The 238,844-nt window shown below is 42.7% G+C and overlaps 12 protein-coding genes across 23 annotated transcripts; 7 read left to right on the forward strand and 5 right to left on the reverse strand.

Annotated features, from left to right (window-relative positions):
* The first annotated feature begins 1,829 nt into the window (after positions 1-1,829).
* PTCRA (pre T cell antigen receptor alpha) lies at positions 1,830-7,269 on the forward strand. The gene is made up of 4 exons (XM_051996687.1): positions 1,830-1,887; positions 3,141-3,461; positions 4,238-4,279; positions 6,149-7,269. Exons 1-4 carry the CDS (start codon positions 1,830-1,832, stop codon positions 6,313-6,315), a joined length of 588 nt encoding a protein of 195 aa, XP_051852647.1. The 3' UTR covers positions 6,316-7,269.
* A 13,877-nt stretch (positions 7,270-21,146) lies between these two features.
* Positions 21,147-29,870, forward strand: CNPY3 (canopy FGF signaling regulator 3). 2 transcript variants are annotated; one of them, XM_051996982.1, is made up of 6 exons: positions 21,147-21,621; positions 25,909-26,032; positions 26,463-26,559; positions 27,375-27,497; positions 28,082-28,199; positions 29,093-29,870. In XM_051996982.1, the coding sequence occupies exons 1-6, from the start codon at positions 21,456-21,458 to the stop codon at positions 29,308-29,310; spliced, it is 846 nt and encodes a 281-aa protein (XP_051852942.1). In that variant the 5' UTR covers positions 21,147-21,455; the 3' UTR covers positions 29,311-29,870. The 2 variants fall into 2 exon arrangements, with proteins under 2 accessions (XP_051852942.1, XP_051852943.1); XM_051996983.1 differs by having other exon boundaries at positions 21,526-21,613.
* A 2,519-nt stretch (positions 29,871-32,389) lies between these two features.
* Positions 32,390-38,326, forward strand: GNMT (glycine N-methyltransferase). Its single transcript, XM_051996981.1, has 6 exons — positions 32,390-32,610; positions 33,357-33,484; positions 35,487-35,603; positions 35,954-36,096; positions 37,748-37,869; positions 38,092-38,326. The coding sequence occupies exons 1-6, from the start codon at positions 32,405-32,407 to the stop codon at positions 38,261-38,263; spliced, it is 888 nt and encodes a 295-aa protein (XP_051852941.1). The 5' UTR covers positions 32,390-32,404; the 3' UTR covers positions 38,264-38,326.
* Positions 38,327-38,957: 631 nt separating this feature from the next.
* On the reverse strand, positions 38,958-51,413 carry PEX6 (peroxisomal biogenesis factor 6). Its single transcript, XM_051996980.1, has 17 exons — positions 50,404-51,413; positions 48,792-48,955; positions 48,277-48,360; positions 44,933-45,035; positions 44,705-44,838; positions 44,008-44,119; positions 43,462-43,670; positions 42,846-43,041; positions 42,377-42,450; positions 42,089-42,227; positions 41,778-41,983; positions 41,610-41,671; positions 41,152-41,260; positions 40,660-40,776; positions 40,337-40,414; positions 40,093-40,232; positions 38,958-39,558 (listed from the first exon to the last, which is right to left on the reverse strand). The coding sequence occupies exons 1-17, from the start codon at positions 51,301-51,303 to the stop codon at positions 39,422-39,424; spliced, it is 2,964 nt and encodes a 987-aa protein (XP_051852940.1). The 5' UTR covers positions 51,304-51,413; the 3' UTR covers positions 38,958-39,421.
* Positions 51,414-59,721: 8,308 nt separating this feature from the next.
* On the forward strand, positions 59,722-78,121 carry PPP2R5D (protein phosphatase 2 regulatory subunit B'delta). 4 transcript variants are annotated; one of them, XM_051996989.1, is made up of 16 exons: positions 59,723-59,868; positions 62,838-62,915; positions 72,521-72,740; positions 72,943-73,142; positions 73,227-73,337; positions 73,483-73,575; positions 73,867-73,997; positions 74,472-74,531; positions 74,653-74,761; positions 74,983-75,036; positions 75,354-75,524; positions 75,613-75,740; positions 76,287-76,388; positions 76,470-76,560; positions 76,683-76,799; positions 76,897-78,121. In XM_051996989.1, the coding sequence occupies exons 1-16, from the start codon at positions 59,842-59,844 to the stop codon at positions 77,032-77,034; spliced, it is 1,830 nt and encodes a 609-aa protein (XP_051852949.1). In that variant the 5' UTR covers positions 59,723-59,841; the 3' UTR covers positions 77,035-78,121. The 4 variants fall into 4 exon arrangements, with proteins under 4 accessions (XP_051852951.1, XP_051852949.1, XP_051852948.1 ...); XM_051996990.1 differs by having other exon boundaries at positions 59,726-59,868; positions 76,488-76,560; XM_051996991.1 differs by lacking the exon at positions 76,287-76,388 and having other exon boundaries at positions 59,722-59,868; positions 76,427-76,560.
* Positions 78,005-80,355, reverse strand: MEA1 (male-enhanced antigen 1). Of its 4 annotated transcripts, none has more exons than XM_051996997.1 (4): positions 80,251-80,355; positions 78,847-79,127; positions 78,648-78,750; positions 78,005-78,409 (listed from the first exon to the last, which is right to left on the reverse strand). In XM_051996997.1, exons 2-4 carry the CDS (start codon positions 79,114-79,116, stop codon positions 78,258-78,260), a joined length of 525 nt encoding a protein of 174 aa, XP_051852957.1. In that variant the 5' UTR covers positions 79,117-79,127; positions 80,251-80,355; the 3' UTR covers positions 78,005-78,257. The 4 variants fall into 4 exon arrangements, with proteins under 4 accessions (XP_051852957.1, XP_051852956.1, XP_051852958.1 ...); XM_051996996.1 differs by lacking the exon at positions 80,251-80,355 and adding an exon at positions 80,109-80,225; XM_051996998.1 differs by lacking the exon at positions 80,251-80,355 and adding an exon at positions 79,982-80,003.
* An 85-nt stretch (positions 80,356-80,440) lies between these two features.
* Positions 80,441-92,396, forward strand: KLHDC3 (kelch domain containing 3). Its single transcript, XM_051997000.1, is given in 16 exon segments — positions 80,441-80,554; positions 83,077-83,294; positions 83,497-83,667; positions 83,837-83,952; positions 84,148-84,219; positions 84,563-84,776; positions 84,847-84,933; positions 85,101-85,209; positions 85,336-85,409; positions 89,535-89,694; positions 89,866-89,932; positions 90,895-90,928; positions 90,931-90,998; positions 91,121-91,195; positions 91,281-91,398; positions 91,776-92,396. Coding segments are annotated over 15 exon segments (1,656 nt in total). The 5' UTR covers positions 80,441-80,554; positions 83,077-83,140; the 3' UTR covers positions 91,913-92,396.
* Positions 92,397-92,793: 397 nt separating this feature from the next.
* Positions 92,794-122,624, reverse strand: CUL7 (cullin 7). 4 transcript variants are annotated; one of them, XM_051996984.1, is made up of 26 exons: positions 121,579-122,624; positions 120,771-121,383; positions 120,236-120,390; positions 119,597-120,118; positions 119,027-119,165; positions 118,659-118,855; positions 109,466-109,760; positions 108,632-108,842; positions 107,155-107,260; positions 106,560-106,787; positions 105,649-105,739; positions 105,292-105,460; positions 104,884-104,989; positions 104,541-104,636; positions 103,403-103,578; positions 102,994-103,127; positions 102,556-102,735; positions 102,075-102,184; positions 101,809-101,991; positions 101,519-101,679; positions 101,125-101,362; positions 100,023-100,191; positions 97,088-97,227; positions 95,874-96,003; positions 95,456-95,655; positions 92,794-95,231 (listed from the first exon to the last, which is right to left on the reverse strand). In XM_051996984.1, exons 2-26 carry the CDS (start codon positions 121,372-121,374, stop codon positions 94,914-94,916), a joined length of 5,058 nt encoding a protein of 1,685 aa, XP_051852944.1. In that variant the 5' UTR covers positions 121,375-121,383; positions 121,579-122,624; the 3' UTR covers positions 92,794-94,913. The 4 variants fall into 4 exon arrangements, 3 of the variants coding, with proteins under 3 accessions (XP_051852944.1, XP_051852947.1, XP_051852945.1); XR_007953529.1 differs by lacking the exons at positions 92,794-95,231; positions 97,088-97,227 and having other exon boundaries at positions 95,567-95,655; XM_051996987.1 differs by lacking the exons at positions 92,794-95,231; positions 97,088-97,227 and having other exon boundaries at positions 95,564-96,003.
* LOC127561449 (transmembrane protein 121-like) lies at positions 93,071-93,946 on the reverse strand. Its single transcript, XM_051996688.1, has one exon. It carries the CDS (start codon positions 93,944-93,946, stop codon positions 93,071-93,073), a length of 876 nt encoding a protein of 291 aa, XP_051852648.1.
* Positions 122,625-122,727: 103 nt separating the features above from the next.
* MRPL2 (mitochondrial ribosomal protein L2) lies at positions 122,728-131,703 on the reverse strand. Its single transcript, XM_051996994.1, has 7 exons — positions 131,568-131,703; positions 129,565-129,733; positions 124,322-124,463; positions 124,025-124,140; positions 123,811-123,921; positions 123,462-123,535; positions 122,728-122,993 (listed from the first exon to the last, which is right to left on the reverse strand). Exons 1-7 carry the CDS (start codon positions 131,637-131,639, stop codon positions 122,781-122,783), a joined length of 897 nt encoding a protein of 298 aa, XP_051852954.1. The 5' UTR covers positions 131,640-131,703; the 3' UTR covers positions 122,728-122,780.
* A 157-nt stretch (positions 131,704-131,860) lies between these two features.
* Positions 131,861-145,908, forward strand: KLC4 (kinesin light chain 4). Of its 2 annotated transcripts, none has more exons than XM_051996992.1 (17): positions 131,861-131,963; positions 133,418-133,483; positions 134,379-134,662; positions 136,246-136,476; positions 138,970-139,051; positions 139,517-139,730; positions 140,528-140,615; positions 140,901-141,002; positions 141,161-141,334; positions 141,892-141,991; positions 142,182-142,234; positions 142,460-142,527; positions 142,700-142,808; positions 143,319-143,441; positions 143,760-143,875; positions 144,227-144,290; positions 145,091-145,908. In XM_051996992.1, the coding sequence occupies exons 3-17, from the start codon at positions 134,405-134,407 to the stop codon at positions 145,139-145,141; spliced, it is 1,833 nt and encodes a 610-aa protein (XP_051852952.1). In that variant the 5' UTR covers positions 131,861-131,963; positions 133,418-133,483; positions 134,379-134,404; the 3' UTR covers positions 145,142-145,908. The 2 variants fall into 2 exon arrangements, with proteins under 2 accessions (XP_051852952.1, XP_051852953.1); XM_051996993.1 differs by having other exon boundaries at positions 134,384-134,662.
* A 1,817-nt stretch (positions 145,909-147,725) lies between these two features.
* Positions 147,726-232,710, forward strand: PTK7 (protein tyrosine kinase 7 (inactive)). The gene is given in 21 exon segments (XM_051997001.1): positions 147,726-147,972; positions 191,938-192,231; positions 192,745-192,847; positions 193,570-193,760; positions 193,908-194,058; positions 196,069-196,217; positions 196,476-196,742; positions 200,574-200,707; positions 201,094-201,124; positions 201,127-201,228; positions 201,661-201,780; positions 204,242-204,391; positions 204,532-204,682; positions 204,805-204,932; positions 205,362-205,565; positions 207,397-207,552; positions 207,967-208,199; positions 209,133-209,213; positions 230,259-230,410; positions 231,109-231,287; positions 231,674-232,710. Coding segments are annotated over 21 exon segments (3,210 nt in total). The 5' UTR covers positions 147,726-147,899; the 3' UTR covers positions 231,835-232,710.
* Positions 232,711-238,844: the final 6,134 nt, after the last annotated feature.

The following is a 238,844-nucleotide window of genomic DNA, read 5'->3' on the forward strand; positions in this document are numbered from 1 at the left end:
GAATGTAGATCAACACATACTATTTTCACCTTTTTTTCCTTATGGTTTTTCTTTTCTGTTCTGATTTTTCTCTCCCAACATGATTCATATGGAAATACATTTTGAAAAAAATGAATGGACGTGTATAACAAAAAAAATGTTTTTACATGTAACGGGGAAACAAAATAATAATAATAAAAGAAAATAATATGCTTTGATTTGCATTCAGTTTTTATAGTTCTTTCTCTGGATGTAGATGTCATTTTCCATCACCAGTCTTAATAAATATTTATTGACTGACTATTCTCTTTTTTTAAAAAAAACTTAATAGTATTTTATTTTGAAATTACATATAAAGATAATTTTCAACATGCATCTTTTTTTATTAAATAACTTTTTATTGATAGAACCCATGCCAGAGTAATTTTTTACAGCATTATCCCTTGCACTCACTTCTCTTCCGATTTTTCCCCTCCCTCCCTCCACCCCCCTCCTCAGAAGGCAAGCACTGACTAACTATTCTCAATCAAATCTAAAGCAAGAAGAAAATTGAAAACTGAGCATGATATATTTCGTTTTCTTTCAAAAACTATATAGTAGGAATAAAACTGTTGGTTGATAAACAGAATCAAAGGCTTCATTAAGTAATTTGACGGTGTTCTGATAAACATTTAAAAATTTTGTGATACTACACATATCATTACATAACAAATTAAGTTTCTCCATAAATCATTCATTGATATCTTTATTTTATTTTTTATGTGCATGTGCTCTGTTAAACTATAGAACATTTCATGTTGAACAGGGATTATTGGAAGGTTTACTGAGAGCCAAGAGGTATAAAGACTGAATAGAGCTGCAAAAGCTGATATAATGGAACACTATTTAAAAAAAAATACAAAAGGGATGTGTTCAAAGAAATCTAGGAAGACTTTTATGAACTTACACAGCAACATAATGGAACTAGGGGAACGATTTATGCAATAACAACATTATAAAAACAAAGATGACTTATCTCTGATCAACATCATGGCCAACCTTGATTTCAGATGATGATCAGATGATATACTGATGATCAAGTATCCTTTTAACAGAGAAGTGATAGATTCAGGATGTAGTGTGAAATACATTTTTGGACATGGACAGTGTAGGAACTTGTTTTGTTTAATTCTGCTTATTTGATACAAGGGTTTTGTTTGTCCTTTTTATTTTAAATTGAGAGAGAGGGAGAGGAAATAAATGTTTACTTATTGAAAATTATTTTTATTTAATAACAAATTAATACTTACTGTTATAAACAATATAATTATATTAATAAATATTAGTTGTTAATAAATAAATGAGAAGTGTTAATAAATTAATAAATATAATGTTATGTTTGGCTTATGATAAATTAATACAAAATAATAAAAAAACAAACATTTAAAAAATAATTTAAAAAATTAATTTAACTTTAAAAGATTTTGAATGAAGGAATTAGACTAGATGAGGTCCCTTCCAACTCTAAATAATACTGAATTTATGTTGTTGCACACAATTCCAGGGTGGAGGTTTCAAACTTGAAAGAAATTGACCACTGAGACTTACAGATGGATTGGTCAGAGAGCCATTCCTACCTAGAGTGAGAGACATTTCTTTGGGGTTCCCAGGCATAGGATTAGGAAAAGGGTAGAGATTAGAGGGAGGGGCTAGTCAACTTCTGGGAAATAGCTCTGGTTTAGAGCAGCTCAGTTGCAGCTGGGTCTGTGGTGTGGAAGGTAGTTTTGTGGGCAACGTGGCATGCCATCTCCACCTCCCACCTCTTAGGGAGGGAGCTACAGCTGTAGCACCTTCACCTCTCAAGCTGGACCATGGCAAAGCCCTGGCTGCTGCTTCTCCTGACCCTGGGAACCCCAGCTCTTCCCACAGGTGAGTCCCTCTCTCCCTGCTTGGTCTAGCCTTCTCTTTCCTGTCTTTCTGGGTTTTCCTCTGGCCTGATGCCCTCAGCATGGGTTGGGGATAGGAAATGGGACAACTGAACTCCTCTTCTAAGGTTCCTGTAGGAATCCTATAGGTCTCCTTTTTTCACTTAGTCTCTTTTCCTTGCCACCCTAGGTACCATGCTCTGCAGGAGAAGGCTCCCATGCTCTTGATCCTGAATACTAAAAGCAAACAGTTGAGAGTAGGGAGGTTTTAGATCCAGCCTGAAGTCACTCTATCATCTCTATCAATACCAGATTGATTGCCTATTACTTTTAAAACAAAAACCATCTTCTAAGCCTAGCATTCAAGGCTTTCAACTGTCTGGTCTTAACCTAACTTTCTTTATTTCACCTTTCTCCTTTTGACACTATAATTCCAGCCAAACTGGACTACTATTCCCAATGTTCCTCCAAACTCCTCGTCTCTTCCTGCTCTGTGGGAAGTGAGTCTATTTGTGTCAGAACACATATACATAATACAAGAAAACAATAGAGACAAGGAAAAATTGAATTAGAGATGGTGTGATATAGATCCAAAAGTAAAAAGGAAGTCAACACAATGGATAGAGGTCCATCACAGTCCAGGGGATTTGGGTTCAAATTTGACCTCAGATACTTACTAGTTGTGTGAACTTGGATGAGTCATTTAATACCACTTACCTCCAAAATTTTAATTAAAAAAAAAAAAGGGAGATCAGAGGAAAAAGAAATCAATATAGGCTAAAGTAATCTGGGAAGGCTTCATGGAAGGTGGTGGAGATAAAATTAGTCTTGAATCTACAAATGGATAAGTGGTGAAGAATTCATAGACCTCTGTCTATGGCTTTATAAAACTGGAACCTAGAATATAAATGTCAAAGCACAGAATATAGAATATTGAGACTAGATGGGACCTTAGAACATGGAATGTGGGAGCACAGATTATTAAATGTAAGAACTGGGAAGAACTTTTGAGAGTATAGAGCCTGACTTTCCAAATTTAATAATAATAGTTAGCATTTTATTGAACTTAAAGATTTGCATAGGCCCTTAACTCATTTCTTTTGACCCTCACAAGAACTCTGCACTATTATTATTATTCCCCTTTTACTAAGATTGAGAAAAGTTAAATGAATCACTGCTAATAAGTCTCTGAAATGGGACATGAACTCAGTCGGGTCTTTCAAGTCAATGCCATCTCACACATGTGTCCCTCTCCAGGTATGTGTACTGCTCCCTTCCCCTCCATGGCTCCCCCGCTCACCCAGGTGGTAGATGGGCAACAGAAGACGCTGGTGATCTGCTTGGTTCTTGACATCTCTCCTTCGTTTGCGGATGGTTCCATCTGGTTCTCATCTGGCAATGGCACCACCTTGGATGCCTTCACTTATGGTCCCTCACCAGCTGGGGATGGTACCTGGAGCAGCCTGGCCCAGCTTTCCCTCCCTGCTGAGGAGCTGGCTTCCTGGGAGCCTCTGGTCTGCCACACAGGGCCAGGCTGGCAGCCCCAGGGCCCAAGCACTCGTCCTCTTCAGCTATCTGGTATGGAAAACTAAGACCCTGTCTCGATGGAGCTTCTAGAGTTTAAGGCATTGTCAGATCCCTTATCTCCTGATACTTTCCCTCCTTTTGACCCCCTTCTTCCAAGAAACTCCACCGTCTGGGAAAGTGCCATTCTTCACTTTGGATAATTAGTTACAATTTCCAAGCTGAATGTATTTTAGATCAGCCAGAATTAATTTGCTATTTCACCTTAAGTCAGTTTTCTTCCGTGAACCTAATATGCCCCATCTGTCAGGTACAAAAAAATAATACCTAAAATGTCTTTTTCACAGAGCTGTTATCTTCATTAGACGACCTGTGAAAGTACTTGGGGAAAAAATTTTCAACACAGTATTATTGTGGGTGCAAGAGAGACTAAGGAAAATTCTTGAGAGAAAGGAGAACTGAGCAAGGGAATTCTCACTCACTGGGGTAATTTTGCCTCCAACAAACATTTATTATGTTTCAGGCCCCTCATCTATGGCATGTCTTACAGTGGCCTTGAGGAGCCAAAATGGCCTTGAGGCAATTTAATCTAGCTTCCCTTCCCCCATATTACAAATGAGAGAGCTGGGATATAGAAACGTTAAATAGTTTGTCTAAGGTCCCATGAATTTATGGAAGAGCAAAAATTTGAATCTAAGTTCTCTGACTCTAAATCCAAGGTACTTTCTCCAATATTATGCTCATGATACAAAGAAACATGGCAGAAGTCCCTGTCTATAAAGAGCTTAAAGATTAGCTGAATGCAAACTCTTTTTCTTTGGTTTTGGCAGGTGAGCCCAAGGCGGAAAAGTGCCAACAGGAGTTAACTACTGGTGAGTAATTGGATGGATGGTGAAATCTGGAGGCCAGGCACCTGTGTCCTGTTGAAACTAAAGTGATTTGGGTGATAATAATCAGTCTCCTCATCAAAGGCAGTATGAGACTATGTTGACTCACTTGGTAACCCTGGGGTCAAGTACTGACCCCATCTGAGCTTCTTCACTTATCTCATCTGTATATAGTATTCCCTCTGGACACTCTCCTAACCTGACTTGAGGGCTGGCTGTCCAGAGATTGACTATTAACTAATTCAAGGTTCAAAAGAGTAATCTGTAGGGCTGCTCTATTACTAATATAACTAATGAATTTCAATCTGCATGCTTCCCATCAATAGGCACTCAGTAGAAACAATTAACTCTTAGCAGAGGCCTTTATTCAGATTGAATATTAAGAATAGTACCTATGCAACATTTCCCATGTAGATCTGTAATACATTCTCCCTTAATCACACACAGGAACCTCAGGAAGAGTGAACTACATGAGTACACTGGTATTGAGGCACACTTAGGGGGGAGACAACTTAAAATTCATGACACTTTGGGACCTGGAAATCCTTTTTCCTCTATAATTTTTTAGAGTTCTCAATGCTAGGCTCCCCAAATCTGATCTTCTCTATAGCCAGCTCTGTTCTCTGCTGCCAAAGAACCTTTTTCTTAGTTACTTTTCCCCTCTGTATCTATGTCTTTCTGGAGTGTGTGTCTTTGTTCCTTCAATTGTGCTTCATATTCTTCCAAACTGACCAACTTTTGACCTGCCAGATAAGCTATTTTCCTCTGAGCAAGTCACTATTAGATGCCATGACATTCCCTAATGGAGAGAAGAGGGAGGGATAGAGGACAGAGACCTGCATAGCACAGCCTCTTCACAAAATGTAACTGAACCTTGACTCCTTGGGAACTAAAGCTTTGTTCTTTAGCTCTTTAAAATCCCGCTTGTTCGATAAGGTTTGTCCCTTTAATTAATTCAAAGAAATATAGTTCGTATCCCAAAGGGAATATAGTATAGATACTTCTTTACCAGCTGCTTTAACACCTTGTAATTACATTCTGGGCGTTAGGAGTTAGGGTTGGATCAGAGAACAACTATCTTACATGTAAAATGGGAGGGAATCATTGATCAGAGTTTCTAAGCCTTCAAAGTCTTTGTTATTCAGTCATTTTTCAGTGGGGTCTACCTCTCTGTGACATCATTTGGAGTTTTCTTGGCAGAGATACTGCAGTAGTTTGCCACTTCCTTCTCCAGCTCCTTCTACAGATGGGGAAACTGAGATCAACAGGTTAAGTGACTTGCCAGGGTTACACAGCTAGTAAGTATATGAGGTTGGATTTGAACTCAGGGTCTTTCTAATTCTAGGCCTGGAACTCGGTCTCTATGCCACTTAATTGCTTGTCTTTACATGTTCTTATTAAATAAATTATTCTCCTGGTTCTACTCATTTCATTCTGTATCAATTTATACAAGTCTTCATAGATTTCTCTGAAACTGTCACTTTCATCTTTACAGCATAATAATATTCCATTACATTCAACCAGTTCCAATATTGGGGTTATCCCATTCATTTATTGTTTTTTGCCACCAAAAAAAAGAGTTGCTTTAAATATTTTTGTATATTTCTTCTTTCTCAGAGCCTTTGGGTTCTGAGGATCACAACCACACACAGTAATGACCTTGGGGTTCATCCTAGGGGGATCAAGGATTTAATTCTTAGGATTACGGACCAACATGTAAAAATGGCTCTTTGTTGTATAGCTTAGTATTTGTATTGCTGGGTTAAAAGACATACACGGTTTAATCATTTGGGAAACATATTTCCCAAACTGCCTTGTCCCAGGCATCTCTTGACTTTTTGTTTCTTCCACCAGGACCACATGGTGTCTCTCAGACACTGATGCTAGGGGCCATTCGGCTGATCCTCTTCAAGCTGCTTATATTTGATGTGCTAATGACCTGCAGCCACCTTTGGGCTCTGAGGATCACAACCACACACAGTAATGATCTTGAGGTTCATCCTAAGGGATCAAGGATTTAATTCTTAGGATTAAGGACCAACACGTAAAAATGGCTTTCTTCCTGCCTCCACTGTATGAAGATGTTAGTAGATCTTGATTGAACAAGAAAAGAATTTTGAGTCCTGTAGAGAGAGGCTGAAAGATGGGGATTCTGAGCATATGACTGCCCTATCTTTACCTTATGGGAATACAATGATAATATTTTCCGCAATTCTTGGAATAACCTTCATTTCCAGCCACCAGACTACTCACTCCTTCTTGTAAAGTTCTATTCAGGATCAACATCCTCCATGAAACCTTCTTGAGTGAAATTATAGGAGGTATTAAATGTTTCCCAACCTAATGAGCTCCTATATTTAGTTGTGTAAATGTATTCACTTTGACTACTTCTAGGCAGTCAAACCTGTAATTTCTCTTACTTGAGAAGAAGCAATGTATGCCCCATCAGACTTCAAGGTTTCTGAGGTCAGGACCTAAGTCTTTTGCACTCCACTAGGAACACTCTCAAACATCAACTCTTAAGGAGTCCCCAGACACATATAGATGCATATAAAGTATACAAAATGGAATCAGGAGGTTAACCTCATACACAATGGAATATTGCATCCCTTGGGAGCTGTCAAGGAGTGAGAATGGAACTCAAAAAAATTCGGCAAGCCTTGACTCAGTGACAATGTTTTAAGATACTACCCCTGGCACTGGAGCAGGCAAGCAGAGCAGCCCAGGGATGGAGAAGAGGAGGCTTTGACATGGTACAAAGAGGATGTGACCAGAGTTGAGCAGGAGTTGCTCAAAATACAGGCAGAGTGCCCTACCCATTGTGCTGCTAGACAGAACTGGTGATTTCTACTCTCCCTTTCCATTCTCCCATTCTCTCAAGGGAGAGATGAACTTGCTTCTTAATTTGTTCTTCAGGATTTTGTATTGCTTTCCATTTTGCCATTTGTTTTGAAAAGAAAATCATTTCTCTGAGATAATAAATTCACTGAATTATTGGTTTATATGTCTGTGTCCTTGGGGTAAATGAAACCCAGAAGTAGCATTGGATGATGAGATATACAGGGAAAGGGATAGATCTTATTATGACTAGAAAATTTCTGGCAAAACTGGGGACAGAATGAATGAAAGAGGTTTTATTGATTTATATTTTTATACTTTCCCCCAAACAAAGGATCCAGACCAATACCTCGACACATATGAGTCAGCAATCCTAGTGAAGTGAGTTATATAATTGAGCTGAACTAACCTTTTTAAAGGATATAACCTCAAACACCTCATTCTTGTTTGGGCTTTTTAAAATTTTATTTTTTACAGATTTGAAAGCAAAACCATTCTCCCAGGAGCAGAGTCGAAAGTCTTAACTAGAGAGAAATTTACCCTAGAAAGTCCTGGGAAAGAATGACAATACCCAAATAATGGTGGGAAGGGAGCAGTCCAAAGGGAATAACAAAGAGACAAACAAAAGAAAAACTGATATTATGCTTCTTTATTAACAGAGACTTGATCATTTAATATCAGACTTTTGCTAAATTACATAAGGAAAGTATATATTGTACCTCTCTTCTCAATAGTGAAAAGAACATTAAATTTGGAGCCGGAAGACCTTGGTTCAAACCCTTATACTATTATTTACATCCTGTCTGATCTTGGTCTAGCCCCTTAACCTTTGAAACTTGAATCCTTCATCTGTATTTTTAAAAGGAGGGAGGGGAGTGGGTTAGATGACCTCCAAGGTCCCTTCCAGTTCTAAATCTGTCATCAGATGTTTTCTACAAAGACTTCTTACAAGAGAGATTTCCCGAGCTGCTGGAATGAAAGGAAAAATATGAATGAGAGTCAGCACAGATAAAGGAGATATTTTTAAAAGCTGGTCTCTTTGACTAGCAGATCGGATCTCTAAAAGCCCCATCAGGCTCTGGAACTCTATGTTCTATGGCTTAGCTTGTATTAGGCAGAGGTGGAAAGTTCCAGATGAAGAATAGAGCCTAGAGAAGTGCTTTTGGGAAGCGTCAGAGAAAAGGGAGTAAGGAATCCTTGAGAGCTCAGTTTCCTCCTTTGTAAAATGATATTGGATTAGTAGATGGTCTGCTAGCTCTGGCACTGTGCAGAGAAAGGAGAAAAAATAGCAAGAAGGAATGTTGGAACAGAGGAACAGAGAATCGATCCCCCTGGATATTTTAAATGAGCATGGTACTGAGCCAAAGCCTTGTGTAGACTTGATGGGAAGTTTTCAAAGGAAGCTGATTGGGGAATGAGGTCATCCCATATTCAGCTGTGTTTCCCTTTAGGATGTCTCAATATTGAAATGCCAAATTAAGTTAACTATCCACTCTATGAAGGTTATTCACATTACCAAAGAGAATTGTTGAATTTACAATGGTCCAGAGTGTTCTAGTGCCTCTAAGTTAACAACTGAGCAGTTAGGAAGGGAAAGGAAACCTTAAAGCCACAAAGCTGAAAACTACTCTTCACTAAAGAATATCAGACTTATGGCTGAAAACCTTGAGAGGTCAAATAGCCCAACTGCTTCTTTTTACAGCTGAGAAAGCAGAGGCCCAGAGAGGATTGAAGTGGCTTGTCCAGAATAACACAGATATAACAGAACTATGATTTTATTCAGGCCCTTTTGATTACAAATACAGGCCTCTTTCTGCTGCACCATTACGATCTTATTAATCAGGATGAATGAATATATTCTCTAAGGCCAGAATATAAGATTAGTGGTTGGGGAATGTGTATAAAGGGAGAGAAGTAGAGAGGAATATAACTTGACTTCAAAAAAATTCCTCTAAGCAGCATCAGGAGAACATTGTAACAGAAATATTGTAACAATGACCAACTGGGAAAGATTTAGTTATTCTGAATCAACACAATGATCCACAATTCCAAAGGATTCATGACACTGTCTACTTCCAGGGACAGAACTAGAAATCTAGGTGCGGGATGAAGCATATTTTCTTTTTCTTTATTTTTCTTGGTTTTTTCTTTTTCACAACATGGCTAATATGGAAACATGTTTTGCATGATTTTATATGTATAATGAGTATCATATCTTTTTCCTTCTCAATGGGTGGAAAGGGGCTAAAGGGAAGGTAGAAATTAAGAACTGAAAATAATTTTTTAATTAAAAAAAGAGAGGAAATTCTCATAACCTTGGGAACTCACTTCCTTCCTCATGTGAGGCATGGTTAAAAAGCAAAAGCAGTTCTCAACTGACTCAAATTTATAAAAAAATCAAGCCATTCTCCAATTGATAAATGGTCAAAGGATATGAACAGACAATTTTCAGATGAAGAAATTGAAACTATTACCACTCACATGAAAGAGTGTTCCAAATCACTATTGATCAGAGAAATGCAAATTAAGACAACTCTGAGATATCACTACACACCTGTCAGATTGGCTAAGATGACAGGAAAAAATAATGATGAATGTTGGAGGGGATGCGGGAAAACGGGGACACTGATGCATTGTTGGTGGAGTTGTGAACGAATCCAGCCATTCTGGAGAGCGATCTGGAATTATGCCCAAAAAGTTATCAAACTGTGCATACCCTTTGATCCAGCAGTGTTTCTATTGGGCTTATACCCCAAAGAGATACTAAAAAAGGGAAGGGGACCTGTATGTGCCAAAATGTTTGTAGCAGCCCTGTTTGTAGTGGCTAGAAACTGGAAAATGAATGGATGCCCATCAATTGGAGAATGGCTGGGTAAATTGTGGTATATGAATGTTATGGAATATTATTGCTCTGTAAGGAATGACCAGCAGGATGAATACAGAGAGGCTTGGAGAGACCTACATGGACTGATGCTGAGTGAGATGAGCAGAACCAGGAGATCATTATACACTTCGACAACGATATTGTGTGAGGATGTATTCTGATGGAAGTGGATTTCTCTGACAAAGAGACTTAACTGAGTTTCATTGGAGAAATGATGGACAGAAACAGCTACACCCAAAGAAGGAATACTGGGAAATGAATGTGAACTATTTGCATTTTTTATTTTCTTCCCGAGTTATTTTTACCTTCTGAATCCAATTCTCCCTGTGCAACAAGAGAACTGTTCGGTTCTGCAAATATGTATTGTATCTAGATATACTGCAACATATTTAACATATCTAGGACTGCTTGCCATCCTGGGGGGGGGGGGAGGAGGGAGGGAGGGGAAAAAACGAAACATAAGTGATTGCAAGGGATAATGTCGTGTAAAAATTATCCTGGCATGGATTCTGTCAACACAAAGTTATTATTAAATAAAATAAAATTTAAAAAAAAAAAAAAGCAGTTCTCAGTTCTCCCTATCCTGACAATAATAATAATAATAATAATAATCACAGGTAACATTCTGATGGAATTGTAGAGTTTATAACCACTGTGAGAATAGAGAATACATGAGTCATTTTACAAATGAGGAAACTGAAGCAAAAAGAGGTGAAGTGACTTGCCCCCAAATCCCACAGATAGTAAATAGAAGAGGCAGGATTTGGACCTGACTCTCTAAACTCCTGCTCCAATATTCTTACAGCACAAGGCAACCTCTCCTCACGCCTATTGTTATCAGGAAGACCAGATGGCCCAAGAACTTGTGAGGAAGGTGCTTATGGGGATTCTGGGTGTTCAGCTTCACATCAGAGAGTAGGAGGGATAACTGAAAAGAGATGGAGACTAGGCTTGAATCATTGAGTTCCCTTAGTAACAACAAGAATGATAGAAAAAAAATTTGGAGGAGTCTCTATTCTCCTTGTAAAGGTTCATCAGCAGAAAAGGGATTAATAGCTGCTTTCAAGACAAAAAAGATAATTTTTTTCTTTTAATTAATTTTTTCTCAATTACATGTAAAGGCAATTTTAAAAATAAGAGCTTTCTATTTTTTTCAAAAAGCAAAGATAGTTTTCAACATCTATCCTTGCAAAACCTAGTGTTCCAATTTTTTCTCCCTTCCTCTCTACCTCCTTAGACAGCAAATAATCCAAAATAGGTTACACATGTGCAATTATTCTAAACATATTTCCACATATATCATGCTGTGCAAGAAAAATCAGATCAAAAGGGCCAAGAAAAATGAGAAAGAAAGAAAAAACAAGCAAACAAAATATTATGTTTGTGATCCACATTCAGTCTCCAAAGTCCTCTCTCTGGAGACAGATAATTCTTTCCCTCTCAAGTCTATTGGAATTGCTGTAAAGACAATTTTTTAACATTTTAAAACATTTTTAAGTTCTTATAACCAAAAGGCTATAAAGCTGTGCATATCCTTTGTCCAGCAATGCCACTGTTAGGTCTGTATCACAAAGAGATTTTTTTTTTTTTAAAGAAAAAGACTATTTGCATAAAAATCTTTATAGCAGCTCTTTTTTTGTGGTAGTTAAGAATTAGAAATTGAGGGGATGCCTATCAAATGGGAAATGATTAAATAAGCTATGGTATGTGATTATAATAGAATATTATTGTGCTATAAGAAATGTCAAGCAAACACCCAGAGAAAGAACTCTGAGAGATGACTATGAACCACTCCCTCTATTTTTGTCCATCTGCATTTTTTATTTTCTTCACAGGCTAATTGTACACTATTTCAAAGTCCGACTTTTTTTATACAGCAAATTAACTGTTTGGACATGTATATTGTATGTAACTTATACTTTAACATATTTAACATATATTGGTCAACCTGCCATCTGGGGGAGGGGGAGAAGGGAAGGAGGGGGAAAGTTGTAACAAAATGATTTGCAACTGTCAATGCTGAAAAATTATCTATGCATATATCTTGTAAATAAAAAGCTACAATAATTTTTAAAAATGAAATGTTACAAAGAAAAAATAAAGACCTAGTGGGTATGAAAAAAAAAAAAAAAGAAATGTCAAGCAAGATGATTTCAGAAAAACCCGAAAAGATGTATATGAACTATATAAAGTGAGCAGATCCAAGAGAACATTATACACAATAACAGCAATCTTGTATAGTGAATAGTGAACGACTAGACTATTCTCAGCAAAACAATGATCCAAGACAATCCCAAAGGACTCATGATGAAAAATGCTATCTGCCTTCAGAAAAAGAAATAATATTGTCTGAACACAGTCTGAACCCAGAACACAGAAACATACTATTTTCCTTTCTTCCATTTTTCCTTCCTCATTTTTTTTCTTTTCTTCTTCCCTCCTCTTTTCCCTCCTTCCTTCCTTCCTTTTTTTCATCTTCTTGCACAAAATGACTAATATGGTAATGTTTTACATGATTGCTCATATAATTTAGAATTTAAAACTTAAAAAAAAAGGATGTTAAAAAATTTTATATATAATTGGGGGAAACAAAATATTTTTAAATATTAAATTTTGAGTTCTATATTTTCTACCTCCCTCCTTTTCCCCCCCTTGAGAAGGCAAGCAACTTGATATCATATGCAATTATATAAAACATATCTTTATATTAGCTATGTTACAAAGAAAAGAAAAAATTTTTAAAGTTTTTAAAATGTTTCAATCTGCATTTAGATTCCATTAGTCCTTTCTCTGGAGGTGGAAGAAGGGTCATTCTTAAGATTATGATGATAATGATAATGACAGCTCATAGTTATAGAAAGCATTATGCTTTGCAAAGCACATTACATCCATAATCTCATTTAACCTTCACAGCAACTATCTGAGATAGATGTCCCAACTTGGCTTCATTAGGACCATACATTCAGTCATTCAACAAGTATTCCTGGATTACCATCTTTTTCCTTTTAAAATGTTTTATTGATCCTTTTAACTTATTGATATGATTATCTTTTTTTAGTATTCCTTCACATAGTAATGTCCCTTCTTCACCCTCACCCCATTTGACCCCTTTTGGTAATATAACCAATGTGGGAATTTTTTTCTTTGACTGTCTACATTTGTTATAGTTTCTTTTTTTAAAAAGCCATGTTTCATTTCCCCTTCATTCTCTCTAGCCATTTCCTCCCCCTGGCTGACAACTTGAGCATCATCCCCCCTCACCCCTCCAATTCTGGAAGCATGAACTAAGATCAAATTATATCAAATCAGCTTACTCCCTCAAATGTCCTACTTATCATCCCCATAATTTTCCGAATGAAAATGACACCTATCCCATCACCACTCCCCTACTGATGTTGTTTTCCTCCTTAAGCTTCTTTATAACGCCTGTGGGTAGATACAAAGATATTCATGAAGGATTCTTGACTTGAGGAGCTCATATTCTAAAGAAATGAAATTTAAAGGGAGCAAGAGCAAGTTAGTTTTGCCAGGAGGAAATCTATGATTTTATATCTGTATAGCACTTGCTATATAGTGGATTATTTGTGAAGACAAAAGATATGTATATTTATATGGCTTATCTAAATACATAGACACAGCTCAAGGGTGGAGGGATAATTACCTTTGGAATATGGTCCATTCTACTCAAAAAAGAAGAGTACCATTCCTACTTTGAGGGAAACAGGAGTAGAACTATGACTGGACATTTGCTCTTCCTTTTGCCTATCTTTAAGAGAAATATCAGACTAAAATAAAAATCTGTCTTCTTGAATATTAGTAGTCTAGGGTTAAGAGTGGCTCAGAAGAAAAGCTGCTTTTCTGGTTGCACTTATATGGGAGAACAGATCTTATATTCCCTAGCTTAGCTCTTTCTTACCAAATGCCAATTATATAAAAGACCATCATAAATAGCAAATAAAGCCATATGTTCAAGCAAACAGAAAATAGAAATAGAGACTTATTTAAACTAGACAATACCAAAGAATGTACCAGAGTGAATGAGCTCTTTAGCTGAGAGTAAGATGAGATCTCAGCTCAAACCAAGAGAGCTCAATCTCAACTAAAGAGGTCCATTTTGCAGTTTATAATGAAGCAAACTAGAAATACCCTGAAGGGCCTGCTCCCCCAACATGTCTGCAGCTTGTGTGTGTGTGTGTGTGTCTGCCAAAGACATTCTGGAAACACAGATGTTTCTCTCCTCAAAAGCTCTGCCACTAACTCACAAATGAGGTTCACAGAGTTGCTTCATGTTCAGCATTATCCTTGCCAATTCAGAATCACATGTTTCTTCTGTCTACAAAGTCACATGCAAAAAAGCCTCAGGCTTGGTTGGAAGCCTAATTACAATCGTTTGCAAGCCATGTGCACTTGGCAAGGTAATGCTGTGGGAGGTAGTGAGAACACTTAAGCATTAAATCCCAAGTCCGGGGTTCAAATCTTTGCTCTAACAACGATTAGCTATACAAGCCTGGACAAGTCAGTCATGCTCTCTATAATTTACTTTTCTCATGTGTGAAATAGAGATGCAAGAGCTCATTGCTAAAGAGATTGCCTCTGTGACAAGAAAACCTGACTTCAAGTCCTGTTTCAGACATATATTGACTATATACTCTGGGTAATTAACTTAACTTCTCAGCACCATTCATACAACGTTCTTAAGATTGTAGGTTGCTTTTGTACACTGAAAGCATCCTATGAATTCATAGATCAGGTTTAAAAAAAATGAGGTAATAGTATCACCCATTTAACAGAGTTATCAAAAGAAAATTATTTAAAGCTCCATTTAAGTATGAATTATAACATTTAATTGAGCCCATTCAGAGATGGGCAGGAATTCTATATTGGTCCAAATTTCAATTCTGCTTGCTCTCTCAAATCTGGATTGGACAAAACCTGAGTAAGGTAGCAAAAAACAAAAACAAAAACCTTAAAACTAATGGAATGTCTGCCTATTGGGGGATGACTAGACAAGTTATGATACATGTGAAATGATAAAATAGACATTTTTCAGAAGATGCCTATGAACTGATATAAAGTAAAAATCAGGATAATAATGTATACAATGATAACATGATAAAAACAATTTTGAAAAACTTAAGAACTCTGATTAATACAATGACAATGATTCCAGAGAATTGAAAATGAAGTATGCTACCCATCTCTGACAATGAGATGATGGATTCAGGGTGAAGAATAAGACTTTTTTTTTTTTTTTACATAAACAATTTAGAACTTGTTTTTCTTTTACTGTCCATATTTGTTATCAAGATTTTATTTTTTCCTTTTTTGATCTGATTTTTTTTTTCTGAGGCAATTGGGGTTAAGTGACTTGCCCAGGTCACAAACCAGAAAATGTTAGGTGTCTGAGGTCACATTTGAACTCAGGTCCTTCTGATTTCAGGGCTATTTCTCTATCCACTACACTAACTAGCTGTCCCCTATTTGATTTTTTTTGTACATCATGATAAATGTGGAAATATGTATAGAGGAAGTGCATGTATTTAACATATATTGGATTACTTGCTGTCTAGGGGAGGGGAAAGGGGAAGAGAGGGAGAAAAATTTGGAGCACAAGGTTTTGCAAGGGTGAATGTTGAAAACTATCTTTGCATGTATTTTGAAAATAAAAAGCTATTTTTAAAAAAGATTTTCTTTTTTTTTAATTGTTCAATTGGAGGGAGGCATGTGAAGGGGAAAAAAGAAATGCTTATTAATCAGAAACAATAATAAACTTAAATTGAAGTGGGGGAAGGAGAAGTATTAAACAACAACCACAAAAATCTGAGTGTTGCCTGGAATTGCCCTGTTAGCATCATAGATACAGCTTAAGTCTCTCCAGCAACAGGAATAGTTTCTCAACATGACCACCTCTCACTCCCCATCTCCTAACTTCCAGACCCAGGCTTCTGGTGCACAAGTGAAAGGACACATAAAAGTGGGTTCCCTACCATTGCCAGATCCTTGCCCCAATACTTTGGAATTAGGAACCTTTTTACAAATTCCATCTGCTTTTACTGTGCATTCCTGAGCACGGAGAGAATAGTTGGAAAGAGGAAGGAGAGACTTGGGAGTTCCTTTCCTCAAACTCCACTTTCTTCTTGACCCTTAGATGACCTCGGGGTGATGACTCAATTTTAAAGTTGGCATTTGGTGAAACTCTAAGTCCCCAAGCCAGTATAAAGTAGGATGTGCATGGAAGAGGAAGAACTGTGTTGCAAACATACTTTTCCCCTATTTTATCTCATACCAGGAAGTAGATGAAGAATGTTCATAAAGAATTTTTGTAAATCAAATCTTATTTCTCCCCATTCTCTCTCCCTACCATTTTTCTCCCCCCCACCTCCCATGTCCATTTCCCTACCTTCCCCTCACCCCTACAATCAAGTGACTTATTCTATCCTTAGACCAAAACTTTATCCTGATTCCTGATTTATGAGGCAATTTGGTACAACAAAATGAGCCCTGAATTTGGAAACAGAGGGCTTAGGTTTAAAGGTCCCTTGCAGGTCTTGGGATCTTGGGATTTAACTTCTCTGTAATTCAGATTGAGGAGCTGTCTTAAAGGATGGGAAGAACATTCCCAGCCCTTAAAAAAAAAAAAAAATCCAAAAAACCCTTTGGAATTTCTGCTTTTGTCGCCAGGTGTCAAATTATGGAGAGCTTTGAACTGATTTAGGAGGGGAAAAAAGCCTGCCATTCAAAGTCAGTCTCCAAGGGAACCTGGATCCCAAACCAAGCTGGTTGGAAAGGGGGGAAGTGAGGTAGAGGCAAGTGCTAGGGGCTGAATGGGGATTTTGCATGTGTTCGGAACATGAGGTATCTGCGAGTGCTGGATGGAGGTGGCTGGGTGGATGTGGAGCTGGGTGGGAGGATGCTATAGGACTAAAGGGAAGGGGGAAGGGTTGGAAAGAACCATCTGTCCCTCCTGGCTTCCAGCCAGGGATTGGGGGTCATCAGAGATAGGGAGAGATCTTAGATTCAGGTCATCTAGTGTAAATCCATAGTTTTACAAATCTGGAAACTTGGATCTGGAGAAATTTGCCCAAGATCACACACATAGTAAGTGGCAGAGGTAGGGTTGAAAGTCAGGTCCTGTGAATTAGCTTTCCTTCTACTGTGCCCTACTCCTCAGAAATGAGGAGAAAGCTAGTAAGGCATAACACCATGGTTACACTTATTTTGGATGCAGGGTCAAGGGATGCAGTGGACTCACCTGGCCCTCTGTGTGCAAGGTATCACCATGGTATTTGAGCCTGGACAGTTTCTTAAACTCTGTCTGCCTTGGACAATTCCCTGGATCAGAAGTCCTTCACATTAGGTCACCCCCTGAAACCCCTTCAGGGGTGCTTTTCTAACAATAACAAGAGGTTTTAATTTCTAATAATGTGGTAAAATTCAATAAATATGGCACAATAATTCTTAGTTATTGTCCACTCTTTTCAGTCAGGGTCTGACTCATTTGGGATTTTCTTTTTCTTTGCAAGGCAATTGGGATTAAGTAACTTGCTCAAGGTCATACAGCTTGTAAGTGTTAAGTATCTGAAGCTGGATTTGAATTCAGTTCCACCTGATCCCAGGGTCAGTGCTCTATCCATTTTGTCACCTAGCTGCTCTTTGGGAGTTTTCTTAGCAAAGATACTGCCATTTTCTTCTACAGTTCATTTTACAGATGAGGAAACTGTGGGAAAAAAGGTAAAGTGACCTGGCTAGGGTCACACTGCTACTAGTGTCTGAAGCCAGATTTGAATTCAGGAAGATGAGTTTTCCTAATTTCAAGACAGGCAGGAAATTCATGTAACTGGCTGAATACTTATACTGAGTACTTGGGCCTGGAGTCAAGAAAAATCATCTTCCTAAGTACAAATCTGGACTCACTTTACTAGTTTACAGAGAGACTCTGAGCAAGTCACTCAACCCCATTTGCCTCAGTTTCCTCATCTGGAAAATGAACTGCAGAAGTAAATAACTCTAGTATCTTTGCCAAGAAAACCCAAATGGCATCACAGAATCTAACAAGACTAAGCAACAACAAATTTTACAAAAGACTTAGAGATCAGTGAACTCATACTAGTGGGAAAATTCTCACAGAATCTTTCAAACAAATTGGAATTTTAAAAAATGTGATATATTTTTTAAATTACATGTAACCTGTGTATCAGTCTCATTTAAGAGAATATGCTATATCCAAAAATAACCTCTCCATTTTAGAGTAGAAGAAATTGAACCTTAGGTAGATAAATAGACTTGTCCAATTTTTTTGAAGCTTGTAGTAAATGGAAAGAATGATGATCTCTGAATAGGTATATGACGTATTAATCTCACACAAGAGCAAAAGCAAATGTGATGGATGAATAAATAGTATGAAATCTGAAGCTCCAACAGGAGACGTAATCCACCCAAGACTAGAGAACTAGCTAGTAACAATTGAACTTGAAATGGAAATATTGATGGATTTGTAGTCAGGAGAGACAGGTTTGAAGCCCAGTTCTGACACTAAACCTTTGGTAAATCAGTTAATCTTACCAGTTTCATTGCCATCAGAAAAATGGAGGTAACAATATCTACAAAACTTAATCACAAGCTTTAAAGTGTCATTTGTATATGCAAGTTATTATTATTTCCACTAAATCACAGAATTCCCAGATGGGGACAACTGTGATCTAGGAGAGGGTTGGACAGCATCAGTTTGGGATTGGGATGTGTTAGACTGGAATCAGGTGGGTGCTAGATTTGGCTTCTACATTTGATACTTACTAAATGTGTACCATGAGCAAGTAATTAAACTTTCTGAACCTTAATCTCCTCATTTGTAAAATAGAGTATACCATTAATATCTATCTCATAAGACTGTTGTGGATAGTTTCTTCAACTTCCCTTTTCAGCATATCATAACCTCATGATAATATTTCCCATTCTCTCTCCCTTTTTTCATTATTTACCTTGCAAGCTACTTTCCATGTGCTCTTGATTTCACCCATCCCTCCTTCTCCTGTAGAATTGAGGCACTTTTTTTCCCAATCATTTAATTAATTCTCTATGATCCCATTTGGGTTTTCTTGGCAAGAATACTAGAGTGGCTTGCCATTTCTTTCTTCAGCTCATTTTACAGATGAGAAAATTGAAGCAACACAGTTAAGTGACTTTTCCAGGATCACCAGCTAGTAACTATCTGAGGCCAGATTTGAACTCAGGCTTGGAGTCCACCAACTGTGCCACCTAGCTGCCCCTTTAGCAGAATGCTCCCCACGAGTCTCCCTAGTCTTCAGTCTCTTCCTATCTACTGGTTTATTCCCTGCTGCTTACAAATATGTTCAATGCTCTCCCTTTCTTAAAACATCTCTGTTAAACTCAAACATCCTCTCTAGGTGTTATACCATATCTCTCCTAGATAAAGCCAATGGTACTCACTGTCTTCACTTTTCATTTTTTTGCTCTTCTTTTTTTTTTTTTTAACCTCATCATTATACAGACACTGCTCTCCCCAAAGTTACCAATGACTCAGAATAACATGTACACTTGTAGCAATATTAATAAATTGCCAAATCTCCATTCTCGGGCTTCTTGATCACTCAAACCTATGAGATATTTTGAATGGAATATTTCTCCAGTGTTTCAAATTTGAAATGTTCAAAAAAAGAAGTCACTATCTTTTCCCCAAAACCCACTTCTCTTATGAATTTCCTGAACTTTCTTGTTTCTCCTGAGTGTATTACAATACCTGTGATCACCAGGTTTGTCATTCTCAATTCCTTGGTCAACCCACATAGCCAATCCGTAGTCACCCATCACCCCTCCCCCCCAGCTTTTCATTTTTATTTTTAAATTTCTATTCCCTCTTATGTTTGTCTCTTTTTTTCTATCCATTTAGCTGCCACCCTCCTTAAGATACCAGCTCCCACTTGGAGTAACTGCAGTGGCCTCCTCCACAAATAGCTGCCAATAAGGTTTCCCCAAAGCACACAAATTCCAAAAGCTTCCAACCACCCCTGGAATTAAATGTAAACTCTAGCCCCTTTCTAGCTGCCTTGTTATCCATTATTCTCCTTCACACTCCCTATGGCCCATTCCAGCTGGCCTTCTTACTGTTCCTTCTCTACATTTCCCCATCCCTAATCTGCCTGCTGTTACTTAGTGCCTAGAATAGTCTTCAACTCTGTCTCTTAGAACCTCATCTCTTTCAAGACTCAAATGAAGAATGATTCTCTACATGATAACACAAGATATCCATGATAACGATTATGATTTTCTACCTCTGGGCTTCTCTGAAGCCCCAGCTAAATCCCACTTTCTTCAGGGAAGCCTTTCCCAATTCCCCTCAATTCCAGTGCTTTTTTCAGTTGATTATCTCCAACTTATGAGGCTTATTTTACCATAATTGCTTGCATATTATCTCTCTCATTAGATTGTGAGCTCCTTAAGAGCAGGAGCTTTCTTTTGCTTTTCTTTGCACCTCCACCATTTAGCACATAGTATGATACTAATTAATTTGCTGTATTTACTGACTTATACATGAGGACTTAGCTGACACCCAGTCCTCCTCCAACAGTTACCTTACATCTATCTCAATCAGTAAACATCTGTATAAACATATATTTCTAATAATTACCTTGCATGTTTTCTTTCTTCCTCCCCCCCCAAATGTATGTATATATATGCTCTTTTGCATCCATTTTCTATCTACATCCACATGTATGTATAGATATAAGTATATATATGTGTATGGTATATAGATACATGGATGTTCACATATAGAACACACACACATTTAATACTTACATCCATACACACGTGTGTGCACTGCAAGCATGTGCATGCCCAGGTACACGTGTTGTTCCCTAGAATGTAAGCTCCTTGAAGGCAGGGGCCGGTTCACTTCTGAGTTTGTAGTCCCGGCAACCCCTCGTAGTGCCTGGCACATAGGAGGCGCTTAATAAACGCCCGCTTGTTGATTTACAACGCAAACAGAACGCTTTTCAATCCTTTAAGTACCACATAAATGTCGGCTCTTATTACTGTTCCCACCTTCTCACCCCTCCCTGGGGACCCGCTTCCTCTCTTCCCCCTCCCCTCAAATAGCAACGATGCCATTGGTCACAGCAGCCACCATAGGCCCTCTGATTGGTCGGAGCGGGCACCAGCCCTCCCTTCCCCATTCGTCAGTCGATGAACTCCCGTCGAAGGCCCATTGGCTGTTTCGCACTCGGGCGCTCATTGGTTACGGGAGCGAGCTGGAGGTAACTGCACAGGAGGTGAGGGCTACTGGGCGAAGAAGGAGGGAAGGAAGAAGAGTGAGGGGCTCGCCGTTGCCGTGGTGACGCCCAGGCACGTGTGCAGTCCCGGAAGTGGCTCCAGGAAGCGGCCGCACGGTGGGGGGGGAGGAAGTGCCGGCCCGGCCCGGCCATGGAGCGGCCGCTGCCGCCGCCGCTGCCGCTCGCGCCCCGGTCCCGGCCCCACCGCTTCCTCCTCCTTCTGTTGCTGCTCCTGCTGCTGCTCCTGCTCTCCCCCTCGGAGTTGAGTGCCTCGGCTGAGGAGACCGATTGGGTCCGACTGCCCAGCAAGTGCGAGGGTGAGGGGGGTGGGGTCGGGATGGATGGGGGGGAAGGAGTGCGAGGAGGACGAAGCGGAACTTGATGTGGAAGCGGGGGTGGGGCCTGAAGGGAAAGGGCGGGTCCTCTTGGTGGGGGGCGGGACTTAGGGGCGGGGCGGGGCTTGGGTTTAGGGCAAGAGGCTGTGCTAGGAAGCAAAGAGCGGAGAGATAAAGAGAGGGGGCTCTTGTGGAAAAGCTGAGGTCTGTGCCTGGCACTTAAGAGGTTCTTAATTAGTGATAGTTGAATTGAATGGTAAGAAGATAATAAATGGAGAAGGGAAAAGGATCTCAGGCAGAAAAGGGAAAGCAGTAAGTAGTGCCTTAGACCTAGAGTCAGGAAGGCCCGAGTTCATATCATACCCCTGACATTCAGTAGTTGTGTGATTCTGGGCAACTTATTTAAACCTTTGCCTCAGTTTCCTTTTTAGGAAAATGGGATAATAATAGAACCTGCCTCGTAGAGTTGTGAGAATCTGTCTATATTATATATTAGCAGCATATGTGAGGATGGGAAAGAAAGGGGATAGAAGGAGTGAAGGGCAGAGTTTAAAAGAGTATATAGTTGTTTTTTAAAAATGTTCCAGAGAAGGTAGGGAAAAAAGGGATGGCAGTGGGTAGAGCACTGGTCGAGTATTCAAAAAGACGAGTTCAAGTCATTCCTCAGATACTTACTAGTTCTGTGATCTTAGGCAAGTTACCTGATTGTCTGCTAATTTCTTCATGTATAAAACAGAGATAATAATAGCACCTCCCTTTTAAGGTGGTTGTAAGGATCACATGAGATAGTAGTTAGTAAAGCTCTTAACGCGGTGCTTGGCACATAATAATTGCAATGTAAGTGTCAGCTCATGATCATTATTAATAATCATGAAAGGAGAAAAGTTGGAAAGTTTGAATTTCTAAAGGCTTTTTGATTCCCTCTACTTTGGTATCATTTTGGTGAACACTTCTTTCAGGAAGTCCTTCTGGATTCCTGTAGATATGGACTCAAGTCCTTATACTTATTATTACTGGCCCAGTGACCCTGGGAAGTTCACAAGATTCCTCTGGGCCTCATTTTCCTCACAAATAAAATGAAAGAATCATCTGGATCATCCCTTTCTGTTCAATAGTTGTTTGACTTATTTTATACCATATTTTGTCTAACATGTCTGTGCACATGTTAGATTGTAAACACTTTGAGGGAATATTTTCATCTTTGTGTCCCAGTACAGAGGACAGTTCCTTGTGCATAGTAAGCATTTAATGAAATTTGATGAATTGAAATGAGAACTGCTTTTCCACTGCTTAGACATTTCTTAAGTATGTAGAGTGCCTTGCTATATTCCAGGGAAAATATTATTAATGAGAGAGTCATCCCAGCCCTCAGAAATCTTATAATCTTGTAGGCCAGGCCACTTGTTTCCTCTCCATCCTAGCTCAGAATATCTCGTTTCACCAGTTTTTGTTCTCCCCTCTCTCTCCGCACTCACTCTCCAGGTCGAGGATCCCTCCATCTATCCTGCCTCCCTTGGCAGAGGGCTTTTTATGGTTTCATTTTTTCTTCCCACTTTTTTTCGTTATCTTGAAACTAAGGGGCCTCAAGGACAGTTTTTTTTTCTCTTTACTCTCACTTTAGTTCATGTTCTTAGAATGAGGTCAGAGTTTTCTCCTAACAGGGAGAATTTTAGAGCTAAAAGTGATTTTATAAGAAAACTAGATCAAGAACTAGAAGACCTAGGATTGTGTGATAGATATGTCCTGAGAAACTAATCAGTTTACCTCTCTGAGTCTCAGTTTCTTCATCTATAAAATGGAGAAAAGATTAACCCTGCTTACTCATAAGATTAGTGTAAGAGTCAGATGAGACAGTGTATGTGAAATCTAAAGTTCATCTAATGTTTATTGTTAAGTGGATACAAAGATAGATATGACACAGATATTGGGACAATAAGTTTACAGATAAGGATGATACAGAGCAAGTAAGAAAAGTATAAAGAGTTTAGACAAAGACACTTGAGGAGGAAAAAATGATTTTAAATAAAATTGGGTTAGGGATGACCTAAGTGGAAATAGGAAAGAGGAAGAGTCCATCTCAAGCACGGGGCATAGCACGTCAGATAAGGCAAACAAAAGGTGTTTTAACAAAATAAGAATATAGTAAAACTTTGGGTAATTCATTTCTCTTGGAGTTTGATACCACTGGTGTAAGCAGAAGCAAGGAGGTAAGAAGCAGCATGATGGGAATTAAGGAGGAAGATAACCCAGTTTGGCTGGAATCTAGACAACTCAATGAGAAAGGGGGTAGTATAAGGTTGGAAAGGTAGGTTGGAACCTAATGGAGGGCCTAGAATACTAAAATGGAAGTGTATGCTTATATTTGGTAGATGGCATTGGTTGTTATTATCCCCCCTCCTCATTTTATAGGCGATTCAACAAAGATGGTTAGAGCTTCACACTGATTTGGCAAATTCCAGCCCTCAGGCTTTTCTTTACTATGCTATTATTAATAATAATTTTATATTCTCATATAAGTGTTTATTGTGCCTGGCCCACAGAGCTGGGCTTCTGGCCCATTAGCCTGGGAGAGAGACAGGCCTCAGCACATGTGAACGTTGTGCAGATGCCCAGGAAAGGGATGGGTGGGTGGATAGCCAGGAGTTTCTGGGTTCCATGCCACAGCCTCCCCAGTTCTGGTTCTGGGTGGGATCCCCAGAGGGGCTTGTTAGGTGGTGAAGTTTGGAGGAGTTGAGGAGATGGCTTATGGTTGGATGGGTGTAGAGTAGGAGGGTATTCCAAACCCCCAGGCCTCGCAGAATTCACACAGAGGGCGTGGGAGAAGGGGGCAGAGAAGCCAGAAAGATGATGTGCTTTCCTGGAGTGAAGGGATTGAATTGAGGAATGTAGAAAAAGAGATAGCAGATGGCATGAAATGGAGAACTAGGGAGGTGAGCTGTAATTTAAATTCAGACTCTCAAAGAACCAGCTTATTTGATGAAATTATTCAAGAATCATTTCTTTATGTCCCTAGATAGAGTCTCAAGGCAATTAGTTAATGCATATGATAGAAAATACCATCATATGACTTTCCAGGGCATGTTACTTGTCACTGGTAAATTGGTTTTCCATCAGCTTTTGCCATCAATATTTTAATTGTAATAAAGCTTAGGCTCAAGGCTATATTGCATTAAAAGGGGCATGAGGACCTGCTTAGTCCATAAGCAAATGTTAAGTCATTTTGTCCTCCTTTCAACAATATTTATTGCTTATTGAATATCTATTGTATAACAGTCACAGTGAAAAAGAAAGAAATAGAAAATAAAGACCTTAATCTTGAGATGCTTATAGCCTGGAGGGAAGGAAGAGACATGAGAAAGTAGCCCAAGACATTTTTAAAATGCCACACAAGGAAGGCCAAATAAAGAAATTCATTTTGAGTATTTAAGTGTTAAAGGGACCCTGTAATCAGAAAATCAGTAAGCATTTATTGAATTCCCATCATGTGGCAGGCACTTGTTAGGCATTGAGGATACAGAAAAAAGAGGGGGGGAAATGGCAAAACCTCCAACTTCCTTTCAAATGGGGAAAGCAACACTGTTCATGTATACTAGGTCACTTAATGGGAAAGCTGCAGCAAGAAAGCAAGAAAGAACTTCCTGCAGAAGAAAAAGCCAGGGATCCCAAGAGAAGGGGGTGAGGTGGTAATGCTTCTGGCTCAGGAACGTGCATAGCAAAATGTCAGGGCATAGAAATGAGAAAGAAAATGTCTTATATGAGAAATAGAAAGAAGGCTGATATGACTGGGTTATAGAATGCATGGAGGGGAATAATATATGATAGAGGTAGGAAAGGGTAAATGGTAAAAAGCTTTAAAACAAGAGTTTATTGAGAAGGGGAGCGACTTAGTCAGATCTATGATTTAGGAAAATCACTTTGATAATTAACATAAACAGCAAGATGAGCATCAAGTAGGTTCATCCAAAGAAAGGGTTTCCTAGAGGTACTGAAGATACTGAATGTGGATTGGGTAGCATGAGCAAGAAAGGTGTTCTAGGCTGGTGGAGGGGGTGGGGGAGAGGAGGGAGGAGATGGTGTTTTCATCAAAAGAAAGCTGGAACAGACAAATCCTGTGGGAGACTGGCAATAAATTTGTTTGACTGGAGCAAGAAAAGGACAAGAAATAGGCACTGAAGGGAACTTGGAATATGGGTCTCAGGTTTGCCTTAGCTGGAGAGTGCCCTGAAGTGTCATCCATTCACCCACCTATGCTCTGCCTCTTTCTCCTAGTGTGCAAGTATGTAGCCGTGGAACTGAAGTCAGCTTTTGAGGAGACGGGCAAGACCAAGGAAGTGATTGATACAGGCTATGGCATCCTAGACCAGAAAGCCTCCAGAGTCAAATATACCAAATCGTAAGTGAGCAGTGGGTACATAAGTCTGCCTTAGTCCATTCCTGGAGGTGATGGGGACTATCTGCCCCCTTCTCATCTCCCAGGAGAAAACAATGACTCATAAGGCCATGTGATGGAATGGAAAAAACATTGATTTAGAAATCCATAGAGTTGAGTTTTAGTCCTGGTTCTGCTACTAATCATTGTTAAATCTTGAGCAAGTGATTTCCTTTCTGTGGGCCTCAGTTTCCTTATCTATAAAAGAAGCGTGTTTGACTATATGGTCTCTCTAAGGCCCATTCTGGCTCTGGCATCCTGTGATTCTATGGTTTCCTCCCTCCCCCCCGCCCCCAGGTAGGAAAAACTTGTCCTTATTCCTGTGGTGGCAATAGTAGGAACCAACTGGAAATGGGTGGGGAGATCAGTACTCTTTATGTTGACATTTCTTCAGGGATCTTCGGTTAATTGAAGTAACTGAGACTATCTGCAAGAGACTTCTGGACTATAGCTTACATAAGGAAAGGAGTGGCAGTAACCGGTTTGCTAAGGTTGGTATCATCCCCTTCATTCATTCATTCTGTCTGAAAGAGAGAGTGAGTGAGTGAGTGAGTGTGTGTGTGTGTGTGTGTGTGTGTGTGTGTGTGTGTGTGTAGCCTTGTGAGTGTATGTCCTTATGTGGATCGGGTGAGTGTAATTTGAAGTGCAAACCTTGGGAGGTCTTATTTCCCGTAGCTGGCTCCTGTTGCTCTTTATCATTTTATATTGGTACTCTCTGTTTAACCCTTTCAACCCCACCATTCAAAGATAAGGTTTGTATTCCTCTTACCAACTGACAGTAGAAGTATTCTGAAAGGCCTGACAGTGCTGATCAAGATTGCTGAAGTCCCAATGGCAGAAGTGGTCAGAGCTACTCATTTGTGGTGGGAGCTAATGCCAGCTTCCAGACTTTTAGCGCTCTTCAGAATTAGAGAACTGGGTCTCAAGTGAATCCTGAGTAAATATGAACAAAAGGTTGGGGAATAGGAAAAGTGAGTAAGTGAGGAACTTGGGTTGAGGCTAGAGAGCAAAGATAAGAGTACGAAGTCATGACTACTGAGTAGCAGCCCAGAAAGAAGGCCAAAATCAAGACCAGCAGTAGCAAGACGGAGAAAAAGCCAAAGTAAGATATGAAAGGCCCGATTGGCACTGTGACTGGGGGCTTCCCGTTCAGGTGTGGGCTGGATTAGATGGTCGTGGAGATCCCACTAACTCTGAGATGCTATGATTTTGTGGTCCCTGCAGCTTCAATATAAAAATGTCTGTCACTGATACCTTCAGGAATTGAGAAGGGCAGGTGGGCAGATACTCTTATGTTTCTTCTTAGGGCATGTCTGAGACTTTTGAAACACTCCACAATCTAGTTCACAAGGGGGTGAAGGTAGTGATGGACATTCCCTATGAACTGTGGAATGAAACTTCGGCTGAGGTAGCTGACCTCAAGAAGCAGGTATGTGTCTGGGGAATTCCCCCACCTGTTCTTAGTGTCATTCCCTTCTCCTCTTTACATTTTCATAGAGGATTTTGTTTGGATTTCTCCTTTTCCCATTTCACTACCTACTTATTTGTGCATGGTTCCTCCACTCCCTTCAATTTATCTCCCCAAAAACCTAGCACGGTGCACGGTACAGAGAACTAAAATAGTGTTTGTGGAATCAGCAAGATAGCACAGCACAGATAGTGCCTGGGAGATGAATTAGGTGTGTGTTGTCGGGGAAAGACAGAATATGAGTTCCCAAATCCCAAGGCCCCTTCTTGCCACTTGTACCATTTTAGTCTTTTGTCAGCAAAGACAGATCAGGAATGGGGGTTCATGTTGATCAGAAGCACAAGCTGCCACCAGAGAATCCAAGTGGAGTTGGCAGTGATAATGGTTTGTCAGTATCCCTTCCTGGGGCTCTCAGATAAGCCTTTATAAATATGATATAAAATTCTTATAATGAAGAAACTGGGCTAGCTGATTTCTGAAAGGACCCTTGCAGCTGTGACATTCTACATTCTGTGTATCTGTGCCTCTGTTGGGTTCTGCTTTAGTGTGATGTGCTGGTGGAGGAATTCGAAGAAGTGATTGAGGACTGGTATCGGAACCATCAGGAAGAGGACCTAACCTCTTTTCTCTGCGCCAATCATGTGCTAAAGGGGAAAGACACAAGTGAGTCTGAGATTGGGGGCGGGGCAGGGGGCCTCAGGTCACTTACCCCTGCTGGAATGCCTAGATTTGGTGAACACTGGGAAAATAGGGATGGGGTGGGGATCTCAGATGACAGAGATCTTGTCCTTGGAGAGCCTGGATTATTTGGAGAGGCTGTAGCTCCACACAGCTTTGAAAAAGATTCAGAATATTTACAAAGTAGATACCAGATGAGTTTAATGTGGTCCAGGCAAAGCATGTGTATCTAGGCCATTAGGTCATGGGCATCAGAGGCAGAGGTCTGTGTTGAAACCATCAGAGCTCCCCCCAGACCTGGTCACAGCTGTCTCCTCAGGGCTCTAGCCCCCTCAGGACCATGTGACACTTACTCTCTACACTGCCTCAACCCATTTTACTGTATAATGTGCAGAGTAAAAAATATTTAATCTTTTTACTCAGTATCCTAACCCTCTTCTTTTTATTCAGTATATGTTGTGTTCCACATATTAGTCCATCACCTCCCAGGGATGAGGTCAGTAGCACCATGAGGATCATGCTTTGAAATAACACTCTTAAATCATGCTTGATCAGATTTATCACCAAAGTGATATTTTCCCTGTTTCATACTTAAAGAATCAGGTTTAGAGACATTAAGTAAATTGACCAGAGTCACACAGCTAATGAACAGGCCAGGATTGGAACCTACTTCTCTTCTGACTACAAATGCCTGTTTACTTAATGAATATAAGGCTGTTCCTTATATCCCTATCCTGCTCCCTTTCCTTAGCATCCTCTCCCAAACCTTATTACAGTAGGCTCAGGCCAGTGGTTGATGCCCAGCAGGTACTTGGCAGATGACCATTTCTAGTTGTTGCTGCTTGAGCATTGTGTCCCTTCCCCTCTCCCCTCACCAGGTTGCCTGACTGAGCAATGGATCAGCAAGAAGGGAGATACAGCAGCCTTGGGAGGGAAGAAAGCCAAGAAAAAGGGGGGCAAAAGCAAGGCGTCCAATAAGAAGAACAGCAAGCAAAGGAAAGACCCAAGAAACCTAGATGAGGATCCTCATCCCGAGGAGGATGAGGGTGTCCAGAAAGCCACCCCTCTCACACACAGCCCCACCGATGAACTGTAGAATCCAACTGAGCACCCCATCTACTGTCCCAGGGGTGCAGAAGGAAGCCCTTGGCTGAGGGAGACTCTGTCTTCTCGTGCCTCTGGCAGACAAGGATGGACTCCCCAGCTCTGGGGGTTCACTGCACCCCCTGCTGTGCCCTTGTCCCGCTGAGGATTACAGAGCCTGCCCTTCCTTTTCCTTTCCTGGCAGCCGCTTCTCCCCTGGGCTTGGAAGAAGAGCTGTGTGGCGGCCCCAGAGCTAAAAACTGCATTATAAACCTTCAAGGGATGAGTCTGAGCATTGCCGAGCCCTCAGGGAGGACTCTATCCCTCATTGTCCCATGGGTGCACCCCTACCTTCTTCCAGTGGGAGTGGTTCAGCAACACCACTCCCCAGTTTCAGAAACACCTCTCTCCTGGCCCCAGTCTTACCAGGAAGGCCTTCCTCATCCCAGTCCTGGTTGAGGCCGTTTTCTCCAGGGCCCTAGCCCCCTTGCAGCCATGTGACACCCAGCCTCTACTCCTCCCCATCCCATTTTACTGCACAATGTGCAGAGTAAAAAATATTTGGCCTTTTTACTTGGTGTCCTAACCCCCTTTTTTTGTGCCTCTCAACTGGCTTTTCTCCCATTCTTCTACCCAGAATTCATGGGAATTGACATAAGGATGGTGTAAAGGTTAATGAACCCTTTTTGGTCCTTGATTTCCCATTTATTCTGGGGAACTCTTGCAAGCTGATCTGGAAGAGCAATAGCAAAGAGAGAATCCTGGTGGGGATATTGTGCGTGGAGGGAGTGGGAAGGGGAAGGAAAGGTAGAGAATGCTAAACGGAAGTACAGGGGAGGAGAGGACTGGTAGTAGGATGGAGGTTGTCCTTCACATCAGCCCCTACCCTGATATATCGAGCCTTGAAAAGAGACTGCAAGGACGGTTTTTAAACATCCTATTCTAGAATAACAGTCAAAAGGACATCTGTCCTTGTTCCCACTTGATTTTCTGGAGTCCTTTCCTTTTCTGTTCTTGAATTTGAGTCTTCCCCACCCCCAAGCAGCAGGCTTCCTTTTCCCTTTTCTCCTTTCTGCCTAATCACCTCTATTGGGTACCTTTCAGCAGGCTGTTCACCCCTGTCCTGTCTCTTCCCTCCTCCCTCCTTTGTGATTCCAGGTTTTGTGTAATGTATTTACTGTTTTCCCTTTTCAGGGCTGCCCCTTGTCATTGAACTTTGTTCCCCAGTTTTTTCCTCTCTTCGTATCACGTAGGACTTCCTCTCTTCCTCCTCCCCCTACCCCAGCCAACACCTGCTCATTTCATGATGTCCTCTGAAGTTAGAGGGTAATGAGGCCTTTTTTGTCCCTCCCTGCTAGTCCTGAAGGCAACCTGGAGCAGCCGGGCCCAGAGCCTGCAACACCTGGCACTAACGGTGCAGGGTACAGTTAGCGTGGGACTGGTTTGATTTCTTCTCCCACATCTCCCTATTGAAAAGGAAGAAGCCATCTTGCTGAACTCCCCCTAAGGCTACTCCCTTAAATTTAGTGTTGAAAATGACCCTGTTTTTCCTGACCACCCAGCCTAAGTCCAGGCCCACTGGCCAACAAATGGGCCAACTAAGAGGCCTCTAGCTCTGGTGGAGTGGTTTGTGAACTTGTAAGTCCCACAGTCTTGCCCCTCCTCCCCTTTGCGGAGGAGTTAAGGCAGGCTTTTCCTTGAGAAATGCAAACTTTTTATCTTCTCTGGTTGACAGCCCTCCTGCTGTGGATTGAAGGAAAAGCAGAGACTGACTCTTGGAGATTACTTCTGTCAAAGACCTGCCCTTACTCTCCTTATGTTTGGTGGGACCCAATTGATTCAATTTTCCCATGGAAATTCAATGCTCAGGGCTGACATTTGGAACAGAATTAGGAGTGGGGTAGAGAGAAGACACCCACAGTGTAAGTGGGTCACATCTTTGCTTCTCAATCTGTTTCCCAATGTCTGACACTTTTCCTCTCAAAAGTTTCACTAAACAGGACTATCCAACAGAGAGAGAGTTCATCTCTTTACCCAGGATTTATTTCATCGATTTCTTAGGCAGAGGTTTGGCCTCTTTCTGGGGTGGCAGCTAGGCTGTCCAATTGTGTGTCGCTAGGACTTCTGCTCCGCGCTGACCCTGAGCCTCTCCCCTCCACAGCTAGCCTATCACTATGTTCTTTTTGGTGTTTGAGCAGGCAGGAGCCCTTCCTCCTCTCCCTTGTGTTTAACATGCTCTGACCCCTGCCCTGCCTCCCCTCCACATCCTGGGATCTTGGGAGGACCTGGGTACACTGGTTTACCCCCCTTGCCCACTAAGCATTGAGTATCCCCCCCTCACCCCCACCCCCACCTGCAACACCCTGTTTTATATCCCACTCTTACCAGATTAAAAAAAAAAATTGAAGCCAGCTCCAAGTTCAATGTTCTAAAGATAATAAGCTGGTTTTATGCCAAACCTCCCCACACACATACCACCTCAAACCCAGCTCACCCTATGGACCCGGCTCCCTTGGGCCAGCTCACCAGTGCCCTGGAGAAGGCAGAAGCTAGGAGCTGTCTATGCTAGACATAGAAGGAATTGGTATAATTACTTTTTATAAGTGCATCCTATGGGGGGGAAGAGTTATGAGGTAGGATGTTGTGACCTGATGCATCAGTCTTCCCCCCCCCCCCAATCCCTTGTCTGCGTTCCTGCTACTTCGGGCCTGGTGCCCAAGTGGACACTCATGAAAGGCTTAAGGTTACCCCCTGAAGCAGTCTCGCTGAGCCCTTGGAGTTACTCGTTTGCCCTTTCTCATCCTACCCTTGGCTCCCAGAAGCTCGGGATGCTTCTTTCCCCTGGATGCCAGGATGGGGCTGGAGGGGAGATCTCCCACATGACACGTTTCTCTCTAGCTAAGGGTTGGGAGGTGGGGTAGAAGAAGGCCATTCACAGAGCCTGGGAGGTCAGGAACTGCGGGTTCCTGGCTCTGGGAGAAGAGCAGGCAGGGGCGTGTCCTGGATCTCACCTGCCATTGGACAGGTTAGGCAGGCTGGGCAAAAAAAGCCGGGGCAGCCTTATAAGTGTGTCGGCAGGTGGCCGAGGGGCTGGGGGAGCTGAGAGGATGGCAGACAGTGTGTACCGGACCCGCTCCTTGGGCGTGGCGGCCGAGGGGCTCCCAGACCAGTACGCCGACGGGGAGGCAGCGCGGGTCTGGCAGCTGTACATAGGGGACACCCGAAGTCGTACTGCTGAGTACAAGGCCTGGCTCCTGGGGCTGCTGCACCAGCACGGCTGCCAGCATGTGCTTGACGTGGCTTGTGGCACTGGGTAAAGCCGGGGAAGCACAAGGCGGGACATGCTCCGGAGGCGGGGATGGGGGGCTAAGTAGGAAAAGCAGGCACCTGCCCAGGTGGTCCCCAGGAATTGCCTAGGTCTGTACCTGCAGCAGGGAAAGCAGAGGAAGTGGAGGTGTGAGACAAGCACGAATACATGAGTGAAATAGGGGGAGCTGGAAGTGAGGGCAGGGTGGGAAACAGGCGGGGAAGGTGTTACTTCCCCAAAGTAAAATGGGCTGCCTCTCTCTGGTGATGGTGAGGAAGGAAGTCACTTGTCACTGAAACGTAGTCTGGCATAATCACTGGAGTTTCTAGAGAGGGAGGTCATGCTTTGGGTAAGGGGTGAACTGGATGGTTCCAATTTCTCTTCCAGTTCTGAGGTGTTTTGATTCAGTGAGTTAAAAGTAGTGGTGGTAGTGGTATATATGTGTGTGTGTGGAGGATAATGATGGGGAGGGAGGTCGGTTCAGCACCAGGGTAACTCATTTACAAGTACTGGGTTCCTCCTTCTGGTCTTCCTAGTCCCGTTCTTCCTTTGACCCTCAGTCCCCACTCCAAAAACATCCTTTCTATCCCTGCTCTTCCTTAACCCTACTAGTCTCCATCACTCCTCTTACCCTTTTCCCTCTCCCCTTTCCCCTTCTGACCCCTCTTGTCCTCATTCTCTCTTCTCTGGCCCTTCTCCTTCCTCCTCCTCCCTTTCCGCCATCCTATCACTGCCTGCTGGACCTGGCACAGGGTGGACTCCATCATGCTGGTGGAAGAGGGCTTCAAAGTGACCAGTGTGGACGCCAGTGACAAGATGCTCAAGTACGCCCTGAAAGAACGATGGAACCGTCGTCATGAGGAAGCTTTTGACAAGTGGGGTATGTGGGACTGGGGGGTGATCTTGGTCTAGAAGCAGAGGGACCGTGCAGAGAACCAGCATTCTTCACATACTGTCCTCTGAAACACACCAAACCGGGTGTCAGAGGCTCTGAGTTCTGGTCCAGATTCTGCCATTACTTGCTATGATTTATAGCAAGTCATTTCTGTCTGGGCCAATTTTTTCCTTTGTAAAATGAGGGTGTGGGAATAGGTAGAACAGGGAATAGTGGAACAGCCAATTGAGGAAAAACCTGGTTTGGAGTCCTGTCTTAGGCTGTTAATAGCTATGTGACCCCCGAGGGTTACCTAACCTTTGTGCCTCACTTTCCTCGCCTGTAAAATGAAAGATGGGACTCCTTCGATGGCCTCAGAAGTCCCTGCCAGCTCTAGCTTTAAGATTCTATGACCAGATGGCTTTCTAGCTCTTTTTTTATTTTTTCTAGCTCTGTAAAATAACTTCTTGGGAGTTTGAGTAGTATACCACTGAATAAGTAGATTAATTTAGGTAGCATTTTCATTTTTATTACATTACATCAGCCTATCTATGGGCACTTGATAATTTTCCAGAGGATTAGACATGACCCATCTAGCTCTTTTAACATTCTGAGTCTGCAAGGAAATTATTTTTTCCTTCTTCCTGTTCTCTCCCTTTTTTGCTCCTAAATTCATGCCTTAACTTTATTCTGGTTCAATTTCTATTTTCTTCTCACTGTAGCTTCTCTTCAGGAGCTCTTGTCTCTCATGGCCAAGGATCTTTAAGAGTTTAGTGTCTTTTTCCATGGTTGATTTCAAAGCCAAGTTTCTTGCGTCTAGCAATAGAGAGCTGTCCCTTGCCCTTGCTTCTCAATTCTCCAATCCCTTTCATTTTTCCTGAGAACAGTTTGGGTTCCCAAACTCAGTCATATCGCTCATCCCTGCTCTGGTGACATGGGACTGGGCATCAGCATGATTTACTTTTAATCCTCCATTTGCCATTTACTTTGCTCTGACAGTGTAACAATTCTAATTCTGAGCCTCAATTTCCTCATCTGCCAAATGTCACTACTAATTGTTGCCCTGCATATTTCATAAGGCTGTTGAGACAGAACTGAATGAGAAAACAATGATGGGGAACGTGCTTTGCAAACTAGAAAGTGCTATCCACGTATAAGGAAGGAATAAGGAAGCATTATTCTTGTCCTGTTTGAACAGAGATGGTCAGATCTGAAGAGTAAATCCCAGTGGATCAGGCAGGGGATAGTGTAGCCATAAGTTATCTGCTTCCTATAGGTGTGACAGCCAATAGGGAGGGTAAGGAGACCCAGACCCTGAGATAGAGGAAATAACCAAGGGGATGGTGATCATTCCCCTCTTTCCATGGCAAAGCAGCTGCCTCTCTGATCCCCATCCCATCCACAAAAAAATACCCTTAAGTAGCAGAGAAACCAGAGGGGTGATGGTGAACCTGGATTCTTTCCTTGTACTCTTTCTCTCTTCTCTGAGATGGATCAAGGGAGCTCAGCAGCCATAACCCATCTCCCTCACCTTCCTCCCTACTAGCTCTGCCCTGCTCCTACCCTTCTACCTTTGTGTCCTTAAATATTTACCTTAGTCCAGGGGTGTGCTCATAAATGTTTAATAAACTGGGGTGGGGGGAACTTACCCTCAACACCCTTTTAGGTTTAATCATCACCATCTCCTCCATTACTTTCTAAAGACTAGACAATCAACAAAACAAAGCAAGTCCAGGTTGTGTCGTTTGCTGATTTCTGAAGTGTGTTCACACTGAAAAATTTAACAGCCAGTGAGAAATCCCCCACACCTCTGCCTTATTCCCTTGGTGAGATCCATGTGTTCTGCCCCACTCCTTCCCTTCCCTTGCCCTTTCTCCCCTTTCCCCAGAAAATAACAAGTCCACTTGGTTGCTGGCCTCTGCTTCAGGACTACAGCCTGTGTTTAGGCTTGTTGGTCATGGTGGGATGCGGAGTACCTCCAGTGCCATTCTCTTCTCTATTCCCTCAGTCATTGAGGAGGCCAACTGGCTGACCCTGGACAAGGATGTGCCCCTGCCCGCAGCAGGGGGCTTTGATGCTGTTATCTGCCTAGGTAACAGTTTTGCTCACTTGCCAGACTGCAAAGGTGAGAAATGAGATTATGACTTTTCTTCCTAAGGCCATCTCCCTACAGAGCCCTAGTCCCCTCTCGCAATTATATTGGTTAGATTGCTCCCTTAATCAGCAAGGGAGGTAAGAGTCTTACAGCCATCCCCTTCATTATATTCCCTCTCCCAGGGATCAGGTGTACACATACACACACACACACGCACATGCGCGCGTACACTCCCTCCTCCCTAGGCATAGCCTTCTGCCATGACATTATTCCCATTCCTCATCTCCCCCATCCCGGGCCCAGAAGGCCAGTTAAGGTTGGGTCAGGGAAGGGAGGAAGCTATGGCACTGAAGACCTTTCACTCCTTGTTCTGAGCTCAGGCGACCAGAGCGAGCATAAATTGGCCCTGAAGAACATTGCGGGCATGGTGCGGCCTGGAGGCTTACTGGTTATTGATCATCGAAACTATGATCACATTCTCAGTACTGGCTGTGCCCCACCTGGCAAGAACATCTACTATAAGGTGTGGTCCCTGGGTGGGGAGGGCTGGCTGAGTACTGAGAGGGCATCCAGGATGGCAAACACAGCAACAGAAGTCGTAGAGGGTAGCCCCGCAATAGCAGCAAAATCCCAAAAATGAGGAGGGAGGGACTGGGTAGTTTAATAAGCCTTTATTGAGTGTGCCAAGCATTGTGTTAAACACAGAGGACACAAAGAAAAGCTAGCCCTGCTCTCCAGGAGCTCACATTCCAACGTGAATACAACCTGTGAATACTTAGGTACCTACAGCATACATAGGGTAGATGTAATGGGGAGGAAGGCACTAGCATCTAGGGCAATGGGAAAGGCCTCTCCCCAGCAGAAGGTGGAACTTAAGGTTAAGGTTTGAAGGAAGCCAGGAAAGCTCAGGGAATGAGATAAAGGGGGAAAGTAGGTCCAGGGGACAGCCGGCATAAAGAGAGAAAGATGGTTGATCGTATGTTAAATAGAGAATCTGAGTCACGAGGCTGGGCTGTAGAGATTAATGAAGGAGATATTGCATGAATGGAAAAGTGGCAAGGGGCTAAGGTATGAAGTGCTTTATGTACCAATAGGAGAAGTTTATATGATTTGTTCTTGAAGCAATCAGGGTTAAGTGACTTGCCCAGGGTCACACAGCTGGTATATGTCAGATTGGACTTGAATTCAGGTCAAGTGCTCTTATCCACAGCACCACCTAGCTGCTACAGAACTTTATTTTGGATACTGGATATCATAGGGAAAATGTGAAGATTGTGCACTATGGGAGAAACTGGCACAGGACTTCCTAGCATGGCACGTCCTCAGGAGAGAAAGTGCTATTCTATGCTCTATAAGCAAAGAACTGAAGCAGCTCAAAAGAAATATGAGATGTGCAAATTTAGAGAATCCACATATTTGTGCCCAATTGGTGGAAGAGCATTCCAAGTTCATTCTGATCAGCCCAGTGGACACAATATAACTTGACTCTAAAAGTAGAGTCATTTGACACTAGATCAGACATTATGGAATGAGAGTGAGGAAGGAGTTGAGGATGACATCCCAGCTGTGAGCTTGGTTAACTTAACTGTCCTTAAGACTAATCAGAGAATCTTGTAAAGAGAAAGGTTTAGGGAGCAAGTTTTGTTTTAGACAAGCTGCCCAAAAGATAGTTGACGATACAGACTAAAAATGGATATACAAATCTGGGAATCACAGATTGACAGATTTAGAGCTCAAAAGGATATGAGAAGCCATCAAATCTAATCCATCATTCTATTGATGAGCAAACTGAACTATAGAGAGGTGACTCTTCGGTGTCACACAACCAACATTTGAATTATCTACAGAGAGAAAAACTGAGACCATGGGAGCAAAGAAATCACCAAAAGAGAGAGCAAAGAGGGCCCAGAACAGTCTTGGGGGATATCTGAAGATGTAAATGGAAAGGACATCAATTGGCAATAAGAGGGCCCTTCTGAGGGAGGAAATAGAGTCCTAGGAAATGAAGAGAGGAAATATATAGGAAGGAGGTAATTTGTAAGAGTCTCTATAAAGGAACCTATAAACATGGCCAAGGCTTTTACAAGTGAGTAAGCATAGGGCCTGGGAGGGGGAGGGGGAGCTAGGAGAGATAAAGGGGCACAGCACTGATAACTCCTTTCTCTACCATCCAGAGTGACCTAACTAAGGACATCACTACATCAGTGCTGACTGTGAACAACAAGGCTCACATGGTAACCCTGGATTACACTGTCCAAGTACCTGGTGCTGGGCAGGATGGCAGCCTTGGCTTGAGGTACTCAAGCTGTTTTCAGAGGAGGGAGAGGGAAGAGTTGGAATTGTAGGCTCCCCCAACTGCACATGTTCCTGTGGTTCACCTTTTCCTGAGATTTCTAGGCAATTTCCAGGCCTAATCTGAATCCTTATTGAGGAATCCCCATCCATGTCTTTTGCCCCTGTTCTCCCCAACCTATTCTCTAACTTCTCACATCTGTCTACATCTCTGGTCCCGTTGCAGTAAATTCCGTCTCTCGTACTACCCTCACTGCCTGACACCCTTCACAGAGCTTCTTCGGGAAGCCTTCCAAGGGCGGTGCCAGCACAGTGTCCTTGGAGACTTCAAACCTTACAAGCCTGGCCAAACCTCTGCACCCTGCTATTTTATCCACGTGCTCAAGAAGACTGGCTGAACCACCATGAAAGCACTTCATAAACCCAACACAACACTTCTAATAAACAAGATTAACCTACAAGGCAAAGTCTGGAGTGGGAGTTTGTGGAGTCCTGGGGAGAGGATGTGCTCTGAGTCTCACCTTTGATTTGGGAACAAATAGTATAGAAGTGCCTTTTCTGTTTCACTGTGTATGTGTTGAAAGATCTTGCCTTTCTGTTAGTCCTTTTTTTACAAGCCTCTCTTCAAATCCAGAGCACTCCTGACTCTCAAAGCCTGTGTCCCAGACTGCTTCCTGGATAAAGAGAGAAACTATGGAATAAGCAGTGTGGGATCTCCATCTCGATATGGGACTTTGAACAAGTTAACTTTTTTTTGAGGATTGAGGCTAGAAAAGGTTTCTCAGCTCTCTTCCAGCTATATTCTGATTCCTGTTGTCATCTCTAATTCTTGGCTGGATAACATATATTGGCCCTAATTTCCCCAGGGTCTTTGGGCTCCGGTCTCACCCCTACAAAACCAGAAGAGGGCAGCACACACTTGTTTTCGACTGGAATAGTAAAGACTAGATAGAGGTAATGAAAACCATTTCTAGCCTCGTAGCGGAGTCCCAGGAAGCTTTCTCCATCTTCCTTTCTCTATGCCTGTCCCTGTCTTGACCAAGCACAACGCCTTTAAATGTTTTACTGATACTTAAGGTAAAAAAATCACTGTCACTTCCCAAAGACTTTTTTTCCAAACAAACATAACAACAAAGCACACTGGCTATATCTGAAAAGATAGGTCTCATCTAACATCTACAGTTTCTGATCAGAAACTGGGGAAGGCATGTTTCACCCATGACTCAGAATTGATGATTGGTCACTCAACAGTAATGTATGAAACTCCCAAACTAGGCAAACAGTGGAAAGGATGAACTTGAGACAGGAAAATTTTCTTTCAAGTCCTACTACTTACTCCCCACCTACCCAGGTCCCCTTAGTTTACACTTCTGTGGCATTTGAGCTTCACACCTTTAGGTGACAGTGTCTTCCCTCCATGACAGCAGAGCTGAGCAGGGAAGTTTCTCCAGGTTAGATAGCCTGAGGACTGAATTACACTGCCCACTCCAATTGATTTGCTGATATCGTTCCAGGGCTGGTAGAGGGGGTAGGACTAGGTACAACCCAAAATGATTCTAGCAGGCTGCAAATTTGCGTTGGATGCGCTTGTAACGAAGTAGCTCCTGCTCTGAGACAGATGGCTGTAGCCGAGTAGCAGCCTGAACCAAGTCTTCCATTGTAAGAAGAAACGCTGAATTAACTGGCTCCAGTCCTGGGGGTGGGGGAAGAGAGAGAGGAGAGAAGTTAATGAAGTCTTGTTCCCCCTCTTAGCTACAACTAACAGAGGGGAAAGAAAGTAGAAAGCACTAGAATTTCAGCTGCCCTTGGAGTTCTAGGCCAATATAAGGAACCCCAGATATCAAGAAATATAAAGAGAGGTTTCCTGATGGAGGCCTAAACAGGACCTGAAGGCAGTACTCAAAGTCTTGTCTGAAGAATGGAATGAGGAACTGTTGTGTTCTAGTTAAACAGGACATCCAAAAGATCATGTTATTCTGCAGCCTCTGGACACAATGGTTCCCAGAATGGCAGCTGCAGGCTCTTTAAAAACCCCACAGCAGGTAATTCAGCCATCTTTCCTTTGATTCCCATCTAATGATTCCCTCTTATTTTGTAACTTTGATATTTCCCATAGTCATTTCAGCCTCCTGAAGCTCGTAGGTGGGACTAAGTGTGGTTTGGTTTGCCTGTTGGGCCTCTTCTTGATCCCACTGAGCCTGGGGGGTAAGGGGGAGATCATTCTTACCATCTTCAATGTCCTGGACCCTTCGCTTGAGTGCTGCTGTCATTGCATCAGTACAAAGGGAGTATAAATCAGCACCAGTCAGCTGGGTTGGGCATCGGTCCAGGACGCTCACCAGGTTCACAGAGGGCTCAAGTTTGAACCTAGAATGGGAAGCTAAGTCTTTTAACACCAAAGAGAGGGCATTTTCCATTATACCAATACTAAAGGCACTAACCCTAACCATCCCACACCCTCTAGGCTATACCTTCGTGTGATAGCACTCAGTATCCGAAGCTGGGAAGCCCGATCTTCACTTGGTCCCACAAACACCAACTTGTCAAACCTTCAGAGAGAGCAGGTAGGACATTAAGCTAGTAAATTCTTGGAGATCAACCAAATAGATGCAATATTCCCCAACCCCATGGTGAGCTTTTGCAATGTTAATAGGCTGGAGGGGTTGCCCACTGAGCAGCTGATACCCAGCCCTGAGAGGAAGTGCAGAACAAAATGATCAAGGGCAATGAGGAGTTAATTGGAGTAGATCAGGTTTCTCTCAGAAAGATAGAAAGTTAACAAATAGAGACCAACCTGCCTGGCCGCAACAGTGCGGCATCTAGGAGATCAGGCCTGTTTGTAGCTCCGATAACAAATACTTCTTGGCTGCTGTGAAGTCCATCGAGCTCAGCCAGGAGCTGGGAGACCACCCTGTATGGGTTAAAGATAGAGAATGAGATGGGTGAGAGCCAGGGGCAGAGAGTAAACTAGATGAAGAATCCTTCCCCACTCTTCAGATTTGATTCCTTTTCCCTAAGTCCAGAGCTTGTTCAAGGAATTTCTTATTCTCATCCCTTGCTCCTCATCTCCAGCCCCTTTTGGCGTCTCTTGAGCCCCTTTCCTCTATCTTCTATGTGACCTACAGTCCACATTCTTTTTAGTTCCCTCTTTTAAACCCTAACCACTGGGGGCCCCAGAATTTGATGTCATACCACCCCTAATCTTTCTGAGCCTCCTGAAGTAGGTGTGCTCTGCTATCTCACCCTCAATGCTTCCCATGAAATTCCCTAGTTCAGGATTACCCACCTGTCCATCACACCACCAGAGTCCCCACTTCGTCCTCGACTTGGAGCCAAAGAATCCAACTCATCAAAAAAAATGATGCATGGGGCAGCAGCTCTTGCCCTGGAGAACACTGGGAAAGGAGGAAATGAAGATGAGAGGGATGGAAGACAACAAGCTAAAAAACTGAGAAAATGAAGGTCTGAGATGGAGGTTCAGTAGGGATGGACCTGGACCTTATTTACTAACTAAAACTGCCCCCCTCCACCCCCTGGAACCTCATTTGTTAGATAGGGTCACTAAATTTAAGGCTTCTAATTTTCAAGAAACATCCAAAGATGTAGTTCATTTGGCAGACTAACAACTGTAAGATGACAGAGGAAGTCACTTGTCCAAGTTGATAGAGCTAGGCCTTGGGTCCAGTGTTTTTTGATGATTCCTGAAGAGGGACAGAATAGTGTGGGAAGCTAACTCTCACTCACCTTCTCTAATGTTCTCTTCACTTTGGCCTACATACATGTTGATGAGCTCAGGACCTTTCACACTGAGAAGAAGGATGAACGTGAGTAGTTGACCATGGCCCATGCAAGTCCCAGCCTAGAGTCCTCCCTTCTCCTCCTCCCACCAGGTCCACCATCCCTTGTCCCCACCTCAGGAAGGTAAGGCTACATTCAGTAGCTACTGCCTTTGCAAGGAGGGTCTTTCCAGTGCCTGGAGGTCCATATAGCAAAAGGCCCGAACGCCTCAGCCCCAGGTCCAGCAGCTCAGGGTGATCCAGAGGGAGCTGAATCGTTTCCAGGATCTCTCTCTTCACATCCTGTAACCCACCCACATCATGCCAGGACACTGCTGGGATCTAGAGGACAGATGGTAGAAGGCTGGAATAATTTTGACTGTATATGAAGGACAGGTCTGTCTTTCATACCTGATTTCTTCTTAAAATAAAGTCTGGAGCCCCTACCTTGGGGGCCCCAATGGCCTGTGAGTGCGCCATCTGTAGTTGTTCTAGCGCTACCCCAAAGTCCTCTGCCAGTATGGGAAAGCCAGCAGTACACAGTTCCCCCTCATCTTCCTCACTTAAGCTGCCAGCAGCCATGACACTGAACAAGGAAATAACAAAGGACAGAAAAGGTGTGACTTAGGAGCACTAAGCCTCTGGGTCTCTCTCTCTTTGGTATCTCAGGCCCTTCCCCCTTCCTACTCTTCCCAGTTTCTTGTCCCCTCCTTCCATACTCCATTTGCCCCTTACCCGGATTGGATCCTGGCGCAGGCTGCTCGGCTGCTATAGGCCAACAGGGCACAGAGATCACCCAGCACAAAACCCTGGGGATGGTAGGAGTGAGGACAAAAATGAGAGCTCAAGGGAGTCAGGTGAAATAGCTTGCTTCCACCACCCCACATACTTCCCCTTTTGGATGATTTGTGAAGGAGTCAAGTTAAGTAAATTTTCCTTTCCTTGGTTCCAGTCACCAGAACTAAGAGCCATGGAGAGTAGCAATTATAAACCATCCTAACTAGATCTGCCTCAACATAGAACAGGATATCCCAGAATGTCCCCCTCATTGAGAAGCTACTTGATCACTTGTTGAGGGTATTGTCTTGGCTTCTATGAGAAGGCCCAGCTGAGTTCTGAGCACCTTTACAATTTTGAGATTCTTGCCCTGCTAAGGAAGCTGCGGGGCCCTGTGACCCCCTACTCCTCTGTCCCCAGCACTCACGGCACTCCTTCTTGCTAGCTGGGCTAGATTCACTTCCTGGCCCAGAGGGAGGCGGGAAGTTAGCGCCTGCAGGATGTTGAGCCGATGCTCCTCTGACAGTATGGGAACCTCCAGCTCGTGAGGAAATGCTATCTGCACATCAGGAGGAACATTCTGAGGGCAGCTTGTTGTAGCCACGACCAGCAGAGGCAGCGAACTGTCGAATGAGAGCAGCAGGTGCTAAGAGGGTCTGAGCTCAAGACAGAACTGAGAACTCCCAACACACTGCTGCTAGTAGAGGAGGTGGAATCAGTGAACATGAAGACCCCAAGATTGGATTGTGCTGGGAACATTAGGAGAGTATCCTGGTTCTAGCTCATACCAAACAAGGTGAGGATTCTCCAAGATGTTAAGTGTCTTCCCCTTCCCTAGATATTACCATAATAATCAGCACATGACTATACCCATTACATGATGGACACCAAGTACTTAGTACTGACTAACAGGACTAGCCAAACTGTGGTGAGGTAGATAAGTGTAGTGATGGGAAAAGAATGGGGGTGAAGATGATCTTTAATCTTTCAGTCTAGTCCCCGGAGCTTAGTCTCAGGCTCTTACAGCGGGTCTGAAGGAATACCTGATGAGGGGATCCTTATTCAGAAGAAGATGTCGAAGCACAGCTACCACCTGGGAATCCTCACCCAGGCCATCCCGTTCCCAGCCCAGGAGTTCCACACCTTTCAACAGCAGGATAGATGGGCGGCAAAGCTGAGCCCGGGAGAAAGCAGCTCGAAGCTTATTCTCCACTGCTGCACTGGTATCTGCACACAGCTTTGAGCAGTCTGCCTATGAAAAATCATAGGGTTGTTAGTAAGAGATGCCCCACAATAAGAAAGAGACTGCCTTAGGAATTGTGTCAGGCATTTGTGGCATTTTTTTTCCAATGCAAGCAAGAGAAAAACTAGTACTCATCATGCTCTATCCCAACTCACTAAAATGGCAATGTTACAGAGGCTAGTCACCAAGTCCTTTAAGCCCTCTTTCACTCAGACCATTCACCCAGTGGCAAAACTCCATGGGAATTTGCCTGACTGTGAAGGAAAGATTCCACCATAGCAGTGGGACAGGCAACTGGGGCTATCCTTTGCACTGTCTTTACCTAAAAGGCTGTGAGCATTCTCACCTTGAATAAGTGGAGCCCAAGGCGGCCACAGGCAGCAGTGATGGCTGTAGTCTTTCCACTGCCTGGAGGCCCCCGCAGGAGGACACTGCTGGTCCCCGTCAACAAAGACCCTCTGCAACCAAAAAAAGCTAAATTTGGTTTCCTGCCTGTCCCATGCATTCTCAAACTTTTCCTTTTGAACACATATTAAGTTTCCCTCACAAGAATAACAGGAATAGTATGTGCCTCATTTGCCCTTCTCAGAGGAAGCCAAGTGGCTTATCTTTTTGCATTTGTGCTGAATCAAGTTCAAGAAGGCTTGCTGAACTCTTTCCCACTTTGGTTATCTGAGACATTCTGACCAATATATATAACATCTTTGTTACTGTTGTTGCTCAATCTTTTTTCAGTTGTGTCATGCTTCCTTGTGACCCTCTTTGGGGTTTTCTTGATAAAGATACTGGAGTAGTTTGCCATTTCCTTCTTCAGCTCATTTTACAAATAAGGAAACTGAGGCAAACAAGATTAAATGACTTGCCCAGAGCTAGTAGGTGTGAAAGATTTGAATTCAGGAAAATGAGTTTTCCTGACTCCAGACCCACTACCCAATTCCCTGTATTGTCACCTAGCTGCCCAACCATCTTCCTGATCCCTTCCATAAGTCTAAGTCAAAACCCTCCTTCACCATCCTTCACTAAGGTCCGAGAGCCTCTCTTACCCAGGGTGGAGTCGTGGCTTCAGAACTTCACAAAGTTGTGTCACTAAAGTCTCCAGCCCTGGAGGGGATAGGCTGCTCCAGATACTTTGTCCCTCTGAAGGGAGCCATGGGACAAAACTCAGAGTAGAACCCACCTGTATAGTAATAAAAGAGGGGCTCTTCAGGTATAATATACAGCATACTCTGCTTTATCCTCCTCACTTTACCCTTCCTCCCCAAAAGCCTCACCATGTACAAGGAAGTGTGGGTTGTATCAGCCAAATATGCTGTGGTTGGTTCCTCTGGAGCATCCCCAACAGTCGTCTTCACTTTGAAGAACAGAAAAGGCCACCTATGGAATAAATGCAGAGCAAACGCCAAGTTACACATGATCACTGTATCATGGAAAAGAAAAAACAAATGACACTAGCCCCATTTTTCAGACAGAAAAAACTAAATCTAGATTGATTGTGACTAGCCAGCAGACAAGAACCCGTATTATTTCCTGACCTTTAACTCAGAGTTCCAATTAGTTTGACCACACAGCATAGAGATAACCCCATACTTCTCAGGCTATAATATCTAATTCTTGTTAGTGACAGGAGGCAAAAATGGTCCCAGAAAAACATGAGGGAAGGGAGGAGAGAGATTAGTATTTCATGTTTAGAGGAGGTCCTGCTTTCTATGACTTCTATAACACTTTCTATTCAATGGTAATTATAATAAAAGACTGGAACATAAGATTAACTCTATATCTTTTTTATAGCTATTACTCCTAAACTGAATATTTGATACAGCATTTTAAATTTGGAATGTCTGTCCTAAAACATGTTGAGTCTTGCTTGACATTTAATAGGAAAGAACAAAAATATGCCTGTATAATTCATGAGGATTACAGGGGTTATAAAACCATTTTAGATAGAAGATATCACTGATGATTAGGTGAAAAAACAAAACCGGATATTGCTAGAATACAAGTGAGTTGTGTTATAGAGCCCAGCATTTGATCCTCTTAAGTGAGGTAGATACTATGATTATTCCCATCTTACAGAGGAAGAGCCTGAGGATGGCAGAGGCTAAGTGACTATCATACAGTTAGTTAAGTATCTGAGGCAGGTTTTACAACTCAAGTCTTTGGGACTCCAAATCCAATACTTTATCTATATCACCACATAGCTGCCTCGCACAGACCATACCCTAGTTCACCTTGCAATTGGATGTCAGAAGTTTCTATGTTGTTTTCCTGCCTCAAGTGTCTCCCCACTCCAATACATTTTTCACACAGCAGCCAAAGTTTATGACACTTTTGTCAAGTGTATAATATTCCCTTGTTCAGTAAGTTCCAGAAGCACTCTGGCACATCTAGTATCAAATACAAATTTCTCTGATTGGCATTTAAAGTCCTTCACAAACTGATCCCAACATACCTTTCCAGCCCTACTGCATGTTATCTCCCTTCTTGAACTCTAGGATCCAGCCACACTGGCCTGCTTGCTATTCTTCACACGAAATACTCCATTTCCCATTTCTCCACTTTCATATTGGCTACCCAATAGTTTGGAATGAATTCCCTTCTTTTCACTAATAAATGATATTTCACTGCACACACCCCCTCACCTCCATCCTTTTAAAAGGTTTAACTCAGCTGCTACCTCCTAAAAGATCTTTTCTGATCTACATACTTGTTGGTGCTTTCCCCCCTCAAATTACCTTGTTTTACTTATCTGTATATATTTCCTAACCGTCTCCTAGATGATCTTCTAGCTTCAAACCTCTGTCTACACCAAACCATCACTCATGGAGCTACCAAAATGATATTCTTCAAGCACAGATCTGACCAAGGCATTGTTACCTCTAGGAACAAATATAATCTATTCTGATACTTAACAGGCTTTTGATCTACCTCAACTTCAACCTACCTTTTCAGGCTTATCATACATTACTTCCATGGTTCAACCAAAATGACATTCCTGATGTGCTCCACTTCCTTGTCTCTGTGTCTGTTGTCTATCCTTCATAGCTCTTCAATTCTTAGAATTCCTAGTTTTCCTCAAAATTTAGATCAAGAGCCATCTCTTATATGGAGGTATCTTCTGATCCCCTAGCTGCTACTGCCTTTTTCTTGAATGATCCTGCTTTTATTTTTAATAGACTTCTATGCAAACATATTGTGCCCCACATACTTTGCACCAGCCAATAGAATGTAAGCTTTTTGGGGCAAAGTTTGTTTTACTTCTGTTTCTGTAGATCCAGCACCAAGAACATAGCATGCATAGACAACATATCCTCAAGTAGGATGTAAGCAACTTGAGAGAAAGATCCACTTTAATTTGTGACTGTGCATCCTATTGTCTAAACAGGATCTTACACATAGTAAGTGCAAAACAAGTACTTGCTGGATAAATGGCCATTAGGTGAGAAGGATTTATTTTCACATTCCTATTTTTTTATTCCCAAAGGCTGGTCTTTTGAAGGACAATGGCTGTAGTATGATTAGAAAAACCACTGAGAATAAGTGTCTACAGTGGAGAAGAGAGTGCAAAAGGGGCTGACCAAGAAGCCAGTTCTGTACTGGGCCTCCCAATCCTGTAAGATCTCTCTCCTTGGGTCATTCTCCCAAGATCAGTGTGGAAGGCATTATCAGAGCACCTGACACGGCTGGACTGTCAGGTAATACTGAGTGTAAACACACTAATAAACAATCCCAGTAGAGAATAAAGACCAGGATCTGCGACCATGGATGAGCCATGTATATGCTGAAGCTACTACTAGGATCTCCCTGGAACAAGACAAAGGCCTGAATGTCAAAGCCCTAGACTCAGTCCTGACATACTGAGTGACTTTGGACAAATACACCTCTCTAGGAAGAGTGAGAACAGTTTTATCTCCAATATGGCTGATCTAAGGCCCAAGAATTCCCTCAGACCTGGTTGTTCCACATAGCTCCAAATCTTCCTGATTTTAAAAAAGCATTTTAACTCTGTCATAAACATGCTATTCAATAAACATTTAGTGAATGCTTATAGGGACAAAGAAAGGCATGGAATTAAGGTCTGTACAAGTTAGAGGTTGGGGAAGAATCTGCCAATTCTCTTTCTAATCAAGAGCTCAAATCACACTCAAAACCAAGTATTGTCCTTGCCTGACTTTATACATGGGAACATTGAGATCTAGGGGCAGTACAAATTCACCCAGTCAGGATCACACAAAGTCAGTAGGGGAGAAAGGTCAGTTATGCCAATCCTTAACTTTCTGTTGTAAAGGGTAGATAACTGGAGAAAAGACATTTCCTCAGTAGAAAGGGCCATTTCTTTTTGGAGGATAGACCCAAGGAATAACATCTATACTCTGCTACCAAAAAGATTCCAAGTATTGGGTTATTTCATGTCACATATATATGTACGGAAGGGACAACAACTTAGGAAGACACATTAGGCCAACAATGGGAAAACTACAGAGTTTAGAATAGAAATCTCAGTCCCAGGTCTAGACTTTCAAGTAATTCATGACCGACACTCAAACCATCTGAACTTGAGAGCAAAAGTACAATAAATTTAGTAAGGACTTCTTAAGGTTTAGAATGGGCTGCATACCTGAATAGTTTCTCTGGGCTTCTTTCCAAAACGTCTGCTTGCCCAACTGTTGGCACACACAGAATATCCCCTTCCTGGACTATCCTGTAACACAAAAGCAGCTCCAGTGAGATCATAACCAGAGGTTGCTGACATGGCAAACTATCTTTTGGGGGCAAACTATATACTCAGAGATCAATCTAATATGGGGGAAAAAAATCTAGTGGGGAGAGATGAAACTCTGGGAAAGTGGAAAAAAGAAAAAAGAAAATAGTATCCAGAACTAAGGGAATCCAGTGTTTCTCATGATGTGCCCATTTTCCTGCATGACATATGAGCTCACTCTTCCATTACCTCCCCAGAATCTCACTGGGATCTCCACTCCAGTATTTCAAATCAAATACAATTTCAAATCAAATGGACATGTCTAGATCTGGAGTTCAGGAAACTAGAGGGACAGGACTATATAGAAAGCCAGGCTCTTGTTTCTAAAAAAAAAAAATAAACATTTTTTTTCTTTGGGCTAAGGAGCTGACCTGGGGATCTCAAAGTGCTGATAAAGAGCCTGGTCATAGTTGCCACTGGTGTTGTAGTGGGGGGAGGACACAATTTCAATGTGTAGCTCTCTGGCAAATGGAGGCCCAGACAGCACTGAGCAGCTTCCTCTGTCCTCAGGACTTCTGAATCCTTCTGAGTATCTCTATTAGAGAAACAATCAACATTTTACTGCTTTCCCTTAACATAGTGACTAGACTACAACCTCTTTGTGGGAGAGGCTATTATTTAAACATCAGTTTAACCTATGGCTAAATAACATCACTGAACCTGTTTCTTTACCTGTAAAATAGAATATCTACAGTACCTATCCCACAAATGTGAGAGGCAAAGATGAAATAATTTCTGCAAAACACTACATACCTTAAAGTGCTATAGATAGATGAGTAATTAATGTAATTACTCACTTCTATCCACTAGTCCACATTTTAACACAAAAGAAAGATGATGGGATATGAGGCCAGGAAAAGCAGAATCAACAACCTTCAAGATAAATCATCCCTAGATTGCTGCCTCCAGAAAAAGATATTCTTCTTAAAGTACCTCTCTCTACTTTGAATATTGCATTACTTTTATTCTTCACTTTAGTTTTTTAAATGTCCCTAGTTAATACCAAGGCTCTGAAAAACCCCTCTGATGTCCTCAAATAGTTCAGAGATAGTAGAAATATCAGGTATCAATAGATACTTGGAGTGTATTTAGTTTCCATTTCAACACTAGGTAGCTCATGTGATTGGCCAGATAAGGAACTCAAGTTTTAGTTTATTCAGGATAAAAGCAAAAAGACAAGCTCTTAGTGAGATAACTAAGGCTCAGCAGAATGATTAGCATGAGAACTGCAAGTACAGTACACTCTTCTCCCTTCAGTTTCTACTTCTGCCAACCTAAAAGATGGAATAATCCCCAAGGCGGTCTGATTTAGGGGTTGAAGTAACCTTAGAGATCAAAGTCCAATTCCATCATTTAACACAGAAGGAAACTGAGAAACAAAGAAGAGGAAGTATTAAGAAACAAAAATGGGACTCAAAGAATAGAAAACTGAGCTCTAGATCTAAAAAAAGCATGAAGCCTTAGGTATTTAGGAAATGTTAAGGCATTATTTCCACAACAAAGACACCATACCACACAAACTAAATCTGGGACTCTTTTTCTTCTGGGCCAAAACATTTCTCCAATTTGACCTAGAGTACTAATTATTTTTGTACCATACAAAGGAATATTTAATAGTATTTCATCTTTTAAAATAAATCTATTTTGAGACATCCTTCTTAATAAATGCAATAAACTATATAACTTCTGAAGGCAGCAATCTTTCACAGCTTCTCAGACAATATTAAACACATTGCAAGGGTGGATTCTAGATATTATTCATACATGACAATTCTAAAGTGGATTTCCAACTTCCATCCCGAAGAACTCTCAAATTCTGGATGTGTATGTACATATTATATATTGATTTGCAAATTCTTCACATCCTAACCCCTTATTAAAATAATCTCACTCTACAGAAATTGAAACCAAAGCCAAGATGCAAGTTTAAGGAGATCCAGGTGTCTTGTTGAGCTAAGGGAAAAGGTCCCTTTTGGTACTTACCTGAAGGCTGAGTTCCCCGATTTCGAGGGGCTCACAGGACAGATTGAAAGCCAGATTAGCAGGCACCAGGGCCACTCCGTCTGCAAGAGGTTCTCCCAGCTCTGAAGACCCGGGTCCTAGCTTCTCGGAGAGATTCCAGCGAGGATCCTGGACTTGCATCTTGGCCAGGTGAGGCCGAGGGGCTGGTGTCCCCTCTCGGACCGGGGTCACCCATACCCACTCTCCCTGGAAGAGGCCGAGACTCCGAAGGCAGCTCCTGCTAACCCCCAAGGCCTCCCCTGCCCCGCCCAGGATGCCCCGCAGTCGTCGGGGCACACTCGGGGCTGCGAAGGAGGAGACCACTGGCGGAGCCGGCAGCGGGGGACGACTATCGCCCCCTTTAGCGCCACGTCCCCGGAGCTCGGTCACCGCCAACCGCGTGCCGGGGCCCAGCAGCCCTTGCAGCGCCGGCCGCGTCTCCAGCACCCGGGGACCGAGCGCAGGTAATGCCTCTCCGCGCCGCACGAGCACCGGCCCGGCTCGAGGGCCCGTCCCAGAACCCGTGCCCGGCGCGGCGCCCAGCAAGGCCCAGCCCAGCGCCGGGGGCCGTCGCACTGGTCGGGCCCGTACTCGCGCGCCAGAGCCCAGCGCCAGGAGCCGCAGCAGGGTCCGGCTCACCAGCAGCTCTGGGGGCCCGGGCTCGGGCTCGGGCTCGGGCTCTAGCCCCGGCCCCTCACCTGGGCCCTCCAGCGCAGCCACTAGTAGCGCCGGCCCTGTCGGCCCCGCCCCCGCCGGCCTCAGCGCCAACACCAGGCCTGCTGGCCCTGCCGCTGGCCACGGCCCCCCGGGCGGCAGCAACACCGCTAGCGGGGGAGCCTCGGCCGGGAAGGGCTCCAGGGCCCTCAGCACGGCCAGCGCCATGATAGCGACTGGAACGTTGTAACGGGGACGGCCGCTTTGCCTTCCGGACCAGGGGAAAGGAACGCGAAGCTGGAGCTCCCGCAGCGGGCCGGCAACAGCGCCACTTCCGGCTCCTGAAGAAGGGCGGAGTGGGAGTACAGGAAATAGAAACTGGGAGGAGGAGGAGAAGGGAAGGTAGTTGGAACTTCTGCGCAGACTCCAAAAGTCAGAGGCGGTCGACAGGAGCTTGACAGCCGTAGCCATGGTAACTGGGGCTGCTTGTGCTTCTGCATCTACGCCTGTTCTATTCTGACTGTGGTCTTAGCGGGCAACTGTCCACTCTAAGTGGCGGTATGAGAACCTATTTGCGGTGCTTATTGAGACAGTATTGGGTTCCTTCCTCCCAAATAGTTGCTTTCCTTTTTACCACATTCTACCAATCATAATTTTACTTTGCTGACTTTGCCCTAATATGTCTTTATAACGGTTTGCTGAATGATTGTTAATACGTTGTCATGAAGCTTAAGTTCTCTCCATTGCTCTAGGAAGGATGATTGAAGCATAGATTAAGCAATTAGTAGGCGCTAAATTCTGTGCTAAGCCCTGGAAATACAAAAAGAAAATCAAGACACTCTCAGGTCTCAAAGAACTCTGTTCTAATGAGGGAGACAATGCATATGGAAAATTTCGATTTACAGTCAGGTGGAAAGGGCACATGGTCTTAGGGTGCAGGGTCAAAGCAAATGATAATACCTCTTCTTTTATTTATTTATTTATTTATAATAACTTTATATTGACAGAATCCATGCCAGGGTAATTTTTTTACATTATCCCTTGCACTCGTTTCTGTTCCTATTTTTCCCCTCCCTCCCTCCATCCCCTCCCCTAGATGGCCAGCAGTCCTATATATGTTAAATATGTTGCAGTATATCCTAGATACAATATATGTTTGCAGAACCGAACAGTTCTCTTGTTGCACAGGGAGAATTGGATTCAGAAGGTAAAAATAACCCGGGAAGAAAAACAAAAATGCAAATAGTTTACATTCATTCCCCAGTGTTCTTTCTTTGGGTGTAGCTGCTTCTGTCCATCATTTATCAATCGAAAAGGAGTTAGGTCTCTTTGTCAAAGAAATCCACTTCCATCAGAATACATCCTCATACAGTGTCGTTGTTGAAATGTAACTTCTTCTTGAATGTTATTTCCACAGACAAAATTCTATCAATGTTTGATGGAGAACCATTTGACATTACCAAGGACTTTGGATAACTAGATCTTTCTTTCTTGGGTCTTCAGTAGACGTGACTCTGACACTTGCAGGAGCAGTGGCTAGACTCCATCTTCACAAGGGCTGCTTCTGAGGATGATAGATGGAGGAATTGGGATGGAAACGCTCTTCCCAAGGCTCTTGGGTCCAGGCTCTTAGTCAATCCTAACAGGATCTAAGGGAAGGTGGTGATGGTGGTGCTTTGATTTGTCTTACACATCCTACCTCCTATCTCTTCCTTACTTTGGATGAGGGAAGCTGGTTAGTAGCTTGTGTGTGGCAATTGGCGGGGATGGCTAGCCTGTTCCTCACAGGGGTTGCTTTTCCAGATGAAGGCTTTCAGGGTTGGGCTGGAGGCAGGACCTACAGTAGTCTGGGAGGTCCTATGAAATTGTTAGTGGAAGTTAGCGATTTTTACTAGTGGTTGTAAGGAAGGAGGACCCACTTCATCAATGATTTCTCCCCCAGTGATGATTGTGGGGACTAGACTGGAAACAAGTCTTATATGTTATTTTTTTTTGGCGGGGAGGTACTGCTTTTCCCAAAGCTCTTGGGCTCTCCTTCAAGGTCTGAAAGGAAATGTAAGTTTGTTGCAGTCATGACATTTGTTATCTACACAGTCCCAAAAATATACTTAAAATACTCCAGAAGTGGATTTTGTTTTATGGCATTTATAGTATGTGAATGGTCAAATCAATCAATCATCAAGCATGGATTAAATATCCAGTGTGTCAATAACTGTTCTAGTTATTAGGCCCTGAGAATACAAAGGCAAAAATTAAATATTATAGTGCTTGTTCTTAAAAAGTAACAATCCTAATCTTAATTCATTCTTTCTCTGTACAGTTCCTATCCATGCTCTCCCATAAATTTGCCCTGGGAATCCACCCAGCCTTCTTAGATTTCTGCTAACGTCAGGAGAATACCAGTGGAGCATTTGAGCTGTCCATTGAGCTATCCACCTGTCGTTCCCCTTTCTTGTCATGGCACTCAGCCCATTTGTTTCTTTGCTCCTACATTTCCCTGATGACATCTTTTACTCAATTTTTTTTCCAAGTTCTCTTTTGTTAAATGTTGTACATGGCTCACACCCACTGTGCACCTCTCTGTTCCCTTTTGTGTGAAACTCATTTTAAATTCTTTGGATGACTCACATCTGTACAAAAGCACCAGTAGAATATTGGTATTATTAAGATGGAACTTTGTTTCTGGGGGAAGTTTGAGGTTATTAAAGGATCTCTCATTTACACCATATCTCTTATATGTATATAGCTGTTATCTTGTTCTCTCCCTTTTTTAGAATATGAGTACCTTGAAGAAAGGGACTAGATTTTAGTCTTTGTATTTAGAGCACTTAGTGGAATGCCTGGCACACATGAGCAATTAATAAATGTTTATTGACTAACACTTTTTTTTGAGATATGCCACATGTCCATATAACTGAACTGCATTGTAAATATTAGTGTTGGGATAGCCAGAGCTATTTTTAAACTTTGACACATCCAGGAGATGATTTGGGCACCATTCCCTTTGTAAGTACAGATTACTACTTCTCTATGACTTCTCATCTTGTATAATTATTGCTATGTTTTTCTGTAAGTAATAACAATAGTTCGCATTTATAGAAATACCTTAAGGTTTATAAAATACTTTCCCCACAACCACCCTATAAGGTAAAAGAACACAATTATTATTATGCTCATTTCTCAGATGAATAAATTAGCGCAAATACAAAATATACATACTCTTCCAATTCTACATGTATGAATGTAGAAAGATCAACATTGATCTTCTGGCTGTTCCATAAAAAGATACTCCATGTCTCAGTCTCTGGCTGTCCCCCATGCCTCTCTTTTACTCTCTAAGGACTGACGTCCCTGATTTCCTTTAAGCCCCACTAAAATCCTACCTTTTTACAGGAAGTCTTCTCTCACCTGTCCTCATTCCAATGTGTTCTCTTTCTTAATTATTTCCTATTTATCTTGTATATAACTTACTTGTACATAATTGTTTGAATGTTGTCTCCTCCATCATCTTGAAAGCTTCATGAAGGCAGAAATTGTCTTTTGCCTCTTTTTGTATCTTCAGTAACTGGAACATAGTTGACTTAATAAATGTTTGTTGAATTGAGTTGAATTTGATTTGATATATTGGGAGGAGGAGGAGTGAAGAGAACAAGCATGTATTAAAAAGTGCTTTGTAAATATTATCTCATTTGAGAATCACAATTCTTCCATGTAATTGCTGTTGTTTTTGTTGTTGTGGTTTAGGGTGTTAGAACCCAGGAAACATGAACCCAACCTTTCCTGAATGGGCTTCCAGGGCTTCCCTGACATAGCATATTGCCTCTTGTTGACCTTCCAAAGATCCACTCCAAGTACTAGATGCATCCCCTGTTTCTTTTACTATTTCATCAGTCCCAGTGCATCAATTAGTGTGCATTTGCTTTCCTTCCCTTTCTCTACAGGAGCAGCCTACCTCTTTTTCTTATTATATTTATCCTTGTTGATGTCTGGGTACCACTTATGGAAGGCAAATTATTACTAGTAACAAGTTGCAATACAGTCTATTATTGAGGCAATTGGATAGCTCGGTGGATAAAACTCAGGTCTGGAATGGGAAAGATCTGAATTCAAATTCAGCTTTACGCAATTATTAGCTGTGATCCTGGAAAAGTAATCTCTGTTTTAACCTTGGAGCAACTAGAAAGCTCAGTGGATAAAGTGCTGGGTTTGGAGTGAGAAAAGATTGGATTCAAATCCAGGTTCAGACATTCACTAACTGTGTGACCTATTAAATGACACAAGTCACTTTACCTTTCTTGGTCTAAATCCACTGGAGAAAGAAATGATAAACAACAACAAAACAACAGGCTGCAAGCTGCTCACACTGATTATAGCATCAAGGGATGCTATATATAGGGATGAGAGGGGAAGGATTTTATGGCAGGATTTAGGGTAACTAGAATATAATAGGAGTATATGTACATTTTATAAGTACCTGTTCTGTAGAGCAACCATTAGCCAAATAGATAGAATTGCTATCTATAGATGGATGTCTTGTTATCTCTCAATTGCGTATGTTTCACTAAACCCAGATAATTCCCCACCCCCCATTTCTATCCCCAAACCCCCATCCACATTCTCCCACAAGGTAGCCTGTACATATGCTTGGACATAGGGAAGAGATAGTGGAAGAAAGCTGACTTAAGAAGAACAATGGCACATTAAGTCCCCCTTACTCCACAATTCCTATCCCTCTATCTTAGCAGCAGCTTCTCTGTCACATTCCCCTTGGGGAATCAGAGAAGGCAGAAGCATGAAGGAGGGGGCAGATGCTTCAAGAACAGATACTGAGCTGTCATCCTATTTCTCACTTGTGCCTCTAGAGAGACTCCTTCCTTGCCTCCACCCCCAACACGACAGAACATTGAAATTCTCAGGGAACACTAGGCTCCCAGGTATTAACAATGCGTCTCCACTCAAATTGTATACATTGGATAGAAAGCCTCTTGTTCAGAGTGGGCATTCAAAAAGTAACTGATTAACTGAGAGGATCTATGATTCATCAGAGATAAGTTAGTTTCTTTACCTTTTCCCCTCTTTGATAAGAACTGTAGACTCACTGATCTAGGAACTTAAAGGTCATTTAATCTAATGTCTTCATTTTTCAGACAGGGAAATCGAGGCCTTAGAAAGCTGACATAAGGTCACAAGGTAGTATTGTGACTTTTGTGACCCCATTTGGGGTTTTCTTGGCAAAGGTACTGAAATAGTTTGCCATTTCCTTCTCCAGTTCATTTTAGAGATGAAGAGACAGAAGCACAGTTAAGTGTTAAAGATTAATAGTTAAGGTTAAGTGACTTGCCCAGGGTCTCACAGCTAGTAAGTGTCTGAGGCCAGATTTGAATTCAGGAAAATGAGTCTTCCTGATTCTATCCACTTGACCATCTAGCTCCCCTTCATACTGTATGTATGGGCAGCCTGTATAATAAAAATAAGCAGCCATTATTACCTTCAAAGGAAAAAATGATATAGTATGCTGCTGTAGAGATGAATGTGCAGCAAGGACAGGCTCAAAAATGTGTCACATAGTAAGACTCTCCTGCCAAGACAATGTGATATTGTTGAAAACTAATATTTCTGACCCCTGTCAGCTTGATTCTTTCCTTTTGCTCTTCTCCATTTCCATGACCCGGTGCCAAGGACTATTTTAGGAATCTGATTTCATTCAAGCTTGATGTCCCCCTCAAAGACTGAAATCAGCTGTGATTAGCAGTATGTTACCCTGATTGAAAGGCTTTGCCTTCTTTCAATAATATTAACAGTTTGTGCTTATATAGATCTTTATAAATAGGTATACCTGGAAAAGTAGATGGAAAAATAGGCCATATAGCAAGAATGAGGAATAACATATGGGCAATACTGCAATGTTTATCTCAGAAAATTAGAGACAGAAGTGGATAGGCAGATAGACAGACACACACACACACACACACACACACACACACACACAGATCAACAGAGACAGAGAGAGTAACAGAAAAAGAAGATGCCAGCATGTTGGATAAATTCTCTGGGAATGATAGCTATAGACAAATATCACATGGAATGAGGTTTGGCTAGATTATTGAATTGTATCCTTGGAAAGAATACCTGTGTCTATCATATATCCATTTAAGAATTTATAGTTTACCTGGGAAAACATTTTTACATTCAAAAGTTCTGACAAAGGCCTCATTTCCAAAAGATTTAGAAAATTGACTCAAATTTATAAGAAATCAAGCCATTCTCCAATTGATAAATGGTCAAAGTATATGAACAGATAATTATCAGATGAAGAAATTGAAACTATTTCTAGCCATATGAAAAGGTGCTCTAAATCACTATTGATCAGAGAAATTCAAATTAAGACAACTCTGAGATACCACTACACACCTGTCAGATTGGCTAAGATGACAGGAAAAGATGATGATGAATGTTGAAGGGGATGTGGGAAAACACTGATACATTGTTGGTGGAATTGTGACTACATCTAGCCATTCTGGAGACAATTTGGAACTTTGCTCAAAAAGTTATCAAATTGTGCATAACCTTTGACCCAGCAGTGTTACTAAGAATGTTTGTGGCAGCCCTTTTTGTAGTGGAAATTGAAGGGTTGCCCATCAGTTGGAGAATGGCTGAACAAATTATGGTATATGAATGCTATGAGATATTATTGTTCTGTAAGGAATGACCAGCAGGATGATTTTAGAGAGGCTTGGAGAGACTTACATGAACTGATGCTAAGTGAAATGAGCAGGACTAGGAGACCATTATACACTTCAACAACAATACTATATGATGATCAATTCTCATGGACGTAGCTCTCTTCAATTATGAGACGATTCAAACCAGTTCCAATTGTCCACGATGAAGAGAGCCACATACATCCAGAGAGAGGAATGTGGGAATTGAGTGTGGACCACAACATAGCATTTTCACTCATTCTGTTATTGTTTGCTTGCATTTTTGTTTTTCTTCTCAGGTTTTGTTCTTTCTTTCTAGATTCAATTTTTCTTCTGCAGCAAGATAACTGTATAAATATGTATACATGTATTGGATTTAACATATAATTTAACATATTTAACATGTATGGGACTACCTGCCATCTAAGGGAGAAGGTGGAGGGGAAAGGAAAGGAAAATTTGGAACAAAAGGTTTTGCAAGGGTCAATGTTGAAAAAATTACCCATACATATGTTTTATAAATAAAAAGATATAATATTATCTCATGTGATTCACACAACACCTTATGAGATGGTCAATAATCACTTATTGACTGGCCTCTTTGCTGTTTCTCACAGATGACACTTTCATCTTCTAACTCCATCCATTTTCACTGGCTTATAGTCAACAAGCATTTTAAAAAACCTACTATGTTCTAGGCCCCATGCTAAGTGATGGGGACACAAAGAAAAGTTTTTTTAAATGGCCCTTGTTCTCTAGGAGTTCACAATCAAATGGAGATGTAAGAACGATATGTGCAAACCAAATTGGAGATAATCCAATAGGGAGGGCACTAACATTTAGGGGGATTTGTGCAGAAGGTGGGGCTGAAACTTGAAGGAAGCCAGGAAATGAAAATTCCAGAGAATTCCAGGCCCCAGGAAGAGCCAGTTAAAAGGCCCCACGGAGAGGATATGGGATGTCTACAGTGAAGAACAAGACCTGAATCATCCTATCATTGAGTATGTGGAGGGGAGTGTAATGTGTAACCAGACTGAAAAGGCAGAAAAAGGCCAGGTTTATGAGGGCACTGAAAGCCAGATAGAGGAACGTTTGATCCTGTCGGCATTGGGGAGCTGCATGAATTTGTTGGGGAAGGTGGGATGTGACATGGTTGGACCTGTGCGATTTTTAGGAAGATCATTTTGACATCTCAGTGAAAAAGGAACTGGGCCATGGAGAACAAAAGAATTTTGCCAGAGTACAGGCAGGAAGTGTTGGAGGTTGCAATGTGGGAGTAGAGAAGGACGCATATGAGAGAAGGCTTTCTAAAGCAGAATGGCAATGGCTGGCTTGGGAGTATTGAGGGTCATACTTAAGTTGCAAATCTGGGTAAATCACTGATGATGGATCAAGGCATTACAAGTTTTATTTTTCCCATTTTGTAGATGAAGCAACCATGGCTCAGAGAGGGAAATGACTTGTCCAAAGTCACAAGGCACCAGCACACAGAGAATGGATCACGCCTGGCACTCAAATCCAAGTCTTTGCGCCACGTAGTCCTTCGTCGAAACGTCCCTCCCAAAGCAGGAAAGGAGAAATGGGGTCACCATGGACACCGGAGTGTGGAAGATTCTAAAAAGGGGGTAAAGCTGGGTTCACTGGCCGCAGGGGCCCAACTCAGAGAGTAGCCCGCGCAAAGCCAAGCTTTGATTTCCTTCTTACCTCCGCCTCCCATTCCAAGATCCACCCCCTTTGGGGGCGGGATCTCCCGTTTCAACCAATCCTAGGAACGAACTCTGGCGGTTTGTACTCTTCCCTTCCAATAAGGAAAAAAAAAGAGCCCCTTTGGCTGCAAAGGCCAATCACGGCAGGGGAAATACGGTTGTTAGGCAGGTTTGGGGGAGCTGGGGCCAATGGCAGGCGCGGGCACGGCTCGGCCGGGGCTCAAAGCGCAGGCAGCGGCGGCGGTGGCAGCGGCGGCGGCGGCAGCAGCGGCGGTGGCAAGAGGCCGGAGCGGGCCCATCGCAGCAGAGCGGAGCCGGAGCGAGACCCCGGGGGCCGGGCCGAGTCAGGCCAGGCCGAGATGCCCTATAAACTGAAGAAGGAGAAGGTGAGCGGGCCCGGCTTTCCTGGCCCCCGCCCTAGGGCCTGCGCGGGGAAATAGGGAGGGGCCCGAGCCAGGCCCCGGGACAGCCCCGGACCGACCCTCCCGGGCCGGGCCGCGAGAGCTCCCGCGCGCTCTGCGACCTGAGCCCGGGACGGGCCCCTGCATGCTTCCTCAGCCTCTCCCCGTTCTTCTGCGCCACCCTCACCCCCCAACACACACGCGCGCGCACACGCATACACACACACACACACACACACACACACAGACAGCCCACACCCCTCTCTTCTATATTCCCCCAAAACACAATGCCCCACGGTAGCCCCTCCCCAAAGCACCCCCAACAGCCCCTCTCCTATGCACCCCCAGGATGGCTCCTTCCCCCTTTCCTGGCCTCCCGGAGTCCCCCCAAAACATGCATACTGTAGGACAGCTTCTCTGCACTATTCCCTCGAAATACACATAACCTTTCCCCTATTTTGAGGCTATTCCTCCTTCCAAGCATATATCTCAACACAGTCTCTTCCACTTCTCTCTATCCCAGGATCACCTTCTCCTAGGTGAGACCCCCTTGCAACATACAGGACAGTCCCTTCCCTTCTTTTCCTTCCTTACCCCCTTTATTTCTGGACCCTCTCTCTCTTCCTTCTCCCTTAGAACAGTGACTTCCCTCTAACTCAGGGCCACCACACTCCTTGTGTGACTCCTTTCTCTGCCTCACACATAGTAGGGCATTCCCTTCCTTCTCGTCTGAAGAGATCCCTCTTTTTTAACCCTCACTCCAGACACACACACACCATCCCATTCCTTTTAACTTGGGGTCACCTCCTATTTATACATACACAACCTAGGACAGTCCCTTCCCTTAAACCAAGACAGCCCTGCTCCCAGAACCTCCCTCCAGAATATTCACCCAGACACAATCAGAAACACTTCTTCCTTCTGGTTTGAACCTGTCCCTTTATATCCATCTTCATCCCCTCCTCCCTATCGTAGCCCTTACTCTCCAATCCACATTGACCCCATTTCCCTCTCTCTTCTCCTTTTGAACTCAGAACAGTTCTCCACATGTTTATATCCTACTCTTTTATATTTTTTTTCTCTGCTTCAGCTTTGGGGAGCACTTTTTTGACCTTAACCCTGGAGAATCTGAGATCTCATCCCACTAGCCAAATACAGTTTATCTATCAAAAGTTCCTTCCTCCCTCCTCTCAAATAAGAAATTCATTAAAGTACTCATGTCTTTTGCCTAAAAGTAGGAATTGCCTGATTCTACTTTGTGGTTAGGAAAGCTTTTATCATTCTGTTACCTATTTCCTCATATTCTTTTTTACTTTTTCAATACTTATATAGGCAGATCTTTCTTCCTCTGTTTAGTTCCCTTTGTTATTTTTTCCTGTGCATATTGAAATTCTGATCCAAAAGTGGGGTTACTTTGGGGTACAAAGTTACATGTAGTATGCTAGAATACTAACCATCTCCAATCCATTTGTCTTTGCTTTCTTTCTAGCTGAGTCTATGAGCTGCTGAGTCTGTCCTTTTGAATTTTAATTTCTTGATCTTTACCTGTTGTTCACCAAGTAGTTTATTCTAGGTTATTAGCACAACCTATCAGATTCTTGGTGTAAAGACAGAAGAGTATGGGGGTTTGGGAAGTGGTTTAATATTTCTGATTCTTTGCTAGCCTCTGGGCTGTATAAGATATATGCCTGACCTAGACTTTGCCCTTGGGGAACTGACATTGCTAAGATAATCTATACTGCACCATTTGAGTGATCTCTATACTGGGCTCACCAGTAGGAGGTTTCAGTAAGTAGCTCCTATTCTGGAGGAGATAGTACCTATGTTTAAGTAGTCTCCTAGTCTGTTGGGGAAGAAAGGTCCAGGCAACTAAAGCAGAGAAAATAAAAGAACAATAAACCATGGGCCTAAGTGTAAGAATGGAAAGTGATGCTATAGGGATTTGAGTGATTTGATTTAGATATAATATATCCCTTTTTGGATAGTTTTAGCTTTTTGATTTAGAATTTGAGTTTTCTTTTTCACTTGATTCCCCTAACTCCGAGATTCATAATGGGGTGGAAAATCTTTATAAAATCTTCCTGGCCAGGGAAATCATCTCTTGAGGGGAACCCAGCCCTCCCCATTGTTCATGTTCTAAACTGGCTGAATCTCTTACTTCACTGGGCCCCTGGGTGTGACTTCCACTCCAGCTGGTTCTTCCTGGTTTGGTGGTAGCATTATAGGGGAGTGTGTGCGAGGACCCCTACAAACTCCAGTTCTCCTTGACTTTCTTTCTATCACTATACTCCAAAGCTGGGTCAAAGTATAGTCACTGTGGTTGGCTTGGCCAGCAAGCAGCAGGAAAGTGGGGGAGCCCATGTACAGCTGATTGCTGCCTCTCTGCCTTTGCTCCTGCTCGTCCCTGCCCTCAGAATGCCCTCGTCATCCTTTTGTCATCTTGAAGCTTTCTCCAGCTCTTTCAGCCCACACTGATTGATCTTTCCCTTCGCTGAACTGATAGAACACTTAGGACCACGCAATTTTTAGCATTCATGTGTTCATTTATTTACGGGTGCTGGATTTGTCATCTTAGCTGGATTATAAGTTCTTTAAAAGGAGGCAGTCGTGTCTCTTACCACTTCCTTAACTCCCATAGTGTCTAGATATAAGGGAGATAATATGAGAGGCATCATATTATGGAAAGAGCTCTGGATTAGGAATTGGAGGACTTGGGTTTGAAACCCTTATCTGCTATTTACTAGCTGTGTGACCTCAGGCAAATCCCTTTCCTTTGGTTTGCTCATCAGTGAGCTGAGGATGTTCTCAGAGATGATCTCTAAGGCGCCTTCCAGCTCTAAATAGCATGATCTTGTGACTATTCGCTACATATCCCAGATAACCCATTAGATTCTAACCAGCCACACCATTCTTGTTCCACCAGTGGCTGCTAACTGTGATTCTTTCTTTTACAGGAGCCTCCTAAATCAGCTAAAGGGACTGCCAAGCCTAACAGCGGAGGGAAAGATGGTGGCGGGGAAGGTACCGAGGAGGTAACATATGTGGTTCCTGAACTCAGAACACAAAAAAGGGTGTGAGCTTGGGTGTGGATTCTATATGAATGCTAGATGTGTAGGCAGAGGAAAGGGTCAAGTCCCTTATGTTTGTAGGAGAATTCATCCTAGAGCTGCCAACAAAAGCCTTTGCCTTCTCTAAGATGGTTTGACTACTCAATCACCCTACAACCCCCCCTCCCCCCCCCACCCTCAGCCAAAACAAAAACAAAAAATCTTGGTAATGTTTGCCCATATTTCTCAATGCTTTTATATAAAAAATATACATATACATATATATGTATAGGTATGATTTATTTATGTATTTTTGATTAGGCAGTCAGAGCTGTGACTAGTATCAAGTGTCTGAGGCTGTATTTGAACTCAGATCCTTCTAACTCTAGGACTGATCTCTATCCACTGTACCACCTAGCTGCTCAACTCCCAACTCATACATTCTTCCTTTTGAGTATAAGAGGTGAGAATGATGGCTAGGAAAAGAAAAAAAAAATACATGGATTTTAGATGAGATGAAGGGTGACCCTCACAGCTTTGGATTGTGAGAAGAAGGCACATTAGGAGTATATTTTCTCCCAGGCTGGTCTCCATCTGCCTTTCCTCACTATCCAGTGGAAGTCCCTGAATGGCAGAAAGGATCAGAGTTCAATATACTATAGCAATCAAAGAGAGGTAATAAAGGACAGGATTTGACAGCAGTGGGAAGAATAAAAAGGAAATGCTCAGAATAATATGTCACTCAATAGACATTTATTAGATTCTTAAATTGTGTTAAGTGCAGGAAATATAAAGGCAAATACATAGCCCCTATCCTCAGAGAGCTCACATTCTAATGGGGAAGAAAACATGCAGCGCTTGTTTTACGTAGGCTATATATGTTAGAAATCAATGGTAACCTGGAAGAGAAGGCAACAGTCATGGGGAATGGGAGAAGACTGGGAAAAGCTTGTCTTTGGAAAGCTAGGAGGAGAAGGTGAGAGGGTGGGGGACAGCCAATGAAAAAGCACATAGCTTGGGGATGTTGTGTTTGAGGAATACCAAGAAGGCTGCTGTCACTGGATCTTAGAGTTTGTGGAGGAGAGTAAAGAAGATGATGACTGGAAAGGTAGAAAGTCTCTGATTGTGAAGGGCTCTTACAAGCCAAGCAGAAGATTTATAATTGATCCTCCTGGAAATAATAGGGAGCCACTGGAATTGACTGAAGTGGAAGGGAAGGCTGACATGGTTGGACCTTCACTTTGGCTGTTGAAAGGAAAATGGATTGGAATTAGAAGAGACTTAAAATAGGGAGACCTACTAGAATACATCTTGTGTTGGGGTGGCAGCAGAGGAAGGAAAAGGGGATGTGTACAGGATCTAGAAGGTAGAATCAAGATTTGGCGGCAGACTGGATGTTTGGATGAGTGCAGGGGCTATTTGAGGATGACCCCAAGTGGTGGACCTGGATGATGAGGAGCTTAGAGGGACCCTTGACTGATAGGAGAGTTCAGAAGGAGGGAAGTTTGGGGGGGAAGGAGAATGTGTTTTAGTGAAAGAGGTGGGTAATGGTCTCCAACTTCAGTGGAGAACATTCATATGGAATGCAGTTTAGCTAACTCTCTACTCTGGGTTTGAAGCACTCATTCATGGATTGTCAAAGTTCTGTACTTTTTTCTTTTGCCTATTAGTCCCTCCAAAGAGGTAGATGGGGAAAAATGAAATGGAAACAATTCTTATTTCTTCTGTTACCTTGTTGGTTTGATCAGGAGAGGAGATGGACTGATGTGAAGATTTGGGTTTATCCAGGGATTTAAGTTACTCGGATTATTTTTAACCTCTAATCTTGGTATTGTAATAATGGAATATTGACTGTATTTGTATTATCCTTTTTGTTCTCGTGTTTAAAGTCAAAATAAGTAAATAAGTTTGACTTTTATTACATGGATAGAGAAATGGAGTCCTGAAAAAGATGAGTGACATGTCCAAATTCACAGAGTGAGTTGGAAGCCAAGTTTAGAATCTATTTGACAGTGGTGACATTAGGGGATAAAAAAAGAACCTTCTAGGAGATAGCTAGAAGCTAAAACTCAGCATGTTTGGAAATTGGGTCTGATGTTCAAAGCATTGTAAGAGACGTAGGAAAAAGGAATAAAGTGGGAGAAACTAAGAAGAGGACTTTTTTTCTTTTTCTCCCTCCTTTTCTCCTTTAGATAGCATGTAATCCAATGTAGTCAAAAGTATAGTTCTTCTAAACATATTTCCACATTTATCATGCTGCACAAGAAAAAGTAGATCAAAAAGCGGGAAAAGAAAAAAAAAGCAAGCAAACAATAACAAAAATAGTGAAAAGACTTATGTTATGATCCACATTCAGTCCCCACAGTTCTCTCTCTGGGTGTAGATGGTTCTCTCCATCACAATTCTATTGGAATTGGCCTGAATTACCTCATTGTTGAAAGGAGCCAAGTCTATTACAGTTGATGATCACAGAATCTTGTTGCTATACACAGTGTTCTCTTGGTTCTGCTTACTTCATTTATCGTCAGTTCATGTAAGTCTTTCCAGGACTTTCTAAAATCCTTCTGCTGATCATTTCTTATGTATTTATATACCATAACTTAAGCCATTTATTCAGTCATTCTCCAATTGATGGACATCCATTCAGTTCCCAGTTCCTTACCACTCTGAAAAGGGCTGCTATAAACATTTTTGCACATGTGGATCCTTTTCCCTCTTTTTTAATCTTTGTGATAAGAGACCCAGTAGAGATATTGCTGGGTCAAAGGGTATGCACAGTTTGATAATCCTTTGAGCATAGTTCCAAAGTACTCTACAGAATGGTTGGATTCGTTCACAGTTCCACCAACAATGTATCAGTGTCTCAGTTTTCCCATATTCCTTCCAACGTTCATCATTATTTTTTCCTGTCATCTTAGCCAATCTGACAGGTGTCTAGTGGTGCCTCAAAGTTATCTTAATTTGCATTTCTCTTTCATTACCGATTTAAGCATTTTTTCATATCACTAGAAATGGCTTTAATTTCTTCATCTGAAAATTGTTCATAATCTTTGACTATCATTTGACTATCTTATAAATTTGAGTCATTTCTCTATATATTTTAGTCTTTATCAGAACTGTTGGATATAAATTTTCCCCCCAGTTTTCCACTTTCCTTGGTTGCATTGGTTTTGTTTGGAAAAAAACTTTTTAAATTTAATATAATCAAAATTACCTATTTTGCATTTCATAATGTTCTCTACTTCTTCTTTGGCCATAAATATCTTCCTTCTCCATAGATCTGAGAGGCATACTAACTCTTGTTCTTCTAATTTGATTATAATATCACCTTTTATGTCTAAATCATGAACCTGTTTCACTTGGCATATCAATTAAAAGGTTAATTTCACCCTAAAATAAGACTTAGTCTGGTAGAAGATGCTTGGAGAGCAGGAGGTGAGCAACAAGAAAGCCAGAGGAAAGGAAGAAGATGGGATTTTCTCTGCTAAAACAAAGTTGCCCTAGTGGCTGGAGAAAGCTTAATGCCTGACAAGGAGCCCATCTTTGGCCTACTCTATACCTATTCTCTGAGACAGACCTTTCCTAAAAGCCTTTTTTCCCATCAATAATATTTTATTTTTCTAAATTTATGTAAAGATAGTTTTCAACATTTTTTATGAATATTGAAATTATTTTTTCTTTTAAAATTTTTCTATAGTATTGTTTTTCCAAATACATGTAAAGATAGTTTTCAGTATTCATTTTTATAAGACTTGTATTCTAAATTTTTCTTTCTCCCTTCTTTGTCTCCCTTCCCCTTCTCCAAGACAGCAAGCAAATTGACATAAGTTACATATGTGCAGTCCTTTTAAACATATTTCCAAATTTGTCATGTCACACAAGAAAAATCAGATCAAAAGGGGAAAAAACCATTAGAAGAAAAACAAACAAACAAAAAAAGTTGAAAACACTATTCTTTGATTCACATTCAGTTTCTCTAGTTTTCTCTTTGAATTCAGATGGCTTTTTCCATCACAAATCTATTGGAATTGCCTTGAATCACTGCATTGTTGAGAAGAGCCAAGTTCACCACAGTTGATCATCACATAATCTTAGTTGTTACTATGTACAATGTTCTCTTGGTTCTGCTCACATTACTCTGCATCCATTCATATAAGTCTTTCCAGGTTTTTCTAAAATCAGCCTGCTCATCAATATTCCATTACTTTCATATACTTTATTTAGCCATTCTCCAACCGACGAGCATCCACTCAGTTTCCAATTTCTTGATACTACAAAAAGAGCTGCTACAAACATTTTTGCCCATGTGGGTCGCTTTCCTCTTTTATGATCTTTTTGGGATACAAGGGCTACCCCCAAAGGGCTTTTAAGGCTAAACTTGAACAGCCTCAAAATCTGCCAGAACCCAGACTTTTTGTAGGCGATCTGCACTTGGATGTGTAGGGTCATTGACAGGAGGGAAAGGATGGGATTATTTCTTTTGAATCCTGAGCTTTTTCATATACCAACAAAGCATCTTTGAGGGAACAGTCTATGGGGACATTGTGTATGGGGAGATGTGTGTGTGTTAAAGGGAAAGAGACCTTTTACCATGATTACTGGATTATACAGTGGAACAGAAATTCTTGAATCATAAGCCTGACAGAAGGACTCTTTAGAAGAGATCATTTTCCCAGTCCTGTGTCTCCAGGGAAGACCACGCCGAACCCAGCCCACACAGATGAGAATCTCCCATTTTTTAAAAGATCTCCAGGGAGGAAAATTCCACCCCCACCCTGTGTCACTCGGGCCAGCATTTTGCAACCCTTGTCATTAGGAAGAACTTCCTAATAGTTTACTTGGATTTTTTAATGGAAAGCTCACTGGATTGGGAAGCAGGAGATATGGATTGGGATCCTGACCAGGGTTGATTTAGGTTACTAAATTAAAATAATTTCCAAGGTCCCTCCCAATGCTAAAAATCTGTAAATCTGTTATTCTTAAATTATCAGGACTAACTTGGCAAAACTTATCTTTAATTTGAGGAGCAAAGGCTTGAAAAACTCAAATGTCAATTTAGTAAATAATGATTCCTGAGTCCCTTAGGCTCGCTTCCATCCAGGCTTCTTCTCCTACACTGGTCAGTGTCATGAGTTAGTAATTCTCTTAGTGCAGAATCCTATTTTGAAGTTTGGGGGAGAAAGACGACAAAGACAGAAGAAGACCATCACTCCTTTAGAAGAGCTTCCACTTTGAGAGAGGAGATGGAGTACCCCAGTCAGGGAACTCTAGCCAGTGCGGGAGAGGGATTCATATAGGCACACTGCCTCACATACATATACACACATATACATACAGTGGAGGAAAAAGAACAAATAATCTGATAGGAAAAACATGTTCTTCATACTTAGGCATAGGACTGGACCTGTGATTTCATTGATGTAGAAAATACCCTCTCCAAGCATAGTTCTTTATAACTTACAGCGCTGAGAAGGAGTTCAGTGACCTGCTTACGGTCACACAGCCAGGATGGTTCAGAGTTTGGACTTAAATCTTGAGTTTTCCGGACCAGCTCTCTACCTGCTTTGACACTACACCTTGCCATGAGCAGGTAATTCTAGTTTTATGCCACAGAGGCAGTCTTTCTCCTTGGGCAGCCTCAATCTGGATGGTCTTCACATACAAAGAAAAGCAGTGGATAGGGGTCAGGGTGCCAGTCAGGGGTCAGGAGATGCTTTCTATTAGCTAATGGAGTTTGGGGAAGAAGAAATAGACTATGCTAAAGCTCAGAAGTGGGTGATGGAGTGGGTGAGGATCAGGTTTGCTGGGTCAGTTTTGCTTGGTGTTCAGGTGTGCTCTGGTTGCAGCCCTGATGCCAAAAGAAACATGTACTTAGAGAGTGAATTGGATGGAAGCTGATTCTGGAAAACTTATCCAAGGAAAGCTAAGGGAACTCCCTGCAACTGCTAGTGGGCATTTGACACTTGGGAGTCATAATTTAGTTTCATTACATTGTTCCTTGAAAAGAAATTGATTTTGTGTGTGTGTGTGTGTGTGTGTGTGTGTGTGTGTGTGAGTGTGTGTGTGAGAAATTTGTTACTCTTTCATTATAATGGAAAGTGCATTGGATTTGGGGGTTAATGACCTGGGTTTATATCTTGGCTTTGAAGCTGACTAGCCATCTAACGGAGCTTAACCTCTGATTGCTTACTTTTGTGATCTGAAAAGTGGGAATAAATAATGAAATATTGCCTGTCAAATAGGGATATTATAAGAAAAATTCTTGACAGACTTTAGACCTCTATTCAATTGTGAGTTACAGTGATAAAGTCTGAGAGCTTTAGCGGTCTTAAAGGGTCCCTATTTTTCATGTGCCAGGCTGCCTCACCTCCAGGCTCTCATCTTTCAGCTGAAACTGCTCTTTCCAGAGTAACTAATAATCTCTTAATAGCCAAATATAATGGCCTTTTTCAATTCTTTTTCTTCTTGACCTCTTGCAGACTTTGACTTTATTCATTATCCTCTTCTCCCTGACACTCTTTCCTCTAGGTTTTCATGGCACTATTTTTTTCTTGGTTCTTTCTACTCATTTCAGTCTCTTTATTTTCCCCTAACTCTTTCAAAGGGCTTTTAAGGGTTGATTTCCAAAATCTGTGGGTGTTTCACAGGACTTTCTCCTGGTCCCACTTCTCTTCTTTATACTGTTTCACTTGGTGATGTCATCTGTCCCCATATATTAAATTGTCATTTCTCTGCTGATGATTCTCAGATCTGCTTATCCAGCCCTAACCTCTCTGTTGACCTTCAGTCTTCCATTCCCCAACTACTTATGAAACATCTCAACCTGGATGTCCTATAGATATGCCCAAAATTGAACTCACTCTCTTTCCCCACAAATCTCTCCTTCTGAACTTCCCTTCACATCCTCCTAGTCATCACAACCTAGGTGTCCTTGGCTTCTTACTCTTTTATCCCCTCCCTGCCCCCACTCTGCCTCCATATCCAATCTAAAGTCTGATGTTTCTACCTTCAAGTCATTTCTAGTAGACTTTTCTTTTCTGACATTCCTGCTCTCCTGGTACAAGGACCTACAGAAACAGGTCCTTTTTGAAAGCCAAATACACTGAAAACTATAGGGAGGATGGTAAGTAGCAGGATGATGAATCTGTGATTCAAGTGATGAGGGTCTGCAACCCTCATCACTTCTCACCTGGACTGTTGAAATAGCTTGCTGTTTAGTTTTCTTGTTTCTGTTCTCTCCCCCATTCCAGCCCATTCTCCTAATCAGCTACCGGAGTAATCTAACTCAAATGCAGATCTAACCCTGTCAACTTCTCCCCTCTCCCCACTTCATCAACTCCAGTGGCCCCCTATCAATTATAAATAAAACCTAAAATCAAATATAAAATCTTATGGTCAGTATTCACAATTCTTTATAACTTGCCTTGCCCATCCCGTGCCAAACCACTTCCCACCTGTCTTTTGAGTCTTCTCACACTTTACACTTCCCTAAGCACTTTGCAAGCCAGTGTGACATGGGCCTCCTTGCTGTTTCTTGAGTCTGACACTCATCTTTGATTCTGGCCATTTTCACTGCCTGTTCCTCATGCATGGAATGTGTCCCTCCTTATCTTTTTCTTCAGGGTTTCCTTTCTTCAAGTCTCAGATAAAATACTTCTCCAGGAAGCCATTCCCAGTCTTCTATCCTTCTAGTGTCTTTCTTTCTTTGTTGATTATCTCAAGTTTATCTTATGTATAGCTTGTTTGTATAGAGTTATTTGCATAGTTTCCTCATTAGGCTGTGAGCTCCCTGAGAGCTGGGATTGTTTTTTATTTTTTCTTGATATATATCTATCACTTAGCACCATGTAAGAGATCTAATAGGCCCTTAATAAATGTTAGTTGACTGATTGATTGACTGTTTTTACAGCCTATAAAGGATTTTAACTATGAATTAGTCCAGTTATTTCATGTTAAGAGATGAAGATACTGGTATTTTACTTCCTAACCTTATAACCTCTAATGAAAATTTCTTTCTTGAATGTTATACTAGTACTCAGTATAGGATTTAATTCTTGTTAGAGAATTCTGATGTGTGAATAGCTGATCTATGAAAGTATAGAAGAGGATTTGGAGCTTTCCAAAATGATGCATCCCATTGGCTTCCTGTTTCTCCACATGATTAATAGGTCCAGGAAGTGGTTCCTTTGGGTTTCTTCATTTCTCTCTCTTTTTAAGCTAAATTAAATTTTTTTCCCAATTAACTAAAAACCCTCCTTCCCTTCTCACTTCTCTCAACCCTTATTGGAAAAAGAAAGAAAAAGAAATCCTAAGTAACAAATTATTTATAATCAAACAAAACATTTCTTCATTGGCCATGGCTAAAAAATATCTATTTTGTGAGACTCCTGACTCCACCTTGTTGCCAGGAGAAGGATGGCGTTCTTCATCATGAATCTCCCAGAATTGTATTTGATCATTGTGTTAATTAGAGTTCCTAAGTCGTTCGTGGGCTCCTTTAGCCTATCAACATGAATACTTTGCTTTTGTTTCTATTTAGTGATTTATCCTGGTCAAGGTAGGAATAATACTTGACCCTTAATGAAAAAGGAAGTGAAAGAGTTGGTCCCCTTCTGGGTGGCAGTGGAAGCACTTAACAGCAAGCTCAGTGAGTACTCAGCAGCCTCTTACAGTGAGGGGGGATACAGGAGAAAGCTGGGGAGGGGGGGAAGTGTAGGGTACAGTGGAAAGAACTCTTAACTTTGGAGTCCAAGGACCTGAGTTCAAAACCTAGGCCTATCACTTACTATCTGAGAGACTTGAGGCAAGTTATTGCCTATCGCAAAACTCAGATTTTGATGGTTTCTAAGATCCCTTTCAGCTCTAAATTTTGGTCCTCTATTTCTTTTTTTGTGTAGTAAGGTACTGTGATGCTGTGTTGCAGTGCTGTCAAATCCAAATAAAAAGAAATCTGAAAATCCACAAATTAACATTATCAACATTGTATTGTAGTTTTAATTTATTTAGTTCTACATTTCCCCAAGACACTAATCAGATTGGGCTCATTTTTCTGTGAAAGACTATAGGATGTATGACAGGGCTTTTGCTTTTATGATCCTTGTGATCTTGTCTGATAGGCACACAGTTAAATACTGACAAAGGTTATATATGATCTGTCACAAGACTGTCTTTAATTGATAAAGGAATGATGCAAAAAAAGAAGAGTTATGAAATCAGAGGAAAGAGCAATTATTAAGAATTGGAATGGTCTTAAAAAGGGCTTGTGGAATCTTGATTTGCCATGTACCTTAACGGTTGGCTAGGGTTTGGAGAAGCACAGTGCTTTTTCAAATTCTTATCTCCTGGATAAATGTTTCTTTGCCCTGCTCTTTTTCTCTCTATCTTGAGACTGCATAATGACTCTAGCTTTTAGTCTCTTATTTCTTGACTCACATATTTGTCAAAATGCCATTTAAAAAAAATCCAGAAGGTAAAATTTCTGCTTCCCTCTCCAATTCCATGCCCCAAATGGATTCATTCATCCTGCTACTTACCATCCTTCCTGTAGTTTTCAGTGCATTTGGCTTTTCAACAAGGACCTGTTTCTGTAGGTCCAGCCTCAACCACCTCAGCCACAGCCACAGCCTCAGCCACAGCCTCAGGCACCGTCATCCAACAAGCGGCCAAGCAACAGCACGCCTCCCCCTACACAACTTAGCAAGATCAAGTATTCAGGGGGGCCCCAGATTGTCAAGAAGGAGCGGAGGCAAAGCTCTTCTCGACTAAACCTCAGCAAGAACCGTGAGCTGCAGAAGCTCCCTGCCTTGAAAGGTGAGCAGGTATACCAGGTGGGCCTAGTGTCAGGGGACTCTGGGCATGCGGCATTGCTGGGCTTGAGGATAGATGTTGAAAGTTGGATGAAGTTGCGTAAGGATGTATGAGATTTGTGGGGACTTAAGTGGTGAAGGTGACTAGAGGATAGGTTGGATCTCTGATAGGGTGGAACCTTGATGCTGTCTGGGGCTCTTGGCAGACTCCCCATCTCCGGAGCGAGAGGAGCTCTTCATCCAGAAGCTACGTCAGTGCTGTGTTCTCTTTGATTTTGTGGCTGACCCCCTGAGTGATCTCAAGTTTAAGGAAGTGAAGAGGGCAGGACTCAATGAAATGGTAGAATACATCACACACAGCAGAGATGTAGTCACGGAGGCTATTTACCCGGAAGCTGTTATCATGGTGAGGATGGAGGGAAGGTTGGGTGTTACCCCCAAGAATGGGATAAGGGCCTTTGGCTGCTCTGACCTGGGCTCTGCCCCTCAGTTTTCAGTGAACTTGTTCCGGACACTACCACCATCATCCAACCCCACGGGGGCTGAGTTTGATCCTGAAGAGGATGAGCCCACCCTGGAAGCTGCCTGGCCCCATCTGCAGGTAAGGAGGGTTCAGGAGAAAGGGGAGGCAGCTGTGACTTAGTGGTCTCTTGTCTCAGATTCTGGGGTAGTATAGAGAATTCTGGACAATTCTTTTACTGGTCCTTGAAGGTGCTTATGGAGCTCTCAACTCCTTTCCTTCACAGTTGGTCTATGAATTTTTCTTACGTTTCCTGGAGTCTCCTGATTTTCAGCCAAATGTGGCCAAGAAGTACATCGACCAGAAGTTTGTCCTTGCTGTGAGTTCCCAGGATGACTATTTCTTATTTTGTTTCTCATGAACTGGAGCATATCTGTAATTGCTCTTGTCCCTCTGTACTAAACATGACACTATTCCTAGTATACACTAATCCTTGTGATCAAAATGATTAAGGTCAAATTGAGATTCCTTTTGACTTTTCAGGGATGCTTGCTTGGTCCAGGTCTCCTATTCTGGGGGTTATTTCCTTAGGATTCCCTATGTAGGCCTTCCTGTGATGTCTCCGGTGAATTCTGACTTTATCCCACTCATTTTCCCTAATTTTCCTCAGCTCCTTGACCTCTTTGATAGTGAGGACCCCCGGGAGAGGGACTTTCTCAAGACCATTCTTCATCGCATCTATGGCAAGTTCCTGGGGCTTCGAGCTTATATCCGTAGGCAGATCAACCATATTTTCTACAGGTAAACAGCACAGTGGCATTGAAAACTCTGGGGCTATCAAGGGGACATGGGGCAGCTAAAGCCTTCATACAGATAGTTGGGTGATTTTTCTTAAGAAAATTGGATTGTAATTCTCCCTGTGCAGCGGGAGAACTGTTCGGTTCTGCAAATATGTATTGTATCTAGGATATACTGCAACATATTTAACATATATAGGACTGCTTGCCATCTTGGGGGGGGGAGGAGGGAGGGAGGGGAAAAAACGAAACATAAGTGATTGCAAGGGATAATGTCGTGTAAAAATTATCCTGGCATGGATTCTGTCAATACAAAGTTATTATTAAATAAAATAAAATTTAAAAAAAAAAAAGAAAGAAAAAAGAAAATTGGATTGTGGGGGAACATGGGAAAGGATCAGAACAGGTAGAGGTGCATCATGCATGTGGCAGAGATAATTGTTAGATAAGACCAAACCTGTGCCTCCTTTACTTCTAGGTTTATTTACGAGACAGAGCATCACAATGGAATTGCTGAGCTACTTGAAATTCTGGGAAGGTGAATGAGTCGTCCCAACACTTGCATGGGTGAACCCAAGGGCAGGATGAGGGGAGAAAGTAGTATATTGCACCATAGATCACTGCTACAATATTGATAATATCCTTTCTTTTCCACTTAGCATTATTAATGGCTTTGCCCTGCCCCTCAAGGAGGAGCATAAGATGTTCCTCATCCGAGTCCTGCTTCCCCTACACAAGGTCAAGTCTCTGAGTGTCTACCATCCTCAGGTGAGCTGCCTTTCTCCCCTGACATTGCCATACGTGGGTTACTTCATGCTAGCTAGGTCTTTTATAGGCATTCTTGAGCTGGGGGAAAAGACAAGTCCTTCTGAGTAGAAAAAGAAAGGCTGAGCAATTCTCTGCTTATTAGAGAGTACTTTCTCTAGCTCTTCAAATATCTCACCTTATCCTGCTTCTACCTTTGAACTTTGTCTTTGGATATTCTCCAGTTGGCGTACTGTGTGGTGCAGTTCTTGGAGAAGGAGAGCAGTTTGACTGAACCGGTAAGTGATCTGCAATCTTGGCTGGGTCCCTCACAGCTACACCTCCCCTCAACCTCAAGGCTTTCTATGCCACTATCTGATTCCCATGTAAGAACTTTATTCACTCTCCCAGGGGGCTCCTAGTTTGCTACAGACATGGCTTGTCCCAGGGATTTTCATGTCTGTTGATAAAGATGGGGACTTGTACATACAGAGCAAATAGACTAAAAAGACAGAAGTATATCATGGTGGAGACTGAGGAATGAGAGAGGTCTGAAAAGCCTGGGGCAAAGGAACAAGCATGCAGAAATTTGATTTGTCCTCATCTCAACTCATAGGTGATTGTGGGCCTCCTAAAGTTCTGGCCTAAAACTCACAGCCCCAAGGAAGTAATGTTTCTCAATGAACTGGAGGAGATCCTGGATGTCATTGAACCCTCTGAGTTCAGCAAAGTGATGGAACCGCTCTTCCGCCAGCTTGCCAAATGTGTTTCCAGCCCTCACTTCCAGGTGAGTCTGGAGCCCTCCATCCCCCTGCACACCCATTTTCTCCCAAGCCAGATAATCAGCAGTACACTGCTCTCTTCCTCCTCTCTAGGTTGCAGAACGTGCCCTCTATTACTGGAACAATGAGTACATCATGAGCCTGATTAGTGACAATGCTGCACGCCTCCTGCCTATCATGTTCCCTGCGCTCTACAGGAACTCTAAGAGCCACTGGAACAAGTAGGGCTTGAGGTGGGAGGGAGGGGGCAAAGCCAGGGGTTCCTAGGGCTTGGAGACCTCCATGAACATTGTTTGGTTAGGGTGCACAGGTGCTCATTGGGCCCTTGAGAGCACAAAGGAGTCAGGGTGTGAGTACAAGCAGGCCCCCATTATGACACAGCTTATTCTCCTAAATGTAGGCGCAAGCCGTATGTGTCCTTTCTCATGCTATCTGTAGATCAAAGAGGTTGGACCCTGTGATCTGTAAAGTCTTTCTAGCTCTAAATATGGCTTTGTGGAGGTAAGAAAGCTTTTTAAATGGGAAAATGGCAGTTATCTTTGACAGGATCATAGATTCTGATCTGCAATGGGCCTTGGAGGTCATATCATCTGATTTGGTTCTTGGTGAGCATTTATCAGGGAGATAAAATTTGTAGTCATAGGAATAGATGTTCATTGCCTACTCTTGTGCTGGGCCTAATGCCAGGTGCTGGTAGAGAAGTTGGGGGGTGGCCCCAGGGCGAGTTTTGGATGTCAGTGTCTCGGCCTGCTCTCTTGGGAGTACAGGACTATCCATGGGTTGATCTACAATGCCCTGAAGCTGTTCATGGAAATGAATCAGAAGCTGTTTGATGACTGCACACAGCAGTACAAGGCTGAGAAACAAAAGTGAGTATCTGACCCTAGGATTTTACCTCTTCTCCTAGCCCCTTTTCTTCCCCCTCTTCCCCCTTCGCCCCCTCCCCCCAGCAACTGTTGTCTCCACAGAGGCCGATTCCGACTCAAGGAACGAGAAGAGATGTGGCACAAGATCGAGGAGCTCGCCAGGCTCAACCCCCAGGTAAGCTTCCTTCTACCCTCTAACCAGACCTTTTTAAGTCCCTTCTTGGGGCACAGGGGCCCAAGAAAGCTCTAGCCCTGAGCCATCTTTCAGATCCTCACTTCTCTGCCTCTCCTCCATAGTACCCCATGTTCCGAGCACCACCCCCACTTCCCCCTGTATATTCAATGGAGACAGAGACCCCCACAACCGAGGACATCCAGCTCCTGAAGAGGACGGTGGAGACAGAGGCAGTGCAGGTGGGTCAAGGGAGAAGAGCTGCTGCCAGGGAGGGCATCTGTCTCCTGGCCAGCCTCAGCATAGCCATCTCCTGACATTGTTTTTCTCTTCCCCTAGATGTTGAAGGATATCAAAAAAGAAAAGGTGCTGCTTCGGAGGAAGTCAGAATTGCCTCAGGATGTGTATACCATCAAAGCACTGGAGGCTCACAAGCGGGCTGAGGAGTTCTTGACAGCCAGCCAGGAGGCACTCTGACTTACCTCCTCTCTCTCACCCAGGGCCACTGCCCAATCACCCCTGGGACACTGCTCTGGCCCTTCAGCCCTGCCCCCCAGCTGACCTGGGGGTAGGATGGGGGCGGGGGCACCAGCTCCCTAAAAAACAGAATACTTGGGTCAAAGACTCTCACTGTGGCTTGGCCTCCCTGTGACTAGTGTAGACATGCCCTGGAGATGCTCATTGTTCATAGCTGGGATGCCCCCTGCGCTGACTCCCATTCTCCAACCTCCCAGGTGTTTGGGGCCAACTCTGAAAAATCTCTTTAAACACTCCTCCCTCCCACTCTTTCTCATCTTCACTTGAGTTGAAGATCTCTACTGTATATCCCTTTCTCAAAGGGATCTGGAAAGATCAGCAAATAGCTACAGACTCAAAGTTGCTTTTATCCCCCCTACCTCCCCTCCCCCATTGTGGGTCAGGACAGATGGTCTCCTTGTTGTGAGGGCTGAGGCAGAGCAGGTGAAGAAAGGCTGGTCCCTAAGCACCAGACTCACAGATGACTCTGCACATCCCCCAAAGGGGATTGGGGGTAGAATCACTGAGGCTCTCTAATGTATATGCCCTGTGACCTTGCCTGACCCAGATCAGACTGGGGGTAGGAAGAGAACCCACATAGAGATGTACTGTGTGAAGCCTCACAGGGACCAAAGGGTGGGAGGGGAGGAATGTATAAGGAGACACTACCACCTTTTAGTCCTCCTCCTTTCTCTTAAGCAGCAGTCCAGGGATCACAAACACTAAAAGGGACCACCCTCGGCCTGCTTGAATCCCTGTCCTGCAAAGCCCCAGAAATGGGGTGAGAGAAAAGGGTAGCACCTTAAGGTTCTTCCCCAGCTTCAGTTGTCCCAACATCTATTTATTTCTTTGTACCCAAGGCCAGACCCTTACCTGCCTCACATTGGCACCACTGGGGGATTGGGGTGCTGGGGCACAGATGGCGCCGCTGTTGGCTGTGTACATAGGGTGCTTTATTCTCTGCAAAGTGTTACATGCTAAGGTGGGTTGGGCTTGGGCAGATGTCCCCATATGTACAGAATTGAATAAAGTGGATCTCTGGAGAGAAGTCCGAGTTTGCCTGTAATGTGGAAGGGAGTAAGAGGAACAAATAATTTGGGACCAGGAATTTATCCAGTTGTGTATCAAGGTGGTACCAGGTCTGGAGTTGGGGGAAAAGGAAATGGGATTGTTCTCAGTGGTAGTCACTTCCATGTAGAGGTTGCCTGTCGAGCCTGCAGAGTCTTCTGTACCACATCCTCCCACTGGGCATCTGAAATCTCCTGGGCCCAAGCAGGGACTCCTGGGGCAGGCAAACTTACTCCAGCCATTGTCCGTTTCACCAGCTCCACATGTTCTGAAACCATACCCAAGTTTCAGTTAGGGAACAAATAAAACTGGCCTATTGACACCTTGCTGGGAGGGGTGGGACAGTTCTGAGGCCTCAGACTACCGAAGTTCCCCAAAATTGAACCACCCCACAGAACAACTGACTCCTTTTGGTTTCAGGGGTCATTACTGCTAATGATAGTTCCTGATTTACTTAGGATTAAGTTCTACTCCTAATTTTGGAACAATTTAGAAATTGTCATTACCTGGATCCATGGGTATGGAGCTTCTGCTGCTCAGTGCTACAGCTCCTTCCTCTTCCTCGTCTTCACTCTCTACAGGAGGGTCAGGTAGGTGCAACCCCAGGGCCTTTAAAGCAGAAAGAATGGGATTGTAAACTGGTTCTTATGGCCCCCAGCTGCACATCCTTCCCCAATCAGCCCAGAACTACCATAAACACCACACCTGGATACGTTCCTGAATGTCAGTGACCGCATCTTCAATACCTTCCACTGGTGCCAGTTCTACTTCTTCTTGCTCAGGGTCCTGATTCAGAGGCTGGTAGGAATAGTCTGTCGGGCCTGACCCCAAGTCTTCAGGCTCTTCCTCAGGTTCTTCACTGCTCCAGTCACCTGTGCCATCTGTGGGGCCCTGGTGCTGCCCCAGATCTTCATTCTGGTTTGGGAAGATCCGCTCAGGACCCATCTTATCTTCCCCCAGAACCACTGCTGCCATGCAGGCCCGGACTGGGGGGAGGGGGGTGGGAGACAGGGAGAAAGAGGTTTGGACCAGTTAGGCCCATTTCTAGCTTCTCCCTCAGATCTTAAAAACAAGTCGACATCAACCCCTTTCCCCTAATTTCATTCTCAGCACAGCTTTCCCTCACCCTCCTTTGGGGCTCTGACACTCCCCATCCTTCTGAAATGATTCCTCACCAATATGCCCCTAGTCCTCCCCTCCACACGTCAGCTGCCAAACGAGGTTTGGCTTCTCCGGAGATTTCTCAAATCTCTCCGCAACAGGAGTCTCTATCCCCCTCTGCCCCTCCCCTTAGGTCTCAGCTGTGTCCTCCTAGGGATGATTGGCCTCCCACTGCAGGTGCTCCCTCTTCTGGTTCCCCCCCCCCCATATGATGTCCTCCCCACTACAAGGGCTCCCTTCTCTGGTCCCCCCAATATGGTGTCCTCTCCACTCCTGGTGCTCCCTTCTCTATTTTCCCCATATGGCGTCCTCCCCACTCCAGAGGTTCCCTACTCTGATTTGCCCCTTATGTGGTATTCTCCCCACTCCAAGAGCTCCCACCTCTGTTTCCCCCAATATGGTGTCCTCTCCACTCCAAGAGCTCCTTCCTCTGGTCCCCCAATATGGTGTCTCTTCCACTCCAGGAGCTACCTCCTCTGGTCCCCTCCTTAAGTGTGTCCTCCCCGCTCCAGGGGCTCCCTCCTCTTGTTTCCCCCTTATGTGGTGTTCTCTCGACTACAGGAACTCCTTCTTCAGGCTCTATCTGGTTTTCTCTCCCCTCTTCTTGTTTCCCCTCATATTGTTTCCTCTTCTTTCTAGGGGCTCCCTTCCTCTGACTCCCCCACGGGGATCTCCTCACCCCTCTCTGGGAGCTTCCATCTTCTGGGTTCCACATACGGGAATCTCTCCTCACCCTACTCCTCGGCCCCATCTGCAGAATCCCACCCCCCACCCCTCGGGTTCCCCCACTACTGAAAGAACTTCACCTGCTCCGAGCCCGCGGCCGAACCCGCACTCCGACTTCCGGGGACGGAATTGTGGGATCGAATTACACGTTCCTTCAGCTCCACCCACTTCTGGTTCCCACTCCTAATTGCTCTAATGATTGACGTGGCCTGGACGTCCTACCTGCTTTTGGTATTGAGAATGCAGGACTACATTACTCAGATGTTTCTAGATCATCTTCATGTATATAGCCGCAAGAAATACTGTTTCCTTTCCTCTCGCCTCTTTTCACGCTACGGACTACATCTCCCATGAGGTTTAGGAAGCGTTGCTTGGAAGTGCGCATGCGCAACCCATTGCCTGACCGGAACTGGAGAGCTCACTTGTGTTTGTCTTGTTGGGACCGGCCCGTCGGTTAGAGCGGAACCGGATTCAGCCTGCTGGGAGCTCGCGGACCTGCGGGCCCCGCCCCGGCCCGGCCTGGCAGGTACCAGGGAGCGGGGCCTGATGGGAGGAGGGTAGGGCAGAATTGGGAGGGATCAGGACGTTGGAAGGGGGGAGGGGCATTGAGTGAGGGGATAAAGTGGAGGAGGGGCAGGGAGGGGTCACTGAGGTGGGGAGGGAGGGGGCCCTAAGGTCGGGGGAGGAGAGATTGGATTGGTTTGGAAGGGAGTATTGTGAGACTAGAAAAGGCCAAGAGTGCGCTTGGAGGGATGGAGGGGGGAAGGGAGACAGTCTGGAAGGAAGGGAGGACAGGGCCGAGTGGAAGGAGGGAGATCCTGAGGATTGTCGTAGAAGGGTCTAGGTAAGTGCATGAGGGCCGTAGAGAGGGCCAGGAGGTCCCTCAGGCTTGGAAGAAGCCTCCGTCTCCGTGAGTTTGGGTTGTCCTTGTGGAGAACAGCCTGTGTTTTCCTTTTCCTCTGGTGATCGACATGAGTTGGTTTTTTTTTTTTTGTTTTTTTTGTTGTTTTTTTTTTTAAGTCCTTTTGTCTTCCGTGAGGATCGTGAAGGGACGGGAGTAATAGTGATGAATAAAGGTCGTTTTCTCTTGGATTCAACAGCTTCTTTCTGTTGCAGAGATAGGGAATCCATATTTGGGGGAGGAATGTTGCTCTTCGGGCTTGTCGCGTATTAAGGCCTGAAGAGATTTGACCCTTGGCAGGTTGGGGGGGGGAGTATTGTTCCTCCCCCAGGCTTACGTGTGCCCAAGCTCTGGAGCAAGCTTGTCCCTTCCATTAGGTCTCCTTGGGCAAGGAAGGGATGATGTGCTTGAACCCAGCTCGCTCTCTTTGGAGATTGCAGTGCCACCTGGTGGGTGACCTTTCTTTTTGTCACTGCGTTCTGGGCAGTTCCTGATGCCTGGAAGGTTTCCGGAGCTGGTGGGTGGGGAGATTTTTTATTTATTTTTGTTTAGATCCAGATTCTGATTTTTATCAGTCGGAAACTCAGAATAACCGATTCTCAGAGTTGGAAAGGATCTCTGAAGTCATCTAGCTCAATATGTACTTGAATAAGAATTCTCTCTACATGGAATTGTCAGAATGACTAATCCTTTTACTGCTGCATATACAAATTTGTCTGCAGTTTATATAATATGAAATTTGCTTAGGACACTGAAGGGTTAAATGATTTGCCCATATGTTATATAATGTGATCATAGATTTAGAGGGAGAAGGGATCTTAGAGGTGGTGTAGTTTCTCCCTTCTTCATTTTTCAGATGAGAAAACTAAGGGGCTTGCCCTTGGTCAGACAGATAGTAAGTAAAATTGGAATGTAATCAAATATAATTTAACAAAATGACATTTAATTTTTTCAAGTCGGTGTTCTTACCAAACCATGATACCTTCTATAGTACAGTTTTAAGACTATGTGCGTCTCAAAGGCATTGTCTAAATGCAGATCCTGCTGACTCAAAGGCATATTATATCAGTTGTTTTCTCATACAAACATAAATTGTTATCATTACCATCTCCTAGTTGGTGCTTAATAGAGGCTTATTGAATTACCTGCTTGCTTTATTTGGTAGCATTTCTGAAGGACTTCAGTGTCTGTGACCAGGTCTAATTCTTAACCACCCAAAGGCTATCTTTGCTTTTCCTATTTACCAGACTCCCTCAAGGGCCCGGTTGGGGGAGGGGTAATAGCAGTTATTTTCTGCCCCTCGGACAACATGGCTTGGCAAAAGCCTGTCCCTACCCATACTCTTGACAAGCTTGAGTTCCTGGTCCTGGCCAGGTTCCACATTCATCTGTCAGGGGAACTCCTTGTGCCCATGGGGAGTCCCAGGTAGCTCCAATTACAGAACTTGGTGGGAGCTGCCTATTATCGCCAAGCTGCCCCTAGTTATACTGGAGTTTCCTGAGTCTGGGCACATTGTGTCCTCTCTAAGGTACAACCAGGACAAGGACCCTGGAGAAGGAGATGGGTGCCTTACCCATTCCAAGGACCTGAAGCTTTTTTTCCTGGAAGCACCTATGCCAGACTGTAGCGGTTGTCTAGGCTGGCTAGGTTATTAATAGTTCCTGGGTATTTCAGTGTCCCTCTCCCCACTTTAGAGTGCCCAGAATCCTTAAGACCTTTTGGCACTTAAGAAGCTTGGTAACAGAGGCAACAGGATCTGTTTCTTATCTCTGCAGTTCCTAGCTGAGGAGTGTACTGAATCATTCTAGGAGCTTTTCCCCATCTGGGGACAGTATCTGGACCCCCTGGATCCCTGGAGTCCTTAGATGTTGCGTCTTTGGTCAGTGTATCCTATACCAAGGAAGAATTAGGTCAGGGTTGCCTCAGGCTGTTGGGGAATGGAGTTAGGATCAACTCTGACCTCAGTAGCTCCCCTGAGGTGGGGGTAGTCACCTGGACTATGACTGATCTTTTCAAAGAAGGATGATGTGGGAGGGGTGCTAGAATGATAATTGTAAGACAGAGGTAGTCAAAGCATTCTGAATTGGGCTTAGCTCTGGGGACAGAGGTTTTGTCTAAAGGCCTTTTACTTGTATTTGCACACGTAGCAGAGACAGCGGGGCAGGCTGGCCGTGCTGTGCGGGCATGTGTCGGTAGCCACATCAGAGGGGAATGTTACGGTGGACAGTGCACCTGGAGGGCGGGCCCCGCAGGGTGAATCATGCAGCAGTGTCTGTGGGGCACCGGGTGTATTCGTTTGGAGGATACTGCTCTGGAGAAGACTATGAGACATTACGCCAGATTGATGTACATGTCTTCAATGCAGGTGAGTGGGAATTGCACTGGGTGCTCCGAGAAAAATAGGGTTAGGGAAGATGAAAAGGGCAGAAGGTTAAAGTTTGACAGATATCATCATTCTAAGGAGGAGGGAGAAGAATGGTGTTTTAATCCTAGATCCAAGACATAGGTGGATGGGGAAGATGGGGAGGCCAGGAGGGTGCCAGGTCTGAATGGAGCTATGCCTACAGTGTCTCTTCGTTGGACAAAGCTGCCCCCAATGCGGTCCAGTGGACAAGCTGGGGAAGTGCCCTACATGCGTTATGGACATTCAGCCGTCCTCATTGATGACACTGTCTACCTGTGGGGTGGACGCAATGACACAGAAGGAGCCTGCAATGTGCTCTATGGCTTTGATATCAGTGAGTATTGACTCAGCTGCTGAACTTGTACAGATTGTGTACACATCTTGAGGGGAGGGAGGAGGGAAACTTAAAATATTAGGAAGGAGGAATGAGAAGACCTTAAAGGACAAGAAAATAGTGAAAAATATTGACCACTTAGACCCTGACATTCTCTGCTCTTCTTTAGACACCCACAAGTGGTTCACACCCAAGGTTTCTGGAACAGTGCCGGGGGCTCGAGATGGACATTCAGCCTGTGTCCTGGGCAAGAACATGTATGTCTTCGGGGGTTATGAGCAACTGGTAAGTCCATGAGGAAAAATGGAGAACACTGGAGAATATATATGGAGAAGGATGTAGAATTTGTAGGAGGCCTTCACTTGATTGTTAGACTTTGATGGTAATAGGAAATAATTTTTTTTCTCCTCCTCTCATTTCCATTTTCTTTCTCTATGCTCGCTTTCTCTCTCTCTTTCTCTCTCTCTCTCCTCCATTTAGGCTGACTGTTTTTCCAATGATATCCATAAGCTGGATACCAACAGCATGACATGGACCCTCATTTCTGCAAAGGTCTGTACTTTTGTATTCTCTTTATATATTTTTTCATTCCTGGATCAATAAAATACAATAACGGGGAGACTGTATTCCTTAAAGCTCTTACATTACCCTGAACTTTACCAAATCCCTTTTTTCCCTTTCCTTTATTACTTATGCTTGGTTCCCACTTCCATTCCAGTGGAGGACTTGAAAACCATAAACAATGAGAGAATAAAGACTAGAAACTTTGTTTTGGAAGTGGTAGAAAAAGATCTCAGAGTTTTTCATTTAATAAGGAAGGAATGGTCACTTATTTCTTTAAACATCCATTCCAGTTCTTCTAATGAATCTTCTCTCCATTTCTACCTCTTCTCAGGGCACTCCTGCACGATGGCGGGACTTTCACTCAGCCACAATGTTAGGCAACCGCATGTATGTTTTTGGGGGTCGAGCTGACCGATTTGGACCTTTTCACTCCAATAATGAGATCTATTGTAACCGAATACGTATCTTTGACACGAGGGCTGAGGCCTGGTTGGAGTGTCCACCTACCCCACTGTTGCCTGAGGGCCGAAGAAGCCACTCTGCTTGTGAGTATCACCCCCCCACCCAAAATTCCTTTCCTAAACCTCTTTTCTTAACATTCTTTTCCATTTTCAGTTGGGTATAATGGGGAGCTGTACATATTTGGCGGCTACAATGCAAGGTTGAATCGGCATTTTCATGATCTCTGGAAGTTCAACCCAGGTAAAGGTCTAGGATGTTGGAGTGGGAAAATCCATAGAATAAGACTGTAGGGATGTCCAGGGTCAAGCAGGGTGAGAAGAGTGGCTCCTAAGGACTTGGCATTCATTGAGGGAGTAGCTGGAATAGACCGGGGGTTGAATTTGGTGTTTTCCACAACTTCCCCTCAGTGTCCTTTTCTTGGAAGAAGATTGAGCCTAAGGGAAAGGGGCCATGCCCCCGCCGGCGCCAGTGCTGTTGCATCGTGGGAGACAAGATTGTCCTCTTTGGAGGCACTAGGTCAGGATGAAGGGTGCGGGGGAGGGACTTTTGGGATCAGGGAGGAACATAAGACCATAATACTTGCTTAAAGGGGTTTTGGTGGAATGTTCATCTCCTTATTATGATTTTTTTCAATACCTATAGTCCTTCTCCTGAAGAAGGCCTAGGAGATGAGTTTGATCTCATGGACCACTCCGACCTACACATTCTAGACTTTAGTAAGTGTTTCCATTCCCCAAATTCTTTTGCCAAAAGGGATTCATTCCTATGGCAGGGAAATCAGTGCTGTTCTCTTTCCTAAGCCCCTGACTCTCTTTCTACCTTAGGTCCCAGCCTGAAGACCTTGTGCAAACTGGCTGTGATTCAGTATAACCTGGACCAGACCTGTCTGCCCCATGATATCAGGTACAGAAGAGAGGATAGGAATACCTGCTCCTTCTATATTTAGTTTCATCCTATCCTGTATCACTTATATAGTACTGTCTTAGATACTGTGCAGTTGGTGAGTGTGGATGCAAGCACATTTAGCGTAGCCAGTTTGCAGATAGTCTTAAGGAGAAAGTGAGGCAAGTGGATATCACTATAGTGAGCTTTTACAACTCTAGCATAATTATAAGCAATATAAATTGTTCTTTGCTTCTTCCTCTTGATTGCTTATACCAGGTCTATGAATACACTTTTCTCCAGTTGCTCAGACATTTGAATATACAAACATAAACAGGATACTAGTACAGATGTGGAGGTGGGGAAAGTGGGTTGTTAGGGTTTACCGATGGGTGGAGTTCAATTGCTATTAAGCCTAGGTTTGTGTGGAGGAGGGAAGGAATAAGATGTTGATCTTTTAGGAGCTTTGAAGGATTGGGTTTAGTGTAAGAGAATCTATTTCTTGTTCTGTTTACCTCAATCCAGTCTCTTGCCTTCTATGCCCTTCCCGGTTTTGCAGGTGGGAGCTGACTGCCATGACCACCAACAGCAACATCAGCCGCCCCATTGCATCATCCCATGGGTAGGGGGAAGCCTTCATTGCCTTCCCTACTGATCCTGCTGCTGTCCTCACCACCCCTTCCCATCATTTGCGAGCCTGCCACCATGGGCCCCTGGACTTTGTTCCCCTGCAGCTGGAGGTGCCGGACTAGGGATTTTTTTCTGTGCTGTGGACTTTTGGAGGGGCAGCTGGGGGAGTACTGGGGCCCTCCCCTTATCTCCTCTCCCCTGGGGCTCAAGCCCTTTCCCTTTGGTGCTCTTCCCTATCCATCTCATCTTTCCCTTTGATTGTTCCTTAGCATCTGCCCTCTGTTTGGGGCATCCACATATTTTATGGGGTTTGAGGGAGGGAAGGTAAGGAAGCATCAGTATCTAAGCATAACTTCACTGCTTCCTCCACCTTTAGGAGAAACCCTTAGCCCCACCTCCTTAACCCTGCCTGAGCCATGAGTGGTGTCCGGGAGCTAAGAGGTATAGAGCTATTGAATTGAAGTCCTCTCTTCACCCTCCTTGGGGACAGGGGTGCCCATCAGGTGATCCCTTCCTCCCCTCATTCCTGACCCACTTACCCCTTCCAGGTTGTTACTGTTCCCTGAAAACCAGCCAGCGCGGATTTTATAAAAATGTGTACAAACCCAAAGCAGTGTTGTCTGTTTGTGGGGCACACGGACAGTCCTTCTGGAGGGTGGAAGGATGAAATGGAGGCGGCGGTAGGTTTGATGCCCCCTCCAAAAAAGGGAGAGCAACACGCTGGGGAGAAGTCACTGCCTTTCGGAAGGGAAGGGACTGAGATCGGAACTGGACCTTCAGCTTCTCATCAAACTAGAGCCAATCTGTCACCAAAGCCAGTCAGTCTTTATTAAGCGCCTACAGTGCGCTAGATGTGGATGCAAATAAAAAAGTGAGACAGTCTCTGCTTTCAGGGAGCTTACCTTCTACTGGGGGGATACAACATTCACTAATAAGTAAGTGCCAGATCTATGCAAAATCAATAAAAGATCATTTTCAGGGTACCAACAACTGAGAATAATGGAAAGACCCCTGGGAGGAAGTGGCACTTGAATGGACCTTTGAAGGTGTGCAGTGTGTGGGTGTGGGGGAAGGGGAAGTGGTATAGCATTACAGGTATAAAGAACAGACTTGGCAAAAACAGGGAGATGAAATAGGAAATAAATATATTGGGAAATAGCAAGTAAGCCAGTTTTGATGGAATGTAGAACATGTGAAAAGGAATTAACATGTAATCAGACTGGAAGGATAAGCTTCAGCTACATTGTGAAGGACTTTTAAGTGCCCAAAGAGGGCTTTGTATTCTAGAGGCAATGGGAAGCCACACATAGCTTTTGAACATGGGAATGGCATGGTTTTCAAAATGTCATTTTAGCAGCTCTGGGAAGAGGTGGCTTGGAGAGGAAGAGATTGGATGTAGGGAGACCAATTAGGCTATTGCATTAACCTAGGAGAGCTAGTCCCAGGCTAGTGGCTCTGGGAGTGAAGGAAAAGGGATAGAAGAGATGTGGATGAAGACTGAATAAGACTAGGTAACTGGTTGACTGGATATATAAGAGTTGGGAGGGAGGGAGTGGGGGGCGGGGGAAGAAAACTTAGCTCATCAGAAAAATGGTAGTGCCCTCAACAAAATAAGGAAGTTGGATAGGGTGCTTTTAGGGAGAAAAGTCACAAAATTATTTGAGGGGGTCATTTAGGTAAAAATGAATTGTCCTTAAGGCAGTTGAGGATGTGGAACTGAAGCTCAGGAGAGAAAGTGGAGGCTGAATGTGTAGGTTGGAGGAATCATCTGCAGAGAGATGCTCATGGAACCCATGATGGTAGAGGAGGCAAGTCATAGAAGATGATCTGCAAAGGAGACTGAAGACTGGTCTGCTAGGAAGGGAATTGTAATAGAGCAGTCTAGGGCTTTGAAAACCTAGGGAAAACAGCCAGGAGGAGGAAATGCCAGTAATGTAGAAGCTTCTGAAGAGGTCATGGACTAAGAAAAGGCCATTGGATTTCACCACAAAAACATCCTCTGGAGAACAGTTTCTGTTGAATCCTGGGAACAGATGGTAAGGTGGAGTGGGGATGAGGATATTTTCTTAGGGTTTGGATACCAGAAAAAGATAAGATAGTTTGAGAGTAGGGTCAAGTAAAGGCCTTGTAAAGTTAAGAGAACAAGTATCTAGCAAGGGCCTATATTCTTTACAAATATTGCCTCAGTTGATCCTCCTAACAACCTTAAGAGGTAGGTGTTGCTGTTATCCCCAATAGTAGTAGAAGAAATGGAGACAGTGGTTAAGTGATTTTGTTCAAGGTCACCCAGTGACTGAGGCTATATTTGAAGTCTTCCTGGTGTTCTCAGTTCACTGTGTCAAGGGGGAAAAGCCAGGGCTTAAGGAGAGAATCAACTGAGGATTGGGAGCAGATGGTTCTCAATAGGGCACTGGATCAAATTGAAGGGTTAGCAGTGGACACCTTGGCGAGATGACCTTATCTGAAGTGAGGAACTGGAGAGCTCTCCTTAGGTAGTCTCAGCTTTCCCCGTGAAGTTGACATTTTGACAGGAAAGGGGGAAGGGGAGAGGCAGTGCTGTGCAGGTGATGCTAGGTTTGGAACAGAGGTCACACGAAGTGTTAGGAGTCATTTGAAGAAGAGTAAAGGTTCAGCTGCTGTGTAACACATTTGCGGACTCGGGGTGGCTGGGTGTATTTCCGCCGGGTGAATGGGGCCAAGAGCTTCAAGCAGAAAAACTCGGGACTTGGGGACGAGGGCTAGTACAAGGCTGAACTGGGTGACACCCATGTGGCCCAACATCCGTGACCTGCCCTCTCACCTACCCATATAAGGTAGTTACGGCACGGGGGCTGGCACACGGACCAGAAGCCTCCGCTTCTCTCTATTCCCGGGAACCCGTTTTGAGTTAAAAGGTCGTCAGCGCCGCTGGACCACACCTGCTCTAGCATCCAAAGCCTCAGCTTTGGCTCCGCCTTGAGACTGCAGGGCCGGGCCTACTTCCGGCAGACGCTTCGTTCTGGTTGCCGCCGGAAGGGGTGGTGCTTCGCAGGCCGCCGCGGAAGTGGGGCCGGAGTTGTTTGGAGTGGCATTTTGAGTTTGTGGATGCCGTTGCCGGTGAAGTTGCGCGGTTCGATGGCCTGTCCTGGCCAGCCTCGGGAACCCAATGGCGGCGGCGGGACCGAGATTGGTGGGTCTGGAGATATCGGGCGGGAAACCTGGAACCTTAGGGTGGAATGTGTGGTGTGAGTGAACGAGAAGCGGGATCCGGGTGGGCTTAGGTAGAATCAGGCCGGGCCGAGGGCCACCCCCTGAGCGACCAGCGGCGCCCTCTCCGTTACTTCTTTCAGATCTGGCCGCCATGTCCTTTGAGGAGCTCTTGGAGCTTCAGCGCCGGGTGGGGACCAAACAGTACCGGCAGCTGACGGGGCAGGTGACGGAGACTCGATCTGAGGATCAGTCGCGGAGGGCAGCCCCCACTCGTGATCACGGGGCCGCAGAGAAGCAAAGGTGGGCGAGGATCGGGGGACGGGGCAGGAACCCCACTCTAGGGATACAATCCAGTCCTGCCTCCCCAATGAGCCTTGACCTCTCGGGATGGCACTCCTCGTAGGGGTGAGGGGAACATATTGAATGATTTTACCCGGTATTCCCCTAATTCTTCCTTTCTGTCACTCTCAGGCCTCTGGAAATGTCTTCGAAGATTCGAGTGCCGTTTTTGCGGCAGGTCGTTCCTGTCAGAAAGAAGGTGGGATCCCTTGAGCAGACAAAAATCAGGGCTCAGCCATGATAAGATTTTTTGGGCCGATTGTTTGGGTTGGAATAGAAAGAAGATAGAGAAGATTCTATTTGTCATTCATTAATACAACTCATTGATGACTACTGTTTATTTTACCTGTGCTGTATTTTTCACTCCATCACCTTCTGTTTGTTAATACCCATTGCTACAGATCCTTATTATCATCTGTCTGGATCGTTAATAGTGTCCTAATTTTGGCTTTCTTGTTTCTATTTCCTGTTTCTATGATTCATCCTTTATACTGGTATCAGACTTAATATTTTCCCTTTGGAAAAATCCACTCATGTCTTAGAAGTCTTTGGAGGTTCTCTACTACTGTCCCATTGAGTAAAAAGTTCAGACTCCTTTACCTGCCATTCAGTGCCTTTGATAAACTGGCACCATAATATATTCTCTTAATGCATAAAATACCTGAAGAACTGAATCACTCTGTCTCCAATCACACTATGCTTTCGTTCATGCTGTTCCTTTTGCTTAAAATATCCTTTTCCTTTTATCTACTAAATTCCTACCCATTCTTTAGACAGGACTCTTAACTTGGAGTCTATCAAGTTTTTATTAAACATTTTCAAAAATTGCATTTCAAATAATTGCTTTCTTTGTTATCATATGTTCTTTCTTGCATTTAAAAGCATTATTCTGAGAAGGGGTCCTTAGGATTCACTAGACTGTCAAAAGGATCCATGACATAAAAAAGGTTAAGAACTCCTACTATAGTGTTTTATCTCAAAGTCTACTTCCATCCAATCTTTTCTGACACATAACCTGCTCTTTCACCTTACTTTCCAGTCCATCTTCTACAAGTTATATAGCCACCTAATGGGTGAATAACAGTTTTCCACAGGCTGTTTGGGCAAGATAGAAGGAAAAAAGCTGATCTTATTTTTCACTTCTTTTGGTATTCTTCACAGGTGGCCCGGGACCCTCGATTTGATGACTTGTCAGGGAGTACAATCCTGAAGTGTTTGAGAAGACATACAGATTTTTGAATGAGTATCGTGCAAAGGAAAAGGAGGTGCACACAGGGACTAGGCTTTGGGAGTGGAGGGGGAAAGTAGGGTAAACTTGAGCCTGGATTTATGGATAAGAGAGATAAAAGGATACAGGTTATTCCTAACCCTGGTCTCAGCTTTACAGCTGGTGGCAAAGCATCTAAAGAAGAGCAAGCCAGGAGAAGAACAGGAAAAGCTGAAGCAACTGCTCCATAGAATGGTGAGTAATGAGACTTCAGACATATCCTCTATATGACTCCTTTCCTTTATGGAGCCTGATACACTTTCACCATTTTTCCTCCTAGGATCAGCAGGAGGCTGCTCAACAGGAGCAGCAGCGGCAGCAAGAGCAGCGCCTGGCCCTGAAACGGGAACAGAGAGCCCAGGCCCAGCAGGGCCATAGGCCTTACTTTTTGAAGAAATGTGAGTAGAGGAAATAGCCTTCCAGGCTTTAGTGTGGCTATTGTGTAACTGATTGAATAGTGAAATGGTGAAAACTCATGTGGAGAAGGGCCCTGCTAGTAAAGATGGTGAAAGACTTGTGTGTGAAGAACAAGTCTTTAGTAACAGGTATTAGGTTCTACATGTTGCTTTTATCTGAAGCAGGGTCCAAGAGGAGAAAATAAAAGAAAGGGCTTTCTGATAAGAGAATGATACAAGGAACTCACATGACTTTATGGGACCACACAGTGTGAGAAATGTGCTAAGTCAGCACATCCCATTAGGCCCTTAAAACTAAACAATAGCCTGTGAGATCTTGCCATAGCTCACATTTTCCCCCTGATTCTTTTTAATATTAGCTGAACAGAGGCAGCTGGCACTGGCTGAAAAATACAAGAAGCTAAAGCGAAGCCAGAAGTTGGAGAGTTTCTTGAGCAGAAAGAGGCGCCGAAATGCTGGAAAAGACCGAAGATGGCTTCCCCTGGGCAAGGACTAAATAAAGGGGCGGGGCTGGTCCTTTCCTGCCCCTTTCCAGCTTGGCCCCTTCCTCACTAGGCAATGCCTGTGAAGACAGTCTTGGAATGAACTTAGTGCTTTGTGGTTCTGCTTTTCTACCCTTGGTTGAGTTCTGTAAGCCCTGGGGCATCAGGATCTGGGGTTTTGTGGCAGTGGATAGATCTGGTCAGCCAAAGTGCTGCTGCTGTCTAGCTGGGGTTTTGGTTAATCATTGAGGCAAAAGGAAGAAAATATTAAAGACTGATAGGCTTAGTCTGGCTCCATATAGATTCCTCAGATCAAACTCGGTTCCCTCTCTTTCCTCAGGGAAGGAAGTACCTTTTCAGGGGGCAACTTTAATGCAGAAGGAAGAAGTGTGAGGGGTTATCAGTGAATAACCTGGAGGCCAGGGTTAAGAGAAGGCTTAGGAATTCTGTACTTGATGCTAGAATACTGTAAACACTTCCATAAACACTTGATGATGATCTTTTGTCTTTGTTTCTTAAGTTTTTAAGAGTCGGGGGTGGGGTGGGGGGAGGAGTGGTGAGGAGGGGGGGGTGTGGGTGGAAGAGATGTTCATAGTTATTTTGAGTCTTATAAGAGTAATATATGGCATATGGGAATGAGTAGGTGATAAAGGGGGAAAGCTAGCTTCTTAGTTTACATTATCTTTTCAGAAAGAGTTTATGAGCCCTATAGTTGGTCACCTCACTGGGAATTATCCTGGAATACTAGGACAGGGGTTTACTCTGTTTTCAGGCATCTCTTCTGCCCAAAGGAAGTCTTCTACATGCCAAGAATGTAATGTAATCCTTCCTCAGCTGTTCCTCTATCCTTCCCTGCCTTCAGCCCCCAAACCAGAGATGGCAAAGCCCCCCAGGCGTCAGTTATAGCTTTATTTGTGCCGAGTCTGACACTTGAGGACCTCAGTCTGCATCAGACTGCTTTGATTTGGACAGCTTATTGACAAAAGACCATCTGGAGCCCCTGCAGATAGTACTTTGTTTAAAACAACAGACTTGTATCCAGGTCCTGTCTCACAGTCCCAATCTGCAGGTCCAGGTTGAAGGTGAAAGGACTCAGGCAAGTTGTGCTGTTGAAAGTGATAGTTTAGGGGGATAGTCCATGTCCATCCCATCTCCCTGCACAAAGGGGCAAGTCATGTTGGCCTCACAGCCTGAGCTGGGCCTAAAAGGCCAGGGTCAGTGGGAGGCTGGGGTGATGGTGGACCAGAAAGCCACTGTTTCCGGTACTGCAGAAACATGCAGAGCTTGAGGGCCAAGGCCAGCAGGTTCTTTCCTAGAAAGATGCTGGAGACATAGGTATCGTGGAACAGGAGGAGATGAGTGGCCCGGATGAGGCTCGTGGCCAGATTAACCGTGAGCAGGCTGAGGAGTGGGTAGAGCACCATGCGATGTGGCAGGGGCTGTGGGCCTTGCAGGCTGAGCTCGCCCAGGGCTGCGCACGGCAGCAAGAGCAGCAGGGCATAGCAGTAGAAGAAGGTGACGCCCTCTGCCCAGAAGGGCAACACCCTCTGAGGTGGCTCCCACAGCCCAGCCTGTACGTCTAAAACATCCAGCAAATCCATGACCACCCACAGCAGGTGGCTCCGGAGTTCTTCATGCCATCGGAAGGTTGATAGGATCTCGGGGGTCTTTGGAGATCCCAGCAGGGCAAAGAGTCCAGGCACACTGAGGGCCAGCACCAGGGTGAAGGCCTGGCGGGCGGGGGGCCCGGGGCAGTGACCCTCAGCCCGGCAGCTCCGGTAAATGAAGTAGACCTTTAACTCTAATACAAAGATGTAGAGAAACCAGAGCAACATGGCGCAGCCCCGCCGGGTGGTATGGGCTTGGGCACCAGCACCAGCCACCACAGGGCGAAGCACCAAGATCAGGCAGATGTTGCCTGCAGAAAGCAGCAACCCCAGACCCAGCCACCAACCTCCTGGGCTCTGTCCCAAGAGATAACCATCGGCCAGCAGCATGCTTCCTGAAATGAGGGCCACTACCAGCCATGTGGGGCAAGAGGATACCATCCTGCCAAGCCCTTTGTGTCCACCCACAGCTGGGCATTCCTTCTCGCCCTTTGCCTACTGCTCTGTCTCTAGCTCCCATTCCCCTTTGTCTTGCCCCTGCCTCGGGTCCTAAGGTGCTGAGCCTCTCCTCCCGCTCTCTTAGGGTGTCCTTCCCCTACTGCCTGCCTGAGCCAGAGTCTCCCTCCTCCACCCTGGGCCCGCGCATACCCACTCTTTTGTCCCTAGGGACTGTCATGGGTCCCCGGCCCCCTTCTCGCCCCTCTCTGTCACCTCTCTGGGCAGCCTGCGGCTGGTGCTGGCGCTCCGCGCAGGACACGGCCCCGTGTCTCTCCCCATTTCTCAACTCCTTCCTCCCACTAGGAGGAACCTGGTCCCGCGGCCCCGCCCCTGCCTGGGCTCGGCCCTGGCCTGGGCGTGCCGCTCCGGGCTGCAGTGCGGGCGGGACCCGAGCCGAGGCAACTCGGCGGAGCGCAGCGGCGGAAGCGGAGAGGGGCGGGGCCGGGCCGGAGGGCGTTGGGGGAGGGGCTTCGGCTTACTGGGAGATCCCGGGAGGGCCTGCTAGCTCCCTGTGCAGCGTGCTCGGGTCCCTAGAATGGCAGCAACTCCCCTTTCTCTAGGGCTCTAAGGCTCACAGCACTCCCGTGAGGTAGGCAGTGCATATATCTCCATTTTACAGCTGAGAAAACTGAGGCCAAGGGACAGAATGAACTGACTTGCCCGAAGTCGCCCATCTACTTAGTTCTCTAGGCAGGGATTCCAACCCAGGTCTTCCCAGACTCCCGCCTGGTGCTCTTTCCAGTAACTCAGGTGTGGCTAAAAGTTGTTGGGCATTTTGCCTTGAGAGCTTTTCCTAACGACTGCCCTTCCTCACCGGTGCCCGGGCTGCCTCCTTCGTCTTCCCTTCCCAAGCCTCCCTACGAGCAGAGTCCTGGATCCTATTCCTCTGGAAATCACCCCAGAGGCCGGGCTATCGGAAGGTGGAAAAAGTCCGAGCAGGAGGGGAGGGGCTGGGGGTTGTTCGGGTTCGGATCTCCAGGGTGTGGAAGGTAGAGGGTGGGGCAGGCCCTAAGGCAACCAGGTTGGGGGGTGCAAGGGGAGGCCCCTCTGGCTCCGGAGCTGCATATGCCAGGACTTGGGGCCGGTCTTCCTGCCTTCGAACATAGCCCTGGCCCAGGAGATGGAGGATGCAGGAGAGGACATCGGCCCCATTACACTCATCCTCACCGCCCATGCTGTTGCCCGGGTCTCTCGGGGAAGACTGGCCCTTCTGCCAGGCCTCCAGTACCTAGGGACACACAAAGATCATTGTAGTCCAACCTTGTTCTCCGTCGGAATTCCCCCTCAGAACAAGAAAGCCCAGAGGAGTGCTCTACGTGCCCCCGGATCCACATGTGCCCCTTGGGGTGGGGGCTCTTCATTATGGAGCTGGATATACAGATGCTGCTTCCCAATAACCATCCCTAGAGAACCCCTAGGTCACCACCTTCCATGGACTTCTTTCCCCCGTACCAGACAGACAAGCTGATCAATATGCAGGCCTTTCTCGCCATGGGCTTTGAGGATTCGGACAAGGAGGCAGCTCAGGAGGTTCCTCTTCCTCTCCAGGGTTCGGCACTCGTCCTCCTCCACACTCAGGTATGTCTGGGGGGGGAGCAGCCACAAGGCCTCCCCCCCAGGCTCCTTCTCCACCTCCCGAAGTCGCAGCACACCTGAGACACATCCACCCAAATCCACCCCCCCACATATACTTATATACTTCTCTGATTTATGGGATCTGGAGACAGGATATCTATCCTTAGGCTAAGTAGTAAGGCCTAGAATCCCCTGCTCTTTCCTTCCTTCTCCTCCCCTTCTACAACTCCCTGTCCTATCCTGAGGAATGTTGTCCTGAATTAGGGCAGAGAAGTCTCCAGCTGCTGTTACCTACCCCCAGGTGGGAGGCCCTGGCCTTCCTGGAGGGTCAGGGGGCCAAGCCCTGAAGTGAGGGGCTCAAGTGCTTGCATCACAAGCTCTGAGGGCAGGTCTGAGGTCTGCAGCAGAGTCTCCAAGGCCACCTCCTGGAGAAAGGAATCAGAATCAGCCAGAGTTTGGGATTTTAGGGGTAACCTAGCACTGACCTGAGGGATGAATATCTCCTGCAACTCTGACAAGTATTTTATATCTCTGGAAAAACAGGTTAGTAGTGACAGGGGCAGAGGAGAAAAAAGAAAAGCTTGAGAAAAAGTATGGAAAACAAGAGAGACAGGAGCATTCTCCAATTGATAAATGGTCAAAATATGAAGAATTTTGGGAAGAAGAAATCAAAGTAATATGTAGTCATAAAAAATGCTCTAAATTATTATCGATTAGAGAAATACAAGTTAACACAACTTTGAGGTATCATCTCAACCTATCAAAGTGGTTAAAATGATAGAAGGGGAAAACAACAATTGTTGGAGGGAATGTAGAAAAACTGGCACACTAATAAATTGTTGGTAGAGCTGTGAACTGAACCAACCATTTTGGATAGCAACCTGGAATTATGCCTAAAGAGTTTAAAATTGTGTACATTATTTGACCCAGAAATAATACTATTAGGTCTTTCCCTAGGTGATGAGGGGAAAAGGAAAGGAATCTTTAAAGCTCTCTTTGTGCTGACAAGGAACTAGAAATTAAGGGTCCAATAATTGGGGAATGGCAGAAAACAAATTGTGGCATATGATTGTTATGGGATATTGGTGTACTATAAGAAATGATAAGCAGATTGATTTTAGAAAAACATGGAAAGCCTTACATGAAATAGTGAGGACTGAAATGAGCAGAACCAAGAGAATATTGTATTCTGTAACAGCAATATTGTTTGAAGAGACAATATTATCTGACTAGCTGACAAGCTAAGAATGGCTAAGCTATGACTAAGCTATTCTGAATAATGTGAATATTCAAATCAATCACAAAGCATTTATGAAGGAAAATACTATCTGATATACGGAAGTATATATATTATATGGTTCCACATATATATCTATATCAAATGGTAGCCTTTTCTAATATGGAGTTGGGAAACAGACAACTTGGAACTCAAAATGTAAAAAAAATTATAAAATGTAAAAAAGAATATAGAAGCAAAGATGGGGATAAAGAGATAGATGGGGGTGGTACCTCCATTTGGTTAAAATGCAGAAGAAGCCACATCTGTAATGTAGAGACATGAAGAATCTGAGCTCTGAATGACAGTTCGGCCCTGCCCAACCATGACCACTGCAGTAGGCGCTGTGACCCCAAGACTGGCCGATTCTGACCTAGTAGATAGGACAAGAAGGAATACTCTATAGCATTCCTTCCCCCTCCAGTACTGTACATAGAATTATAAATTTGAAACTTATTTCCTTCTAGGAATTTCAGTGATCTTCTAGTTCAAGTCCATTTTAGAGAGGAGGAAACTGAGTTGGAGAAAGCCAGGTGATTTGCTCTGGGGACACCCAAGTAAGAAATGGCAGAGTCAGAATATGAACTCAGGTCTGTTAGCTCCAAACAGAACAATCGTCCCACGGTATCACCGGCCTATGGTTCTGTGTGTCTATCTCTCAATCAGTCAATTTATATTTGTGGATAATCTGATGTGTCTGCAATCTCATTTTGGTAGTTCCAACAGTGCAGATTGAAACCTATCCATGTCTACTCATCCTCATTCCTGTCCTCCTGAAAATCTGCCCTATGCATGGTGATTGGAGTTCTTAATGACAGTAATAACAGCTGATCTTTTATACAGAGCTCTAAAGTTTACAAAGAACCTTTTAATCTCTTATTTACAGAAGAGTCTTAAAAATGTCTACTGGGACAGGTAGATGATGCAGTATACAGAGCACCGACCCCAGAGTCAGGAGGAGCTGAGCTCAAATCTGGCCTCAGATACATTAATAGTTACTAGCTGTGTATGAGAGAGACAGGCAGAGGGGAGAGACAAAGACAGGGAGACAGACAGAGAGAAGGGGGGGGGGAAGAAAGGGAAGAGGGAGACATGTTTATGTTAATAACTTGCCAATAGGTGGGATTTGAATTCATCTTCTATCTCTCAAAGATAATACTCATCTGCAATATGAAGGGTCTCTACTGACTATATGTCTTGCACTCTGCTTGTTGCTGTTGGAGGAATCATAACACTAAGGACAGGAACCTTTCCTTCACTCCCCTAATCTCACTAGTTGATGGGCAAGGGCCATTTCCCCAGAACCCCAACCACCAATCTGCACAGATGCCATTAGAATCTCCTGTTCTCTTAACTTATTAAAATCACTTTTCTCTTTACTCCCTCCTAGACAGATGCCAGCTTCCCCCTGCCCTCCAAGGGAGAGAATATGTAAGTTCCATTCAACTCTCTGTCGTCTGCATGAGCCTCAGCCCTTCTAGTATTGCAGCTTTAAGGTGAATATGACCACTCTCACCCTGGGGATGGTCAGGGAATTGCCACCCACAGTCCACTCCCAGTAAGAAGATAAGACTACAGGGCCTCACCACAATGGCAGGGGCACAGTGGACTTCCCTTCAGCCCTGCCCCTGAACTCTCCAATATGTATTGTCTCTCTTAGTTAGAATGCAATCTCCTTGAGAGCAGGAATTATTTTTGCTTGTAGCACTTTGCACATAGCAGGCACTTACTAAATTTTCCTTATTTTCTTTTATTCCTTCACCATCTCTGTTGTCAATCCTACTAGAAAGGTGAGACTCATCAGAGTGGAAAGTAACTGAGAGCAGGAACTGTGTTTCCAGGACTAAGTTTGGAGTTCTGTGAGGGCAGAGCAGGGATCAAATGTTTTTAGACTGCTTGCGTGGTTTGAAAATTGTCCCCTCAGTGGGTAACCTTCACACTTGTCCAATTCTGATATGTCAAGGAGAAGTTTCTGGCATTAAAAATATTTAAATTAAAGCAAGCAAAGGAAAAATAATTCTTGTTGCATGACCCTGGTATTGCTCTTAGCACTGGCCCTGGCTGTGCCTGAGTCTTGAGGACTTTGTCTCTTTCATTAGAGAGGAAGTTCTCCCTGAGGATGGATAACATGCTTCCCTGTTTCAAATGTCTTCTATTTCCAGAATCCAATATAGGAGTCTGTCCATAACAGATATTTAGGGGATGTCCCACAATGGAAAAGACCCTGGCCTGGGAGGAAGGACATTAGGATTCTAGTCTAGCTCTTCTGTGACTACTTGTGAGATCTTGGGCCAATTATTTCTTCTTGCTTGGTCAGTTTTCTCAATTATTAAATGAGGATATTGGCCAAAATGACCCCTGAGGTTGTATCTGGCTAGCTTGCTTAGCCTTCTATTCCACCAGAGAAAAAACAGATTGGAGGGAACGGCTTCTCAAGCACGGTGATGTGCTCCCTCTGGTGCCCAGAGATGAACCTTTTGTCCGCCTTTGATTTTGCTGTTAGGCAAAAAAAAAAAAAAAAGCTGTCCTACTTTTCCTGACCCCGTTCCTTCTTCAGCTCATTTTACAGAAGAGGAAACTGAGGCAAACAGAGAGAAGTGACTTTCCCAGAGTCAGCCAGTTAGGAAGTGCCCAAGGCCAGATCTAATTCAGGAAAGGAGTCTCTCTGATCCAGGTCTGGGCTCTATCCGCTGGGCCACCTAAATGTCCCCCTCCCTTTGATACCAAAGAATTTTTATCTTGAATATAACATGAGATTGGCTCACATAGGTTTAAAGTGGGAAAGGTCTGCAGAAACCCTCTGGCCGTCCCTCTCGTTTTACATAAGGAAACTTGAGTCCAGAGAGAAAGGAAATGATTGATCCTAATGATGGTAGCATTGTCCCAGGTGAACTTAAGTGACTTGCTCAAAGTTGGTGGCAGGACCTGAAACCAGGTCTTCTAACACCAAATCTAGTGCTCTCTCTGTTGAGCCAGAGGTGACCAGCTTCATCTCCATCCTCTCCCATCCCTCCATCACCCCAACCCCACCCCAAGTGTCAAGGTTCCAGGTCATGACCAGAAACTTCCCCCTTACTTTTCCTCTTAAACCAGGACTCCTCTCTGGATGGGCAACCCACCCCTCCTATTCTGTAGCCCCACATCCCAGCTGTGCCCCCACCCACTTACTCTGACTGTAGAAGTTGGAAAACCGGGTGAGGCTGGTGCTGAGAGCGGGGGGGAAGTACTTGGTGGGCTCGTGCAGGTAGCAGAGGGGGGACACAGGCCAGCAGCGGGGAGACAGGACCAGCACAGACACTTCAGGGACTGGCTCCTCAGCCACCAGCTCCTCCACTGGCTGTGGGGACAAATGTCTCTCAGGGACCTTCCTCCTTCAAGTCGGTCCAACTTAACAAACATAAATCTTACTCTGCACAAGGCACTGGGACGGGTGCTCTGGGGAATATAAACATAAATACCACATATCCCTCTTCTACCCAGGGAAGGGATTCCTTAGCTCCATATATTTTCTGTCTGCCCCTCCTTAAATCCCCTATCCCTCCCCTTCCCCTGGGGATGGGCTTCCAGCCTCTCTGTCACTTCATCTCCTCCGGAGGATGGGTCCTTGGCCCCAGATCTCACCTCCTTCTAGGAAAGGGTCCCTAGCCCCAGATCTCACCTCCTTCTAGGAATGGGTCCCCAGCCCCAGATCTCACCTCCTTCTAGCAAAGGGTCCCCGGCCCCAGATCTCACCTCCTTCTAGGAATGGGTCCCCGGCCCCAGATCTCACCTCCTTCTAGCAAAGGGTCCCCGGCCCCAGATCTCACCTCCTTTTAGGAAAGGGTCCCCGGCCCCAGGTCTCACCTCCTTCTAGGAATGGGTCCCCAGCCCCAGATCTCACCTCCTTCTGGCAAAGGGTCCCCGGCCCCAGATCCCACCTCCTTCTAGGAGTGGGTGCCCGGCCCCAGATCTCACCTCCTTCTAGGAATGGGTCCCGGGCCCCAGATCTCACCTCCTTTTAGGAAAGGGTCCCCGGCCCCAGGTCTCACCTCCTTCTAGGAATGGGTCCCCGGCCCCAGATCTCACCTCCTTTTAGGAAAGGGTCCCCAGCCCCAGGTCTCACCTCCTTCTAGGAATGGGTCCCTGGCCCCAGATCTCACCTCCTTCTAGCAAAGGGTCCCCGGCCCCAGACCTCCCCTCTCTCATCTCACCTCCTGCCGAGGCTGGGTCTCTGGCCCTTGTCTGTCACCTCCTCTTGAGGCTGGGGCCTCAGCCCCTGCCTCTTGCTCACCTCTTCCTGGGGATAGGCCTCCAGCCCTTGCTCTTCATCCTCTTCCTGTTCCAGGAATTGCTGGTCGATCTGCTCAAGCTGGAAGAGGTGGAACTGGTGCTGCAGCTCCTCCGACGTGCTCAGGCTGCTCAGCATCTGCTGGGGTAGTCGGTTGGGGAAGCAGAGCCCAATCTGCTCCAGCACGGCCCGCTCCAGCCAGCTCGGGCCCAGGCTCAGGAGGCGGTCTGCCAGATAGTACCTGCAGCGCACGTAGCCCAGGCCTTACTGAGGACGGACTCGGTGCCCTCCCAGCTGCTTCCTGCCTCGGCTCTGGAGGGCCCCCGGAGTCCCCCCTCAGCCACGACCGCCACCCCCGGTGCCGCCCCCGCCGGCTCTCTGAGGCCCCCTCACTCACTGGTAAAAGTGCTCAAAGGTGGTGGCGAGCTCTAGGCCAGACAGGACCATCATGGGCTCCAGGCTCCGCTGCAGCTGGCCCAGCATCTCTTCCCCCTGAGGGCCGCCCACGCGGCTCCTCTGGATCTGCTGGTCGATGTGCCGGGCGAACTGCTCGCTCACCTGGGCACGGGACAGAAGGCGGAAGCAGTGGAAAGGGGGCAGAAGGAGGGGAAGAAGGGAGGGGGCGAGGGGACTGGGAATGGGGGTGGGGGAGGCCGCCCCTCTGAAGGGGGAGCAGGGAGGACTCACATGGGCAGCGGTGAGGAAGGAAAGCTGCAGAAGAGCCCCAGAGAAGCCCTGGCGCAGGGCCAGCGTGAAGGCTGCCCGCGGCCCAAAGAGCTCCGCCCCAGCGCTCTGGAGCCGTTCGTAGATGTCGCAGTAGCTGGGCACGAGGTCCGGGGCCTGCCAGGCCGCGGTCAGAAACCTGCTCACCTGAGGGCAGGAGGCGGGAGCATGAAGGGGCGGCCGGGCTCCTCTAGGCCTTCCCCACACCCGCCAGCCCCCACCCTGCCCACCTGCTCTTGTACCACTCCCCTCCAACACTGGGTGATACCCCTCAGGCTGCCACCAGGAGGTCCCAGTCCAGCCCCCGAGTTCAGCTCCCGACTCTTACTATTCTTGCCATCTGTGGAGACAGAGACCGAAGGAAAAAAGTCCTAGAAAGCTCTCCTCAATCCAGCCCTCCAGCATTCCAGGATGAAGGGCAGAAATAGAAAGAACATCACCAAGAACTGACAACATGAACCAGGGCCATCAAAGGGATAAAACCATGGAAGAGAAAGTAAAGGGAGGGAACAGCTAGGTGGCTCAATGGATAGAGCACCAGTCCTGGAATCAGGAGAAACTGAATTCAAATCTGGCCTCAGACATTTGACACTAACTCTGCAAATCTGAGGAAGTCATTTAACCCCAAATGCTTCAAATTCAAGGGAAAAAAAATTGAGGAGGGAGGTGGGTGCCACTCTCTCCCCAAGGATGACATTTCCAGAGACTCACTAGGCCAGGTGAGTAACTTGGACTGGAGACCCGAGGGAGGCTCCACATGCACCAGCAGGTGAGTGAGACATCGGACACGTGAGGTAAAAGCATCTGCTTGTTCCTGTTTGTTCCGGGCCTTCTCTCTGTGCTCCAGGTACTGGCTCAGCAGCCAGGCCAGGGGGCTCACCCCACTGCCATCTGAGAAGGGAAGACAGTTCAGGAAAAAATAAGAAATTATGGGCTGATTGATGGGATGGAGGCTGAGCAATTACTGGTAGGGGCAGTTCTTGAAAGAAAGCTATCAAAGTAAAAGTATAGGATGGTTACCCCGGGCAGTCATTGGGGAAGATGTTACAGGATGGCTACCAGGGACACTTCTTGAGGAAAAGTTCTCAGAGCAGAACTTGTACAAGTTACCAGGAGCAGTTTCTGGGAGAGAGGCAAGGGGATAGTTACCAGGGGCAGTGATGCTCTGCACCAAGGGGCTGACCAAGGCTTCCCAGCAGGTCCTTCCCAGTGCCTGGGCAGCCTCATCATCAGGGAGGAATCGATCTGCAAAACTCTGCTCATGGCGCAAAGCCCCGTTCAGTCTGGTGACAGGGTCAGGAGCTAGAGGCACGAGCCCCTGGCCCCAAGACTATCCCTCAATACAATACCCTGAATGTTCCCGTGTCAAGAGCCCCCCACAGACATCAGGAGGGCCTCCTCCCCCAGAAATGCCCTATCCCCCTCTCTGAAAACCCCAGACTCTCACAGGTTGTGACTCTCACCCCACCCTCTTCCCTCCTGTCTTGATCCCCGCTCCACCACACCTGCTCCAGCCTCCCCACCTTCCCTCCCGCCCCCACCATGTCCCTCTCCACACCTAGGGCAGAGCTGCAGCAGGCGCTTCCGGTCCTGAGCAATATCTTGACTCCAGGCTTGGGCTCGAACAGTGTAGAAAAGGTGAGTGCGGCGACACAGCTGCTCGCGGAACAGTGGCCAGAAAGTGGGTTTGGGGCCCAGAACCTCCACCCCTCGCACACGGGTGTCAATGCCACCCTGAAACATGTGACTGTCAGTGACTTTCTGCAGCAGCCGGACTCCCTCCCCAAATCCGTCTCCCCACCACTGGAGGCAATTGGGGCTAAGCGACTTGCCCAGGATCACACAGCTAGGAAGTGTTTAGTGCCTGAAGCTGGATTAGAACTCAAGTTGTCCTGACTCCAGCCTGTCACTTTGTTTACTGTGCCATTTAGCTGCCCTATGCTAGAGCTAGCTATTATTTTATCCAACCCTCTTTTTTTTTCAGAATAGGAAACTGGGTCCTAAAAAATGAAATTATTTATACAAAGTCTCTCAGGTAGTAAGTGATAAAATCAAGATTAGACTCCAAACTTCGTAATAGCAATAGCAGCAGCAGCGGCAGTTAACTTTGTTACTATGTTGTCATGTGTCAGGCAGTGTGCTAAGTGCTTTACAATTATTATCCTACTTGAACTTCCTAACAACGCTATTATTTTACTGAGGCAAACATCAGTTAAATAACTTTCCCAGGGTCACACAGCTAATAAGTGTCTGAGGCTGGATTTGAACGCAAGTCTTTTTGATTCCAGCTCTTCATATTATGTCATCTAGATGCTCCAACTCTTATCAGCTGATTCCAAATATCACAATCTTCTCAATACATCTCCCATATTTCTAGGAGTATACTATTCATTGGACTTCTTCTCAACCAATTAAATTAAACAAACTAGTATTAAATGCCTATTATATACAAGAAAGTGACTAAATCCCCACCCTCAAGAAGCTTACATTGAGTCAGCTCCATTCAAATTGTGTAGGTACCTGATCCCCTTGCCTAAGATATATTCTTGTTCTCCCTTCCTCTCTCCTTCCCTCTCTCTTTCTCTGTGTCTCTGTCTCTCTTTTCCCCCTCCCCTTCCAAAAGCTCAGTGTCATTGAATGGCTTTAGCCCTCTCTCTCTACTCCCTCTTCCCTCTCTTGATGCCAGCCCCTTTTACCTGCTGGCAGCGCTTGATATGGATCTGTAGGATGGGCCAGAAGCGGGTCATGTTCTCCAGAAGAAGCACCCGCGTGTCAGAAGGCATGATGTTTACCTGCATTGGGTCGAGAAGAGTTTGTAATCCTCCTGACAGAGAAGCAAAAGTTCTACATCCTGTTCCTGACACTTTCTTCACCTTCACTGCCACCCCCTCCCCAGATTCTACAGATCTTCTGGAACTTAAAACTCTGGTTCTGTCCCGTTCAGGGAAGAGTCAAACTTTCTCTCCTTGAGGAATAGGACACATGAGCTCACTGGGGGACTGGGTTCTCCCCACAGTGGGGAGGGGAAGTGATGCTCACAGTGCTGAGCTTTGTGCTGACAGAGCGGGCATGGTCTCCGCCCAGCACCACCACCCGGGCTGGCATGTAGCTTGAGTCTTCCTTAGACACCAGGAGAATCAGCTGCCTGGAAATAAGAGAGGGAAGAAACTCATCAGTGACTAGATCCATGGGAGAGCTCAGAAAACCCCTTTACCTTGGCTTCAAGAAGTTATTATTTTCCCTCAAGCCAAGCCACAGAAATTTTGATCATATTTCTAGACTATGGAGGGTGTGTGTGTGTGTGTGTGTGTGTGTGTGTGTCTGAGAGAGGAGGAGAGACAGAGAGAGAGACAGACGGAGATAAACTAAGGTACAGAAGTGTAATATGTTTGTCCATAGCACAGAAAAGATGTTTTCAAGGCTTTCTTTAACCCATGGAGTCCCCACCTGACAACAGCCCCTCGGTGCATGTGTAATGTGATGTAGTGAGACCCTGTAGTGCCGCTGGACTCCCAGTAAGTCTTGGGGTTTTGGTCAGTCAGCTTGCTGGCCCCGAGAGAATTGGACGACACCTCCATCTTCTCCCAACACTTGTCCTTCACATCCACATCAGAGCCTGGGGCCAAATAGGAAGGAAAGAACAAATTTGTCTGGTTGAGAAAAGGACACGGGACAGAGAATTATAAGGAGAATCATAATGTCTGCTGCTAGAGCAATGGAGGAGTGGCAACGCTATTGGGCTGGGTATTGGGGCTGGGGGAGACAGCCACTGACCCTAGCCAGAGGGAGGTGGAGGACACTGACCCTGGCAGAGATGCCTGAGGAAGACGTCAAAGAAAGGGATGTTAATGGGCCGGTGGGTTCTTCGGTGCTCTTCAATCTGGCCAAGAACCATCTGTAGTAAGACCACAGGGATGGAGGCAACATAGAGGGGGACAGAGGGACAGGAAGGAGCACAGTAACAAAAATAAATTTGTATGTGGAAAAGGTCGAGGTATAAAGCAATTCTGTTCACTCTTCCCATCTAAACCCTAAAGAATAACTGTCATAGGAAACTGACAGCAGACAGATGGACTCGGGATAAATTGAGACTTTTTTTTGGATATGGCCTATGCAGTAATTTGTTTGCTTGACTAAACTATGTTAGTTAATAGGATTCTGTTTCTCTTTTTTAATTAACAGTGAGGTGTGGAGATGGGGAGAAATGTTGGATTGTTATTCATTGAAAAAAATTAAATTTACTTTAAAAATCAAGGTGTTAACAACATAGAATTGTAGTTTCTCATATAAAGCCTCTTTTTCTATTGTATGTATATGTAAATGCCTGTCTTATTTGGTGTTTAAATTCAATATAAATTATATACATATATGTGTGTGTGTGTGTGTATGTATGTATGTATATTTGTAAATTCAAAATAAATTTAAAAAAAAGAAATCAGGCACAGAAAAAAATAACCTCTGATCAATCAGATCATTAGCCCAGCCCCGCTTCACCAAACTAGGTTACTAGCCTATGTGCTGTTCTTCTTTCCTTCCCCTTCCTCTCTTGCTCTAAACTCACACTCTGACCCAGCCTCATCTCCTACCCCTTATCTGTCTTCTTCTCCTCATCTCCTCATCTCCTACCCCTTATCTGTCTTCTTCTCCCTAGACTCTACCTGCCTCCTTTCCATCTTCTCCCCAGTTCTATCCCCTTCATCTACCATCCTCCTAACCTGGATGCAGCCGGCCAAGATGCTTTTGGTGAGGTTGCTATAAAGCTGGGCGTGCTTCTCATATTCGCCCACTAGATCTTGGAGCTCAGAGCCCAGAAACAGTTGTTCCTTGTGCTTGTCCAGGGCCTTGGTGAGAATCTCTCGAGCTCCCAGCTGGCACAGAACCACTGCGCAGTCCTTGTGGAGTGTGACCAGGCGATGCAGGAAACAAATTAATCCCTGGACCACCTAGAATGGATATCGAGGCAGTGTAGGATCAAGGTTGTTACTGAGGCCCTCTTGCTGTGGATGCCCTATTGACCATCCTGCCAAGAGGAAGATAAACCTTATTTTGCCACTTTCCATTCAAATCAACTAATTGACAAGCATTTATTAAGCATTTGCTGTGTGCCAGGTAGTGGGCTACATATCCAGTACCCATCTGGGGGTGCCTGGGGCTCAGCTCTCCTTAGCCACAAGCTCCTCCTAATTGAGGTTACTAAGAACACCACCCAGGTATCCATGGGTGCATCTGGCTGTGTGAAACTGAGAACCCCCAGGGTGGCCAATGTTCCAGGAATCTCTGGACTTTCTCCGGCCCCTACCCTCTAGGTACCTCATGGTCTTTGTTGAGTGTTCTCAGGCTGGCCAAACAGGAGGAGGCCACTTTGTGCCAAGGAAGAGTTGAGTCCACACAGACATCCAGGAGACAGCTCAGTATTCTGAGAGTCCAGGAAGAAGGGTTTCAGATGAGAAGATGGACACATAGATTGAATGTCAGGACCATATTTGTTACTCTCTTTTATACTTCAACACTCTACTTCCCACTTTATACTCCAAAGAGAAGAAGGATGGGTTGGGTGAAATATAGGTTGGGTTACAATGACTAGAAACCAGCAATTTGCTTATGCAAAATTTATTAAATCAGTATTATTATTCCCATTTTACAGGTGAGGAAACTGAGGCAAACCCGTTAAGTGACTTGGCATGGGTCACAAAGTGAAAAAGTATCTGAGGCTGGATTTGAACTAAGGCTGGCACTCTACCACTGAGCCACCCAGCTGACCCTAATGGAGAGTTTGGACTAGATGTTGTAAAGTATTTTCTAACATGAAATTTTATACTAAAAACTCCAACACTGTATAGTCTATCTTGTAATGTTATATATTCTAAAATCCCTCCCAGATCCTATGTTCTATGCAGGAATATTTTAATTCTAAGATCCCATCCAGCTCTGACATTTCAATTCTTTGTTTTTGATAAGGAGGGGTTTGTGCAAATACTCAGGTGTCTGCATGACTGAATGGAAAGAATCCTGGATTTGGGGACAGCAAATATAGGTTCTAGATCTAGCACTGTCATTTACTCCCTATGTTATCTTTTGAGTCTCCATTTCATTTTTCTGGCTCTCCATTTCTTCCCTTTATAAAATGAGGGGCACTGAATGAGATGAACTCTAAAATCCTATATTTCTTTTTTGCTGCCATTTTTTTCAGATTACCTAGAGGAGGCCATGGGCAGTAGTGGGGCTGCTGCACATTTGTAAACGTGCACAACCATCTGCCTGGTATACCTCTGAGAAAGGGCATGCAGGCTGTGTGTGCACATCAGGGAGAGCCTGCCTAACCACTCAGGTAAATGAGATTGCAGTGTATAGATTGATGTAGGCTCCCTCCCTGGACTCCACCTCCAGCTTTTTAGCTAGAGTCCACGAAGATAAAACTACCAGTTTACCAGATGAATAACAGCAATAACAATCGCCAACATTTATATGACATGTTAAAGTATGCAAAGTACTTTACAAATGTTATCTCATCTCATACTCACAACAACCCTAGAAAGTAGGTAATATTATTAACCCCATTTTGCAAATGGGCTAATAGGCAGAGACCTTTTCCAGGTCCATATTGTTAGTAAGTATATGGGGTAGGATCTGAATTCGGGTCTTCCTGACTCTAACGCTTTCTCTAACTACTTAACTGCCTCTGAGGCAAGAAGACAATCTCATGGGGGTGAACATAGTCCTCTTTGCTTGTTTACTTGTTTTCCTTCCAAACTCCTGGCTGCCCCCACCCCTACCCGCATCCCCTCACCTCAGCCCAGTCATTTGAAGGGCCTTGTTCTCGGGGGTCTCCAGGTTCTGTAGCAGCAGCAGGAAGGCTTGGGGCTGGTGCTGGAGCTGCCCCAGGAGCCGGCTCACTTGACCCTCCCCAATGCCCTCCTGGCATATGCTTAACTCCAGCTCCAGGAGCTGCTGTCCAGAGGGCTCTGCAGCCCCCATGAGGCTCCGAAACAGCAGCTCAGCTGCAGCCCCAACAAACATAGGGTGAAGAAAGGGGGTGACAAGAGTTGGCTAGACTTAGAGAGATGAAGACCCTAGAAAATAAACTGGAAACATTTTTTCCCCTTCAATAAATGAATCAGGGGGAAGAAAGCAGTTTTTGGTTACCTTCCATTCAAAAGTCATGGGCCAAATGTTATTGTTCCCTGCTGATTACCTACCCCACCCCAAATTTTGCCAGATTTTTGCCTCTATAGGTCTTTACATGTTCCAACAGAAAAAAACAAAAACAAAATATGATTTTATAGAGGAAGTGGAACATATACTATGGAGCAGATTATATGTTTTTAAATTAACAAAGAGACTTTACTTCCATAAAATATTAAAAAAAATTATACTGCACAAATTATCTCTTTTCCCCCAAATTGTCAATTTCTTCACCAAAAACAATAACAATGCAAAAAAAGCTACCTTCCACCCACAATTTCAACATTTCTAAAAATTATTTATCTATAATCACATCCTTCCTTTCTGCTCTTAAATCAGAAATTTCCCTTGTTAACTCCTGATACTCCTCAGTCTCTTCCCAGCTGCCTTCTCTATTGGTTATTACCTATTTCATTTCCCAGAAAGGGGTTTCTCTTACCTTCTGGTGCTGTTGATGACTCCTCCACCTCTAGTGATTTAATCTGCCCTTTCACCTCCACCTCTGATTTGGTGTCTAGAAATGGGGCCTCAGGGCTGCAGGTGTCCTGACCAGGCTCTGGAGGAGTAGGATTGGCTGAATTCTCCACAGGCTGTAACCTGAATTTGTTGTAAACAATCGAATTAAGCAGGTCATTGTGGGTGCTGCCTTGAACCTGCCTACTGAGTGCCAGGACCAGCTTCTTTGCCAACTCCACAGATACTTTGAGTTCACCAAGGGCTTCTTCTTCCACAGGCTGTCATAAAACAGGAAGAAAAACATATTACACAGGGCTGCAGGGACTGGGAGTTACTGGAGGTAGGAGAGCATGCTTCTGTTTTTCTGTTGTTTTTTTGAGAGTCAATTAGGATGACTTGCCCAGAGTCATATAGCTAGTTAGTATTAAGTGTCTGAGGCTGGATTTGAACTCTGATTCCAAAGGTAGTGCTCTATCCACTGAGCCATGTGACCACCCTTAGGGAAGGGTATTTCTGGATGTCCTTTCCATTTCCCTCCACTCCAGGACATCACAATATATGCCTTTCTACACCTTTCTGAACACACCAGTTCCTCTCTCATAGAGCTCCTGGTTCCTACTTCCCAGCTTTCCTACCATAGCAAATATCTACCTTAGTTTTTCTGAAACTATTATCTTCATTTCATGCAGAACAATATTATTCCATCACATTGATAAAACAGCAGTTGTTCAGCCATTCTACCACTGATGGACATCCCTTTAGTTTCCAATTCTTTGCTATTACCAAAAAAATGCTGCTATAAAGATTTCTGTATATATAACTGCTTTTCCTCTCTTTGAACTTTTTTGGGATATAGACTTAATCATGATATTGCTGGGTCAAAGGACATACAGTTTAATAGATTTTTGGATATAGTTCCAAATAGTTTTCCTGAATAGTCATACCATTCCACAGCTGCATTAAAGTACCAACAGTGCATTAAAATATATGCTTTCTCCCAGCTCCTCCAGCATTTGTCATTTTTTTTTTTTTGGTCAACTGAGTCAATCTGATGGATGTGATTTGGTACCTCAGAGTTGTTTTAATTTGAATTTCTCTATTGTTAATTTAGGGCACTGTTTTCAAATGCCTAGATAAAGATTTTATTTCTTCTTTGTATCTGTAGGCAGATACAAATACTGTCTATTTGTATTCTTTGATCATTTATCAATTAGGAAATGGCTCTTGTTCTTATAAATTTGACTCAGTTTCCCATGTATATCTTAGAAATGAGACTATCAAAGAAACATGATGCAGAGAGCCATTCTCCCTCTTACTTTCTCCTAGCCAGTATACTTACCATTTCTTGCTTCTAATTTTAGCTATATTGGTTTTATTTGTACAAATCCTTTTTAATTTTATGTAATCAGAATTGTCCATTTTGCTTTCTCTGATCCTTTCTATTTCTTGCTTGGTCATGATTTCTTCCCCTTATCTATAGATCTGAAAGTTAATTTTTTCCATGCTACTCTAATTTATTTACGATATCACCCTTTAAGTCTGAATCGGGAACTCATTTGCAGTTTTGGTTATTTCACATTGCAAATACTGGCCTATATTTAGTTTCTGTCAAATGCTTTCCCAGTTTTCTTAACACTTTTTGTAAAATAGTGATTTTTTTGCCCTAATACAAGAGATCTTTGAGTTTATCAAAAACTAAGTTATCGTACTCATTTTTCGGTATGTTATATGCCTAATGTATTCTACTGATCAACCTCTCTGTTTCTTACCCAGTACCAAACTGTTTTTTTTTTTTTAAACAATTACATCTTGAAATAATTAACAATTATATATAGATTATATATTGCTAGGTTCCTTCCTTTTCATTAGAAAAATTGATTCCATTTAATTCTTGATTTTTTTGTTCCTCCAGGTGAATTTTGTCATTTTTTCTAGTTCTACCAAATAATCCTTTAATAGTTTGATTGGTATGGCATTGGATAAATACAATAATTTAGGTAATAGCATCAATTCTGTTATGTTGGCTCAGTCTATCCATGAGTAATTAACATTTTTCTAATAATTTAGAATTGCATTCATATAGACTCTATGTGTGTGTCTTAGCAGGCAGACTTCCAAGTATTTTAATGTAGTTATTTTATTGGCAATATACAGAAATGAGGATGATTTCTGCAGGCTTATTATTTACCCTTCAACTTGGCTACAGTTTTTAATTGTTTCAATAATTTTTTAGTTGACTGTCTAGGGTTGTCTAAGCAAATGGTCGCATCATCTCCAAAAAGGGTTAATTTTATTTCTTTTTCTAAGTTTATTCCTATAATTTACTTTTCTTTTCTTTTTTTATTATAGCTAGCATTTGTAATACAACAATGAAAGTAATGGTAAAAATGGACATCTCTACTTACTGTGCTAAAAAAAAAGAAGACATACTGATCTTAATGGAAAGGCTTTTAACTTGTTCATAATACAAATCATGCTCTCTTGGTTTTAGATAACTAGTATTTATAATTATTATTATTATTATTATTATTTATTTTTTTTTTTTTTGCTGAGGCAATTAGGGCTAAATGACTTGCTCAAAGTTACACAACTAGGAAGTATTAAGTGTCTGAGATCAAATTTGAACTCAGGTTCTCCTGACTTCAGGGCTGGTGTACCACCTAGCTACCCTTTTTCCAGTGTCTTTTTTTTTTTTTTTTTTTTTTTTTTAGTATTTATAATTTTTCAAAAAGTTTAATTTTTTATACTTTCTATTGTTTTTTCTTTAAATACAGAGTGAATGTATTTTTTTACTAACTTATATCCTATTCTTTCTTTTAATATTTTTTAAGCATATAAACTTTTTAAAATTCTTTTTTTAGTTCCAAATTCTCCCTTTCTCTCCCCCCATGCAGTGAAGTCAAGAAAAACAAAACCTATTGCAAATATGTGTTGTCATACAAAATGAATTTCCACATTAAGTCCTATTTCCCCTTCTATCACCCTCTCAAAAGCAAGAAAATGGGGAAAAATCGGTTTTAATCTGTATTCTATATCCATCAATTCTCTGAACAGAAATGGATAGTTTGTTTCAACATGAAGCCTTTGATTTGAATTGTGGCAACTCATCATGTTTATCTGTTACTGTGTCTTTCAAAGATAATTTTTTTAAAACAATATTGCTGTGTAGAATGGTGTATTTTTTCAAAAAGTTTTTTTCAGCATCTATTAAAATAATCAAGATTTTGTTGTTTTTATTATCAATATGGTCAATTATCTTTAGTTTTCCTAAGATTGAACTAGCTTTATATTCCTGATATGAATGCTGTCTATTTATAGTGGTGTATCATCTTTATGATGTATTATTGTATTCATTAAGGAAATTGGCTTATAGTTTCCTTCTTTTTTGTCTCTTTCTGAAGTAAGTTGTAAAGACCATATTTGTGTCATAGTTAGTAAGACTTGTTTAACTATATTTTCTGTCCAGTCTATGTAGTATTTGAATTGTTCTTTAGATGTTTGGGGGTATTTGCTTCTAAATTCACCTAGTCTTAGGGCTTTTTTTTGGGGGGGGTTCATTGTTTGGGCAATTTCTTTTTATAAGAAAAGACCATTTTAAGTATTCTAATTCTTGTTCTTTTAATCTAGATAATTTATATTTTTGTAAATATCAATCTGTTTCATTTAGACTATCAATTTCTTGGCAGACAATTGGGTAAAACAGCTTTTGATAATTGCTTTTACTTTTTATTCATTAGTTATAAATTCACCCCTTTATATTTTTGTAATTTTTATATATTTTTGTAATTTGCTTTACTTCTTTCTTTTTAAAAATTAAATTAACTTGTGGCTTATCTATGTTATTGTTTTTTTCCTTAAAAACTTGGCTCTTAGTTTTACTAATTTATTTAATCAATTTAAAAAAAACTTTCAGTTTTGTTCATTTTTCCTTTGATTTTTCAGGATTTCTATTTTGATGTTTATTTGGGGGATTTTTAGTTTGTTGGTTTTCTAAGTATTTTTAGTTGTATGCTTGATTTAATGCCTTGCTCTCTTTTTTGTGAAAGTATTTAGAGAGATAATTTTTCACTGAATGGCTATATCCCACAAATTTTATTATGTTCATTATTGTCATTATCTCAAATGAAATTATTGTTTTTATGATCTGTTCTTTGACCCACTCATTCTTTAGAATTAATTTAGTTTCCAATTAACTTTTATCTTGGCTTTAAAAGCCCTTTATTGAATATAATTTTCATTTCATTGTGGTCAGTAAAACATGTATTTGAGATTTGTTTTTATGCATTTGTGAGATTTATATTCCCTAATACATGGTAATTTATTTAATTGGTGAAAATGCCATATACATAGCTGAAAAATAATACTATTTTCTATTCGTATTCAATATTCTACAAAGGTGATACATATGATAATATGTCACTTTTAAAAAGTTCTATTTGGTGAGCAGGACCAGATCATTATTTACTTCAACAACAATACTATATGATGATCAATTCTGATGGACGTGGCCCGCTTCAACAATGAGATGAACCAAATCAGTTCCAATAGAGAGCAATAATGAACTCAACCAGCTACACCCAGGGAAAGAACTCTGGGAGATGACTATGAACCACTACATAGAATTCCCAATCCCTCTGTTTTTATCCACCTGCATTTTTTATTTCTTTCATAGGCTAATTGTATACTATTTCAAAGTCCAACTCTTTTTTTATACAGCAAAATAACTGTTTGGACATGTATACATATATTGTATTTAACTTATATTTTAACATATTTAACATGTATTGGTCAACCTGCCATCTAGGGGAAGGGGTGAGGGGAAGGAGGGAAAAAATTGGAACAAAAGGATTTGCAACTGTCAATGCTGAAAAATTACCTATGCATATATTTGTAAATAAAAAGCTATTTTAAAAAAAGTTCTATTTGGAATTCAACTTTTTTCTAGTTTATTTTCTGGCTGTTTTTTTTATTACAGCCTGAGAGAGGTAAATGAGATTTCCTTATTACATAGTCTTACTGTCTATTTTCTCCTCCTTTAAACTTTTGTTTAAAGAATTTAAAGTTGTGCATTTAGTATACATTTAATGTTGATATTAATTCATATTATACCTTTTAGGAAAATAGAGTCTATTTATCTTTTAATTGGATCTAATTTTGCTATTTTTTTGCCTGATATCATGATTGCTATCCTTGACTTTTTTTTGTAACTATACCTAAAACATAAAAGATTCTACTCCAGGCCCTTTTTTTTAGCTCTGTGTGTATCTTTCCATTTTAAGTGTGTTTCTTGTAAATAACTTTTTTGGATTCTAGTTTTTAATCTATATTGTCTTTTTATGTTTTATGAGTGAATTCATCCCATTCATGTTCACAGTTGTGACACTATTTCCCTCTATTCTATTCTCTTATAATTTTCCTTCTCTTTTTTCCCTATCCCCTCCTAAAGAATTTTTTTTCCTTTCTGACTAATATTTCCCTCTTATTCTCCCCCTTTCCCTAAACCTCTTTCCTTATTTCCCTATTGGGTAAGATATATTTTTGTACCTCATTTAACTAGTTCAGATGAGAGTGAGGTTCAAGAATCAGGTGCTTCCCCTACTGCTTTTTATATTATATAAACTCCACCCTTGTGTACTACATTTGTGATAGATCATTTCTCCTATTCTTTCCCTCCTTTTCTTTCTTTTTCAGTGCATTCCTCTTACTTACCATTCTTCTTTTGAGATTATATAAACATAACAAAATCTGGGCCCTCTGTCTAGTTAAATTCTTTTTTATGACCCCTAGTGGTGACAAAATTCTGAGAGATTATCTGTATCATCTTCCCATATAAAAAATATAAAGTTTAACTTAGTCTAGTTTCTTATGATTTCTTGCTTATATTTCTTTTCATGACTGCATTGATATGTCAAAATTTTTATTCAGCTTTGGTTATTCTATCAGGAATACTTGAAATTCTGTAATTTCATTAAAGGTTCATTCCCCCTCATACGATTATACTCAGCTTTGTTAGGTAGGTTATTATTAATTGTAATTCTAGAGCCTTTGCCTTCCAAAATATTATATTCCAAGCTCTTCATTTCTTTATAGTAGTTGCTGCTAAATATTATGTGATCCTAACTGGTGGCTCCCTAGGATATGAATTCCTTCTTTCTGACTGCTTGCAGTATTTTTCCTTTGACCCAGGAGCTCTGGGTTTTGGTTACAATATTCTTGAGTTTTCCTTTTGGTGTTTCTTTCAGATTACCAGTGGATTCTTTTAATTTACAATTCTTTAATTGCCCTTTGGATCTAACATGTCTGAACAGTTTTCTTTTTATTTATTTCTTTATATTTATATTTTAATATATTATATAAATATAAAGTTATATTTATTAATATATTAATAACACATTAATTTAATATTGATATTAAATATTATTTATTTATAATAAATATTATATATTTAATATAGTGTCTAGGATCTTTTTTGTTCATTTGGATAGTTCAATGATTCTTAAATTATTTCTTCTCATACTACTTTTCAGATAAGTTGTTTTTTCTTCTGTGAGAAATTTCATAATTTTTTCCTATTTTTTTTCAGGCTTCTAATTATGTTTTATTATTTCTTGATGTGTCATGGGGTCATTATCTTTCATTTGGCCAATTCTAATTTTTGAGGAGTTATTTTCTTTGATAAGGTTTTATACCTTCTCTCCCTCTTTCCCCCAGCTTTTAATTTTCTTTTCATATCTTTTTTCCCCTCATTTTCCAATTTTTCTTCTTCTGCTCTCAATTTTTAAAATAATTTTTTTATATCTTTCTAAAACTCATTTTAATTCTTCTAGGAATTCTTATTGTATTTGTGTCCAAGATACATTTTTTTTCAAGTCTTTGTAGATGTTTTCAAGATATTATCTTCTTCAGTATTTATTTTTATCATAGCAGTCTTTTATGGATAATTTTTTTTTAATCGCTAATGCTTTCCAACCTGCTTTTTTACTTAGTGCTGGCACTGGAGGTGGCTGGGATGTCTGGTCTGAGTTTTTTTCTTCTTATGTCCTATTGCTTTCACAATTCAGTCTGGGAGCCTGTAAGCTTTCAGTGCTCCCAAAGTGGATATGATTTAGGGAGAGGTCTGTTCTCGGCTGTCCTTGTCTGAGCTCTGCAATTTCTTTATCAGTTCCAGGTCTGTTAGCTTGTCCTTGTTTGGAAGTATCTACAGAATGCTGCTGTATTCATTCACTTAGCCTGCTTAGAGGTCTGAGGGTTTAGAGCAAGTGAAGTGCTGGTTTCCTTTTGGTCTGGAATTTTTTCCCTGGTTACTTCACTGAGGGTTTAGTTCCTGAGTTAAAGGCTAGAATTGAGTCCCTGCTGTGCTTCTGTGCTCAGAGCCATACAACTACATTCTCTTAAACAGTCCCTTGTTCAGTAAAGGGTTCATCTAGAGTTAACAGCAATTGCTCCTCTCCATCCTGGATCAGTGAACTGGAACCGGATAGGGGGTTCTTGCCTCAAGGGCTAGTTTGAAGTTCCTGGAGATCTCTCTGGCTCTGATTCTTCCTTTCCCGGTGTCCTCTTTCAGTCCCATGTTTCATGTTCCTGGTCAGATCCTGTTCCAGGATCTACAGACCCATCTTCCTATCATTCTAAGCTGTCATGGACTGGAAAAATAATTCATTGGGACTCTTTCTTGGCTTTCTTGATCAGAATTCAAGAATTCTGTGCATTTTGTAGATCAAAGCTTCTCAAACTGTGAGTTGCAACCCCATTGTATAACTGAATGTGAGGGGGGTCATAAAATTATAACTTATTATCAGTAAATTATTTGTATACCTATTTTAAACACTTATATATCTGGAGTTGTATAAAAATATATTAGGTGAAAAGGGATCATGAGTGGAAAAAGTTTAAGACCTGTTTAGATCACTGTGGAAAAAGAGTAGTAAAGAACTAGCCTCCACTGCTTCTTCTGCAAACTTGATTGCTATTCCTATTCTTTCAACATTTCCCTTTATGACAAACTTTTCAGAGCTCTCTCCATTGAGAGACAGAATAATATAAAGTGTTGAGCACAAAAATTGGTGTCAGGAAGACCTGAATTTCAAATCCTGACTGAGACACTAATTTGTATAACCTTGGGCAAGTTACTTAATCTCTTTGAACCTCAGTCTCCTCATCTGTAAAATGGGTATAATAAGAGATTGGTTTTTGGAGGTTTTTTTAGGAGGATCAAATGAGATAATGTATACTGAGCAGTTTACTACATTCAGGATTCTTCATAAATGTCAGCTACTCCTGTCATTGTTCTTTAAGTATGTTCTAGTTTGTGAATGTCTCTTCAGGATATATCCTGACCTATCACTGAACTCCAAACTCCAGATGTGGTTAGATAAAAGCGCAGCACAGTACATTAAGACAATCATGCCTCCCTATTCTGGACACTATCCTTCTTTAAATACAGCTGAAGACCACATACACTTTTTGGGATTCTGTGTCACATGACTCCCTCAGAATAAGGATACAGTTCACCAAAACCCTCAAATTTTAAATGATTTATTAAAAAGTTTTAAATTAGAGGCAGCTAGGTGATACAGTGGATAAAGTACCAACCCGGAGTCAGGAGGTTCTAAGTTCAAATATGGCTTCAGATATTGACACTAGTTCTGTGACCTGGGCAAATCATTTAACCCCAATTGCCACAAATAAAAAAAGATTTAAATTAAATTAAATTTAAAATTTAAACCTTAAATTTAAATTAAATTTACATTCCCCAAGACTTCTCTAGAACAACTTTCTCATTTTACAGAGGAGGAAAATTACTTGCCCAAAATATTTTTCGTCTTGATTATTCTCTGTGTTGCTGGTATTCTACATTTGTCCTGTTATTTTGCTGAAGCTACCTTCAGAACTTCAGACTTACTATCCCTATTAAATATCACCTTATTCAGAATAAAAAGAAAAGGGTCAAGAACACAGCCTTAAATAACTTCCCATCAACCAATCTTCTGAGAGGGTCTGGTTGGTTAATAAATTCTGAACTCATCATATTATCATCTAGTCCACATCTCATCATCTAAACCCACCATGATATTGTGGGAATCAAGTACCTTGCTGAATGATTTGTCTATAGCTTCTCCTATCATGTCTCCTTTTGCCCTACCTCTGTAACAAGTCCTCGCCTAAGCCCAACATACCTCCCCATCCGAGTTCTCCTGGAGAAGCCGGAGAAACTCTTGTTGCTCAGGTCCATCCAGCTTCTTGATGAAGAAAAGAAGTTCCCACCATTCGGCCTGGCTCAGACACCCAGACTCTGTGTTGCTCTGAGCCTCAGCTTTAAGGTACGGCAGAGCATACAGTCCCACAACGGGTTTCCACTCTGAGAACGGACGTGCTGTTGGCACAAGCATAAAAAGTATTGACCAGCTGTTCAGGAGAATGTGATACTGGTCACAGTCAGACCAGCTCAGGGGCCGCCTTTTTCTTTGGTTACTGTTCCTCTAATTCAGGTAAGCCTCTCCCCCATACATTACTCCCCTGGGAATGCTTGTCTCTCCAAACTCACCTATACTTGGGGCCAGGCACCTGCTGCCCCCAGTTCCTTTCTCTGGCTCAGTAGTAACTTTGTCCTCAGTTACAGGACCCAGAATCTCCACCATGTGCCAGTGCACCCAGTATGTGCGGCCTGTCGACTGCCACAGCACCTGGAGTAAAGAGTGGAGGAAGTTTAGTCGCTTGGGCCAGGGGGGCATCCTCAGTTAGAGACCCAGACCTGGGGCATGTCAGGCCCCTTCCCATCAGCCACTAAAACATCCGGGGCTTGGGCAGCTCTCCCCAGAGTGGAGGCTAGGGGAAGAGCATACAAAGGACCCAAACTCTGTCAAATGAGAAGAGAAGGGAGGTAGCAGTATACTCGGTTGTTTCTGTCTCCTTTCCACTACCAGGAACCTCTCTGTCTGGCCTCTCAGTGGTTCAATCTTTTCCAAACGGCCATTCTCCCTGGGGCTAAGGTAGGGAGACAGTCCCTCTCCAGCCTTCCCCTACTTTCTCTAGGGTCTCTTTCTTTTCCAGGGATGCTAGTCTACCTCCCCCGCCCCACCCTCGAGGTCACCAGTTCCAGCCCACGGACACAGACCTGCACAGGGGGCATTCCATTGTTGCTCTGCCGAAACTCGCCTTGGTCCCCAGCACTGATCTCCTCATAATCCTCCAGCATTCGAACGCGCATCCCTGGCTGCAGGGTCTCCTGGACGTAGTCCGCGTAGCCACTCAGGCTCGAGAACTCAGACCGAGGCCTGAAGGCCCGGCTCGGCCTCCTGGGGGAAGCAGGGGGAAGCAGGGTGGGGAGGATGGTGCTCGGCACAGAGGACCTGGGCTGAAAGATAGACCGGGCGGGCCGAGGGGGAGACGCAGGCTGCCTCCCTGGGCCCCGGTCCCATCCCATGCCCCGAACCAATTCTGAAATCAGGTTGCCCATGGCCATGCTAAACTCCAGTTCCCTCTGGCCACGGCTCTTCTCCACACTGGAGGACTTGTTAGGGGAGCACCGGTTTCCCCACTCCCCAGACCCTGGCTCCACACTGCTACTTAGCTGGTCCAGGAGGGACGTGACACACAAGTAACGCTTCACTAAGGAGAAGAGCAGCTTTCCGGGGATCTGCAGGACAAACACCCTGGGCTCAGGGCACTGGCCTCCCGGCTCTGCCTCTTCCAAGCACGCTGCCAGAGAAGGGAGGACAAAAGCCCAGCCTGCGCCCGCACTCCCTCCCGTTACCTGGGGCAGGTGGATCCCTTCAAAGGCCATGCAGTGCTCTTCGGAGGATGTGGTCTCTGCAAACAGCTCCAACAGAGTGGAGCGGCTGTCAAAGTCCATGTGCTGTTCGATGCCATCCTGCTGGCTCAGTGACAGGAGCACATGGGCCCTGCTCCCTAAAACACAAGCCCTGCTCTGCATCCTGTCCCAAAAACCCATCTACCGCCTGCCTTCTGCCCGGTTCTCTCTCATCACCTGCTTCTCACTCTCTCCCACCCTCCGGCAGAACCAGGCCCTCTCCCACCAAAGGGCTCCCAGGACCGGCGGGCTCTGAGGGCTGAGACCCAGCCTCACACAATAACCTGTGCACTCACACCTGGCCGTTCAATTCTAAACTCTGTCTCTTTCTAGTCACCCCCCTCCTCCTTCAGTGGGGGTGCGTTCGCTCGGGGAACCGAAGGGTCCTGACCCCCTCCTTTGCCAAGGGCCCGATCCCAGGTCCTGCCGGGGTCCTGCCTCTTTCCCGCTTCCCCTTTCCTTCCCTGCTGGCCCTCACCAGCGTCGTGGGCCGCCAAGGCCTGCAGCATCTTCCCGGCACTCCTGCGAATCTGGGACTCGGGGTTGCCCAGCATGTGCATGAGCAGGTCCAAGGCCCCCGTCTCCCGGAAGACGCCAGCCAGGGGTCCGATGCTGGCGTAGGCGCTGAGCACGTGGATGGTGTGTAGCACCGAGGCTGCGGGACTCGAGCTCCCCCCCCCATCCAGCTGCCGGGCGGCTCGACGCACCAGTCCTCGGACGTCTGCGGCCATCTCTCCCAGAGAGGCTTCGTCCAGCCCCCCGGCATCCCGGGGAAAGGCGCCCACGCTGCCCACGGGTTCGTGCTGGGGCCCCTTGGCTGGGGCTCGCTCGCCAAGGAGCATGGGGCAGTTGGCGTAGACCTCGGGGGCAGAGAGCCACATGAGGATGTGCTCTGCCTTGCCCTCTATGGAGCTGCCGCTGCCCACTCCGCCCTCCTTCCCACGCTGAAGGACAGTCCAACGGATCAAGTACTCTGGATGCCCATCGTGGCCCTGGCGCTGCCGCAGCAGTTCCTCGGGGTACGCCTGCAGTCGTGGGCCCAGGGGCACCAGCAGGTCTCTGCTTCTGCGTTCTCCCACCATCCTGGGCACCTACAACAGAGGAAGAAAAGGAGCGGGGTGAGGAAAAGTGCTCGCTGTGAAGTGACTCTGTGGGGAGGTGGAGACTGTGGGGCAGAACTGACTTATCTCATCAGAACAAAGGGAAGAGGAGCCCAGAACCAGGGATCCAGGGCAGGGAAAAACAAGGCTGTGGGGCTGCGGTAGGTTTGGGAAGGAGGATGTTACCGGAATGTTTCAGTTGCCAGATGGATGAAGCTACAATTGAGAGACTATGAAAGGTAAATTGAGGAATCTAATTTGGGAAGATAATATGCCATTTGTTCAAGGATTAAGAAACATGATAATAGCTCTACCCGGAAAATAAAACCCTGGGGAAGAGTGGGAAATGATAATAGGGAGGGGGGGAGTGGGAGTGGGCTGGCTCACGGAAGGGACCACCGAGAGGAGGAGGATTCATGCAAATATAATAGCTGGGGCACGGGCAGGGAAGCAGGGAAGCAGGGAAGCAGGGAAAGCAGGGTGTGGCGGATGCAGAAGCCGACAGGAGGGAGTAGGGTCGCAGGGGTTGACACGAGTCCCAACCAGAGCTGCAGTGGAGCCTAGGGCAAAAGGGGTGGGGTGGGAGGCGGGAAGGAGGAGAGCGAGAGGATGGAACGTTCCTCGGATGGGACCCACTGCGCCTGCGTAGTGTCACTCCGGAGCCGAGATACTCCCGGACCAGGAGGAGATGTGTACTGCAGTCGTGGGCTCAGGGGCCCCGGACTGGGGTTGGGCGTGAGGGTCAGATCCCGAGATTTGGGATAGCTCTGACACGGGGAGGAGTGGAGTCGGAATGATCCCGGACTGGAAGAACACTTCTTCCAGACCACGTTTAACTGCTCTCAGAACAAGGAGAGCCCAGCTGCGGTACAGCCGCACAGGGCGAGAAATGGCCCTTCCCAGCTCCCGTTAATTCCCTGGCAGTGGCTCATTTCCTTTTGGCTAGAGAGCACTATGGAAAGCCGACGGGCTTAGGGTGGGGGCGAAAGGAGCAGATGGGGCGAACCCATGTTCCGCCTACCCTCTTTTCCAGTCCCTGAGGTTCCCCAGCACGTCCCTCTCTCATCCCTATCCCAACACCCCGCAATAGACCTCTCCTCCCCTCCTCCCCCCTCCGTGCTCTTGGTCCGTTCCTCGTCCTGCCAACACCGCAGGTGCATTCCCCTTCCAGTCCCGACACTCCTGCACGTCCTATCCCCAATCTTTCTGGTATGTTTCTGGTATCCTCAATGCCACTGGCACGTTTCCCCTCCTCTAACAGCTATAACAACACCTTTTGGCCCCAACACCACTGGACTATTCCTCTTGTCCCTCAACTACAAGAAGAAGACAGAAACCAGTCCAAAGGGGTTCATTTATTGGGAGGCAGGGGAGTAGAAATATCAGGGTCAGCTCTGGGCAGCAGCAGAAGGTAATTTCACATAACTCTTCATAGGGGGTAGGGGCTTGATCTTTCGGCCAGCCCAACCTCCCTTGCGTTGCCAGAGCCCACTATTGGGTCTCTTGCCCAGCCAGCGGTTCCGTCCAGCCTTTCCGATGACCCGTTTATTGTGATCTACCTTCGACACCCGGCCTACTGTGGCCATACATGTCTCTAGCACCTAAAGAAGAAAGCAAAGGGCAAGAGATACAATGGAGAAAATGGCTGGGAAGAATGCACTGGGAGGAGGACAGCCAAGAGCATAGGCTCAACTTGACAGAAAGAAACCAACAGGGCCAAAAAAAGAAAAAAAACCTCCAACCATCCTCCCCCCATAAAAACATAATAAAAACCAAAAGCCAGAACAAAGAGCAGCACTAATGAATTCAGATTTAGATAAAAGTGAGGCATTGGGAGGGACAAGGAAGACTCATTATAAAGTGAGTGAAGAGAAAAATCTTTCCCCTTCACTCCAAATTTCAATGAGCAAAGACCCAAGGACAACCACAGCTTGTAGGTATGTGGAGGTGTACTAAAATAGGACACATGGAAGCCTTGGAGGATCCCAGGACCCTGAGACATCAGATCCAGGAAAGAGTACATTCATTACCAATTTTTGTGCAGCCTCCCTCCCTTTCCCTTCACATACCTGCATTTGCCTCTTGGAGGGCAACTGGACAATGGCTGTCCCATTGACCTTCCGCAAAAGCACACCACAGGTACCTGTGTAAGAGACAGTCCCAACTCAGATCTTCCCCCAAATACCACATGGCTATAACACACAACCCAGGAATTGACATATGGGGCAACAGCATGGACAGAACATTAACCTGGCAACAGATCATATACTCATGGTATTTCCAAGGAAACTGTTCCCTTTATTCATGCTTCTTGGTTTTTTTCTCCTTCTTGGCTATTAGCCTTGATTATGGAAAATGACTTTCCCATTTTATCCCTTTAGTGGTTTCAGATCCTTCTACCCATCCTTAATTTCATACCTGCAGCTCGGATATACTGGGCACCCCGACCTGGCTCACTCTCCAGGTTGTTGATCAGTGTCCCAATGGGCAGGGCTCCCAGAGGATGTGCATCTCCCTCCCGGGCAGAAACTAAAAGACAGTTTAATTGGAAATCCTTACTATGTACCATATCACCTCACCAGACTACCAGTCAAACCTTTCACCCTCACCCCAGGCTGTGGCTTTCTCTCACCTGCCATGCGGCCAATGTGGTCAGAATTAAGGAGGACATCTCCTACTTGCATGTTTTCAGTGGCAATGATCCAGCGTTTCCTATTGCCCCCGGCCACAAGGGCAATGTCTGCCGACCTGAGTGAAGTGAGATGAAGGATACATAGGCAGGTCATCTAGTCTATCTGTGAAGAAGTCCCATCTCTGGAGACCCTCCCCTTTTCTTAGAAGCACTGTCAACCCTCTGTGTTACTCTAGTGACTCTGAATGTTTCCCTTCAGTTCAGCTGACCCCCTTAAAACCTACACTTCATACTTGCCTACAGGGATCATAGCAGATATCAATGACCCTTTCCTCAAAAGGCCCTGGCTTGTCCTCTTGCTCCGGCCGAAACCGAAGAAAGTCAATCATCCGGTAACACTGTTTGTGGCCTCCACCAATCCCATGCACTCGGATGCGACCTATGGGAAGGGAAAGAAAAAATCTAACACAATTCAGTTTAAGAAAAATTTATACTACTTGTATGGAAAGAGGGCTTGTTCAAAGGGATACAGGGAAAGAATGCCTCAGACTAACAAACTGTGTCATTCCCTTTATCTGGATTACATCTTTTACTTCTTACATGCTAGCTAAAGTCCCGAATTTCTTTTAAGGCCTAGCTCAAAACTTGCCTCCTCCAGAATGTTCTCAACTGTAAGTCAACTATTAATTTCCCTTTCTTCAAGGAACTTACATTTTGCTAGAAGGATATAGTATATACACCCAGAGAAATAAATACAAGATTTGAGTAAGGAAAGAACACTCTCTTCATGGATTCAAGGAAAGCATTTCTAAGAAAGATGGCTTCTGAGCTGAGCCTAAAAGAAAGTAAAGGGTTCTCTGAGACAAGGAAGGCATATATATTTTATGCATGGGAACAGGTGAAAGACTGACAGATTTGATGAGCAAAAAGGCATTTATGAGTTCATGATTTAGACATAGTGATACTAATGAGCAAATTAGAACAAAGGATAGACTACTCAGATCTGTGAAGAAAGAAGGAATTTGTAGCCAATTTAGAATTAAGAGTAATTATGAAATGCAAAATGACTAATTTTGAATATACTAAGTTAAAAAGTTTTTGTACAAATAAAACCAACGCAGGTAAGATTAGAAAGGAAGGAGAAAACTGGGAAATTTTTTTTTTTTTACATACAAAGGCTCTGATAAAGGCCTCATTTCTAAACTATATAGAGAATTGACTCAAATTTATAAGAATACAAGCCATTCTCCAATTGTTAAATGGTCCAGAGGACATGAACAGGCAATTTTTAAATGAAGAAGTTAAAACTATTTCTAGTTTGAAAAAATGCTCTAAATCACTATCGATCAGATTTTCATCTGATTTTTCTTGTACAGCATGATAATTGTGAAAAACGTATATAGAAGAATTATACATTCAAAATATATTGGGATTATTTTCTGTCTAGAGGAAAGGATGGGAAGGAGAAAAAAATTTGGAACACACAGTTTTCAAGAATGAATATTGAAAACCATCTTTTTTGAAAATATTTTGAAAATAAAAAGCTATTTTTAAAAAGGCATTTTGTCTGAAGTTTCAAGTGCATGAAGTGAGTTATATGAAATATGTTTGGAAAGCAAGGTAGAGCTAGTTTGTGAAGAATTTTGAATGCCAAGCTGAGGAAACAATGGTTATTTAGTTGTTTTTCAGTTGTGCCTGAATCTTTGTAACCCTATCTAGAGTTTTCTTGGCAGAGATACTGGAGTGGTTTGCCATTTCCTTCTCTAGCACGATATATGAGGAACTCAGGCAAACAATTATTAAGTGACATGCTTAGGGTCACACAGCTAGTAAGTATCTGAAGTCAGATCTGAATTCAGGAAGATGAGTCTTCTGAACTGGTTGACCTGGTAACTCTAACCCTTATACTACTCAGCTGCCTGACAAAAGGCAATAGGGTATTACTGAAAAAATTTTGAGAAGGGGAATGATGTGGCCAGAACTGTTTTAGGACCATCAGCTGTATTGAGAACTAGAGAGAAGGGAGATCAACTGTGGATGTCTAAGAAGGAGGTGATGAACTCAAGTAGTGATCATGTGAATGGAGATAATGGAACAGATAGACACAAGTGACGGCAGGCTTAATTAAAGAACATTATTTCTTGAAAAGATTTAATAACAAAGGTGAGTGGACAATGACCCTCTGATTATTAACATCAAACAAGGAGATATAAAGAAAGATGTCTGTCACCATCATGGAGATGTAGTCAGTATTGTAGTCAGTGATAAATGGGCCAGTGATGCAATTATGTCTGTTGTGTAACTTCCTCCTTAGATGCTTGTGTTTGCAAATAAGTTTTTGCTGATTATATCAGGCTCTGTAGCATTGCTTCTTGTTGTTGAATCATTTTTCAGTTGTGTCCAACTCTTCGTGACCCCATTTAGGGTTTTCTTGGCAAAGATACTGGAATGGTTTTCTATTTCCTTTTCTAGCTCATTTTATAGCTGAGAAACTAGGACAAACAGGGTTAATTAAATGACTTGTCCAGAGTCACACAGCTTACTAGTATCTGAGGCCAGATTTGAACTCTCAGGTTTTATGATTCAAGGCATGGCACTTTATCCACTGTGGTGCTTATTGGGCTCTTGTAATACTGCAGGGCCTCCTAAATAATACACAATTATTTAAAATAGTTCACTATTACACAGAAAAAAACAGGTAAATAAAACAGGTAGATAAAAAATGTCTATTATCTCTTCATATGCTGCTGGAGAGATAACCCACAGAGCTGCTCCAACAATATTTAAATAATACTTATTTGAAAACTGTTTTCTATATTCTCATTTAATGCTCCTAAAAACATTAGAAGACAGGTGCTCTTATTATCTCCATTTTACAAATGAGGAAACTGAGACTGTGACTGAGACTTCAGTCACTTGCCCAGGCACACAGCTATCCACGTAAATATTTGCAGCTCTTCCTGATTCTAAAGCCAGGGTTCTATCCAACGTATCAGGGCTTCATTTTTTCCACTCATGACTCCTTTCTGCCTGAGAAATATAGATATATAAAACAGATATACAAATCAAACATCATAAAGATATTTATTTCAAAAAGTTCTTTGATATACATATAATTTTCCCATTTATTACAAACAAAAGCAAATTTGCAGACTTAACTAGATGGATATGCTTGCTTACTTTTACATAAATAATTAAATCTTGACAGAATATTTGATACCTTTTATTATGCCATATTTTTTGCAAACCCCACATTCAGTTACTTAACCCCATATGGGAGAGGTCCAGACCCACAGTTTATGCTTTGCACTACATCACTTAGACATTCATCCATATATAACTGGAAAAATTCAATGTTCTCAGAACTAAGTGGAAGAAGAGAATGGGTTGAATCACTTTGGGGAAATTGCAGTGATTTTAATGACCTTAAGTTTCTCCTCTGAAACATCATTTTTTTTAAAACATATTCTTTTAGTGATTCTATATTGTTGCAAGTGACAGAATACTAGTATCTACAAAACTTAAAATTGTAGGTTATCTATAGGTCAACTGAGAAGCAGATGGAAGATATGAGTGTATTACCAACAAAGTTGCAGAAGAGAAGCAACATCTGATCAGGAAGCCTGGAAAGATTTATGATTTGGCCTGTGAAACTCATACTAAAATCAATGAAAAAATCGGTCACTTGAAATATAGAAGATAATAAAGAGCATTTGAAAGTTTTTAAGAAAGATGACTCATGCATATGAAGACATGATAGTACTGTGAAAAACACATTGGAATGGAACAGGATTGTAGGCCAGAATCTATTAAAGTAGACTAGGCTAGCAGAGACAAGCTTGAACTAGGGTAGTTATAATGAATGAAAGAATAAGGGGACAAACATGAGAAGTTCTGTGGGCAGGATCTAGATTACTAATTGGAATGGGGAGTCTAGAAAAGAAAAAATCAAATAGGGAAGTCTGGAGGAGGGATAAGTTTTAGAGACAATACCTGGTTAATCCAGCTTTTCCTGACTAATCACATCTCACTGTGATCACTCATTTACAAGACATTTTCCAGGCACTATGCTAGTTAGTCTGTTATTTTCAATCATGTCTGACTCTCTGTGATCCCATTTGAGATTTTCTTAACAGAGATAATAGAATGATTTGCATTTCCTTCTACAGCTCATTTTACAGATGAGGGAACTGAGGCAAACTGGTTAAATGACTTACTCAGAGTCACACAGCTAGTAAGGAAGGCTAGATTGAACTCTATCCACTGTGCCATTTAGCTATACTCTTTCTTATTTTGCACTTGTTCACAAGTTGCTTTATAATTATTCATTCTTTGGTTACTCATTTCTCTGACTTGGAGGCGACCCAGTTCTCATAAGTTGTACTATCAGAGCATAAACTCTAGGACTGAGGCACAGATGGTATGTCTGTTAGCGGAGGACAAGCCTAAAAAATAAGAGACTCATCACTAAGTAGTAGAGGTAGGGTTGGGAAGTGATGATGATTTTGATTGCTTCTAGCAAGTCTGCATCAGTATAAGTATTGCTGCCCATCCATCTTGACATCTCAGATTACTGAAATAGGATCACAGATTCAGAGCTGAAATGGATGTCAAGGGTTATCTATTCTAAACTCTTTTACTAATGAAGATGTTGAGATTTTTTTTTGTTGTTGTTGAGGCAATTGGGGTTAAGTGACTGGCCCAGGATCACACAGCCTGGAAGTGTTAAGTGTCTGAGATCAGATTTGAACTCAAGTCCTCCTGACTTCAGGGTTGGTGCTCTATCCATTGTACCACCTAGCTGCCCCAGGTGTTGACATCTTAAAATTTATCTGATTTGTCCACAGTCATTTGAACCCAAAGCTGTGGAATCCAAATCCAATATGTTCTCCCCTTCCCCTCCCCCTGGGAAAAACCTCACCATTTCTATATATTGAAGAAATTATATTTAGGGCAGCTAGATGGTACAGTGGATAGAGCACTTTCTCTGAAGTTAGGAGGACCTGAATTCAAATCCAGAATCAGACACTTACTTACCTAGGTGAACCTGGGAAGTCACTTAAACCCCCACTGCTGTTGGGAGGGGAAAAAAAAAAAAAAAGAAGAATCTTCAACTATATAAGCTCCCCAGTGTTCAGAGGCCCTAATAATTTAGATGCTGTTTCATTGTTACACATACTTTTCATACAGGATCTTATTTTAAGGTCACAACAACCACTGTGAAGTAGAAGGGGATATTATTATTCCCATTTTGCTCAGAAGCAGAGAAGAGAGCTTAAATGACCTGCCAAGGTCATTTACTGAATAAACAGCAAAGATTTAGATCTAGGTCTTTTGATGATTCACTCCATGTCATATATAGAAAGCCATGACCCATTATCTAGCACAGCATTCTGTTACACAGTAAGCCTCTATGAGTACACAATGAGTACCTTTCCCAATCCGATATAGGGACCAAGGAAAATGAGCTGATTAGGCTTTAAGGTTTCACTATCATTTCTCTCCCATAATCCTTCTACTATACCTAAGTTTATTCCTACCTGTGTGGTCCCGACCCCCTGACTTCTTCTTCTTCACTGGTGTAATGGTATATTTGGTACGACTCTTCCAGGAAACAGTGTTTGCACTAAGGACTCCAGAGGTCAGGAAAGATCGACAGGCAATAACCATTCCTGCTGAGGAAGGCTGGAAGAAGACATTGCTCATTACCTAGAGACAAAAAGAGAAACTCCATTTACTCAAGGAATCAGAGAATGGCATTTGGTAATAGGTTCCTTTCAGTTCATAGCATATCATTACTTGAAAGACTCCCAAGCCAGTTCTTTAATTTCTAGTATGAACCCAGAATCCTATCCTTTTATACTATGAAGATACTCTATACAGAAAGATATTTGTCTTGAGTATCCCCCAACACACAACTTACCCTTTTCTATTACTTCCTCCCAGACTTGACTTATAACTTTTATCTCCTCCAGGAAATCTGGAGGACCTTCCGTGATTGAATCCATCCTGTCCAGGTCATTCCTATTAGTCTATTATCATACTCAGCAATAAAATAAATACTTTGTTCCTCTGCATTAGTTATTGCTTTTATTGATTTTTTTTTCTATTGTATATAGTAGTGGTGGTTGTTTAGTCATTTCACATCTGAGTCTTTGTGACCCCATTTGTGACCACCAGAGATTTGCCATTTCCTTTGCAGCTCATTTTTTTTTAAACAAATGAGGAACTGAGGCAAATAGGGTTAAGTGACTTGCCCAGAGTCACACTAAGCTAGTAAGTGTCTGAGGCCAGAGTCACAAAGGTGAGTCTTCCAGAGTTCAAGCCTAGCATTCTAACCCCTGCACCACCTCGCTGCCCCATCTACCAAATTATAAAGTTTACAATCGCAGGCCAATGTCTGCAATGAGATGTGTGTCTGATGTTTAAGGTCCAGCCTAGCTAGCTTAGAAAAAAGTCGTTATCATTATGTAATAAGGTTTTGAAGATTTGGGGCCATAGCAAATTATTATCACATACTAAGGTGTGCAGAGGGGATAATTTGTTTCAGTTAAGGATGTGCACATGTTTTGACATTACTTAACAGATTTGAAAGTATATTTTATATTTATGACGTATATTTTGTCCCTATAGTCTCTTCTACTAGACCTAGAGCCATTATAGACTGGGACCTTGGTTATTTGGTTTCATTTTCCTTCATTGTATAAATAAGTGGACTTGGATTTAAACTCGGGCACGCTAATTCTTTGCATTGCAGCACCTGCCAATGTTACATCAAGATGTGACATATAGCCAAGCCTATAACACATGCTGCATGACCAGATACTGTCGTAGTAACTAGATACTAATAATAAAGATGATGATGATCTTTCCTAATTGCCCAGAACTTTCTCGTTAAGTTAGAATAGTACTGTTTGGCTTCAGAAGGCTTTCAACACGTCACTTTGTAAAATCTGCAAAACGCTTTCATATATTATCTCACTTGGCCTTCACAGGACCCCTGTGAGGTGGGTACTCTTATTATTATCCCCATGTTATAAATGAGAAAATTGAGCCGGGCGAGAGGCTAAGCGGTATGTTCCATGTTTCCCAGTTAGTAAATGTCTGAGGCAGAATTAGAACTCAGGCCCCCCGACTCTAGGTTAAACACACTCTCCGCCACTCCACCGACCAGTCATCTGTACCTCAGTGACTGCAAAGCGTGGCAGCTCCTCCTGGCTCTGACAGGCCGGGGTAACAGCTTGTTTCTCAGAATAGGTATGACAAGGGTGGGATTACTAGTCTCATTTTAGCGATAAGGAGACCAAGGCCCAAAGCAGAGAAATGAGTACCGTGGCCAAGGTCACACAGGTGGTTAAGGGCGGGAGCGGGATTTCTACCTCCGGACTCCTGACTCCCCTCCCGGCAGAGCAGGCCGGGCAAGGCCTCTCGAGGGGCACAGCAGGGGCCGAGTTATTTCCCCTACTCCACCTCCCAGGTCACCCCCGCTCCTGCAGGCCTGGGCGGCTGGGCCCAAACGCTGAAAATCCCGCAGGCCGGTTACCTGGGCCGCAGGGTGCGGACCGGCGGTCAGGCTGAGGGAGCCCAAAGCCCGGGACAGCGCCCGCAGGGCCATAACGGGGTCAGCTCTCCACGTCGCTTCCCCACCTCACCGGAGCGCCGTCCGATGACTCAACGCCCCGAGTCCGGTGACGTTAAAAGCAGGCGCCTACGCTAGTACGCGCTGGAGGGATGGGTCTCCAGGTACGCAGAAGCCGACCCCCTGGGGCGTCGCTGGCCACAACCAGTCCCGGAGAGGTTTCCTGCCCGCGTGACCGGAGATAGACTCCGCCCCCGAGAGCCGTCAAAACAATTGCCTTGAGCGCCGGCCATGTTGGATTTAAGGGGGCAGTACCGGCGGGGGAGCGGGCTGACCGACGGACAGACGTGCGTACCAAGGGTGAGTCTCTGGCAAAATTCCCTCTTCTTCCTTCTTCTCACTCCAGTTAAACAGGCCGGGCACCCAATGTCAGCCTGGCACCTCAGGGCAATGGGAGATACCCCCGGAACAGACAGACGGACACACCCTCACCTCCTCTTACGAGGACAGAACTTGAGACTCTCATTTCCTCCTTAAACAGAACTACGGACACATGCACGTCCTCATTCCCTTCTGAGACAGACGGACACATAGATACCCTCGTTCCTTCTTGGACAGACACACAGACATACACACTCTCGCTCCTCTTGGGACATTTCGGCATATACAAAGGTACACATTCTCCCTCCCTTATTGGACAGATTCTTCTTCTGTAGACAGACAGACACACAGACACGTCCACTTCTCTTTTGGACAGATAGACACATGCACATAGAACCTCACTTCTTTCTTGGACAGACAGACTGACACACGCACTTCCTTCCTCCTTGGACAGACAGACAGACACGTCCCTCTTTGAATAAGAACTTCCTTGGAAAAACACCCTCACTGTTTCTTAGGACATACGGACCCACAGTCGCTCCCTTCTTGGACATACAGAGACTATATGTTCACTATAGATATGTCTGTAAATATAACACATCCTCATCTCTTCTTTGATAGATACGGGCCATTATTTTTTCCTGGGACAGAGAGATGCATACGCTCATCCCCAACTAGGACAAATAACTACGTGCACATCTTCATTCCTTCCTAGGGCAGACATACATATAAACATCTTTATCACTTTCAAGGCCTAAGAGCTAGAAAGACATATACACATGATCATTCCCTAGTAGGACAGTTTATCTCCTAATCATTCTCTTTCACCCACTCTCACAGGCATACATCTCTAGGCAGATATCCTTGCCACCCCCAAGACAGATAAACTTGGTCTTTTCTTCCTCTTGAACAGATAGATACATAGTTATCATTCTCTTGGGCAACAGACAGAGAGTTCCCCCTGAGGTGGACAGACACACACACACACATTCTGTCAAGTTAGAAAGTAAAATGTAACTATATGTTATGATATATGTATATTATGTGTAACTTATGTTATTATGTTACATGACAATATGTATTTAACATAAGTACTATAACTATTATAGCTTCCAGGTTAGATAAACAATCCTCCCCCCAACCCAGCCCAGATAGATAAGGGGTTATATGCTTTCTCTTCTCCCCCCCCCCCACTTCTGATACTCAGAAAGTCATACCTACTAGTGAACCTCAGAGACTCAGACCACAATGTCTCAAGGCTTGAGTTTGCAAGTTAATAAGTGTTGCTCACTGGTACTGGGGAATTACTCCTTACTTTTAATTGCCTGAGGTAGAAGTGGGATTACAAAATGGAATGAGAGTGTCTGGCCTAGGCTAAATTCCTTTGCTATTTCCATATAAACCGACCCTTGTACTCTCATACCTCTCTCTAGGCACAAGGATCCTTTTTGACTAATAAACCTGGGGAAACAGAACTTCTCTCTCCCTTAGGTTTCCAGGTAAGCTCTCTTCTTACTCATGCTTAAGTGCAGGACTGACTTAGAGTTTGGGGGGGGAAGTAAGGGAGATGGTTCTTTTGGAGGGTTTGGATGTGCATAAAGCAAAAGAAAGGGCTTTTTTTTTTTTTTCTAGGTGGGGCTCTGTGGCAGGTGCTCTAATACTAGGGGGTGTTAGTATTGGACTCTTGGACTTTGTATAGGGCGTCTCCCAATCTGCTGAGCTGAGTAAGGTTCTTTCTTTCTCATACCTCTTGGTTCTTGGCTCCTGCTTCACCCCTGCAGTACAAGGCTCTGCTCTTGGTTAGGGCAATAGGGCTTGGGACAATGACTGAGCCATGGGGAAGAAGAGGGTAGAGAATAAAAATTGGAGAAAAAAGCAGAAATAACCATGACTGAATGAGGTTGGGATCAAGGAATCTTGAGTAGCTAAGAGAAATAAAGGACTAAACTTTATGAGACAACTGTATCTTTCTCTTGCTGCTGAGATCCTCCAGTCTCTTTTTACACTGTGAGAACTATTACTTCTCTCTTCTCTAGTATAATAATTATCTGTCTTCTTCTCTATTATTCCTTTTATTGACCTTCTTCACTATCATCCTCTCTCAACAACTCCAAATCCTGGTTTTCCCTCTTAAACCCATTATTCTAGCCTCTTCCCTTCCAGTTTGTGTAATGTTTGTATATTTCTTCTGCTCAACACTTTTGTCAATTCTGATGTCCATTATTTCTCTTCCCATATCTCTTCTGCTGAATGTTATTCATCTCCAATCTTACTTTCTACACATTGAGTTTTGATTTCTCTAATATACCATTCTATTCTCTTATTCTCATAGTGATATCTCTTTCCCACAAAACTTAATTATTCTCTTTCTCTTTCCCTCTCCGTCTCCCCCAGTCCAGGTTGGAATCTCCTGACCCAGGATGTCAGGACTGGTGCTGGGACAGCGGGAAGAGCCATCAGTGCACCGGTTGAGCCAAGAGGAGATTCTGGGGAGCACTCGGCTGGTGAGCCAAGGTTTGGAAGCACTGAAAAGCGAGCACCAGGCAGTGTTACAGAGCTTAGCTCATGCTATTCAGTGCCTGCAGCATGAGGGCCACGAAGCTGGACTGGTACATGAGAAGGCTCGGCAGCTTCGCCGTTCCATGGAAAACATTGAGCTGGGACTGGGGGAGGCACAGGTGAGATTGAGGGAACTGAGATATAGGAGGCTGGGATGGAGGATAGGGTAAACATAAGATTTCAAGGGAAGGATGAGTGGGTTTTGGAGCAAAATTCATCACTAAGAACTGGGAGAGAGGGATGGGTTTATTGAAAGAACTAAGAGGTATGTATTTTGGGGAAAGTCAATAAAAAGGGTCCTGTCAATTTAATATTTGTAACATCTCTCTCATATGCCTCTTACTTCTCTCTTGACACTGTGACCACTCTGGCACAGACCTTTAGTACTGCAATGGCTTTGTTGCTGGTTTCCCTGCCACAAATTTCTATCCATTCAAATCATCCTCTGCTCAGTTGTGATTTTCCTAAAACAGGCTTGACTAGGTCACCCTTCTATTTCATAAACTCTAAGTAGTTGCTTTTTACTTTTAAGCTAAATTAACATAATTCTCTGCTGGTTTTAAAGTTCTTCATAATTTGGTCCCTTCCTGCCTTCTCAGTCTTAGTATACTTTTTTGTCTTCTGTTCTGCAATCCAGTGACATTGGCTTTCCCACTACTTCTCAACCATGGCATGCCATCTCCTTACTCCAGGCATTTTCACAGGCTCTCTCTTTTGGCCAGAATTCTCTTCTTCCTCATTTCTGGCTTCTGGTTTCTCAATCTTCAAGTCTCAGTTAAAATCCTCACCTTTTATAGGAAATCCTCGTTATCCCCTCTTAATGCTGGTGTCTTCTCTTTGCTAATTTCCAATTTACTTTGTATATAGCTTGTTTTGTATGTAATCATTTGCATGTTGTTTTCCCATTAGATTGTGAGTCCCTTGAGATCAGAGACTGTCTTTTTGCCATTCTTTAATATCTCTTAAGAATTTAACCCAGTGCCTCCTACATAGTATATGCTTAATAAATATTTATTGACTTAAATAAAAGAGATAAAGAACAGAACAATTGGATGATGTGGGCTAAAATGGATAGGTAAGAGATGAATCAGTAAGAAGGCAGCTAGGTGGTGTTGGGGGATAGACTGAGTGCCAGTCTTAAGAGCCTGGATTTCAATCTGGCCTCAGACACATATTAACTGTGTGGCCCTGAACAAGTCACTTAATCCTGTTTACCTGTTTCCTCCTCTGTAAAATGAGCTGGAGAAGGAAATGGCAAACCACTTCAGTATCTTTGCCAAAATGATTCCAAATGGGGTCACAAAGAGTTGGATACAACTGAAAAATGATTCAACAAAAAGAAGTCCCAGTAAAAGAGGACTCTTTTTGTTTCAGAGATCACTTAGTCCATTCCTTTATTTTAAGATTAGGAAATTAAGACTTAATCTTTGACACACCCATACCATTCCTCCATACCTATACTTGGTGGTTTAATAGGTATATACATTGAAAGATGACAGAGAATTTAGAGGATGTTGAACCCAACCTCTTTCTTTTATAGCGGAGGAATCTGAGACCTCACAAAGGTGAAATGACTTTTCCAAGGTGACATAAGATAGTAAGTTGCAGAATTGGGATTTAAACTCAAGCCTTCTAACTCCCAATCTAACTCCCAATTTGCCACATTGCCACAGGGCCTTTCAGTCCAGTCCTCTCTTTCCAGGTGATGCTAGCTCTGGCAAATCACCTGGGCACAGTGGAGTCAGAGAAGCAGAAGCTTCGGGCCCAGGTGCGGCGATTATGTCAGGAGAACCAATGGCTTAGGGATGAGCTGGCAGGTACTCAGCAGCGCCTGCAGCGCAGTGAACAAGCAGTAGCCCAGTTGGAGGAAGAAAAAAAGCACTTGGAGTTCATGGGGCAGCTTCGGCAGTATGATGAAGACGGACCCCCTGTGGTAAGTAAGGTGAACACAAGGGGGGAACAAAGGCACAGGATTTGGGCAGAGGGTAGGCCAAGAATCAGGTACCAACAGAGATTTATTGAACTCCTACTATGTACTTAGCACTGTGGCTGATAATTATAAGAGTTTGTGTTAATGTAGCTCTTTAAGGACTCTTTTCACAGTAGTCCTGTGAGATTGATAGTGCAGGTATTTGCTCCCATTTTACCAAAGAAAACACTATGGTTAAGTTGATTCACATATAGTCACACAGATAGGATATTCCTGAGCTAGGGTTCAAACCCAGTTACTCCTTATACTTTGCCACTTTGTCAGTGCTTCAAAGATATTATTTCAGGCTATAACTTCACATTATATAATTTCTCATACTTTCAGGGTATAATTTTGTCACTGGAGATGCTCCCTTCACCAACACAAATGATACCTCTTTTAAATCTTATTAGATGTTCTCTAAGAATTGAAGGAACTAAAAAAAAAGTACATCCATTAGCATGCAGCTAAACTTGAGATAAATCTTCAAAATTAGCTGGACTGGTCCTTGGACAAAGACAAACAGTCCATCATAAAGTCTATCTTTCCCATTTTGATAATATCTGCCAGAGCTTGCACTCCACTGTCAGAGTCTTTGGGCCCTGGGAGGTAGGCAGTACAAGGGGGATTGTTCACATTTTTACAAATAAATGAAGCTGAGAGAGGTTAGTTGATTTCCATTACTTAAGTCACAGAACTAGGAAATGTCCATGATAGGACTTAAACCCAAGTACTCTGCTGGGGCACCAAAGTAGAAATTAAAAATTTAAAATAGGGAATAGGGAAGTGCAAAGTTTTGAGAGGAGATAGATCATTTGTGCTGAAGTGAAGATTTTCATAGAGTATTAGTGGAAATTAGATTGAAAAAGTAGTTTGGCATATGATGATCTGATGATCAATTCTGATGGATGTGGCCATCTCCAGCAATGACCTGAACCAAATCAGTTCCAACAGAGCAGTAATGAATTAAACCAGCTACACTCAGTGAAAGAACTCTGGGAGATGACTATGAACCACTACATAGAATTCCCAATCCCTCTATTTTTGTCTGCCTGCATTTTTGATTTCCTTCACAGGCTAATTGTACACTATTTCAAAGTCCTATTCTTTTTGTACAGCAAAATAACTGTTTGGACATGTATACTTATATTGTATTTAATTTATATTTTAACATATTTAACATGTATTGGTCAACCTGCCATCTGGGGGAGGGTATGTGGGGAAGGAGGGGAAAAATTGGAACAAAATGTTTGGCAATTGTCAATGCTGTAAAATTACCCATGCATATAACTTATAAATAAAAAGCTATAATAATCTTTAAAAAAATAGTTTGGGGGTAGTATTTTTTTTTCTTTTGTACTACAGATAGATTTTTCCATATTTTTGGAATTGTAAATTCTCTCCCTCTCTCTACCTTCTCCCCCATTGAGAAGGCAAGCAGTAGATACTCATTATATATGTGAAGTCATGCAAAATCTTTACATATTAGCCATTTTTATGGGGGGAAAAAGGGCAAGAAAAATAAAGTGAAAAATCTGCTCTCAATACTCATCAGTTCTTTCTCTGCAGGACATTTTAATATTCTTCACGAGTCCTTTGTCATGGATCATTGTATTGATCAGAATAGCTAAGTCTTTCACAGTTGATCTTGTTATACAGTATTGCTAATACTATGTATAATGTTGTTCTGGTTCTGCTCTGGTTACTTTGCATCAGTTCATATAAGTCTTTCCAAATTTTTCTGAAACCACAGGAGGCAGTGCTTTAATAAGGCTGATAGTCTTTATGGTGGGAAAAGATCTTGCCTTGAGGGAACAAAGTTAGAAATAAGGAAGAACTTAACAATGAGGATCAGTTTTCACAAGTATCATCGATATCAAATTGCTTGCCTTTTCAAGGAGGGGAGAAGGTAGGAAAAAAAAGAATTTGGAGCTCAAAAAAAATTTTTAAATGATAAAATTTTTTATGTGTGATTAGGAAATATTTAACAAAATAATAACAATTTGTTAAAAAATCAGTGAGAGTCAGCCAGCAAGTTTATCATGAGTATTGATAAGGATTTAGAGCCTGCCTAGATACTTGGGATACGTATTAAAGATCAGACATACTTCCTGCCTTCAGGAAAGATGAGGCAGACACATAATCCACATAAGCACATATGGATCAAAACAACACTATAATTCCCTGCATTGAGTAGGAGTAAGGAGGTAGAGATTGTGTTACAAGAAGAGAAAGAAATGGAGGTTTCTGAAGGAGCAGGTAAGGAGGAGAGGTACATGACATTCTAACATGGGTAGGTGTGAGTCTGAATTTTTAAAAATTCAAGAGACTGCTTTTGTTTAGATTAAATTCTATCCTTCTTGGAATGGTTTTGTATAAGGACCACAAATTAGTGACCTTAAAGGGTCTCCTTTTAGGAGGCAATTATTCCATCGTGTGCTGCTTCAATTCTTCCAGGAGGAGAAAGAAGGCAACTCCAGTAAGGATTCCTTGGATGATCTTTTCCCCAATGAGGAGGAAGAAGAGCCCAGCCATGACTGTAAGTCCATCCCTCAGACTGGAAGATGAATCAAATAGAAAGGAGAGCCTGAGCTCTTTAGCTCCAACTACATTTTATTAGCTAGCCCACTTCTAGTACCACTCTATTTCCTCATTCTTACCCTGATTTTGGCATAGCAGGATATAGAAGTAAGACAAGAACTGAGGAGAACTCTATTCTCTTGGGATTCAAACTCCTCAGTCAGTTTAAGTAGATATATAGGATTAAGGGATAATAGAAATGAGAAGCTGGCATGGAGTATTAAGGAATTGGGATGAGAAGAAGTGTAGAAACTTTAAAAGGCAGGGTAGGAGGTAAGAACTGAGAATGGACTAAGGGTAGAGACCACTGATGGAAGGAAAAGCCAAGAGCTTGGAAGCAGTGGGGAAAGGGATGATTCTTGGGTGAGTAGAATAGTCCTTTGTGGGCACAGTGCCATCTTCTGAGACACTGGTGCTGTCCTAGTGCCCAAGGGCACTTCAGCTGCTCAGCACGGGGGTTATGAGATCCCAGCGCGACTGCGGACCCTGCACAACCTGGTGATCCAGTATGCAGCTCAGGGCCGCTATGAGGTAGCAGTGCCACTCTGCAAACAGGCCCTAGAAGACCTGGAGCGCACCTCAGGCAGAGGCCACCCTGATGTTGCCACCATGCTCAACATCCTTGCTTTGGTCTATCGGTAAGGCTTCCCCTCCTCTGCTCCACTTCCTTTTTCTAGTCAGTGTACTTGTCTCTCTCTCTATTCTACTTGAGGCCCTGTTCTCCATTCCTCAAGTTCCCTTAGGTCTTCCTTATTGCTACCAAAAACAAGAACAATAAACCTTTTTTTATTACTATGTACTGTGTACATAGGTGGTTGGTAATATTCTTCACGAGTTCTTTGTCATAGATCATTGTATTGCTCAGAATAGCTAAGTCTTTCACAGTTGATCTTATAACAGTATTGCTGATACTATGTACAATGTTCTCCTAGTTCTGCTCACTTTACTTTGTATCAGTTCTTATAAGTCTTCCCAAATTTTTGTGAAACCATGGGAGGTGATAGAATGGTCCCCAGATCCTCTTATTTTCCTATTCTTTTCTCCAGCTTCTATCCCTTTAATTCCTATATTTTGTGCTTTCTGATTTGTTCCATTTTTCATAAGACTCCTACATTTAAGCTATCTGTTCCTTATACATCAGAGTCACTGTCTCTTCTCCTTGGCCTTCTATTCTCTCCTCAGGGGAAAGACCTGTCTTGTTCCATATACAGATTCTGTGGTGTCAGTGAGTCCTTCCCAATGGTATTCACACCAGGCTTTCTGTCCTCATAGAAGGAAAAACTTTTCTAGCTGTCCCCTATACTCAAAGAGAGGAGGGCTAGATATGAATAAGGTGTGAATGATGGGGATGACCTGGGCAATCTAGAGGGAGATGGGAAAAAATAGATACATGATAATCTATCCCCATAAACTCTGGGGTCCTGTCCCCCTACAGGGACCAGAACAAATATAAGGAAGCAGCCCACTTGCTGAATGACGCCCTGAGCATCCGTGAGAGCACCCTGGGCCGGGACCACCCAGCGGTCAGCATTCCTTCCTCTTCCTCCCCTCCCCTATCTTAACATGTCTATTTTTCTTTTACCCCTCTCATGGGAGGGTGGGCTTAGAGTAGCTACTCTTTAAATCCTATCTAGCTATTTCCTCAGTAGAGCCCATTTGCTGGAAAGAAAGATGAAGGGAGTGAGGCATTTGGGGAATGGCAGTTTCCATGTCCCTAAGTAAGGGCAGCCCTGTCCCCTTGGAGTGATGGGTGCTTCGAGTTGCCTTTTCAGGGTTGGCTTTTGACAAAAATAGAGTTTTCTCCACAGGTGGCTGCCACTCTCAACAATTTGGCTGTGCTCTATGGGAAGAGGGGCAAGTATAAAGAAGCAGAACCATTGTGTCAGCGAGCTCTGGAGATCCGAGAAAAGGTGTTCCCTTCCTTCTAAATCTGAGATTCTTTCTCTTCAACTCTCCTTCTGTTTCCTCCATTCTACTTGAGTCTTAGCCTTTTTTTTGCTGTTTTCTTGACTCATTTCCCATTTAACCAATGATCTGCATTCAATTCCTCTTTCTCTTTCTTTGCCAGGTTTTGGGCACTGACCATCCAGATGTGGCAAAGCAGCTGAACAACCTGGCCCTCCTGTGTCAGAATCAGGGCAAATATGAGGCAGTAGAGCGATACTACGGCCGGGCCCTAGCCATCTATGAGGGCCAACTAGGGCCAGACAACCCAAATGTGGCTCGCACCAAGAACAATCTGGTAAGAGGAAGAAAAAAAAGAAGAGCCCTCCCAAGAGAACCAGAACACTGAGAATCATCCTTTGTCCACCTGATCATTCCCCTACTTGAGACATTGTTTGATGGGAAGAACTGGGATAACAGTAATAGTAGTCATGAAGATGATAGCTAACATTTGTATGACACTCTAATGTTTACACAGCACTTTACATTTTTAGGGTCATGACCTGATAAATACCTACTTATATAGTGCTTCCACTCTTTTAGTTCGATACCCCAGGACTCTGGGGAGTGGGTGAGAACTGCTCCAGAATGCATAATTGGCTAATTGTTTTGGCTTTGAGGTTGGGGATGCTGGAAGGTTAATGCTAAACTAGGGAAATGGCAGAATTAGGAAGACTAGGTTGAGTGGGGGGGGGGGGAGGCGGGGAACAGGAAGGGAGGGTAAGAAAATGGAGATTAAGAGAGGGGCAGAGTAGTTATTCTATAACCCTTCTGAGAGAAACCTTATTTCTCTCTCGACCCTGTGTTCTTCTCATTTCATAATATCTCATCTGTCCTTTTTGCCTCCTGCCCCAGGCCTCCTGCTATCTGAAACAGGGAAAATATGCAGAAGCCGAGACTCTGTACAAGGAGATTCTAACCCGGGCCCATGTGCAGGAGTTTGGGTCTGTGGATGGTGGGTGTGTGGGATTTGGGGGTGGCCAAAGGGAAGAAGAACATGACTTAAAGCTAGAGTGGCTCCCAGGGGTGATGTAGACCTTAATGCCCAGGAGCAGTATAGTCTGCCCTTGAAACCTGATTCCCTCAGACTCAGAATGTCCTTCTAAATTTTCTGTTTCCTGTCCTATATGTTACCCCCTTCCCAGATGACCACAAGCCCATATGGATGCATGCAGAGGAGCGGGAGGAAATGAGCAAAGTGAGTCTGGGAATACAGACCCTGGGATGGTTCTGTCCTTACTTCTCTTTTATTCTTTACTATCCCACTTACCCAACCTCCTTCCCCCATCTCTTTTAGCTCCCTCTGTTGGCTTAGGGCACTTTCCTCAGCCCAACTTCTGACCCTAAGAATGGTTTAGCACCATCCTTCTTCTCACCTCATAAACTTCTTTATCTCTCATGTTTCTTCCATTCCCTTTTGCAGAACCGGCACCGGGATGGTATACCTTATGCTGAATATGGAGGCTGGTATAAGGCATGCAAAGTCAGCAGGTAAGGGGGATGCTTGAGACCCAGCTGGGATAGCTGAAGAATAGGATGGGCTATTTTCTTTGGCCTCAGGTGTCTGCATTCCAGATTTCTACCTCTCCTGCTGTGTCTCCTTTCTTCTTTCTGATATCATCTTTATAACCCACCTTCCCTTTCCTGGCCTCCCCACCTATAGCCCTACAGTCAACACTACCCTGAGGAACTTGGGAGCTTTGTACCGACGTCAGGGGAAGCTAGAGGCCGCTGAGACTCTGGAAGAATGTGCCTTGCGCTCCCGAAAACAGGTAGGAAATTTGTGAAGGGAGGAAGTGAGGGGAGAGTAGCTTGGAATTCCTCTTTGGTTCAGTGCAAATAGGAGGAGAAGGGAACAACTTTTTAAAAGGAGGCTAGAATCAGAAAGGACCTAGAGCCCATGGGGAGTAGAATCAGGAAGACCTGAGTTGAAATCCAGCCTTGATACCTACTAGCTGTGTCACTTTGGACAAGTAACTCAGCTTCAGTATCCTCATCTGTTAAATGGGATTGTGTACTTCATCTAGTAGTGGATGCCATATAACTGCTTGTTTCCTTCCCTTTCCCTCCCTCCCCCACCAAGGGTCCAGACCCAAGGAACACTTTGTTAGAAGGGAAAAAGAAGAAAAAAAAATCTGGGAAAATGATCTAAGCCATAGAGTCCCATTGGGGTGATGGTTGTAAGTGGATGGTTTGTGGCTGGGGGCTTGGAGAAACACCTTAAGGAATCTATGCATCTGGAAGTCCTGACCTCTCTTCCCTTCCCTTTCTTTTCCTGCCAGGGTACAGATCCCATCAGCCAGACTAAGGTAGTGGAGCTGCTTGGGGAGGCCCAGGAAAACCCTGCAGCCAGTGTTAAATTTGAAGGGGGTGAGGAAGCATCAGTGGCTGTAGAGTGGTCAGGGGTGAGTGATTTTTTTTCCCCTTTTTCCCCATATCCTACTTCTACTGCTCTTGGAAGTGTCATGGTAGAACTGTTGGGCACAACGTTGGTCCTGAAATTATCTCTTTTCCCATTCTATTCCACTTTGGCATTTTCTCTGTTCATCCCACATTCTCATCCGAGTAACAGAATCTTTCTTCTCCAGAGAGGAAAGAACCTGAGCCAAGCCTATCCTTTCATAGGGTACAAGGAACATAGAACTGTGGGTGGAACTGGGTGGGACAGGCTAGGGTCTGCTGAATCTTCCTCTCAGTTGCCCTTTCTGTCCTTCCCTTTCCAGGATGGTAGTGGGACTTTGCAGAGGAGTGGTTCTCTAGGCAAAATCCGAGATGTGTTTCGACGAAGCAGCGAACTGCTAGTAAGAAAGCTGCAGGGAAATGAGCACCGACCTTCCAGGTACACACTGGAGCAGGAGGACAGCTAACTGTGCAAACAAGGCCTTTCCCAAGTTCCTCCCCACCCCCATTCCTTATGGCCATGGCTCCCTGAAAAAAAGTAAATATTGAAGAAGTACATGAGAAGGAAGGAGACCTGTTGGCTGGCTGGGGAGGAAAGTTCCAGGTAGAGGTGGGTGGCACAAGGGCAAGAAAAGAGAACCCAGTGGAAGGAAAGGAACAAAGTAAGTTAAAAGAAAATGAGTGATCAAGGCCCACTGCAAATGGCAGGGGATCCTGGAACCCTGAGGGATAGAGCAGGCAGACCTAGGGAGAATTAGGTTAAGGAGCTCTTTCTTTTTTTCCCTTACAGCAGCAACATGAAGCGGGCAGCCTCCTTAAACCATCTAAATCAGCCCAGTCAACAGTCCCTTCAGGTGAGGGGGATACCTTGGTGGGAGGTAGAAAGGGGAGCAGGTAGAGAGGAATTAAGTAGGGACTGACGGTGGGATTCTAAATTAGAGAGACTGGGGGTGACTAGGAGGGGAGTAAGGAATAGGACTATCTGAGATCATTTAAATAAGAGTCATTGGGGAGGAGGAGAGAGAAGGCCAAGCAGGCTTATTCCTAGGGGTTATTCAAAGGGCATATTTGAGATGAAAGGTAGAGAACAAAGAAGTGTGGGGAAATGGACTAGGGTATGGGGTGGGGGAGAAACAAATAGTCTTTAAAAAGGTAGTGTTAATTCAAGGGCAAGTTATTACTTTAGTGGGGAACTAACCTTCCACAGCAACGAATGATTCAGAAACATGGTTTAGTAGAAAAAAACCAGTAGATTTAGTAGATTTAGTAGATTTAGGTCTGACTACCTGGGTTTGAATCCCAGCCTCTGCTCCTTGTTACCTATGTGACTGTGAGCAGATTTAGACTCATGTTTTCCAAGTCCCTGAGGTCTGTGATGTACAAGTAATATGCCAGTTATTTTCTCCACATGAATAGGACTTGTAGAAAATCCTAGTGGTGTGCTTTTAATGAAAGATTAAAAAAACCCTTCCCAAACAATCCCTTCTAATCTTTAATCTTAGAGGATGTAAAATATATCTTAGGGATTAGGAGAGAAAAGCGAAGCCTTGGACATGAGATGGGGTACAAGAGCCCCCTTTGGAAGGAGAAATGGACAGGGAGTAGGAATTTGGAAGGATGGCCTGAACTGAGGAAGTGTGATGATCTCTTTCAGGGCTCACGAGGCCTCAGTGCTAGCACTATGAACCTCTCTTCAAGCAGCTGACATCTGATTTCCTAGGATTTTCCCTACTGTGATTCCACAAACACACTGCATTCTCTGTGGCTCCTGCCTCTACCATGTCCTAAGGAAAAGACTGCCAGACCTTGGTTGACCAGTGGGGATGAACACTTGTAAACTACTGAGTTCTACCCATTTGGGCTTTGGTTTCACCCTCAGGAAGACCTTGTTGGGCTCCCTTGTACTCCTCTGCTGTCTGCTAGAGTAGTGCTAAGTCCTCCACAGACCGGGCTAGGAAGCAGGTATGCCACAGGAATGGGGGGCTGAGGCCTGCTATCATCGTTTTAGTATGAAGGGTCTTTGGACTGGCCAAATTCCTATATCTTGGCCTCTCTTTTCTACTCTCTTTTGACTCCTTTTCTTCTGGTCCAAATATTTCACTTTTCTTAAATAAAATAATCAGGATATGAGTCTTCCACATTTGTCTTGAGGGAATAGGGTAGGACTCAAGGTAAATACTGAAAACCAATGGAAAAGGGAGAGGAGATTATCATGGACTTGGAAAGAGGGTGGTATAAATGGCTAGAGTGTTGGCCTAAGAATTGGGAATATCTGAGTTTTAATTGTGCCTCAAACACTTACTGGCTATGACTTTGGGCAGGTCATTTGACCTCTGAGCCTCAGTTTCCTTGTTTATAAAATTGGGAGTAGTAACAGCACCTGCTGGCTTGTTGTGAGAGTCAAAGGGAATAACATGTTAAGCACTTTGAAAACTTTGAAGCTCTGTATAAAATGCTAGCTATTGTTCTTGGTATCTGTCTTTTTCTTATCCAATTTATTTTGTGAGGCCTTCGAGGGTACCAATAAAGGGTTTGTGGGGTATTGAAACTCATATCCTTTAAGATTGATCTTGAGGACATAGGAAGCTTATTAGCAAGACTTGATAGTCAAAGATTTATCAGGAAGAGCTCTGTAAAAAGTAGTAGTAGTAATGAAAGTTGGCTCTCCCATGTGGTGACCATGTGGGTCCCTAGAGTTCTCTTGCTGAGACAGAGGGAGAACTGTTCACCCAGAGTCCTGGGATTCTGGAAACCCTCCCCCCACCATCTCTCAGTTTAAGGCTGGGCGGAAGTGAAGGCTAAGCTGGAGCCTTGCAGTCCCAGTCCCTCTCTCCACCCCAAAACCCCCCTTCCCAGCCTACTGGAAAAGAAGACACTATGATCTCTCACAGCACATCCTGAAGGAGTGAACAGCAGCTGGAGCCTATCTTTTGGAGTCTGTCTTTTGCTCACCCTCCTCCTACACCCCTTGCAGTTCTTACAACAAAGGAAGAATGTGTGTGGGGAGGGTAGGGGGCCACTGAGAGATTTGGAAAAAGGCCTGAGCCAGACAGACCCACCTCCAGAGACCCAACCAGGCTTCCTTAGTCACGGAGACTTCTGCAGCTCACATTGTCCAGTCATGGACTTGGGACTGAAGTTGCCTGACTAATAAGGTTCTACTTACTGCATTCCTGGGGCCAGCCTTTTCTAGCTTTAGGTTCAGATTGATGCTGGGTCAGAGCCAGACCACAGCTTCCCTGTAGAGCCTTCTCCAGTTGGCAGCCATGTCCTGGGGGATTCATATTAGCTTCAAGACACCAAGGAAACTGTGGTTCTAAAACTGACCTAGGATTTAAGGTTCCTTGGGGGAAGGGGACTGTTCCTTGCACTAAATGACTTAAATAACCCAATCTCTTTTTGAGATTTTTTTTCTCCAGATCCCCGTTTGTATAGTTTTTGAAGGTAGCCCCACACCTAATCCATGTAACAATACACAATTCCTAGGGTTTTCTCTGGCCAGTTCTCAGAAATAATGCCCCTCATTTTCGTCACCCCACCATCTCTTCCCCAAATGCTCCCTATCCTACCCCTTTCTCCTCACACTAGCCCCTGTTCTCCCTACCTCACTTCCTCATACAGTTGCATCTCACCACCTCTTTCCTCCTATTCCCCAAGGTCTCTTTCGAATTCTTCCTCCCTTTCCTTTCCTATAATGTCCCCTATTTCCTCACACCATCCTACTTGCTTTCATTTCCCACATCACCTTCAACTTCTCCCTACTCCCCATTATCCGTGTTTCCTATCCTCTCTCCTCTTTTTTTCTCCCCTCCCGTCTTTTCTATACCTTTTCCATTTTCCTCCCTTCCCCTTCCATTACCCTTCATCTCTATCAGATCTCCCCCGGATCCTGCCCAATTTATGAAATCCTGAGGCTGAGGCCGAGGAGGTTCTAAGGGAGCCAGGCTCCGCAATTCGACTAAGATGAGGGATGCCAGGCCGACACCGAGCGGGGTGCCCGAGAGGGCGGGGCTCCAAAAAGAGGCTGGGGGGGGGGGGGGAAGAGACGGAGGGGCGGGGCTCCCAACTGAGGCTGAGCGGGGGTTGGGGGTGGGAGTGGGCTTCTGGGAGGCGGAGAGCTCTAAGAAGGCGGGGCTCCGCGAGCCGCCCGGGCGAGGGGTATCCTGAAGGGGCGGGGCTGAGGGGGGCGGTGCGCGCCGCCGGGGAGGGGGTTCTGAGGGGGCGTCGAGGGGCGGGGCTTCCCTTGGCGGCGGCGGCGCGCGGCTGCGGGCAGCTCTGGGGACGGGGCGCGCGGGCTCGACTCGGTGGCTCTCGGCACTGCTCGGGCAGCAGCGGGAGCAGCAGCGGCAGCGGCGGCCCGGCCCCTGCTCCCAGCAGCAGCGCCCTCGCGTCCTGCGCGCTCGGCGGAGCCGCTCCCCGCTCCTTTTCTTCCTTTCTCGTCCTCCTCTTTAGAGCCGGCCGCGATGGAAGCGGAGCCGGGGACCCCGGGTAGCCCTCGCCGGCCGCCGCTCCTCGGCTTTCTCCTGCTGCTGAGTGGTGAGTACTGAGGGACCGAAGCCCCTGTGGAGGACAGCGCGCGGTGCGCAGCGCGGAGCGGAGCCGGCGCCCGGGCGAGAGCGCTGGCAGCCCACCTGGGAAGCGGCCTCTCCGTGCCCTAGCCAGGACGGCTCCGCCTTACCTGCCCGGAGAAACCTGGCCTGGGCGCTCCTCCTCCTGCCCCCGCGGCGGGCTGCCGGCCTCCGGGGGCCCAAGTGAGGAGAGCCGCAGAGCCCTACTCGCTTGGGGCCGGCTGCCTGGCGGGGCGGGGTAGTGCCCGGCTCCGGGCGGAGTCCTTTCTTTGGGGAGGTGGGATGCGCCCGGGGGACGCTAGGGCTTCCACGCAACCGGCCATCCTTCTATCCATCCATTCCTCCGCCCTAACGCGGATGGACCTTTGTTAAGGCGGCCCGACTCCCTCCTCCTTCCTTCTGCTGAGCAGAAGGGATCTTGGGCAGCGCAGAGGACTTCGATTGGGGGGCTTCTTCCCTTTCGAACCCTCATCCGGGGCAGTGAGCTCCCTGCCTGACTCCTAGAGGAGTAGGCACGGGCTACATAGTACCGCTGGCACTAAAGAGTTACGGTGGCCCCTGCCAAAATCGGGCATGGTTGGCCCGGGAAGAGGTGGATGGTGAGGGCTGCTCCACTGGGGATTTGACCCTCTTCTCCGATCTCCATTATGCTTTGGATGATGGAGGCCAAGGCAGAAAAAGTTCGTGCCTGCTGGCCTTTCTACTTCTCTTTATCTATCCTTGCATTAAAAGATAAGAGCTGAAAAGTTTATTCTTTTTCTGCTTAGAAGGGCCAGGCACTTTAGTTCGAGAGGCGTATATATGTGTGAACTATATCTTTTGGTGTTCTATAATTTTTAACGCTGTTCCGAATTTACTCTCCCCCATTTGTCTCCCAAACTTGTGGACATCCTTAATTGTTGGCTTACTCACACCTAAATAGCTGGTTCAGTAGAAGCAGAGGATTCTGGAGCAGCCTTGAGATAGTTGGCCTCCTTGACCCATAATAACAGCTGCTACCAGAGACCTTGTGCTTCCAGTGAGATGAAATTTCTGGCCATATTCTTGGCTTTCTGCTTATCCTTCGTATTTGACCCAGTCATATTTTATGACACCTGTTTAATGTTTTTAATTGGGGAGGGGGGAGGTAAGAGATGTTTAAGAAGTGGTGAATTTGTTATCTTCACTTTTTGTGCCCCAGGTCATAGGGCTTGGTGAAAGCCTAGGAGGGCCAAGTGTTTGCACATAAAGGTAAAAGAGCCCGAGATACTTCTGGTGCTGCCTTAGACCCCTGAAGGAAAGAATGTGATTGGCAGATTCGTTATTACATATGGTTAGATCCACATCTGTTCTGAAAGGAAGTTTGGTGGTAGTTTCTGCTGCAATTGAGGAGTCCTCTAATCATATGTGAAAAGGCTTGTCTTCTGGATTCTTTGTCTTTTGGTATTTAGGTTTGCTGTGATAGTTCCTTACCATCTTATTGTTGGGAACTTAAAGGGAGTGTTCTAGAAGTTCTAGGGATGGGTATTCTTGTAGAACTGGAGCCTCAGTGCCCATGTACAGCAAATGCTAAATTCCTTCGGTGAGGAGAAGACCAACTCCTCAGATGTTAATCCTGTGACGTTAGTGTGTGGTGATGGGGGAGGGATTGGGGGGAACCAAGAGGGAGCTCGAGGAATGGGACATGAGGTCTGGAATATCCTGGGGTGTGTGTGAAGGGGAAGCTGCCTTGTGTTCAACAAAGGAACATTTTAATGAGAGCCTTAAATCAACTCCACCAAATGGGCCCTGGTGTGGAACCTGTCCATGTGCTGTAAACAATCATAGCCCATGGCCGTGGCCATGGCGCCTGCTGTCTTTAAGTGAAATCCGGGCTCTACACACCCCCGGACAGTATGACTTCAGGGGGCAGTGATTTTTTTTTTAATAGTTCACAGTAGAATTTTCCATCTCATTGTTTAATTATGTAATTAATTAACGAGACTTTGCATGGAGAGACCCCAGAGTATTAATAGGCCCAGAAGAAGAGGGGCCCAGACAGCTGGGCTTGTTGTGGATTAGGATGTTTTGAAGTTTAAGTAATTATGAAGTAAATGACCCAGTAACTTTCCAAACTTTGAGATCTTTGTTGTGATAAATATGGTAGAAGAGAAGAGGGTTTTCTCTTTTGGAAACTAAAGTTCCTGAACTGACCAATTTGGCTTCTCAGTTGCTCTGCCATTTACTCTCCAAAGCCCTTTCTTTTTTGGGAGGTGGGGGCACACATGAAATGACACTCTGTTCTGGGCCTGATTGGTCATTACTTTATGATCGTATTCAAGCAGCTCTAGGAAACCTTGTGAATAGGTATTCTGAGAAATTGGGGAGGGGTAAAGAGATGTGGAGGATCAACTCTCTAATTCTTTCTGTACCAGATGGACATATCAGTTTTGCTAAAATACTACTTTTTATCGTGTTACTTCCATATTCTAAAATTTTCAACAACTCCCCACTACCTTTAGGATTTTTTTTTTTTTTTAACATTTAAGTCCTCTGCAGTCTGATTAAAATTTACCTTCCCATCCATACCCATTAAGCATTCCTCACTATTCCCTTATATAAGCCAAAATGCACTGCTCAGCTTTCTGAATGTGAACATACTTTCAAACATAGCCTTTCATTGAAAAATGAGAATATTGAACTAGATGACTTCTGGGTTCCTTTTAGTTCTAACATGCTATGATTGTATAGATATCTCTTTTCTATCTACTAAAATCCTCCAATTTCAAACCTTCCCATCTTATATGATCCCTCTAGCAAAAGAAGATATCTCAGTCCACTGAATTTCTACAGGACACATCTGGAACATTCATATAGCTTTTATCACTTATTACAAAATATTATAGTTATTTGTAGACATGGTTTTTCCCTTATTAAAATGGAAGTTCCTGGAGGGGAAGGATTTCTTATAGTTTTTTTTCCCATAGTTCTTATAGTGCTAGGCATATGATTAGTCATTGTAAATATTTGTTAAATAAATGGATATTTTGACTGCCCAATAATAATAATAATAATATTTGGCATTTGTATAGTGCCAAGCATTGTGTTTTTATTTCATTTGATCCTTACAACAACCCTGGAAGATATGTGATGTTATTATTCTCATTTTAGGCTCAAGGAATCTGAGATAGAGAGATTAAGTGTCCAGAATTAGGTCTTCCTGACTCTGAGACCAGCATTCTATTTCTTGCACCTCCTCAATGATCATAGGCAAAGGATTCAGAAGTAGGCAGAAATAAGTATATCTTTTCTTCCTCTTCGATTTTTAGGCCACAGGTTCCTTTTCTGGGGAGTGGTTGGATCATTTGTATACTGTCTCAAAATCTCAGGCTTGGACTATCCTGCTCTCTGCCTTATGAAAGAAATAAATATACTTTGCTATTTGGACCCTCTTTCATAGTGCCAGTGTATATTCTGGTACCCATTGAGGCTTTGGGGCTTTTGCTGCTTTGAAGGAATGGAAAAAAGAATTAGGCTTGGGAGTCACTATACTTAAACTGGATTCCTGCTTTTGCCATTCATAACCTAGATAATCTTAGGAAAGTCACCTCCCCTTTCAAAGTTTCCTGCTTTGTGCTTTGGTGGAGTTGGGATAGATATCTATAGGATCACCTATAGGATCATGAAAGAAAATTTAAAGATCATCTACCCGTCTTCTCCTTTCACAAATTATTGAAAATTGGGTGGGATCCAGGGAGTCTAAGAAAGTCACACACACAGGTGAGTGAATAGCAGAACTGAGAGTGTCATTTAGATTTTGTACCACTTCTACTATACTTGTCTATGTTTTGTTGTTGTTCAGTGGTGTCTGACTCTTCTTCTTGATCCTGTGGACCATGCAGTGCATGAGATTTGAAATTGGATTTGAAATTAGATCTTCCTGATTCTAGGCCCAATGATCTATCACTGAGTTACCTAACTGTCCATGTTTTTACACTGGACTACTACTATACTATACTCATTCAATACTCAACTGTATCATATTACTACTATACTATACTGAATGCTTTTATCAGACTAATACTATAATATACTTATAGAAGACTAAGACTATATTATACTTTACTAATTTATTTCTACTATATAATACTAATATTACACTTGAAGATATTTATATCATACTATACTAATTTTATTTTTTTAATTTTAGGACCCAGATTGTGATTCTTTTAGTTTAGGAAACTCTTGTTGAGAAAACTCTCTTACCACTGCTGATATCAATTTATAATATCTTTTGCAATTTATAATCAGGAAATAGCCTAAGGCACTGAACAGTTAAGTATCATGATAAAGGCCACATACCAATATATATCAAAAGTCTGGGCTTTAATTCAAGTCCTCCTGATTCCAAAATTTCCATCATCTCTGGTACAGTACTTCATCTTCTTTTCATAGATTGTCAGAATTGGAAGGGACTATTTAGTGCAGTGCCTTCCTTTTACAAGACAAGACTGAAGCCTGGAATGGTACTCTGGACTTGCTGAACAGGCAGAGAATTAGTTGATAGCCAAGTGAGGACTAGAACCATGTTTCCTGACTCCCAGCTTGGGGCTTTTGCTACTTGCTACCATATTGTTTTTCTATTGAAACTCAAAGTATTGATAATTTATTGGTATAGCACTTATAACTTAGGGATCTGATATGATGTATGTTACTTTGAGGATGGACCTAAGAAATGGAGTTTTCAGGTTGTCATTGTTGTGTGCCTCCAGTACACAGGCAACCCCTATTTGTATAGTAGAGCCACTAGGTGGTATAACCCTGGAGTCAGAAAAACTTATCAGAAAAACTAAGTCAGAAGAACTTATCTCAGTTCAAATCCAACTTTAGATTGCTACTATTACTAGCTGTGTGATCCTGGGGAAGTCACTTAACCTTATTTGTCAGTTTCTTAATCTATAAAATGAGATGGAAAAGGAAAATGGCAGCTGCTCTAATATTTTTGCCAACAAGACCTCAAGTGGGGTTGTGAAGAGTTGGACACGACTGAACAAAAATTTGAATTCTACTTCCATTTCATTTGGTGTTGCTGTTATTGCCTCAGCTATATTTTTTGTATAAACTCTTATAAATGATCTTTAGCTCAGATGGCCTCTTTATTTAATTTAATTTTTTTGTTTTGTTTTGTTGGGACAATTGGGGCTAAGTGTCTTGCCCAGGATCACAAGCTAGGAAGTGTTAAATGTCTAAGATCACATTTGAACTCAGGTCCTCCTGACTTGAGGACTGGTGCTCTAACCACTGTGGCACCTACCTGTCCCTGATCAGCCAGTTCTTAAAGTCCAATAACTTCCATTATAGTACTGATACACAGGGACTGATTATTGAGAAAGAGTAATATATAGTAAAGTCTATTACAGACTTATGGAAAAGAAAGGGGGAAAGAAGTGATTTTGATACCCTTGTGTTTCTTCCACTTAAGGAGTTCTCACTTTATGTCTTTAAATCTGGTTACTGAAGATAAAAATTACCTTAGATGATTTGCATTCTTCTATTATCATTCATTTGTCTATTAATCATATTGTTATTGGGAAACAATCATGTTTATTGTTTATATAATTTTTAGAATGTTTGCAGCATTCCCAAGTACATTTTAAAAAAAATTTTCAGGGCCCAATCTTTACCCAGAGGAACACAATTCTAATTTTAATAGCTTGCCACTCAGTGAGGAAATTGCATTCATTAAGTAGAAATTGGATTCAATAAGCAACTTTGAAAGAACACATCTATTACCTACAGTGAGGCATGTTTTTACTGGGTTTTGCCATGGTGTGATGATCTGATCATTTTGACTCTGGGGGGAAGAGTAGAGAGAAGAAAAAAGGGAGGGAGTGAGGAAGGGTGGAGAGAGACAAAGACAGAGAAAAAGAGAAAGAAATTGATTCATTCCCTGTCAGGGACTCAGTTTTTCCATCTGTGAAAATGGATATCCTTTTTGTCTAAATTTTATGACATGTTCCCATCAGTGAGTGATGCTGAAATGATTTACCTCCATGTGCCTCACTATTCCCATTTTTAACAGGAGGATTTTGAGCTTAATAGCTTCCAAGGTCTAAATCATTTCTTGCTTCATCTTTTGGATTTGAGGAATTACTGCTCTCAACTTCTAATGTGTAAATTATGAGTAACTTGACAAGCCAGCTCCATGGAAGAAAGTGTTATACACAGGGTTGTGTGTCCTTAGCTTGCCTTGCCTGCCTGCCCTTCTGGCCTTTTTCCTCTAACCTCAGTTACATGTGTCTTTTCAGCTATGTCCCCTTGTTGCCCTATTTCTGAATTAAGAGAACCAGGCAGTTCTGGTTAGAGGCTTGGGTCCAGTATTGCTGTGGTTAACTCCTCAAGTCTTATTCATTACCTGCTGGGCTTGATCTTTCTCCCATGTATTCTTTTTAATACTGTCGCCCTCCCCTTCGTGTCCCCCTACCATTCAGCTTCCATTTATCCAGCTCCGGTGAAAGTGCCCTCAGTGTAGCTGGGCTCGATTCCTATCTTGGGGGTGCTGAGTTCACTCTATTCCAATATGCACTCATGCCAGCTCCAGCCCTATGGCACTCTGGTGGAGCCTGCACAGTACAGCTAATCAGTGGTTTTAGGAAGCCTTGTGCAGCATGTCACTTTTTCCGCCCTCTTTTCTTCTCCATATTTAAGACATTTCTCGGTCATGCTGTCAAGAGTCAGTGTATGTAGCCAGGAGGCAACTTGGCTCCCAGGGCTAATGAACTTGGACCTGGCAGCTCTTCCGGGAGTCAGAGTTATTAAATTGCCAAGTGCCTGTTTCCCCCTCTGGATTAATTCTGTGGATAATTTAAGAAGCCTCACATAGCACTTTATTTGCTGTTTCTCTAATGTCTTTATCAGGTAATATTGTACATTAGAGTTTTCTGTGACTGTGGCTTATTTTCCTTCTAGACTGGAAACCCCTCACAGAGCTGCTATCTGAGTTTTGCATCTTCCCTAGTGCCTGGCACAGTGCTCTGCATCCAACAGTCATTTATTTATCAAATGACTGAAGGAAGAGAATCTATGAAATTTGATTTTTTTTTTTTGAAAGAACTGAGCAGAGTCCTGTATCCTTTTTCTTAGAAACATAATAACAGTGATTGGCATTTAAGTTTCCAAAATGCTTTATGGCCATTATTATCACATTCAAGTCTCACTATAACCCTGAGGCAGACTCTGCAGCTGTGATTTACAAATGAAGAGTAAGTGATTTGTTCAGTGTCTGAGATAAGGTTGAAATCCAGGGCTTCCTTATTTGAGGTAGGCTGTCCCACGTCTTCCTGGGAGGTGTGTTACACACCTAATAAGAGTTTTGACTCTGGATTTGAACTCAGATCTTCCAGACTTCAGGCTCTAGCACCACCTAGCTTCCTCCCGACATTGCCTTTGAACTACAAGATCTGATACATGAATTTATCAGCTGTGCTGAAAACTAGGTAAATGATAAAAGGTTGTGAATCTTATTTGTTAAACAGGTTGAACAACTCAACTTAATCTTCTGAACCTCAATTTCTTCATCTGAAAAAATGAAGGGGAGTTGTTCTCAATGACCTCTGAAGTCTTTTTCAACTCTAAATAGCAATTTGGTTTCATTACGTGATTACCTTTTCTCCTGCCCAGCCCCTAGTCTGGGCTTGCCATTGTGTCAGGGAAGGAGGCCAACATTTTATGCCAGTAGTTATAGTTATTCTTTAGTGCATGGATCGGTTAGGAGCTGGAGCTTAGGGGTCTCCCAGTCCGGTGCCCAGATTTTACACGTAAGGAAACTGAGGCCCAGAAAGAAATGCTTTGTCTTAAGAGCTTCCAATACTCCAAGTCCAGTAACTTTCCAGGAAATCACACTGCTTTGCCCAGAAATTTTGAACTCTAAGCTGAATGCTGAATGAAGAGAGGTCATAATTATAGATTTAGAGGCATTTGGCACTTCAGAGATCATCTAATCCAACTTTTTTATTTTCCAAATGGAGACACTTAGACCCAGAGAGCCTTAACTTGCTTAGAGTCACCAAAAGTAGGAAGTGTCAGAGCAAGGATTTAAATCCAGGTGCTTTTCTCCTTATTCAGGGACCTTTCCATTGATAATAGAATGGAAGGGAGCTCTAACTTGGAAGTCAAGAGCAGGGGTCTATCCCTGCTTTTGTCACGATCTCATTATGAAACTTTTGCAAACCATACTCTGGGCCTCAGTTTTTTTCACTTCTAAAATTGGAATATTTCCATGGTGCAGGATAAGATTCATGATAAGAGCATTCATTGGGATTCATTTGAATCCAAGTTAAAAATCAAGAGTTTGCTGCTTTCTATCTTTGTTAAACCTTTCTGGACCTCAGTTTCTTTCCTTGTGAAATGAAGGGGTTGAACTATTCCTAAGGCCCTTTCTAGCTCTGCCATTTTAGGATTCGAATTAGTTTTTGAACACCTGCTATTTGCCTAGCATTATGCTAAGTGTTGTGTTAGGGAAAGGGCAGGTCTTGAGGAGAGAACAGGATGGTTGAGTCAGGTTCAAAAATATATGATTCCTTAATATTTCTTTAGTTGGGGAAATAATAGAGATACAGATACAAATGGATAAGGAATTCTGGAAGGGACATTTAGCTCTTTGTTGTATAGTAATCAATCAATATTTATGACTGTGCTAAGTATTGCTGACACAAGTACAAAGAATAAAACTATCTGGTATTTATATCACATATTACAAAGAATGAAATAGGTCCTACTCTCATTCTAACCCGAGAGACAGTTTTTGTTGCTGTTCAATCATTTCGGTTCTGTTCAAATTTTTGTGACCCCATTTGGACTTTTCTTGGCAAAGATACTGAAATAGCTTGCCATTTTCTTCTTCAGCACTTTCCATTTGAGGAAACTTAGGCAAATAGGGTTAATCCACTTTCCCAGGGTCACATATCCAGTATCTAAATCATGATCTGAACTCAGGTCTTCCTGATTTTAGGCCCCTCACTCTATCACTTTCCCACTTAACTTCCCTAGAGAGACAATGCGTAAATATAAAAATGTGCAGCATAAATATAGACTTTATTTGCACATACAACCACAAAGTAATTAAATACAAGTTAGTTTGGGAGTAAGGTCACTAGCGCTTGTAGGGACAGATAAAGGCTTTATGAGTAAATGGTTCATGAGTTGCATTTTAAGGGAAGAAGGAGGTAAGATGAAGTGGATGTGAGGAAGATGGCCTTGGAAGACAGCAAAGAAGGAAAGATGGAATGTCTAGTGAGGACCAGAGAAAATGCCAGTTTCATTTAATTTCAGAGTATAAGAGGGGGAATAACATCCAGTGAACCTGGGGTCAGATTACATAGGGTAACTTTAAAGCTAAATGGAATCAAGTTCATCTTAATGTATGGATAAGATATACATACACACACACTATCTATTCTAGCTAGATAAGGAGCAACACTAATATAGTAAAGTGCTAAATTAAATATAATTATGTTCCAAAATGTGTCATAAAGATAAATGTTATTGGGAGTGAAAATTAGGAAGGGGAAGAGATTGGGGTGGTTTCTGAGAAGGTTTCATGAAGACAGTGGGACTTGGAATTGCCTATAAGTGTACCCAGTGATGTGTAAGTCAAATCTTAGGTATTATCAGGTATATTTCATGTACAATTTGATGGTGCCTCTCATTACTTCATTGTGATAATGTGGTGATTCCAGAAAAGTACCTTCTGCCTAGCAAATAAGGAGGACACCAAAAAATACAGATTTGGTCACTTTTGTATCTTCTGACACTCATGTTCCACCACGGGTACTACCTGGGACCCCTTAATCTTTTAAAGATTTCCCTTGTCTTTATTCTTTTATCTCCACGGGAGAGGACTCAACAAAGCCCCTTTGACTGGCAGCTTCTTAAATAGTTTACCTCATTCTAATGCACAGATTTTTGCAAAGTCTCTTTGTAAATGGATCTTGGTATTTCATCAGCAGCTCATAAATTTGGGACTTTTCCAAAAACAGCCACTCTGCATTTCCTGGCTAGAGCTTCCCCTCCTTCATCCTGGATGCAGATTCTCAGGAAGGACAACACTAGTTCAGTACTGATTTACTGAGTGACCCACAGCTCTTAGTACCCTTCCCTTCTCACTCCCTCACCCCCAGCCTCCCCCAAGATAAAAATCAAAGGGAAATTCAGGTAAGATGCAATTAATTGTCTGCTCTGGAAAGGGAGGAGACTTCCATTACAGTTGGTAAATAGTCTACCTTGGAACTAGGAGCCCTTTCTTCCCCCTACAAGGAACACAGGTCTTTTCTGACTCTGTTGGTGGCAGGCTATCTCCTAGCACAGTAAATAGGGATGAGGGACACAGCACCTAGGTATAAAGATAAAGGTATGTTATTTAAGTGGGTACAGCACACAATTTGCTCTCCTTTCCTGGGGCTCTGGAGTAGGAGTTCTAAACCAGAAAAAATGTTTTCTGTTGTCATTTTTTCCCTCACTTCACTGTAGCCAGCTTAGTATTTTATGATTGAGGTGGACAGTCATGTTTATTGTGTTAAGCTTGACTGAAGTCAAAAAGGAAGCATCCTAGACTTTGGATCACATTTCCTTAAGAAACTTTAGGTAGGCTTGCCTGTGTTCTCTCTCCATAAAGATACTAGGGGGTCTCCCAAATCCTGAACTGAAACTAGTATATCTCTCTGATTTGGACCAACAGAGGGACAGAATTAAGAAAGAAAAACCTGGGTGCATTCTCTCCTTCAGGTCCTCAGAGACTGTGCCAAGTCTTTTGAAGTTTCCTGCATGTTTTATAGCATTGAGCACACAAGTACTAGTCTTGTGGCAGGAAAACGCTGAGAGTTAGGAAACCCAGGTTCTATAACAAAGTCATTGTGTGAGTAGGGGGAAGTTGCCCCCCCTCTCAGAGCCTGTGTTACCTTCTCTGTTTAGAAGGCCAACTAAGGTCCAACTAGGAGGGTCTGTGTTCTATGACCAGGGATGAGCAAAGCCTTGTCTTTCCTAAATCCCTTCGGCTTTCTTCTCTTCCATTGATTTTGGTGAGGGCTTTCAGATCTACAAAGTTAGTTCTCATTCTCTAACGGTAAGGCACAGAAACCTGGGACTTGGCTAAGATGGTGGTGTTAATGTGGTAAAGCTTCCCAAAGTATTAGGATTGGAAAAAGTTAAATAAGATAAGGGGAGGTTTAGAGGAAAAACTAGGGAATGAATTATTTATCCTTTTAGGCCCATAGAATGTCCAGAACTGCAGGAATGAGGCCCAGAGAGAATAAATGAGCACATAACGTTGTTTTGTTGTCTCTGTCACAACGTTTTGTGATCCCATTTAGGGTCTTTTTGGCAGATACTAGAATGGTTTGCCTCTTCCTTCTCCAGCTCATTTTATAAATGGGAAAACCAAGGCAATCAGAGTTAAGTGACTTACCCAGGGTTACACAACTAGAGTTTGAAGCTAAATTTGAACTCATCTTCCTGACTCCAGACCCAGTGGTCTTATCAACTTTGCCACCTAGGTACCTTCTGTTAAAGAACTGGAGACTGGCACATGTTACCATAGTAATCTGTGGAATCTTGGTGGCAGAAAGGAGAGATAGACTTTAAAGGATGCGTCCATCTTTCTAGAGTGGTTTAGGCGAAGTTCTCAGAGCTCCAGGGGAGAGGAAAGATCAGGTGGATTTCTGAAGTCCTTTCTAACTTGAGGAGTTTGGGCCTGGAGATTTAAGTTATCCAAAAGTGAATTTTGTCCATCCTCCATGAAAGAAGCAGAGCTCTACCTGAAAACTTAGCCTAGATCCAAAAAGATCCAAAGATCAACAGTTTTCTCTGAAAATGGAGCTCTTGGCCTAAGAACAGTGCATGTGGAAGGTCATGGGTGACTACAGGTTCCTGCTTGCTGTGTTCTTCCACATTCCAAGCCAGTACAGCATGCTGGGATTTGTAGGCAACTAAGTTCTTTGTTTTCCAAAGTTTTTGCTGTTAACAACTGTCAGGTAAGTAGTAGATGAGGAAACCAAGGGTCACAAAACAGAACTGGAGCTGAGTTCTAATTCCCAAGTCTAGAACTTTATCAAATATATCATCCTGCTAAATTGAAGAAGTGGGGACATGGGTGGGGGGAACCTTTTTACTAAATTCTTTCTCATTCTTCCTCATACTCTACATGTCCCTCTTGTCAAACTTAATTCAAAATTCATGGCCTCTAGAAAGTGATCCCTGAATAAAGCACAATTTGTTGTAATACTTTCTTTGCTTAATGCCATTTCTATGTGAATATAATCTGTTTTTCATTGATATGTAATATATACTGTATATGAACACATACTCACCCTTATTTACTTATTTTTATTCCCAAATATTCTCAGACCTTTTTTTTTTTAAATTTGAGAATGTTCTTTTATACAATATATCTTCTATTTAAATCTGTTGTGTGCCATACAAAGGTTTTATCCACATTGGTGAGTCAGAAGGTAGGTTGAAGAAATCTTTGCCCCTTCTAAGGGAGGATTGGTATCAAGTAGGGAAATCTTAACTTTGCTGGGTGATCCTGGGAAAATCATTTTCTCATTTGTAAAACAAGATGTTTGTACTAGAGAATCTCTAACCTCCTTTCGGCTTTAAAATTTCACACCTCTCCCACCCACCATTCTAGAATATTCAGATTTTCCTTGCTCATTAGTTCATCATAGTTTGACCATGCTGTTGATGGATTGTTTACAGTGATTTATATTGTCGAAACCAATTAAACTCCATAAACATTTATTAAGCACCTGTTATATCCAATATCCTGAGTCCATTCTATGTTCTTTCGTGACCCAGAGTCTGATTGAAGAAAGGATAGTTAGCACCAACCTCGTTCTTGCCTTTGAACCGAGCATCTAGGGGCCAGAGTACCCAGAGCATGGTTGGGGGAGGTGTTCAGGGAGAGGTGATAATTTGTGTATTCTGTCATAGGGAATAAATAATTCCTGTCAGGCAGGCCCTCTATGGTAGGCAGTTCTTGTGGAAGGAATCTTTGCTCCTTCAAAGAAGGAGCTTTGTCCTGTATAGAAGTAAGCTCATTTGTCTAGGCCAGGTTCCTCCCCTGTTTTTTGTGGCTATCCCATCTTGGGCAGTCAGATGAAACCTCTGTGTCCTTAGAAATTTTTAAAAAGTCATAATTCAAGGGAATACTAAATTTCAGAGAGATTAGTGATAATAAAATTTGAATTCTTTTCCCACCCAAGTTCATGGATCCCTGGAATTTATTCAAGTACCCTGTGTACCCCAGGTTGAGAACTCTAGGTCTAACAGTAGGTTGAGGAGGGCTGGGTGGCACTTGCTAAGGCTTCATGGGAACCCTAGACAGGTGGTGTGGCCAGGATAATGAGGTCTTTGTGCCCCACTTTGGGATTCGAGGTTCTTTTCAGCAGCTGCCAATAGAGCCAGCCACCCACCCACCCACCAGTCTAGCAACCCTAAAAATGAAAAAGGAAATCAGGACTAGTGCTACAGCCAGCTTGTAAGAGCAAATCGATGGATCTGTTTGGCTAATTTAACAGATTAAACCAAATTGTTCAAGCGACAATTTAAAAAATGCCAAATTTGTAAGCAGTTTTGCAAGCTTCTGATGTGAGTGCCTCCCCCCACCTCTCTCACACACTCAACACACACACACACACACACACACACACACACACACACACACACACACACACACACACACACAGTGGTGGGGATGGGGAGCGGCACTCTGGAGAGAGGGATGCTGGGGCTCTGGAACAACCCTGGGGGCTTGGAAGAGGTTTTTTTTTTTTTTTTTTCTTTCCTAAATTCCTTCTTAAAACAAAAGGCTCTTATTTAGTAAACACCAGCACACACCTCCGGGAAGGAGTTTCTCCAGTCATTCCCGGTTGATCGAAAACTTCACTTTCTTCTTCCGGTCCCCTTTCCTTGAGTTGCTTTGTTTCGTAGGTGTCATTTTGGGATGAGTGGGTGGGATTCTCTCTGTGTATTTCTGTTGTCTTTTTACAGCCCTGGAGGTCCTGTAGGGAAAGATGATTCCGCCCTGTCTGCTTCAGCACTTCTCCGCTAATTGCTTCCTTACCTTTATTGACCAACAGGCTTGGAAGCTTTCTTTTTAGAATATTTTCCGAGCCACTGAGGAGGCTGCTAAGTGGATCTCTGTTGTATCTCTGGGGCTGCGCCCAGGACGAGTCTCTACTTGGGACTTCAGCATAGGACCTTGTTTGACAAGCTCCAGAAGCCTGTCTGGGAGGAAAGGGGTGGGGGGTGGCCCAGGAAATGGGGGGGGAGGGAAAGGAGTTTAGCCAAGCGGGAGAGTAAATCTTGGGTTACTTATGTTTGTCTCCCCATGAGTCTGGGTTGCTTTTGCCTCTTTTCTCGCTCCAGTTCCAGATCAAAACACTCTCCTTAGGGAATAGGGAAATACCTCTCCTGATAGTGCAACCAGTGAGTAAACAGTGGAGGCCCCTGGCTGTGTTGGAAGGAGCAGAGCTGGAATGCAGAACATTTCATTTTAGGGCTGGACTTGGGTTTCTACTTCTTTCGATATTTGCAAATTTGAAACAAATGCCCTCATTTAGCAGCAGGCAGGCTGGGCTATAAACAGGGGCTGTTTATGGGCGTTTATGGTAGTCACAGGTATTTGTGAGAGACCCCATCAGGTCTAGGAAAGGGAGGGTTTATGGCTAGGTGGGCCGGAGAGACAGGGAGAGATTCCAGCCAGGTCTCCGGTGGAAGGTTGTTGTGAGGTGGGTGATGCCATAAAAATAATTACAACCTCCTAACCCCCAGGAAGGAGCCCCTTCTGGAGGACAAAAGGATTGGGATAGGGCTGGCCCCTGGAAGGCTGGGACTTGGGGGGGGGGGGTTTCTTCCCCCATAGCAGGCAAGCAGCCTAAGGTATCCGGTTTCCCGTGTGTCCGCCTCTTCCCAGGACCAGTAATGACCATTAAATGTATTTTATGACTCTGGATTTAGAATCAATTGATGCTAGTCCCTTTCTTAGTCTTTAGGGGTTTAGGACTGGGAGGAAGAAGTTTGGATCCTCATTTTTTGTTTCTTCCCATTTTGATTTCTAAAAGGGATATTTTTGAAGTTATACCTGAAGTATGACCCTCTTATTTAAGATCAGTCAAGTGTGCTGTCTTTCAGTGGGGGCAAACAAACTGCAACAGTTTTGAACTACAGTTAAGAGTCAAAAGCTTCTAGCTGGAAAGAACCTTAGGGCATCTAATCTAAACTCCCTCTCATTTACAGATGAAGAGATAGAATGGAGAGGTTAAGTAATTGCCCAGACTCACACAGGTTTCCGAAGTTGTTTCTCATCCCACTCCCCACTCCCCTCCCATATGGATAGTCTCAGATGAACACCATAATCCTGATATTAATTAATATTTACCATTTTTCACCTTTGAGAATTAATAATTTAAATAAAAACTTTTCACTGTAGCAATTACAAAGCAAATATCACTTCCTTTCACAGTGGTTACATTGTAGTCAACATAGAGGTACTTCTGACCTCCAAAGAGAATTCTGAGACTTCCCACTCTTGACTTTTTCTTAACTATTTTTCTCGACTCTTTTCACCATTTGAATTCCTACCCATCCTTTAAAGTCGGATTCAAATACCTCCTCCTGCAGGAAGCCTTCCTTCATCTCTCCCTGAGATTACTTATTCCTATAAAAACTGAATCTGTGATTTTATTGGAGCCCTCCAGTGAGGACCCTTCCTCTGTCTATTAGCACTTTCTCGTGCAATTTTTTGTCTCAAGAGTTATCCAGAGTATTGAGAATTAAGTAATTTGTATATGTCAGAGACCAAATCTGAAGCTAGTTTTCCTGTCTCTGCGACCATCTGATCACATCTCTTGCCTTTTATTGTGTGTGTTGTATAATGAATACTGTTCATGTCATTGCCTACTAGCCTGGGTTACATTGAAATCAGGGACTTAAACTTTCTTTCCCTCCCAGTATCCAACACAGTAACTTCACATTGAGCACAATTTATCATAGAAATATTTATTCTTCTCCCTTTTAAATGTTCTTTCCCCACTTTATTTGTGGAAAGAAGACTAGAACTTCTAGAACACACACTAAGCTCTAGAAATACAGAGCCTCATGGGCTGCCAAGGGCTGGGTTGGGCCCTGGTTGCTTGGGACAGGAGGGAAGGCTGGATTAAACTGTGTGTTGAGTGAATTTGAGCTGAGCTTTCTGAGAGTGTCTCTTTTGCCCTCCTCCCTGAGGCAGCATGTAGATCTTGTTCTGAGGATAATTAAATGCTGTATGGGGACACCAGAATCACTCTCTCTCCATTAGTTAGTTATCTTGTCTTCCCCAGGGTCCACATTGAGGTTCTAAGAAGTAGCAGCTTTGTATTTAGTTGAGATTGGTTTGTTTGACCTGAGATATTGGCATTTCAGAAGGAGATGTTTTTCTTTGTGGATAGATTCCAAGATCTGAATGATCCCCGGTATTTTTTCCCCCTTAGATTGTAGCATGGATCCATTTTTTAAAAAATTATAACTTTTTAATGACAGAACCCATGCCTGTGTAATTTTTTACAACATTATCCCTTGCACTCACTTCTGTTCCGATTTTTCCCTTCCCTCCCTCCACCCCCTCCCCTAGATGGCAAGCAGTCCTATACATGTTAAATATGTTATAGTGTAATGGATCTATTTCTTAAGCCTCTTGAATGTCCACCTCTACTTCCTGGATACCTCACCTATCTCTGCCTTGCAGTTAGTTACAGCTCTAGCTTTTTCCCCTGGAAGGGTGTGCCAGTTCAGGCCAGCCTTGGTGTGGAGGAGGTCTCTGACTCATTATCAGATCAAGCACTTAGCTCTGACTGCCGAGCCCTGGGGGGCTGGTAGCCTGGGCCTGATAGCTTGTGAAGTAGGAATGTGGGGAGGTCTTTCTCTCCTCCCTTTCCCCTGGGAATGTTGGGGAGATGAATAAAGTATTGTAGGTTAGGGCTTTTAACTGCCGGGAAGAAAGGTGTCAGAGATTTCCTCGGAGGTCTGTCTCCCTCTCCATTCTAGCCAGTTTCCTGCTACCCTTTGATATACTAGTAAAGGCATTTTTAGTGGGCTATTTTGAGGCAGAACCCTTAAGCCTTGATGTGAAATGCCTGCATCTGGGGGAAGCGGTTCCTTTCCACCCTGGGGCAGTGGGGGGGGGGGTGTCGAGGAGGTAATGAAGCTTCAAGGACTCTGATCACATCTCCTCAGCTGTATAAATGCCTACTATGTGCTGAGCAGTCGTGGAGCAGGCTCTTGGGAACTAGATTGCATTCCTTGAGTTCTGCTGACTTCTTGGTTTGGCTCTAGTTCATTCCTTTGGTCTCCCTACCCCAACCCCCCATCCTTTGATGCCTTGTTTACATCTATGGCCAGAAAAATTTGGACGGGATTTGTAAGGACTTAACTGGGTCTCTTTCCAATTGCTACCCTCATAGGTGGAAACTGTGGCAGTTGAATTAATTGCTGGCTGGTAGGATCATGGTGAGCTGTTGATCAGGTTGACAAGCTAACAAACTCCCCTGAGCCTCAAGTTGGAAATGTGTTAGCTGAAGGTTGCTCTTATGTGCCTGGCAAATTGCTTTTTCCCCTCTGCCCAAGGAGAATTTTGATAGGGAAAAACAAGGTGTGAATTTTTTTTTAAAATGCTGTATGTTTTCTTAGCTTTTAGTTAAGTTGGGTTTAGGTCTGTAGGCATTAGGCTCTTCAGGTAGATCCTTCTCTCTGCCTCTGTAGGGAAAAGGAGGAGGGGGTTGGTTTTGGGGAATTGGGTGATGTTTGCTGTTGAATACAGGATGTGTGGTGACTGGACTGGATGAGATCCCACCGCCCATTCAGATGCCTGTGACCAGCCCCTTTCATTAGATCAAAGCGATACCTTTTGTTTTTCCTCTGATACTCTCCACCCTGGAGCCAGAGTTGTAAAGAGCTGGAACTCGGATGGTCTCCATCTGGGCTATTGAGAGGGTCGAGGGGGTTGGGAGATGTCATTCCCTGTGGATTTGAACTTCCTGCTAGTTGTCTGTCCCAGGCACTCAGTGCTCTTGCCAGGATTTGTCTGGCTTAGCCTGACCGGGCCCCAGCGGGCCTCATGCCATTCCTTGCCATGCTTCAGATGGGGCAGCTCCTCCCGTGCCCTGCCCGGTTTGGGTGCTAGGCTGGGGAGACAAGCCGTCCAATGTGCCTGGTTTTCACTCGGGGCTACATGTTTTGTTGCTGAATCATTTGCATTCATTTAAAGTAGTGGAGGGTGAGTTGATATTTCAGGCTTCAGTACTGGATTGCTAGAGGATTTCTTTTCTGTCTTTAGACCTCATTAAGAATTCCGAGGGCAGCAGTATGGGGTCTGTAACTGCTCGCCCATTCAAAGCTTGCTTAACTTCTGACTGCTTTGGGCAGAGGCCAGCTACTAAAATATGAAAACTGTTTGCCCAGCAGCCCCCAGAGTCTGGCCAGAGTGCTCTAGCCAAAGAAAACACACATTTATAATCCATTATGGAACCTCATCCAAAGTCTTTTTACTCCTCAAAAGTCTTTGTCTTTTCTCCAGCAGTCTCCGAAGGTCTGCTAACATTTTTTTCTACGCCTACTATGTGCCAGACACTGTACTGAGCTCTGGATACAAAAAGAGGCTAAAGACAGTCCCTGCTCTCGAGGAGCTTATGAGCTAATGAGCAACTTATAAACAATAATGTAGAAACAAAATATGAGCAAGATAAATGGGAGATTATCGGCACTAGCATTAAAAGAGACTCTTCTTGAACCTCCTTGTACGCTTAATGGTACAACAGAAGGTACCCATCTATTCCTTTGGGTTCTTGGCATTCTGTACAAATATCATTTTGCAGCTGAGCCCAGCACAACCAATTCTCACATTGTCTGGGTCTAGAAATGCACATCTCATGCATCTTGAGTCCACCCATCAGCTCTTTGTCAGTTGATGGAGAGCACGTTTCATTTTTGGTTTTCTCCATTCATTAGAGCTCCTAAGACTTTCAAAGATATTTATCTTTACAGTGTTGTTAGTATATACATTGCTCTCTTGGTTCTGTTTATACCTCTCTGAATCAGTTCATTGAAGTCTTCCCATGTTTATCTAGAGAGGTTCAATGACTTGTTCAGGGTCACACAAGTAGAGTAAATGGCAAAGCCCAGAACCAGAGGCGGGTTCTGGGATTTAAAATTCCTTCATTCCTTCACACTATTTGTGTCTGGTATCTGGGGAAAGTATTAACCTTATCAGAAACGGATACTTCTTCTCACTTTTGTATTTGTAGAATTTGCTTTCATCTAGCTAGGTGACACAGAAGAATCAGAAAGCTCTGAGTTCATTTAACCTCTGACTTTTACTAGCTGTGCAACTCAGGGCAAGACATTTAACTTTTTTCAATCTCAGTTTCCTCGTCTGTAAAGTAGGGATGATAATGGCAATTACCAGAGGGTTGTTGTGAGAATCAATTGAGATAACATGTAGAAGTATTTCAAAGTCTGACTCTTTTATACAGCAAATTAACTGTTTGGACATGTATACATATATTGTATTTAACTTATACTTTAACATATTTAACATGTATTGGTCAATCTGCCATCTGGGGGAAAAGGTTGGGGGAAGGAGGGGAAAAGTTGGCACAAAAGGATTTGCAATTGTCAATGCTGTAAAATTACCTATGTATATATCTTGTAAATAAAAAGCTATAATAAAAAAAGAGAGAGATAACAGGTAGAGCACTGCATAAGGGCCAGTTATTATGTCCTAATATAACGAATATTAGGAACAACATGGAATTTCTTTGAAAAAGAAATAGGATTTCTTTTTTTAAAAAGTTGATGCAGAGATAGAATGCTGAACTTTGATTTTAAAAGATCTCAGCTTATGTATCTGGAGGCCGAAGTAAAGATATATTGCTTAGCATTTTGCTAACCTGTTGCTATCTGAATATACCCAGAACTTGTAGTCCATGTCTAGTCACTCCTTTGAAACACGTTTCTATGAATAAATTGGCAGCAGGTTTCACAAATAAACCTGCAAGGGCAGAAGAACAACTTCTTTAAATACTGAGCAGACCCCATTTGTATCTTCTGATCTGCCTCTATACCTCCTTCCTCAATAATAATCATAGTAGCTCCCATTTATATAGTGCTTAAAATATTTTACGTGGATTATCTCATCTGATCCTCACAATCCTGGGAAGTATCTACTAGCATTCTTTTACAGATAGAAATTTAGGCTTAGAGAGACTTACCCAGAATTATAGAGCAAGTCTTGAAGGGGGTAGAGTCAAACCTGGGTCTTCTTGTCTCCAGTCCCAGCACTTTATGCCCTATTTTATCCCAGATCACTACTGAAGACTTGATTACATTTTTTCTGGTGCTTACCTGCCTTTGTGATCTTTGGCAAGTCATTTTACTTTCCAATGACTCAATTTCCTTCTTTGTAAAATGAGGACCTTGAGCTCCATAGATCATCTTTGGGATTCCTTTCAGATCTAGAGAGGATCCTACTGACCTTTTATGTAGACATATGAGGTGGACAGCTAGGTGACACAATGAACAGAGCACCAGGCTGAGAGTCAGGAAAACTTATCTTCCCGAGGCAAATCACTTAGTCCTGTTTGCCTCAGTTTCCTCATCTGTAAAATGAGCTGGGAAAGGAAATGGCAAACCACTCCAGTATCTTTGCCAAGAAAACCCCAAATGGGGTCAGGAAGAGTCGGATACCATTGAACAACTATAACAGCAATGTGGTAGATAGTGTAGTAGGCAGTGAGAATAGAGAGTGGAGTATGAAAAAGTTACTGTTGATAGGGTAGGGGATAATATCCCCCTCCCCCCATTTTTCAGCATGAATCTGGGTTGCACAGAAACTGAGCCCTGGCTCTCCCTATTTTGGCCCCACAACATTGGGTTCAGCATTATAGACTGGGGTAGTTTGGATGATACTAAGCGGATAAATGTGAGTGCTGAATTGCCGTATCGGGAGACATGGGACTAGTCTAAGGTGATTCCTTGTGGAAGCCAGGTTCTTTTTTGGGCAGTTTCATTTAAGCACATGATAAGATAAGATACTACCACTATAAACAATAGAGGCCTGGATTTTTCACGGAAGGTTCAGAAGAGGGACAAATTAGAAGGGACATTGACAGCTGGGAAGTTTGTCTGAAGAAGGGGGGAGGGTGAGTCTGAGTCACACCATTTATTCCTGGAATTCCTGGAATACTCAGCCTCTCCATCTCCATTTCTTGGTTTCTCTGGCTTTCTTCAAGTCCCAGCTAAAATGCAACTTTCTTTGAGAGTCTTCTGATAGTTACCTCCATTCTAGAGCTTCCTTTCTGAGGTTATCTCCTATTTTTCCTGTCTGCATTTTGTTTTTCATTGTTGTTTGCAGTTTTTAGTCTCCCTACCTTAGACTTTGAGCACTTTGAGACCAGGGATTGTCTTTTGCCTTTCTATGTCCAGTGTTTAGCATAGTGCCTGGCACTTAGTAAATGCTAGTTTATTGACTACACAAGAAGTTTTTAATTATAATTTTTTATTGCTAACCAGAATGTGTAGCTTTCCCTCTTTCCTCATTTATATTTAATATTTACTTGAGGAATTAAAATTAGTTTTAATATTAATATATTTAAATTGATCTTAAAGGTAAATCTACTGCAAAAGAAAAGCCAGCCCTACACATGATATGTTTGAACACTCAGAATGAATGATTTAATTGCTCATTGTTTGGAATTTTCTATACTCTCCTTGCCTCCATTGGTAAGGACAACTGAAAATTGACTAACTTAAGATTTAGAGTTGGAAAGATCCGTGCCCTTTAATTCAACAATCTTTAAATGTCTACTGTGTGCAAGACCTTAGGAGTCCCAGAGGAAGGCTTTGTTTAGATTTTTGGAGCACCTAGACAAGGGCAGCACAGAACAAGATGTGAATGAGTTGCAATCTTCACCAATGGAGGGTGTGTACCCTCATTAAGACAGTCAGGGATCCATCAAAATCTAGTATCTGTAAGTTATTATGTGAGGTGCTTGGAATAGGAAGATAAAATACTGATATGGTCTTTGCCCAAAATTCATTTAATTTCTGCTGGGGGTTGGGATTTAAGGATCAGTCAGAGGATCTTGGGAAGAGAAGATTTACAGGGAGCATAATTGCTGTCTGCAAATATTTGAAGGCTTGTCATGTGGAAGAGGAATTAATTAACTTGGTCTGCTTGGCCCTGGAGGGTAGAACTAGCACCCAGTGAGTAGGTAGGAGTTAAGGCAAAGATTTGGTACAACATAAAGAAAAGCTTCCTAACAATTAAGACTTACACCGAAATGGCTCCTTGGTAAAGGTAGCCCCAAAAGGAAATGTGCTGTCTGGGGTGATGAGAAGCTTCTTGATACTGGCCCTGTTTGAGTAGAAGACCACTTGTCAGAATGGTTCTTATAGCAGGAGTTCATCATTTGAGTAGCAGTTTAGCTCCATGACCTACCAGTTTCTTTCTAGTCCTGAGTCAATGATTCTCTGATTTTATAATGTGTGAGACATCCTGCTTTGAGGGGTGGGGGACAGAGAATGTGCATTTGTATAAGCTCACAGATGACTTCTTGGTTTGCAGCTGTGATCATTATTTTTTGGAGCAGTCCACTTCCACTGTCACTGATGTTTTAATCCTTGCAAATTTTCTTCTTATGGAGTGTGGTGCTTGGTACTTTTTGAGAGCATTGCCAGCCCTCCAAATTCTACTTTCAATCTTTCACTATTAGTGCATCACTGAATACTGTATTTTCTAGGTAAGCACATTCTGTGATACTCATTTCATCATTCTCTATCTGCATTGACCTTCCACTTTCAGTTTATCTTCATTTACTCTGCATATATCTTATCTAGTTATTTGGGCAGCTAAGTGGCTCAGTGGAATGGAGCACCTTGCCCCGAGTCAGAAAGACATGAGTTTAAATAAGACCTCCAGGCAAATCACTTAAATCCTCTTTGCCTCAGTGTGCTCATCTGTAAAATAAGTTGGAGAAGAAAATGGAAATTTTTGCCAGGAAAACCAAAAATGGGATCAGGAAGAGTTTTATATGATTGAACAACAAAAACAAATCTAGCGATTTATATGTAATAGATCTCTACCCTCAAGGAGCTTATTTCCATGATCAAAAATCATAGAAACTCAGATTTGGAAGAGACCTCAGACAGCATGAAATTTAACTCATCTGAGCAGGAATCATCTTTACAACATCCCCAATAAATAGTAATCCATTCTTTATTTCAAGGATTCTTAGCTGCTTAGCACAGTGTTTTGCACCCAAATAGGCATTTAATAACATACTTACTGATTAAGTCACCATTTTTGTGTCATGAGCTCTTTGGCAGTCCATGGATTTTTTCTCAGAATAATGCTATTGTGTTTTTTTTTTTAATTAATAATTAAAGGAAATGCCAAATTTCAGTTAAAGTTTAATGAAAATAAAGATTTCATTTTTTCCTATTCAAGTTGATAGACCCCTTAAACATCTCTCCACATATCAACTGGGAATTCATGGATTCCAGCTTAAGAACTTGAATATGCCATTTTTTAGGAAGATCACCACCTTCTTAAATAGCCTGTTCCATTAAGATAGTTTTCCCTTTACTGAACACAGTGATCGCATTAGCTTCTCCCCCTTTCTTCCTACTTCTGCATTCTAATTTCTCTTCCACATGGAAAACCTTCAAAAATTTGAAGACAACTATTCCATGGCTCTCTAAATTTTCTCTCTTCTCTGAGCTCAACTCATCACTTTTCTTTGGGCTTATAGAAACCCAGCCAGCTCTTTTCTTGGTGACTCTTTGGTATCAGGCCCTTCAAGGCACCGTACAGACAGCCCATTCCACCTTTATTTAGACTGCTCTGCTAGACAGAGTATTGCATAAAGATGTTGAGCTCAAATTCACTTCCTGGTTACTTCTACCCATTGATTCTTTCTTTCAGAATCATACAGACCAGCCATGGGGTCATAGACCTAGAGCTAAAAGAAACTTTCCAGCCCTCTCCCTTCATTTGATAGATGGGGCAACTGATTTGTTAAGAGAATTGAAATGACTTACCCAAGTTAATACAGATCATGAATGCAGCTGTCCAGTGCTTTTTCCACATTGTCAAATCTCTCTTCCATATGCTAGTGACAGTCCCTCAGACATTGAGATTTACTCAAACTCTCATCCTGTTGCCCCTTTTCCTGGCTACTTACTTTAGTGAATCCTCAAATTATGTGGTGTCTAATTCCTTTAATAAACAAAGTTCCTGCCCTCTAAGGGAGCCTGTAATCCAGTTCATAAGATAAGATATAAACTCAGGGAAAAGTTATATAATGATATAAGATTTAAGTTACAGCTCAAGACAGTGGTAGAAGAGATGATAATGATACCTTATGTCTGTATTTCTTTGAAGTTTACAAAGCACTTTCACATTAGCTCATTTGGCAGTAAACAGAGATACGTACTTTTCAAATTCGCTCAGTATCTCGGGTATCATCTCAAACATGTTTTTTCCAAGAGCAAACTTATTAACAGGCAAGAAGATCCTAGTAACTATCTCAAAGATTTAGTGATGCTGTTGAGTTCTTTCCCAGAGCTCAGAAAGCTTAGAGTCTTAACACCAGCTTTCCAGCGTTCCCTAGTTGGGTCCTTGAGCATAATTGCATAAAATTGCTTTGGAAAATTTCAAAGCATTAATAGCCTTCTGCTTCTCACTTTGCCAGGGCATCCTTCCACATTCACCAGCACTGTTTTTTGCTTCCTAGAAAAAGAAGGTGGAGTAGGACCTAAAGAATGCTACCATCATCGGGATACCTTTGTAAGACCTAAGGGAGTAGCTTTTCAGAGGGTAAGAGGGTGATGGTGGAGGTTAGGATTGACCAGACTTTGGAAGAAAGCAGTATATTTCATAGAAGCGTGCATAACAGCCCGGCAGTGGAATGTGAAACTCTTGAAGATTGAAGACATCTGCATAGGGTTTCCTGACAGCATCTCCACAGCTGGCTTGGATCATGGAATCCCAGCTGCATATACCAATATGAACCATAAGTTAAGTGATTCTTTCTGAGACCCTGTACTTGTGGGTACTGAAGGTTGAGGTCCTTAGGGCTAGTTGGAAAAGAACCACCCAAAAGGGAAAGATTTATTTGGAGCAAAATGGATAATGTACTTGGAGCATTTTTGCCAACTCTAAATGATTTTTATGCCAAAGGAATGCTTATAACAGTGTTCATTTTGACATGTAAATCATGGGCATAGGTCCCCTGTGGCAGATTTAGTAATGAGAATTCAAGGGTTACAAAGGCAAGTATCATCATCATATGTAAAATCCCAGACTTATATAACATTTTTGAAGGGAGGGGAGGAGAGGAGAAGGGAAGGAGAGGCAATCAGGGTTAAGTAACTTGCCCAAGGCCATACAGATAGAAAATATCTGAAGTAACATTTGAACTCAGGTCCTCCGGACTCCAGGATTGGTGCCCTATCCACTGTACTGCCCAGCTGCCCCACTTGTATAATATATTATTCCATCTCATTCTCTCAGCAGCTCTGCAAGGTGGGTAGAAGAATATACCATTATGTCCAGTTTACAAGTAAACAAACTGAGGCCTAAAGAATTGAGTGAACTGCCCCGAGTCATATGTCGGCTTAGTGGAAAAATTGGAACAATAATCTAGGCCTTTTGATTCCTAATCCAGAATTCTTTTTGTTGTAGTTAGGACTCTAAACTCCTGTTAGTCATTGAAGGTTAATTGTTCTAACTTCTAGTTACTGAAGATGCCCCCATTAGATATGGCAGGTATAAAATGGCCAGAGGTGCTTCTGGCAAGGGGAGATGGGCTTGGGGGAGGGCAGTGGCATGTGTTTAAAATGGAGGCCTGAGTTCTAGAGCTTTTCTTAACACCTTAAGGCTTCTGTCTTATCTCAGAGATTCTTAGGTAGGCAAAAAGGTGGGAATTCTAGGCCATGATAAGCACCTTATACTGATTTTTTTTTTTTTTTTTTTGAAGAGCATGAATTAAAAATAATGTCCTCTGGCCTCATTCAGCTTTTAGTTCCCAAGACTACCTGGAAAAGGAACTAAAGGTGCCCATCTTCCTTTGACTTTTGCTTTGACTGCTGGGAATAGCTATTAGTGTGGAACTGCTGGCTCAGGAATCTGCTCTGGCTCAGAGTTAGAAAAGTTTGGTGGAAAAGTGTCCTGTTATCTCATTCTTGTCCCAATGGCTCGATCTGTTTTTAGATGTCAGGAAGTCTAACAATAATGGTGCAATTATCTTGGTGAATAATGGATGAACCCAGAGAAGATATTGCTCTTATTCTGGTGATTATTTACCACATGCCTCTAATTTTGGTCCTTTCCAGTATGAACAGCTTGAGCCTGGTATGTGTATATATATAGCTTTCCCCACCCCCTACTCTTTCCCATCAAAACTCAGAGGCTCTCTGTGATCTTTTTTCATTTTCTAATAGCTCACATTTCCATAGCATTTTATGGTTTACAGGACCCAGTGGGGGTGAGTAATGCTCAATATTATCTCCATTTTGAAGATGGGGAAACTGAGGCTCAGGAAAGTAGGGTGACCTTTGCATGGTTACCTATCCCTACAGTCAGTTTTGGAGCTGGGTGTTTTTGACTCTTAAATGGGATATTCGTGCCAAAATTTGGAGCTAAGTGCTGGATAAGTTGGGCAGCTAGATGGTGCAGTGGATGGTGTGCCAGGACTGGGGTCAGGAAGATCTAAATTCAAATCTAGCTTCAGATAGTTACTAACTGGGTAATCCTAGGCAGCTTACTTAACTGTGTTTGCCTCAAACCCCAAACAGGGTCACAAAGTGTTAGATAGGACTGAAAACTGACTAAACAAGCAACAACAAAGCTGATTAAATATGAGTTCTTGAAAATGGTTGGGAAGGCTTCTTACCTTTCAACTGATGGCACTGAGGCAAAAGTATGGCACATTTTTCCTGCCAAAGACAGCTGATACTGAGAATGATTACCATTATGCTCTTCCTTTGACCCAGAATGGATATCCTTGTGTTCCTGAACTCAGATTTATTAGGAGTTAATCCTGGTGACATAGGGCAGCTAGTTCCAGAATTAAAAAAATTTGAATGGGTTGAAATCTCAGCCCTCATACATCCTAACCTACATGATCTTGGAAAATGACTAAACCTTTTGCAGTTTGCCCCTATAATGAGGGGGCTGACTGGAGAGAGCTCTATAGCCTAGAGGTTGTAGCCACCCTTTTCTCACCTCTTTCCTTAAGAAAGGCAGCTGATACTGTAGAAAGAGCCTTAGCTGTGCGGCCTTAGTTTCCTTCTTGGTCAAATAAGGGTTTGAGCTCTTTGTCAGAGCCCAGAACTAGCTGTTAGTTCAGTGGGCATTTCATGGAATCATAGAAGTAATCTCCTTAGTCTAATATTATAGTCTAACATATAGTCCATATAGTCTAATTCCTTAAATAAGCAGAAATATGTTCTACATTAGGACTTCTTAACCTGTGGTAGTGGGTCTATGAACTTGGATGGGAAGAAAAATGACATCGTTATTTTTACCAACCTCTAACTGAAGTTTTACATTTTTTTCTTATTATTTAATCAATCAATAAACTTTTATTAAGTGCATGTTATATGCCAGGCACTGTGCTAAGAAGTGCTTTAATGTTTATAAACATGATTCTGAGAACGGTCCTTAGGTTTCATCACACTGCCAGTGAGGGCCATGGTGCAAGAAAGTTAAGAATCTCTATAGCAAATGATTTCTTTTTTTAAATTAGCCTCATTTAATTTTTAATGAAACTTTTTATTTTCAAAACACATTCATTGATAATTTTTAATATCTACCCTCGCAAAACCTTGTGTTTCAAAATTTTTTTCTCCCTCTCTTCCTTAATCCCCTCCCCTAGATGGCAAGTAATCCAATATATGTTAAACATGTGCACTTCTTTTATACATATTTCCACAATTATCATGCTGCACAAGAAAAATAAGATCAAAAAGGCATAAAAAAAATGAGAAAGACAACAAAATGCAAGCAAACAACAAAAAAAGCAAAAATACTATGTGTTCCACATTCAGACTCTACAATCCTTTCTCTGGGTGCAGATGGCTCTTTCCATCACAAGATCATTCGAACTGGCCTGACTCACCTTGCTGTTGAAAAGAGCCACATCCATCAGAACTGATCATCATATAATCTTCTTGTTGCCATGTATAACATATTCTTTTAGTTCTACTCGCTTCACTAACATCAGTTCATAGAAATTTCTCTGAAATCATCCTGCTGGTCATTTCTTATAGAACAATAATATTCCATAACATTCATATGCCATAACTTATTCAGTCATTCCTCAGCTGATGGGCATCTGATCAGTTTCCAGTTCCTTGCCATTACAAAAAAGCTGCTACAAACATTTTGGCACATGTGGGTCCTTTTCTCTTTTTTATAATCTCTTTGGGATACAGAACCCAGTGGAGTCACTGCTAGATCAAAGAGTATGCACAGTTTGATAGCTCTTTGGGCATAGTTCCATAGAAGCAAATAATTTTAAGGGTTTTTCTAGCACCAGTGGTCTGGGATTATTTGATCTGGGAACACAGTCTTGCTTCCCTCTGCTCAACTTATTGAAGCTTTGAGCTTCTCTCCATAATCAGGGTGGTGGCTTGCTGGAAGAGAGAGAGGCTGAGTGCTGGGGAAGAGGTAGACTAGTCTTTAGAAGGTAGCAGTAAGTGTGAGGGGCCTGAGTAGGTGGCCATTGCCAGTGTTCCTTAGGGTCTAATTGGTTGTCACCAGAGTGCTGTAAAGCTAGAAGACACTTGTCAGGGACATTATAGAAGGAAGACCTGTTCAGCTACTGATGGGGACTGGATGGATTCTGAGATCTCTTCCAGTTCTGAGATTCCAGGATCATAGAGAACATTAGTGCTGGAAAAGTCCCTTCATGTTGACTTGTCCAATGGGATCTCTCTTTTTTGAATTTAGTTCAGGGCAGATAGCTACAGAGCTCCCGAAAAGTGATCACTTGGGTCATTTGGGTTTAGGGAGAGGCAGGAGAAGAGGTTTCTTCTCACTCTGGCATTTTGCTGACACTCAGAGAGATAAAACTTCCCCTGGTCACACAGATGGGAAGTCAGGAATTAGGTTCATGTCTGGGGATCATATTATAGATTTTAGAACTAGAAGGAACCTGGGAGATCAGCTCCCTCATTTTATAGAAGAGGGTTTGCCCCGAGTCTCACAGGAGCAGAGCTGGAATCCAAGTCCTCATCTCCAGGCACAGTTTTTCCCACTATTTCATTTTTGAGTCTCCGTTGCTCCTGAGGAGTCAGGAGCTCTTTCTTCCTTCCCAATTGTCCAAATCCCCTTCACTGTTTCAGAGCCACATTATGGGTCAGGGTCCATACAGAAGGCTTGCCCTGCAGTCCTGAGCAGAGCATTCTTTTCCAGGGCTAGTGTCTGGAGGAAAGCTTTCCTTTTCCAAAGCAGGTGTTCCTTGGGCAAGTGGAAACCTGTTCTCCCAATCAGAGGGAGCGCAGGGGCTCCAAAGGGCTTTGCGGGGGTAATCAACTAAGCTTTGTTTCTTGGGCTTCTCTGCCCTGTGAATGTCATTCACTGGCCACACTGTGGAGCATTGGATTCTGGAGCTGCTAGGAGTCTGCTCTCAAGTCCAGATTCTGCCTAAGCTGCCAAGAATCATTTTAGGTCTTTTCCAAGTATGTCAAGAACCAGTTTGTGTTGCTTTGACGAATGAAGCGCGCTATGATGTCCTCCCTGCCTGTTAGCTGGTGCTTTTCAAACTACCAGGGCACAGCCAGATGGTTCCTTCACATTTCTCCCTCCTTCCTGCTTTTAAGTGGTTTTCAGAGCACTTTTCACTCCCTACAGCATATTTTGCATCCCTTTGTAATGAGCCAAAGTATTACCCCTTGTTTTGCCTTGTCTTGCCTTATTTTTCCCTTAGTTCTTGTTGGACCTGGGGAAGGCAGAGGAGGAAAGTTTCTGATTGGGTGTGGATGGGGACTTGGGGGGGGAGGGAATGCTTTGATTATCCTCTTTGTGTATCTGGATAGGATAGCTCCATGTCTTCCATAATAGGTGGGCCTTGGACCCACCCCGTTTAAGAAAAAGATTAAGTACTTTAAGTGTTCTTTATACCATGGGAGGCATGAGTTCCCACCACTCCTTTCTGGCGTAATGAATTCCTTTAAACTTTGGGAAAGTAATCCTGTTCAGTGGAGCAGGTACCACAGAGAGCCCTTTCCCCCAATCTTCCTAGCTATACCTCATTTCCCTTCTTCCCCTTTCCTTTTTCTGTCCAAACTACTCCACATAGCCCCTGCTTCCTATGGGAGAGGGAGAGAAACCACAATCCTTATTCCATTCTAGCCCACTCCTTCCTAGGTTCTTCCAGTCTTCACCTTCTTTCCCCTTTTCTCTCTTGTTAGCTGTTCATCGATGCAAAGATCTCTTGGAGAATCAGGGAAGGCCAGTAAGATGAGGGAGGAGGGATTGAGTCTTACTGTATACTCTGTCCCTATGCCCTCTAGACCCTCTAGATCTAGCTATCTGACTTTCCATTCAACCCTCAGAAGACCTGGTCCTTGCCATGTGCTCTGTAACTGTGCCCTCTTGTGCATGTTCTCTCCCCTAATTAGAATGTGAACTTCTAGAGAGCAGGAACTGTCTCCTTTGTCTTTGTATCCCCATCATTCAGCATAGTACTTAGCACATAGTAATTGCTTTAATCAATGCCTTTTCATTCATTCACACTTTTTTTTGGCTTGGATTTGCTTTGGGACTGATGATGAACTGGGAGGGATACAGATAGCATGCTGGATAAGGTTGCTTGCTGTGTAAAAGCGTAGACTGAGGAGTAATGTTTCCCACCGAGAAATTGGAGTGCCTGACTACAGACTCTCTGGAAGGAAGACACCAAAGATTCCAACTTGCCTTTGTCAGAGGCTTGCTCCACAGTCCTTTGGGGTGGGTGAGAAAGGACTAGTAAGATATTCTTAGAGTCTTAGAGAGACTTCTAGCTTTAGTTATCTTAAAAATCAATAACCAATTGTTAGTTCAGTTTAAATAGTCCCTATATAGTAGTCTTTCTTTTCCTTCCTTCCTTCCTTCCTTCCTTCCTTCCTTCCTTCCTTCCTTCCTTCCTTCCTTCCTTCCTTCCTTCCTTCCTTCCTTCCTTCCTTCCTCGTTCTTCCTCTTTCTTCCTCTCCCTCTCTTCCTCCCTCCCTCTCTCTTTCCCTCCCTCACCCACTCACTCTTTCCCTCCACTTTGGACCTGGAAGGCAGCCCAGTGAGTGATCACAGATTGTACCAGAAGTCAGTAGACTTAGGTTCCAGACCCAGCCCTTTCAGTAGAGTCCAGGCCTTGGACACAGTTTGAACCATGGTCCCCTCTTCTGTAAAAATGAGAAGACTTTGAAGGTTTTCTTTTTCGGTCGAATATTTTAGAGGTCTATGAGAGCTCACATCCTGTATCCCAATAGGAGTATTGACTACAAAGGAGAGATCTTGGCCTGATTCCCAGTCTTGTTGGTCCATAAGCCCTATCGTCTCCTCTGTAATGACACAGGGCTTTTCTCTGTCATTTTGTCTTTTACAGATCATCTCTTCAAGACAGCTGGTTGCTGTCTCTCTTTCCTCTTGGGAAGACATCAAGCAGTGCACAGACTGGGAGGTCTCTACTCCCATAATGGGCTGTATTAAGGACTTGATGGTGGAGTGGGGGGTGTCCAGGATCCATCCACACACTGTCCTCCAGACCCAGTGTTCAATTTCTTTATCAGTAAACTGAAGGATTTGAACCAGAGGTTCTCTAAAGCCCCTTTCCCATTTCTAAAGTCCTAAAACCAGACTAGACAAAACCCAGGTGTCCTCACTCTGGAGCCAGTGGCATTTGGGCAGTCTTAGATAGATTCATCCAACAAGTATTTATTGAGCTACCATTGTGTGATCAATCCTTGTTTAGACACTGTGGGAGATTTATAATAAAAAATCCTCCAGTTCATGAGTCTCCACCCTCCCAGATCTTAAGAACCAGTAGACCAACACAAAGGAAAAGTTGAACAATGATAGAACCTGAGTAATACAAGAGATGTCACAAGACTTTGTATGAATAAACATTGCAGGAATTTAGAGTAAGGAAAATCCTGCCTGTGGTCAGGGGAGACTTCAGGGAAGAGATAGACCTTAACCTGGGAAAAAGGAGTAGGAAGCATGGAGTTTAGAGCGGGAACCTCCTCATTTCACAAATGAAACAAAGTTGATCACAGGAGAGGAAGTGATGTGTCCAGAGTCACACAAATTATGTAAGTAGCAGAGCTAGGATTTGAACACAAGTTTTATGATTCCAAACTAGTCAGCCAGCATCATAGTCATGGGAGGGGAAGAGACACAGGATCTATCTTTGGAAGAAGCATCTTTAGTGTCTGCCAAAGTAGGTTTAAACTTGCCCCTCTGAACCCTATCCTAGAGGTCACAGAATTTTAGACCTGAAAAAAAAAAACAAAAAAAAACTTTTGTTGCCTTCTCTGTTTGGCATTTTAAGGCTGATTCCAACAGATTTTTCCAGCCTTGTTGTATAATACTTCTTTTCATGCACTCCCTAGTCCAAACAAAATGGCCTTATTAATCATCATCATACATGATATGCCATCTCCCATCTCCATGTCTTTTCTTAAACAGGTTGGCTTTCATGCCCATAATGCACAACATTCTTACCTCTGTCTTAGACTTCCAGGCATCCTCAAGTTCAGGTACCTGCTCTACCTGAAGCCTTTCCTGATTCTTCCCTGCTCCTAGGGCCAGCCCCTCTCTCACCCCATAGATCCTTGTGTTTATTTTTTAAGTCCTTCGATATCCATATTGTTTGAATGATAGAGTGAACTTGAGGGCAGGGGCAGCTTTATATTTTAGCTTATTATCCTCAACTTCTAACACAATATCCGACACTTAGTAGGTGATTGTCAATTGACTGACTTCCAGTTCATCTAGTCCAACTCTGCTGTGGAAATGAAGACTAAATTTAAGCCCGGAGAAGGGAGAGTGACTTGCCTGATATCACACAGAATCTGGACTAGAGCTCAGTCTAGCTCTTTTCACTGCATGGGATTGCTTCCCGCTGTGTGTTTATTGTCAGTGCTGGAACATGTACCCAGAATAGGAAGTAGGGCACTGGGCATAGGGATAGTGGGGGGGTTCTTTGATGTGGTTATCCTATCTGCAACCTCCTCAAAAGAGACTCCCAGATGTGTACACACACACACACACACACACAGTCTCTCGATCCTGAACTAAAGTCATGTATTGTTGAGTCATTTTCGTCATGTTTGACTCTTTCTGACCTATTTGGGGTTTTCATAGCAAAGATACTGAAGTGTTTTGCCATTTCCTTCCCCAGCTCATTTTACAGATGAAGAAACTGAGGCAAGCTCTGGGTCACGAGTTAGTTAGTGTTTGAGGCCAGATTTGAATTCAAATCCTTTTGACTTCAGGCTTGGCACTCTGTCCACTCTGCCACACCTAGTTACCCTACTAACTGCCAATATTTCTACCAGGAAGTCCCATAGGCATCTTAAATTCACAGGACAACTTATAATCTTGCCCTGCCCCAAACCTTCCCGTCTTCCTAACTTTCCTGTTTCCTGTAGCTCTTGAGAGCTACATGTTTTTCTAGGCATCTAGTTTCCTAATTTCAGAGTTTTTTAATACTTGACTTTGTGCTCCCTCACCACTCATCCAATCGCCAGGTCTGCCTTATTGATTCTACCACCATATCTCTCGCATCCATGCTTTTCTGCTCACATGATTGCTACCCTAGTTTAGGCCCTCATTGTCTTATACCTAGACTGTCACCCGCTTTCTAATTGCTACACTTTCTTCCACATTCTCCCCTTTACAATCCACCCTCCATACAGCTGCCAGAGTAATTTTTCTAGAAAATGAATCATTCCTTGTTTAAAAAAATAAAAGCCTCTGGTGAATTGCTAGTGACTGTGGGATGAAATATAGACTCCTTAGCTTGGCATTTAAAGACTTTCATAATCTGACCCCACTCTGCCTTTCTAGCCTTTTTGAATAGATAAATGAAAAAAAAAAGCATTGATTAGACACTTGGGGATCCTTCCATATTTCTAAAAACAGGGCTTCATGTTACCTTTTGTCCTGGATCTTCTGCTGCCATCTCAGTAAGTTAGGAGCTTTCTCTACAACTCTACCACCTCTGTGTGACCCAAATGGGAAGAGGTTTGTCTTCTTGGAAGTTACCCACCTTGGAGCTCCTGAGTTCAGTTTTTAGGAGATATCCTCAGTGTCATTTTATGGGTGCAAACTAGTCCCTCCAGTGAAGGGGTGTCATAATTGCCCTTGGGCCCATGTTGATACTTGTGAATATTTGCAGGTGTGATCCATTCATCCTCTGCCTGGTACCCATGCTTCTCTTGACTGTCCCTTTTGGAGCAAGTCTCATGAGAAAGACATTTCTTTCCTCCTAGTTCTTAGGTTTTGGGATTTCAAAGAAGAGTGTTTTGCTCGCCTGCTTAAGGGTTTTTGTCTTAACTGTAGAAAGCTTTTTTTTTTTTTTTTTGATATTTTATTTTATTTTATAATAACTTTATATTGACAGAATCCATGCCAGGGTAATTTTTTTTACAACATTATCCCTTGCACTCGCTTCTGTTCCCGATTTTTCCCCTCCCTCCCTCCACCCCCTCCTCTAGATGGCAAGCATGTAGAAAGCTATTAAAAGTTTTCTGCAATCAGCTTGATCAGTGATAATGGGTCTGGCTTATTTCTTCTAAGCCCAGGGATCTAAATCTCTACACTCCTGTTGGATCAGTAATTGATAACCATGAAGGGGTTTAGGGAAGAGGGATAATCTGAGGCATAAGGAAAGGAAGAGTCTTGGCTAACTAAGCTCCCTGGCTGAAGAGTAATAGAGTGGTTATATTTGTGAAAAATCCTCCTAACTCCCCCTACCCCCTCCTCTTCATCTCTTTCTTTCTTTCTTTTCTTTTTTCTTTTCTTTTCTTTTCTTTTCTTTTTCTTTTCTTTTCTTTTCTTTTCTTTTCTTTTCTTTCTCTTTTCTTTTCTTTTCTTTTCTTTCTTTCTTTCTTTCTTTCTTTCTTTCTTTCTTTCTTTCTTTTCTTTTCTTTTCTTTCTCTCTCTCTCTCTCATCTTCTCTCTCTCTCTCTCTCTCTCTCTCTCTCTCTCTCTCTCTTTCACACACACACACACACACACACACACACACACGTACATATAGGGATCTTCTAGGCAAAGAGCCTGGAGAATAACAGAGAAATTGGGCACCAGACCAGAGATGTCTGTTTCCCTACAAGAGCCCCAAGAACAGAAAATGCTGGGATGTGTGCCCATCTAACTCTCCCCCTCAATAGTTTATGGGGAGAAGGGGAGAGAGAGAGAGAGAATGTATGTGTGTGTCTGTTTGAGAGGGAGGTTCAGATTGAGGATCTACTTGCAGAGTAGAGGTTGTTGGAGAGAGGGAAGCAAGTGAAAGAGTTTAGAAAAAATCTTTATTGGGCTATCAGAGACTCTGCTTTGGGCAGACATGTGTCTGCCTTTGAATAACTCCTCCAGGTTTCCAGGGCCTTCCCTCTTGAATACCGGAGGTTTCTCTGCTCTTCCATCTAATTAGAACTTGGTTCTTCACCTGGACAACACATTTGCTGCTTTTCCTTTTTGGCATGGGACATGTTTAAGAAGTCCATTGGTAAGGAAGTACTTAGTAGAGGCTATGGGGATCTCTCAGCCTTTACTTATAATGGCTCCTCCTTATAGGGTCAGGAAGTTATGAGAATCCCCCTCCCATGTGACCCCTCTTTTCCATTCTAGGGGGCAAAGAGAGAAACTTCTTCCCTTTTACCTTGAGGCTGACCATGTTCTCAGAAAACTTTTCTAATTCATCATGTATGTGTATCATCATCCAACATTTATTGGGCAGCTCCTACATTAGAAATAAGATCAAAGTTGTTAATAGCTCCAAGTTGTTCATCTTTTTGAAGGAGTTGGTATTTCTGTAGGGAACTTCTCCCTGTAGGTGTACCCCCAGTTGCCTTCAGCCCCCAACAGAATATCCTCAGGTATGTATCTCTGATGGTTTGAGCACTGGGTCACACCACAGACTCTCTCTCTCTCTCTCTCTCTCTCTTTTTTTTAAACACATTGTGGCTGGAGGAGTGTCCATTGATTTGCTCCCCATTCTTCTTGGACCCCAGATATGTCCTTTGCCTAGCTGGCCCTGTGGGTGGTGGTGGGGTGGGGAGGGATTGGGTTGGTCATGCTAAGTCTGAGTGGGGGGCTGTGGACTTAGAGAAATCTTGGCAGCAGCTCTGACTGCCTTTGTACTGTCTAAAATCTGCCCCAGCCAAGTGCTAACCAGGACCTGCTGTGGGCTGACGTAAGGACAGAAGGCCCCATGGGTCTGGCTTTGATGTTTCCCAGACCCTGTCGTGCGAGCAGAAGGGGTTCTGAGTGTGGCGGTCTGGGAATATGAATGCTCCAGCCCCAGCGAGTCCTTCTGGCTTTCCATGTCATCTCTGAGGCTCCCCACTCCTGCCGCGCAGGAGGGGATGCTGCAGGCAGAGTCCGGAGGGAGGGTGGAACCACAGCCCCTCAAAGGAATGCTGCTTGGCTTTTGGCCTGGCTCAGGTTACTGTGGCAGGTGGTAGCTCAGCCTGTCAGCCCGTACTGCCAACGGTGGATCCTTCAGGGTCATTTCTCCTCCGGACTGTCAGCTCTTGAACTAGATACGTGAAGCTTCTTGGCCTGCTGCTGCCTGGCAAGAATTCCCATTTATGTAGTCCTTAAAGGTTTTTTAAGCACTTAGCTGATAACACCATATTTAAATAATAACAATATTCCCATTTCACGAATGAGAAAACTGAGACTGAGGGTGCAGTAATTTTCCCAAAGCCCCAGGCTAGCTAGCCCAAGATTTCTGAACTTCTATTTATTTATCTATTCTATTTATCCGTACTCAGTGGTTTGGGTTTTTTCTTAGCTTTTCTTTATTTCTGGAATCCCTCTGCCTTTTTAACCAGTTGGGCCTTCTAGTAACCCCCCATGGGCAAGGCTTTACAGGTTCAAAGCTAATAACCTCATGTCTGTTCCTATCTCTCCAGGGTTTCATAAGACAGTTGTCTTTTACCATAACGAAATGACTTCTTATCTTTCTGTATAAGTATACTTGTTAGGGACATTCCCTCAGCTTCATTGCAGGTAATCTCTTTGGGCTTGTGTATGTAAACTTCTGGTTTAAACCAAGTGTAGGTAAAATTGAGCACATTGCATCTGGAATGGGACACTATTCAATCCTCAGGATCTTTGAAGTCAAGACATATCACCCTCCTATCATACTTCAATTCATTTTCCCATTTATAAAATGGTGCCCATAGTTTCCTCCAGGCCATTTTGGAAGGCACTTGTGATTTTGCCCAGTCTTCTTTCTCTTGTGTGCTCCCTGTTACTGTCTTGAGTTCATTTCAGTGCTCTTGGTGTTTATCATTCATACATTAGCCCTCTGGCAGTCCATTAACTCTGTTAAAGCAGTTAGCTCAGTTGCTAGATAGAACTCAAAGCCATTAATCTAAAGTTGTTTGCTAGAGCTCCAAATTTGCTGTTTTTTGTAAAGAAGCAGAATGAGGTAACAAGGCTCTGGATTACGAGTCAAGAATTCTGACTTCTAGTCATTGTTCTGCTGTTAGCTGGCCCTGTGGTCTTAGGCCAGTCGCCTTCTCTGGACCTCTTGATCTTCTCGTGAAAGCTTTGAATTAGATATAGAATGTTTGAGAGAAGCAGTTCCTTAACAGGTAATATAGTCTAATTCTTTCATTTTATGATACTAAGTATTGGGGGAGGGGAAGGAATGGTTTTCCCTGAGACCATACTAATAGTGACAGAACTGGAATTAGAACTCATGACTTCTTTCTGTTATAACATGGGATTAGAATGCTTTGGGTTGGTTCTGTTCCAACCCTAATGTTCTATAAATAGGGAAAGAGAGGAACTGGGCTGTATTCTGAGAAGGATGTAGCTAGAAAGCCGTGAATAATAGAAAATCAGCCAGCTGGACGGGAAACTCTCCCCAATTTCTTTCTCAGGGATCACAGGGTTTAGAACAGGAAGAGACCTTAGAAATCACTTAGATCTACTTCGTTTCTCAAATGTAGAAAGTGGGACATCCAGAGAGGGAAATTAATTGCTTGAAGTAACAAAGTAAGTACAGAGCTGAGATGGAAACCCGGGTCTTCTGATTTCTCAGATTCCATGTGCCTTGCACCATTCCACCTCATCAATTCACATGAGTCAGGCTTTTGAATATTGGATGCACAGGGGTGGTCGGGAAAACACAGGACTCCAATTGAGCTGTATGGGACTCACTTTCTGGTGAATTCTCTAGTGTGGCTTCTGAGGACTCTGGTCACCAGGTCCAGCTTCTTGTTTTATAGATAAGGAAACTGAGGCCCAAAAGATTAAGTGCTTTGGCCAGAGGTCACACAGCTAGGACATACCCAGGCAGGACTTAAACCCCTGCATCGCTCTGTCTGTCTGTCTTTCTCTCTGTATGTGTGTTAAATTAAGCTGGAAGTTCTCTCTGGGGAGAGGCTGGGCAGGACTCGTTTGGGTCTCTTCCCAGGCTTGGCTATTGGAGACCTGGGCTTAATAAAGGTGAGAGCGGCGTCCCATTGCCCAGCACCCATTGTTGCACCTCAGGGTTTGGAAGGCTGCTCATTAACACCGTCCCATGCCCCAGCGACTCTCTGTCTGTATGCACCCACATGGGCCCTGGGAACAAAGGCCCGTGTGTTGCTCCTGCTTCCGTAACCATGCCGCCTGCCCTGCCCTGCCCTCCACCTCCCCGCTAGAGTCGGTGTTGGGCACACTCTTCTCCCTTTGCCTTTGTTCAGGCTGTCCTGGGGAACGCAGGACCCGGCCCTTCCCTGCTGGGGGCCCCTGCAGGGTGGCAGCCGGGACCCGGGCCAGGGCTGAGGGATAGCGTTGGAGTTGGGAGTTAGAGATGGGGGGAGGCCCCAGGTAGAAGCATGGATGTTCTTGGCCCTTCCTCCTCTGCCTTTCCATTAAGAAGTCAACCTTGGCAGCAAACAGAAGGTTTCCTTGGTGCAGTGGGTGGGAAGCAGCCCTGGCATGCCTCTGCCAGCAGCAAGGGCACCAGACAACCCAGGGTGTCTTGCCTCAGTGTCAGGGCGAGGGTCTCAATGCGTGATTGATGCCAGGGCAGACAGTGCCAGCTAATTTTGGTTTGGGGTTCATCCTCATGCTGTCTTCTTCTTTGATATGGAGTCTGATCTTCCCTGCTCTTTGTCTAACCCTGATGTATCTACTAATGATAGATTAGGACAACTCCCCAAATCCAAAGGGGCCCAGTGAAAGGGCCAACCACTAGCTGATAAATTTATAAGGCCATAGCACTTCACAAACACCATCCAGTAAGAAAGGTTGTAATCTGTCAAAATTTGGAGAGAAGAACTTGTGCTGATAAAGTCGTGGCTCCTTGGAGGACATAATTTATATAGTCAGCAGATATATAAGATAAGAATTGCAACCTTAAAAATCATGTAATCTGGACTATTCATATTAAAAAAAAACTAACTCTGATTTACATAAATATTAACAGTATAGTAATATCAATGTGTTTTTTCCATTTGGACCTTTACTAGCATTATGACCATGGGAAAGTCATTAATCTTTCCTTAGCTGTAAAATGGGGCTTATCAAAGCACCTACCTTCTAGGGTTGTGAGGATCAAATAAAATAATCATCTTTGTCAAGTATTTAACACAGTTCCTGATACCAAGTAGATATTTAATAAATCTATCCCTCCCTCTCTTCCTGTCTCCCTCCCTCCTTCCTTCCTTGCTCCTTTCTTCCTTCCTTCCTCCCTTCCTCCCTCCCTCCCTCCCTTCCTTCCTCTCTTTCTCTCTCTTCCTTCCTCCCTCCCTCCTTCTTTCCTCCCTGCCTTCCTTCTTTCCCTGCCTTCCTTCCTCCCTCCCTCCCTCCCTCCCTTCTTCTCTTCTTTCCTTCCTTCTTTCCTTCCTTCCTTCCTTCCTCCCTCCCTCCCTCCCTCCCCTTCTCCCTTTCTCCCTCTCTCCCTTCTTTCCTTCCTTCCTTTTTTCCTTCCGTCCTTCCTTCCTTCCTTCTTTCCCTCTCTCTCTCTCTCTACTTCATACTCAAAGTTTTGCTGATGCTTCTAAAAAAATAGCTTTTTGTTTTCAAAATACATACAAAGATAGTTTTCAGCATTCGCCCTTGCAAAAACTTTTGTTCCACATTTTTCTCCCTCCCTTCCCCCCCACCCCTCCCCTAGACATCAAGTAATCCAATATATGTTAAACATGTGCAGTTCTTCTATACATATTTCCACATTTATCATGTGGCACAAGAAAAATCAGATCAAAAAGGCAAAAAAATGAGGAGGAGAAAAAAGCAAGCAAACATCAACAAAAAAGGTTTAAAATACTATGTTATGATCCGCATTAAGTCCCCATACAACAAAGAAAAGGTAAAAATACTTTGTTGTGACCCACATTCAGTCCGGACAGCCCTTTTTCTGGATGCAGATGGCTCTCTCTATTTTCAACTGGCCTGAATTACCTCATTGTTGAAAAGAGCCACTGCTGATGATTTTTAAGAAAGCAGTAGGAAAAAAAGACATCTAAACATGTGGGGTTTTTGGTTGTTGTTTTAGCTTTTATAAAAGGATATTCATTGGAAAGATACAGCAAACATAGAAATAAAAAACCTACCCCCAAATCAAGAGCACACTCTCTCCTATACCAGGGCTTATAAACTTTTTTTTTTTGCATGAGAAATTTTTACATGACCCTGGATACATAGATACATAAAATAGGTATACAAATCAGACATTTACTGATAAGAGATCATAATTTCATGGCTCTAGTATTGTTATGAGACCCCATATGAGGTTGCAAACCACAGTTTAAGAAGCTAGGCCATTAGTCCTTGTAAGAAAGTGAAGTTCCAACTTAAAGTAATTTGCTACAAATATTTGATTTACCAGGTATATTTGTAAATGTAGCATAGCCAATAGAAAGAGTAGATTCCTTGCTGATTAGTCCACTTCTGGATTGGTTGTCACTTGCTTCTCAGGACTGTGCTGGTCAGTTGGGCTTGGATGGCTGCAAGCTCTGACTTGACTCCAATTCCCAGATCTTTGATGGCTCTCCTGAACTCTCTCAGCTCATAAGATCCAATACATCTTCCTTTTAGGCAAGAAAAAATAGAGAAAATGCCAGGACCATGGGCTAGTGTTTCCATGTTGACTAACTTTCCATGTACTTGATTGAATTCATGGTAACTCTGAGTGGAAAAGGACCTGAGATTTCCCATCCCTCCATCCCTTACTCAGGTCCATAGCAGTTTGTCTTCCTCACTAGGCACCAGGAAAGTAAAAGGGACATATGTTTTTCCAGTTTTGCTTTTCCTGCTCTGCATCACTTCATTTTAGAGTTTTTGTGTTTCTCTTCCTCCTGAGGTTACTTCCATTCCCAAATTGATACTTGTAAGTTGGGACCCCAAGAAGTGACAACTACCACAATTTCAAAGTAACTTGAGTCTCTAAAACCCTGTAAAACAAGTCACAAACCTCCCTGCACCAGTACATTTCCCCTTCAGAACCAGCCAGTTTAGTTGGCATGTTAGTAGAAAGAATAGCTACAAAACATTTTTCCCACTAAACAAGAGGTTCACTCTCCCATAAATACTTAAAGCTTCAGGGGGAAGATTGGATATGCACATGAAGCACACAGGTAGAGAGGCACACATGTAGGAAATACCTGTAACGGAGACATATCACATCTCTGACAACAAAGGACTCCAGTGGGAGTCTCTCTTCTTGTGGTATCCTCATGCTGTTCTAACCAAGACTTAGATTGAACATGTTGCTCAACTGGGTTTCCTAGATTTATTTCTTCACAATTTGAAACTAAACTGCCAGGGATAATTCTCTCCTGAATCCGTAAGTGGTTCTCTTCTGTTGCCAAGGGTGTCATATTCTGAAAGTTATCTTTCCCCTCAACTCTCTTTTAAGGGTACATTGTCTTCAGGTGATTAAGTGGCTCTGCTGCAAGATGTCATACTGTTGTGGGGAGGAGAAGAAATGAATCTTTTGGCCCAGTCTCCCCCATTTCCTTTCAACACAAAGAAAACTGCAAAGAGAGAATTTTTTCTAATAGCTGGCTGTTTTCTCAGCTTCCAGGAAACTTACTCCTTAGAGTCTCAACTACTTCCATAACTATAAGCTTTGTTTCTTAAAGCCACCAGGGAAAAGAAATCACTGCTTCATGTCTACAAATAATAAAGGATTAAGATTTTTTTTCTTTAAAAAAAACCCGCCACCAGGGAGATTTTAGGCCAGTGAACAATAAGGTACCCCTTAATTCCATCAAATTAGTTCTAAAGACCTTCACTCCTCTAGAGGAGTAAAGGTAAACGCTTCTTTTTTTTTTTTGCACTGCATTTGAAACCTTAATACCTCATTGTTTCTGTTACCTCTCTCTTACCTTTTGTGACTGGCCTAGGACAGGTGTCTTGATCAACTTCTCTCCTACTATATGCATTTTTTAAAAAAATAACTTTTTATTAACAGAACCCATGCCAGGGTAATTTTTTACAACATTATCCCTTGCACTCACTTCTATTCTGATTTTTTCCCCTCCCTCCCTCAAACCCCTCCCCAGATGGCAAGCAGTCCTATACATGTTAAATATGTCACAGTATATCCTAGATACAATATGTGTGCAGAACTGAACAGTTCTCTTGTTGCACAGGAAGAATTGGATTCAGAAGGTATAAATAACCTGGGAAGGAAAACAAAAATGCAAGCAGTTTATATTCATTTCCCAGTGTTCTTTCTTTGGGTGTAGCTATATGCATTTATTTTAATTGTGCCATTATACTCCACACATTGTGCTGTGTTGTGTATTGTGTCTAGCTGCTTGATTAATCTCCCATAAATATTTATTTTGATCATGTTTATGCTCTGCATCCTTCCTTAGAGCTTTACTGTCTATAGAATAAAAGATACACTCTATAGATTTTTAAGAGGCTCCAGTCTAACTTTCCAGACACAGTTTTACTGCCCCTTAAATAAGCCTTTTTTGTACTTTGTACTTTTATACTTTGTAGCCATATACTTTTCAGACAATAGCTTATACTTTCTCCTTTCTAATGATACTTCTTTACTTATCAAAATCCGATTCATCATTCAAGACTAAACTCAAATAACGTATTTTCCCTGACCATCCCAACTATTGGGATCGTCCTTTAAATCTGTGATCTTATGTTCCTTCCTAATTCTGGCCTCCTAACAGCCTTGTCTACACCATTCATCTGGCAACTATCATAGCCTGCCTTTTGTTATTACTTCACTATTTTATATGTGTGTACAAGTAGAGTTTGCCAAACTAAGTTTATAAATTCATTGAAGGCAAGAACTCTGTCAGGCTCTGCAGGGACTGGTTTCATGCTTGACCCTTACTAGGTAATTTTTGTGTCACCCTTAAACACTAATTGAAGGCCTGCACAGTGCTTAAGTCTCCACATATATTGTATCTAGGATATACTGTGACATATTTAACATGTATAAGACTGCTTGCCTTCTAGGGGAGGGGATGAAGAGAGGAAAGGGGAAAATCGGAACAGAAGCGAGTGCAAGGGATGATGTTGTAAAAAAATTATCCAGGCATGGGCTCTGTCAGTAATAAGTTATAATAAAAAAAAAAGTCTCCACATCTCTGCTCTTCATTATCATGTGTCAGATAAGGAAAGGAATTGCTGGTTGGGTGGAGGGATAGCGATCCTCCCATAATACCTTCTCTTTCCTTCTCCCATCCTCACCCCCAGCTACAGGAACTAGAGCCACCATCATCTTTACCAAAGAACCTTCCTCCCAGGATGCACTGCAGGGGCGGCGGGCACTGCTGCGCTGTGAGGTGGAGTCACCGGGCCATGTGCAGGTGCACTGGTTGCTCAATGGAGTCCCTGTCCAAGACTCAGAACGGCGCTTTACCAAGGGGAACAACCTGAGCTTTGCAGCTGTGGACCGACTGCAAGATGCGGGTGCCTTTCAGTGTGTGGCTCGGGACAACGTCACTGGTGAAGAAGCTCACAGTGCTAATGCTACCTTCAACATCAAATGTGAGTGAGTGAGTGAGGGCTGTGCAAGGCTCCCCTGGAATGCTTTTCTTCCACTTTCTCTAGCTGTCAACTCCTGGAAAGTTCCCTTCCTCGGACTAGGTTCAAGGTGCCTGGACAACGAAGGACTTTGCTCTGTTTCATTCTCTATTGATTATTAGATTGAACTGTTACTGTGATCTGAAAATCAAATGGCCTTCCCCCATTTCTTTTCTTTTCTTTTTTTTAAAGCTTCACTATCTATCTTTCCTGTCAGCAACCTTTTAAAATACCAGACACAGATTGATGGGAGCAGCTTTGCACGTTCAAAATCCACAACTTTCACATGCCTGCCTTGCCTGCTTTCTGTCCATTTCTTAGCAGAAAGTGTCTTATGTTCTTTGCTTTCTCTTCTTTGCTTTCCTTTAATTCCCCTTCCCCTGCTCCCTTCTTTCTCTTCCCTTTTGGTCCCCTACTGTGGACTATTAGAAGTTTTGATCTGGGCTCCCAGGTCACAGTGTGGTCTTTGTGATCCAGGGATTGAAACGGGGCCTGTCGTCCTAAAGCATCCAGCCTCACTGGCAGAAATTCAACCACAGACACTGGTCACTCTGCGCTGTCACATTGATGGACATCCCCGGTAAAGATCCTGAAACTGTACTCTTAAATTTTGGTCAAACCTTGGAGGGGGGTGGGGGGGTTGTGGGGGGGGGTGAAAGAGAAAAAGAGAATGGGGAGGGAGAGAGACAGAAAGAGAGAAAGAGGAAAGGAGGGGTGAAGGGGGGCAGAGAGAGATAGAGGGGAAGGAGGGAGGGGGAGAAGGAGAGAATGAGAAAATACCCGAAGACAGGAGAAGCATGGTTTCTAATTCTTCTTGGGAGTTCTTGTGAGACGTGGCCTCACTTAACCCGAGCTTAAGTTCTATCTGTAAAATAGGGAGAATATTACGTGTAATACTTAGTCATGAGGATTGTTAGGAGGACCAGATTAAATGATGTGCCCTGGTATGTAAAGAGCTTCCTAAATGTCCATTATTATTATCATCCTCCTCAGTAACAGCAATTATAGTCTTAATGAAGGAAAAAACACAACTTGTTTTATCTTCTGGTCATCTCCAATTTTTTGTCCTTTCATCCTTTTACTTTATAGCGCTTAAAAGGCTGTCTTCACTTCTCGTTTGCGCCCTCTTCTATCTTATGCCATTCATAATGCTCATCACTACCATTCTGGGCTCTCCCATTCTTTGCCATTCTAAATAGACTAGTCACTCTTGGCTAGAAAGGTGCCCCCTTCTTGATCTCATTGTCCAAGATGGAAGATTGGATTACTTGTTCCTAGTTCCTGACCATCTGTGTCCCACAGCCCAACGTACCAATGGTTCCGGGACAGGAATCCCCTTTCTGACAGTCAGGGCAACTACTCAGTCAGCAGCAAGGAGAGAAACCTGACCCTGCGTCGGGCCAGCCCCGAGCACAGCGGCGTTTACAGCTGTTGCGCCCACAACTCCTTCGGCCACATCTGCAGCAGCCAGAACATCACCCTAAGCATTGCTGGTATTCCTGGGGTCTGAGGGGTAGGGGGCAGAGGGAGCTGGCACAGCACCATGGAAAGGGGTGACCTGAGGGGCAAGGAGTGGAGCCTCTGGCCCTGCCCTTCTTCCTCCTGTTCCTTCACGCCATGGTTCTTTTCTTTGACCCTAGATGAGAGCTTTGCACGTCCGTTGGTGGTACCCCAGGACCAGGTGGTGGGAAAGAATGGGGATGCCATGTTCCATTGCCAGTTCACCGCCCAGCCGCCTCCCACCCTGCAGTGGTTTTTTGAGGGTGACTCCCTCATCACTAACCGTACTCGGTAAGCTTTCCCTTTTTATCCTGCAGATAGCCTAGCACCCAGCGCCAAGGTAAGCTGGAGGATCTGCCCCCTTCCTTCCTTCCCCATTCAGTCAGGGAGCGGGATTTGTCCAATGCCCTGGAATGGCAGGCTGGTGCCTGGAAATAGTCTGTGTATAGGAATAGATGCACACAGGGAGGTACCAGATAGCCCTTGTAACAATAAGATGCAAAACGGGAAGTATATTTATCTATAGAGTGGAAACAAAGTATCCTTAGATGCTGACAAGCTGGCCACAGCTTGCCTCCATTGGGATAGCTAGGTGGTGCTTTAGATAGAGTGTTGTTAGAATTAGGAAAAACTAGATTAAAATTTAACCCAGATACTTCCTAACTGTGTGATACCTTCCTAGTGCTAGCACTCTGGCAAGTTGTTTAGCTTCCTCCAGTTTCCCTATATGTAAAATGGGGTCATAATAGCACCTTCCTTCTAAAGCTGTTGAGAGAATCAACTGAGACCTTTGTAAAACATTTGTGAAAAGTTCAGCTATTTTTAGTTCTAGTTTGGACCCAGCCTTAAATGAGAAGAAAATCTTCCCTTCCCCCAAAGTTCTTCCTAGCCTTTTTATTTCTTAATTATTTATATTTTTGCTGAGGCAATTGGGGTTAAGTGGCTTGCTCATGGCTAAAAGTATTAAGTGTCTGAGGCCAAAATTGAACTCAGGACTATCTGACTCTAGGGCCGGTGCTTTATCCAGTGCACCATCCCAGCCTCTTTTGTAGAGGAGAGCTCTGTTCTAGCCCAGACCCTTAAGAATGCAAAACTCCCACTTGAGCATTATTGGTACAATGGAAAGACTTCCGAACTTGAAATCAGGAGACAACCATTTGAACTTTAGCCAAGACTTCTAAGAGGTTAGAGTTAGGGCTGACAAGGACTTCATAGATCCTGCTCTCTCTACTTTTTGCAGGTGAGGAAACTATGGCCCACAGAGTTTAAGTAACTTGTCCAATATAATGGCAGAGCCTGGGGATTCAAGCTCAGGTTCTCTGACTTTCAAATCTTTAGAATGCATTACCAAAAGGCTCTAAAGAATTCCCTTTTTCTTTAAGAAAAAGACAAATCTGTATCTGTGATGATTAGAGGTCTTGCTGAAAGCAAAGGGATGTGAGAATGATGGCCTCCAAAGATGTTTAAGCACTGTGGGATTCTGGTAGCAAATAAACCCTGGTGATTTGTAGAAATCAAGTTTCTGCCGTCATTCCAGCAGCTGAAGTGGTAATAACCCTCAAAGAGTCTTTAAGATGTTTCCTTTTCCCTTCAATCCCTTTACTTACTAGTTTTGGATTCTGAGCAAATCAGACTACAAATGCATAAGTATGTTTCTTCATTTCTAAGATGGTGATAATAAATTTTTATGTAATAAATTTATAGCTACCTTATAACATAGCCATAAGGAATGTAGTTTGTACATATTAAGCCACAAGAGGTTAGCTATTCTTTGAGAGCAAGGTTGGGAGTTTGGGTTGGGGGGGGTGTGACTTGCCTGGGAGCACAGATGGTAGATATACCTGAATTCTTTGATTGAGATATCTCTAAAGGCCTTCTTTCTTTCTTTCATATTGTTTCATTTTTTGTGCCTATATATATCTCTAGCACTTAGGCCCAAACCTGGCACAGAACAGATGCTTAATAAAATATTTGTTGATTGATTGACTCTTTGAACCTGTGCAACAAAAGAAGCAGGGCCCCCTGAATGATTTCTTGTCTTGATCACTTTACTCTATAATGTCCTTTAACTTCCAGGAAGCTTTGGAAGGGCTGATGAGAGAGTAAAGGATGCTAGGGCATTGTTCCTTCCCAGTTATGAGAAGTGTCTAAGTCAGTCTTCCTCTCTTACTCCTTTCCCCATCTCCCCTGTCTCCAAACCCTCCCCCTTCTAGGAGCTGAGCAGGACTGTGCTTTATTTACATTCTTCCCTCAATACCAGGCTCTTTCCCACCATCACTGAATGTTCTCTCTCTTCCCCAGGATCCCTCATCTCCGTCGGGCCACAGTGTTTTCCAATGGTTCACTGCTACTGACACAGGTTCGACAACGTAACGCTGGCGTGTACCGTTGTGTGGGCCATGGCCAGAGGGGCCCACCTGTTGTCCTAGAGGCCACTCTTCGCTTAGAAGGTCAGTGCAGGCCCGAGCTCAAGGTCTTGTGGCTGGACCATCCAACCCCCACAAAAGGAAACGTGGAGCTTTAGTTCATGCTGAGACATGAGGTTCACAGACAAGATTGGGGGTTAAATAGGCAGGAGGTTAAAGGAGTCGATGAGGGGTTGTAGAGGTCAAAGGGGGCTTAGGATATTAGACTAGAAGAGTGACGGTGAGGTGGGTCATAACTACCTTGATCCCCTACAAATAATAGAATTATCTCCTTCCCTGCAGAGATTGAAGACATGCTCCCCTTCCAGCCTCGAGTGTTCACAGCAGGCCGAGAGGAGCGGGTTGCCTGCGTTGCTCCCCAGGGTGTGCCGGAGCCCAGGGTGTGGTGGGAGCGGGCCGGGACGCGGGTCCCCCACCATGGCAAGGTCTATCAGGAAGGCCACGTGCTAGTCTTTGCCAACACAACCGAGAGCGACGCTGGCACCTACACCTGCCATGCCGCCAACCAGGCTGGCCAGCGGCGTCAGGAGATCAACATCACTGTGGCCAGTGAGTGTGCCAGTGTGGGGGAGGAAATCCTCACAGCTCTCTTGCTCCCAAGGCACTTGTTTGAAGAACTGACTTTTCTTTCTTTTTCTTTTTTTTTTTTTTAAACAAGTTTACTCTAATGGTCAGTGAGGGAAATTGTTTATTTGAGCTCTGGATCTAGGATTTCATTAGCACGGACACTTCCTTGGAAAGGGGAGTTTGAAATTGAAAAAAACCTTATAGTCTTAAGAATTGCCTGGAACACTAAGTGACTTCCCCTTCCGAATCAGAGACAGCACTTAAACCCAGTTTGTTTTGAGGGGCTAGCTCTCTAACCAGCCATTATGTCTGCACTTGACAGATAAATGGTAATACAAATGGCCCATTCACGAACGACTAAATGCCTGAAACCAAAGAATGTTGACTAATAGATTGGTGTCAGTTTGGAAGGGAGACTGCAGTTTGTCAATATCTTCACTGAAGGTGTACTGGGGACATTCCCAATCAACTTGACAGATGGCAGAATACTGGGGGGATACCTAAGATGTTAGGTAGATAGAGTCCAAAAGATCTGGACAGGCTTTTTAAAAAAAGAATAAATCTAAAAAGATGGCATTTTATAAAGATAAATTTAGAGTAGAAACAAAACAAAATCCTCCCACAGTAATGGCATGAATATAAGATGAGAATTATATCATTAGAATGGAGTCCACAATGAAAGTGAATCATAAAGAGTTTCCTATTTTGAATTAATCAAAGAATCCATAATGGATGTGTATGTATTAATATGTTCACATTTTTTGTTTAAGGTAATTTGTAACTGCAGTCCACAAGTAAAAATGGTGTCAGAAAGATTCTTTATTGAAGAAAAATATTCAGCATTTTGCTGATTAATCCAGTCATCCATTATCTTGGCTTTACTTTTCTTTTTTAATTTGCAAAACACAGGTCTTCCTAAGGAAGCATTTTCAAAACTGCATGGAAAATTTTTGTTTTCTTTTAAACAGTATCTTCCTTAACCCCTCTTTCCAGACATAAATTGACATTAATTAAGCTCCTTTTATTTGGTGGGCCCTGCTTTTTTAGCCTTTCTATCTTGTTATTTGGCATCTAGATATCACAGTAGATCAATCACCATGCCTAGTGTTCAAATCACCTTAGATGCTAGCTGTATGATCTTAGGGAAGTCACTTAACCCTATTTGCCTGAAGTTCCTCATCTGTAAAATGAGCTGGAGAAGAAAATGGCAAACCACTCCATTGTCTATGCCAAACAAACCCTAAATGGGGTTATAAAGAATTGAACACAACTGAAAAATGACTAATCTTGTTGCTATTTTTTAATATAGCCTTCAGGAGAACAGAATATGATTCAATTGAAAGCTGAGTTTCTTTTTCTTACTATAATAATTCTGTTAACACAATACTTATCCCGAAGTATCAAATCTAAATGTTATAGTTTATGATATTTTCTTATATAATAGCTTATGGTCATATGAGGTAATAATTTTTAAATGCTTAATACAATATCTGACAAATAGTAAATACTGTATAAAACACATATATTATGTTGTTTCTTTAGTTCCTTCTCTACCTTAAAAACCCAAAATGTGTAAGGATTTTTGTAGACTCAGAATATTATTTAAAACACTGAGATTTAAGTCTTGGAGACTTAATGAAAGAGATGGTATGCTTTTTTTCTTCCAGCTCTGGGATTCTGTTTACTATCATTATTTGGAGTGGAAGATACATATTCCTCAAGGAATTTAGAGCACTTAAACAGAGTTCTGTAAATCCTAGCCTCTTAACTGTGGTTCCTGACCTCCAATGGGGTCTCATAACTGAATGTGAGAGTTGTATGATTTATTATCAATAAATGTTTGTTTTACATGCCTATTTTATATACTTATATACCTAGCTCATGTATAAAAATATCTTGACAAAAAAGGGTTTTGAATGAAAAAAGTTTAAAAAGCCTTGGACTAGATGACACAAACCAGGGTTAAGTAGCCAATCTTAGTCATGCAACATTAATAAAGTACTTACTATGTGCTGGGCACACCAAAAAAAGGGCAAAACCCAGGCCCTGCTCTCTAGAATCTCCCAGTCTAGTAGAAAAGACAGCATTCAAAAAAGTATGTACAAAGAAGCTTGTTCCAGGGTGAATTGTCAGATAGTCTTAGGAGGGAGGAGGGAGGCACTATGAAGATGTAGGAGGACTGGGAAAGTCCTTCTTGTAGAAGGTGGGACTTAAAAGAGAGTCAGGAGATGGAGATGAGAGATTATTACAGGCATGGAGAACAGACAGTGCTTAAAGTTGGAAGCATCTTATTTGAGTAATGGAGAGGATCACAGTCATTGTGCAGGGGAGTGAGGGTTAAGAAGGTAGGAAAGGTAGAAAGAGGCTGGGTTATGAAGAACTTTAAAGCTAAATAGAGGATTTTACATTTTTATATTCAATACTAAAGATATTAGGGAGTTACTGGAGTTGATTAAATGGGAGAATGAAATGGTCAGATCTGCAGTTGAGGAAGATCAGATTGATGACTGAGTGGAAGATAGACTGGAGTGAAGATAGAAACTTGACACATTCAATAGATTATTACCATGGTTTAGTTTTGAGGGATTGAGGACCTACACCAGGTTAGTGGCAGTGTTAGAGAGATGAGCAGCAATAGATTGGATGTTGGGGAATGAAAGAGAATGAGGAACTGAGAATCCCACCTAGCTTCAGAGTCTGGGAGGGTGGTACCCTCAACAGTATTAGGCAGATTAGCAAGAGAAGAGAACTTGGGAGGGGGAAAGATAATGACTTCAGTTTTGGACATATTGAATTTAAGCTATGAGACATCCAATTCAAAATGTCTAATAGGTGGTCGAAGATGTGAGACTAGAGGTTAAGAGGTAAGGGCTGAACAAGATAAGTCTGAGAGTCATTTTATTAGAGATGATAATTGAAATCATGGGAGCTGATGAGATTTAGTGAAATAGTATAGAGGGAGAAGAGAAGGCCCAGGACAGAGTTTTGGGAGACCCTCATAGTTAGCAGTCATGACTTAGAGGGATATCCAGCAAAGGAGACAGGGAAGGAGCAGTCAAAACTGACAAGACACAAACTAGGAGTGAACAGATTTATGAAAATTTAGAGAAAAAGAAGGTGATTGACAGTGGCTGAGGCACCCAAGGGAGGTCTGGAAGAATGAGGTTTAAGAGAAGCCATTGGATTTGACAAATTAGAGATTGCTAATAACTTTGGGGAGAGCAGTTTCTGTTGAATGATGAGGTTGCAGGCCAGACTGCAGAGAGTTAAGGGAGTGAGAAGAAGAGTAGTTAACTAGTACAGATGGTCTTTTCATGTATGTATAGGATGATGGCTGGCAGAGAATTGATGTGTCAAATGTCTCTTCCCACATCTCCTACCTTTTCCCTACCACAATCTAGTCTGGTTGTTACTGCCATATTTAGTGGGCAGACGGAGGAAGGCGTGGTTTTTATGGTCCTTTCCATTCCTAGGAATCTACTATATTTTCCTAAGTACTGCTCCAGTGGACACTTTTCTTCTCCAAAGTCTGTAATTCCCCATTATCTGTAGTTGAAGCTTCCTTGTCTTGGTATGAAAGGTTTTTCATAATTTGGCTCCAGTTTACCTTTTCTCCCCTTTATATAGTTATATATATATATATATAGCCAGACTGGACTATTCCACTTTTCTGCCCCTGAACATTTGAATGTACCAGTGCTTACAGCTGAAGTGCCTGTTCCCTTTCTTTGCCTTTTGAACTCTGACCCTTCCATCCTTTGAGACCTTTCCTGAGGTCTGATTCCAGTTGTCTCCTTCCATCTTCCCTTACAGCACTGCCAAGGTGGCTGAAAAAGCCCCAGGACAGCCAGCTGGAAGAAGGCAAGCCTGGTTATCTGCACTGTCTGAGCCAGGCCACACCCAAGCCCACTGTTGTCTGGTACCGGAACCAGATGCTCATCTCTGAGGTGAGAGTAAGACTTCAAGGTGGGTGGACAGGGAAATCTCCCCTTGCTATCTTCCTGGCTCATCTCTAGAAAGGCGTTTGTCAGACATCCCCAAGAGACTATTTCTCTAATCTTTCCTGCCCTCTCCCCTCAGAGAATGCGTCCTTGCTTCCTTGCAGCATTTCCCTCCTTACCCTTTCGGGAGAGATCCCCTCTTCCCTCTGAAATCAGGGGCCTTTGGACTTGGGAGGATTGGGGATGACTAGAGTACTGTGCCGGGCCCCCACCCTTCGTGTCCCCCACTCCTGGCCTTTAGAGCCTGAAGCTTGTGGTAGATTCTGCTTCCTCCTTGGGGAAGAGAAGCCTAATGCTGGGCTGAGTCTTTCATGGGATGGGTTGTGCCACAGGACTCAAGGTTTGAGATTTCAGAGAATGGGACCTTCGCATCAACAATGTGGAGGTTTATGATGGGAACTTGTACCGATGTGTCAGCAGTACTCCCGCTGGTAGCATTGAGGCGCAAGCCCGAGTCCAAGTCCTGGGTGAGTGAAACCTGGTTGTCTTGGGGATGAACCTGTGTTTGGGGGATGTGTAATGAAAGAGTTAAAAAATCCAGACGTGAAGGAGACACAACAGCATAGAATCCCTTCTACAGCGTTTCCAACAAGAAGCTCTTTTGCCTCTGTTTAATAAAAATCTCTATAATGGGGAACTCACACTCTCCTCTTGGCCCTTTCCATTTTGTACAACTACAATTCTGAGAAAGTTTTTCCTTTTATCAAGCCTTAATTTGCCTATCTGTGACTTTCCTCATCTCCCATTAAATCATCTCTCCCCCAGGCTAAATCACCCCATTTTCTACCTGTAATGTTCATATAGTCAGAGCCATCTCACTCCCCCAATAGTGATATGATGGTTGTCTAGGTCCTGGATCCTAAACTGACTATCCCATCCTTCCTTTCCCTCTTGGATAGAGAAACTCAAGTTCACACCACCTCCCCAGCCTCAGCAGTGCATGGAATTTGACAAAGAAGCTACAGTATCGTGCTCAGCCACTGGCCGGGAGAAGCCCACGATTCGATGGATGCGGGCAGGTGAGTGCCCCACAATATGGATGGACAACTCAAAAAGACTTACTATATATGTGTGAGCCCTATATTCAGTGCTGCCAGGCATCTGAAGAAATAATATCCTCATTTTAAAGACTGCACACATAAAGACATATGACGTAGCAAGGAATCTTATCAAGCTAGTTAACACAATTGATAGAGTGTTCACAGGAATTCAGAAGACCTAAATTCAAATCCAGATTAGCTATCAGTGACATCACTTAACCTTTGCTTATATGATTTCCTTATCTATAAAACTGGGATAAAAATATCCCTTACCTCCTAGATGTGTTGTGAAGATAAAATATTTGTAAAATGTTTTTACTAGCCTAAAAGTGTTAAATAATTGCTAACTGCTGTTGTTATCATCATCATCATCATCATCATCATTATCATCCCTACTCAGGGAGAACCCAGTTCCTTGAAGGCAGCCCTTTCCACTTTGGGAAGGATTTTTCTAAGAAGGCATCATTTTTCTTGTTTAAACATAGCAGAAATCTCGCCCTCTAACATTTCTACCTGTCACATCTAATTCTATCCTAATAGGAACAAGTTTGATTTTTCTTCTTGGTAGCTGTAGCCAAAGACAGTTGTCATGTTCTACCTGCATCTTTCCTTCTCCATCTTTCATAAATATTTTTTAATAAACATTTAAGCCATTCTGTATTGTGGCTCAGACCTTATTTGAAGTTTAGTGCTCTCTCCTCTATACCATGCTAAGACATAGTCACTGTTTATAATCTAGCTGGAAATGATATACATAAACCCACAAAAATCCATCCACAACCTGAGCAATAGTATCTCCAGTCTCTGATTAATAAGTAAGTCATGGGACCATAGATAATAAGACCTATAAGTTGTATCACTTTGTTTTTTAATTTATTGATACATTTTGTTTTATTATTAATTATTGATATTACAGACACTTCCCCAAAACCCCTTTACAAAATATTTTTCCTAAAAAACGTTGCTCCATGATCCATGAAAGGAGGAATGTGTCCCTGGCCCTAACACTGACCATTGTTTTTAGCCAGAATTTACCTGTTGACTTCTTTTCATTGTTGTAATCATTAGGTATTTTCTTCCCTTGGGCTTGCTTTCTTTGTTCTGCTTCGCTTTGCTATAAATTTTAAGAAGGGAGGAGAAATCACTGAGCACTACAACGGTCTAAGGGGGAGGATGAGATTATGGGATTAATGAATAGTTTGAGATTGGTAGAGAGAGAGGAAATGGAGTAGAAACCATAAGTGAGAAAAATTGTTCCAGCACAATTGGAGGCAGTGTAGAGGTAATTTAGTCTGTTGGGCTGAACTGTGGAGTGTTTCATAGGTGAGCTACAAAGGAGACAGTGACAGATATGCTGATTATTCTTGAAAGTTATTGCTTTTACATATGAGAGTGCTGCCGTGGGAATCAAGAGTTGTTATTCAATCATATCTGATTCTTCATGACTCTGTTTGGGTTTTCTTGGCAAAGATAATGGGTTAATTTGCCATTTTCTTCTTCAACTCATTTTACAGATGAGGAAACTGAGGCAGACAGGATAAGTGACTTGAACAGAGTCACCCAGCTACTAAGTGTTTAAATCATGTTAAAACATGAGTTTTCTTGACTCCAGGCTTTCTAGAATGAGATTGGTTTGGATTGTGGAGTGAGAGCTGAGATCATTTCTTTTGATCTTCCTTGTAGGGCTGTGAGCTAAGTTGTGATATTTCCTTTGGGGGATGAGGAATGGGGATGAATCCCCATTTTGAGGCTTAGTGACATTAAATTACTTTGTCTGGAGTTGCCCAATTAATAAGTAATGGGTAGAACTGGAGTTCTGTTCCTTCTTTGTTCCCTCCCCCTCTCCCAGGGTTAGGAGTTTGGACTTAATTTTGTAGATTATAGGGGAAGCATTGGATGGCTTTTTTACTATGGTGGGTCTGCAGAAAGTGAACATTATCACTCATTTCCTGGAAATAAAACTGGGTCTCAGATGAGTAAAGGATTTCTTATGAGAGTCTGTGTGAGGTAATAGCTTTGGAGAGAGGAAAACCTAATTTTCAGCAACACCTCAGACACTTATAACTGTGTTGTCTTGGATAAATCCCTTAATGTTTCAGAATCTCAAAATGATAGGTGATAATAGTACCCTACCTTACATGGTTGCTCTGAGGATCAGAAAAGGAAATGTGTACAAGTAGTGTGCAAACCTCCACCCCCAAAGGAGATCTTGGAAGGAGGACTTTACATCCGGTCTGTTCCAACTCCTTCATTTTACAGATAAAGAAATGGAGAAGGATTTGACTTATTCAGTCACAAAAATATTAAATAGCAGAGTCAAAAACTGCCTCAGATCTTCCGACCTTAAATCCAGTATTCTTTCTGATATCACACGAAGTCTCAAATACAGGTATCAGTGACTTCCCATCCCAGGCCACAATTTCCTGTTCCTTTTTCCCAGATGGCAGCAGCCTCCCAGAGAGTGTGACAGACAACGCAGGGACCCTGCACTTCTCCAGGGTGACCCGGAGTGACGCAGGCAACTACACCTGCATCGCCTCTAACGAGCCTCAGGGCCAGATCAGTGCCCACGTTCAGCTCACTGTGGCAGGTAGGTACCCACGGACAGGAATGGCGGCGGGGGGATGGACTTTGGAAGGGAGGATCTGCCATGTGTGAACAGATGAGTCTGCCTGGCAGCCTTCCCTCCCGCCTCCACAGTTATCCAGACCCTGCTTTTCCCCCATACAGTGTTCATCACTTTCAAGCGAGAACCCGAGCGTACAACCGTCTATCAGGGTCACACCGCGATGCTGCAGTGCGAGGCCCAAGGGGACCCTGACCCCCTTATCCAGTGGAAGGGCAAGGACCGGATCCTGGACCCTGCTCAGCTCGGACCCAGGTACCAGGTCCCTTCTTCCCGGTCCCAGCCCTAGCTCTCAGGCCCTTGGGAGCAAGGGGTCCCAGGTTCACGAGACGGATGAGGGGCTGTAGGGACGGCTACAAAGATTTTCCTCTCCGCAGGATGCATATCTTCTCCAACGGCTCCCTAGTCATCCATGATGTCACCTCTGAGGATTCGGGCCGCTACACCTGCATTGCTGGCAACAGCTGTAACATCAGGCACACAGAGGCTTCCCTCCACGTCGTGGGTACGGAGCAGGCTTGCGGCAGATGGGAGACCTCAGAGATGAGGGCACCAGGGCAGATCTCAAGGGTGGGACCCTCGAGGGCAGGCCCTGGTGCCATCATCGGACCTCATCTCTGCCCGTCAGATTGATGGAAGGCAGCAGCTCAGCGGGAGCAGTAAAAGGAGTAGTAGGCTGGGATGTTTGGTCAGAGGTGCAGCAGTGGGGGGCCAGGGCACTCTGCACTGCAAGATGCTTAACCAGGGTCTTGGCTCTTTGAAAAAGTGTATCTTTTGAAAGCTATTTTGACCCAATTGATTTTTTATGTATTTAAAAACAGTTATTCTGAGGGTAGCTCCCTCGGCTTTGCCGGATTGTCATCACAGATTAACTTCCCTTGCTCTGTAGCTCTCCTAGGCAGCCCCCACTGACCACCCACTTGTGTCCCTTCAGACAAGCCGGTACTGGATTCCTCCGAGGGTCCTGGCAGCCCTCCACCATATAAGATGATTCAGACCATAGGGCTGTCGGTGGGGGCTGCCGTAGCCTACATTATTGCTGTGCTGGGCCTCATGTTCTACTGCAAAAAGCGTTGCAAGGCCAAAAGGCTTCAGAAACAGCCGGAGGGTGAGGAGCCCGAGATGGAGTGCCTCAATGGTGAGCCTGGGGCCCACTGGTCGGGTGGGTGGGGGGTACGGGTGAGTGAGTGTTGGGCGCCCCCATGGGGTGATGAGGGAGAAGGCAGCGGAGCTTGCCTAGGTCTGAGACTGACCTCGAGGCAGAGAGTCACCTAGGGAAGAGATGGTTCCCTCTCCTCTCTGGGAATCATGACCGGCCAGTTTCCCAGGCCCTGAACCCCAAGTAGCTTTGATATAGAATTCTCCATGGAACCTCCCTAGATCTGCTTTACTTGGTCTTTTTTTCTTTTTAATCTTATTTTTTTATTAGTGAAGTTTTTTTTATTTTCGAAACATGGGCAAGGATAATTTTTCAACATTGACCCTTGAAATAAATACCTTGCATTCCAATTTCTCCCCCACCCCCTCCCCTAGATGGCCTTTACTTGGGTCTTGTACTTTTTCTGGTCACCCTCCTCCATCCTTATATGGATGGAATCATTTACAAGCCTGAGATTTTGTTGTTTATGCTTTTCTTTCCTCATCAGGCTTGGAACTCTCAAAAAACAATTTGTGTGTGTCACTTGTAGAAGTAGGAACTCCCTGAGGATAGGGATTGTATCTTTATATCAGGATTAGACACTTTCTGAGAGCATAGATCTAGGAGCTCCCTGAGTTTTTGCTTGCTTTTTGTTTTCTTTCCCATTTTTTCCTTTTTGATTTAATTTTTCTTGTGCAGGATAATCTTTGTGCAAATATGCATAGAAGAATTGCACATATTTTACATATATTGGATTTTTTGCCATCTGGGGGAGAGGGACGGGGGAAAAAGAGGGAAAAATTTTGGAACACAAGGTTTTCCAGAGGTGAATGTTGAAAATTATCCATGTATATGTTTTGAAAATAAAAAAAAAAAAACTTTAATAAAAAAAGAAATGAGTAAATAACTGTAGGAAAAAAAACTTTTATTAAACACTGTGCACCAAGCACTGTGCTAAAGAAAATTCTTGTCCTCAGACAATTTATTTTATAAAGAGAAGCAGCACACCTGGGAGAATAGTGGCTAGCTGGGGACCCGTAGATCCAGGAAGTTAGAGGAAAGGTCCATCAGGCAACAAGATTGAAATATCTTATCTAAGAACAACAGTAAAATTTATTTGATTGTAGTTCACAATTCCAGAACTAGGGAGGGGTAGGGGAAGAGTGGAGGAGGTGATTAACAAGGTTATGGAGGGAGTGAAAGGGTCTGGAGTGAAGTGAAGCATGGTGTCCGGGCTTTTCCTAAGATAGTGGTATGAGATAAGCAGTCATCAGACAGGAGAGCAAGACTTCAAAGCAGAAGTTTATCCTGGCAAGCCATGGGGAATCCTGAGTGACTGTTCTTCATCAATTGAGAATTCTCTGAGGCTAGAATGTAATTAGTTAGCTATCTCTGTATTTACTACTGACTCAGATCAGGTGGACAAATTCTTGGTTTTTGTTTCCCTCGGTACCCAACATCTGCTGCAATGGGTGGACCCTTTTCAAGCTTGCTGAACCCTTTCTTTAACATTAGCATCCAGAGGAAATACTGAGCTCCCTTTTGTTGGCTAACAGTTTATAACTGGCATTTCTCTCCAGAAAGTTGAGTAATAGTATGATATGACCTGTGTTTCAGCCACATAAACACAATGCATTCTATGGACACCTAAAAGGCACATGAATGCTGGCTGGCAGACCCAGTCATATGAGGAACAGAAGGTTGAGATTAATCAGTCTTGGCTATTGCTTGAAACAGGAAAAGGAAAAAAAAGTTAATAAGAAAAAAAGCAACAGGAAAAGAAGGAAACTTTCTGGGGTCTTGAATCTCAGCTCACCCCCTTTCTCTGCAGGTGGACCTGTGCAGAATGGGCAGACCACGGCGGAAATCCGCGAAGAAGTTGCTCTGACCAACCTGGGCTCTGCTTCTTCAGCCGCTAACAAACGACACAGTACCAGTGATAAGATGCACTTTCCGCGTGCCAGCCTGCAGTCTATCACCACCCTGGGTCTGTTGCCTTGGACTAGCTGTATTATTAAGTGTGGTAGAGCAGATAGGGCCTTAGACGTGGATTCAGAAGAACTAACATCCAGAGTCTGCTTCAGATACTGACTAAACTGTGTGATCCTGAGCAAGTCATTTCCCCTCCTTAAAGGGGGCCTCAGTTTCCTTTTCTGTAAAATGAGGGGTTTGGACTTCCTGGCTTCTAAAGATCCTTCCAGCTTTAAATTTAGGATCCTTTAGTCTTTCTACTATCACCAGCCTTGTTCTCCAGTTCTGTGCCTGAAAGTCCCTCTCAGACTAGCAGAGCTATTTTAATAATTAAGACTTAGGGTGGAAAGGGAGGAGGAACCATAGGGCTTCTCCAAACATGCATACCACCCCGGGAATGGTAAAGGCTAACCTGGCACTTTGCCCATAGGAAAGAGCGAGTTTGGGGATGTGTTCTTGGCAAAGGCCCAAGGCCTCGAAGATGGGGTGGCTGAGACGTTGGTGCTGGTGAAGAGCCTTCAGAGCCGGGATGAGCAGCTGCAGCTGAACTTTCGGCGAGAGTTTGAAATGTTTGGCAAGCTGAGCCACGCCAACCTGGTGCGCCTTTTGGGCCTCTGCCGGGAGGCTGAGCCCCACTACATGATCCTGGAGTATGTGGACCTGGTACGATCTTGGGATGGGGAGTTCACACCTTGGCCAATCCTGTTGCTTTTCATTTTCAACTTGAGGGTCATCTGCAGTACTCTCCTCACTATTGCTGGTCCCTGGTGGTTCTTTGCTGTTTCCACTGTTTTTAGCCTAGGATTCACTTGGGGCCTTCTGTTCTTCTTTTGACATTGGGGGTTCTTAGCCTTTTTTGTGGCATGGACTCTTTGGTAGTCCCCTGTCCTATGGACTTCTCAGAATCATGCTTTTAAATGCATAATATAAAATCCATGGGATTACAAAGTAAACCAAATATATTGAAATATAGCTGTGAAAATATTATTTTAAAAAACCCAAATGCTTTCTAAAGGGGAAGAGAGACCCAGAATTTGCTTTAGGTCCATGATGTAAGTCCTGCCCTCTGGCACAGGCTGTATGACTTTAGGCAAGTAACTTAACTACTCAGAGTTCTGGAATAGAACTCCTATCAGGCTAGAACCATATTAAAATGTAAATGGGAAATATTCAACAAAATAAGAAAAAGTACAATAAAACATAGATGATATTACTATGTGGTTTTCTAAGTCAATATACACCAGCAAGGAACCTTATTGTGGCCCTCCTTTCCTATTTGAGTTTGATACTGCTGCTGTAAGCAGCTCTTTACAGCTCCAAGATTCAGAGAAGGAATTGACCTGCATTGTAGAGAGAGCTCTTAGTGAAAGGACCTCATCAGGTTCTTCCTATTCCATAACAGCATAAGTCTAGCCCCTCTCCTTATCTATATCTTTCTGTACTGGGTTTTCCCCCAGGGACTTTCAGATCATTTCTGTGTTTCTAACCAGAGCTGGTAGATGTCTGGTACATACTTGGTTCTCTAATTTGAGAGGATCTATCACTCTGAGGTTGAAGAAGTCCTGGTATCTCTCTTACTGTCTGTTTCCTCCTTAGGGGGACCTGAAACAGTTCCTGAGGATTTCCAAGAGCAAGGATGAGAAGTTGAAGCCGCAGCCTCTCAGCACCAAACAGAAGGTGAGCTTGAGGGAGAGCAAATGTTCTAGGAAGGTTGGAGGCTGTTATGGGGGCAAGGGGTAACATCATTAGAACTAGGGGTATGCTGAGAGATGTGCTTTTTAATTCCCTCAACTCTCTTCTCACCAAGATTAAGCTATAGGCGATTTAGGTAGAAGAAACTAGTGATATTTGTTCTGAAGAAAAGGAGACTTAGTTGGAGAGGAAATGGGGCCCAGGAAAAGTGTCTTGGAAGTAGAAGGCTGGTCCTATGAAAGCAGGATCAGATGATTGTCTCTGCTTTCCCTAGAGAGCTAATCTAGGAATAATGGGTAGAAGTTTACAAAGAAACATATTAAGGCTTGATGGCCAAGAAAAGTTAATTAGCATTCAGTTTTCTGAAAACTGGGTAGGGTTTAACAGTCTAACAGTCATTAGAAAATTTCCAACAGTGGAGGTCTTTAAGGAGATAGTAAGATAAAATATAAGAGGACCTGAATTCAAATTCAGTCTCAGACAGAGCTGTGTGACCCTAGACAACTAATCTATGTGACTCATTTTCCTCATTTGTAAATGTGGGTGAAAATAGTACCTACCTGTCAAGGTTGTTATGGAGATGAGATAATAATTGTAAAAGGCTTAGTATACTTCCTGGCCCATAGTAAGCACTCTATAAATGTTAGCTAGAATTATTAGTTAATCAAGGCAAAACCAGATGATCAGTTCGGGGGGTACATTTGTGCAGTAGAAAGGATTTCCATTAAGGTATGAGTAAACTCACCACCTTCTAAAGATCCCTTTCAAGCCAGCCTGTTTCCCAAAAGAAGTAATCCATGCAAAATATATACCTTAAAATGCCACATAACTATCAATTATTAGCTTGAGTTGTAGATAGAAAAGTGACCTTGAAACTGGGAAGCTCTCTGGGCAAGTCACTTAACCTATAAGTGTCCTAGAAAACTCTCTAAAACCAAACATGCAGAGAAGGTGCTGACCTGTCAATTTCATTGACCAGCAAAATCATAGGGTCCCATTATTATTCAGGGGGATTACTGTTCAAATATGACTGGACTAGATGACCTCTGAAGTCTCATAAAGTCCTGAGAGTCTGCAATTCTGTGATATACACGTTATTCTAGGGACAGGAACAGTTATGTGTCTTTCCAGTCTAAAAGATCAAAGATAACAACAAAACTGCAGTCAGTGGATGGTGTTTTCTAGGCTTTATATCATATCAAGTATTCCCAAGATTGTAACAAGAAAAGGATGAGAAATCTTCATTGACTATGTGGAGTCTTTGCTCTTTTGTTCATATTAGTAAGTGAGTTTCCTAATATTTTCTTACCTTTCCTCCTTTAATTGTTCCTCTCTCTTTGATTATAAGGAGACCTTTGTCTGGAAGCTTTTTATGAGCTTCATGGTCAAATCCTTTTTTGAGTTCCAAAAAGAAGAACAATAGTCTTCAACAATTTTCAGATTCCCAGATACCCATCTCACACATTAGAATTTGAATTGGACCTCAAAGACCATATTTTTACAGAAAAGAAACTGGAGAACTAAATGGGGAGAAGTTCATGAAACACCTAATACTAGAAGCCAAGTCTCTTGACCATAAATCCAGAGTTTTTATTTATTTATTTGTTTGTTTTATTGTGTGTTACATTCCCATCTTTATCAACTTTTTCAGTCTTACCTTTCATCACAATGACTTTATGGGGTTTAGGGACAGACAAGCTGGGAAGCAATGAACAAGTTAGGTTAAGGACTATGTGATTCCCCCAAGGCAAGTCACTTAATTTCTCTTCAATTATCTATCCAAAAAATAGCACTCACCTCCTGAGGTTGTAGTGAGGATCAAATCAAATGAGATAACAGCTATAAAATGCTTTGCAAACTATATAGCATCTGATAGTAGGGAAGCTAAATGAAATGTTCATAAGTGCACCCGTAGTAAACATAAGTGAGTTTACATATACATAAGATTTGTACATTTTGAAGACTAGAGAAAGATTAATGATTTCATTCCTATAAGTGTTTTACCCATTGGCCCAAGCTGAAAGTTGTAAAATCAGGATTCAACCCCTAATCTGATGTTAGCTTCATGGTTTGCTGTGGCCAGGAAATTAACCACCTTCTGATGACTGAGTAGTTCCCTAATAGTAGATTTGTACTTAAATGACTGAGTTTATTCTCAGACTCTTTAATTTCTCAGGGACTCATTTCTTCATGTATGAAATAAAAGTTGGATTAGGTGGTTTTTCCCTAATTTATTTTATTTTTAATTCATTCATTTCATTTTTAATTCAAGCATTTCCACAGCATAGCATAATTTTTAAAAAGACAAAATTGTATATGAAACTGCAAATCTACAGTGTACAACTTGCTATTCCTTTCAAACAAACAACAAAATTCTCATGTAAATTTTTTTTCTACCTTTTTTTCTTCTCTCCTCCCCACATTGTCCTAGAGATGGCCACCATTAGGCACACAAATAGGCATATAGATAGATACCTACATACACACACATATATGTAAAATTATTCTATAGATGCTTCTATTTATCACATCTTTCTCTACATGAAGATAGTGTCTGTCTTCAAATGTTCTTTATAGTTACTGAGGATGTTCATAATAGTCAAAATAAACTTATTCATTCAAAGCTGTTCTTAAAACAATACTGCTATTACTGTATAAAATGTTCTTTTGGTTTTGTTCATTGTGCTTTTTGTTATTTCATGCAAATCTTTTAGTGTTTTTCTAAGATCATTAAGCTCATCATTTCTTAGAGCACAAGTGGTATTCCATCAGAATCATAAACCACAATTTTTTTTAGCTATTACCCAGTTGTCAGACATCTCTGCAGTTTCTAGTTCTTTGTCACTACAAAAAGAACTACTGTAAACATTTTAGAACATATAGATTCTTTTTCTTTTTCCCTAATCATCTTTGGAAATAAACCAAGTAGTAGTACTGCTTAGTCAAGAAGTATAGGTGGTTTAATAACTTTTTGAGTATAATTCTACCTTGCTCTCCAAAATGGTTGGATCAGTTCACAATTTTACCAACAATGAATTAGTGTCTCTGGGTTTTTTTATATCTTCTGCAACATCTGTCACTTTCCCCTTCAATTATTTTAGCCAATATAAAATAAAATACTTGAAGGTTTTTTTATTTAAATTTCATTATAAATTGTTTTGATTTCTTCATTGGAAAACTGCCTATTCATATCCTTTGACTATTTTTCAATTTAAGAATGATCTATATTCTTTTAGATTTATATATTTGAAATATGAGACCTTTATCTGAGAAACTGTATATAAAATAACCTTCCCCAATTTTCTGCTTTCCTTGTGATATTGGCTACATTTATTTGTACAAAATCCTTTTTAATTTATTGCTATTGAAATTATTCATCTAATGGATAACTAATTAATTTAATTAACCTATTTGGGACTCAGAATCTTCATGTGTAAAATGAAAGTTGAATTTAAATGACCTCTGAAGTCCCTTCCATCTCTGAAACCATTTGATCCTATTACCTGCCTCCATGAACTTAGCTAGTCTGAACCTTAAAAAATGTGTGCATGGATTGTCACTGGGTCCATCCTCTAAACCCTTTCCACTTTGCTATAACAACAGACAAAGCTAGTACTCCAGTAGCCTCACCTTCTAGACCTCAGGGGCTCCACAAGGCCACGAAGAGTCACAGAGTAGGTTTTGAGGGAAGGAATTGCATGGAGGGCATAAAATTAGATCCTTGGAATGTACATACCCAGGAAGACTGTCGATGGGTTAGGGTTAACTGTAGACTTCCTGGTGGAAAGAGACCTTTTTGATCTGAATTCTAAAGGGAAAAAAGCTAGAGCAAAGGATAAGAGCTTCAAGGTTTATTTTCCTGGCTGAAGGTTGGGTGTAAGTAGGATCAGTTGCTTCTGTGATTTGAGAGGAAAAGTGTCTCATTATGTACTGAGAGAACACCTTCCTAAGAATACCTCCCCCACTGCTTTAACTACAGTGCTTGAAATTCTCCCAGCAAGGATTCATTCTTTGGTACTAAGATCTATCTCCAGGGGGCCCCTGTTAATAATGCAAACAGGGCTAGCAGGTAAGGCTAGTGCAGTTAGGCAGCTCCCAATCAAACTAATCAGCTGATGTAATCTGCTCTTGGAATAATGAAGCTTGAAAAATTTGGTGAACCATAAATTCTGATTTAGTGGGTCTGAAGATGTGGAATACTCACAAAGTAGCAAGGTAGGGATGGAGTTGAATAAAATTTAAGCAAAATAGAGATTTCAGACTGAAATTGCTGCATGTCATATAATTTCATATCAAGTATTTTAGATCAAAAAATATACTACCATTGAAAATTTTACAGAACCAAAATGCTAGAGTTTGGTGGAACTAGTGTGGGAATCTATTTATTTAGGGTTGTCAAATACTGACAATAGGATAAATTAGTTTCAGGAAAGAACACTGGAAAGGTAAGTTTCAAAGATCTGGTTTGTGAAGGACAATAATAATCATAATACCTAATATATATGTGTGTATGTGTATTTATATCTGCGTATCGATATATATATATATATCCATCTATCTGCCTTTTCACAGTATATTAGGAAGGATAACTCAATAGGCCAAGAAACTAAAAGCTAGAATCAAAAGGTCTCAGTAGTATCATAATGAGTTAATCAGAACTTGGATAAAGAACTAGGTAAGCAGAAATGGAAAGGAAGGGGGTGAGTCTACTTTCTGCCCACAGGGAATTAAATAAGTTCTTAGATGAGGTTTCTATGTCAGGTTTTCAGTGTTAATCCTGAGGACCTTCTGATGGCTTCTTGCCCAGCAGTTTCAGGAAGTACTTAATCCCTTTGTGTCTACAGGTTGACTATCTGAGCTCTGTTAAACTCTCTCCTGTGATTTGTGTCCCTAAAACTCCCTGCCTCATTTAGGAGCTGTCACTGTGTTAAAGCTGTTGCCCTGGTCATTTCCTCCACTTACTCTCCCACTCCCAACCTTGTGTCAGAGCAGTCTCTCTGCCTTGTTAGCCAGATCTGCAGGAAAGCTGGCAGGGAAAGGAATTTCTGAACCAGAAGGAGGAGATTACAAAAGACTTTGTGGCATGCTGATTACTTGTCCGGAGAGATGGTATCCTGGGGTTTTAAAGCCTAAGGCAGAATTGGCCCAATTGATAGTGTCTTCTTAGATCTCTGTCTCTTATCATATTTAGGAACACCTGAGAGACACTAGAAAGAAGATGGATTGTGTGGGATTCTTTTTTTTTTTTTTTTTTAACAGCTTGGTATTATTTCACCTTATTTCCATACTATTGAACTATTTCTGTAACAATGGGAAACTGGTCCATTCAGCCACCTTTTCTGATATGTATTCTACTTAGACCACTACTTCTTCTTTTGAGAATTAAATCTTTTATTTTTAGCTTTGTGCTTGACAGACCCGAACATTTCCATTTACAAATAGAAAAAGGATTGTATGTAACACACAGCTAACTTTCATTGTGTATAACTTTTCTAAAGTAAATACTAAAATCATTATGTTAATTCCAGAGCTACCCTGCTTGTTTGTGTGGCCCTTTGATCTCTTGTTTTCAAAGGACCTATTGATTTGCTTACTATTGGCATAACAAAACAATACTCTCTCTCTTTTAAAATTTTTCTTCCCCTGTGGCACCCCCCCAAAAAAACTGAAACAAGTTTGCAAGCAAAATAAACCCAAATATTGGCCATGTCTAAAATTGTGTGCCTCCTTTTGCATTTTGAGTCCATCAAGTCTGGAGTCCTTGAGTCTGGAGGTGAGAAACATAGTTCGTTATCATTTCTCTGGTGTCCTGATTGGTAATTACATTGATCAAAGTTCTTAAGTATTTTGAAGTTGTTTTAGTTTTAGTCATTATATAAATTGTTCTTCTGGTACTGCTCATCTCATTTTGTATCCATACAAATCTTCCCAGGTTTCTCTGATTTTATCCCTTTCTTCATTTCTTAAAGTCTGATAATATTCCATTATAATAATATACAATAATTTGCTTGTGGAACAGTTTTTTAATTTTTAGTTCTTTGCTACAACAATAAATAGTGTTGTGAATATTTTTGTACAGATGGATTCTTGCCTTATCTTTTTAGGATAACATCTACCTATCTATATCTTCTTCTTACTGGGTCAAATCTGGTGAAAGGGAAGAGACATATAGTTTTAAATTAATTTCCATGCCTTGATAAACTCTAGATGCATACATTAAATAGATATGATTGGACTAGTATACAATTTTGTCAGCAGTACATTAGTGTTCTTGTTTTCCCACATCATCTCCAACAACTGTTTTTCTTTTTGTCATTTTCAAGATAGAACTTCAGAATTGAGTTAGAAAGTAGAACTTCAGAATTGTTTTGATTTGTTTTTCTTCTTTTATGGTTGTTCGTAGTTTGTTTTAAAATTGCCTGGTCATACTTTTTGACAATGTATATATTGGGAAATGGCTTTTGTTTTTATATGTTTGGATTAATTCTATATATATGTATGCGTATGTATGTGTGTGTGTGTATATATATATATAGCGTATGTATGTGTGTGTGTATGTATATATATATATATATATATACACATACATACGCATACATATATGATAGATTTTGTTGTTAGTGGAATTTCTTACAAGGATTCCCTCTCCCCTTTTAACTTTTTCCTCCTAATTTTAGCTTCTTTGGTTTTGTTTGTGCAAAAGCCTTTCAATTTTATGTAATCAGAATTGTCTATGTATATAGTGACCTTTCATTTATCTCCTGTGATTTTCTCTATGCTTTGTTTACTTGTGGTCTCTTCTCTGATCCATAGTGGTTAATGATATGTCCTTTTCTATTCATCCAGGCTTCCTATCCTTGAAGTGATAGATCCATTTAGAGTTTATTGAGGCATATTGTTTAAATTGTCCTTTATCCAGGGGTTTTGGTATCATGAGCTCCTTTGGCAGTGGAATGAAGACTAATAATAATATACTATTTATTGCCTATATATATAATTTTTTTCTTTAAAAAATTTTTTATTATTATTATAGCCTTTTATTTACAAGATATATACATAGGTAATTTTTCAGCATTGACAATTGCAAATCCTTTTGTTCCAACTGTTTCCCTCCTTGCCCCCACCCTTTCCCCCAGATAGCAGGTTGACCAATACATGTTAAATACCTACATATATAAAGGAAATGTTATATTTCAATAAGAGGGTAGTGAAAAAATATAATCTCCCCCATCCCTGCCATTCACAGGGGAATCTTTTTGAAATCTCAGATTCTATGGACTTGGGTTAAGCATTTCTAATCTAAAATTCATTTTCCCAGGTCCTGTTTACCTGAGTTAATATTGACTTTTCTGGTAAGATCACTCTTCCAGTGCTTAAGTCCTGGCCATTGCCTTGTGAAGCTCTTGCCTGGACAAAAGATCTTTTCTGATATTTCTCTTTGGGTTTCTTGATCATTCTACAATAACTCCTGTAATCTAAATCATTAGTCAATATGCTTTCTTCCTCCTTTTTTCCCCTTGGAACACATAGAAGGGCTATGTATACAGTGACCTTTCATTTTTCCAACAAATATTTACCTACCTAATACACGTTCTGGCCCCGGCTCATTGTCCCCTTACATAGGTTTAATATATATGTGTTCATGGACCAGTTCATTGACCTCTCTGGTGACTCACACATCATAGTCTGGACAGTATGCATTCTTCACCCATTTATTTTTTCCTCTGGACTGATCTTTTTTGAGCGATTGTGGGTCTTCTTTTGAAGGCTTTGTAATGTTCCAAAGTTTTATGTAATTTATGTAATTAATGCTTTCTGCAAGCAGGAATACCAGAGAACGACATTCCGTATAAAGAATCCTTCTTTCATTGAGACACTATGCTAGGTATCCTTTATGACGCCAGCAAACATCTTGGCTAAGCATGTGTCTCCATTTCCCCATTTTGTACTTCCCAAACACATCATTGAACAGTATTGGGATCTGGAACATCTTTCAAGGATTTGATTTTGACAATATGTATTGTTGCCACTTATTGGAGGGGAGTGTTTTGGCTGTCATTTTTGCTCTAGCTTCTTTTAGCCAAATTCAGCCTATCACCTGTTTTTGTGCAGCCTTTGAGCCAAGGCTGGTTTTTTTCCCTGACCTAATTAGTCAAATGCTCTTTTAAAAAATCAACAAACAAGCATGTGAGGGCTTATCTTATCAATACATTTTAGTTGTTTGTGTAACAGCGAGGATATGATCTGCTAATGAAGGTCATTTGCAGAAGTCTGCCTGTGCTCTTCTCCTATCTCCTTCACGTACATTCCCCTCTTCTATGGGAGTTAGTAGACTATTTTCATAAAAATTGTGTAGATAGGAAAAAATAGCCACATACTACCTCATTGTTGGTGCTATTTAATCATTTCAATCATGTCTGACTCTTTGTGATGGGTTTTCTTGGCAAAGACACTAGAATGGTTTGCCATTTAAATCTCCAGTTCATTTTACAGATGATAAACTGAGGCAGACAGGATTTAGTGACTTGTCCAGGATCACACAACTAGTAAATCTGAGTCTAGATTTGAACACAGGAAGATGAGTCTTCTTGATTCTAAACATTGTGTCACCTAGCTGCCAAATACCTCAGTAGTTACTGATAATTTTGTAATTATTCCTATTTGGCAATGATAAAGTCCAAGATATTTTCCAAACTTTGGGTATTTTCTCCTCCTCCATCACTTGGAAAATTGATTTCTCATAATTGTGCTGCCTCTGACATGGAATTCCTCTGCCTGTACTTGTCTTGTATAACCAAGAGGCAGCATAATGAAAAGCCTACTGGATTCAGGAGTCAGGAAGACCTAGTTCAAGTCCCGCCTCAGCCACTTATTAGCCATGACACTTAACACCATCTCTTGGTCTCAGTTTTTCCTTCTTTGTATAAAGTGACGTACACAGTTAACACTTAAAAAATATTTATTCGGGGTAGCTAAGTGGTGCAGTGAATAGAGCACCAACCCTGATTTCAGGAGGTTCAAATCTGCTCTCAGACACTTAACACTTCCTGGCTGTGTGACTCTGGGAAAGTCACTTAACCCTAATTGCCTCGGGTGAGGGGAAGCCTTATTGACTGACTAATCTGTCAAATGAGGGGGTTGATGGCCTTAAAGTTCCCTTACAGCTTTATATCCATGATTTTCTTATCTGTATTTGGGCAACTAGATCATACAAGTGGATAGAGGGAGAAGGAGGCCAAGATCTGGAGAGGTATTTGCCACTGAGGGAAGAGAAGGGAGTCCGAGGTGTCTGTCAGATAGCTGTGGGGAGGGATTCCTACTGATGTTGTATTTTAGAAGTTTGTATATGAAGAAAGTGGGATTAAGGGGGAGAGCTCAGAGTGTGTGCAATGGAGGTTTTTTTTTTAGGCTTGTGGCAAGGGGCATCTCAAACTGAGGGGAGACAGTGGCCAATTTGTGTGTGATGGGTGAGGTAGTCAGGTATAACAGGGATTCCTAGTGATGTGAATATTGGCTGGAGGGTTTGCAACAGGTATATTTGTGAAGGGGGAAGGGTCTTCTGTGTGTGTGTGTGTGTGTGTGTGTGTGTGTGTGTGTGTGCATTTGTATGCATGTTTCTGTATGCTAGGAGATGGGGAGGATAAGGCATCCCAACAGCCAGCTTGCGAGCTGTTTAATCTCTGATGTTAGTCTTAGAGTGTTATGTTGGAAAGATCACTGATAAAAGGGCAGAGCCTTAGTCATAGAAAGTCAAGAGTTGTAAAGGAATACAGAAGCCATACATCAAACTCAGATGAGCAAAAATCCCCACACCTACCATTTACAAGTTGGGTAATACATAAGCCTATTGCAATTGTCTCCTAATTAATTGTTCTCCCTATTACTCTTTCTTGTTTTTCCAGCTGCCAGAGTAATTTTTCTTAAACAGGATTAGACTGTGTCACTCTTTACCCTAAAATAATCGATATTTAAATATTAATATTTTTGGCAGCTAGCATAGAGAATAGAGCTCTGGATCGGAAGTCAGAAAGACGTATGTTTCTGAGTTCACATATGGCCTCAGACACTCACTAGCTGTGTGATCTTGGCAAGTTATATCTCTCTTTGCTTCAGTTTCCCTATTCATACAATGAGCTGGAGAAGGAAATGATAAATCACTCTAATCTCTGCCAAGAAAATGGGGTCTTGAAGAGTTGGACACAACTGAAAAATGACTTAACCAACAAACCTAATAGGTCTTCTCTTAATCCTTATTTTAACTGCCTGCAGCCTTTGATCTTTTCAGCAACTCTTTGGATGCCTTCTTCTGCCTTGTCTGATATTTCTCTAACCTCCCCTTGGCTTCTTTATATCTCATCCCCTTAAAGTATTCCCTGAGGCTCTATCCAGAGATCTTTCTTTTTCTGTATTCTCTCTCTCTTGATAACCTCATCAACTTCTGTGAGCTTAGCTGTCATCTCTGTACAGATGACAATAACAATCCATTTTCATTGAGTGGATAACAATGGATGCAATACTGAGCTGTAAAGATCCGAGATCAAATCTGGTCTCAGACTCTTACTTTGTGATACTGGAAAATCATTTAACCTGTTTGCCTCAGTTTCCTCACTTGTAGAATGGGGATGATGATAACAGTTGCCTCCCAAATTTGTTGTGAAGATCAAATGAGATAATATTTATGAAATACTTAGAACAATGGTCTGTATTGTTGGTACCTAATAATATCTCTCTCCTGAACGCTAGTCCTACGCTACTGTTAACTGCCTGCAGAACTTATTTTTTCCATTAGTATTTGAATCTCAGAATATCCAAAGTAAAATTATCTTCTTTCCTCCCCAAACTTGCCTGTTCTCCAAACCTCCCAGTTCTATTAAAGTTATTGCCATCTTTTCACTTTCCTAGATTAGATACCTTATATAGTTATCCTTGCTTCTTCCCTGTTTTTAATCTCCCCACTTACTGTCTTGCCTATAATTTTCCCAAAAAATATCTCTCACCTCCATTCCTTCTCTCTGCCCTTGTGGATACTACCCTAATTCAGGTCTTCATGTTCTCTTCCTCCTAGACTATTATAATATCCTGATAATTCATATCTTCATTTTCAGTATCTTCCTTCTGATTAATCCTACATGGCTGTGCCTTCCTAAGGCACAGGATCAACAATCATTGTCACTATCCTCCTCAAAACTTTTTGAGTTGATTTTTCTGTTGCTGCTAGGATAAAATTTAGACTCCTGAATCTAGCTTAAGACCTTCTACAATCTATTTCCATTCTACTTCCTTTACAGGCTCATTTGATATTATTCCCCTTTTTCCACTCTACATTCTAGCCAAACAGGATTGGTAAGCCATTCCCTAAATTCAGCATCCTATCTCACATTACAAAGCCTCTTTTCCATTCTTGACACTTAAAACTCTTTACACTGACACCTGAGAATACTCAACATGTTTTCTTATTCTACTATAAGCTCTTTAAAGGTAGGGACTAAATCATTTTGACTTTATTACTTTCACATCTAACATGGTACTTCATATATTACTTAATATGTGAAGAGCACTTAATGCACTTTGGATTAAATTGCTGAATTGAGAGGCAATAGAAAGAGCACTGACTTTGAAGTCAAAGGACCTGGGTTCAAATCTTACTTCTTTCTGTACCTGTTCTAATTAAACAGCTTCTTAACTGGTTTTTCTGTGTCCAGTTTATACCTACTTCAGTCAATCCTCTGTGCTTCTCTTCAGTTTACCTTCTTGATGGTTGGCCTGCCCTATCCATGACACAATAACTTGTCTCTAAAACATTCAATGACTCCTCATTGCCTATTGAATAAAGTATAAAAGCCCATGTGTAGCATTCAAAGTTCTTTACAATCTGGCCACAACTCAGCTGTTCTTCTAGTCTTGTCTCATATAGAATATTTCATTCAATACTGACTAATCTTCATCTCTCTCCTCCTGCCTTTTTGGTATTTGCTCATATTTTCCCCATTTGGGAATGGTCCTTTTACCTACTTCCCATTCTCCATGCCTAAGCTGCATGGTCCCATTCTCATAAGCACCATGCACCCCTTCCCACCCATAAAGCCCCTCAAATGCCTCCAACATTTTGTCTGGATCTCTATTTTGCATTTATCTAATTTTATTTATGCATCTTATGTGACCCATCTGCCATTGGATTATAACCTCCCTGAGAGTAAGGTCTGTATCATGTGTGTCCACTTATCTTCAACTCCTTTTCAATATATTTTACATAATAGGTGTTAATTTTTTTAATGTGATGAATTAAGATTTGAGCTTTGAAAGTGAAGAGACAGCTTTCAACAGGTAGAGAGGTGATCCAGTTACAGGGCATCACTTGTAGTAGTTTCCTGGAGGTGGCAAGAGAAGAATGATAAGGTGGAGTGAGGAACAGTATTTTGATTGTAACAAAGTTTTGTGAAGTGGTCATATTATGCAGTAATGCCGTAAAGGTAGATTGGTACCATACCATGGAAGTCCTTGAATGCCAGACGAAGGAGTATTTCATCCCAAGAACAATTGGGAGCCACTGAAAGGTTTTCATTTTTGAAGAACATGGTCAAATCATTAGGAAGATTATTCTGACCTTTTTGTAGAGAATGAATTGGAGAGTAGTAGTGCTGCTAGGCCTATGAGTGATCAGAGAAAGAAGAAAAGGATCCGTACAGAAACATTTATAGCAGTTCTTTTTATGGTGGCAAAAAAATTGGAAAATAAGAGGTTTGTGGAATGGATGACAAATTAGAGTATATGAAGATAATGGGATTTATTTGTGGCATTCAAAAAAATGAAAGGAATAGTTTCAGAGAAACCTGGATAAATTTGTATGAACAGATGTGGTGTGAAGTGAAGTGAGAACAATTTATTTGATAACATTGTAAAGACAATGAAAGTCTCTTATCAACAATTCAACAAATAGTGGCCCCCACTATTCTAGAGCACCAGTGACCTGAGTGTGTATATGTATGTATGGCAGATGTGGGAGGGGGTTTAGGAGGAAAAGGAAATAGATAATTGACTTGATAATTGAAAGAGAGATAGATGGGGGAGAGAGAGGAAGAACAGAAGATTGGAGAGAAGAGAAAACACCAGAGAGATCATAGGAGTCTATTTCAACAATTCAGGCAAGAGGTATCAAGGACCTGGTTTGAGGTACTTCCAGTATGAGAGGAGAAAGGAATGGATAGGAGAGATATTTTAGAGCTAGATGGCAGATATTTAGTCTTATGAAGTTGGTAAATGAAGCAGTCTGAGATAACTGGAAGACTTTTAGCCAATTAATGCGATTAATAAGCATTGATTTTTCTCTTTGTTCCACCCCAATTAGGGGGAAAAAGTTAAAAAAAAATTTCATTTTCAGAACATATGCATGGATAATTTTTCAACCACTAACCCTTGCAAAACCTGTGTTCCAGTTTCCCCCCTTCCCTCCCTTAATAAAATATAAAAAATAAAATTTAAAAAATAAACCAATATATGTTAACGATGGTAAAAATATGTGCATACATATGCATACAATTATATTACTGCACAAGAAAAATCAAATCAAAAAGGAAAAGAAATGAGAAAATAAAATGTAAGCAAACAACAACAAAAAAGAGTGAAAATGCTATATTGTGATCATCACTCAGTTCCCTTAGTCCTCTCGCTGGGCTTTCTTCATCACAAGATCTTTGGAACTGGTTTGAATCATTTCATTGTTGAAGAGAGCCACATCCATCAGAATTGATCATCATATAATCTTATTGTTGCCGTGTACAATGATCCCCTGGTTCTATTCACTTCACTCAACATCAGTTCCTATAAGTCTCTCCAGGCCTCTTTGAAATCATCCTGCTGGTCGTTTCTTACAGAACAATAATATTCTATAACATTCATATACCACAATTTATTCAATCATTCTCCAATTGATGAGCATCCATTCAGTTTCCAATTTCTAACAATTACAAACAGGGCTGCCACAAACATTTCTGCACATGTGGGTAACAAGAAAGCTTCAGTAAATACCAAATTCAAAGAGTACCTCCCCCCTCCTGCCAAGGATATTCAAATCAGTGGCTGATGGAGAAAAAAGTTGATATTTGTTACAAAAGTTTTGTTTTAAAGGGTCAAGACTTTCAAGGGAATTAATGAAAAATGCAAATGAAGGCGGCCTAACTGTGCCAAAACTAAAACTATATTATAAAGCAGTGGTCACCAAAACCATTTGGTATTGGCTAAGAAAAAGACTAGTTGGTCAGTGGAATAGGTTAGGTTCACAGATCAAAATAGTCTTTCCTTTAAGATTTCTTTGGGATATAAGCCCAGTAGTAACACTGCCGGATCAAAGGGTATGCAGTCTGATAACTTTTTGAGCATAGTTCCAGATTGCTCTCCAGAATGGTTGAATCTGTTCACAACTCCACCAACAATGCATCAATGTTCCAGTTTTCCCACATCCCCTCCAACATTTGTCATTGTCTTTTCCTGTCATCTTAGCCAATCTGGCAGGTGTATAGTGGTACCTCAGAGTTGTCTTAATTTGCATTTGTCTGATCAATAGTAATTTAGAGTACCTTTTCATATGACTAGAAATAGTTTCAATTTCTTCATCTGGAAATTGTCTGTTCATATCCTTTGACCATTTATCAGTTGGAAAAGGGCTTGAATTCTTATAAATTTGAGTCAGTTCTCTGTGTATTTTAGAAATAAGATCTTTATAAGAACCCTTGAATGTAAAAATGTTTTCCCAGTTTATTGCTTCCCTTCTAATCTTGTCTGCATTAGCTTTATACAAAAACTTTTTAACTTAATATAATCAAAATTATCTATTTTGGGATTAATAATGATCTCTACTTCTTCTTTGGTCACAAATTCCTTCTTCCTCCACAGATCTGAGAAGTAAACTACCCTATGTTCTCATTTGTTTATAATATCATTCTTTATGTCTAGATCATGAATCCATTTTGATCTTATATTGGTGTACGGTGTTAAATGTGGGTCAATGCCTAGTTTCTGCCATACTAATTTCTAGTTTTCCCAGCAGTTTTTGTCAAATAGTGAATTCTTATCCCAAAAGCTGGGGTCTTTGGGTTTATCAAACACTAGCTTGCTATAATTATTGACTATTTTGATCTGTGAACCTAACCTATTCCACTGATCAACTAGTCTATTTCTTAGCCAATACCAGATGGTTTTGGTGACCGCTGCTTTATAATATAGTTTTAGTTTTGGCACAGTTAGGCCGCCTTCATTTGCAGTTTTTCATTAATTCCCTTGAAAGTCTTGACCTTTTAAAACAAAATTTTTGTAACAAATATCAACTTTTTTCCTATTAGTCACTGGTTTGAATATCCTTGGCAGGAGGTGGGAGGTACTCTTTGAATTTGGTATTTACTGAAGTTTTCTTGTTACCCAGAACACTCATCCTTGCCTCAGAAGTGGATTCTCCCCCTGCTAATGATAATGTTCAGATGCCTTTTTGCCCAAGTGATAATTATTAGTTAGGGAATCTCTGGCTAGTGTACATCATATCTGTCAGAAGATTATATAGACAGCAGGCCAGTTAAGGTTGCTGTAACTCCAGGAAAGAACACATCCAAGAAAAATGTTTGGAGACAGCTAGATGATGCAGTGGATAGAGCACCAGCCCTGAAGTCAGAAGGAACTGAGTTCAAATGTGGCCTCAGGTATTTAACACTTCCCAGCTGTGTGACCCCTAGGCAAGTCACTTAACCCTAATTGCCTCAGCCCCCACTCCCCAAAAATGTGTTTGTCTTGGAGTGACAGCTGTCCCAGTGCTGTGGTTCATTTTCTCCCTGCCTTAGCAATTTCCTATAATTCCAAGATTCTTCTTCAGAGGAAGACCTTTCTGACTATGGAATGGCTCAGAATTAATGATATATCTACATTCACCTGAGGGCCTCTTTTAATAGCATACACATCTACACCCCCAGGCTAAGCAAGCAACATCATGTTTTGGAACATCATTATTACAGTCAAATGATTTGCCCTAGGCCCAATAATAATTACTCCTCGGTGCTGGGCATTCCCCCTGCGTTATACTCTTATTTTCCCCTCAGTGACTTCTCTTTCTCTGGGGACTGACTCTATGTAACAAAAGGAACACCGGGGTCAGGATGTAAAGATTCTAGTTCCAGACTCACCACTTATCAGCTGTGTAACCTTAGGCAAGCTACTCAACCTCTCTGTACTTCTATTTTCCTTCATCTGTAAAAAAAACAAAAACAAAAACAAAAACCCAAGACTAACCACACTTACCTTGAGGTTCAGATGAAATGATGACTACCCTAAAACATTTGGAAGTACCACGGTCAAAGCATTCATTACTGCATTGCCAACCTGCTAGTAACGGGCCTAGATTAGTCTCTGGGATACAAACGTGGGTCTCTTGCCAGAACCTTACCATAAAAATAATAGCTAACATTTATAAGGACTTTAAGGTTACAAAATGCTTTACAAATATTATCTCATTTTATCCTTACAACCGCCCTGGCAGATGAGTGCTATTATTATCCCCTTTTACAGATGAGAAAACTAAGGCAGCGCATTTAAGTATCTTAAGTGGACCTTTTGTCCAGGGTGACACAGCTGGTAAGCCTCTGAGGAAAAATTTGAATTCACATCTTTGTGATTCCAGCACCCACACTCTCCACTTTGCTACATATTTGCCCCTAGATAACATGAAGCATTGTTACAACTAATTCCTAACTATCAACATCTAGGTTAGTCATATAATGGAAGGAACCCTGGGCTTGAAATTGGGCAACTTAGTTTCACATCCTGGCTCTGAAGCTTATGTGCCTTTGAACAAATCACTTAATTTACCTAAGTCTCTATTTCCTCATCTGTAACATGAAGGGTAATAATGCTTTCACTATTTATCAAGTGGTTGTGAAGAGAAATGCCTTATAAATTTAAAACATTGAGGCAGCTGAGTGGCTCAGTGGATAGAGCATCAGCTCTGACGTCAGGAGGACCTAAGTTCAAATTTGGTCTCAGTCACTTAACACTTCCTGGCTGTGTGACACTGGACAAGTCACTTAATTCCAACTGCTTCAGCCCCATCCCCCCCCAAAAAAAGTATTATAGTCAAGTCAACAAGCCTTTATTAAATCCCTATTTTGTGCTAGGCACATAAGTCCTAGGAATACAAAGAAAGGCCAAAGGATAGTCCCAACCCTCAAGAAGTTTACAGACTGCATGCTAACAATTGTGTATAAAAAGATATTTACAGGATAAATTGAAAAGATAGTTTTAGAGGAAAAACAGTATATAAAAAGAGACTTGGAAAGGTCTCTTGGATTTTAGCTGAAACCTGAAAGAAAACTGAAAATGTAACAAACAGAGATGATGGAGAGAGTTTCAGGTTTGGGAGACACAGTGAAGATGCACAGTTTGGAGGTAGATAGGAGTGTTTTGCTTGAGGAATAGCAAGGAAGATTGGCTAATGTAACAGAAAAGGAAAATGATAAATATTGGAGGAGATGTGGAAAAATTGGGACACTAATTCACTGTTGGTGTTCTGTTTTCTACCCCTTAATTTGTTTTTTAAATCATCACATTTTGAAGGCAACTTATATCTATACTCTCTATGTATACCTCTTATAACTGTCCTAACAAAGATACAGTTTTCAAAAGTAACAAGTGTCATCTTCCCATGTAGGAATGTATACAGTTTAAACTTTAAATCATTTTTTCTTTCCTATTTATCTTTTTATGCTTCTCTTGAGTCTTATATTTGAAGATGGAATTTTATGTTTAGCTCTTGTCTTTTCATCAGAAATGATTAAAAATCCCCAATTTCATTGGATGTCCATTTTTTTCCCCTGAAAGATTGTGCTAAATTTTTCTGGGTAGTTGATTCTTGGTTGTGGTCTAAACTTTTTTTGCCTTCAGCAGTATCATATTCCAGGCTCTCCATTCCTTTAATTTGGAAGCTGCCAAGTCTTCTTAATTGTAGCTCCAGAATTATTTCTGCCTGTTGTAGTATTTTCTCTTTGACCTGATAATTCTTGAATTTAGGGATAGTATTCCTTGGAGTTTTGGGGTCTTCTCAATAATTATGTTACCATCTAGTTTTAGAATATCAGGATAGCTTTCCTTCATGATTTCTTGAAAGATATTCCAGATTCTTTTTTTGGATCATGGCTTTTAGGTAGTCCAATAATTCTTAAATTATCTCTCCTGGAACTATTTTCTAGGTCATTGGTTTTTCCAATGAGGTATTTTACATTTTCTTCTGTTTTTCATTTTTTAAAAATTTTGTTTGACTGATTCTTGATTTCTCATTGAGTCATTCACTTTCACTTTTTTATGAATTTTTTTTTTTTTGCTTTCTTTTCCATTTGGCCAATTCTGCTTTTAAAGTTGTTTTCTTAAGTGGATTTTTTTTTTTTCATTTTGCCAGTTCTATTTTTTTCAAGGAGTTGTTTTCTTCAGTCATTTTTTGTGCTTCCTTTTTCAAGCTATTAACTTTTTTCCCATAATTCTCATTTATTTCCCCAATTTTTCTTCCACCTCTCTCAGTTGATTTTTCAAATCCTTTTTGAGCTCTTCCAAGGGAATCCTTTGAGCTTCAGAACAATTTATGCTCTCCTTTGAGGCTTCACATGTAAGCATTTTGCTGCTGTTGTCCTTTTCTGAGTTTGTGTTCTGATCTTCCCTGTTGCTATAATAGCTTTTTATGGTCTGGGATCTTTTTGAGTTTTTTGCTTATTTTTAAAAATTGAGCTCTGCTCCTGGGGCACAAGGAAGATTATATCCCAAGCTTCTCTTGCAGGAAGACAAGGGTCTTGTGACTGACTTTTCCTTGCTGGGGTTGGAGGTGCTAGAAGCTTTCCCACTGTGCTGGATTGACCTGATCTGTTGTGCTGGGCTTGGAGGACTTGAAGTTTGTCTTCTGCACTGAGGCTGGAGGTCTCACTGCTGGCTTGCGGAGCCTCTGGCAGACTGGGCCAGAACTGAGGAGTCTCTGTGGCTGATCTGTGCTGTGGCTAAGAGCCTCCCTTTACATAGCCTGCCGGGCCATATTCCCCTTTTATTAAGTGAAACAGACTTTTCTTGAAGTCCTTCCAAGTTATCTTAAGCTGAAAAATTGTTTCCCTCTATCATTTTGTGAGTTTTGTCACTCCAGAATCTGTTTAGAGGCATTGTTTCTGAGTGAAATTGTAGAGAATTCAGGCAACTTCTTGGCTTCTCTCTACCATCTTTGATACAACCATTCTGGAAAGCAATTTGGAATTATGCCAGAGGACAACCAAACTGTACATACTCTTTGACCTGCAAAGGAAGAAGATCTGCATGTACAAAAAAATTACAGCAGCTCTTTTTGTGGTACCAAAGAATTGGAAATGGAGGAGATGCCCATTATTTAAGGACTGGCTGGACAAATGTGATTTATGATTGTGATGGAATATTATTTGGTATAAAAAATGATGAGCAGGATGCTTTCAGAAAAAATCTGGGAAGACTTACATAAACTTATGCAAAGTGAAGTGAGCAGGATCAGGGGAACGTTGAACTTAGTAACAGCAATATTGTACAATGATCAACTGTGAATGGCTTAGCTATTCTCAACAATGCAGTGATCCAGAACAATTTTGAAAGGCTTATAATAAACAATGCTGTCCATCATTAGAGAAAGAACTGATGGAGTCTCAATATAAATTGTACCATTTTTTAAAACTTCCCTTCCCCATCCCTTGCTTTTTTTTTTCAATATAGCTAATATGGAAATGTTTTGCATGATTTCACATATATAATTAATATCACATTTCTTGCCTTTATGATGAACAGGAGAGAGAATTCAGAACTCAATATTTTAAAAAAGTGAATGTTATGAATTAATACTGAATGAAGCAAGCAGAACCAGGAAAACATTGTACAATAACAATTATACAGCGACAAGATTGTATGATGATCAACTATGATAGCCTTGGTTTGTCTCAGCAATTCAGTGATGAAAGTGGATGGAAAATGCCATCTGCATCCAGAAAAAGAACTATGGAGCAACACACACAATTTTCACCAAAATCCATTTTTCTATTCTATTTGTTCTCTTCCCTGTTGTTCTGATTTTTTTTTTCTCCCTCCATGATTGACTCAGATTGAATGTAAACAGTAACCATTTCTGCTTTGGCCAGGAATTCTGAAGATCTTTTCTTCCCAGATTTATTTATTTATTTTATTTGGAGGTTTTCTTTTTGGAATAAGTGAAGGGGGGTATTCTTTGCCTCAGTTGCTACCTAGTCTTAATTATTGAATGGGTGCAGTCTCAATCAAACTGGGATCTGTTGAAGCCCTTAGCTTGAAGAGGCCAAGATCTCCCATTTCATCCAGGGCCATCTCCAGTTGTCTTGATTTATCTCTTGCCACAGGACCCAGATGTCTCCAAGGGGGGAAAGTGAGGTGGGTGACTTTGCACAGTCCTCCCTTACTCAAATCTGATTTACTTGCATGTCATGGGATCATCTCCCTGAATAATGGCTCTCTTTGAGAACGTAGAACAAACAACAACAATATGGAAATATGTTAAAAAAAAAAAAAAAAAGAGTGTACATGTATAATCTTAAAAAAAGAAGAAAAAATGAATGTCAAAAATAAATAAAAATTTTTAAGCTTAAGAGAAGGTTTTATATTTAATCCTGAAGATAATAGGGAATGACTTGAGTTTATTGAATGGAGGGATGATGTAGTCAGAGCTGCACATTAGGAAGTTCACTTTGACAGTGAATAAAGGAGAGATTTGATGCAGTAAGACCAACCAGCAGGCTATTGCAACATAGAAATGTTGGTGTCATCACCATTTTGTGTATTAAACACCCTTTCAAGATCTTAGACTCAGAAAATTTAGGCCATAAGAGGTTTGGGAACTGGTCCAAGGCCACACAGGTGATGTGAGGAGTGTGGGTCCTCTCATTTCAGTTCATTTTCTCTTGCCTCCACCTCTCAGTGCAGCTTGGTGCCTTCAGCTTCTCTGACCATCCTTCCCCCACTTTGTTCTTCTCCCAGGTGTCCCTCTGCACCCAGGTAGCCTTGGGTATGGAGCATCTCTCCAACAGCAGGTTTGTGCACAAGGACCTGGCTGCCCGAAACTGCCTCATCAGTGCTCAGAGGCAAGTGAAGGTGTCCTCACTGGGCCTCAGCAAGGATGTCTACAACAGGTATTGTCATTGGGAGGGGCCTGTACCCCTCCTAGCTGTGACCTTGCCTACATTACCCATTCCCTGCCGGATTTCCAGAGGTTTGGGTAACAGTAGGAGGTGTAAGGTAGAGATGAGAGAAGAAGGTTTGGAGAATTCCAAAAAGGGGGCCCAGGGAAAAAGGGCTTTCTACTTCTACTTTCCCATAGGTGAAGGAACATTTTTACATAGTGGTACTCAGCTCTCTTCTCTCTTTGTTCTCCCTTTATAGTACCTCCCCCCCCCCTTACCACTCTACAAAGCCCAATTTAGGGTCACAGAGATTGCAAAGAATGGGTCTCATGAGATCCACTCACCAACTGCATATGGAATAGTAAATAGGTTTTTGTGTTTTTGAGCCCAGTTCCCATCAATAACACCCCAAAATGGCACCAGCCATCTTTGTTTTGATAGAGAGGTATCATTATTAGGGATTATGGGATCGGGGGTAGCTGGGGCTTTATGGCCTAGAATATGCTATATATGTACTTTAAAAACTAAAGGTCAGTTTTTTACATCATGAGGATTCCCACAGTCTTTTAAACAGCAAAAACTCTTTTCATTTAATCCTGTAAGTCTCTCTGATATTACTCATGGTAACAAAAAGTTAGGAGCTGCCCACCCAGGGACTGTGGTCTTGGCGTCTGAGGTGGCTAAGGACTTCTCTTTCTATTTCCCAGTGAATATTACCACTTCCGTCAGGCTTGGATCCCGCTGCGCTGGATGCCCCCAGAAGCTGTCCTGGAGGGTGACTTTTCTACAAAGTCTGATGTCTGGGCCTTTGGAGTGCTGATGTGGGAGGTGTTCACCCACGGCGAGATGCCCCATGGTGGGCAGACTAACGAGGAGGTGCTAGCAGGTAGGGACCTCTGGCCAGGTGTGCAATGGCTGTGACATTGAGCTTAGAATTCCAGCATTCCAGGGTCACGTCAGACATTTACTGGGTGACCATAGGCAGGTCACTTAATCACTATTCGCCTCAGTTTCCTCACCAACAGCATGATTTGAGATGTATAATTTGACAAGGAAATGAGTTTGGGGAGTGGGGGGAGAGAAGCAGTGCTGCTCTCTATGTCTGTTTGCTGAGTCCCTCAGGTTCATGGATCCCCAATGGCTTTGTCAGGGGCCCCAGGGGAGGGAGTCGAGCTGGTGAACAGGTTTTGAATCCTGTGCTTATGGGCTGAGGGAGTAAGGAAAGAGTAGGTTGTAGGGACTGAATGCATGACCCATCTCTTTCCCCTGCAGACTTACAGGCTGGAAAGGCACGGCTTCTGCAGCCTGAGGGCTGTCCTTCCAAGGTGTACCGGCTGATGCAGCGCTGCTGGGCTCCCAGCCCCAAAGATCGGCCATCTTTCAGTGAGATTGCGAACGTGCTCGGAGAGAGCTCTGCTGATGGAAAGCCGTGAGGAGGGAGTCCTGGGGCAGGCTGTGTCCCAGGATGGGCGAGGGATGGGGGGAAGCCCAGAAGGGAGTGCGCTGCTCCCACGGACCGTTACAGACTGGCCATGGATGGGTTCCCTCTCCCCTTCTGTTCTCGGGCTCCTTGACCTGGCATGGACAGGTAGACCTGAGCCTGGGCAGAGCCTGGGCTTTCTCCCCTTCCCCCCAATTCAGTCTCCTGCATCTGCTCCTTTGATCCTTGTATTTGCTGGGTCACAAGGACCCGGGGGCTGGGCATCTTGTCCCCCATTTACCAGGAGCAGCATCGGCACCTCAGGTAACATTAATGCGCAGCATGGGCCTCCTCTGTGCTCTGGGCACCCAGCTCTGCCACTTAACCCACTGACTTCCCCAAAAGTCAGGCCGGGTCAGGTCCTAGGACTTTTTCTAGGTACCAAGACTAAGCGTCTGGCCTAGACCTCGTTCTGGGGACAGAATAGGAGTCTCCAAGTGCCCGAGAGAGTGAGGCACGTGGGGACTGCATCAGGTTTTGGAGGGGGACATTCCCAAGTGTGTACCTGTCTTGAATGCCCCCAGGGCCTGGTCTCTGTGCCTGGCCCTCTCCTGTACCCTCTGCTCTGCCTTTCCTCTCTCCTTTCCCCTTACTAAGTGCCTGGCAGATGAAGGAGTTTTTCAGGAGCTTTTGACACTATATTTACTGCCCTTTTTGTATGCACCATGGGCGAGTTTTGTACTTAACTTCAGGTGGGGTTTGTGGGGGGAGGGAGGGAGGGAAGAGTCTGGAGGGGTGGGGAGGGCCGGGCCACCCCTGCCCCATACCTGCCATAAGGATGGGGTTTTTAACTCGCTGCTCTCAATAAAGAAGCCCTTTTTGTAACTTTCTTCTATGGCTCATGACCTGTTCTCCTCAATCCTACCTGGAGCTATTGCCCTTCACCCTGATCCCTACTTCCATGCCCTCCCTTACTGTGGCTTTCATGGAGTCTGGTGGGACTCAGATGCAGTTCCATACTTTGTGGGTTGATACCAGCATTGCAGTATTCATGCGTGAAAGCTGGTGCCAGATTTATACAGAAGAAATCTGAAGAAAGTGGCAGCTGGTGCTGGCCCAGCCCCAGGCTTCCCTGCCTCTCACTTTTGCCTAAGACTTGGAGATGGACAGAATAAAGAACTTAGCAAGAAGGGGTCTCATATAGAAGGAGGTAGTGGCTAAGAGCTTTGGCTCCCACCCTCCTCCCCCTCATAGAGGTCATTTTGATCACTCCCTGGCACTAGTTTCTGGCTGTCCCACTATCACACCTACATTTGGTCAGTGGGTGGATAGGTGCATGGAGCATAGGAAGGGAGTAGGATCCAAGATTAGAAGTAGGAAAGGAGTAGTATTCGAGGTAAGATTAAGGATGGATTTGTCTCTGAAGTGATGATGGGAGAAGGCCAGACCTTTGGAGATCAATCAAATTTCAATAATTTATCAGAAACAATGGTGGTTCTGTTTTTATATCCAATCATCTTGACTGTTTTTGATTTTTAACTTCATTAAACTTCAATCAGGTTTCCCTTATCCTTTAAAGATAAACAAAATCTTTTTCCCTTTAATCTGTTCCCATTCTTCCCTGTTCTTTGTGTTGATAAATTTTTAGAAAAAGGCAGATTTCCAATACTTTCAATTCCTCTTCCTCACCACCCACTCATTCTCTATCTTCTGTAATTTGGCATCAATCTTCAACAATATTAAAACTGCTCTCTCCCAATCACCTGGGATCTGTTATCATCAACTTTTGCTTTGTATAATTGAAGACTTTATTCAGTCTTCATCCTTTTGGACTTCTGTAGCATCAACTTTGCTGACTACCCTCTACTTCTTAAAAAAAAAAAATGCCATCTTTCTAGCCCCTTGCCCTAACTCCTTCTAGATATTGCACTATTGAAAGGATGAGAGTTCCTTGGTACTTCTGACCCATTTCTTCCCCTACATTCACCTGGCCTGCTGTATTTTTCTTTTGTCCTGCTGTCTTTTTCTTTTGATAACCTGCTTGATATGAACAGCTTTGGCAGTACTGACAATGAATGATTCCAGCTCTGACCTCTTACAAATTTTAAATTCACATTTTTGACTGCCTATTAGAAATTAATTTACTGTATCCTAAACAAAAATTCTTACAGAATCACAGGATCCCCGAGTTGAAAGAAATCTCAGTGATCTTCTAGTCTATATCATGGACTCAAACAAAAAGTCTCTCATAAAACAGTGTGATCATGGAGCTTTTATTTAAAGACCTCCAGTTAGAGGGAAACCCATTACCTCCTACCGCAGCCCACTCTACTTTTGAATAAGTCTAATTGCTAGCAAGTTTCTATAATTGTGGGAGTCAGATTGTGTAGAGCCTTAGATTAAGAGAATTCATTTAACAGTTTTTGAGCAGAGAAATGAAATTGTCGGACTTGCACTTTAGAAAGATGGGTTGGAGAAGAAATAGTCTGGGAACAGAGTTGGTGAACAGGGGATCTACTTGTCTAGGCAAGAGATGATGAGGGTCTGAAGTAGTGATCATATGAGTGGATAGAAGTAATTAGATATAATTATTGTTGTTGGTGGTGGTGGTGTGTGTGTTTGTGAAATCAATACGACTTCAAACAGGGATGGCTAACTGGGAGAATAGTGATGTCTTCAATAGGAAAGAGGGGTTTTTGAAGAAGGTTGAGGTAGCAAAGCCATTGGTTTTTCTTTCTGAACAGGTTGAGTTTAAGATAAACATATTTGACAGTCATCTGTGTAGAAATTAATTCAACCCATGGGAGCTTATGAGCTCTTTCCCAAGAGTGTAAAAAGAAAAGAGGGAGCCCTGGGGAACACCTGTGCTGCCCTCCCATTCTGCTCCCCCCCAAACAGAATGGATAATGCTTCCTAAAAAAAGACTGAGGAGCGAGCAGAGATAGAAATAGAACCATATAGAGCAGTACCATGGAAATCCAAGAATTTGTGTGTGGATAAGGAAGCACACTTTGTTATCAATAGCTATTGATAAATCAAGATGAAGACTGAGAAAAGGTTATCCTTTCAAATATGAGTTTGACTGAAATATGAAGTTCTATTCATTCCTCAGAATCTATAATTGTGTGATTTAGCAGTTAGGAGACTTTTGTAACCTTAGAGAGAGCAGCAGCAGTAGAGTGAAATATGGTTAGGAAGCTAAATTGCAAAAGATTAAGATGTGAACAAGTGGGGAGGGATTTGGGGACATTAAATATAGATGCGTCTTTCCAAGAGTTTGGTTGGAAAAGTGGGAGATCTATAAACATGATAACTTGATGGTAGAGTCAAGAGGAAAATACAGGTAGATCTAAGTATATTATGTAAAGATTAGGGAATGAGCCACTTGAGACAAGGAAAGATTGAAGTTGACAGGGGTAGTGATCAGTAGGGCAAGTTCAGGGAGAAAACGAGGTGATGGAATTTACAGCGCCATTTGGGAAGGAGGAAGTTGGCTTTAGTAAGGAGAAAGGTCATCACAGGGATGGGAGTATAGGAGGAGAAGATGGGTGAAAAGGGAGTTAACGGTTAACAAATGGCTTCTATTTTCTCTCTCTCTCTCTCTCTTTTTTTCTCTCTCTCTCCCTCCCTCCCTCTTTTTTTTGCTGAGGCAGTTGGGGTTAAGTGGCTTGTCCAGGGTCACCCAGTTAGGAAGTGTTAAGTGTCTGAGACCAGATTTGAACTCAGGTCCTCCTGATTTCAGGGCTGGTGTTCTATCCACTGCATCAACTAGTTGCCTCAGCTTCTATTTTCTTAGTGAAGTAAGAGATAACAATTTGATGAGGAAAAGTAAAGTGGAAAATAGAAAAATATTTTAGAATAGCCCCAATGGGGAGTGGTTCAGTCAATTGAGCTAGGTTAGAAATTTTGTCTTGCAGCAATGATAGTTCATTTGTAATTAGATACCCTGAATTTGTAACGTAACCAGTTAGATTATGTGACTTTTTCTGGCCAGAGTTTACAATGTATAATGATGGTATGATGATCCAGGATTGAGGAAGCAGCAAGACCGAAATAGTAGTCAGCTAAGGGGAATGAAATGCATGGACCCATGTAAAATCAAATTGGTTGGTCAACTCTAGACTTGTATAAAGATACAAAACTTAGGAATTTGTCTTTTATATTTGAAGCAATGAATGGAACTTTATATTATAGTTTATAGGGAATAATCATATTCCCTGCAGTAAGTAATGACTGACATTTATATAAGGTTTCAAGGTTTACACAGTGTTTTTCCATACTATACATTATGCTATCTCAGTGTTTGCTGAAAGGCTGGTTTAATTTGGAAGCAAGTTAATAGTCTTCAAGAATGTAAAGGGCTGTTTTGTGGGAAGGGATTATAGTCACCTTGTTTTTTCCAAACTAATAGCAATGATGGAAGTTTCAGAGACAAATTTAGACTTGAAATAGGAAAATTTCTTAGAATTTTAGAATTAGAATTTCCTAAAGTAGAATGGACTACTCTGGGAGGTAACAGGTTCCCCTTCACTGGAGGACTTATGGTGAAGATTAAATGACGGTTAATTCATTAGGATGGACGAAATTCTTAGGGAATCTGTTGGATTGGATAGATGGTCTCCAAGAGTATTTCTAGTTCTGAAACCATATAGTTCATTGAACCTAAATGAGCATCTACTGAGGCAATGTGGTGTGATAAGAAGAGCTCATACTAGTCAAGAGACTTAGAGATATTTTAATAGCCTGGCATTGCTCTAACTAGTTATATTCTTGGATAAGCTACCTCAGTTTCCTCTATTTACTATAATATTGACTGAATTATCACAAAGCCATGTGGTATGATGGAAAATTGCATTCCTCAGTCTTAAAGCCAAGCAGTCAAAAAGTACTTTATTTAACTATCTCCTCGATAGAATGTAAGCCAAGCCATCAATGTAAGCCTCTTAAAGACAAAAATGATTATATTTTTGTCTTTGTATGTCCAGTGCCTAGAACAAAGCCGGTACTTTGTAAAAATGCTTGTTGATATTCCTATTATGTTATAGCTAAATACAGAGTATGGAGTAGATAGGTGCTTTTTTTTTTTTTTTTTTTTCTTTCTTTTGAATTTAGTGATGGAGGTAAAAATCCATTCAGATGGTTGGGGCTAATTCCCAAAGCACTGGATTTTGAAGTCCAAGAACCACTTCTTTTTTATTATCTGAAAAATCGAGTTTGGGGGACAGTCTTTTCATCTACAAAATGAAAGGGTTACACATAGAGTGGAAAAAATTAGATTGGCTCTGGCAAGACAACTTGGGTTCAGATATCCTCAGTGAAACCTGCCTGTGTGACCTTGGTCAAGTCATGTCTAAACTTCCTGTGCCCCAGTTTCCTTATCTGTCAAATGAAAGGATTAAACAAGACAGTTTCTGAGGTCTCTTCTGGCTCTAGCTGGAGAAATTTCAGATCCTCAAAGATAATGACTAAATGCATTCAAAGGACTTAAAAAGCAGATTGCTTTATCTCTTAACTCTAAATATGCAAGACTATGATAAAAGACTGTGCTATGATTTCTGGGCAGTTCCCTCTTTCCCCCCCAAAAAAAGGAATTTATATTCCCTTTCCCCTATAAAAGTAATGTAATCTCTTTCTAGTTGGACAGTATGGAGGTTATAAAAGTGGATGATGTTATTTCTAACCTGCCTCACTTTCAGAACCATGTATAAAACAGTATGGAGCAGTGGAAAGAATCATGATGTACCTGGTCAACCTTAACTAGAGCCTCAGCTCTTACTAATATCTATTAGCTAGAAATAAGAGTGCTAATCATTTAATCTGAATTTGTTTGCCCTTAAAAATACAGCTCATCAAAGTAACTTTTATTTACAGGGAATATAGTAAGAACAGTGCTTTGGGTAAATGATTATTAGTATGAAGGATTTTGTGAAGGTTTAGGTTAAGAGTTCTGATGTAGAAAATAAAATGAATTTATTTGAAGAGCACAAGGTACTTCAGTGGAAAAGGAGGCTGAAATCAAAGTTTCCACATTGACATCTTTGCTCTATGACCCAAGAAATCATTTGACCTTCTAGTCCTCAGCTTTCTAATTGGTAAAATGGGTTTATTTCAGGGTGGTGATGGATTAGATAGACTATTTCTGAGGGCGCATCCTGCAGTGATCCTTCTTAGCAATTACACAGCATCATAGATGACCGTGGATTTAGAAGTGACTAAGAGATGTTACAACCTATGTTGGGCTTTAAAGTCTCTTCCCTTCTGTTCTCCTCTGACATCATTCTGAAACAAGACTTTTAATGGACTTCTCTGAAGGATAATCCAGAGTTCCAAGACCCATTGTGGATCAGTGCACCCTGGTCCTTAGTCACTAAGCATTTTTAAAATCCTAATTGCCTAGCACGGACATTAAGCATTATTTTTAAGTACTGGGGACAAACCAAAAAGTGAAAAAGTCTCTTGCCCTTCAGGAGCTCATATTCTAATGGAGGAGACAGTCATTTGAATAGGTACATATGAAATGCTTACAGGACAAAAGCAACATCTGTTTTCTAGCATACTATCCTATGAAAGAAAGAATCATTGAGTGCTAAGTAGGAAGAGTAAGAGCAGATGAAGAAAGAAAAAGTAGATGTCAAAAAAGTGAGAGGAGAGTTCATGCTGCTTTATGGGTGGAACTTGGTGGTAGGATGTCCCTCTATAAATTTGTGGCACCTATGTCCTATATCCCTCTATCCAGGATGTCTTTTTCCAACTGTTCATTTGTGGGATTCATGGTAATAGTGTTTTCCACATATGAAGATGATATTCCCAGCAGCCTTACCTTTTCCTAGTTTACAAGAGTGCTAATCTCTAATTATTCTTGTTTCCTCTGACCCCTCCTGGCTTTTGTTGCCATGGGATATTGGGGTTCAGATTTTTTTCCCCAGTATACCTTCAGCCTTCTCTATTTTCTTGTGTACATTCTTCATGAACTCAATGGATTGCATTTCTGTCATGGCTAGTCACAATAAATATCTACATCGG

The sequence above is a fragment of the Antechinus flavipes genome, chromosome 4 (assembly GCF_016432865.1).
Source record: "Antechinus flavipes isolate AdamAnt ecotype Samford, QLD, Australia chromosome 4, AdamAnt_v2, whole genome shotgun sequence".
NCBI classification, from domain to species: domain Eukaryota; kingdom Metazoa; phylum Chordata; class Mammalia; order Dasyuromorphia; family Dasyuridae; genus Antechinus; species Antechinus flavipes.

Coding starts and splice junctions, on each gene's coding strand:
- MEA1 (XM_051996997.1), bottom strand. CDS start 79,116: ATGGCAGCAGTGGTTCTGGGGGAAGATAAGATGGGTCCTGAGCGGATC. Junction 78,751..78,846: donor ACATTCAGGAACGTATCCAG/GTGTGGTGTTTA, acceptor TCTGCTTTAAAG/GCCCTGGGGTTGCACCTACC. Junction 78,410..78,647: donor CTCCATACCCATGGATCCAG/GTAATGACAATT, acceptor GTATGGTTTCAG/AACATGTGGAGCTGGTGAAA.
- KLC4 (XM_051996992.1), top strand. CDS start 134,405: ATGTCAGGACTGGTGCTGGGACAGCGGGAAGAGCCATCAGTGCACCGG. Junction 141,335..141,891: donor CTCGCACCAAGAACAATCTG/GTAAGAGGAAGA, acceptor CTCCTGCCCCAG/GCCTCCTGCTATCTGAAACA. Junction 142,809..143,318: donor CCTTGCGCTCCCGAAAACAG/GTAGGAAATTTG, acceptor TTTTCCTGCCAG/GGTACAGATCCCATCAGCCA.
- LOC127561449 (XM_051996688.1), bottom strand. CDS start 93,946: ATGGTATCCTCTTGCCCCACATGGCTGGTAGTGGCCCTCATTTCAGGA.
- CUL7 (XM_051996984.1), bottom strand. CDS start 121,374: ATGGTGGGAGAACGCAGAAGCAGAGACCTGCTGGTGCCCCTGGGCCCA. Junction 106,788..107,154: donor CACTCAACAAAGACCATGAG/GTACCTAGAGGG, acceptor TATCCATTCTAG/GTGGTCCAGGGATTAATTTG. Junction 101,363..101,518: donor ACCTTTGAGCACTTTTACCA/GTGAGTGAGGGG, acceptor CGTGCGCTGCAG/GTACTATCTGGCAGACCGCC.
- CNPY3 (XM_051996982.1), top strand. CDS start 21,456: ATGGAGCGGCCGCTGCCGCCGCCGCTGCCGCTCGCGCCCCGGTCCCGG. Junction 21,622..25,908: donor ACTGCCCAGCAAGTGCGAGG/GTGAGGGGGGTG, acceptor TCTTTCTCCTAG/TGTGCAAGTATGTAGCCGTG. Junction 27,498..28,081: donor TAGCTGACCTCAAGAAGCAG/GTATGTGTCTGG, acceptor GTTCTGCTTTAG/TGTGATGTGCTGGTGGAGGA.
- PPP2R5D (XM_051996988.1), top strand. CDS start 59,842: ATGCCCTATAAACTGAAGAAGGAGAAG. Junction 74,532..74,652: donor CTACTTGAAATTCTGGGAAG/GTGAATGAGTCG, acceptor TTTTCCACTTAG/CATTATTAATGGCTTTGCCC. Junction 76,389..76,487: donor TACAAGGCTGAGAAACAAAA/GTGAGTATCTGA, acceptor TTGTCTCCACAG/AGGCCGATTCCGACTCAAGG.
- PEX6 (XM_051996980.1), bottom strand. CDS start 51,303: ATGGCGCTGGCCGTGCTGAGGGCCCTGGAGCCCTTCCCGGCCGAGGCT. Junction 43,042..43,461: donor AATAAGGATCCCCTCATCAG/GTATTCCTTCAG, acceptor CTCATTCGACAG/TTCGCTGCCTCTGCTGGTCG. Junction 41,261..41,609: donor TGAAGAGAACATTAGAGAAG/GTGAGTGAGAGT, acceptor CTCCTTTCCCAG/TGTTCTCCAGGGCAAGAGCT.
- MRPL2 (XM_051996994.1), bottom strand. CDS start 131,639: ATGGCCCTGCGGGCGCTGTCCCGGGCTTTGGGCTCCCTCAGCCTGACC. Junction 124,464..129,564: donor AGGGGGTCGGGACCACACAG/GTAGGAATAAAC, acceptor CCCTTCCCATAG/GTCGCATCCGAGTGCATGGG. Junction 123,922..124,024: donor CCACATTGGCCGCATGGCAG/GTGAGAGAAAGC, acceptor ACTGTCTTTTAG/TTTCTGCCCGGGAGGGAGAT.
- PTCRA (XM_051996687.1), top strand. CDS start 1,830: ATGGCAAAGCCCTGGCTGCTGCTTCTCCTGACCCTGGGAACCCCAGCT. Junction 1,888..3,140: donor AACCCCAGCTCTTCCCACAG/GTGAGTCCCTCT, acceptor GTCCCTCTCCAG/GTATGTGTACTGCTCCCTTC. Junction 4,280..6,148: donor CCAACAGGAGTTAACTACTG/GTGAGTAATTGG, acceptor TTCTTCCACCAG/GACCACATGGTGTCTCTCAG.
- GNMT (XM_051996981.1), top strand. CDS start 32,405: ATGGCAGACAGTGTGTACCGGACCCGCTCCTTGGGCGTGGCGGCCGAG. Junction 32,611..33,356: donor GACGTGGCTTGTGGCACTGG/GTAAAGCCGGGG, acceptor GACCTGGCACAG/GGTGGACTCCATCATGCTGG. Junction 35,604..35,953: donor TCACTTGCCAGACTGCAAAG/GTGAGAAATGAG, acceptor TTCTGAGCTCAG/GCGACCAGAGCGAGCATAAA.